The sequence below is a fragment of the Gopherus flavomarginatus genome, chromosome 2 (genome assembly GCF_025201925.1).
Source record: "Gopherus flavomarginatus isolate rGopFla2 chromosome 2, rGopFla2.mat.asm, whole genome shotgun sequence".
Lineage (NCBI taxonomy): Eukaryota > Metazoa > Chordata > Testudines > Testudinidae > Gopherus > Gopherus flavomarginatus.
Window position 1 is genome coordinate 228781182 of NC_066618.1, and position 288358 is coordinate 229069539.

A 288358-nucleotide genomic window follows, 5' to 3' on the forward strand; every position below is an offset into this window, starting at 1 on the left:
CAGACAGGAAACAACATGTAGCGCTAACTCAAAGGTCTGGTCATATGCAGAGAGGAAACCTACTCCTGCAGACCAAGGTGTGACACCATGGCTGATCTTTTGACAGCTGCAACAGCTCACACACTCTTGGATAAGAGCACCACTGACTCTTTACCATACACTGATGGTCAGCATGGATAAGGCTTAACAGGCTACTCTATTGCTCGTCCTGATTTGCCTCAACTATGCACCATCTTAGCCTGGTTTCTTTCCCATGTTGTGATTGTAGAGAAGCATTGCAGACAATAACTTGCAGTGGAGAGTGACAACTTGACACAACTCATAGTGCCCCTTGACATGGAGGCCATCCTCTGCTTATGGAACCTGGGCATTGACTGGGAACAAAGAAGGAGAAAAGGAACTGAAAAAAAATGCCCTCCTTTTACATCAATGAATAAAGAATGAGTTGCACCAGTACAATATTCTTCACAATGTCTCACCCCCGGAGGGACCACCTTTGGAAGCCACACAGTAATATACATTCTCCATTCATTTCTTGGCCTCTCTGTTGAGAGTTTTTTTTGCCAATTGATAGTAGTTGTGGAGATGATTTTTATAGTATGGAGGCTGGCCACTGAGAATTGTACTGAAACCACTGATTAGATGGCTAGAACCTCAGGGGAGGAGGGGAGTCTTTGGTGCTGATGCTACCACATCACCACTGAAGGCTTAGGCTGAGCTCCCATGGGAGGACCCTGTGAGGCTGGGTCTGGCAGCAAGTACCATACAGCAGGGACTGAATGTGGCGGCCTCTCACAGAGCACTCATTGGCTGGTACCAGTACTTAAACCAGGAAGCCATGATGAGAGGCTGTCTGAGCAACAATTCAGATTGCCTGCCTTTATCTGCTCCACACCCTGCTTGTGAATGTCCCTAGAATCTGGCTTCTGACCTTGGTTTGTCCTCAGTTTTGCTCTTCAATTGCTGTCTGTAACCTGGTGCCTGACCCTGACCTCCTGGTAACCTGACCCTGCCTGTCTCTTGATGCCTGAACCTCGTTACCTGTCTCAGACTCTGACCTCCTGGTACCTGACTTGGCCTGACTCCCAACTCCTGCTCTCACCACTAGGTCTGCCTGGACTTGTCCAGTTTGTGACAGGGGTTTTCATTACTACCTACCTGGGCTGAATTTAAATGAGAAACACAAAGATACAAGACTCTGTATTGAATTAACAATCCTCTCTCTGAGTTATTTTAATAAGTGTGGAATGAAAATAAAAGCTTGCAGTCACCACATAAGGATTAGTTAACTGCTATAAATTCGTTAGGAACACTGGCCATGCAGATTGCCTTTTTCATGGGCTGAATCACAAAGTGACTAAAATGTGATTATACTCTTGCTATGAGTCAAGGACTTCCAGGAACCAAGTGAATCTCTGCAAAAACATTTTCATGATTGATCTTAACACAGATTACCACTAGTCTCTCTTACCAGGCCATTTCTGGCAAACTTACTTGCTCATATTAACCTTCCATAATAAAATGGAACAGCGGGTATGCTGGCCTATTCTGAGATACCCATAGATGATCAATAACATCGTTACATACATGTAACATTCAATGACATCTAAATACAAACTCATGTGTTGTCATCAAGCATTAGAAAAATCTACATGATGTCTCCATGTATGAGACGTCAGACAACTTTTCCTCTATAGTTCTTGTGTCAACTCATCACCACATCACACTCATCACAATTCCTAGCAAGTAATTTGTTGCATGAATACACAGCACCTCATACCCCAAACACACCCTAATCTAGTGGTGTCTTAATGAGCAGGCTCTACCATACCAGATAATGCATCAAAAGGTCTGTAACCTGTCTGTAAGAGGCACCAAAAGGTGTGCCCAGCTAATCACAGACTGGTTGACCTTCTTCAGGGTTCCCCATCTGGCCTGCTCCACTTCTCTTCAGGATGATTGGCAATCTACATTCACAGGAAAACCTTTAGGAGGCAGAACAGGCAACAACAACCTACACAAAACCAATTCTGCAACATGAAACTCAAGGTTCTCCACTGGGTGATCCTGCTATATTACAACATTATCTCAGTCCAGAGACTCATTTTACTGGATATGAGAGATCACTAGGGGGTAATTTTTTCAATGAAGAACGGTGTATTCTTGGACCATTCTGGGTTTTGTATGTTTAAATACCCTCATATAGCAGCTGGGAAGTTTTAATATAAATGACCTCATATAAATAATAGTAAAGACTTTAAAATAAAGAACTGTGTAAGTTCCTGCCTATTAGCTATCTATCTCAGCAGAAGTTCAGACCATGATCTTTATTGTGGAAGTTGAGATGACCCCCAACTTTTCACCTTTTTGACAGACTCTATATGTGTTTCCTTTTGTTTAAAATAAAAATAATTGGTTTGGGTTCTGAATGGTGTTATTTAATGTTCACAGTTTTAGCCAGCATTGATGTACGGTGGGCAATATGCAAAGGACTTGAACATTTTAGCTAATTTGCCTTAGCTGTAGTCATCAAAAATCACTGTCATGTAATGTGATACAATGTGATGTTATATTTCCATCTGCATCAATACATTGTTTGCCAACCAGACTCATTTAGAAAGTAAATCCATAAAATTCCAGCTAATGGAGACCAGTTAATTGTTATCTGCCTGCCAGGGAACAAATGATGATGCTTGAATGACCCAGATCTGCTAACTACTCCGCTATCAGGCAACATTTTGGAAACAAGGTGGGGGTTGGGTGGCAGGGACGTACACACAATATCAAAATAGGGAAAGAAGACTAAAGACTCAAAAAAAACTACATTTTTTGTCACTTTGCTAGCCGATTTCTTCCTTAGACCCGCAACTAGAGCTGATATGTTTTGGTTTGGTGGCTCTGAATGAGAAAAAAATTGGTCATTTTGAACCAAAACTATTGGTTTTGGGTTTTTTTCACCAAAACAAACCCTCTCCCTCAAAAATGTGTTCAGGTCAAACAAAACTTTTTGAATGTCACTTTGAAATGATATTTCAAAACAAAATGAAACGGTGATTCAAATACCATATCAAAATGAAATGGTTCATTGCTAAAGGAAATGCGGAAATGTTATGTCTCCAGAAGGTTAGGAGGAAAAAGTTTAAACTTTAAAAAAAATCCTTATTTTTTTATTTAGGCAAAACTGCATTTTTCAGCAAATGTGCTACTTGACTGAAAAAGTTTGCCTGATCTACCCATAACATTTTTAAGGTTAGATACATTTACCTTATGGGATTGTGCCAGCACAACATTTAGGCCCTGATCTGGAAAACACTTAAGCTCATGCTTAACTTGAAGCACATGAGCAGTCCCCAATTGACTTTAATGGAACTACTCCTACATTTACAGTTAGGCACACATTAAAGTCTTTCACCAGAGGGTGGGTCTTCAAAAACAAAATACCTGTTTAATTAGACTACACTTTTTTAATCACGATAGTTTTTTAAATTTTTTTAAGTGACATCAAATGTATACAGTTAATCACTGAGTTAGTATAAGCTTAAAAAATAAGGAATGAGTTCCAGACCACTGGTTCAAATCCAGTCCAGATCAGTATTGATTAAAAACCATTATGATCTGAGAAATTATGCTGCCTTTTTGGCGACTTAATGGAATTTCAAATGACTTGGTGGTCTCACACCATTCCAAGAGACATATCTGAGAAAATAGTACAATTGGCATTAACTGTAGTTTCAGAGAGGCTCAACAGGACATGGAGACTCCACAGTTCTCTCTTTCCTAGAGCATATAGCTCTAAGATAGGCTTGAGGCATGTCACTGGTTGTGTGGGAGAAGATTGCAGTAGTTCTGCCCATGTTATACTTTTTCTATAGATAAACAGAAGATTCTAGTCAGAGCTGCCAAGCTGTTATCCTCCATCAGCTCTAAAAATTCATTGAAAAAAATAGTAATCAGTTGACCCATTTTGGAAGTATTTAGATACAGGTGGACATAGGACTGATTTGGCTGCATGTGAGTAGTTCAGACATTTTGTTACCTACTGCCCTATCTACAGCTGTTAAGAAAAGATCAGATACTTCTAAGTAGTTTCTCAGAAGACATCAGTTAAGGCATCCTACTAGTCTATCCGCTGGCAGTCAGGTCAGGTATGGGAAGTATCTGCCAGAGTCAATACTGGAAGAACTTAACATGAGAGTTTGACTATGAATGCTTCTCATTTTCCTGTTGCACACATTCTTTGAACTCTATGTATCTCCCTCTGATTTTCAAGCTCTAAACACAGTCATTCGCAAGCTAATTAGATCAGCATGGATGTTCTTTTAAAAAATCGACTTTTTAAAAATAAAATAAAGGGATTATTGTTATTCCCCGAGCCAAAATAATTCTTTGATAAAGTGGCAAACACAGAAATTTGACAGAAAACTCAGTGTTTTCTAATATTGTGAGTCAAGACTCAGATGTATACCATAACAAACTTGAGTACTTTCCAGTCTAATTGCATTAAAAGCATAGAAATACAAATAAAGATTCCACTCCTCTCTTTTTTTTTAATTCATTTGGCAGAAATTGACCCTGTAACAGAAATAAATGGTTCATTTCCCACACCTCTTACCACTTCACTTATTCCAGCACTCCAAATAAAGGTTTCAGAAGGATCTAATTGTGAGATACTCTGATAATAAATGATTTAATCTCTCTTGTTCAGGGACCTGAGGTTAATTACTTTCTACAATTGGATTTAATCAAGTTACCAACAAACCACAATTGTTGCAATTAACAAGGCACAGTACAGTCATGGTAATTAGGAGTTCTATACAGAAGTCTGATCCCAAGCAGGAGCATGAAATGAAATAAGTCCTACTTAGCTTGTTATGACCTACAAAGGAAATAAGGGAATTGAAATGTTGAAGTTTCTCCCAAAAAAACCCAGATCTCCTGTCATAAACAGATAGTTAAGGGTTAATGTCTCTTTTACCTGTAAAGGGTTACAAACAGTGAACCTGGAACACCTGACCAGAGGACCAATCAGGAGACAAGATACTTTCAAATATCGGTGGAGGGAAGTCTTTGTTTGTGTGTTTTCTTTGTCTGTTGTTCTCTCTGGGTTCTGAGAGTAACCAGACGTACCTACAGGCTCTCTAATTTTCTGTTCAAATAGTGAGCACAAGTACAAAGGCGGTTTAGTTTTTTTGATTGTTTTCTTTATTTGCAAATGTGTATTTTGCTGGAAGGATTTTAATTTGTATTTGTGCTGGGGGGAAGGCTTCTCTCTAGTGTTTGTAAGCTGAAAGACCATGTAACATTTACCATCTAAATTACAGAGACAACTTTTACTTTTTTCTTTCTTTTATTAAAAGCTTTTTCTTTTTTAAGACCTGATTGATTTTTTCCCCTTGTTGAGGCTCAAGGGAATTGAGTCTGTACTCACCAGGGAATGGGTGGGAGACAAGGAGAGAGAAGGGAGGGAGGAAGGTGGAATCCCTCTGTTTTAGATTCACAGAGCTTGAATCTGTATTACCTCTTGGGGAGGGGGAAAGAGGAGGGGGCAAGGTGTACTCCTCTCTGGTTTTAGATTCAAGGAGTCTGAATTACAGTAAGCTTCCAGGGTAAACCAGGGAGGGAAAGCGTGGGAGAGGCAACTGTGGGGGAAAGGGTTTGCTTTCCTTGTATTAAGATCCAGGGGATCCGGGTCTTAGGGTCCCCAGGGAAGGTTTTGGGGGAACCGGAGTGTACCAGGCACTGGAATTCCTGGTTGGTGGCAGCACTACAGGATCTAAGCTGGTAATTAAGCTTAGAGGAATTCATGCTGGTACCCCATCTTTTGGACTCTAAGGTTCAGAGTGGGGATTTACAGAAGTCTGATCCCAAGCAGGAGCATGAAATGAAATAAGTCCTACTTAGCTTGTTATGACCTACAAAGGAAATAAGGGAATTGAAATGTTGAAGTTTCTTCCAAAAACACCCAGATCTCCTGATTAGGGTATAAATGTGATGTACAGAAATTTGCTGGAGTCACTCCTACTAATTCTCTTTATCCACTCATTCTCTTAAAAAAAATAATCAAGAGTGTATGGGATGATTTGCAGTTAATAAACTCCTTTCTACTGGTTGCTTCTAAATAAAAGTAGAGCAGATACATATGTCTTACGATAACTCTGTGTAACTGATCAGTGTTATGAAACTTTAAAATAAAGCTGATAAGAAAACACACCTCTCTAAAAGTGACAGAGATTAAAAGAGAAACCGAGAAATCTGTAATAGTTAGTAGTCTCATGAAGGGAACTCATATTACTCTAAAACATTCATATACGCTGAATGCCTATTAGTTAATCTGTTCTCAAAATTCTTTTAAATACCTAATATATAACAACACAATTGTGGAAATGCTAGCATTATTTCAAAATGTGGGAAAGGACAGATCAAGTTTATCATCAGTAAAAATTAATCTCAGATCAGACTATATTAAGGAAACAAACAAACAAAATATATAAACAAGTAAAGCTTATTTTTATATCTGGATATCTTTTTAATTTAATGTCTGAGATTGCATACAATTTCACTTATTCCATTGGAAAATTTATACTAGCAATAATTTTTCTTGACATCCACGCTTTTATTGGCAAAGATGAGAGAAACACAATTGAATTTTAACTTTTTCACTCTAACACTATTAAAACTAAAGAGTATTTCAATCAGAACTAGCAAATAGAGGTATTATTCTAGTCTAGCCATATAATTTACCACATGTATGTATATATATTTAAAATCATTGTCTATACAAATTTGAATGAAACATCAGAAAGGTTCCTAAATACCAGCTGGGAAGCTCTTAAAATAGTAATTAAAGGTCATTTAATTATTCTTTCTTCAGTACACTTGTAAAAAGATGAAGCCCAACAAACAAACTACTAGATCAATGAAACAGCTTAAACAGACTCCGGCAAAACACAACATCACCAGGTGTACATAGGTAACCAATAAATGATAGATGGAAATTAAACACCTAATTAATAGAATGTATCATGGGCTAAGAATAATTAGGCACATTTTTTTTTCTGAGAAAGCAGGCAGCAAAGCAGACAAGGTTGCCGGAGCCTATTAATTCTTTTCTAAAATTGGCTCCAGGCAATGGGTTTCCAATACTGTGACCATAGTTCAAGAGACTGAGAGTTTCTATAAAAATCTATACAGCTTCCAAGGCATTGATGACCTTCAATCCACAAACAATCCCCCAACAAATGTGGAGCTTTTATACTGCATGTAAATTAGCCTACAAAATCTAGTCAGGACTATCCCTGTTGGAGAAATGGAAAATCACTTTAAAATGCATCTCTATAATTAATCCCCAGGTCCAGATGGAGTCTCTGCAGAATTTCACAAAACCATAACTAACTAACCAAACACTTACCTAAAGATTAAAATTACATCAATTGCCCACCTAAATGCTTGAAGCCCAAATTAAAATAATATTTAACTAACCAGCCCCCAAGTGATATTTAAGTTTACAGGCCTGCAAGACTACTGAATAGGGTGAGCAACATTGTAGTTTAAATGTTAACCCACAGGTTTGAGGAACATCTCCATGTAATAGTTAAAGATTAAGTTGTTCCTGTTTGCCCCAGCCCTCCCAGGCTCCTAAATAGGATTGCCAACCCTCCAGGAATTAAAGATTAATCTTTATTTAAAGATGACATGTGATTAAATCTTCAGGAATATGTCCAACCAAAATTGGCAACCTTACTCCTAAAACGACCCACATTTAAACCAAATGGGAACATGAATATTAGCAGCCAGGCAGAAATAACTAAGTTCAGATTGGTTTAGTTGAGGTTAATTAAATTTGTTCCATGACTTAAACATGACAGTTAGTTTTGACACACAGAAGAGGAATTTCTGCACAGAGATACATGTTTTAGTGGCAGATCCTGTTTTAAAATACTATGAGACAAATAAAGCCTGCAGGAGAAAAAGATAGAACTCATAAAACTTCATTAGGATTTTCTTGCAGGTTTTTTTCCCCCGCCTGCCACAAGTTCCACTCATGTTAGTCACACATGGTGGACAAGGGGCCTTCAGAACTCAAATTTCTGGAGGAAAAATGAACTCCAGCCCTGCAAACCCCTAGGGCCGCCACACAGATGGGTTTACCCTTTCAAGCTGGTACCTGTTCTGTCCCTCCTCCCAGGATCATGCTTCCTTCAGCTGCCAGGCTGCAGCTGGGTCCTTCAGTGACACCTATGCTTTAACTTTTTCTGCATTTAGAAGGGAAACTGCTGTCACTGAGCCCAAATTAATGCTTCTCTCAACAGCATTAACTCTTATTGGCTTTTCAGGCAAAGATATCCCCCCTATGTTTGAAGGGAGAATACCATGTGGAGTAGCTGCTCCTTAGCTCCATGCTTTTATGGCCAAATAAATTCCCTCCCATGTATCACTCTGAATCAGGAAGCCACAAGTGAGTGGTGAATTACTAATAGTATACAGTGAATAGCCAAAGCTAACAGTTTGCAAACATCCCAGAATCTAAATTCTGTTCAGATAATCTAGCATTTGGGGAATACATTCACAGAAATCAGAACAACATTTTCAAATGATTCACAGACAGAAAAAGGGCTACCTTTGTTACATAATTTATTTGTAAAGAGTAACACCTCAATGTATCTGAAGAAGTGGGTATTCACCCACGAAAGCTCATGCTCCAAAACGTCTGTTAGTCTATAAGGTGCCACAGGATACTTTGCTGCTTTTACAAATCTTTCTCAGGTATTTAAAAGGCATCTGTGTATAACAAGGATCAGATTCTTGGCTGGGATATATGAGAGTGATTTCAAAGAGTTTTCATGTTATAACTCAAAGCCCTACCTCAATAAGATGCTTTGCCTGCTATGTACAGTTCTTTTAATATATCGTTAAATTTCCTTGCATGACTAAGCCTTAGGGGCAGTTTCCCCAATTACAGAAAGTCAAGAATGGTCAGCGCTCTTTGAAGATTCTAGTAGAATGGTCATGTGCAACAGGAATATATGGCTCCATCCATCGAGGTTCTGAGAACCTCCAACTTCCACCAACCTCAGTGGGAGCAGTGGGGAGCTCAGCTCCACACAGAAGCATCCAGCAACTTGTAGGCTCACAAACTCAGTGCTCCTTTTAAAGAAAACATACAACATTGTTCTGTATGTTATACTGCTGCTCAGACTGCCTGCGAAGTGTAATATGTGGCAGCAACACATGCGGCTTATCCCATGGAAGACAATTTGAAAACCTCATGAATAGCAGCAGCTCAGAATAAGTTAAATGTTTGGAGTAGATTTAGTTTAAAGCAATTTAGCTGGCTCTTTTTTGAAAACGAACATCAAAGAAAAAAATCATTTTAATCTTTGATGTGCTCTATATTGTATTTGTTCCTAAGAGGTTCCTAACACATGACTAGGTGCCTGAGAAATAATAAATAAAAATAGCAACAGCAATTCCTTTTAATTGCCAACTGCTGTCTCTATCATTTTAAAATGCATAGACTTTGAAAGCCATTGCAGCCACAGGAGATTTATTGAAGATGCTGCTTTCTCTTCCAAGGGCTAGGTTTCTCTTCCAGTAGCCTTGAGGAGGTTCTCAATAGTAGCACAGCAAGAAGTAAAGTGCTATATTCTTACAGGGATTTAGTTCTTGTCACACACGATCTTTCCACCACAGTTTTCAAAGAGAAATTGCAGGGTGTGTATTTTGGTTTTTTGTTCTTTTACTTCCTGCAGTTGGAAAATCTGCCCCAGGGACCCATTTGGACCAAGAAAATGACATTCAAAGAAGGCTGCTTGCACTAAAAGAACAATTTGAAACAGTATAATAGCTAATCTTAAATTTTCTCCTTAAGGCAGTAAAGAAGGTCTAGCAATGGAAACTTTCTATTATCCACACACAAAACCTAGGTTCATATGTTTTAATTACGATAATTAAGTCTCACTTCCTGCATAACAGAAGCCAAAGAACCCCACCCAGTCATTTCTGCATCAAGCCCAAAATACGTCTGAGCTATAACATACCTTAAAGATCGCAAGTGATGGTGAGGGAGTCCATTACATTCCTCGGTAAATTGTCTTTTTGCCTGGTTACCATGCTGCAAATTTAAATTCACAAAAATCTCAGAAAGTGCAAGTTAAAAATCCAATACACCATGAAGACTGTTTAGATGCTTCGATATGTGATGAATTTTATTCATTGTCATAGACTTTCCAGTGCCACCTACTGTCACATCTTCATAACCAAAAAAATCCAATAGCTACATTCATCACCCATATAAAGTCACCAGTAGAGTTGGCAATTAAGGAAAACAATGCAGTAGGACCTCATTTACCCAAAGCAGGATGGCCAGCCGTCCTGATTTTAGCCCACAAGCAAGAATCAATGAGGCCAGCCAGGTAGCAGAAAACAGTGGTAGATATAATCCAGGACTTCAAGACAAACATTTATGCACTTGAGTCAGGCTGATACATAAAAGCAAACAGGCAATAAGGATGGGACATTAATTCAGATCCCTGATGAGAGGTCTTATATGTGTGCAAGCAGCAAAGAATCCTGTGGCATCTTATAGACTAACAGACGTTTTGGAGCATGAGCTTTTGTGGGTGAATACCCACTTCGTCAGATTCATCTGACGAAGTGGGTATTCACCCACGAAAGCTCATGCTCCAAAACGTCTGTTAGTCTATAAGGTGCCACAGGATTCTTTGCTGCTTTTACAGATCCAGACTAACATGGCTACCCCTCTGATACTTATATGTGTACGTTTGTTTTCCTCTCATCCCTAAAATTGTCAAGGGTGGTAGATGAAACAAAGAAGGAGAGTATGATGACAGTGATTATTTTGTTACCAACCAGCGCTGGTGGTGTTGGGCAGATTATAGAATTTTATTATTGATGACTTTGTGGAGCTTCAATTTTGTAAAGGTGACCACAGCACATTGGTTTACAATCAAACAACAAAACCAAACTAAAACTGAAGTGTGTGAATATACACATCACTTTGTTCTACAGCTGAAAAAGCTGTCTCTGATGCTTACCCCAAGCAACTATGACCTCGTGCTTCTCAGGCTTATATCTTGTGTCAACCATTTAGATTTCTACATTTGCAACTGAAATCTAAGACATTTGTGTTCTTATGAACCCAACCAACCCCAGGACTGTTCCTTGTGATGTTCCAGACACTCTTGACCTCTTGATGCTTCCATTTAATTACTGCTTACAGTTTGAGACAGTTTTTCATCCAACAAGCTCTTTCATACACCACTCAGTACCCTAAGTCAATGACGACAGTATCTGACATGAAACTTTGGAAATTGTTTACTGAAACTCCACATGTATTTTGTCTGTTTATGGTTTCGTTAATGGGATGTCTTCAAAACACACCAGCAAGTTAAGTAAGTGTGATCTCACACTCATATCACCATGCCAATTGTTTTAATCAAGTTATGCTTTTCTAATGTTCAGATTTGTGAAGCCCGTATTATGCTTTACTAATAATTTTCCTACAACTGATGTTAATGTAGTGGTTTAGTTGTTATCTAACACCACACATCTCATGGCCATTTTCAGAAATGACATTCTGTTTCCCACTTTGAAATTCCTTGGAATCTGGATGTAAAGTAGCAAAATTTATAAATATGTCAGTCGACACTCTGATATTTGCATGCTGAGGATCAGAATTAAGCCCCATGATCAGTGAGACTTGCCTATTATGCAACCATCACATTCTGCATCCTGTGTTTTTGAGGGTAAGAGACCCAATGCACTAGGAGCCTGAGATTAGAGTCAGCTCAGTGGGGAGGAGAGCTAGAGGGCTACGCCATCTCCACAGTTTAGCACCTAAGTGTATATTTAGGCAACGTATGTTCACACACACTGATCTCAAGCCCATTGCCTTAGTGGGAGTCTTTCAGTGGACTTTGGATCAGACCCAAATGTAGCTGCTTCATCTCTCACTTGCAAAGGAATACAAGAACAAGGCCTTCCCTGCTGGGATCCATGCAAAGATATTTACAATTAAGGCCCAGATGGAAATTAGATTCAGTATAATCTCTAGATCAAAAAGAAACCATTAATAAGAACACTTCTTGACTGCTCTTTACTGATTGAATGTGTATCTATAGTCAAAAATGCTAACAAGATGACAGGATGCATAGGTAACAGGATGGTGAATAACACAAACATATTACGTCTTTATACAGATCAACGGTGTGGCATCACCTGTAATACTGAGTGCAGTCCTGGTCACCCCCTCTCAAAAAAGATACTGCAGAATTAGAGGGGAGGTCTGAAGTGCAGTGAAAATGACCAAGGGCCTGGAAAAATTCTCATAGGAAGAGAGATTCAAAAGATTGGGATTGTTTATATTAGAAGAGATGAATAAGAGGGGACATGGCAAAAAGCTCAGTAATTTCTTTTCTTATGGTCTGATAATACCAGCACACGGAAGCATTCAATGAAATTAAAAGGTGGGAATTCAAAACTGATAAAAGGGAATATGCTTTCACACAACATGTTATTAAATGTGGAAAACTCATGGCCTCAGGAAGTCACTAAGGACAAGATATTAACAAGATTCTAAATGGGATTGGACATTTAGATGGATATCAAGAATATCCAGAGTTGTCAGAATGAATAGTAAATTTAGCATAAGGGATATTAAATCTCATGCTGATGGGCAGAGGTAGTCAATAAGCAGACTGTGGGCCAAATATGGACTACTAGACACTTTTGATCAGACCCTGAAATCTTTTTATTTACTTATAAATATTGTTATTTTTTTTAGTTTTTGCTCTAGAATCTGGACCTTGACCATACCTTGATCAAGAAATTTGTATCTCGACAAATAAATAAATAAATAAATAAACAAACAAACTATCAATTAATTGCAGTTAACTCAAGCAATTAACAGAGAACAAATTAACTTGATTTAAAAAATTAGTTGTGATTAATCACAGTTTTAAAAGCACTGTTAAACAATAATAGAATACCAATTTAAATTTATTATAAATATTTTGGATGTTTTTCTACATTTTCAAACATATTGGTTTCAGATATAACACAGAATACGAAGTGTACAGTGCTCACTTTATATTATTTTTTATTACAAATATTTGCACTGTAAAAAGATAAAAGAAATAATAGTTTTCAATTCACCTCAGACAAGTACGGTAGTGCAATCTCTTAAACATGAAAGTGCAACTTACAAATGTAGAATTATATTTTTTTAACATAACTGCCTCAAAAATAAAGCAATGTAAAAGTTTAGAGCCCACATGTCCACTCAGCCTTATTTCTTGTTCAGCCAACTGCTAAGACAAACAAGTTTGTTTGCATTTACGGGAGATAATACTGCCCACTTCTTATTTAGAATGTGACTTGAAAGTGAGAAAGCGTGTTCACATGGCACTTTTGTAGCCAGCGTTGCAAGTTTTTTAAGTGCCAGGTATGCCAAACATTCGTATGTCCCTTCATACTTCAGCGACCATTCCAGAGGACATTTTTCCATGTTGATGACGCGCACTAAATAAATAATGCATTAATTAAGTTTTTGGTTTAACTTCTTGGGGGAGAATTGTATGTCTCCTGCTCTGTGGTTTTACCTGCATTCCACCATATATTTCATGTTCTGGCAGTCTGGGAAGACGACTCAGCATATGTTGTTCGATTTAAGAACATTTTCACTGAAGATTTGACAAAACGCAAAGAAGGTATCAATATGAGATTTCTAAAAATAGCTAAAACACCCGACCCAAGATTTAAGAATCTCAAGTGCCTCCAAAGTCTGAGAGGGACAAGGTGTGGAATATGCTTTCAGAAGTCTTAAAAGAGCAACCCTCCAACTCGGAAACTACAGAACCCAAACTACCAAAAAAGAAAACCAAACTTTTGTTGGTGGCATCTGACTCAGGTGATGAAAATCAACGTGCATTGGTCAGCACTGCTTTGGATCGTTATTGAGCAGAACCTATGATCAGCTCCAGCTTTAGCCATTTCGTCACCCCAAGCACGGCGGCACACCGCAGGAGGCGCTCTGCCGCTCGCCAGTCCCGCGGCTCCGGTGGATCTCCCGCAGACGTGGCTGAGGAGGGTCCGCTGGTCCCGCGGCTCTGGTGGACCTCCCGCAGGCGTGCCTGCAGATGCTTCACCGGAGCCGCGGGACCAGCGGACCCTCCGCAGGCATGCCTGTGGGAGATCCACTGGAGCCACCTGCCACCCTCCCGCAACCGGCAGAGTGCCCCCAGTGGCATGCTGCCCCAAGCACGCGCTTGGTGTGCTGGGGCCTGGAGCTGGCCCTGCCTGTGATCAACACTGAAGCATGTCCTCTGGAATGGTGGTCGAAGCAGGAAGAGGCATACAGATGTTTATCATATCTGGGACATAAATACTTTGCAACACTGGCTACAACAGTGCCACATGAACACCTCTTCTCACTTTCAGGTGATACTGTAAGTAAGAAGTGGGAGGCATTATCTCCCGTAAAAGTAAACAAACTTGTTGGTCTTAGTGACTGACTGAACAAGAAGTAGGACTAAGTGGACTTGTAGGCTCTAAAGTTTTACATTGTTTTATTTTTGAGTACAGCTATGTGAAAAAAAAAAGATAATTCTACATTTGTAAGTTGCACTTTCATGATTAAGAGATTGCACTACCGTACTTGTCTGAGGTGAAATGAAAACTACTATTTCTTTTCTTTCTTTTTTACAGGGCAAATAGTTGAAATAAAAAAATAATATGAAGTGAGCACTGTACACTTTGTATTCTGTGTTGCAATTGAAAGCAATATATCTGAAAATGTAGAAAACATTCAAAAATATTTAAATCAATGGTATTCTATTCAGCGTGATTAAAAATGCAATTAATCACAATTAATTTTTTTTACTCATTTGACAGTCCTAGTTTAAACCAATTTCTAATAACTAGAGATCAGAATGACACCTAATATTTGGAGCAGATTATATTATAGCTGACTATTTTGGCGTGCTTACACTTTCCTCTGAAGCATCTGATATTGGCCACTCTCAGAGACAGGATCATGGATTAGAGGGACTTTGGGTCTCATCCAGTACAACAGTGACTATGTTCCTGTCCTGTTCTAGCTGCAGCCTGTAGGCTTCACTTCCAACTCACCATAAATAAAGCAAATGGCATGTGATGCCATCAACACATTTTCAACAGAACGCCCACCAGCTGTGCATCTCTGGCACACAAATGTTCTCCATTCTCTCCCTGCATCTGTCTTAATTTGCAAATCATTTACATCCATGGTTACAAATTACACAAATAATCCTTCTTCATAAAAGAGTCAGAGAATGAGCACTTCTCATTGAGTATAAAAACACTAGCCAAAGATCCCTATTTTCTATGATGCTTACAAGAACTAAGGAATGGACAAGGTGGTGCAGGAAAAATATAGAATTGAACCAAACTTTTTTAGGAATTCAAAAATGAACTGTTTTGTCTCCCTTTTTAACATTGTTTCTCAACTCTGCTTTTTCCAGTTCTATGCAGGGCTCAGAATGAAAATGCAAAAACACTTTTGAAATAATACTCTTTGTGAGATTTCTAGCCAAGTTCTGCAAACACAAAAGTTTGGATTTTTCATATGATTTTCGATATTATGAAATTCACCAGCCTGTGAGGAACTACTGAGATACCTAGTATTGGCAAACCCAAGCATTCAAACATCATGAATCATCCCACCCCACTTGCCCTTCAAAATCGTGATTTAAAAATTGGAGTTTTTAAAAAAATAATACATTTTAAAGGGCTTTTTTTTTTTTTGCTGGTGTGGGGGACTTATGGTACATGACCCTTATGATTCATGTGTGTACTCTCAGGCCACATTTTTCAAACTTTTCCCCACCCCCAACCATGAGAGCTAGACACTTGCTTTCTTTAAATAAATATATAAAGAAAGTAGAGGTTTTTATGGGAACATATTAATTCTAGCAACTGGGGTTTAAGCAAAATGCCACAGAGCATGAGATTTGCCATAGAATGATGAGAATTTGCAACACTGGTCATCAATGACACTATCTGAACACTCAGAAATACCTATTTTCCCCCCTCATTCTAATCTTTACTGATCAAACTCTAAAAAGATCAAGACCCAGAGTAAAATCCTGTCCTCATTGAAGTCAGTGGCAAAACTCCCACTGACGTCAATGGGATCAAGATTTCATCCTGAGTTGTTATAAGATGATCAAGAATTACACCCAAAACCTATACAGTCTTCAACCAAACCATCACCCTGCCTGATGACAAGCTCAAGAGTCTTGATTTGGATAAGCAGGTAAAAGTTTGAAAGGACTCCTTGGAAATGAAAAGGTGACCAGCTCCATTATAAAGGATGAATGCAAATAAGCTGAACTATCCTAGTTTTTTCAAATCATGAACAGATTCACAGAGCACTTTAACTTCCCCTTTCAGGGATATTATTTTATGGTGCTGAATAAAAAAAATTTGCATGCTCTGCCTTCTCTTCTTTTTCCCTCACCCTTACCTGCAAGCATATATTGTATCAACCTCTAGTGCATGGGTAAGATGACTAAAAGACTGGGTTTTTTTGGACTGTTCCAGGTTCCTGGGATGTTCTGATTGATTGCACTGAAACTGGCATTTTGTTCGAGCTTCAGTGTCTAATCATCTCCCCAACCTATTCACAATTCTCCTACTCAGCCTCTTCAATACTAGATATCCATTGCCCTCTCCCTGGTGATAATATTAAGTGATGCCAATTTTTAAAAGACCGTTCATGAACACATATGCCCTGAAAGGCCAGGCTTCGTTGCTTTGCCTATAAAAGACTTGTCCATACTAATGTATGCTATTTTTGGCACTTAGAGAGAGAAGTCAGCAAGGTTAGATAAATGGCCTTCAAAGAGACTGGAGAAAAATTCCCAAAGATCATTCCAAAAAGACAGGAGGAAAAGAAATGATCCATTTCATTGGCTCTTTCATTCCCCCCTTTTATCTTGGTCACTATTGAAGTCTAGCCACTCTGCATTTTTATGATTTCCTGATTACTAGGGGTTCTCATTCCTTTGCCTTTCCAGAGGAACCATGGGGAACAGCTGTTGTCATTTAACTAAAATAGTGGGCTCAGGGCTCCAAACCAGAACACATTTATGTTTGGGACAGAAAAAAGATAAAAGGTGGAGAACATTAACTAGAGTGTTTTTTCTTTTGCCAACAGATGTTTAAACTATGTGTATTACTTACTGTGTTTGCAATGTATATACTTGCGGCTCATGAAGCAGAATGCATTGGTGTGGATCTGGATTGTAAACACTGACTAAGGTAAAAAGGGGAAGCATCTTTTCGGATGGTGCATGCAATGGAGCTGTGGTTTAGGATTCCCAGTGATCATTTACCTTTACCCAGATGGCTGGTTGAGACTCAGGAATCCCCCTTGCCTGGGTTTGGGACATGCCATTAATACAAGTCACATAACTGGACTTGTACACTCTTATGTCCTGTTTTTAATTTGTGTCTTGTTACTAATATGTTCCACAACTTTGTGACAACATATTTCAAGGAGAAAACAGAGATGGGTTATTTTACCAAGTTAGTGCTGTATCCAGCAGATATATCTGGAGAGAACACACATGCTGTGCTGCCACATGTGAAAGTAACACATATGGTCTAACATTCCATTCATTGAAATGGAATTTTAATGGAAAATGGCAGCTCCGTAGGTGTAATGGAGGACCACCAGCATGCTCCAACATAGCTCGGAATCAAGTCTCCAGTAGGTAGACTCTGGCCTGGGTAGCACTGAGCATTACACCTATAAACTCTATTCTCTGAATGGGATTCAGAGTAGATTTCTGTTAGTTTATAAGCAAGCCCAGCTCCTGACAGGTGGCTTGTACCAAACTGAGGCTGTGTTGGACCTGGGCTCGAGACCTGCCTCTGGTAAGCCAGTTATTGAGACATGGATAGATCTGTACGCCTCGACGTCTCAGATAAGCTGATAATGGCTCTGGCCTACCACAATTAGGAGGAATCTCCTGTTTCTGTGGAAAATAGAAATATGGAAGTAGGGGGTCTGTAGTGGGGCAGACTGCCCCACTCCCTGTGAGAGTGGGCTGTGGCAGACCAGGGTGCCTGCACAGACAGGGAGCCAATCAGAAAAGGGCTTATGGGGAGCCAATCAGGGCCCAGTTTGGAGACAGCCAATCAGGGCCAGGCTCAGACATATATAAAGGCTGCCCAGAGCAGGAGCAGTCAGTCTGTCCCAGGCCTTTGAGAGGGGAAGGTCAGTCTCCAAGGGTGAAGACTAGCACCACGGACAGCGCAGTACTGGCCAGGCTTTGGGAGGCTAGAGAGCTTGAGCCCATAGCCTGCCAGTCTGTAGACCCTGAAAGGAAGGGCCTAGCAGGTGCAAGGGGCCGTAGGAGAAGCGGCCCAGGGAAGCAGACAGATGAGGGGAGAGGAGGAGTACAGCGAGGCTGCCACCAGAGGGTCCCTGGGCCAGGATCCAGAGTAGAAGGCGGGCCTGGATCCCTCCCTTCACCCCTTGCAGTAGACCCAGCCACTGGCTGTAGGGAGCGTCCATTATACGATGCCAGATCCCTGACAAGAGGGATTGGACTCAGAGGGTGGTTGGACATGGTGGCTGGAGTCTAGGACTGCTGATCACCGACCCCCGGAAGGGGGTACAGATGGACTAAGGGGCACTGCCAAAGGGCAGTGGCCTCGAAGAGGACGCCACCGAGCAGGCAGCAACATGGGTCCAGAGATGCCAATGGAGGGCAGAAAGATGGGGCCCAGTTTGGAGACAGCCAATCAGGGCCAGGCTCAGACATATATAAAGGCTGCCCAGAGCAGGAGCAGTCAGTCTGTCCCAGGCCTTTGAGAGGGGAAGGTCAGTCTCCAAGGGTGAAGACTAGCACCGCGGACAGCGCAGTACTGGCCAGGCTTTGGGAGGCTAGAGAGCTTGAGCCCATAGCCTGCCAGGCTGTAGACCCTGAAAGGAAGGGCCTAGCAGGGCCCATAAGCCCTTTTCTGATTGGCTCCCTGTCTGTGCAGGCACCCTGGTCTGCCACTGCCTTGTCACCAGGAGGGGGCGCTCCGCAGGACAGAGCTAATACCCGGAGTCACCAGCGGGAGGCACTAGGTGGTGAGTCCCACCCCGTTACAGGCTTTTTCAAGTCGAGGGTGGCATACCAGTCTCCTGGATCCAGGGAGGGAATGGTGGAGGCCAGGGAGATCATGCAGAACTTCAACTTCTTGAGATATTTGTTGAGGTGACGCAGGTCTAAGATAGGCCTGAGGCCCCCTTTGGCCTTCAGGATTAAGAAATACCAGGTATAGAAACCCTTCCCTCTCGGCTCTTGAGGAACTTCCTTCACAGCCCCCACACATAGAAGGGATTCCACCTACTGGATGAGGAGCTGCTCATGAGAAGACTCCCTGAATAGAGATGGGGGGAGGGATGGGAGGAGGAAAACTGCAAAGTATAACTAGCTGTTATGGTGTGGAGCACCCAACAGTCTGAGATAACCTGGACCCAGGCAGTAAGAAAGGGGGACAAACCGTCTAAAAATAAAAAGGAGGGTGGATCCTGAGGTAAATCTGGTACATCATCCTCAGATGCACCCTCAAAATACCTGCTGTGGGCCCCTAAGTGGTGAGTGGGGGGTTGAGAAGGGTGGGGCATTTAAAGTCTCCATCATTTGTCCTATAGGATCCCTGCTGAGGCAGATCCAAGAATCTAGGTGGCTGTGGTAGTGTCTCCACAAGGCCAGCGTACAGCCTGACAGAGCATAGGGTGGCCCTGGAGTCTTTCAGGCCGTGCAGCCTGGTGTCTATCTGCTCCAAAAACAGAGCGCTGCCCTTGAAGAGGAGATCCTGGATGGATTGCTGGACCATGTGAGAGAGCCCCAAGGACTGCAGCCATGAACTGCTCCCCAGAGAAACAGCCAACACCATCAACCACACCACAGAATCAGCCACATCCAATACTGCCTGAAGAGAGGCTCTGGCCACTGCCTTGTCCTCTTCCATGATGGCCAAGAATTCCTACCTTGACTCCTGGGGCAGTGAATCCTTGAACTTAGCCATCAAGTCCCATGTATTGTAATTGTATTGCCATAACAATGCTTGCTGATTGGCTGTATGCAGCTCTATGCTGGCAGGAGATACACTTTCCTACTGAAAAGATCGAGTTTCTTAGCACATTTATTTTTTAGGAGTTGCACTAGATTACCCAGTCTGTCCTGTTCATTGGTGGCTGAGACCACCAGTGACCCTGGAGGTGGGTGAGAGTAAATGTACTTGAAGCCCTGGGTAAAGATGTATTATGTTTTCTCTGCCCTTTTAGATGTTGGGAGCAGAAAATATGGGGTTTGCCACATTGTTTTGACAAGTCTTAAAACTCCGTCATGCACTGGTAGGGCCAACTTGTAGGGAGCCACTGCAGCAAGAATGTCAAAAATATTGTTGGTAGGCTCCTTGAGCTCCTCCACCTCTAATCCCAAGTTCAAGGCAACTCGCTTGAGGAGTTCCTGGTGGGCCCTAAAATCGTCTGGTGGCAGCAGGTTGGCAGGTCCCGCAACTGCCTCATTGGCGGAAGACGAGGAGGAGACTGTCACTGCCAGCGTGGCTGGCATTTACTCCACTGCTGGTGTTGATTGTGCCAGAACAGCCAGGTTTCGGTACCAGGGCCCGGTTCTGAGTCAGTCTCCAGTGCTGATCGTGTCGAAGCCAGGGCCCATCCTTCAAAAATTACTGAGGACGCCTGCTGGGAATAGGGTCACAGGATGGGAGGGAACTCCCAACAGTTCCAATAAGGCTATTGGGCTAGCCACTGAGCTGATGACAGACCTGCAGCAAAATTGGACCCATAAGATTCGTGTCAGTGCCGTCTTGGAGGAGGACTGGGTTCAGTCTCAGACTCTGAGGAGGACACCTCCCTCGGATCCCAAGAAGGAGCTGTCTCTGCCACTTGCTGACAGCTATGGTGAGCCAGACAGTAGTGCCACACTGGGAAGCCGTGATGCAGGGTTGGTGACCAGTGTCTTGATGTTGGAGACACTTGAGGCAATGCTAGAGATCAGTGCCAGGCAAATGATGCAGCGGCAAAGGGGAACATCGAGTGGGAAAGCCACAACAGCAATATTTGCCACATCAAAGGCCAACAAGGTGGCCTCATAGCTTTCCCCCTTGAGTGGCCTGCCTTCGAGGACTGCCCCCAGAGCTGGGCCTGGGTCTCGAGGCATGGGCTACACTGGGAGAGACATCAGGTCCCTTGCTGCCTGAAAGCCTTCCACTGGAAAGACGGCTGATAGATGCAATGGGCCCTGACTGCTTCTGGGATTCGGTAGCAGATGCCAATCCGAGCTCGGTGCCCTAGGTGTCCTCACCATCGTCAATCCCAGTTCTGGAGAGGATGAGTGTCCTGGCATGGGTCTCAGCTCGTTTGGATACTCCCGCTTGGCTGTCCATGGTACTAGAGAGCATCCCCAGTCAATCTGTAGCTTTTCGTGCCTCTTCTAGGGCACAGGGGAAGGGGAGTGGTGCTGGGAAGGGCCCGGTGCTGGTGGAGCATTCTGCACTGAGGCAGATATGCTCTGTGCCAACTTGGAGTGACACAGTTCTGAAGCTGGGTGGAGGGTGGGTTCCATCAACAGGGCTTTCAGCCAAATATCCTTGTTCTTGAGAGGGCACGGCCTGAAGCTCTTGCAGATGTTGCACATCTCTTTAACATTTGCCTCCACGCGGCACTTAGGCAGCTCTTCTACAGATCACTCACAGGCATAGATTTGTGACAGGCAGCACACAGCTTAAAACCCAGGGACCGGGTTTTAGAGAGAGTCTAAAACAGTCGAAGAACCAAAGGTGAACCACTAGGGACCTTGCAATTGCAAGGAACATTCCTATAGCCATCACAGACAGTAAGAAGGAACTGAGAGGGCGCAGAGCCAGTGGCACCCCATATACCAGCACATGAGTGAGGGCTCCAGGGGCATCACAGTTGGCCCTATGGATATCACTAAGGGAAAAATCTCTGGAGCGCATGCACCTGGGCAAGCACCCATCTAACATGGAATCGACATGAGCAAGCACTCGAATAACTCATAGTTCTCTATGCACAAACGAACGTATGAGGCGGATGCCAAGGTTCAGTGAGTAGATGGACCAAGGGGGGAAGTATAAAAATGGGCAACCTTAATTCTGGCATAATTCAACTTGGTTTTGACTGCTTGATTTTGCAATCTTAATATTTTTAGTGCAGGTTTGGGGTATGGATTATTTATATAATGCCATAAAGTTACACAGCATTTTACAAAATTACATATGTTCACTTATCAGAACTAAAATATATATTCTATGAAAGTGTAGTGGGGTGATCACCCACTCCTGCCAGAGAGGGGTTAAAAGTAGTCTGGGGAGGGCTGTTGCAGGGGAAAGCAGCTACTAGGCTGATGCGGGAAGCAGCCGCAGCTGGGCTATGCCCCAGTCAAGCCTCAACTGGCCCTATATAAGAGGCTGGGAGCCAGGGGCTAACAGTCTTTCTCTGTTTTCAGAGAGAGAAGGGCATGGCTTCTGGGAAGCTCAGGATACCTAGAGTGAGGCAGAGGGAAAGGCCAGAGGGGCTGAGGAGCGCCAGGCTGGCAACTCCCCAGGCTTCAGGGTATTGTCCAAGGCCCTATAGAGGAACTGAGTTGCAGAGAAAGGCAGCAGGACCAAAACTCCCTTGCCTGTGATGAGTGGCTTATACTGCAGTCTGCCCTAGGGCGCGGGGGCTAGTTGGTGACTGGCAGTAGCCTATGACTGAGGCAAGGTGGGGATAGGGAGTGGGTGTTCCCCGGGGAGAAAGGGGTTGCTCCCAAGGGGCAGCACCCCAGAAAATGGGGCACTGGGTCCAGAAGGGACACAGGGGCCAACTGGCAGCCGGACACCGGCCTGCAGAGGGCGCTCCGGAAGCTGGATGAGCTGATTCCCAGAGACAAACAGGAGGTGCCGCAGGGGTGAGTCCCACATCACTACAGAAATAAAGTAATTTAAACCAGAATTTGCTTTCAATAGCTGTTAATTTCAATTTCTCTTTCACTGCCACAACCATGTTAAAATTACATACATACACTGATACTGGCACTAGAAAAGGTTCAGAAAAGGGCAACTAAAATTATTAGGGATTTGGAGAGGGTCCCATAGAAGGAAAGATTAAAGAGGCTAGGACTCTTCAGCTTGGAAAAGAAGAGGCTAAGGGGGGATATGATAGAGGTATATAAAATCATGAGTGATATGGAGAAAGTGGATACGGAAAAGTTATTTACTTATTCCAACAATACAAGAACGAGAGGTCACCAAATGAAATTAATAGGCAGCAGGTTTAAAACAAATAAAAGGAAGTTCTTCTTCATGCAGTGCACAGTCAACTTGAAACTCTTTACCTGAGGAGGTTGTGAAGGCTAGGACTATAACAGCGTTTAAAAGAGAACTGGATAAATTCATGATGATTAAGTCCATAAATGGCTATTAGCCAGGATGGGTAAGGAATGGTGTCCTTAGCCTCTGTTTGTCAGAGGATGGAGATGGATGGCAGGAAAGAGATCACTTGATCATTGCCTGTTAGATTCACTCCCTTTGGGGCACCTGGCATTGGCCACTGTTGGTAGACAGATACTGGACTAGATGGACCTTTGGTCTGACCCACAACGGCCGTTCTTATGTTCTTATACTACAGTATAATGTAGACAATTAGTGGGGCTGGTAATGTAATTAATTTTTTTCCTCTTATCTGTTTGCAAACAGCCCATGAACAGATTGTATTCATTGATTACAATTATACACTGAATAATTTAGGCTGTAGCATGATCATGAGTGGTTCATTGCAAATATTTGAGCAGTTTGGATAAAGCATGTGTGTATGTTTTCCTTCCCCTACTAGAGCAATATAACTCAGGGTTTGCTTATTCCTGGGGGGTGAGGGAATGTATGCACGTGCACACACGTATACCTATTTCAAAATTCACTTTCTTCAAATATTCGCTTTAAATTTGCTGTTTCAGCAAACATTCCTGACTGTAAACTTGTTAGGTTAAGCATGAAAAATGACCACCAGGAGGCCATAGTCCAAATGAAATCATTACATAAAAAAGCAAATAGCTGTGAAAATTTATTGGAAGTATTCAGCCAGTTATACTACTTCAATAATCTTTGCTAGAATAACAGAAGGTCTATGATTTAAGGAGTGCTGAGGGAACAAGCTTTGAGGAAAAGTTGGAAACTTATCTCTCAATTATTTACATGGTCCCACTACTGTACTATCTGAGCACCTCACAATCTTCCATGTATTTAGCCTCTCAACAAAGTAGGGAAGTACTGGTAGACCCATTTTACAGATGGGGAATGGAGATAAAAACAGGCTAAATGATTTGTCCAAGGTCATACAGGAAGTCTGTGGCAGAGCAGAGATTTCAGCATCAGGTCTCCCAAGTCCTAGCCTGCCTCCCAAGCACTGGACCTTCCTTCCTCTCAGAGGGAAATCTACTGATAGATACACCATCATCTGTTATAATACAATACAGGTTCTTGTCTCAGGCACAGTTCTTTGCTGAGAAAGAAGGCCGGAGGGGAGGTTAAAAAAAGTAGTGGACAGATTTTTGGAGGGTAGAAGACATTGGCCATGCAGATGTTTAACATAGGCATTAGTCACTACCATAGTAACAACTTTATACCTATCCTTACAGGGCACCAGGTGAGGAGACTGGATCCAATCACAGGGGAGAAAAGCCGGTCAAGAGAAGACATGCTTTTCTTAAGAGAGTGAATGGTCTCAATAAAGTCCAGAGAGGAGGAGAAGATAATAATAAAGGTGGACAGAAGGGGAAGCTATTGGGAGTAGCAGAGTTGTCGTCATGAATTAGGCACCATTAGACAAAATAGTGACAAAGTGGTGGATAAAACCAGAACAGCTTTCTTACTGAGGTATAACAGGAGCCACTGGATAGTGAGCCCTGCTATGTGACAGGGGATAAACTTGTCAAGTCACAGAGCCAGGAAATAAAGAACAGTAGTTTACCAGCATGTCTGTGACCCACGTCTTTATTGCAGGGAGGAAAGAAAGGAATGGTGAGTAGCCAGGAAAGCGTTTCAGAAGGGAGAGCATTGCAGCAGCAGGAGTCTTTGGGGTACTGTGAGCAATAAGGTCTGATTTTGTTTCACTGAATTCAGTGAGTTTTGCCTTTCACTCCACTGGGTGCAGGATCAGGCCTCAAATGAAGAAGTCATTTCCACATTCCCCATATCTATATACCTCATTAGACACAGAGCTTGCTTACTAAAGTGTATAAAATGCCAGACCCACCAATCCCAAAGGGCTCAAAGTAGATGCATGCCTAATTCTCTGGGCAGCACTTTGAAAATGCGCCCCAAAGTATGTGAAGTCAGAGGGATGCGATATTGCACTTCTTACCATGATTATATATTCAACACAAAATATTGCCTTCAATTCACATAGCTAACTCCCATTGACATCAGTGGAAGTTATGAGCCTGACTTGAGTGCAGTATAAAGGTTGCAGTATAGTATGCAATGCTCAGACTAAGCCTGTTTAATATGGGTATGAACACACAGCAGTTACGCAGTTGTCTCTAACATGACAAAAGTATCGAAGGTGAATGGTTTTTTGTAGACATGGTTTATATTTTGTGACATATGCACGCTGACATTTTCCTGAATCATAAGCATAACAGCTCTTTATTTGTGGGTTTAGAGCTCTCCTCTGTGAATGGAAACATTAGCTACTGGTAAAAATATTCATGTACTCTTTGTCATGCTGTTTTTATGGATGGAAATTCCATCTGTATCTTGATCATGAGACTGACAAGTAAAATAATCTTTGGTCTTGAATGTTAGTCACATTTTCCCTGATGCCTTTCATAGAACTGGTGGCACACATGTATTTGATTCTCTGTAAATATTCAACTGTACCTTTATCAGATGCTATTATTTGGAGCAACCATAGGTGCTTATAACTTTTAACCATGAGGATAAAATTTCTCAGGCTTACTACACATGTACAATGTGACTTTAACCAGAGCTTGTTTAGGTGTATTCACCTTAAGGCTGATTTGAGCATAACTGTGACATTATCCAGAGTACAATCTAGACGGATGGAAGCTGTGTTCTCTCAATTCTCCAACCTGGGGTGCCTTTTACACTGCTTCGCTGTGAAAACCACCACTCAGTCTGCTCACACACAGCCTCCAGCATGTAAATCACTCCCAGCTATACTGTATGAGTGCTATTGCTGGCCACTCATGTATTACACTGCAGGGCAATACCAGCAACCCCCAGTTCCAGACTTTCCCCCAGAAATCTGTGTCGTGTACTGACCAGCATCCTCCTGTACAGTACAAGCTCATATAATGTCCATCATTTTATTAATAGAAAATGAAATGAGCAAATCCTCTTATCTCAAATGAAGTTTCCCAAGCACTTCAATCCAAACACACAGGTTTAGATAAAACAATAAAACAAGTTTGTTAATTACAGAAAGATTTTAAGTGATTGCAAAGAATGAGGCATAGAAGTCAGAATTGCACAGAAATAAAAGGAAAAATGCAACTAATACCTAACTAAAGAAGATAAATGAGTTCAAAGCAAAGGTCTCTCTCACCACACGTTCCAACAGTCTTACTGGCTGAATCCTTCAGTCAGGATCTCCCACCACTCCAGTATGGCTTTCTTTCTTCTTCAAGTGTTGCTGATGCTGTTGGTAGAAAGAAAGGAAGAGATGATTTGGGGCTCTTGTTCTGTCCTTTTATAGCCTTTTCTCTTGAGCAAGAATCATCTCCAGTTGATATTCAGGAGACAGAAAACTCTGTGGATAGCAACCTTAAGCTACTTTGTCAAAATATAGATTTTTTTTTTTTTTTTTTTTTGCCTACATCCTCTCTCCTGGAGAAGAATGGTCACTTAAACAAGTGATGGGCCATTTGATCTTGTTAACACTTTGCTGAGCCATTGTCCCTGGGAAACTAGTTTGTGACTGCCCTCCAGAACATGTTGGAGCATAGTCCAGTAATGTCATACAATAGAATCTTTTACCACTACAATAATGATCAGCAGTATTCAGGAGTAATGATCATGAATATTCAAATGATACATAATTTGTACAAAATGTATCATAATTCTATGAACATAAGAACAGCCATACTGGATCAGGCCAATGGTCCAGCTAGCCCAGTATCTTGTTTTCCGACATTGGCCAATGCCAGGTGCCCCAGAGGGAATGCACAGAACAAGTAATCATCAAATAATTATGAAAGGGGTGAATGTAGGAGTACAGACCGTCACAATAACAAATACAGAGTTTGGATATCCTTTTAAGGAACAAACTTATAAAAATTAGGCTTTCCATTTTTAATTATAGATTTTTAAGTTACTGCATGAATATGTTTATTGTTTTGTATGCAGATCTTATTGTCTAATTTTCTTCTAGTTAATATTATTAGTGAAGTACAACTATTTCTCAGAGGAACTACAGGATATGAAATAGCTGATGCATTGAAATCACCAATGTGCATGCTTTTTTCTGTAGGCCAGTAAATGATTGCTACTGTAAATATTTATCACTTATGTAATATTGTTCTTCCAGGTATTCAGACTTTATATGACATAAAACAAAGCAATGATGTGTATCATAGCGCTAAATCTGAATGGTTTAATATTTACATATGTTTTACAGGATATTATAGTAACTATCTTATTAATTTTTATGTAGAGTATCTATTGGTTAACAAGAGTTGAAGGTGTTATATGTAGCTTTCCAAGAATGATTGGTTGTTGTCACTCACTGAAGCCCTTTTAAAGTATCCACATTTGCTTTTGTCTTTCTCTGCATTACAAAAACAATGTACCCACCACAACCTTCACGCAATGGAGTCTTTTACCTAGAAGAAAAGCAGCATTGCCCCTTTAAGAGCTCCTTTTGGTGGCTGTCCAGTGCAGGTACTCTGTGTGGAAAGGTTACAGTTATCAGATAAAATAGATTGGAAAAGGCTTTTAAAGAAAGCATCCTTAAGGGAGCTGAGGGGGAAGACGCCTAGGACTTGTACAGCATGAAGCCTAGGGTCCTCCTTTTCCTAGCTATCTTCAAGGAAGTTGAGGAAGGGGGTTTAGGGCTGCTAGATCTGCCCTCCTCCTTTTATAGTCCCCTTTCACCTCATGCAAGCTGGGTCCTGGTTGAGGTTTATTTGGAAATGATTAAGAAATGCATGATGACTGGGACTATACTATTGGTTGCTGGGTACTCCCAGATATTTTAAGTGAATAAAGTTTCAGCCTAATTAAATCACATCCATTGCTGCCTGACTTTCTTGTAGCATGGCCAGACAATATCAGTGAGGGCAATTCAGCTATTCTTACCCGGAAAGATACACTCAAACGTCACTCTATAAACCTTAGTTACCATTGAAGGTATTACATCATCCCACTATTATATCACTATAGTTGTTCAGACGGTCATTAAAGCTGATGATGATTGAGTTCATTTTTCACCCTGGTATTATTCACATTGTAGAATTTCAGAAAATTCCTGTCAGGAGGTTGTTTTGTTGAGATGATATGTTTGGAATTGCAATTGAATGGAGGAGGGGAAAGAATGTTTGGTTAAGGTAGATGTGCTTATACCAGTGAAATTTGCTGTTAGATTCACTGGTGAGCCATTCAGGCATTCCAGAGATGTGCTGATAGGCAGTAGATGTCACTGATTACTACCCATTGCACCAATATGCCTTTATCAAGTGGAAAGGATTTTTCACTTGTTGACTTCACTACTGGACTCCTATTTTTCTCTCAGACACTCACACATACACACAGACTGTCTGGACGGAATGTTTTGTCCTACCTTTTTATTAGTTATTACTCTGTACATCTGTAATGCAGTTCTTCAAACAGTTTGTGTTAGCTATAGTACTCATCTGTCTCCGTTGCAAATTCCATAATGTCTGAGATGTTTAGGAAAAAAAGGGAAGTTTATACTTTGCTAAATAAGGCTGATAGTACCTGGAGGGCAATGTCCTCCGGACAGATTAATGTCTCTCTTCTTTTTTTAACATGCACATTTATTAGCGTTTATGTACCCTGGGGGACATTTGGAGATTAGCATATAAAGCAGAACTGCGCTAGAAGCGTAAAACGTACTACAGGGCTCGCTTCTAAGAGGATGTAAACCTAAACTGCGTGCAAGTCTCACCACATCTGGCATTTGATTGTTTAATTGGTGCTGGTGTGCACATGAAAGAAGTGCAGTGGTCTACTTAATGGCATCATCCCACTTGTTGGTCTTTCATCCTGTTTTAGCAATATGTTTAAGATGAAATCCTGACCTCATTAAAGTTAATGGGAGCTTTGCCATTGACTTCAGTGGGGTCACGTTTTCATCTTTGGTTAGCAAAGGACGTCATTTGCACCTGAAATAACCTCTATAATTTGGTGCATGTTTCCCATCAAACCTCTTGCCTCACTGTACTGTTCACAATCAGTGAAAAAGGTGAAAAGTGATTCCCCCTCACCCCCAATTGAGCTGACACGCATTTGAAACACACAGGCCACCATGGCTCGAGAAGACATATAATATTACCAGCTTGAAGAGAGTTAAGACTAAATAATATTTGACAGGTTCTGGAAGGAGGAGACACAAGATGTTTTGGTTTGCTGAGCCAGCATTAGTAGATGTCTTTTACCAAGCATTAAAACAATGAGCACAAACAAGCATCCCAATCAAGGAGCGGTCCTTGCATTAATTTTTAATTTAGTTTCCAGGTACGTTACTCTCCTTATTAAGATACTGAAAGCTTACCGGTACTTTATTTTAAAATTGACTATAGTCTGCAGCTCCCTGCAGTACAGAGCCCTGTCTTCCAAAATGGAGTCTGACCATTGATCTCCATGGCCACATCCAGCATTCTTACTTAACAGAAGCTGCTAGGACACTCAACCCCATTATGTAGATTTCTCTTGTAAATAAAGCCCACATAAGCAAGGGATGGGCCAGAATTGTGCTGTAAACTAGTGCATTGTATATTTCATTAAACAGTTTACAAAAAGAATAAGCAGAAGTTACAAAAATGATTTATTTACTGAAACACAAAAGCCTGAATTTGTCAAGCAATTTTGCAGTTTAAGTGTGTGCACATTTTTGCATAAAAATTCCCTCACAATTGCATTTTTCCCCAGAGTTATACATTCAGGTCAGGTTCATGCAAGTGTGTCTGCTCTTTGATGAACATCTGGTGTGTACTTTGGACCAAAATGAAGTTGTGATAACAATTACTGCACTGTGCTTTCTGTACATGAACAATAATGCCATAATTAATCACCCAAAATAAATAGCTAGGTTATTCCTATTGGCCAGCTTTTTTGGACTAAACTATTTTTCACAGAAAAATGAAGTTTCAGGTCACCCAGAATGTTGAATGAATTTGTGTCAATTTCTGAAAATTGTTTCAGTCAAAACAATAAAAGGAAAAAAAAAACAAGTGTTGTGACACTTTGTTTTGACATTATCAAAATGAGACATTTTGATTTTGAAACTAGATTTGCAAAGGGGATTTAGGCACCATTCACAAAATCACCAGAAAGAAGGTGCCCCCCTTTGCCTCCCATAATTAGGGTGCTCATCTGGGATGTTGGAAATCCAGGTTTGAATTTCGGCTCTGGAGGGATTAAAACCTTTAACTCAGAAATAATCAAAAATCTTCTCAAATGCCATACAGGGCTCCTCGTATTTCAAATTTTCAGAGGGCAAATTTCAAGAACCTTTTTTTTTTGCCTTTCCAAAATTACTAAATTTCCTCACCATTGGCTAGCTAACTATGACCCTGGAAATTTGTGCCATTTCTGTGACAAAGTCTGCAGATGAAGGGAAAGATTGGAGCCTCCTAGACAGATGCAGATGGGTCTTGACTGCTTCTGCTCTGTGGACTGCCACACTCTTGAAATCAATTGATCCTTTCTTTCTGCGTGGCCCGTATGACATGAGAATCACATCCAAAGTATAACATCTGACTCCTGGTGGTCTGAACTGAACCATTTCAGATTCTCACCGGTCACTTATTCTGCTCTATTAATTCTTGGTCACCATAAACAATATTTCTCCTCAGAGGAGTGACTCTGAAGAGTTTTGTAACACCTGAGAATGCCAATCCCACATCACAGCCAGTCATCAAATCTTTTGGTGCAACCCTGACTCCGTTGATGTCAGCAGTAAAATTCCTACTGATGTTAATGGGACCAGAATTCCCCCATTTATCTTCATAACAATGATGGTTCCTGCCACATAATTTGAATTTTATAATGCCAAACATGACATGATTTTTGTTTACTTGATGTAAGCAGCCTATTTTGTTTATTTTTAATTGATCTTCTTAGTATAGGGTGCTTGCCAATGCAGTGTTAGCTCAGATGTCATGCTTCCAGTGTCCCTACTTGTGAGGACTTTGAGAAAAAGGTCTAGTCATTGGCAGAACCAGAAGAAAATCCCCCTTTCCTAGTGTTATGGAAATGTGGCAGGTTTTTGCTCATTCAAATAAAAAAAATTCTTTTCTTCTTGGAACTGAGGGAAAACTAGAGAAACTATAAAGATTCAGCTCCTGCCCATTTCCCTGAAAAGAGAGACACACTTTTTGTTTTCAATGGTGGGGGAAAAGCCCCCTCGGACCACTACCTTCCTACTTTGGGAGTCAAAAGAGACAAGGAAAGGAGGAGACAGTGGGAGAGGGGGCACAAAAATGAAATGTCATTATTTACAGATATGTAAAGTAGTCATATGGGCAAGGTACCCAATGGCCCTGGTGTGGCATGTACTGTATAACCACTGGAAGAATAGTCCTTACCTTGAGGAGCTTATGAGTGAGAGTTGACTTCTGGGTATTTATCTGCAGATCCAGTTCTGTAAACAAGTGTATCGTAGTGTCAGTGACTTGTTGAATCTCCTGGAGAGATCGGGCTCTGAGGAGACAATCGTCCAGGTATAGGAAAATCATTATCCCTTGAGAGCTTAAATGAATGGCTACCACTGAGAGAACCTTCAAAAATGTTCTCAGGGCTGACAATAGCCTGAGAGGGAGCATTTTCTATTGGCAGTGGCCATGTCTCAGAATGAATCTCAGAAATCGTCTGTGAGCTAGTAGTATTGAGATGTGAAAGTAGGCATCCTGGAGGGCTGAAAACCAGTCTCCCTCTTCCAGTTCTGGAATATTCATCAATAAGGTCACCATCTTGAAATTTTAAATCTTGTCAAACTTGTTGAAAGCACTGAGATGTAGCATGGGTCTCCAACCTCTCTTCCTTTTGAGTATTAGAAAATAACAAGAGTAGAACATCTTGCCTCCTCTGTGTTGAGGTACTGGTTCTATAGCTCCTAGTTGGAGGTGGTCATCTATATCTTGCCATAGTAAGCACTCATGAGAAGGGTCCGTGAAGTGGGACGGGGAAGGGTGTTGTGGAGTGGGTAGGGAGGTAAAATGAATGGAGTACGCAATTCGGACAATCTCTAGGTTCGATGTTATGCATTCCCAGGCACAGTATGGAATGATGACTGGCTGTGTCAGTCAAGGGGAGTGGTCAAACAGCGCCTCTACCTGCCCATCAAAAGTGGTGTTTAGATAGAGGGCTGGGACAATGATTTCAGGCCAGATAGTTTGCGTTTGGGGAATTTTCCTTTCTTTCTTCGTGACTTGTAGAGGTGTTGAGGTTGGTACTGAGATGCATGTGTTCTGTGCTGGAAATGGGGATTAAATCATCTTTTTTCCTGGTGTAAAGATACCTAGTGACAGAAGGGTATCTCTGTAGTCCTTCAGGGTGTGAAGGGAGGCATCGATCTTCTTGGCAAAGAGCTTCATGCCCTCAAAGGGAAGATCCTCAACTGTGGACTGCACCTCTTTTGGGAGTCCCAACAAATGAAGTCATGATGCTTGTCACATCACTACAGCCGTGGAGATGGATGTAGGTGCCGTGTCAGGCACATCGAGGGCAGATTGCAGCAATGTCTTTGCCACTAATTGGCTATCTGGATAATGGCCTTAAAGGAGTCACGATGTGCCTCGGGCAACTTTTCAACAAAGTCATTCAGTTTATAGTAATTTATATAGTCGTATTTTGCCATGAGGGCTTGGTGGCTGGTGATACAGAATTGTAGAGTGGCCAAGGAGTATGCTTTTCTGCCGAAAAGATCAAGACGCTTTCAATCCCTGTCACAGGGAATAGCCCTTGACTAGTGTTGTCAGCTGCAGGAGTTGACAGCATCCACCATGATTGGGTTGCAACTTGGAAAATAGGAATTCAGATTCCTTGGCAAGGACGCAGTATTTCTGGTCCACTCACTTGCAGGTTGCACCACTGATAGTGGGGTTTGCCACACAGTCTTTGCCAAGTCTAAAACACCCTCATTAACTGAGATAGCGATCTTAGAGAACAAAGAGCGGAGGATATCAAGGAGCTTCTGGTGAGCATCTTTGACATTCTCCAATGGTATCTGGAGGGTGTCTGTCAACTTTTTCTCCAGACAGTGGGGGAGGTGTGATAAGTTATCTGGAGAAGAGGAAGATATGGTCTTTGGTGTCACTTCCTCCTCAGTACCAGTATCCTGTTCCTTTATGTCTTTTGGCAGTTCCAAAGCCCTGGATCCTGCTGCCGAAGGGTGTGTGCCTGGAGGATTCTAGGGCAAGGCTCCAAGCTTGAGAGGTATGCTGTCAGTGAGCCTCCCAAGGGTCTTAATATGGTTAATGGTGTGACATATAGCCCAGTTGTGGCACCAGTGGGTGACCATACCAAGATGGTGATGGTGGTGGGGCCATCTGTGGGTACATCCTTGGGCCTTGCTGGTAGTGAACACCATATGGAGCTTGGAAGGAGTACTGTGACACTATCTCCTCTGGCTCACTGTCTGAATCCTTGCTAGAGAATGGAAAGGCATGGCATGGCAGCGGTGATACTTTCCGTGCTTAGTACAGAGGTCTCAGTACGAAGAGATGAGGACTCAAGTGCATCCAGCATGCAGAGGTCTCTGGAATAGTGGGATTCTGCAGGCACCAATTGTCCTGATGTCGGTAGCTGTGCCAGTGGGGATGGAGACTTTGTCCTCACTGGTCTCTCATGTACTGAGCAAACTGTCGCTGTGGTGAGATAGTGGATTCATGTACTAGAAGCATCTTATCAGAGTGTTTACTCTTGTCCTTCAGTACAGATGACTTGGTGCCCAGGCCCATCGTGTCTGTGAGCCTGTCAACAGTACCAGTAGCCATTTATTTTCATGAGGCATAGGTGCCACACTGAGGTGATCTCAGTGCTGGAGATACTCAGTGAGGTGGTGATTGCTTATAGGTATCTCAGGGCTCACTAACGAGACTTTCCACTCTCTTCTTAGACTATTTGTGAGAAGGGTCTGCAGTGTGTTTCCTCAACCCACATTCCTTATATGTAGAAGGTTGTGGGGAAGACTCATGTCTACTAGATGACTGGGGCCGGAGAGCTACCTCCATAAAGGTGATATTCTGGCAGAGCTCTCTGTTTCTGCAAGATCGTGGCCGGAGTTGTTGGCAAAGACCACACACTTATGTGACCTTCCCCGAGGCAGCGAATGCACTCTCAGTGCATATCCGCAACTGGGATCGACAGTTTACAGGTGTGGCACTTCTTGAAGCCCAATGAACTGGGCATAACCTGTGGAGGAGAAGAGTTCCTGGTGTGGGGAAAAGGGTGGGAAGAATATTAAGCATCTTTCTCCTTTTTTTTCTTCTTTTATTTTAAGGGTAAAATAAGAAAGGAAGAAAGAAAAAACTACAGCTAGAACTATAACTAAGACTAACTATAACTATGCAAAAAACAAGAGAACAATAGTTTTAATGGACTGCTAATGGCTCTGTCTCCAGCCAGAGGCAGTTGAGAAAGAACTGAGGGGGGTTAGCCCACACATGCTGAACAGCCTCATGGCATACCATGAGGAGAGACAATGAATGTGTGAGCCTAACAGACACTGCTACCAAAGTTCTCCAATCAGCAGCTCAGGGATGCAAGCACACCTACGGTAGATGACCCATAAGGACACTACTTGAAGAATCGGGAAGATGTTTGCTGAAGGACAAAGCTGTCTTTTTGGTAGTGAAGAGAGGACGGGAACATGATGAAGAGAACAGTGAGGACTAGTAGAATTGTGAAGGGCCTTGAAAATGAGAACAAGAAGCTAGAAGCTAGATCTTGCAGTAGACGATGAAGAGTCAGTCGAGAAATTCTGAGAGGGTCAAATTTGTTATAGTTCAAGTGGCAAGCTAGGAAAATTATCTTAAATTTGCTAATTGGAAACGGTGACATTTTGTTCCTTGAAGGGATACCAATTTCCATACTCAGACACTCACAAATAGTGACAGTTTTATTGGAACACTGCCCTTTAATGGAAATAATAATAAATTAATTAAACAGAAACATGCATATTCTTTCATGTCAATACTGTGGGCCTTTCACAATTGCTAATTTAATAGCTTGGTGCTTCTGTACCCTGGCATGTCTGGCTCAAGGTTGTTTTTGTCTCAGTAGTTGAGCTCTCTTCCCAAAGGAAGAATGAAGTTACTGTGGTGAAAAGTTGTTGTGCTCTGTAATCCAAAACACAATTCTTCAAAATATACCCAACCAAAAATTATGTAAATCTGGAAGCATGAAAAATATATAAATGGGATATAAAGCAGTGAATATGGTTTCAATTATTAACAAGGAAATTGGACGATAGTTTGGATTTTTTTTGCAGGGGAGGGTGAGTGGGGTATTTAGTAAACTATGGGTTACCATAATTTTCCACTACCAGACTGTAATTTCTTGGAGTATAACAACATGATCAAGGTTTTAGAAACACATGAGATGAATAGATAACAAGCTAAAATAAAAGGAGCAGGGCCCTGGTTCTCCACTGCCTGGCACCTTGCAATCACTTATGCTTGTGCAAGGAATATCAGTCACTTATGCTTGTGCAAGGAATATCAAGACACTCACAAATAGTAGCAGTTCTTTAGGGACACCGTTCTTCAATGGAAAAATTAATAAATTAACACACAAGGAAACGTACATCTTCTCTCAATGAGGCACTTAGATCGCTCTGGGCATGGTCATCTGGCATCTCCATGAGCTCAACTGGGCCCATAAGCTCACTAAATGACTGTGCTCCAAGATTGGACAGAGAAGCCAACAGACCATCGTTTAAGCCTTGTAGCAGTAGCAGAAGAGCAGTTGTTCAATGCATTCCATGCCTACAGCTGTGCCAGACTTGCTTACTGTACTGGTCCTTGCTCCAGCCTGTTCCCACTTCAGCCCCAGTCTCTACCTTCCTCTGAACACCCTGGCTCCTGACTCTGACCATTGGCTTGCCTCACAACCACAACTCTGGTTCTGCAATCCAGCTCTGCTCTAACCATGATTCTTCTGACAACCACTAGATTGAACCACCATGGCTGAGGCTGTACATTGCTGACACATGCCCCTCTACCACGTACATTGGCCAAACCAGACAGTCTCTACACAAAAGAATAAATGAACACAAATCAGACATCAAGAATTGTAACATTCAAAAACCAGTAGGAGAACACTTCAGTCTCCCTGGACACTCAATAACAGACTTAAAAGTGGCTACTATTCAACAAAAAACTTCAAAAACAGACTTCAACGAGAAACTGCAGAACTGGAATTAATTTGCAAACTCGACACCATCAAATTAGGCCTGAATAAAGACTGGGAGTAGCTGGGTCACTACAAAAAAATAAATTTTCCCTCTCATACTCTCACCTTCTTGTCAACTGTTGGGAATGGGTCACATCCACCCTAATTGAATTGGCCTTGTTAGCACTAACCCGCCACTTGGTAAGGCAACTCCCATCTTTTCATGTGCTGTATATTTATACCTGCCTACTCTTTTTCACTCCATGCATCTGATGAAGTGGGTTATAGCCCAGGAAAGCTTATGCCCAAATAAATTTGTTAGTCTCTAAGATGCCACAAGGACTCCACACTGAATTATGTGAAACAAATCATTCCTCAACTGAGGTTAAGAGTAGTCCTTTTTCCATCACATGATTTCCTGTAATAATACACTTGGGCCTTTAAATTCAGAGTTATTGGGGTCAGTGACTATTTTTGCAAAGTGCTGTAGACAAGCTAACCTTATAGCAGAACACTCTTGCAAAGGACCAGATCCTACCATCCTTACTTGAATTCAAAACTCCTACTGATTTCAGTACTAATTGTGCTTGGAAAAAGATCTGCAGGCTTTAGCCCCTTTTAAATAAAGTAATGTGTGTGTGTGTGTGCGCTTGTCCTCTGAGTATAACTACTGTAGGTCTTAAAGGTAAATAATTACAGACACATACACACATACATAAAATAAAGCAAATTTCTAATTTGTTTTTTATTATTACATTTCTTTTAGATTCAACTGGCTTTTTTATAGAACAAAAGCAGCTTTCTACAGACATCACAGACTTCAGTCAGTTTTTAAGGATACTTGGCATGAATATAATCACTGAAGAATTACATTGAGTTTAAATTAGATTTCCTTTCCTTTCAGAAAGCAAATCACGCAGTTGCAGGGATTGGTTATTGAGGGATTTTGTTTTTAAAAGATAAGAAAAACAATCCAATTTATTTTCATTGGACTCTTCAGAATTCCATGGATTCCATTTGCATTCCACATAAATGAATACTTGTCCATCAAAATTATATATCTAAAATAAAATACCTGAAGACAGACTGCTCACCATGTATCATTGTATTTTCTCTGGAAGAGTCAAAAGTTATTTCACTAACTTGTCTTTTGGATTGAGCCCTCTGCCATAGGTCATTTTCTAATTCAAGGAAGGGGCTTTTTCAAGACTATAGTGTGGAAATCTTTGTGATTAGCCTGGCTATCCCTTAGGCTTTTTCCTAGTACTTCACCTTTACTCTGATAGGTGCAGTAGCCACTGGTTGATTTCTTTTTCTTTCAAAAACATTGTCTGTAACATATCTCTGTTCTCTCATTGTTCAGTGTTTCAGCCTTGTACAAGGTATTGGGTATTCTCCAGCAGGAATATGAACAAGCACTCTTTAAGAAAGAGGTATGCTGAGAACGTTCTTTCCAGGATGTTGTTGCCCCTTGAGCCTATCCAGATAACTAAAATGTGGAGCCTTGCAGGGTTCTTTCTGTTTGGATGAGAAATCAGTGAGAGAAGTCAGCTGTATTTTTGGCATAGTCTCTTTTATGCACAAAAAATGTGCAGGGAATCTAACTCCTGTTTCCCTGAACACAGTGGAAATAAACAACAGCAGACCGTTTCCTTGCTTAGAAATCCCCTAGTCTGTTACTCCTGATAGCTCTGTGCTCAAGAAGCTCTGTCTCATATCACATACACCAAGTAGGCCCATCTTTTACTGTAGGTACATCTCACCTCACATACTGACTGCATCTGAAGTGCATGCAAATAATTCCCATTGATTAATGCCAGTTCCAAAGGAACAGATAGAAGGTGGCATGCGCAACATTTCCCACCCCATGATTTTCTTTCAATAATGTTAGATGGAATTCTGTGGGTGAGGTGAATGAGCTAAAAAGAGGTGAAGAGCTTATACATGTCAGCAATCATGGAGCTGGCAGAGTAAAGGTGTGTCTGTTAACAGGGCATTTTGGGGTATTGGGGAAAAGATACAGTTATGGTTGTATGGGCAATCTTAACTGTGCGTTACTTGGTTTTCAAAAGTGAGTTTTGTTCAACTCAGTGTTTTGCAACATACCACCAAACAACCCAAACTCTGCATGAATGTCATTTTCCTCATTGAATATCCTAGTTTTTTTTTAAACAGGAAATGATATGTTGTTGGTAGGAGTCATTTAGGCAGTTGCACATGTGTTCTGCAATTTGCATACCAAGCCAGTCAGTCCCCATCCCTATCAGCTTGGCCCCATTAGCCTTGCTTCAGTATACCTCTCCAGCTACACCCCGGCTCATTCACTGCATTCTCATCTCTAACATGTCTTCCCTCCCTCCCACTCCAAGCATAGAATATGTCTCCCTGAATGTTTCACTCCCTGGTATACTAATGTTTCTATTGCCATTAATTCCCCTACACTCTGCCCTGAATAATCTAACTCACTTGCAGTACCTGGAGCATAGAACAATTGTGTAACAGTGGAATTGTGTTCCTGATCATGTTTCAGAATGGTTCTAGGGAGGAGTTTCTGGCAGGGCCAGCAAGAGAAATCACAGACAGCATCTCTGTTCCAAAATGCTGACAGTTTTCTTTGAGAAAAAGATCCTTTGAGCCTTGTCCAGTAGACGTACCCCATCTCTGAGAAACAGTGAGTGTTAGATCTTGTAATGTTTCTATCTATGCCATACAGCACCCATTTTCTGGTCAGCCTGTCATAAACAGATAGTTAAGGGTTAATGTCTCTTTCACCTGAAGCACCTGACCAGAGGACCAATCAGGAAACCGGATTTTTTCAACTCTGGGTGGAGGGAAGTTTGTGTCTGAGTCTTTGTTGTCTGTCTGCCTGCTTTCTCTGAGCTTTGGAGAAGTAGTTTCTACTTTCTAGTCTTCTGTTTCTAAGTGTAAGGACAAAGAGATCAGATAGTAAGTTCTATGGTTTCTTTCTTTGGTATTTGCATGAATATAAGTGCTGGAGTGCTTTGATTTGTATTCTTTTTGAATAAGGCTGTTTATTCAATATTCTTTTAAGCAATCGACCCTGTATTTTTGTCACCTTAATACAGAGAGACCATTTGTATGTATTTTTCCTTTCTTTTTTATATAAAGCTTTCTTTTAAGACCTGTTGAAGTTTTCTTTACTGGGAAATTTCAGGGAAATTGAGTCTGTACTCACCAGGGAATTGGTGGGAGGAAGAAATCGGGGAGATCTGTGTGTTGGATTTGCTAGCCTGATTTTGCATTCCCTCTGGGGGAATAGGAAAGTGCTTTTGGTTTCCAGGACTGGGAACGGAGAGGGGGAGTCACTCTGTTTGGATTCACAGAGCTTGTGTCTGTGTACCTCTCCAGGAGCACCTGGAGGGGGGAAGGGAAAAAGGATTATTTCCCTTGGTTGTGAGACTCAAGGGATTTGGGTCTTGGGGTCCCCAGGGAAGGTTTTTCAGGGGGACCAGAGTGCCCCAAAACACTCTAATTTTTTGGGTGGTGGCAGCAAGTACCAGGTCCAAGCTGGTAACTAAGCTTGGAGGTTTTCATGCTAACCCCCATATTTTGGACGCTAAGGTCCAAATCTGGGACTAAGGTTATGACACAGCCACAAACCCTCCAATTTACTAATGATGTTCTTCCAACACTTATTAATAGCTTCCATATTGTCTCAGTTGTAGCAATTTTCAGACACTCAGCCAAATCAGGAGAAGCTATCACAGCTCCTGGACACAAATCTCTGAGGCTGGCCAAATCTGCTTTCCTACATTTTGTGAGGCCTACATTAGGAATAAGGCCCAGATCATTTCCACATAAGTGAATCACCACAATGTCTGCATAGCCTTGAATAGATTTAAGAGAGGGCAAAATTACACTAGTCACAAAATACAGGTTTGTCACGGAGGTCATGAAATCCGTGACTTCCAGTGACCTTCATTACAGTGGGAGCCCCACAGCTGACCAGCCTTTATGGGCGGCAGTCGATCCTCCTGCAGTTGAGCAGCAGCAACCCCTGAACTTCCCAGCCACCACCACTGGCAGGGTGTCATAAACAGATAGTTAAGGGTTAATGTCTCTTTTACCTGTAAAGGGTTAACAAACAGTAAACCAAAAACACCTGACCAGAGGACCAATCAGGAAACAAGATACTTTCAAATCTCGGTGGAGGGAAGTCTTTGTGTTTTTTGGGTTTTGCTTTGTTCTCTCTGGATTCTGAGAGGGACCAGACATGTAAGCAGATTCCTCCAATCTTTCTGAAAAAATCTCTTTTGTTCTAATTTTAGTAAGTACCAGGAAAAGGTGAGTTTAGTCTTTTGATTGTTTTCTGTATTTGCAAATGTGTAGTTTGCTGGAGGTATTTTAAATTGTATTTTGCTGTGGGGAGGCTTCTCTCTAGTGTCTATAAGCTGAAAGACCCTGTAATTTTTATCATCTAAATTACAAAGACAACTTTTACTTTTTTTCTTTCTTTTTATTAAAAGTTTTGCTTTTTAAGACCTGTTTGATTTTTTTCCCCTTGTTAAGGCTCAAGGGAATTGAGTCCGTACTTACCAGGAAATTGGTGAGAGATAGGGAGAGAGAAGGGACGGGGGAAAGGTGAAATCCCTTTGTTTAGATTCACGGAGCTTGAATCTGTCTGTCTCTCCAGGATAGCCCAGGGAGGGAACGCCTGGGAGGGGGAGAGAAAGGGGGGGAAAAAACGTGATTTCTCTGTGTTGTGATTCAAGGAGTTTGAATCACAGTGATCTCCTAGTGTACCCAGGGCGGGAAAGATCTGAGAGGAAGAAAGGAGAAGGGGGGGAAATGGTTTATTCCCCTTTGTTGTAAGACTCAAGGAATTTGGGTCTTGGGGTCCCCAGGGAAGGTTTTTTGTGGGGACCAGAGTGCCCCAAAACACTATATATTTTTGGGTGGTGGCAGCTTATCAGATCTAAGCTGGTAATTAAGCTTAGAGGAATTCTGCTGGTACCCAATTTTTTTGAACTCAGGTTCAGACTGGGGAATTATACCATGACACAGGGAGCCCCCCTGCAGCAGCTCAGCCATTGCGAGCAGCTGTCACCCCCATCCCCTGCAGGTCCCAGCTGGCAGTGGTAGAGGACCCCAGAACTGCTCAGCACTGGCAGGGGGTCCCCTACAGCTCTCCTGCCACCACAGGTGGTGGGGGACTTCCCTGTAGCTCCCAGCCCCGCAGGGGCACCCTGCCCAGCTGCTGGGAAATGGCATCCCTGCAGCTCCCAGCCACTGTAGGCGGGGCAGGAGGCCAGATCCTCCTCCCTCACCATTTTGTCAGGGATGTCTTTAGTAAAAGTGAGGGACAGGTCATGGCTTCCATGATTTTTTTTGTTTATTGCCCGTGACCTGTCCATGACTTTTAGTAAAAATATCCATGACAAAATCGTAGCCTTATTCATCACTCAAACTGGCTACTTTAGAAATGTATTCAGGTTCAGTCTGAGATAGGTCTCTGTGTGTATCTAACAAAAAAATCTTAATCAAGAGCCAATGCAATCCATAAATGAAATATTTCAAGCAATAAATGGATATAAAGTACACTGCAATTCACAAAGTTGACATTTTTCCAACATCCAGGACTGATGAAAACAGAGATAGAACAGATCAGTCAGTGGAGGTCACCTAAATGGTGGTGATGGTTTTGGCTGTCACCTACTATGTCATTCCAATATCCCAACTGTAAACATAGATGTGGCAGTTTTTATACCTCTTTGTCTACACATTAATATACCTGCAGCCATATTTTATTAAGTCTCTCCACATGTGGCAGTCTAGGTAACCATAACTGAGTTTTCGATTGCTGACATAGCTACTTTCAAAGGAATCCAACTAAGCATGTCAATTTTAGAGGACTTAGAATGGCCAACATTTAAACAGATGTCCTAACACAACTTTAACTGTAATGGTGCTACATTGCCACTGTAACAGAGAACGTCCCTGCCTCAAAGAGCTCACAGTCTAAGTGAATTGGCAGAGGGTGCAGGTGTGTACATGGGTTGGGGTGCATTGGCAGAGCTGTGGGGTGCAGGAAGGTTGGGGGGGCCTTGGCAGCACTGGGAGTGAAGGGGGTTGTTGTGTACTGACAGAACTGTGGAGTGCAGGAAGGTTGGGGTGTACTGGCAGAGTTATGGGATGCAAGAAGATTGAGGTACATTGGCTGACCTGTGGGGTGAAGAGAGGTTGGGGTGCATTGGCAGAGCTGGTGGGTGCCAGGGTTCCCACACCTGAGCACCCAAATGCTCTTCCCTTCCCTACCACCAGTCTCCATTTATCCCCCTTTCTACAGCTTCCAACTCCTCCACCCCCTAATATCCCCACCTCTCTCCCAGGAAGCATTCACATGCCTGATTTCCCACTCCCAACCAGATACTTGCATTATATTGACCTCAATATAAAACTGCCACCCATGACTCTCAAACTGTCCAAACTCAGTCCAAAACTCCCTTTGTCTTATATGAGCATTTGTGATTAACTTATCCTTAGTGACATTAATTGAAGGGTGAACTCACAGCCATCAATCTCATTGAGCTCTGTGATTCATCCAGTCACTAGTACCTCTCAAAGTAGGTCTACACAGCAAAAAAAACAACAAAAAAAAAAGCGTGGCTGGCCCATATCAATCTATGGGAGCTTACAGGGCTGAGGCTATGGGGCTGTTTCATTGCTGTGTTGACTTCTGGGCCAGGGCTAGAACCCGAGCTTTGGGACCCTCTGACCCTGCAAGGTCCTAGAGTCAAGGCTCCAACCTGTGCCTGGAATTCTACACAGCAATGAAACCATCCCGCAGCCCAAGGCCTGCGAGCCGCAGCCAGCTGGCATGAGCCATCTGCAGCGGTCTAGTTGCTGTGTAGACATATCTTCAGTGTAACAGTACAAGGCACTCGAAGGAAAGTAGAGAGGGTTTTTTTTGTGGGGGGGAGGCAGGAAGGAGAGCCTGAAACTCAGGAACCTCTTGGTTAAATGACCCTGAATTCAGATCACAAAGTCTATCCTGTGGCCCCCAAAGGACTCGCCACATTTCAAAACTATCCAAGTAATGGGATAATAGAAGATTTACAAGAATCAAGCTTCAAATCATATGAAATGGTGGGAATGGAAACCATCTAAAAATGTACATTTTCTTAACTATCATTCTCAGTCTGGGTTCTGCAAAGATTTAGTAGGTGGCATGCACTGCTTTAGATAAAATGTGACAGACTAAAACCATTTTGACCGACATCACATCACTAGCTTGATCTCTAGCCTGTTTGAACTCAGATTTTATATCACTGCAACCCCAAGCTCAAGTAACCCCAAATATCCCAGTATCCCTATCCCACACCCTACTGAGGCACAACAAATTTCAATAGGCTGTGACTAAGCATGTCTAGTTTAGAGGACTTATAAAGGTCAACCTTTAAACAAAAGTCATGGAGCACCCTTAACTATCTGTGGGACTGCCACGCCACTATAGTAATCTACAAATTAAAATTAGAACTAGAAAATTAGAACATTGCTAGTATTTAAAAGGCGCCCTATGTACATTGTGTTCACGGAAATACTTGGGGGTGACATCGAAGTACAAAAATCTGAAAAATCAAAGCCATGGAGAAACCTGGTCCCCTGCTTTGTCTGTCCCTTCTCCCAAATAAACTATGAAATATAATACTTTATCATCTTATTTTTCTTAAAAAAACACAACACACTAACTTTTTCACAACAACAGACAGGATCTATGGTGGGGCCTAAAAACAACAAGAAATATGTACTAAACCTCAGATCCTGCAACTAGGTCCACACTGACAAACCCTTAGCCATGCGCAAAGTCCCACCACAAGAATGGGATTCCACATAGACACAAAGATTCCAAGCACACTAATTTATTTGCAGGATGAGGTCTTAGGAAATGAACTAATCAATACAAATCTAACATCCTAAAAATCGTAATACTAACCCTATTGCAGGGAATGTCAGTAGAAAGAGAGGCCGTGATGGACATCTTTCCACAGGTGCTGGAACTAGAGGTGCTGGGGGATGCTGCGGCACCCTGTGGCTTGAAGTGGTTTCCATCATATACAGGGTTTATGGTTTGATTCAAAGGCTTTCAGCATCCCCATTATACAAATTGTTCCAATGCCACTGCATCTTCCTTAATCTGCTCCCCATTGTAGGAAGCACTTATACCATCTAGGATTTGATGTCACTTCTAACACCACGTAATGGTTAATAAGCTCTCAGGAGGCAGTCTGGCTAAGAAGAAGGCTCATGAAACTCGTTCATTACAGAAGTACTCAGATTAGACTCAGTTTGATCAGGCTTCTGACACCATATAGTTTATATTAGGCATGCTCAGAAATATCACATATTCATTACTATAGTTATCTGCATATTAATGTTACACTGTCTGATTTGCCTAGTGACTCCCATACCATAACCTATATAACAAATACATATACATATCTGCACTGTGCCGTGCTTCGAAAATATATTTTCTAGTGCTTCTGCAGGTTTACCACCATTCAGTTATGATCATTTAGTTCTGGATTATGATGTGGCAAAAGATTCAAATGACTTACTGTAGTTTTTAACTACTAGTGTTTTGTTCTTTGTCCACTTTTTTAAAACTTATGTCTGTATCTAGTTTCATAATTCCAATGTAGTCTAATAATCCTATGCAAGAGTTGTCTTCAGCTGTGAAAAAACACCTAAACCAATTGACTTCTAATAGGACTTACTCTATAATTATGCAATACATATCAAAACCCAACAGCCCAATTTGAGAAGGAAGCCCCTTGTCCTTCATAAAATAAAAACATTAAACATAGTGAAAGGTGTTGCATATAAAATCAAACATTTACGTGATTAATATTTAGTTTTGTTCTTTTCAGTAAAATAAGCAAGGAAATTCCTTTGTGATGTTATAAAAGATTCCTTCCAGGCTCTTGACATTTTTTTTAGCTGTTATACTACTTAAGGAGCAGCTTATAAACAGCCATATGATTTATATAGTTCCTTTGCAACTTGAGTAATAACCCTCCTTTGCATCAGAATTTTAGCACATTATTTTCACATATATTTGAGTCTTCTTTTAAGCAAATATGAACATGCAGCCAAATGTGTCCACTAACGCACTCCCCCCAAAAAAACCTACAAAAAAGTGACATGACTTTTCTGTAATATATAATATTAAACATACAAAACCAAATGTGCCATTATTGTTTTCCCATGTATCAGATACCTGTTGTTGGGGATTTAGGAAAATGTTTTCATGTTAGTAACCAAAGGTTAGTATATGGTAATGGTGGCTCAAATTTATTGAATAGTATTAACCAAACGAAAGACTATATTTTTATTTTTTGAGGGGGGGAGGCATAATTTACTGGTTGTATTAAAGACAAGAATTATACATGTGAAGTCTGAATTCCTTGGGAAAGGGGACAGTGAAAGTGGTGGAGTAATAGGTTAGATTTGTCTGTGTGTGTGTACACATGTATGTCATATTACATTCATTAATCTCTGTCAGTGGTTACTGCGTGTTCCTTATGCAACGTAAGGACTGTAGCCTTGAACAGCAACACACCTTGTGGGAGAGGACCCCATTCTCAGGTCATGCATGAATTTTAATTTCTCCAGGAATGGTAGGTGTGCAACTGTTGCAGTGACTACTCTGTGCACTGTTGGTCTCTGCCTCTAGCATTGTTCAGGTACTGCACAGCATCATCCACAACCTCCGTTCAGGGCCACTTTTCAAAAACTCCAGTAGAAGCTTTTTTTTTATTTTGCTGAGCAGGGAGCAAAAGCTGAGCATTCAGCCTGGCCTCTATTTTGAGAAAGGATTTGGAACTAACACTTGTTTCTGGGGACTTATGGAAGTGTTCCAGAGAGTTATGGGTGCTCCCAGAAGGACTTTCTAAATATCCCACAAGCCATTGCTTCTAGAAGCTGTGCCAGGAACTGTGGGATAGACAGCCAGACATCAGTGGAACAGGGTGGTTCAGTGCAAACATGGGCATGGAACAAATCTACATCCAAAGTACTTACATCACTACGGTCCCAGCTGTTGCTTAACCAGAGATTCAGATCTCCAGCAGACACAGCCCTTCTGCACTTCATCACGCTCCTTTTCACTGTATAATTGAAACCTAAAAATCATCCAATATCTAGTGCTCACAACACACAGAGACCAACTGAATTCCAGGGGAAGTGAGGAAGCAGCAGCTGCCCTGCCCATTTTAGATGTGGGCTTTCGCTGGTGAAGGACCATATGGGAATGATGTAATTGGGTAGATAATTATTTTAGTGTGAAACAGAAAACCTCAGTGTGCTACTAATGATCAGCAGCCAAAACATATCAAACATATGACCAATGCAGCAGAACTCGGGTAATAAAACGCATATGTGCATCACTATTATGGAATGTATGCCAATGACAAAACATGGCCAACCAAAGAACACTCCATAACCCAATCTGGAGCAGAAAGAAAGTTGTGATTATTATGCTAACACTTCTGTTACAATTCAGACCCAAACTAGCGTGTTTGGTCTCTAGCTGAACAGTGCTACCAGCTGATTTTGACACAAACAATTTCAGCAATGTGTTGGCAAAAATCAACTGTGTTTTAAAGGGACTTTGCCATTGAAGTCTAGTGGAACTTTGCCATTCAAATCAGCAGAAACGGGATTGGGCCCAAAATATAATTGTCTAACTTGCATTTTGCAACAACCAGCTACACAATGGAAGCTGCACACAAATGCTAGTTTCTTATTTTGACAAATTTGGGGTATAAAAACAAAATGGTTACTGTATTTAATACTAATGCAGACAGTTGCTGTGAAAAACAGAAGAACAAACATAATGTCCTTTTTAATACTGATCTCCTTTTGATTGCCCAGTAGTGCAATGATAAGAACATGTTTAAAATTCTGTTTTACAACTCTAACCCATTGGTCAGTATGTGTTGTGTCCCCTCTGTGCCAGCTTCTCAAAGGATGAGACTCTATTAGCTCTCAAACAACAAGTCTAGTTCCCTCATGTTGGCCAAAATGGCAAGCATCACATCTGACCGCAGAACATTAAAGGGCTTTCTATTATGCTGGTCAATATAATCAGACTCTTAGGAACACAGCTAACAAAGCAGATCGGACCAATCTATTATCCTGGTGCTGATAGTGGCCAGTAATGCATGTCTTCCAAGGAAGATGCAAGATCCCCAAATGGGCATTTGTTGAATAGCTTGGCCATAGTGCAAGTTTTTCCCTACCCCACTGAATTACAGGTTGGTTTTTGTCCTAAAACATAATAGTTTCTCTCTCTTACAAACCTTTTATTTTTTAAAAATAATCTTATCTCATGTAACTCTGGAGGTCCTCATTATCCAGATACAGATTGTTTAATTGAAAGTTCACGGCTGTAGGAAAGGGTCTGTAGGTTTTAGATCTAAATTTTAACCTCCTGTAGCATCAAAAGGAGTTGAGAGCACTCAGAGATTTGCTAGAATGGGCTCTAAAAGGGTGATTTAATAGGAAATGTCCTACATCTATGCACAACTATAAAAACTGCATTTTCTGCTCCCCCCACCATCCGCCTATTTAGCTATGCAGCAGCAGTGAAGTGACAAGCAGCATCTTCTAGAGGGGGAGGGATAGCTCAGAGGTTTGAGCATTGGCCTGCTAAACCCAGGATTGTGAGTTCAATCCTTGAGGAGACCACTTAGGGATCTGGGGCAAAATCAGTACTTGCTCCTGCTAGTGAAAGCAGGGGGCTGGACTCAATGACCTTTCAAGGTCCCTTCCCGTTCTAAGAAATAGGATATCTCCATTAATTAAATTAATAATTACAGACAAACCTCACAATAATCCACCCCGCCATAACGCAATCATAAGTTGGCTCCACTTTAAGGCCTAATACCAGTGGTCCCCAACACCATGGGCCCGCCGGAACACTGATGTGTCCTCACCTAATGCCCAGCAGTGGAGAGAAGCTGTGGCCCCGCACCTGCTGAGGACAGAGAACTCCATGGCTGCGGGCGCCAGGGTCCCCACAGCAGGCACGGGGCCGCGGCTTCTCTCCAGCCTGCCTGGGACAGAGAGCACCAGCGCCTGCAGCCAGACAGAAGCTGCAGCCCCGCGCCTGCCGGGGACAGAGAGCATCAGCGCCCACAGCCCTGGAGTTCTCTGTCCCTGGGAGGCGCTGGGCCGCAGCTTCTCACCCCTCCTGGGCACTAGGCGGCACACATCAATGCACCACGTTGGGGACCATTGACTTAAACTGACTGGCTTGCGACCCCGCATTTACCGTGAAGGAATTTTTTGGACCCCAAACACTGGGTTATAGCAGGGTTTCACTGTAATATGGTGACATTAGATGATGTCACTCCAAGATGTGTCTCCAGGATAAAATGTTATGTAAGTTTGTTGTTTAACAGTAACCATGTCAGTTTCAGCTCTATGTAAAAAGAGTTTTCACCAGATGAAAAAACACAAAAAGAGTAAAGAGAAAAGTTTCAAACTACTAAACACATCAGTATCCTCACTGTTAAACATTTGAACCTTAATTCCAGTTTGAATTTGTCAAGCTTCAACTTCCAGCCATTGACTCTTATCCTGTCTGCCAGACCAGAGATTTATTAGAAATCTTCTCCCCATGTAGTTACTTAAAGACCATGATTAAGTGACTGACATTTTGGGGACCACCCAGACCAGAAAGGGACTCTGTCACTGCCTACCCTGTAACCTTGGATGTCCGGGTGCTATGCAGCTGTGGTTCAGACCGACATGGGTAGCCTGCCCACAAGCATAAAGTCTCACCCTGGCTCTCACCAGACTACTTACTCCTTGCAGGGTGACACCAACATATTTCCAGTTCCGGGCCTTCCCAAATCCATCCTTCCCGAGTTCTTAACTAGCTGACACTCAGCCAATCACCACCCCCTGAAGGCGTGAACCGAGACACCAGCTTACTTTGGCACACATGCTCCATACAGTTTTCCCAACAGACACCTGCTTGGGATAAAAATACTATATTTACTTGTTCATAAGCTGAATATTTTTGGTAAAAAAGTGATGCATCAAAGAGCAGTGGTCGGCTTATAAACAGGTCTACACCAAAATTTGATGATTTTAAACTCTATGGAATCATTGAATATCTAATATATTGTCATTTTGTTTACCTGGAGCATCTGCAGGCATGAAGTCCCTCAGCTCCCACTATCCGCGATTTGCCGTTCCCAGCCAATGGGAGCTATGGGAAGTGGTGTGCAACTTCCCGCAGCTCTCATTGGCTGGGAACAGCAAACCGCAGACACTGTGAGCTGAGGGGCTCCACACATGTGAATGCTCCAGGTAAATAAAACGTTCAGGCCCGCTACCAGCTTACTCTAATGGGCCAGGAGCCAAAGTTTGCCAACCCCTGAAATATAGAGTAGGATAATGAAAGTTCTTGCTATTTTTACCTAACCATCTAGTGGGGGTCGGCTAATGAACAGGCTAATGAACAAGTATCTACAGTAAATCTGAAAAATTATTTAATAGAAAAACCACAGATACAAAGATGAAATAGCAAGGGAGAGCAAACTAATGCAAGTTACATAGAAAAGAAACATAAATACACAACTTCAGCCATTACATTTCTCTATTAGATAAAATTGCTTTTCTAATTCAAGTTACATATTGCCTTTGAACAGTTTCCCAGCATATTTGCCAGCTATGTGGGGGACCCAGCATTCACGGACAGCTTGCTACCTAGAGGCTGTCCCTCAGTTTCTGGATGACCAACCTCTGTTCCAAGCCTCTTTTAAAAGAGTAGCAAAGACAATTTCATTATGCTTGTGAGACTCAGGCTATGTCTTTAATTATATATAAAAATACTAGAAATACTGCAGTATTAAATATGATTAATATATAATTTTAATTTGAATATTTTAACATAATTGGAATGTAACATATACCCACAGAACTACTGTTTCTAGTTTGTAAAAGGCCTGAGAGTTCTACAATAAAGTCACTATTTAAATGTTCAGTATACATTTTACTTAATTTGGAAAGCTTTAGAAGCTTGCTGGCTATTATTTGTCAAAGCTCAGTGGAAAAATATTCAATGCATGCATCATATTTCTCGTAAATCTTCAAGTCTGAGTACAAGAGGTTACTCAGAGATAACAATAAACGTAAGAATTATTAATACAATGAAAATTTAAAGAACTGACATTAAACAAAAGTATTTTAGTGCTTAAGTATTATGTTGATTGATTGCCTTTACAGCCGCATACTGTTCTCATTCACAAACTCTAATTCATTCTGTATAAAGGATGTTGGACAAAAACTAATTAACTAAACCGAATCCAAAATATAAAGGACTGATGTATGCTCTGAAGGATAGACTGTTAACCTGGAATCTGATTCTGTATTTCAGTGAAGTTTGTTCTGATTTACACTAATATTTTATTGTCTTTTGAGTTTTGAGTCGATGCATATATTGTCTACACAAGATATTGTTATAACCTTAGTCCCAGATTTGGACCTTAGCGTCCAAAATATGGGGGTTAGCATGAAAACCTCCAAGCTTAGCCACCAGCCTGGACCTGGTACCTGCTGCCACCACCCAAAAAATTAGAGTGTTTTGGGGCACTCTGGTCCCTCTGAAAAACCTTCCCTGGGGACCCCAAGACCCAAATCCCTTGAGTCTCACAACAAAGGGAAATAATCCTTTTTCCCTTTCCCCCTCCAGGTGCTCCTGGAGAGATACACAGACACAAGCTCTGTGAAACTACACAGAGAGACTCCCCCTCTCTGTTCCCAATCCTGAAAACAAAAAGTACTTTCCTATTCCCCCAGAGGGAATGCAAAATCAGGCTAGCAATCCAACACACAGATCTCCCCGATTCCTTCCTCCCACCAATTCCCTGGTGAGTACAGACTCAATTTCCCTGAAGTAAAGAAAAACTCCAACAGGTCTTAAAAGAAAGCTTTATATAAAAAGAAAGAAAAATACATCCAAATGTCTCTCTGTATTAAGATGATACAATACAGGGTCAATTGCTTAAAAGAATATTGAATAAACAGCCTTATTCAAAAAGAATACAAATCAAAGCACTCCAGCACTTATATTCATGCAAATACCAAAGAAAAGAAACCATAGAACTTACTATCTGATCTCTTTGTCCTTACACTTAGAAACAGAAGACTAGAAAGTAGAAAGTACTTCTCCAAAGCTCAGAGAAAGCAGGCAGACTCACAAAAGACTCAGAGACTAAATTCCCTCCACCCAAAATTGAAAAAATCCGGTTTCCTGATTGGTCCCCTGGTCAGGTGCTTCAGGTGAAAGAGACATTAACCCTTAGCTATCTGTTTATGACAGATATACCTCTTGAATTTTTGAAAAAAATGTGATAAATTATTTTCTAAAACAGTATCAGGAAGTTTTTCTTGGCAATTTGATAGAAAACAAGCTTATAATGGGAACAAATTCCATGTATGTTCTGAACATGAATTCCATCCATGTGCAAGAGATGTGGTATTCCTAAAGAATGTCACAGTTATCTGCATACTGGTGTTTGGCATAACTAAACACTATTTCCTGATTACGGTTTCAACAGGATTTTTTTTGACAAAATGTTTTTTAAAGCAGAAAATGCCAATTTGTCAGGAAGGTCTCTTTGATCTAGGATGGAATTTCTGGTCAAAATCAGAGTCCAGAATAGCTCAAGGACTAGGGAACTCACGTTGGATGAGGGAGACCTAGGTATAAGTCCCTACTTTGAATTCGATAGTCCAGGAACTTGAAACCTGGGTTTACCATATGATGAGTGTCTCAACCACTGGATTACTGGTTATTCTGGGGTCTCTCTTTTTCACAAAAAAATCCAGAAGGTCTCCTTCCATTGTGGAATGAAAACAAATTCCAAAACCTCAGATATTTTTGTGAAATTAAATTCTCATATTCTGTTCAGCCACACTTCTGAATATATTAAATCCTTCTAATAATAGCCACAGAACATATTTCAATTTTTCTAATTAATTTTGGGGTAGAAGTGCCATGAGAAACAGATATTCAGCCCTCGATTATTCACATCCATTTAATGTTAACTGTCCTTTATAGTTAGGAAACTCTCATCTTTAATTTTTATGAAAAATGTAAATGTTAACTGTCTGTTTATGACAAGTATGTAAGGGTTAATAGAACAGGAGTACTTCATGTCTCTTTTGACTGTAAAGGGTTAACAAGTTCAGTGAGCCTGGCTGTCACCTAACCAGAAGACCAATCAGAGGACAGGATACTTTCAAATCTTGAGGGAGGGAAGTCTTTGTGTTGTGCTGTTAGTTTTTGGTTGTTGTTGTTCTCTCTGGGTTCTGAGAGTGACCAGACATGCAACCAGGTTTCTCTCCAAACTCCCTGATACAGGTTCTTATAGATTCAAAATAGTAAGTCCTAGGTGATAAGGCGAATTAGGCTTATGTTTGTTTTCTTTACTTGCAAATGTGTATTTGGCTGGAAGGAGTTCAAATTTGTATTTTGCTGAAAGGATTTTAATTTGTACTTGTATACTTAGGCTGGGAGGGTATTCCCAGTGTCTATAGCTGAAAGACCCTGTACATATTCCATCTTAAATTTACAAAGATAATTTTTACTGTTTTTTCTTTAATTAAAAGCTTTTCTTGTTTAAGAACCTGATTGTTTTTTTATTCTGGTGAGACCCCAGGGGACTGGGTCTGGATTCACCAGGGAATTGGTGGGGAGAAAGGAGAGAAGGGGGAGAGAAAGGTTAATTTCTCTCTGTGTTAGGATTACTTTCTCTCTCAGGGAGAGTTTGTGAGGGGAAGAGAGAAGGAGGGGGGGAAGGTGAATTTTCCTCTCTGTTTTAAGATTCAAGGAGTTTGAATCACAGTGATCTTCCAGGGTAACCCAGGGAGGGGAAGCCTGGGAGAGGCAATGGTGAGGGAAAGGGTTTACTCTCCTTGTGTTAAGATCCAGAGGGACTGGGTCTTGGGGGTCCCCGGGCAAGGTTTTGGGGGGACCAGAGTGTACCAGGCACTGGAATTCCTGGTTGGTGGCAGCGCTACAGGTTCTAAGCTGGTAATTGAGCTTAGAGGAATTCATGCTGGTACCCCAACTTTTGGACGCTAAGGTTCAGAGTGGGGAATTGTACCATGACACTTATAAATAAAAAGACTTTCTAAACTCTTTTTTGTAATTATTTCTTACTTGTTTGAGGTCTTTGATGCAGTGGATATTGCATTGGAGAGCTCAGTAAAGTTTTGCTGTGTACAGAAATCCTTTTGTTACTGTAGTATGTGGATAGTGGTTCAATAGGTGATTTACAGTTCAGGGAAATGACTTTATTTTCCTAATATTCTTGCCCTAGCTCCTCCTAGGCTCATCTTTTGAAAGTATTGTGCCGGTTTCCTTTCAGGATAGGTCAGACAGAGTGATTGCTTTATGAAAAACGTTCACAGGTCCACAGGTGATAGGATGTTTTTGTATTTTATCATTTTCCTGTGTGAATTCATTTCAGAGTGTAGTGGATACCTGGTTTCATCCACATTGTTGTTGTTGGGGCATTTAGTGTATTGGATAAGGTACACCACAGGTTGTGATAGGCTTGTGTAGGATCCATGGATCTTGAAAAGTGTGTTCTGGGGGGTTGATCATTGTAGCAGTGGAGCTATGTCTGCGGGTTTTGCATCTGTTGTTCTGGCAGGGTCTGGTGCCGCATTGTGTTGGTGTGTCCTGGTCTGTGGGGAGCTTGCTTCTGATGATGATCTTGGATTTTCAGGCAGTAGTTCCTTTCACATGGAGACAGTGATATGTCTAAAATACTTCAACTCTGTTCTCAGGGTCTGTTTATGTTGGTCATAGTATCACACCTCTCAGTTCTTGGATGGTCACTCTCTCCTGCCAGGTCAGCACTGTTATTTTAAACAGTTCAAATCCTTTGCCTGCTAAGGACTTTGAACGATGTCAAACCAGTCAAACCAAAAGTATTTTTTTAATTTGGCTAAATGAAAAAAAAATCATTTTGAGTCAAACTAAATACTTAGGTTTCTTCAAAGCCTTGGAAACTAAACATTGCCCCCTCCCCCGCCTTATAAAACTCAGGTAAATTCCAAAATGAAACCTCTTTCCAAAATGAAGTCAAAACATTTCATTTCAAAAATACCAAAACAAACCACCTAGACATTTAAGAACTTTTTTCCCCTACCAAAACAATTCACTGAAGTCAACCTGAATGCATGAATTGTTTTAGTCAACCTGAATCCGTATTTTTTTTTTGTGTGATGAATAAATCATCTGCACAAAAAAAATTGCCTATGGTGGCTTTGTTATCTATGGCAGTGTTGGGCAACCTATGACCCGGCAGGATAATCCGCTGGTGGGCCATGAGACAGTGTTTATATTACATTAATCCGCAAGCACGGCCACCCTCAGCTCCCAGTGGCTGTGATTCGCCGTTCTTGGCCAATGGGAGCTGCTGGAAGCGGCGCCAGCCGCATGTTGCCCACCACTGATCTATGGGTTTCAAACAGAGCACTGTTTACTATAGGCAGTATTATTTTCCTATTTTAATTTAATTTATATAACTTTTATTGTGACACTATTCTGGAGTATTTATGAAAAATCAAAGCAATCAATATCAAATTTTGACCAATATCTACAAAACTGACAGATGTCCATCCCACTACTGATCCAACTCAACAAGGCAGATTAAACAATCCGAATCTGAACATTCCGTGTCGAGGAACAGCTGACACAAGGGTTTTCCCCAGAATAAATGAACAGACTATAAATTGATCCAAGGTGCCCCACCAGATCCCACAGATTAGTCAACAACCTTAAAGGCAATGAAAGGGTTTATAAAATCAGCATGAACCTTACCTCTGCAATTCCTCAAAAGGGGCTCATCAATTAAACAAATAAGCAAATGTTTAAAAGAATCATATCAATAAAATATAATACTTATTAACTTTTGTATTTCAGTACTGTCTAGAGTAGTTAGGGCCCCTTTTGTGCTAGATACTGCATAGTGTAAATGACAGTCCCTGCTCCAAACATACAGAACACTTTGCATTCACAGCTATCAGAACACAGTATAAAGGGAAGTAAATCGTCACCCTTAGAGTTGGGGTGAGAATCAGAGGATTAAGTGACAAGAAAGGCAGTCTGCTTTGGAGACAAGATCTGGAGATGAAAAGCCTTGCAATCCTTTGCGTGTTGAGCTACCAATTACCGCGTGCATTCATCTGCACACACAGCTGAGACTTTTGCAGAAGAATTTAACAAGAGAAGATGTATTTTGGCTTTCTTATGCAAGAATTTTGGGACAAATCTAGATTAAACTTGAATCACAGGGAGTGATATCTACTGAGAAAAGCATTTTGAGATAAATAGGTAAAAGGCAACTTAAGCAATGACACAAGCAGCTGATGGGGAATTACAGCCAGGCTGCCTTGTTTATTGTCATAAGGCACAAGACAAAAATTGTTGACCAACCACAAAGTAGCATAATAATCTTCCATAAATGCAATGCCAGAAGGTTCTGGTGCTACTATGAAATGGAATTTGTCAGTGTGTGCAAATAATGAAAATAAACTCAGTTTTTTTCTGGGAATAAATACGGTAATGACATCTCCTCCGGCAGCTAATCATAATGATTCATTGTGTTTGAAGTTCAAAACCAATTTGATGATGAAAACACGCTAACACCTAACATTAATCAAATGCAATGATGTGGTTTGGGGAAAAATTATACAATGTAAACATTTTCTGTACCTACCACTTTTAACCTACTGTTCAAGGGAAGAAGCATGCAGCTTTACATAATCAGAAGTCAAATTGCTCCAAAATTCAAAATTTGCAACAGAATTACTTAAATTTTACAATACCCAAATATGATACTGTTAAACTTGCTAACATACTAGCATTGTTGAACTATTAAGCAGGTTCAACCTGAATTAAAATACTCGAAATGTACATTCATTTATGCGAAATTACAAGAGTACATAGGTGTTCCATATAGACGTTTATTAATATGGCTGGAAAACAAGAATTCGGTTTCTCAAGAGAATGAAACCAAGACCTTTCCAAATTTTCTGTGGAAAAAAAAAAATTAAACTCTGACTCAACACTAGTCAATAGCCTGGAGGTTGGGGCACTCACCTGGGATGTGGGACAGCAAGGTTTGAACCCCTGATCCCCTGATCTGCCAGGTGTGTGCTCTAGCCACCAGTCTTTTGGCTATACTGGGGTGGGTTTCCCTCTCTCTGACCAGAAATTCCTTCCAGGACCTGAGAAACCTTTCTTGTCAAAGTTTAGTCAAAACCAATACATTTGCATGAAAAGTTTTGGTTTGGATGAATTGGCATTTTCTGACCAAAAAAAATGTTGTCAAAAAAATCCTGACCACCTCTATTAAAAGACATTAATAATTTTATTACAATGGATGCTAAAAGTATTCATAATCATTTGCCACTTACTGTAATTTATCGTTATTACACTGGTACTGCAGACTGCTTGGAAAAGCATATAAGAGCTTCAGTGAATGCTAATATGGCATATAGAAACGTCATTGAAGTTTAATATCCAAACTTAATGTGATAAACTCCCTTGTTACCAAAATTAAACATTTCAGTGTAAGAGCTAGGAATAATTAAAAATGCCTCTTTTTAGCACTTAATTTTAAATGGATGAGCACTACACAGTACATGAGGGCTCAGAATGATTATTCTATTGTAATACTTCAATATTTAACCACTCTTTCCCAACAACGTCTCCATCTGCATGGGAAGAGGGACACCTGGAGCACTTACCACCTTGTAAGGAACAGACACATTCTGAAGATTAGGGGACAAGGGGCAGTCAGTTACCAACACAGCTAGCAGCCACAGAAGGGGTATTGCTGGGTGAAACAAAGACAGGAACTTGGTCCTGCTTCCTACCTATGTGCACAAGGATGGCTGTGTTTGAGAGAAAGCTTACTACACTGGCTGTACATATGAAGTCTCCCATACTCTGCCCTCAGAAATCATTACACTTTTCATAAGTAACACATTTCTGCTCAGGTGGTTCCACCCCCATGCCATCTTACAACCATAGGAGCCATAACTGAATCGTAAGTACTGCCATATCCTACCTTCTGCTACACTGGTTGAACCAAAGTGTTGCAAAGACCCTTAAACCTGCTCTAAAAGGGCAGTTGAGTATTCCCCCAGCATGAAAAAATCCTTTAATGGCATAAAGTAGACTGATGGCTCTTGTGATCACCTTAGTCTGGCCTACTTGGTGTAAGGAGTTTCACCTTTGACATAATGGCTCAAGAGTGCAAGCATTAAAACCACTGTAAATCTCCTTCAAATGGTTCCTATCACCTCTTTGATTGGGGGAAGGGCATAAAAGTGGCTTAAAACAAAGTGCTACTAACCCCAAAATCCGTTATTTTGCTTAACTTTTAGTCTTGGAACAGGTATTTCATCTCTTTCAGCTTAACCTTGTTTAATAGCATACAAGTCTTCTTCTGGATGTAGCCTTTTCAAGAACGCAGAAGAGATCTTAAAAATAGCCTCCATTTGTGATAAAGTACATAGAATTAAAATTTTCTTTCTATCATTTTCGTGTTTTGTAACTCAAGGGTCTTCATTCCTTTTCAGTTTGCTTAAAAAAACAAAAACAACCCCCCGCCCACTGACTTGCAATGATGCATGTGTACACAGAATCACAGAAATCAGCAATGGAAAGTACCTACTAGAAAATCTAGCCCCTCCTCTACCCTGGGGAAACATAACTTATGCAAAATAGAAAGATATAGACCAGGTTTTATTATTGTGGGGCAAGATGATACATCAAGGTGGTACATATCATTCATAGTTCCAGGAATTAGTAAGGCTGCACCATCTAAAAAGTATGTAAACTAAATATTTTTAAATGACTGTTCAGAGTCATTACCAAACATGCTAGGGTTTTGTTTGACAGAATTTCCATTTTAAATATACATACATATTATAAAATGAAACACATGACAAATATTCCTAAAATATTCAAGCTATTGCTGGTTGTTTATAGTCTAGAAGTATGACTTCATGAAACAATAATTGTCCATATCCTGACATTCTTTCTAATGGTGAATATAAACAAAGAAGGACTTTTCCTTTTCACAGTCTGCATTTATGATTAATAATTCCAGTGCTTTATTTCTTTAGGTGCTGTATACATTTACTTTTCACACTCTGAATGATTTCTGGTCTCAAGCTTGAAGAATTATCACAGGTGTGATAGCTATTACTCTTATACTGTTTAACTATTATCACGTGCCTTGAGTAAGAAGAAGAGATGATTTATATCTGTAAATATTAATAGATGCTAAATCAAAGAAATCAAAAGGCAACTTTGACAATATCATATGTTCTCAGTTTTCCCCTCACTTTCCACATGTAAGATGACCTGGCTTTAGCAGATTTTATCAAACTATTGAGTCAATGACCTGTGGGAATATTTACAGTTAAGAGACTAGCTGCTTAGTTAATAACAGAAGATTAAAAGGAACAGATAGACTTCTTCTTCCTACACAGGGGAGTGCTAATCCTGAGACTAATCCTGAGTCTGGCATGGTATCTGGTTTTAGGTATCTGAGCAGCCACTTAGTGGCTGAGTTTTGTAAGCCCCCAAATAGGAGAAGTGTTAAGGCTGCAGTAACCCTCATGAAGTAACTTGTGTGGAAGTGATAGAAGGGCCAGGTATTCAAGGAGTTTAGAACACCCAGATAAGTTGCTTGGTCAAGATAGGATAAGGAGGTGGTCTCATGGGCTGTTAGGGTGACCACATAGCAAGTGTGAAAAATTGAGACAGAAGGTAGGGGGTAATAGGAGCCTAGATAAGAAAAATCCCCAAATATTGGGACTGTCCTGTCACCTTATGGGCCGTGCTACCTCCTCCATCACCCATTAGCCTGGAAAGCAGGTGTTTTGAGTCAATGAGAGCTTGTTTCAGAACTGTTAGTGTTCCTCTGTGTCTCAGGGGCTAGGAGTCACTCGATTGTTCTGTCCTTTCCCTGAAAGAGCTCCCCAGTCAGAGTTCCTTCCCCTTCCAGAGGAACCACTGGGGGAACTTTTACTTGTCTGCATTCGACCGGGGTTATAAAGCAATGGAGGTGGAGGAATCTGATTCCATATTTGAAAGAGACTAGTAGAGCAGCTCCAGACTTCCTGCTGTTGGGGGCCCTTTCCCTCCTAGAAATGCAAAAGCTCTGTGGGTATTGAACCTTGCTCAGGTTCCATGCCCAGTGAGCTTGTGGATAAGGGTGTTGGCAGCTTAGATACTTTATTACTTGATTTAGTGACTTTTTGGTTTCCCTAGTGAGAAAATAAGTGTCAAAGTGACCAGTGACAAATCTAGCAACTTTCGCTGCCAATTATAGTGACATTCAGAGAAAAAAAAAGTCACCAATATGTAGTCACAAAATCATTCACAAGCATCTCAATAGTGTTAATAAAAGTCATTCCATGCACACTTTGGGGAGAACAGCACATTAGTCAGGGCTTGTTTTTACCCAAATGTGTTTTCTCACTGCTCTGAAGTACATAGTGCACCCTGTGATCCAGGGAATGATGGCTAATGAAGCAGGCTGGGCGGGGGAGGCAGGTTAGCCAGTGAGGAGAGCTTCACAGATGGAAAGTGGGATGGGATGAGACTGGGCTCTGCGCCCTAATGGGCACAGGGCACCATGCCTCCAGGAATAAAGCCCTTATTACAGGATCAAAGATGGAGCTAGCTTGATTTCAGTTCCCCTGGCTTGGCCTGGGGTTAGCTGCCCATCTGTTTTCAGAAATGAAACCCTAGAAGTGGGGGAAGGGGTCTGGCTAGAAGATTTTTGTTTTTAAATCTACTGGGCTCCCTGCAGCGCCAACCTCAGGTCAGTTGAATGCCCTCTTCCCCCTGGCTCTGGGCTCGCCTTTTCACTAACCTGTCAGCTCAAATCCAGGCTGGCAAGAAAGGGAAGCTCAGCTGAAATTAACGAACCCCAGCCAACCTGGGCTGCGGTGTACAAAGCACCCTTCCCAATGAGCAGAGGGCTGCAGTTTCCTTCCCAATGAGCAGAGGGTGCCCTTCTGATGATGACAGAGTACTGTTGTAGTTGCTTCTCAGGTGCAACAGAATGTAGTCAGAGGAGCATGGAATGGGTTTTATTAACACTATTGAGCTGCTTGAGAATGATTTTGTGATTATACGTGTGTGTGTGCGCGCGCGCGTGTGTATTTCTCTGTTGAATTCTCTGGAAATTTTGTTTGGTGAAATTTTTGACTCCTTTTGAGTGCTTAAACAACTATATTTAGTGACTTTTCAGGGTTTGTCAGATGACTTCCTGCTATGTGCCAAGAAATTAAATGAGAACAATTCATTATTTAAAAAAAGAAAAACCCTTAATTTCACTTCAAGTGACAACTGTATAAACAGGCATGCAGAAGTAATGGTTAAGCTATTAAAACATGGCATAAGTTTAGAAAAAAGACTAGTAGGTGCCAGGCCTTTTTAATGCTCTCTATACTAAAAGGAAGAATTGTGGTATCCAGGTATGCGTCAACACCACGTGTGACCCAACTAACAAAGCTGACTAGAAAATGCTACTGAGTAACTCTTTCAGACCTGGAATCCTACTAATTTGTAGGCAAGAGAGTCATTGGGCTATAGAAAAGTACCATTTTAGAAACTCAGAAAGAAAGACCACCTATTTAACTGGCAATCAACACCTATCTCATTTTTGCAAGTATTCAAAACTACTGAAATATTTTTGCTGAAGAAGAAACTATGCTTCCACTCAGAAGTCATCTAACTCAGCAGCTGGATCAGTATATACATAAGTAACACAAATTTGACATCCAGCAAAAAGGGTGCCTTGAAGCTGTCACAGTTTTAATTTACTCACTGGTATTTATTGCAGTTTGGCAGATGGAAGATGAGAAGCAAACTAGATGCAGGCCCTTCAAAAGTCTTCCAGGCTGTGATTTAAAACCTACTTCTAATACTCAATTGGTGTTTGATATCAGAACATCTTAGATAAATAAAAAAAAATGTCCAGGAACTTATTAAAAGCAACGTGGATCAGCTGGATTGAAAAATGTCTTTGTGATTACGTTGACAAAGTCTCTTAGCTTTGTGTGTGTTTCTTTTCTTACCTAGAGCCCACCTCTGTGTAGAAACCCCAGGCTGAACTCTAAGGGGCAAACCCTACTTACTTGCTAAATCCAGACCTCAAATTTCCCAGTGTTCACAAAAGTGAATGTTTTGGAATCACAAAACATTAAGAAGAAATTACCTTCAGAACACAGTGTCATTTGTTCATTACGGTTTAGTTAGAACAGTATACAAATTATCTTCCTTGACCACAGTAATTCATTTGAATAATATGTCTGCTCATCGGATCTGCTGACAAAATATGGATTGCCATTTAATTAAATCCTATTTGTTGTTACAAGAGGAGCCTCATCTATACACTGAAAATTACAGAATGGTATTATATGAAGCGGATATTTAAAAAGGCACACACTATTCAGACATTTTCAGGTTCAAATCTTTATTGTTTTAAAAGTCTACATGTCTTTTACAATTACAATAACTTGTTACTTAAATGACTCTTGTATGGTTAATGTACAATGAGTTTTTTCCTGAAACTCAACCATGAAATACAATTTTCATCAATATGATTTTTCTAAATAGGTTAATACAAGACTTCTGTGTTGTTGGGAAGGTTCAAGTGCTTCACTTTAAATCTAACAGCACAGGGATTCTTCCCTTCAGAATCTATGTGGTCAATCCATCAAAAGTGCTTTTGAAGATTGCAGATTTACCTGGGACTGATTTTCAGATCAGTCCACCAAATTAAAAGGTTGTTTTTTTAATCATTAAAGGGCATTTTAATGTAATGAAAGAAGATGCAGTAGTTATCTTTATTTATCTACTGAGGCAAACTCATGTTGAAGAAAAATTATGATTATTGGCATGCAATGAACACTCCTCTTTAAATAGCTGATGACTTTATACATATTATAAAGAATTTGTTAAAGAGTGCAAGTACTTAAATGATTTCACAAAAGGACATATGCCGATAATAATGGTAACTAACATTTAACATCTAAATACAAGCTAATGTATATTTAACAGGCAATTAACATGGCTAATAATAAGCCATGATGCACAAGGTTTGCCCTTTGTGAAAATGAACTCCTTTGGTCCACACTCCTAAAGTTATCTGGGTAGAAAAATCGGAACAGTTATAGGGCCAGGGATTTTAATGAAATTCTTGTTTCTAAAATGTAACCCATTAAAAATTAAAAGTAGTATATCTGTGAAGCATATTGTCACATGACCTCAGTATAAAAAGATGGCCTGCTACTTGGAGCGATGAATGAGCACTGAAGGACAATCCAGAAAAGAATGAGACAGAATAAACAGAGTTTCCACTGTGTTATACTTTTTTGTTCCACGGCACTGCTTTCACTCTGTAGAATTTTGTACCTAAAGGAACTTTAAATCTGTTTTGTGCCTAAGGAATAAAACAAACAACATTATTTCAAATTACATACCAAAAATGTTGTTCTATTTTATTCTGCTTTCACTAAGATTTTTCAGAGCAGGAAGTTATTTGCACCCCCAGCACTTTTAAAACTGACTAGAAAACCCTATTTGTCTGAACTGACAGCCGAAACCAGCCAGTGATAGCTTACCATTAACAGGGAGATGTGCCAATTGGCTAGTAGCACTACTGACTGCTCTATGCTGCTCCAGGGGTTAGTCCTCTGGCCCTGTGATACAGCGATAGCTCAGAGGTTAAAAAGCCTTTTAAAAATGAGTATTTTCCTCCTGATTTACGCAGTCTCTCCAAAATAGCTCATACAAATGCCAGGGTGGATGGCAAAATTACAGATAAACTACTTCCCCAAATTCATCTTTTGATGTGCACAGGACATTTCCAATTAATTCATCAAGGCAAGCATAAAACACCCTCAAGTAAGAATCTATCAGTGTGAATATTTCCAATCACAAGTAATAACTACTGGGTAGATTCTGCCATATTTACTCCACAAGCAGTCTCATACATTTCAATGGTGCTACTTGAGGAGAAGGTGGTACTGAACACGGTTAAGAGTAACAGAATCTGGACCCATTTTCCTTGTATACTGATTTTAATAATTACATATTTATCAGTAATATTCCCGTACCTTTTTTGCCTGGCAATATTCCTTTTCCATTACTTTTCCTAGCACCCAAGGTCTTCTAGATGCACCTGAAGCTAAACAGAATCAAAGCATTACACATGATATATTACTGTCCTCAAAGAGATAGGCCAGCATTTTCAAACATGGGTACTGCAAACTAAGCTCCTACACCAAGCTGGCTTGATTTTCACAGGGACCATGCAATTACATGTCTGAAAATTTTGGCTATAATCTTTTACACTGAAATACTTTAAATTTCATAACTAGTAATATTTAGCTGTAATGATGAACATATACAAATATTAAAATGAAAACTAAAACAGCCTTAGAAACAACAGGATAACTAGAAATTAGAACAACTGTACTGGGACAAATTAGTAACAAAACTCTTCATGAAGACAATTTAGGTACTGGCATATTACTACAGCAGCTAGGGAACACATGCTTATGTTGCAATCTCATTACAAAAATGCTGTTATTTATTTTACTCTTTTCAAATAGTCAGTCATCAGCATGAAGGAAAATCTTAAAACAAGTGTGAAAGGAACGGATCATGTGATATACACACTATGCATATGATAAATTTTCAAACTGGCATATTAATGAGAAACAGTGTGTTTGAAACATTAGACTAGAAGCCAGGAATCACTGATTTTTAATGTAATGTCTGCAAATGATTCATTATGCAGCCTTGGGGAAGTCATTTAAATTCATTTGGCCAGGTACTCCATTGCATGTGCTTTGAGCCATGCCACTGGCTAATTCTGGCTGTACTGAGAGCATATACAGCCCTGAAACAGTCACCATGAGACTCACCCTATGGTGTGTAAAGTCTCTTACCCCCCTACTCCTCCCTGCTACTACTGTAAGGGGTATATAGATGGGATAGTTCTACACTGTGTCAATCCCTGGCTTTGGTTTTGCCCTCTTGGGTTAGGACTAGAATGCAGGACTCCAGACCCACCGGTAAAAACAACAGCATACAAAGAAGACTGTGAATCTGTATGTCTTTAGTAACCATATTAAATAATACCTTAGATAGTATATTATAGCTCTTAAACTTAGATGTAGCATTTATTTTTATACATGCAGTAGTTACATGTATAAATTATAGTTTTCCTTTACATATAAAAGAAAGAAACTAAGTAGTGCAATGAGATACAGACATGAAATCACTGCTTAGGTATTTACTGTATATTACCACCACCACTTGAGACTAATACAACTGGAAGAGTTTAAAAATCACTTTTATTTTTCAGCATTTATGCTGTTTTATTTTTTGTGTTTCTCTCAGTTTAGTTAATGAAAATAGACTCACTCAATTCTGAGTTTTCATGAACTAGCTCAGTGCATCCATGTCTGGGCTGTGCACTTTATAGAGGAATATTTAAATAAAACAAAAACCTGCTTTCATTGACATTTCAAATAAAAATCAAAACACATTTGTACTTAATATTACAGGTTTGTAAAATCTTAACTTCCATTACAAATATTTTGGACCTAACTGTTAACCACCTGACAAGTGTTTTTAGCAAGCAGTAGCCTTTCATCTCTTCAGGCTGCCTGCTGCCCATAATCCAAAGCCCTCATCAAGGCACACATTCCTTAATCCCCTCTGTGTTCCCATGACCCCTCATTGTCACTTATCTGGCCCAAACATGAATAGTGGTGTACCATCTTTGCTGAGGGCAGCCAGGCTTTGGTTCCATTGGGGAAAAAACCGGAAGTGGTCTTTATTAGTAAAGACAAAAATAGTGAGAAAGCCCTAGCTTTCCCTGACACGAGCAGCTTACAATATCTAAAAGCTGAGATTTGTAATAATATTGCAGAAATCGGCAACTCTGCAACCAATTTCAGAATTTACCTAATCCCATTTTTCAAAACAAGCAGAGGCAGATTAATGCAAGACTGAATAAATAATGTTCGGCATAATAGGTGGACGCATGAGGGATTAATATTACTGTGAGAAGTAGATGTGCATCAAAGGGCAGCTCCAGACACCTCATTTTGGGGAGTACTAAAATGGTAACTTCCTGTACTTGGGTACGTCTTGACTAGTGTCCACCACAGCCATACCACTGTGCTCATGGCTGATCTGAGAATACGGGAGAAGAATAGTGATAAATTCCAAAGAACCATATCCCAAACTTCACTTGTTTCATGAGGAGGTGAATGAGTGATCTCTCCTTTCCCCCGCCTTCTGCTGCACAAGGGGAGCCCAAGTACTTGTTTCTTTCAACCCTAGCATTCAAGTTTATATTTCTTTCAACTCAAGGACATGATGGTAGCACTCAGTTTACATTACCAAAGATGCCTTTTGTAAGGAAATGGGTTGGAAACATTTAGGAAAAGGAAAGCTGAAATTCTACTTTATATTTCTAGTTCTTCCAAATTTTGGGGCCCCAAAACACAGGCTTTGCAGGTGCCCAAGTAGCAAGATCTGTAAGAGGTGCTGAAAATTAAGTTGCTTTGGAGGTAGAAAGGGGGCAATGAAATGGGAATGTAAATTACAAGGGGTGACCTCACTGGTTGATGTTAAAATGTGTGCAAGGAACACAGCAATGATTTTAAGAGATTAGTGTACGTGTGAAGCAGTTGCAGTGTGCCTCTCTAGATCAATAATATCTACAAGAACCATACTCCATTTATTTTCTTTGTGAGATGCTTTATGTCTATTACTGTGCCTATCACCAATCTTCACAGCATTCCCAGCAGTTATTAAATTTATGACTAATAACTTAAAACTAAACTCTAAAAAAGTGGTTCTATGCACATCCTCCTCTCCACTTTTTAAGTCACAGTACTTTTAGCTTACCATCTTTATTTGCCAGATTCACACAGAAAACAGGCAGAGATCAATTTCCCAAAACTACTTTTAATAAAGTCTCAATATCCTGTACGTCATGTGTTTCATCCAGACCTTAAAAATTATCTCTGGCCTGAGAAAACCCAGAACAAATTTCAAATTGAGAAGCTATATGTGGAAAGTTAAAGGACATTTGTGTATGCATCAAATTTATTTTTTTGTTGGAGCCCTCCTTGCGTTTAGCTGGGGATGGACATGCCTTTCGCCATCACTGTGTCTCTTGCACCAAGCCCAAGTATAGCCGGTTTACCCTCCTTTCCTTTTTTCCATCCATTCTCTCCCACACCTCCTTTTTCTGTTTCCTCCTCCTTTTCAACAACTTTTCTTTTTGCTTGCTCTTCTGAAAAAAAATTCTTTTAGTGAAGTCAGGGTTGGTGGGCTGCTGCTTGATTTCATTGTCCCGTATACATAAGATACTACTTTGCCCAGATGCACTGAAGACTGCTGAGGGAAAAGGTGGGGAAGATGAGCAGGACTGAAGAAGCTGCATGCCACTTTACATTGGCTGTGTTTGTTATGTGGGTCACGCAGCTTGCCTTGCCTCACTGCTCCTCTCTCCTGCCCTAGTCGTACTGGGCTACTCACATATGCCCCAAGGGGAACCACTCCCAGTGCTGGGAAACATTATATTCCTGGTTTATAAAAGCATGGCAGAAGTCTGATTGGCTCAATATGCACAATAGGGTCCTTTTTTTGAAAGTGTCTAGCAACCTTAATCATGAAGGGGGAGTACCATCTCTCCACAATTTAAACAAGTAACATTATTGGGAATGGGGAACTTGTACATACCCTATAATTACACAAATAAAGTATCTTTGATTTTGAAAAAATAAACCCTAAGTCTGTGCTTATAATTATATACTCCTTAACATTCTCTTTGCTGAGGATGTTCATGTAACCTCATACCTGTAAACCAATGGCTAGCAAAATGAATTGGGAGGGAAAAACATGTTGGTTTGGATACCTAGGTTCTATTAGCCTTATTTTATATTTCGTAATTATAGCTGTGCCACTGTGATGCCATTGTTAAGGATGCATTCTGTTTTGTATTTAACATGGGAGTTCAACCAGTTTTATAGGAAATGCAGTGTATCAGTCTCCAATTTTCAGCGCAGTCTCTGTATTCTGTAAGAGTTTGGTGGACTATTGGAAACTATGTAATTATTTTGCTAACTACAAAAACTTACTAGTGTTATCCATCATAACACTATGCCATGGTTTGCTAATGGAGAAAATGTTCTATGGTGGCAGTTTTCCTTCTGATACCTGTGGAAGCCTTCATGAACAGATTAAGAGAAGAATATAAAACTATCTTTTGATACATGCCCTCAATAATGTTCATTGCATCCAAAGCTGGGGGCACAGGGAACAGATTTTGAGAGGCCATGGCCTCTGTGTTGCAGAGAAGATTTTCAATGAACTAGCTACTTTAAAAGTTTACTTTTAAACACTTATTTCATGCACTGCATATCATAATAGCAAACAAAACACTAAGAACACTGAAGTGAATAAACATAAATAGCAAACAGAAAGGAAGTTGCAGTTTCCTAAGCTTACTTGAGAGAGAACTGAAATAAGTACCCCACAAAAACCTTGAAACACAGAAAAACCACAGAAAAATCCTGCTTTGCTAAACTTGAGCACAAAGAATTAACAATATCTAAAGCAGCAGTTCCCTGGCTGTGGACTGCGTACCCAGATGGGGTTGAGAAGATTTCCACTGTGCAGAATATGTCATTTTGTTCTGCACAGTATAACTTCACATGTATGGTGTATGTGAGGTCATAATATATGAAGAACACCATTTTGCTCTACAAAATGGCATTCTCCGCACAGCGTGACCTCATGTACCATATGTACAAGGCATGCTGTGCTCTTCAAAATGATGGCTTCCATGCTGTCTGAGGCCCACAAGGAAATAATTCACTAAAATGAGGTCATGCTGGCAAAAAATTTGGGAACCCTTGATCTAAAGAACACATCTTCCTGAAAGAATTTGAGCACTGCTGAACTTCATTTATGTAGGGTTGAGAAACAGCAGCAAATGTAGGCATTTAAAAATCAGGAAACAAAAAGTTATGGTTCTCTCTTAATTCTCTCACACTGAACATACAGATCCATAAAATTCCATCCATGCTGCAGGAGATTTCTTTGCCTGAAGGGAAAATACCTCTAAATAAAACTGAGCCCTTGTTTTCTTTTTAAAAAAGTCAATTCCTTTTACAGCACAGGTGGACGTTCAAGCCTCTGCAATTGACTCAGACCCAAATTTTGTAAATAGCAGCACAAAAACAGACCTACACAGCCATCATCAAAACTTTGTAGTTATTTTAGTACCATAAATAGTAACATGACTAAGCCTAATGGTAATTTCTTATGGTACACATATCAAACGTACATGTATGTATGCAGAAATATAGTCTTAAATGTGTTTTGCAGCATACATCAAAAAAGGATGACTGCATTTTGCTCTAACTGTCCGAAGTACTCACTTCTGGGACAATATGTAATATGGAAAAGTTCTGCCTAAAAAAAAAACCCTTTCAGAAAATTACTGAATGAGGCTATAATGAAAATCTCAATGTCAGATTAACTACAACTTTTGCTACAAATATACATTATGTATCAAGCTAAAACATACATCTATTTACGTAATTATTAAACAGCTGTTAGAAGAATAAGGGTATAAGATCATGTTAAGTGCCTCAGAACATTATGTCATAGAGTTATCTGACACTTACCATACTCACCTGGCTTCAGATCCAGCGCAGCAAGAGACTCTGAATGTAAGAAATACAATGTTGGACTGACAGTAAATAATACATAGTTGTCATGGCGTTCGTCCAAGATAATGAGAACCAAATCGCCAACCTGAAAACTGGATAAATAAGAATACTTAACAGCAAAATATAAAAATATAGTATTGAATATTTACACAGATTACTAAAGCACTTTTTAAAAAGCATTACACAGATCTACTTATCACTATTTGAAACACATTTTAGAATTTATGCATATCTGTACATTTTGTAATGCCAGTTAATTGAGTATTAGGTTTCCTATGAGGACAATGTCAATTCCTCACCATTTAAAAAAAAATAAATATTTTTTCTCCTCACAATGTGCTTCAAATAAATTTTTCTGCAAGAAGTTACACATAAGCAACTGGGATGTGCCAGAGGCTACCCTGGGTTGTGAGGCACCTTGTCACCACCTGCTAGAAGCATGAGGGAGTCTTGTCTGTGCCTGTTGTGGATCAGCTCCTCAACTCCACCAGTCTCTGGCAACCCAAACACTAGTTTCCAGGTCTCTGCAGGCCTCATTCTTTCTACATAAGTTAGCAATAGGTACAAACTCTTTGACCATCCCTCTGGAGAGATCAGCCCCTGTTCCACTGACCATGCACTGAACTCTCAGGTCATCCTCTACTCACAGAGGAATAGCATAAACCAGCTTACAGGATTCAACTCAGGATCACTACTTTGCTTAACACAAAGCATTTAGATATATTATAGTGAAGGCAAGAATAAGCTTATTCTCCAATGACAGTAAGAAAGAACATTGGAAAAATGATTACATATAAACAAAATTGTAACACGCTTTCTAGAGCTTAAACTTAACTCACAAGACCTACAGGATAGTTTATCTCAAGCCCTTTTCCCAGTTTTTTCAACCAGGATGACTGATATCCTCCTTCAGATATATCAGAGCAGACCTTTGATATTCACCTGAAACCAGGGTGTTCCACCTTCCTGCTGTTTACCTCTTCCTGTGAATTACTTCTGAAGTCTCCAAAAGCGCTTCATTAGCAGCTGATTCAGTGCTTTTTCACACCTAAAATGAAGCTGCACCACTGTAGTGCTTTAATGAAGACACTACCTAAATTGATGGGAGAGGTTCTCCTGTCGATATAGGTATTCCGCCTCCCTGAGAAACGGTAGCTAGGCCAACAGGAGAATTCTACCATGGGGGTCAGTTTAATTATGTCGCTCAGAAGTGTGGATTTTTCACATCCCTATGTGATGTAGCAATACCAACCTAATTTCCTAGTACTGATCAGGCCTCAGTATGTTAATAAACTTCGGCTGTAGGACACACAGTATACAATGGTCCACCAGGGAGATAAGTATCTCCTACTTCTTGTCTGGAGAAGTTAGACTCAAGGAGCACTACATATGAGTGGCCTGCCTTTAAACTACAAGATTCAGAGAACACAATTTTCAGCATATACACATAATTCCTCACATATTTTCCATACAATGATTATAATGACTAGTGTAACAAAGGTGTTGAATAGAAACCTTACATGACATTATTTTGGTGAACTGAGGGGACATTTGTACCCCTATGTAGCCCTGTGCCCTCTGACAGTTGGCATCAAGAGGTCTTGGGTCACACCAATACACAGGAAGGTTTGTGTGGGAAAATATCTCTGAGAGGTAAGAGCTAATTTAGACCACATAGTTTTGTATGTGTAGTTGGGATTATGTTTTCCAGTGTGCATTACTTTGCATTTATCAACACTGAATTTCATCTGCCATTTTGTTGCCCAGTCACTCTTTAAAAAAAAAAAAAAAAAAAAAAAAGATCCATTCGTAACTCTTTGCAGTCTGCTTTGGACTTAACTATCTTGAGCAATTTTGTATCATCTGCAAGCTTTGCCATCTCACTGTTTACTCCCATTTCCAGATGATTTATGTATATGCTGAGCAGCACGGGTCCCAGTACAGATCCTTGGAGGACCCCAAATTTACTTCTTTCCACTGTGAAAACTGACCACTTATTACAATTCTTTGTTATCTATCTTTTAATGAGATACTGATCCATGAGAGGACCCTCCCTCCTATCTCATGACTCCTTTTTGCTTAAGAGCCTTTGGTGAGGGACCTTGTCAAAGTTTTCTGTAAGTCCAAGTACACTATATCCACTCCATCACCCTTGTCCTTTCACTATTTTTTTTTTTTTTTTAAATTGGGGCTGTGGAAGAAAACAAGTCCTCACTCTACGTTTGTTAGCAACAAGTCAGAGGCACTTTTATTACGAGCAATTGCAAGGGAAGTCTGCAGTCAGATAGGAAGGGCCCCTGACCTTAGGCAGACCTTCCCCCTACAAGCAGCATAAGACAAGTATTTATACCTTCCCATTACATGCACCAACAGCTAATGGTTATCCTTTGTTTATACAAACTCCCTCCAGACACTACTTTACCTCAAGGTTTCTGCTTAAATCAGCATTCCATTCTTATCAACTAAAGCAAGCAGAAAAGTGAGGTGTGAAGCAGCATCTCTTACAATTTTTGTGTTGTAAGTGTCACATTTCACTCTATTCTTAAACCTGACTAAAACATGTACCCTGCTTTAATTCTGCTTCCACATTCTCCCCTTTTGAGCTTATAGCACAACTAATATTATGAGCCTCTATTATGGTGTTTTTAAAAAGTTTCCATGGATCTTGTTTTTAATTTCCATTTAACTAATCTACTCATTTTTGTGAAGTTCCCCTTTTCGAAATTTAAATGCTACTGTGGTAGGTTTCTCTGATATCTTTCCCCCTACGAGCACGTTAAATTTTATTACATTATGGTTGCTATTACCGAGTGGTTCAGCTATATTCACCTCTTGGACCAAATACAGAGCACACTTGAGGATTAATTAAAGAATTGCCTCCCCCACTTTGTGGGATCCAGGACCAAGCTTTTTCAAGAAGCAGTCATTAATGGTGTCTAGAAATGTTCTCTCTGCATTTGGTCCTGAGATGACATGTACCCAATAAATCTGGAGGCAGATGATATCACCCATTATTACTGGGTTTTTTATTTTTACAGTCTTTCTAATCTCCCTGAACATTTCACCATCGTCATCATGATTCTAGTCAGGTGGTCACTAGTATATTCCTACTGCTATACTTTTATTCTTGAAGCATGGAACTTCTATCCATAGAGATTCAATGGTACTGTTTGAGTCATTTCAGATTTTCACTATATTTGACTCTATACTTTGTTTCACATATAATGCCATTCCTCCATCAGCACGACCTACTTTATCATTCCTATGTATTTCGTACCCTGGTATTACTGTGTCCCTTTGATTAGCATCTTCCTACCAAGTTTCTGTGACGCCTGTTATATCAATATACTCATTTAATACCAGGCACTTTTAAATTCATGTTCCTGCTTAAAAGTGAAAACTCTATGTAATGCTTTTTCTTAGATGTTAAAAAGACTGTATGGACCTCTTCTGAGATGTGCATTTGCAAATGTTTTACATCCAAATGCAAGCATCTTCTAATATAAAAACTTCCTAATGTCGTTGATATGTTAAAGGCAAGATGTTTTATATACCACTACAGAACTCAATGACATTACTATAACTGCACAGCAAAGAATACAGAATATTTATATTAATTGGGGAATTAAGTTATTTAGTTAAGCAATTTCCTTTCCAAACTCAGAAAGAAAATAACTTTGCATAGACTGTTAAGAAGAGCTGCCAATGCCTTTTTGGATGGCTAAGTTTAAAAAGACTATTTTAAGAACTGGGAAACTTTTATCTTTGATGCCCATCTGAAACAAAATTTCAACTCCTATTAAGCTCTGATGGAACTCAAATGATATTTAAAAAAATGGACTAAAAAAAAAATTAAAACTCTAAAGATGCTGAAAATTTCCTGCCACAAGACAATTAAATGTACACTGCATATGAATTAACAGACTACATGTCATGAACTGAAGATATTACTAAGACCAACTCATGAGCCAGTAAAAGGACAACAGCAGATCTGAATCCAGCCAAGCCTGAAAGAAGTGTTTTCCTCCTTCCAAGGGATCAGAGGAAAGAGCGGGATAAAGCTTCTATGAATTGAGGAAGCAAACTAGCAGCACTCCCATCTTTCAACTCCATGCAACACTCTCAATGCAGCCTCTCACCTCTGCTCCATGTCTCTAAGGCCTGGTCTACACTACGTGTTTAAACCGAATTTAGCAACGTTAAACCGATTTAACCCTGCACCCGTCCACACAACGAGGCCCTTTATATCGATATAAAGGGATCTTTAAACCGGTTTCTGTACTACTCCCCGACGAGAGGAGTAGCGCTGAAATCGGTATTGCCATGTCGGATTAGGGTTAGTGTGGCCGCAAATCGACGGTATTGGCCTCTGGGCGGTATCCCACAGTGCACCATTGTGACCGCTCTGGAAAGCGATCTGAACTCGGATGCACTGGCCAGGTAGACAGGAAAAGCCCCACGAACTTTTGAATTTCATTTCCTGTTTGCCAAGCGTGGAGCACTGATCAGCACGGGTGGCCATGCAGTCCCAAATCCAAAAAGAGCTCCAGCATGGACCGTACAGGAGATACTGGATCTGATCGCTGTATGGGGAGACAAATCTGTTCTATCAGAGCTCCGTTACAGAAGACGAAATGACAAAGCATTTGAAAAAATCTCCAGGCTATCATAGACAGAGGCCACAGCACAGTGCTGTGTGACAAGCGTAACAGAAAGCCAAAGAATCAAATAGACGCTCATGGAGGGAGGGAGGCAGTACTGAGGACTCCAGCTATCCCACAGTCCCTGCAGTCTCCAAAAAGCATTTGCATTCTTGGCTGAGCTCCCAATGCCTGAAGGGTCAAAAACATTTTCCCGGGTGTTTCAGGGTATATGTCATCAATTTACACCCTCCCCGCCCGCCACGAAAGAAAAGGGAAAAAAAAACGTTTCTCGCCTTTTTTCAATGTCACCCTATGTCTACTGCATGCTGCTGGTAGATGGGGTGCTGCAGCGCTCAACACCAGTATCCCCTTCCCGATGGCAGATGATACAATATGACTGCTATCCACTGTCATCATCAGCCCGTGAGTGCTCCTGGCTGGCCTCGGTGAGGTCGGCCGGAGGCGCCTGGGTAAAAATGGGAATGACTCCTCGTCATTCCTGGCAGATGGTACAGAACGGCTGGTAACCATCCTCATCATAGCAACTGGAGGCTGAGCTCTATCAGCCCCCACCTCTCACGTCTAAAGAAAAGATTCTGTACTGCCTGGACTATCATAGCAGCTGGAGATTGCCTCCCCCTCATTTTATCTCACTAAAAAGTCAGTGTTTCTTATTCCTCCATTCCTTATAACTTCATCACACAAATGGGGGGACACTGCCATGGTAGCCCAGGAGGGTTGGGGGAGGAGGGAAGCAATGGGTAGGGTTGTTGCAGGGGCACCCCCTAGAATGGCATGCAGCTCATCATTTCTGCGGGCTCTCTGGGACTCTGACATGGAGCGGCTGTGCTCTCTGGTTCCCTAGTACACTTGCCTCATATTCTGAGCAGGACAAAACATAAAGAAGGGAATGACCCGGGGAGTCATTCCCATTTTTGTCCATGTGCCCCCGGCCGACCTCAGTGAGGCCAGCCAGGAGCATCCATGACAGCAGCAGACGGTACAGAAAGACTGATAACAGTCATCTCATTGCCAATTTACAATGGCATGGCAGACGGTGCAATAGGGATGGTAACTGTCTGCTACCTTGCAAAGGCAAATGAATGCTGCTGTGTAGCACTGCAGTACTGCACCTGTCAGCAGCATCCAGTACACATACGGTGACAGTGACAAAAGGCAAAACGGTTCCATGGTTGCCATGCTATGGTGTCTGCCAGGGAAATCTAGGGAAAAAGGGCGTGAAATGACTGACTGTCATTGCTTTCACGGAGGAAGGACTGAGTGACGACATTTACCCAGAATCACCCGCGACACTGTTTTTGCATTGGGATCTCAACCGAGAATTCCAGTAGGTGGGGGAGACTGCGGGAACTATGGGATAGCTACGGGATAGCTACCCACAGTGCAATGCTCCGGAAATCGCCGCTAGCCTTGGTACATGGACGCACATCACCGAATTAATGTGTTTAGTGTGGCTGTGTCAAGGCGCCTTCCTAACTCTGAACTTTAGGGTACAGATCTGGGGACCTGTATGGACACTTCTAAGCTTAATTACTAGCTTAGATCTGGTATCATTGCTACCATCCAGAATTTTCAGTGTCTGGATCACTCTCTTTCCCCCAAAACCTTCCCCTCCCTGGGTAGCCTTGAGAGACTCCCTCACCAATTCCCTGGTGAGTCCAGATCCAATCCCTTGGATCTGAAAACAAGGAAAAATCAATCAGGTATTAAGAAAAAGGCTTTTAATTAAAGAAAAGAAAGATAAAAGAAAACCTTCTGGGAGAGATTAGCATACCAGCTACTCTCACAGACAACAGATTCAAAACACAGAGGATGTTCCCCTGGGCACCAATTTATTTATACAAAAAAAATACCCAATTTGATTCTACCTCTAATTGCATAAGACAAGTTACAAAGAAATAAACATAAACCTATTTATTCTTTTCTAAAACTTACTACTCTGATAAGAGGCTGGTTCCTTGATCTTTTTCACTCCGGCTGAAACTGAAACTCTAAACAAAGGAAAAACTTCCCTCCTTCCTTTTGAAGCATCTTGTTCCCCCATTGGTCCCTCTGGTCAGGTTTTAGCTAGGCTAGGTGAACTTTTTAACCCTTTACAGGTAAAAGAGGCATTAACCCGTAACCATCTGTTTATGACAGGCTGCGTGCACTCGACTTTATACAATCTGTTTTACAAAACCGGTTTATGTAAAATCGGAATAATCCCGTAGTGTAGACATACCCTAAGACAGCCACAAATCTACATCATGAAACAACTTTCCAGTTCAGATCCAACATCCCTCAGACCTTCCTTTGCTTAATAATAATAATAATAATAATAATAATAAATAATATAGTTAATTGCAATTATCTTGCTTGTTCTTAATCATGATAAAATTACTTGGCACTCAGTTTGAAACACCCCTTTCTACCTCACATTATTTTTAAGTAACCATATGAACTCAGATGATCAGAAGTGGGTACTAACGCATAAAATAAAATACCTTAAAGAAAAGGATGACCTTGCTGTAAACACCAACAGTGAAATCTGAAGTTAATAGCAAAAAGCCCACTGACATCTGTGCATCCTGGATTTGCCCCCAGTAATTTTTAATAGCGCCTAGCCAGTTACCATGATAGACATCTCTGAAAAAAAGGCATCTTCAGAAGTAATCTTGGGAATTCATATGGTCACATTTTTAGCACTGCACAGTTATTCTGAATGGAGAAATTATTTCCTGGGCGTAAAATTATAGCTGAAATCTCCAACTAGATTTGTCATTATAGAAAAGCCATGAAATGAGAATGAATCCAAGTTATGGTGATGAAGGTATACAAATCATTTAAAAATACATTTGTAGCCTCGTGGACCATGTATTGAAGGCTTGATTGTAATCGAATATAAAGAATCAAATTTAATAAAGATTTATTACTAAGGAAATTCACTGTAGTCTCAAACATGAATTTGAGGTTAAGATGCTGAAAAGAATTACTAAACATTACTTTCACATATTTTACCTGTACATTTGTTACCGAAGACATAAATTTTATTGAGCCATATCAAGAACAAAATGTGAGAATAAAAACATACTTACTCTCTGATAGCTATTTTTTCAGAATGTCTTGAAGACACTGAAGACATGCTTTGGGACATCTGGAAAAATAATGAAAAAGTAAACAACCATAAAATACTGGCAGTATACATTGTAGATAGGGGGCAATTAAGATTGTTTGGGTTTATACATGAACCATGACAAAAATATGAAAACTAACACATGTTCTTATTACCATCTTGACCATTTTGCTTGTGTGTATACTTTCCCTTCTCTTGTATTTTGCTTTGGTCATTTAAAAATGTAAGCTTTTTAGGACAGGGATTGAAACACAGCACATTTCAGGTGTTTCCATAATATAAAAATTATGGAAAGAATAATGATTACAATAAATGAAATTTTATTTGGTATGGCCTCAAACTATAGCCCAAAACACTTTAAAGAGTTAATATCAGAGTGAACGAAAACTTAAGAGGTAGAAAAAGAAGATTTTTTAGATGAGATAAAAATAAGCAGAGCATCACTAAAGCATAAGAAAACTGCTGCAGATGGTAGGCAGTTGAACAGACAGGCGTGGTGGGACTGTGTGAAGGGTCAGAGAACTTGACAAAGCTAGACAAGAGAAAGGAGCAAGGAAGAGGATAAAGTTTACTGATTGTTTTTAAAACCATCAGGACAATTTTGTAGTAGAACCTACAATAATTAGTGAGCAAATGAAGTGTTTAATGACTGGGCACAATATAAATCAAACTACCTGTATGTGTGAGAAAGTGGGCGGAAGCATTTAACACAAGCTGGTGCAGGTAGGATAAGACTTATGGAGACCAGGCTGAAAGGAGTTGAAGACAAGGATGAAAGTTTCAGTAGAGGCGGAAGTGATGCAGCAATGTTGGAGAGGAGGTGGAAGGCACATTAGCAAACAAAGGAGATGAAAAAGTTCAGGTTCAAGAATTTATACTCAGTCCTGTGGACAGTGGAGGCAGATACCTCATTTGAGAAATTATATGACGTTTTGTTTTTCAGGATAACTCCTCTTGCCCAAAGGAGTATATCAAAAAGTACCTCACGGTATCACAATTTTACCTACCAGAAATTAAGGGCAATTCATTGCAGTGCTTTTCAATATTTTTTAAAATATATATAAACCCTTCATCTTCAATGAATTTTAGCTCCTCTTCTGAAAATGCATTTTTTTTTACCCGAATGGCCACACCTCAAAATGTATTGTTGCTCCATTGTTTAACTGTGCAGTAGATGATGTACTTTTAAATGCCATGTGTTGAAAGTATTCAAGTGCATAAAAACATTTTTCAATAAGATAGACCGGGCCAGTGCAAGGATGTTCTGCGCCCCTAGGCGAAACTTCCACCTTGCGCCCTCCTTCCACCCCCCCCGCGACCCAACCCTGAGGTGCACCCCCGAGGCAGCTCCCCCCTCCGCCTTGAGGCACCCCCACTGCCCCAGCTCACCTCTGCTCCGCACACGAGCACGCCAAAGTGAAGCAGCTCACCCCTGCCCCGCCTCCTCCCCGAGCACGCCGTGGCTGCTTCGCTTCTCTCGCCTCCTAGGCTTGTGGTGCCAATCAGCTTAGGCGCCGCAAGCCTAAGAGGTGGGAGAAGTGAAGCAGCCACGGTGTGCTCGGGGAGGAGGCGGGGCAGGGGTGTGTTGAGGCGGGGAGTTCCTCTGCGTGTGGCACCCCCCCCTTACTTGCTGCAGGTGGCCCTCCCTGCGCTCCCCTGCCCCAGCTTCCTCCGCCTAAATGCCAGCGGTTGCTGCCGAAGAAAATGGCGCCCCCCAAATGCCAGTGCCCTAAGCGACCGCCTAGGTCGCCTAAATGGTTGCACCGGCCCTGAAGATAGAACTACACACATTTTCAAACTGATTAACTAAAACATTGAAGATATGAAAATACTTAAAAAGGAAAGAAATTTGACAGATACTGAAGGCCAGATTTAAACATGGCTATCTATAATTTTATGCAACAGGCATATACATTTTAAATCAAATCCAATAATCACCTACTTTTGACAACAATCCTAGGACTATGTTACTTTGGTGAGAAGGAATCCTTAGTAGCTACATACCCCATTGAGGGAAAAAGGATTAATCTCCTCAAAAATTAACAAGTTTTCATAAGCGTATTTATTCTCTGAGAGATTAGTTCTGTGCTGCAGATTTGTGTGGTTCATTAGCACAAGTGCCAAACAAAGAGGTTGCTTCCTTTTTTCTCATCCTATATTTTGGAAAACTTCTAGGACAGTTCAGTGAAACATTTTCAGATCATAGTAACCTAAGGGTTTTTTTAATGCACAATCAGATGATTTAAATAATGTTGCATTGTGAATGACTTCTTTCCCAGGTGCTTATTCTTTCTTTCCTCACTGCCACCCTGAAAATAAAGAAAAGCCTTTCTGCCAAAGATGTAAATTTCAGAGAGAAACAATCAAAACAAAAAGAACGCCTTAGACGAAACCATCTTCAACAATGCAAATGTACATAATGGAAAGCACCGATCTATGTACTTTAAAAACAATTTGTCTTAGGAAGTTATGTAACTGCCTTGCTGATGCAGGCACTTGCACACTATATTTAAGATACAATTTTCAAAGGTGCCTAAAGGTTTAAGGCTCCCAGTTCCCACTAATATTCAATGGGAGCTGGCTACCTAACTCCCTTGTGTCCCTCCCATTTGTCCAGTCTCAAATGACAGCTAAATTCAATACCTTGGGGAGTGTTGTCAAATGGCTAGACACAGAGAACTGAAACCAGATGCAGGGCTGCCCAGGGGGGGAGGGAGGGCAAGTGGGGCAATTTGTCACAGGCTCTGCAGTTTGGGGCCCCTGGAGCTGGGTCCTTCACTCGCTCCGGGGGCCCCAGAAAACTCTCGCGGGGCCCAGGCCCCAGGAGCTTCTTCCGCTGCGGGATTTGGTGGCAATTCGGTGGCGGGAGGTCCCTCGGCTCTGGGACCCGCCACCGAAGTGCTGGGTCTTCGGCGGTGACCCCAGGCCCCCTGAATCCTCTGAGCGGCCCTGACCAGATGTAACAGTTCCCTATGACACAAAGGTGTTCTAAAGCTTAATTAAGGTGAAATGTAATTGGAAAATCATTACTACAGTTTACCTGAGAACCACAGTAGTTAATTCTTACTTGTGCTTTTCTATAATATTGAACAAACAAAATAACTGTCTTGTGCAGCTAAGTAACTGGTTGCAGGCTTATTTTAGAAAACTAAAGAAGAACAGACTTCTGAATACTGAGCCACACTCAATACCATGAGAAATGAAATATTTTAATCAATACTTTAAGTTCCATATTGCTTAGGTTAATAATAGTCCCTTTCAGAGTCAACCCAAAGTAAGCACTGATTATGGCTGAATTGCTTTAATATATTTCTCTTGCTTTGTGTATTTTACATTTAACGTGAAAGCAAATGGAAATACCCTACAGATTCTCCCAGATGCATGTTTTCTTCATTCTCAAATAAGTATATATTGTAGAATTTGTCTGATAGTGTCATTACATAAGATACTGCAATACCTTAATAAGACAGTAACAAGCTAATGTTAGGTTGTTTTTTTTCCCCACTAGTAACTTTGAATGATATTTCATAATAATTAGGAGATGAAAATGTCTATTATAGGATGCACATAAAACTCAGCTAGGAAGTTTACACTTTTTTCTAGACTCGTTTTGGTCTAAAAGAAAATATATTTCATAAAAACATGATCCATAAAAACTCTACTTTTGTAATGATCATAACCGTCTGCATTCTTGAAGACAGTAGATATTCCTCATTTCCTCTGCTAGAATAGCATTTCTAATTTTCTCTCACTCCACCTTTAGTCAACTGATGGGACATTTCCTCACCATCCCCTACTCAACTGCATCCGTGGGGAGTGGGAAGGAGAAACTTCAAGAAGTGGCTCTTCCCGTGGCCTTGAACTTGAACCACGGAAATTTCTACCTTTAGAACTTATGTCGGGCAGGATGGAGGCAATCAACGCTTTAAGGCTTTCCTGTGCACCAATACTTTAAGCAGAGAGGGTAAAGAAAAGGGTGCCAAGAACCCCTGAGGATAGAAGAAACTGCTAGTATGAGAAGACTCCCATAGGTATGCTCCCCTTGCAATCAAGAGTACTGGTACCAAGAAATCAACCTCATAACGTTCTCCTACCTTCATGGTTTATTGATGAATGCTTGTGTGACAGGTGACTAGAAAGACTTAGTAGTATTGACCACAAAAAGGTGATGTGAGGGATGGAGAAGAAGCATACATCTTTGGGAATGTGAAATATAACCAAATGAATGAGAGGGGAAAACATGATGGGGGGGGGGAATATAGGAAATAGAAAGAGATGCACCAAAATACTTAAAATGAAAAGAAAGAGTGATTGAAGGGAAAAGGATAGGGAGGAAGAAAAAAAAGTCAATGTAAGTTATATTAAAAATATTTAATGTAAAGTTGAATGACATTTAGTAAATTGTAAATAATGTCTGTCTGCATATATGAGGAATGGAGTGACCTTCCTGCCTCTGGTGGAAATTATTACTCTTTACAGATTCTACTGAAGCATACAAGCAAGGGATGACTTAAGACTATTTTTAATAATACTATCGCTTCATGCACCCAGGGCGTCCCCCTTCTTCACTGATGATTTCAATCTCTTTTGGAAACTCAGAAATGACAAAAACAGAGATGAGAATCCAAAGGGAAAGATAAGGGAAAGACTCACAGAAAAAGACCCTTGAATAAAGAACGAAGAGAGGAACTGGCTTTTTACTCTACAGACGTTTTCATGGCGGAATCACACAGGTCCCTCAGGGGAAGCTTCTCTCACTGAGATCAGTCTGCAGTTAAGGACTTCTATCTCTATTTTTTCCCCACATTCACCCTCCTCAGTGATAACCCACCTCAATTTACACTGACCTGGTTCAACACAAATACTATTTATATTTTCCACTTCCAATTGGTTAGCTAACCCAACAAGCTTTACTCACACACCTGCCAAGGACAAAAAGGAGTAAATTTCTCTGCAACTGGCAGGTGCTTCACAAAGCCTGCTTGGTTGTAAATGCTGCATACAAGATCTCCAGCTGCACAAAACACAGGTAGGATTTTTAAGGAAGCCTCAAACTTATTCTTCACAGGACAATCCACAAACATCCCATGACAAAGCTCTTAGGACACTGGATTTTCACTTGCTTCAAGACATGTCTTTTCATTTCCAACAAGACAACAGACTGAAATACTAAATATTTAAACATTTTTATTATTTCACACTAAGAAAAATTCATAAATACCATAACTATCAGCTCTAAGAAGCACTTCTCAGCTACTCTCTAGATTGCAGAACCCACGTTTTACTGACTTTCGAAGCAGTACAGGTTCCTTCTCTCTACTTTATGTTTTTCACATGTCAAGATATATGTTACAATAGCTGCACTAAATATGATACGTTTGTAGTTCATAGTGCTACATATGGCCAGAAAAATAAAATTATTTAACTTGTTCCCATTACTGAAGAAAGGTGATAACCGCTTCACAGTTAAAGCTACGTGAATAAACTTTCCATTTTAAGCTTGATTTAGACTCAAAAGTTTACCAAAACTAAACTAATTCACAGTAAGTTTCTGAAATTTCCTTCTCAGAAAAAACTTTCTTCAGATAGCATGGGGTGAATGTTGAAGGAGGTGCCAAGCCATTTGTCAAATGACAGATAAGTCAGTTTGCCAAATTGCCAAAAAATGCCCCAAATTCTTAATGCTTTGTATCATAGCTCTTAAAACACTGATTGGCCAGGGAACTCCCAATTATTTTATTAGTACCTCCTGTGAAAACATTCACAGCAAAAATATTTCAACCAATCTCAAGGAAGCAGGTATGGGAGGAATTAGTACTTTTAACAATGTTAAAGTTTTTCTCCAACTATTTTAGAACAACCGTAGAAGCTCTGTAGTTTGGAGAAGGAACCTGAAATCTGAAATTCCCAGGGTCAAAGAGATGTATTTTCTTGTTCCTCTCGAATAAGTCATCCAGATTTGGCCAAGTTCTAAAAGTTACAGAAAATCACCATTTGCACATATGCAAAAGAACCTCTTTTACACTTGCCCTTAAATTTTCCAGTCACACTACCAGTCCCTCACCTCAGAGCAGCCTTTTGGCCTAGGAAGTAAACTTGGCTGGTAGTGAACTTCTTCCACCAACTGGTATTTCTGTACCCTTCTTAACACTTCCTGAACAAAGCCTTATATCTATGATAAGCCACAACCTAGTATTAGTGTCTGCATTTTGCATATGAGGTAACAAAGTCTTACGTCTTTTCTGGCGGAGGTGGGAATAGGACTCAGATCTTTCATAGAGCATGCCCAAGTCAAATCAACTTAGCCAAACTGCCTTTGTGTTATATTTGTATTACTTAAAATCATCACTGATTAAGTTTACAGATGAGTAATAGATAATGAAGAGGACAGGTCACTGATAAGAGAGCGATCTGAAACACTCGGTAAGTGGGGTGCTGTCATGGTACAATTCCCCACTCTGAACCTTAGCGTCCAAAAGATGGGGTACCAGCATGAATTCCTCTAAGCTCAATTACCAGCTTAGAACCTGTAGCGCTGCTACCAACCAGGAATTCCAGTGCCTGGTACACTCTGGTTCCCACAAAACCTTGCCCGGGGCCCCCAAGACCCAGACCCTCTGGATCTTAACACAAGGAAAGTAAACCCTTTCCCTCACCGTTGCCTCTCCCAGGCTTCCCCTCCCTGGGTTACCCTGGAAGATCACTGTGTGATTCAAACTCCTTGAATCACAAAACAGAGAGGACAATTCACCTTCCTCCCTCCTTCTCTCTCCCCCTCCCAGACTCTTCCAGAGAAAGTAATCCTGACACAGAGAGAAATTAGCCTCTCTCCCCCTTCCCTCCTTTCTCCCCACCAATTCCCTGGTGAATCCAGACCCAGTCCCTGGGATCTCACCAGAATAAAAAAAAAATTAGGTTCTTAAACAAGAAAAGCTTTTAATCAAAGAAAGAAAAAACAGTAAAAATTATCTTTGTAAATTTAAAATGGAATAGGTACAGGGTCTTTCAGCTATAGACACTGGGAACATCCTCCCAGCCTAAGTATACAAATACAAATTAAAATCTTTTCAGCAAAATACCAATTTGAACTCCTTTCAGCCAAATACACATTTGCAAATAAAGAAAACAACCATAAGCCTAACTCGCTTGATCTACCTAGTACTCACTAGTCTGAATTTATAAGAGCCTGTATTGGAGAGATTGGAGAGAAACCTGTTTGCACGTCTGATCCCTCTGAGCCCCCAGAGTGAACAACCACCAAAACTAACAGCACAGCACAAAAACTTCTCTCCCTCAAGATTTGAAAGTATCCTGTCCTCTGATTGGTCCTCTGGTCAGGTGACAGCCAGGCTTACTGAACTTGTTAACCCTTTACAGTCAAAGGGATATAAAGTACTTCTGTGCTATTAACTTTTCTTATCTGTTTATGACAGGTGCAAGAGAAAAATATGCCTTTTAATACAGCCAAATTTAACTTTCTACATCTAGGGACAAAGAATGCAGGCCATGCTTACAAGATGGGAAGCAGTGACTCTGAAAAAGACTTGGGGGAGGGAATTATGGTAGATAATCAGTTGAACATGAGCTCCCAATGTGAGGCTGTGGTGAAAAGAGCTAATGCAATTCTTATAAACCAGGAAATCTCAAACAGGAGTAGGGATGTTACTTTACTTCTGTTTTTGTCACTGGTCTGACTACTACTGGAATACTGTGCCCAGTTCTGATGTCCACAATTCAAGAGGTTGTTGATAAATCTGACAGGATTCAGAGAAGAGCTAAGAGAATAATTAAAATACTCCTTACATAGTGAAAGACCCAAGGCACTCAAATCTGTTTTGTTTAACAAAGAGAAGAGTAAGGAGTAACTTGATCATAGTCTGGAAGTATCTATATGGTGTGCAGCTATCTGATAATGGGCTCTTCAATCTAGCAGACAAAGGCATAACAAGATCCAAAGGTTGGAGGTTGAAGCTAGACAAATTCAGGCTAGGAACAAGATGCACATTTTTAACTGTGAAGGTAATTAACCACTGGAAGGCTTTATCAATAGCTGCGATGGCTTCTCCTTCACTAGAAACTTTTAAATTAAGATTGGATGTTTTTCTAAAAGATATGCTCTAATTCAAATAGGAATTAATTCAGGGAAATCCTATGGCTTGTGTTCCCTTCTTGCCTTAAAAGTAACACTTTAACCACTACTGAACACTTTCTTTACTGAGCCAGAAATAGAATTTTGGAATATTGAAACCCAACAGTACAATGTTGCCTCGGAAAGTTGTTCAAACCACTGGCAAAGTTTGTGACATCATTTATTACTGCTACCAGTTTTTTCTTTAATTGCAATGGTACTAGAGGTCTGTGCCATATACACCGGGGAATCATTACAACAGACTTCCTTTTTAAAAATTTTTAAATAACTGTGCTCTGGTAAGTTTGTCCTAAATAATTAACTCCTTCCCCTAGGGCTCAACCACCTTCTGGATGGCACCCAGATGCCTGCGTAGGTGTTAAAACAGCTACAGTCTCCTTATTTGCCAAAATCACTTTTACAATGCAGTTATGCATTCTAATTCAAATATATATGGCATGTTGAAAATTTGGTGACAGATAAGGTAAAATAAATTAAAAACACAATACTTATTGTATTAGATAGTTGCATAATTAATTACATTTATACTGCCTTTTTAATGTATTCAATGTAGTCACAGAATCCCCACTTTACTGTGGTAACTACAATTAGACATCTTCCAGCAAAATTTGAGTCCAGCTTGCCATGGAGTAAATATGGTCTTGCTTATATTGTTGTGTAAAATTTTTATTTATTTAATTAACGTATTAAAATTTAAAATGTGTCTTTTAATTTGACCAGGCGACCTTGTTAAAGGTACAAATGAATATCTAGATCAGTGGTGGCAACCTGCGGCCCATCAGGGTAATCCACTGGTGGGCCGCCAGACCGTTTGTTTACGTTTGCATGGCAGCCTGCAGCTCCCAGTGGCCGTGGTTCACCAATGGGAGCTGCAGGTGGCTGTGCAAATGTAAACAAATTATCTGGCGGCCCACCAGCGGATTACCCTGATGGGCCGCAGGTTGCCCGCCACTGGTGTAGAGGGTCTTTAATGGCCTCTATGCTGCAAACACTTACAAATTCAAGCAGTCCCACTGTGTTTAACAGTACTACTCAGATGTTGTGTAAGTATTCGCATGATAAAAACCTAACGCATTATTCAGTATACAAGAATGATGCATCCTAGTGACATCCTCCTCTTCAAAAAAACAAAACCAAAAACAACACAAAAAATAGTATCAGTATTCTTTGCAAGTATGGAAGCCCCTTCATGACTAATTTCTCATTAATCACTCTTTTCATACTTTCTATTTCTGCTCTTACTTTAAGATGAAGAGACTAAAGCTGAAAGCAGTGCAAAATACGCAACGAAGCACTGAACTTTTAATAATGACATTTCCGGTATTGTTCTCTTATTCAGTCTAAAATCAGATTAATTTTGAGTACTGCTATACATGAGAGACAATGTCACCTTTGAATCATCCTCAAAGTACAAAGAAGTCTTTTTTCCCCTGAAAGTTCACATCTAAATTTGGAACCTATCAAATGTGTAAAAGCAGTTTAAATTGTTCTTCCCAGTTTGCCAAACTTGAAATATCTTGCAGAATTTGCAATACTTGAGAAAGTTATTTTCTGATTTGTAAAGCCAAAGCCTTACATTTTTTGGTCTTTTATATAAGTAACATTTTGTTCCTGTTTCAGTTTCAACATTTTATTTTCACATTTTAACAGTTTTCAGACAGACAATTTTAACCCTGTTTAGATAATTACTTAATTTTTGTTTTAAAACTCCTTAACATAGTGTAATGCTGACAGACCCCAGTCATCGGCAGGTTGGATTGAATCTGGGACCTCTGAAGCTTAGTGAATGAGCTTATATTCCATGTTTATCTTAGGCTGTAGCAGACTCATTAATCTCTAAGTGGTCTAGGTGCCACTAGAGAGGGACAGAGTATCACACCCAGCAGGCATGGGTTACAATAGCACTTCTAATATATTCTTGTGAATCTCACAAATCTAGACCAACAGTCTGACAACCTTTCCATAGAAAGAAATAGAAGTTTCCTATTGCCCAGTGTTTCCAAAAATAACCCTACTATTCTCTTTTGCCTTTATTGTTAATGTGCAAAATAATTAAAAATAGTACAATTTCTTAAAAGGAGAGCTTTCAGGTATTTATTTTGCTGCTGCTAGGGGAGACCCACACATTAACTTTTAACTAAAGTGAAGTATTTAGTGAGTACATTGTCTATTACACGTAATATATTTAAAGTATTATATCTCTATCTTAATATGATAGCATCCAAGCAAAGAGTAGCATTAAAACATGAATGCAAACTCAGGTTTTACAAACAGATCAAGAAAAAAATATACTTTCCAGGTTTGTGCCTGTTGCAATTCAGGCAGAGAAGAATAATGGAAGGCGAACACTGAAGTAATTATTTTGTAAGAAACATGGTGGCAACATGCTTACATTTCAAACCATCAACTCTAGCATAGCATTATATAGGCTCCCCAGTTTCTGCACTATTATGAAGCCAAGTAACAACGTAACAGCCAGCATGATTTCCTAAAATATCTTAACTCTTAAATAAATCAACATATCCTTTTTCAATATCTTTATATTCTTTTCAGGTTATCCCAGTAGGATATTTTTTTTTATCATCTGTAAATTGATACTTGTGCTTACATGCATTAACCCAGGTTTACTACTGAGTTACCATTAATATGCAGAGCTCATGTTTTTGGCAGCTGGCATAAAGGTTCGAGAGCTGTAGAGTTTCTACAGAGAAATTTCTGAAGTGGTGTACCAGTAATACAACTAGTTGAAAAAAATTCCGTCTGAATGATTTTCTGACAAAAAATGTCTTTCACAAAATTAAAATCTTCTGTGAAAAAATTTCAGCTTTGCTGAAAAATGTTGATTTTCCATCAAGAAAATCAAACTAACAGCTGCCTGCCTGGAAGGCTTTTGTCAATTTCACTTTCTGCAAAGTAAAATTGACAGAAGCTTTCCAGAATGCTGTTGAAGCCCCAGGTGCTCTGACTCCCCAGAGACTCCTCCGCTGCAGAGTACTCTGCGGCCGGGGTCACTACCCTTCCAGGGTTCATGGCTCTAGGACAACCCCACCATGCCAGAGGTTCCAGGCTCTTTGCCATGGAGCGTCTAGCTACTACCGCATTACAAATGAATACATATATAAAAATAGTCATTAGCTTTTCTTAATCACCATCTTTTTTTCCAAATGTGGTTGAGCAAACAAGTTAAAGGACATTTAACAATACATCAAGTATGCATGGGTAGTGCTGCAGAGGAAGATAAAATGCAAGACAAAGTAATAACTTCAGATCAGATTAAATTTTTAACTCAAAAAATTATTCCGTAATAAAAACAAGTTTGCAAAGTACAGAACATTTGTAACTCTCCTTTTTCCTCAGAATGAATCTTACAATTTTCAAATCGAACCAATTTTCCAAGACAAGGTTATAGTGAGATAAACCAGGGTTTTATAATGGAAAGGCGGTTGCAAACCAGTGGTGTGTGCAGAAATTAAAATCTGACCCCTTTTGGAGGGACACATTCCGTGGTCCCCCATTCTAGGAGCTTGTTCTCCCCCCTCTCCCTCTGCACTTGGCCTCAGGAAGAGCTCACTGCACCCAGTCTCAGGAAGAGCTCACTGCTCCCCACTGCCCCAGTACTAAAAGAAGCTCGCTCTTTCCCCTGCCCTAGCCACAGCAGGAGCTCCCCCTCCCCTCCCCCCGCCTGCTTCATGCCCCTGTTGCAAACCTAACATGAAAAAGCTACCATTTCACCTCTGCCCTACAGAAGTTTTGATCAGAGTAATTGTTGGCTATTGATGATACTCTCAGGTTAAAAAACATGTCTGCACTGCAAGTCATGGCTGAAATTCTGTGCTGGGCTTCTATAAGACATCTCTGTCCCCTTTCCTGATTCCGGGCTGCTCCAGGGGCCAGTGTGGCCTGTGGCATCATTGACTATCAATAGCAGCACTGCCCACAATCTCTGCAGTTCTATATGCTATAGCCTTGCCCTGACATGCCCTTCCACTCCCAGAAACCTACCTCAGCAAGTCTCCCTATACTAGGACTTGCAAGGAGGCCTTCAGAGGACACCCTCTGGCTGTATTGCTCAAGTCTGGTCTACCCTTAAAAATTAGATTAACCTAGTTATGTTGCTTTTGGCTGTGAAAAATGTTGTGCCCTGATCGCAATAGTTAGGTTGACCTAACCTCTGGTGTAGATGTGGCTACAGCAACTGAAATCTTCTGTTGACCTAGTTACCATTTCTCAGAGAAGTGGATTAACTACATCAATGCAAAAGCTCCTTTCATCAATGCAGGAAACATCTACAGCTAAGTGCTCCTGAGGCACAGCTGCAGCACTGTAGTTATGATGCTATAGTGTAGACATAGCCTCTGTTCCTGTACTGGGGGAATTCTCCTTTAGGGCTGGAACTAATGCTCTGTGGGCTTTTTTGCCTGGCACACAGGGGCAGAAACAGGTGTGAGAACCTCACCCAAACCTTCCAAATCTTACAATTCCTCCAGGCTGTATTAAGTGTGAAATGGTAAACCATTAAATGACTTCTCTTGGGTGTGAAATGAATTACAACTGTTCCACGAATGAACCAGCCCTGGCTTTGACAGTGAGACTAGGAGGTTTGTAGACGTCTTATACAATAGCAAGTATTTGTCAATCTATTTTTAATTACTCCTGATTCAGTTCAGGCAAGCCCCTTGCAGCATACAATTAGTAAAAGAGAATTATATATTTATATTTTGCTTTTTTAGGTCAGTCTATTTCATATTTGTTAGATTGGACCACTAGTTTGCTCCCTAGAAAAGGAAACTGTCTCCTCAGCTGTTTCATCAACAAGGCTGAATTGAACCTCACAGGATTTACTCAATAATTGAGTAAAGCTATAAATGAATCCTTGCTACAAAACATACTTCATAGCTTGTCCAGCCTTTTATCTCAGCCTTACTAGTTGCAGGGCTATCGCGGACAGGTTATAAAGTGAAATTTAGACGTCCATAAATGGCATGATTTCTCAGCAAACTGCGGGTCAATATTTATGACACGTTCTCCTAAAATAAACTTTTATTCATCTGAATTTATTTATATCCACAGATATACCTAAATCACCAAGTAACTTCTGGACTTTTCCACCTCACAAGCATACTTCATCCTTACAACACTCTAGCTAGAAAGGCCAGGTAAATATGCAAATTTTATTTATCTGGAAAAGTAGCTAAATGCAACAAAATATTCCTATTTTTGTAAGTAATAGATATTAGTGCTTAGTCTCTTCCAGCACCTGTTTTACTGCTACCGGTTCCTTAAGCCAAGTGGATTTTTTTTCCAATAAAACTCTGCTAGCTCCAAGTGTTTGGTCACCTTTCCCTATCCCAGACAGATATTTTTAACTTTATTGATGCACTGGTGTAAAATTAGATTTATGCAGTGCTGATTCAGGCCCTTGTGTAATAATTTTTCATTGAAATGGTGCTCAAATCTGGATATAGGACTGAAAGTCATCTTGTCAACTAGCTCTAGAGTTCTAACCCACAAGTAACAGGAATAAATTCAATGGGGTATGGATTGTCTTAAGGGATTTGTAATAGGATATGAGGCCTTTCATGAGGCTTTAGGTTCCAAATCTGGTTCAACTTAGAGGTCACCAAAAATTATTACTCTCTGATGGCTGTTCAGTGACCTGTGTGAAATATAACCAATACAGTAGAACTTCAGAGTTACAAACACCAAAGTTATGAACTGACCAGTCAACGACATACCTCATTTGGAACTAGAAGTACGCAATCAGGCGGCAGTAGAGATCCTCTCACCCCTCAAGAAACCCCAACCCATACTGTACTGTTGTGACTGCGGTCCTAGTGAGGAGCCAGCTATGGTCACTCAGTTAGGGTGAACTGCAAAGAATGGGGCAGTCAAATCCCAAAAAGCTGGTGGATATTCCTGCTTCAACCACCATTTAAGGGGACACAAGTCCATGCTGATGGCAATCCAGTGCAGTGCGGACTGATGCATGTTCATTTTCATTATCTGAGTCAGATGCCAACAGCAGAAGGTTGATTTTTTTCTTTTTTGGTGGTTTGGGTTCTGTAGTTTATACATTGGAGAGTTGTTCTTTTAAGACTTCTGAAAGCATGCTCCACACTTCATCCCTCTCAGATTTTGGAAGACACTTCAGACTCTTAAATCTTAAAGTACAGTAGCTATCTTTAGAGATCTTAATCTCTTAAAGTGCAGTAGCTATCTTTAGAAATCTCAAAGTGGTACCTTCTTTGAGTTTTGTCAAATTTGTAGTGAAAGTGTTATTAAAATGAACACCATGTGCTGGGTCATCATCAGAGACTGCTATAACATGAAATACATGGCAGAACGCAGGTAAAACAGAGCAGGGGACATACAATTCTCCTCCAAGGAGTTCAGTCACAAATTTAATTAATGCATTATTTTTTTTAATGAGCGTCATCAGCATGGAAGCATGTCCTCTGGAATGGTGGCCAAAGCATGAAGGGGCATACGAATATTTAGCATATCTGGCATGTAAACACCTTGTAATGCCAGCTACAAAAGTGCCATGCAAATGCCTGTTCTCACTTTCTGGTGACATTGTAAATAAGAAGAGGGGAGCATTATCTCTTACAAATGCAAACAAACTTTTTTCTCTTAGTGATTGGCTGAACAAGAAGTAGGACTGAGCGGACTTGTAGTCTCTAAAGTTTTACATTGTTTTGTTTTTGAGTGCAGTTATGCAATAAAAAAATCTATATTTGTAAGTTGCACTTTCACAACAAAGAGATTGCACTATAGTACTTGCATGAGGTGAACTGAAAAATACTATTTCTTTTGTTTATCATTTTTACAGTGCAAATATTTGTAATGAAAAATAATATACATTTTGATTCCAATTACAGATATTGTAACAGAATACAATATATAAGAAAACGTAGGAAAACATCAAAAATATTTAATAAATTTCAGTTGGTGTTCTATTGTTTAACAGTGTGATTAAAACGGTGACTACTCGCGATTTTTTTAAAAATCATGATTAATTTTTTTCAGTTAATTATGATTAACTGACAATCCCTAAATACAACATACCAACATTGTTATAAACTGGACAGATTCTATCCCCATCTTTGTTGCTGAGAGGAGCTAGCTTTCTAGGATGATACAATTCCTGTGGTTCCTTCATTCTTTTGAGTTGGAGCTTAAGTCTGTCCACTTTTGCCTTAGCTTCTAGTTCCTGCAATCGAATATATGCCATTTTTTGGTCATGTTCAAAACACAGGCGTTCTTTTTCAGAAGCTTCTCTTTCCATATCAGCTGGTTTTTGTTTGTATTCAAACTGCCGGTTTTTCACTGTAAGCCTTTTCGCTGGTAATTAATAGATTTTTCAGTTCCTGCTCTGGGGCTTTTTTCTTAAAAGACAACCCCCGCTGTGAGCACAATTCTTCCAGGCTTTTTCTGTCAGGATCTTGATCATGGGCCACTCACTGTAACTGATTTTTAACCCTTAAACTCTCCAGTATCAAAAATAATTTTTGACAAGCGTGGGGTTCTGATCCAAAAAACCAATTAACCTGTGGTAATGTGTGTCCTGCCGACTACGTCACTGTGACCAGGGTCCTAGTGGGGAGCCAACTGTGGTCACTCAATTAGGGTGAACTGCAAAGAACGGGGCAGACAATCCCCAAAAAGCTGGTGGATATTCCAATACCTAGATTAACCAAACCAGCATAAAACAGCTTATTTATTACCTTATTGGTTACTCAGAAGTCCAAACAACACAGTTCCCTTAAAGTGATCCAGCCTCAGGTCTCCATCCAGGTACCTAAGTCAAATATGATGACTTCTGAAAATCTTATTTGATCATATAAAAGAAAAAGTTTTACAAATCTCAAAAGGATTGGACACATTACCTCCCGGGTTACTGAATATTCCAGATATTACCCAAATACACGCTTACAGCCAATTCTTATTAAACTAAAATTTATTATAAAACAAAAGAGAGTATGGTTAAAAGATCAATATACATACAGACATGAGTGTAATTCATTGAGATGCAGAGTCATAGCAGAGATGGTGGGCTTTGTAGTTGCAAAGAGTTCTTTCAGAAATAGTTCACAGGTTACAGTCCAATGTCCAAATATCATATTCAAGATGTACTAACGTACCAGCGACCTCAGTCTTGCGACTCAAACTTCCTCAGATGAAGCTTAAGCAGATCCAAGATAACAGAATCAGGACCCAAGGATCTTTACAATTTCATGTCTTTTGACAAGTAGGGAATTGAAAAGGTAATGAACATGACTATGAAGGAAGTCCATCACAGTACCTTAGCTACAGAATTAACATAAGCCAATTTGTTTGTTCCTCCACCATTCACAGATTATTTGCTATACATTTCAAAGAGAGATGAATACAGAGATATCCCATGTTTACAATTCATTTAAATGATAGGATGTTCTTTTGATGTCTGAATTATCAGAATACAGCATATATAGGGACTGTTGATTACATTGTCCACCTACTCGTAGGTACGTAAATACACAAAAAACACAAACATTATCTCCCCACATGTCTTTTGAGGGTTACTTATTTTGCAGGATATGTAACCCTTTCTAGCCATGCCGTCACAACTGCGTTAAATGTAAACTACTAAAAAAAACAAAGGGAAAGAATTTATTTTGACAAGGTAAGGAAATTGTTTCTCTTTGTTTCATTTAAATTAAGATGGTTAAAAGCAAAATATTTTTCTGCATAGTGAAGTTTTAAAGCTGTATTAAGCCAATGTTCAGTTGTAAACTTTTGAAAAAACAACTATAATGTTCTGTTCAGAGTTACAAACTACCTCCATTCCACTCTGAGGTTCTACTGTAGTCTCATTAATTCCTAGAAAACAACTGTCCACATAAAAAGCTTCTAAATTGGCACTAAGATTGGCAATCTCAACAGTAAGGCCAAGAAATGAATAGGTCATAAAGAAAAGTATCCCTTCTCATGTTCAGAGGAATTCTCTCCAGCTCAGTGTTGAAGCATGCTGCTAAGAAGAATTTTTAGAGAAGTAAGCCTAGAAGCAATGGGGTCAGGAACCAAGGCTTTAACTTATGTACAGTTCTAACAAGAATCAATGAACTACCACTTCTTGGTGTGACACTGGCATGACTAAGTTTTGCCTAATCAGTGATCCTATCACTCATTAGTCATTAACCCCTTATGAACAGAGTTGTTTTTTTTTGGAGGGGGGTGAGGATCCTTAGAGTGACTGACAAATGAGAATTTCCTCTGAAGAAAATAGATTTCATTATCTAATTACGGATTTTTTAAAAGAAATTATGGGAACAATTAATAAATTGAAGAGATTCACCTGTACAAAATGGTCAATATAGAAGTACATTTTTTTTTAATCTTTCCTTCCTGTCCCCAACACACACACACACAGACACACAGACACACACACAGGCGTTCTACATTAGCTAAGGCCTGGTCTACACTACGAGTTTATATTGAATTTAAACCGAATTAACCCTGCACCCGTCCACACAACGTCACACAATGATATAAAGGGCTCTTAATACCGATATCTGTACTTCTCTCTGACGAGGGGAGTAGCGCTGAAATCGGTATTGCCATTTTGGATTAGGGTTAGTGTGGCCGCAATTCGACGGTATTGGCCTCTGGGAGCTATCCTACAGTGCACCATTGTGACCGCTCTGGAAAGCGGTCTGAACTCGGATGCACTGGCCAGGTAGACAGGAAAATCCCCGCAAACTTTTGAATTTAATTTCCTGTTTGCCCAGCGTGGAGCGCCGATCAGCACAGGTGACCATGCAGTCCCAGAATCAAAAAAGAGCTCCAGCATGGACCATATGGGAGATATTGGATCTGATCGCTGTATGGGGAGATAAATCTGTTCTATCAGAGCTCCGTTCCAAAAGACAAAATGCCAAAGCATTTGAAAAAATCTCCAAGGCTATGATAGACAAAGGACACAGCAGGGACTCAACACAGTGCTGCGTGACAAGCGTAACTGAAAGCCAAAGAATCAAATGGATGCTCACAGAGGTAGGGAGTGGGACTAAGGACTCTAGCTATCCCACAGTTCCTGCAGTCTCCAAAAACCATTTGCATTCTTGGCTGAGCTCCCAATGCCTGAAGGGTCAAAAACATTGTTGTGGGTGGTTCAGGTTATATGTCGTCAATTACCACCCCCCCAGTGAAAGAAAAGGGGAAAAAATCATTTCTCGCCTTTTTTCAATGTCAACATATGTCTACTGGATGCTGCTGGCAAACGCGGTGCTGCAGCACTACACGGCAGCATCCCCTTGCCTTGCCTTGCGGATGGCAGACGGTACAATAGGACTGGTATCCGTCATCATCATCCCGTGAGTGCTCCTGGTTGGCCTCAATGAGGTCAGCCGGGGGCGCCTAGGCAAAAATGGGAATGACTCCCGATCATTCCCTTCTTTAAGCTTTGTCTAATGGAGATTCAGTCCTGCCTGGAATATCATAGCAGCTGGAGGCTGCGCTCCCTACTCCCCACCCACCTTTAATAGCTAATGGAAATTCAGTCCTGCCTGGAATATCATGGCAGTTGGAGGCTGCCTCCCCCTAGTTTTCTCTCAATAATGTCAGTGTTGTTTCTTATTCATGCATTCTTTATTACTTCATCACCCAAATGGGGGGATAACTGCCATGGTAGCCCAGGAGGGGTGGGGGAGGAGGGAAGCAATGGGTGGCGTTGTTGCAGGGGCACTTCCTAGAATGGCATGCAGCTCATCATTTCTGCGGGATGTCTGGGGCTCTGACCCGGAGCGGCTGTTTGCCTCTCTGGTTCTTTAGTAGACTTGCCTGATATTCTAGGCAGGACTGACTCTACCTTAGACAAAACGTAAAGAAGGGAATGACTTGGGGAGTCATTCCCATTTTTGTCCATGCACTCCCGGCCAACCTCACCAAGGCCAGCCAGGAGCACCCATGACAGCAGCAGATGGTACAATATGACTGGTAACCTTTATTGCCAACTTGTAAAGCAGCAGACAGTACAAGAGAACTGATAACTGTCTCTGCTAACTTGCAAAGGCAAGGGGATACTGCTGTGTAGCACTGCAGTATCGCATCCGTCAGCAGCATCCAGTAGACATATGGTGATAGTGAAAAAAGGCTGAATGGGCTCCATGGTTGCCGTGCTATGGCGTCTGCCAGGACAATCCAGGGAAAAGGGCATGAAATGTTTGTCTGCCGTTGCTTTCACGGAGGGAGGATTGACTGACGACATTTACCCAGAATCACCCGTGACACTGTTTTTGTCCCATCATGCATTGTGATCTCAACCCAGAATTCCAATGGGTGGGGGAGACTGCGGGAACAATGGGATAGCTATGGGATATCTACCCACAGTGCAATGCTCTGGAAATCGACGCTAGCCTCGGTACATGGATGCACCCTGCCAAATTAATGTGCTTAGTGTGGCTGCGTGCACTCGACTTTATACAATGTTTCCAAATACCAGTTTCCGTAAAATCGGAATAACCTCTGTAGTACAGACATACCTAAAGTCATACCAAAGTTTTATTAACTATTTCACAGTAAGCTTTCTATTTCTTACCTGAGGTTCTCTGCACTTTTGAAAGAGTCTTACATCTGCTATTTATTTTATGCCAAAACGAACATTACCAGATGAGAAAACTATTTGAGGTTTTGTTTACCAGAGTGTTCCTAGCATTAATTAAAACAAACTATTCAGATGGAAATGGTAATTTAATTGTCACACAAGTAGGCATAACTTTTAAATCCAGCCTTTACCAGACTGTTACAAAAGTGTCAAGAAGGTTGAGTTCTCAAAGTACTGGAGACAACAAATGACAGTGGTGTCAACTCTTGGTGGAATGTCCTCAGATGTCATCCCACCACTCAAAGCACTCCCATGTCTACACTAATATAACGCTGTTGAAGATGAAAGGCAGCAAGATGCATTCTCCCCTATCAAGAACTGAGTATACTGCTATTTCATTGCTCCCGTCTGTTGTTCTGGGAGCTTGAGCATATGAACTTTGATCTCCAAATGTGTCCGCAGGATGCAAGTTGCCAGCATAGCTTTAGGGTCCTGTACTTCCATCTCCTGTTTCATCATGAGGGGCAAACAAAACTATAAAAAGACACAGAAGCCCACAAGCCTGCTCCCTGGATGCTTGAGCCCGTGGAAAACCCACTGTTCCCTTTAAAGACAGGTTAGTAACAGAGTAGATTGCTCCTGCACCCTTCCAGTAGGCATTGCTTTTCTATACAGTCCTGCAGTCAGCTCCAGACATGCTCAATCCCATTAGTATACAGCAAGAATGTACAGAGACCCCTGCAGAACCATCATTGCTATCCTAACAAGTCAATTTTAGTGTTTCAGTAACAAAACAGGCAATACACATTAGGACATATAATCAAGATTTTTTTTTTAAAAAGAGGGCAAAAATTAGAAAAAAAATACTGTCTACAACATATGAGGAATTTGATCTGCAAAGTATACCATAATTACAAACAATTAGTTACATCAGACCACAAAGGTGCATAGTACTTAACAAACCCCCGAGTAATGTATTTCAGTTCATACATAATCTGTGAAAATATTCCCAATCTTGATGGCTGGACTGTGTCTTTAAACGACAGTTCTGCACTGGCAGGAGGTGGAGAGGCTGTTTTACAATGGAGCAACAACATCACTATCCTTTCAAAGAAGTGCAGCATCTACTCCTTTCTAGCCCAGCCAGCTGTGTCCTTACTCTGCACTTCGTCTCACTAAGAAAGCTAGTTCCACTGATGGCATTAGCAAAGAGCAATGACTCCAATTCTACCCTGTCCCCTATCTGATGCACCTACGCAGGTCCAGCTGTAATCTAGCTCCAATGATACACATTTATCCAGACTTCAAAATAAATTATACATTAATCTCTTTGGCCTTAAGGAAAGAAAAACTAAATAACTAGACAAAGTAAATTAGAAAGAAATTGAAGATATCCATTATTTTATTAACCAGCTGTAGCACAGCTGCCTTTTTAATGTAGATTTTTTCCTATACTTTGTTTCTAGTTCTTGCCATATGCTATAATTAATATCAGTTGCTCTTACAAGGAAAAGAATGAGGTGTATTATACAATAGCTTGCAACAAAAAAGTTTACATATCGTTATATAAGAGAAATTTAAGTCATATAGAAACAAATACATCATCAAGTACAGACTGGGACTTCTTTGTTGTTGTTGAAGAACTCATGAACTTGAGTAAGCTCACCAAAATTAAAGAATTCAAGTTATCCAACCAAATTCTCCGCTCCCCTCCCTACAATTAAAATAAAATAATTTAAGAAACCTCAATTTAAGCTTCAGCTTTGCTATGGATATCTGAGCATGGCCCCCTGGGGGCTGTCTTTCCCTTTCTAGTAGCCAGGAAATGAAAGATGTAAGTACAGGCAGATCCTCATTCTGCTTGGGAAGGGGAAATCACACACTGAACTCTGAATGCTTGATATGAAGCAGATTTAAATGTATATTCTGCAATCTCCAAAATTAAGAAGATGCGTCTTAATTTGCACTTCTTTATTTTGTTGCCAGATAGTATCCAGGAAATTCAGAAAGAGAGAATCTTCCTCCACGAGAAGTCACATACTTACAATCCGTCTTGCTTCTTTAGGCCAATATTCTCAAACCTTGTCAAGCACCCAAGACCAGCCTCCCATCTTCTTGCAATACTTACCCCAACTTCAGCACTTTTTTTCACCTACTCTCCTAAACTGAAATCTGAGCAGTAGTTTGAATTGCATGCCCCCATTAGGGTGACCAGATGTCCCAATTTTAGAGGGACAATCCTGACATTTGGGGTTTTGTTTTATATAGGTGCCTATTACCCCCCCCCCCACCCACAGTCCCGATATTTCACCCTTGCTATCTGGTCACCTTAACCCCCATACAATTCATTTGGGTTGCAGTCTGACTTACCCACATCTTAATTATATGGCAAGCTGTTATGTCTCCTGTCCCACTTCCATTCCCTCACATGGGTCTAATCTCCCTTTTGAGTAAATTAAAAAAAAAAAAAAAAAAGCTAATATAGTCCACAAACCATCTGAATCATTTTTTCCGAAAGGTAGCTACAGAATGGCCATTAGTTGCACAAATGCCTGATATGCACATATGCATGCATTTTTGCAAGTTTACCTTATTAAAAATGTGACCTTTGGAGTTAATGCTTTTGCCTATCTTTTCAAAAGACTGGTTTGGTTTGTACGCTTTGTGAGAGTAAAAGTCTCCCTTTGCTTCCACCTCACCCTGCCGCCTCCAAGTTTTCTTCTATGGAAAACTCCCCTTGCCCCAACAATGAAAAAACATCTTATATGGAATTAGATCACTCCTCATTGCCATTTTTTTCTTTTCCTTACTTTCTTCTACTCTGCATGTTAAACTCTAAGGTGTGCAGAGAATTATTAGAATTTACATTTTTAAGATTATTATTTTTGAAAAAAGTATTTTATGAACAGACAAGTGCACAAATATTTAATGTACTTACCAATCTCTGATTTAATCGCTTATTTTCCTCTTCTTTAAGTTGTAATGTCTGTAAGAGACAGCAATCTAAAATGAATAACCAGTTTAATATTTATGTTCATTATATAGCATAAACCTGTAACAAATACCAAATAGTTTTGAACAGATAAACACTGCACTGTCCATGCACAAACTACTTTTTGTTGTAGGTTTCAGAACTTTAGGAAAACATTTATAATTTCCTCAAAAGCAAAAAAGGTACAGACATTTAAAGTTAGAAAAAACCTGGCAACCACCATGGCGCCGCTGAGCCTGCTGTCAAGCCACTGGGGGAAGTGTCATCTCCTTGCTCTTACTACAGCTTAACCATGAAACCGAGATAATCTGATTATACTGAACTAGGAGCTGGTGTGAAGCTGAAAATAGAATTTTAAGTGAAGTAAAAACTAAGCCTAACTCTGAAGAAGAGAAAGGAAGGCAGGAATGGGATTGGAGAGAAAAAAGGAAATGAGAAGTGGGTTGTTAAACCTTTCAGTCTTGTACTTCAAAGAAAAAAAAGTCTAATCAATTAAAAACAGCAGATATTTTCGATGATATTCTCAGTTGTTATACCAGTGGGAGTAGCTACACAGCTGTGACTTCACCGACATGGTCCAGTCAGTCAGAAACTCTATCCAAAGCAGTATTCGAATACAAAATACAACACACAGAAGAATGACTTACAAAGGGGAAATAAGCTCATTTCCTTATTTGTGAACTGAAATTCTAGACTAAAACATTGCATCTAAAAAAACCCCACACAAAACAATTGGACTGTATTATAAGAAACACTTACTGTTCTAATGTCAGCTTTTTTGTTTTTGATTTTTTAAAGAATTGTCCATCCATGGTTATAGTACATTAGACTTTTAATTAAGATGATATAAATTAACACTGTGCCAGAGAAGTGGATGAAATCCTTTTGCTTTGTTTCTTCTGGTGCACGTAAGTATTTGCAAAGGAAAGCATTTCTCCTACTTTATCTCAGTGTTTTAATGTCTTGTTTTGAAAAGAGTAAACATGTCTTAGATTAATATGTGAAAAGAAAAATTGGTCTGCAATCACTTGCATGGAATTTATTTAATCTCTGATCACTTAGTGGAATTATTTCCTTTAATATTACTGTAAATATCCATTATTCTCTAGGAAACCCAGATGTTTGCACTGTTTAATTCCTTAATTAATTTTCTGCTATAAAAATATCAAACAATACAGTGAACAAATCAAGAATGTGTTACAACTACTTAAAATGGAAATACTATCTCCGATTCTCATTCATACAAAGCCTGCTTTACATATCGTAAAGTGTAAGTGGCCCTTAAAGATGGAGTAAATTATATACTCACTCTCAGATCCTGTACACTAAGAGAATGGTGTGAATTATAGTCTTAATGTAAATGAAAATAAATCCCATTATCCCTTGGAAAAGGCACTTTCCTTTGCAAATACTGTGCACCAGAATTTAATAATAATTTACTGCATCATAACTTTACGCATGTACTAGTCATTTTCAAGGCACTTTACACACAATTAAGTTGCTGAATTAATATAATAGAAGAGAATCTACTCACTCTTTCTAACAACATTATCCTCTGTTTTTCTTCAGACAACATATGGATGTTTTCACTAAGGAAAAAAGAAATATTTGAGAGGTTAAGCAAATACGAAATAATGCAGTTTTCCCTTTTCCAAAATGTTTATCTACTGAAAGTTATTGTTTTATGGCTGTATCTCCTGTTGTATTTGTGCTATTTAAAAGAAATACAGAATAATAATAATATAAAATTTGAGGTTATTGTTTGAAATACTAAAATATACAGTATTTGAATGCGAAAAACTGTCAATTTTGATGGCAAATAGCACATGCTGCTCCTTCTTATGATGCAAGAATCAATATGGCTACCTTGCTGCTTTTTCTTGGTATATGCACCAGCATTACCATTTCTTAGTTTTCCTTTATTATGGTATGTTCAAGTTAAATGGAAAATTTAGTACTCAGGAATTTCTTTTCTGGGTTTAGCATCTGTCAGTGACTAACGGGTAGTGTTGTGTCTTGGTCTATGTGGATCTCAATGGCTTCTAAGGGATTCTAGAGAAGTCCAGCACAAAGCAAAGCACCTAATTTCTATATGCTAGAACTCTTTCAGAGCTATAGAAATACTTAAGACAAATTAGTAAGAAATAAAACCAATTATAATTAAAACTTTAACATTTTCACCCATAAGGAGAGAGGCTTGCTAAATAAAATCACTTCCTGGCTCCCAATATGAAGACAATATGGGCAGGTCAGACTATGTGAGGTGTTAACTTTCTTTCTGGAATTATCAGACACTAAATTTTAAGATTCTGAATTGTAACAACCCAAGGTGAGGAAAGTAATGAGCAATAAAACACAGCAGCAAGAAAAGAGAGAGAGAGGAAAAAAGCGTTAATACAGATCAGAAGTACCTTGATCTATAAATTCATTGGGAACTGGTTCCGGCAGCATCTTCCTACCAAAAGGTACCAAGTAGTCCATTTTGAAGTCTTTGATAAAAAGATCTTAATAAAGACCTGCAGAGATATTTTTCTCCCCAAAATGATATAGAAGATGTGGAATGAACTCTAAATCCCTCAGCAACTAGCATGTCAGATGGTTCACATAATTCAACTATACAAAATATTTTTTCCACCTGTCTAGAGTAGCTTTAGATGCTCAGAGGGCTGGGTGCATCTGGCAAAAAGACTATAGATGTTGACTTTAAGATTGATTGCATGTTCTTGGAATATACTTCGGAATGCTGCAAACACATCTAAATTTATGTTAAAGCCTGTATTCTGTGGAATGTTGAGTGTTTGAGTAGGTGGAGGAAAAGAATTTCCTGAGAAATATGGAAAGTAGAATCCAACTGTGTTAGAAATTATTCTGGCATCCTGATCATCATTTTTCCATCAAGCAAACACAACAGCATCCCAGAATTCAGAGAATCACAAATTTGAGACTAAGACTATAACAGATGATAGAGACTAAATAACAGGTCCTTATAGACAGAGATTATGCTTCAAAGGGTGCTGTTGTGACAGCGTGTAAAACAAGAGGCAAATCCCATTTTTGGAAAACCAATCTTGCTGTTTTGAAAAGTCTTACTACTCTGGACTGTAAGATGATGTGGGTGTGCTTTCAATTCAGAGATTTGTACCAGCACAGTTCTCGAGGATTCCGTTGCCAAAACGGGGAGCCTGTCAGTACACTCTACATCCCTATCCATCATTCTAATGGAGGATTACTTGAGGGATGAATCTTGACATCATGCCATGCCTGGTGAGTGGTTCCAAATGCTCATTACAATATCTGTAGGTCTCTTATATAGAGCTTCACCGAGAGTGGGATGTCTTGTGGACACTGACTAATTTTGTGTTGATGGAGTCTTTTGGAAGCAAGACCCGCTTGATTGGGATCACCATCTCTCCTGCAAAGGCAGCTACCATCACTCCAACCTTGGGTAAAAGTGTTGAGTTCTCTAACTTTGTAAAATGTTATGGTCCTTTTGCTAAGGGTTTCCCATTGTTAGGGGCGTTATTCCACTCCTCTTGAATAACATTCTTGAATGAAAGGCCCTGTCTTATTTACATTTTAAAAGGAATTATTTAAGCAGTAGGGTACTTTTGTTGTTTCCTCCTTTTTTGACTCTGACAGTTGTGACTATTACATTGTAAAATACTGTCGCAAATTGTCAAGAAAAAAAAGTTTCCTAATTTTCTTTGATGACTATTCATGGCTAAATTGGAATCAGGGAAAAGAGGATCAATGTTGACTTATATTCTCTTTTCCTTTTCAGCCTGTTGGTCTCAGATTCTTGACTGAATTATTTGCACAGCAAAAAGAGAACCTCTTGTGTCTTCTGCTGTCCTAGAAATTTGCTTGGGCCATGGGGATTCTCTCTCTCTAATTTAACATTTGGGCCATGAAGCCCTACAGGAATTGTTTTTACTCACCCGAAAACACCAAAATAACCCTCATGAGATTAATTTGAGGGGCTAGAAGCCACTAAAGGACTGGTGGGGTGAGGAAGGAGAAAAAATGAGACTCAGGATACTTTGAGAGATCCTCATTTCTGTGGTGTGTATGTGTTTGAGCGATTTATTCTGTGAATGGGCCAGGGGAGATCTCTGCCTTGTAAATGTACAGCTCCGGGTGGTCTATGTTCTTTCTGTTCCCGAAAAGGAGGCAGGGCCGGTCAGCCTGGAGGCTGAAGCTTGGAGTCCTGAGCCACAGCAAAAGCCCTGAGCCCCACTGCAAGCCACCCTATTCCCTCCTTCTCACGGGGCAGAAGTCCCAAGCCCCTACAACACAGGGCAGAAGTCCCAAGCCCCCACAACCCCATGGGGCTCCTGAGGTGTCCCCCCAATACCTATGGGGCAGAAGCCCTTCCCCTGGCTGAAGCCCGGATGCTCCTCCCACTGGGCCATGAGGTTTTATAGTATGTTGGGGATGTGGTCCCCTGAAAGAAAAAGGTTGAGAATGCCTGCTTATGAACACAGGGCAGTTTCAGAGTAAAGGTCACATTCGCTTTAGCAGTGCAAAGAAAAAATGTAATCATGATGGAGTCAAATTGCAAATTTTATCCACTGCACATCGGACAATAATATAGATTAATTCACATATTGCGTATGAGAGTACAATTTCAATATTTTGCAATAAAAATACTGGGAATTCCACTGGAAATGACTGAATTCTGCACACTACTTAACACAGTCACTAAACACAAAAGCAAGGATAAAGTACTTTGTTCATTTATCTTGCAAAAGAGAATTTGTTTTAAGAGAAAAATAAGGAAAAAACACTACTAAAACTACGAGAAAGTAAGACTCAAAATCATTCCCAAGGTCGCCACAAATTTTCTTGGAATTTAGATTCCAATTTCCTGTAAACCTGGTGGTAAAAAGGATACTGAAAAGGAATAGGCGAGTCTACTGACTTTATAGATTAGCTTGAGGAAAGCAGTCCATGTATGAGAAGATGAAGAATGTACAAAGATGCTTATGGGGGGAGTGAACAAGTAGGTGGCCACGTCTGATGTCACTGGTGAAATGAGGAGGAATAGGCAACTTGATAAAATACAAGCAAAGATAAGCAGGTAGAGGTAAAGGTGTGAAGTGCCTTAATAGGTGAGGACAAGAATTAGACATGATGGAAAAGGGAGAACCACAGAAAGCATTTAAAAAGTAGAGGGTGACAGTTGGAAGAATGGTTAAGAAAGATTATTTTAGCAGAGGCAGGAGAGGGAGAAAAGAAGAAATATGGGTAGAAACACAATTATCTCCCTTTTCAACTTCATAGTAGTTTCTCTCCCCATATGCACTCCCCCTAAACTTTGCATTAGACTTTAAGCAAAAAACAAAACTACTGCCTGCTTAAAATGAGTGCTTTTTTTGAGAAATATAGTACATTTTTCACCAAATTTGGACCCAACTTTTGGACACTATATTTCATTTCATATCTAGCATGGGAATATGCTCTCCAATAATAATTTATCAACTGTAGCCTCAGTCAGTGAAAGATAACTAAAGGAAATCTTATGCTGACAGTGTCAAAGATCTACATAATAAAAACTGTGGTGGTGTTTTGGAGTTTTTTTAAATTACTACTCTCTTAATGCTAAATTGTAACGTTTAGATAATTCAGAGGAAAACTAGTAGTGATGAACACATTTTTCCCCACCAGTAAAAGCAACTTATTTTAATTACTAACAAAAAAACTAGTCTTTTTTTCCAGTGTTGCATATAAAAATAGATTACTTTGATTTTAATGACGTATATAGGAAACTGATAAACCATATAGAAAAGTGTTCAGGAACGAATATTAGAAATAAATGTAAAATTCAGAACAAACAGTATTTCTTGTCAAAATGAGGGAGATGCAGGACATCCAGATTCAAGGCTGAAATGGTAATCCTAATTGACTCTGTGCTCAAAGAATCACCCCACTGATGCTAGGGCCTCAGAGAAAACCACTACAACTGCAATTTGTAATAAAGAAAATAAAAATTAAAGAAATAATTAGTCATGGAAATGAATAAGAGCTGAGAATTTTAGTCATTTACTGAAATAGACTAATGCCTCTATATTTAGCATTTCTTCAGTTAACTGTGAAATAAGCTGCACTTAAGAGATTTTTTCTTTCAAAGCAAAGGGGAGACCATAGCAACTCATAACAATGTAAAACAATAAATTTTAAAGATTGCAGATACTATTTCAGAAAGGTTGTGGTCTCCAGTTTATGTGGCTTCTGCATAATGAACATTTGCTATAAATGGTTAAGAACTATCAAATTTTGAATATCTTTTGTAAGACTACTATAAATAGAAAAATGACCAGATTGAAAGGATTAAAGGGGAAAACTGCTACAATTCCAGGTTCCTGAATTTTTTTGCAATAATGGGCATAAATCTTAAGAAGGAGTGTCTTGAACAGGCTCCTTCACCCATTTGCTATTGTCTGGCTTCATCATCTCTCCTCAACACCCAACATGCATGACCATCTCACCTACCAATGGTGATGCAATAACTTTCCTATGACAACTACAGCAATTGTTTACATGGACAAGTAATATGAGCAACATATTTGTGTTTTACATTCTTTTAATGTTATTTAGCAGTTGCAAACAAGGAGCCAGTACCATATACTCAGCCAGTCCTCCACAGACCACCAGAATGCATCTGCTGGGATTTTTGTCTGGACTGGCAGGAAAAAGGAGTAATGGCTCCTTTCATAGTCTTGTCCCCCATTCAGGGCTAAGAGATGGGGGAAAAACACCTAAACTGATGGGGCTCAGGTAAGACATTGGCTCCTGTGCATCTGGAGAAGGGTATATTAGCCCTGTTCCTCTGCTTGGAGCCCCCTCTTGCATCCAGTTTAGTAGATCCCACTCCTGGGATTAAGGTAGCACCATGTTTTTCAGTTGCTATGCACACTGTTTTATTTGGGATCAGGAAGGAATTTTTCCTTCACTGCCAGAGTTATTGGTACAGGGCATGCTTTTTTCCCTTTCTCAGAGCAGTTCAGGGATCCGATAGGCTAAGTCAGAATGTAAGAATCAAGATATTGCAAATTAACAGGTGGCAGGTGTCCAGTGCAGATACTTGCTCCATAAGGGGTCCAGTTCCCTTATAAACCAGAATTATAAGTGGATTTAAGACTATGTCTACACTGGACTAGGTCTATACTGGAGCTGGAGGTGTAATTTCCAGCCAGAGGAGACACACCTGCACTACTTTCCAAAAACCAATTAAAACCATGCTACCAAGTGTGGAGGAGTGGGGGGATGACAGCAGCCCTCCAACCAGGTGGAAATAATTAAGGAAGGAGTGATGACCTGCCCGTAAGAGTTACTACCAAACAGTTCCCAGATGAATTGAAGATAGTAAGAGTTGCAGCCTAATTCAATCAGATCCCTTGCATCTGGTCTGTCTTCTTCCCGAGTGTGTGGGACAAAGTGTATATTACTGTTTTTCTGCTGCTCAGTTTTAAAACATTCATCTACTCACTGAAGCCTATTTTGTTTTCACTTTACCATTTTTTAGCCTTTAACTCAGTGGTTCTCATCCTATTTACCATTGTGGGCCATATATGCAGCTTTCTATGTGTTGTGTGAGCTGCATCCACACAATATACTACCTATACAACTACAAAAAAAAAAAAAGATTAGTATTTGTTATATGACAGCAATACGCACCTTTCATTTCAACACTGGAAAATATATACCAAGAGAATTTTAAATTAGCAAAATAAGTCAAAAAATTCATCATTTACTGTAAGAGTGGCATGGCATGGTGTACTGCCATCCTCACTTCCACGTTGCTGCTGGTTGTGTGACTGGGCCTGATCCAACCCAGCGGTGGGGGCGTGGGGACATGGCTGATATCGCTGGGCCTGATCCTGGTGGGGAGCTGATGCTGAGTCCGATCCTGTGCACCCCATTTTTACTCCACCCCACTCCTAGCTGGTTCTGTGCCTGGGGCAAGTGCCCCTCCCACTGCACACTAGTTACAGCTCTGAGGATGTCACGTGGGCCGCAGCTGTGTGCTGATTGGGCCATGGGTTGAGAACCACTGCTCTAACTTCTTTCTCTGCTAAATCACTAAAAAACATGCATTTCTGATAGTTGGTGACATTTTAACATTTTATATATGCATCTCAAAAAAAAGCATTTTGAGCAAGAATATCAGATGAGTAAAAAGTAGTTCACTGAACAGCTCATTGGTACACTGAAATATTCAACTATACACTGGTGTATTGATCTAAATATAGCCTATATATTTTAATATAATGTCTCTTATATACTCACTGTACAGCCATCATGCTAGTTTCCATTGCTGAATCCAGCCTTCCTTCATCTGTTATCTCTGAAGCCACTCTTTCTGTTTCAGCTGGGATATCAGGTGCACAGGCTCCACAAGATTCTGAAGCTGTAGGTAAATATGCTGATGGAATAAAATTACTGCTTCTCATCTTATTCACTTCTTCTGCAAGTTTTTTCTTCTCTTCCAGTAATCGAGCACGATCTTCAGAAAGTGTTTCAATCAAATCTAGATGACAATAGAAACATGTAAATATTTTTATTTAAAAAAAAAGCAGCTCAGAATATTATAACAATTATTTGGATTGAAATTGAATATAGACTATTTCAAAATCTATCAGTGTTGACAGAATATTTACTTACCCTTATCCCTTTCTTGCTGTTGGGTTATTGTTTTTAATTTGTCACTAAGATCATTTATTATATTTTCTTTCTTCATTTTTTCTCTCGTCAGCACGGTGTTAAAATTGGTCTGAAAAATCAGAAATAGCATTAGGTAGAAGTAGTAAACTGTAAATGAAAACAACACATGCAAGACAGAAAACAAGGAAGAACCCACGGTATTGCCATTTACAGTTTCCCAAACTAAGCTGAAAGGCAAGGAAATCAGCTTAAGACCATTTTTGAAATGTTTCCCTTCTTGTTTTAATCGGAGTTCAATTACGAAGACTTCTGGGTTAGGACTGGTTCTAATTTTGTTTGTGAGGTGTGGTGTACATTTGTAGTCCTAATAAAATAATCACAAGAAATATATTAGGTGTGAATAAGGCCCTTTGTATTCATGAATACAATTAAATTAAAACACTGAATCTGTACATTTCTGGTTCTTGACAAATCCAGTAACACATTGTTCTCAGAACCAGTTATTCTTTAAAACTAGAGTGGATGTTGTAGGATCTTGTACTAAACCAAGTTATTCGCAATTAGAAATAAGCATAATGTGGCATTCATATTACCACATTAAAATATTAATACTTTGAATGAACTTGAAATAGATTTCAGGGCACTGCATGAAGTTTTGGAAGGCAGTATTTCCCAATGCCAAGCAGGTGTTCAGACTAATTAGCACAAATTAGTAAGAGTCCTGGCTCATTAGCACAAACTAACAACTTTTAACAAAACAACTGCTAGTTAGTCTCATGCAATTATTTGCCCATGTCACCCTCCTCCATGAATCACTTCATTGGCTTTCCCTTTCTACACTGTATCAAGTTCAAACCTCTTGTCTTCACCATACAGCTTATCATTCAAATCCCTTTTTAAGATCTACAGAACATCACCAACTAATAACCTAGTAGAAGGGCAACTGGAGGTAGTAATTACATAATAAAAAAAAACTAAGAAATTAAACTATGTGCCAGTCATCACCTTGACTTGTTTAGTAAGCTGCATCCCTTTCTCTCACTAGTCATCATCTATCTGCATACCTTAAAGCTGTAAGCTCTTTGGGGCAAGGAATTTGTCTTCTCTGTATCTGTACAGTATATAGCACATTTTGGGTCTACTATAGATATAACAAAGCAAACTTTATATAGTTCACTAAAAACTAAAACAACAAGCAATTTTCTAAGATACTGAACACAGATGAATGAAAACTGCCTGAAAGGTTCAGTGATTGCTATACCAATCAGATACACTTCCAGCATTTTTTACTCCTATGATACATTTTAAACAAGTGGAATGATGCTACATTTTGTGAGATTTGCAGCATGTGAAAACAAACTGCCCCGAAAAAAAGAAGAGTGGAGATTTTAACAGAATGCCGTCAGGGAGATCTTTCCTCAAATGCTCTGCTGATGATGGGGAAAATGGCATGCTATGTATTGAAACATTAAGATCAGAGAAATCTTATAAAAAAGTCAACTTATCGTACAGAACATTATTAATTGTCATCTGTTCTGTGGCCATGAAATCTTAATTAAAATTCTCTAAAAGAGACATATGGATGGGCAGCGGCATTCTGCACTCCATTCACAGCCTATAATACTGAAAATGAATGTAGACGTCAAACATTTCTATATCCGTTATTGCTCAGATTATTTACTGTGTAAGATCTGCTCTGGTTTCAGTATATTTGCAGACCTACATTTTTAGAAAATTTTCATTTGTCCATGAAGATTCTACCCACTTCTCCTATCTCTGCCCCTAGCAATTGATGGCTATAGTCCAAAAAGTTGGATGGCTCAAATGACTAGAAATAGTGCTGTGCCTCAGTCCTTGTCCCATACCGATGTTGCTGAAGCTGGAAGAGGTGCTCAAGTGGAGCTCCCTTTTCAATCTATTAACGAGATGAAGCTACAAGACAGGGCATGCTCCACAAAAGAGTCCTTGACTTTGTAACCCTCGCTTTCACCCTTGGTCCACCAGAGCCCACATTTGTCCACTTTCTAACCATGCTGCAAAATCAATTGTTTTAAAATACTTTTGGGAATGGTATGAGTTGGAGGATATTTTTATGAGACCAATCTTATTTTGGTGGTTTTGTATTTTAATTTATTGACTAGACACTCATTAGTATAGGATGGGTGTCTAGAGAGATTTTATAAATCTACAGTGAAATACAAAGTTGGAGGTTCAAACTGATTCTAAAACTCAGGCTCTACCTGAGCTGGCTGTTTGGGAACAGTCATGTGACAATGAACTGCTTGGTGTTGGAAAGAGTGAGTTTAATATTGCTCAGAGATACTTTGCAGTTAATCAGAAGTTATGCTTAATGGAGTTTACCTTGGAGCTCAAATTTAGCCCTCTTGGCTAGAGAAGAGTTATGGTAACACAAGCTTATAGAAAAAACAATGACATAGTAACACTTCCCCTAAACTGGGCTCCTTTCGCCCAAGTCCCAGAGAACATGCTTTTAAAAGTCTGATACGTTTCTGAACCATGAAATTTAATATAGTTTTATATAATATGCTGTCAGATGACAATGTGAATTTAGGAAGTACCAGATGGCAAACTAGAAATGGTAAAAATAAAAAATCTCCAAAATCTCAGAAAGAACATATCAAATTTGATGACGCCTTTACCTGCTGTTCTGCAGTCAGAGACATTCTAAAGTTTTGCATTTCTTCATTCTTTCTTTTCTCTTGCTCTTTAAGTTGCTCCAAAAATTTTATTTTCTCTTCCTCAAGTTTTTCTTGAAGCTCAATAACCAAGTTTGATGCAGCAGATAATTCAGTGGAAGGACTTTAAAAGAAAATTTTTAGAATTTAAGTATGCATTACAGAAATACAGTTCAAGAACAGATAAACACAAGCAAAGAAAAACCTGATGAGTCCCTGCTCCTTCCTTACACCAAAGATAGAGCAGTGGATATGCTTGTCCATTACAGTCATTGTTCGGCTACATGGACGTGGCCTGAAGCCATGAAATATGAAGCAACAGCACTGAAACATGGGCATCAAAGCTAAGTGTTTAGGTCTGTACGCATGAAAGTGCTAAAAATAGGCATTATATTGCTGAAAAGTAACACTAAATTGAAAGCAAGCTTTGAAGTATAGGAATTTGGTGTCAAAACAAGCAACAAAGCATTGAGAAATAAGTCTCAAGAGACTAAGGATAGTCACTGAAAGTCCTTAAAGTGCTGAAATGAGCTCTTATTTATTAACAACAGACTGGCTAGAAGACTGGGACATAAAAGAGACAGCTCCTGAGCATGTTTCATTGACAGTGCTCAAAAGGAACTGACTAAAAGGTTCCAAGGGCAGAAATTCAGCTTTGAGGATTGTGGGCAACTGCCAGTAAGCAGTCTGGTTTACATTCCGTATGATTACTGTTGTCCTTAGGGGTGAAAAAACTCCAGAAGCTAGGGAAGACCTGAGAAACTGAAATTCAGGAGTGAGAATCCTGGTGGACTGTATCTTTAGAGATACATGACTTTCCCGCTGCAATCATAGAATGTATCTTTTTAAAAATCTAACTTCCATTATACAGTGACACCTGTCTTAAAAAGTCATTTGAAAGAACGAACAAAAACTGATTTCTCAATGAAGATAGTCTTCTAACATAAAAAGGAGTCAAAATTTAATCAAAATGGGGAGATTGAGGCAATCTCTTACAATAGGTTTTCTAGTCAGGGTGATGGTTTCTTGCATAAGTTTCACAGAATATTTTTACATACTTTTTCAGTGTTTGTGCTGCTGTCAAAACTTGTTGCTTAACAATGCTGTTAGAAATGTACACAAACGTGTTAAAACATCTAAGTTAAACTTTCCCTCAAATGGTACAAGCCAGGGATGCAATTCAAAATTTCTTGCCACTCCTAAATAAAGGGTTCATTTATTAAACTCTGTTTTTAGATTTCAAGCCAATCATGTAACTGTAGGGGCAAAAAAATAGAATAGTAACAATTATGATTGGGATGAGGTAACAGTAATTTAAGCCTGAACAGAAGAGCTCACACTATGGGGATAAGTTTTGCAGAATTTATTCTTTTTAAAGACTTCTTAAAGAACATTAACATAAATGTCATTTGGCACTGTAACTTAACAACTGGCACTTTTAAATGTATGGAAATTGGTATAAATACCATTCAGCTACTGCGAAAGGTTAATATGTCAATCATGACTACTATAAAAGTGGTTGTTACAGCATCCTAGTATAGCCTCTTCAGTCCCACTTTTAGCAATTATTCATGTAAAGCATGGGAGATGCTACTCATGGAGGAATTAACCTACATTAAATTATAAATGTTTTACAATTTGGCTGGTTTTTCTTAATCTTACTGATTTAGGTTCCTAGGCAGACAGACTGTTTAACTCATTGTTTTTGACTCACTGTATCACACTGAAAGTTATTTGGTTTTCCCTGTGCGACACAACTGAATATTCTTCCTCACTGTTATATAATTAATGCCCTATTTGAATCATGGGATGATTGTCAAATAATTGTAGCTGAGTTGTGGACAAGACATGGAAAATTGCAGAAAAGTAATAACAGACCTTTATTAATTGCAGTAATTTGGAAAAGCCAGGGAAGACCAATTTGTTTAAGAAAAAATTGCCTGAACAATATAAGCACTCAAATATTATGCATGCTCATTTTTTTTTTTTAACAAGACATTTTGCTGCAACTATATTCCAGTCATTAATGCGCAGGGCTGACAGCTCGAGCCTCAGCCACTATCAGCTCAGATAAATGGGGTTCTACTTTAATAATGGGGAAAAAGTGTGTGTTGCATACCTCAAAATATATGCTAAATTGTGGACTGTGTGAAGTAAGCTAATTAAAATCAAAACTGCAATGGAAGTCTAATATTGCGGGATTTGCAATATTACAAATTAAGTAGTGCCTTATATATAAATTCTAAACTTGTCAATGTTCAGACAAGTTTAGAATTTATATATACAAATACAACTTAATTGTGACAGAGCAACTTTTGGGGGGGCCCTTTGTTTTAAAAGAGTGGCTTATATGTGATTGTATTCTACTTTGTGGGGAAGCTTCTCCAGGAACTAAAACAGTTAGTAGTGATTACGGCAAATAAGCAAGCTTATAAGCCCCACAGAGTTACCACCTCCTGTGGGGGCATGCATAAAATAGTTCAAATTGGATTCTCCAAAGACTGACAAAAATAAATAAATAGCCTATGTTTAAACTGACTCTGAGCTTTCTTTCTGATCCAGCAAATGGACAGGACCTTCTGTCCAAGAGGGGTGGGAGGGAATAGAGAAAATCCTTGAGTGTTGGAGTGACTTGACCCACTGGGGCCCCATAAAATTGATGGATGACCTCAGGTAAGCTTTTAAAATATGTGTAGGTTCTTTTACAGCTTTTATGTTTTCTCTGTAATGCTTTTATCTTAAGAATAAAGGAGCTGTGTGGTAATTTATAGCTGTGGGCAATAGGTCATATAGCCTTCGGAGAGAGAGCAAAATGTAGGAACTTGCCTGTTTAGGCAGTCTGGCTTGCTGGGGATATCTCAGCATAAAATCAGGGAGCTGTGCAGCCTTAAAACCCCACTCAGGAGTGAGAAAGATACAGGTCTCTGCCCAAGAAAGGTGATGGCTGGGAATTAGAAACCCTTAAATGGGTGCCCTCAGGAGATAACAGAGGGGGAACCACAAGTATAGTTATCATTAAACTGTAACACTGATTTCTTATTTACTCTGTCTGACATACTAAAATATATACATTTATAAAATGTTTTTTTTTACTTCCCTATAGTATTTCTAATATTATTGGAGAGGAAAGTTAAAACTGTAAATCAGTGTTAAATGGTAAAAGCATATTTACCTGTCTCTAATAGGCAGCTTGATAATCTACTCCTTTTGGACTTTCCTCAAGGAAACTCCACTGAAATTCAGAAAAGTGAGCATTTGCAAAAACTAGTACAGATTCTCCATGCAAGATGCTCTCCTGTTGACATAGCACTGTCTACACAGGGGTTTAGGTCAGTATCACTATGTCGCTCAGGGGATTGGATTTGTCACACCTGAGCTATGTTGTTATACCGATATAAATCTGTAGTGTAGACTTGGCCTTACTTATTCTAGGTGCTCCTTCTATAAATAGTAAGCAAAAAAAGTTACACTTCTCTCGAAAAATTTTAAGATGCTATTTAAACTTTCCCCCCTTCTGGATTCATGGCTCTCTCTAAATTTCCACTCTTGGAAGATTGCGAAATAGTGTATTTTCTGGGGAAGAAAGGCTGGAAATTAGGAAAAAAGATTTTGCTACATTCCGTAATGAAAGTGGTCATCAACTTTTTAAACCTGAATACAAGTAATAACATGTAATCTAATGAGTTTTTAAATATCAATTTAATCAGTATGAGTCCACAAACACTAAAACGCCTTCATCAAAAGTAAAAAGAACAAGTAGTACTTGTGGCACCTTAGAGACTAACATATCTATTTGGGCATAAGCTTTTGTGGGCTAAAACCCACTTCATCAAATGCAGTGGAAGATACAGTAGGAAGATTATATATATATATATATACATACATACATACATACACACACACACACACACACACAAAATGAAAAAATGGTGTTGCCATTCCAATTCTAAAGAAACTAATCAATTAAGGTGGGCTATTATCAGCAGGAGGAAAAAAAATTGTAGTGATAATCAGAAAGGCCCATTTAAAACAGTTGACAAGAAGATGCAAGTAACAATAGGGGAAAAATTAGTGAAAGCTTTGTATTGTGCCACTACAGCACAATTATGGTTTCCACTGAAAGAGAAAACTTTCAATTATGAAGAACAGGAAAAGGTGACCATAGATCCTAAAGTAAGTTATTCTCATAAAATATCAGAAAATTCATTTTCTAAGTGTTGTAATTTTGGGGAGAATATTTTTGTATGTTTCATATGTAACCAAGAGGTTGAATCCCTGCTTCCATTGCAAAATTCAACTCAAATTTCACTATTGAGTCACTACTACTGTCTCCATAATGCTGATTATTTTTCATGTTGAGGAAAACATTTAGCTGGCCAGCAGATGGACACATGCTGTGCATAGTTTGTTTTACACCATCATAAACAAATTGCTAGTGAGCAATAAACAGAGGGTGATACAGAAAATTACAACTCATGTACTGCAATTAAACACCCAAGCTGGGACTTTTAGGGGATCAAAAAGCCAAAGCACCTGTCCAATAATTCTGAAATACGGAAGTACACTCAGGTAGCAAATACATGCCATATGATGAACAGTCTAGCGGCTTGCAGTACTGCTCTACCAAACCAACATCATCCCGGGCCTGCTGAGCGATTGTGTAATGGGACGTGAACGTGTGGACGGACAACCAGGTGGCAGCCCTACTGATGTTCTGGATAGGCAGCTGGGCTAGGAAAACTGTCAAGGAGGCTTGCGGCCTGGTTGAATTGGTGGTTATGATTGCCAGAGGTAGCAACTTTGCCTGATCGTAGCAGCAGCCAATGCAGGCAGTGATCCAAGAAGAAATTATTTGAGCCGACACAACGAACAATTGCGCCAACTTGCAGAATGGCTTGGTCCTTTCAATGCAGAAGTGCTGTCCTGATGTCTAGGAAATGCAATCTATGCTCCTCCTCCTATTTATGTGGCTTTGGAAAAAAAAAGACAGATAAGTAAATGTCTTGGCCTGGATGAAACTGTGAGACCACCTTGGGCAGGAAAGCTGGGTGCAGTCATAGCTGGACCTTGTAGAAGACTGTATAGAGGGGTTCCGAGGTAAGTGCCCTAATCTCAGAGACCCGGTCGGTGGATGTTATCGCAACTAGAAATGCAAACTTCCAGGACAGGAGAAGGAGAGAGCAGGAAGCCAAAGGCTTGAAGGGGGTGCTCATGCGAGCCATGACAGTACAAGATTCAGGTTCCATGACAGAACAGGATCCCTGATGTGCGGGAAGATGTGCTTGAGGCCCTTTAGGAGCCTGGAAGTCATGTCCTGGGCAAAACCCAACCTACCGTCAAGCAGTGGATGGAAGGCCAAGATAGGAGCCAAGTGGACCCTGAAAGATGAAAGAGACAGGCCTTGAAGCTTGAGATGCAGAAGGTAGTCCAGGATCAACTGCAGCGAAGTCTGCTTGGGCCGAATAACTTTATCTGAGGTCCAACAAGTGAACCACTTCCATTTGGCCAGGTAGCTTGCTTTGGTGGAGGGCATTCTGCTGCCCAACAGGACCTGCTGGACAGCGGCTGACCATTCTTGCTCCTCAACATTTAACCATGCAGCAGCCAAACCATCAGGTGCAGCGCCGCCATTTTCAGATGCAGAGGACTGCAACATGCCTAACCACTGCTGGCATGGCCAACCTAGCGCTATGAGAATCACCTTTGCCCTGTCCTGCTTGACTTTTTATGCAGACTCTGTAATCAGCGGTACTGAAGGGAAGGTGTACAACAAAATCCCCAACCACAGGAGTAGAAAAGCATCCAACAAGGAGTCTGTCGATCCCCTGAATCGAGCAGAAAACATGTAATTTCCTGTTCTGCCTGGATGCGAACAGATGCACCTGGGGATTCCCCACCTCTGGAAATGAAGCTGATCACTTCCAGGTGGAGGGACCACTCATGGCGAGATGAGAAGGTTCTGCTGAAGTTATCTGCCAAAGTATTCCAGGCCCTGGAGGTGGGGAGGGCTACGAGATGGGTGCCGTGTTGTATGTATACAGTAGTCCCAGAGCTTGAGGGTTTCCTGGCAAAGGACAGATGATATGGCTCTGCCCTGCTTGTTGATACAGAACATAGCCACTGTATTGTCCGGCAGGACCTGGACCACCCTGTTTTTTAAGGAAGGCTTGTCAGGCCAGGCGAACTGCTCTGAGCTCCCTGACGATGTGTAGGGAGCAATCATAACTCCACCAACAACCTTCCCTGCTGAGATTGCCCAGGTGGGCTCCTCACTCTAGGTCCAAGGCATCGGAGACACGGGGGTGGAGGACAAGGATGGATCCACCAAGGGAACTCCCTCCTATATCAATGCAGGACTCTGCCACCAGGTGAGTGACGACAGTACATGATCCGGGACCCTGACCACACAGTCCATATTGTGTTTGTTGGGAGATGTAGACTGATGCCAGCCATGCCTGCAGGGTCCTGTGGTGGAGTTGTGCATGCTGGACCACATAAGTGCAGACGGCCATGTGGCCCAACAAGTGCAGGCACATGTGAGTGGTGGGAAGAGGGTGGGTTTGCATGCACAAGATGAGGTCTGCCATGGGTTGGAACTGAGCCTTCAGGAGGAAGACTCTGGCCTGAGCAGAGTTGAGGACTGCTCCAATGAACTCTATGAATTGTACCGGGATTAAGGTCAACGTTTTCTCATTTATTAACAACCCCAGGTTGCAACAGGTGGAACAAACCAGATCAAGATGCTGCTGCACCTGATCCTGAGATCAATCCTTTAATGGCCAGTCTTTGAGGAACGGGTAAATGTGAACAACACTGGTGCTATGCACTTTGTTAATGCTCTTGGGGCTGACGAGAGACTGAATGGTAATGCCCTGAACTGGAAATGGTGCTGGCCCAGTGTAAAATAAGGAAGCACTTGTGCCCTGATAAAATGCAAATATATGTGTCCTTCAAGTCGAGGGTGGCGTAACAGTCTCCTGGAACCAGGGAGGGGACGATGGAGGCCAGGGAGACCATGCAAAACTTCAACTTTTTGAGAGACTTCTTGAGACGATGCAGGTCCAAAATGGGTCTTGCACACTGTCCTTTGTTCCAGATTCTTTCAAGTATCCTGGGGGGTGCAGAGGCTCTCTCTTTAGCCAGTTGAAGATCAAATGGAGGGGTCTCCCATGGGCTTAAATAGACTTTTTTTTTGTGGGTGGAGACCCCCTCCCCTCTCCTATCCAAAGTCCAGCTCCAAAAGGGAGTTTTGGAGCCACCTGGGCAAGTCACATGTCCATGCTTGACTGAGTTTCTCACCAGCCGAGCCACATTCCTGGGAAAGCCCAGATGTGTACTGGTGTCTCCAAGTTCATTGTTGGCTTAAGTGTTTTGGGATTGGGCACTTACTGAGAATAGTTTTCTCAGGGAGCTGACCAACTGCTTCACTACAGCCTACTTTGAATCAAACAAGTATGCAGCCAATATTCATAACTTTAAATACAAAAATGATACATGTATACAAATAGGATTAATAGATTCAATAGCTCATAATCTTTACAGAGATATGTTACATGGCATATGTAGTATAAAACACATTCTAGTTATGTTATATACATACATTCATATGCATATTTCCATAAAGCTGTATGGGAGGTACCGTCACACTCACCAGTATCGGTGGCACAGGGGACCAGTGCCTCGATCCCAGTGTCCCATGTCTTGTAGGGGGAGAGTGGGGCATCAGGGACCTGGGTCTTCTGACCGGAGATGCGATGCCGGAGTCCTAGGCCACGGAGATAGGGATGTACGTCTGCGGTCTGGGGACTGAGGGTGCTCTACTGCCCTATGGGGAAGTCCCATGATCAGCTTGCACCTAGGTGTTGGGGCCTTGGCAGTGTCTGGCGCCTGGCGCAGTGTCTGTAGTGTCAGTTGGCCTGCTTGTTCTTGGCCACTGGGGAAGCCCCGAGTCGGGCAAATGATGTATGTCAGGTCATGTGCCCAAGGCCCCCATCACTTCTGGTGCCAGATGGGCATCTTCTTCTTTTGCCACTTCTTCGGCATGGGTGAGGGAGAAAGGTGCTGGCAGTGTGCTCTGCACCGATTCCGAGGTGCTCAGGGTGGGATCCAAGTGGGAGTGAAGTGCAGCCTCCATGAGGAGGGCCCTCAAGCGGATATCCTGCTCCTTCTGGGTTCTAGGGTGAAAATTCTTATAGATTCTGCACTTGTCCTTTATATGGGACTTCTCCAAGCACTTCAAAAACTGTTGTGGGAACACCTAGGCATCAGCCTGTTGCATGACGAGCATGGTTTAAAGCCAGGAGAGCAGGGCATGCCCTGCTCCGGGGCTAAGTCCAGCTCGGGCTCTAACTACCAAACTAACCTATCACTTAACTTAATGGCTAAACAAGTACCTACTACATACTACATACAAAGACGACAGACAATGGGCTGTGAAGAACTGCTAATGCTCTTGCAATGCAAGACAAGGTACTCCAACCAACCATCATAGGCAGAAAGAAGGAAATGAGAGGGCACAGGGTCGGCAGCGCTCAATATACCAACGCATGAGGGCAGTACTCAAGGGGTGCTACAGTCAACCCTACAGATACTGCTAAGGCAAAAATTTCTGACAACTGTGCGTATGGGCGCACACATACCTAGAATGGAATTGACATGAGCAAGCACTCCAAGAAGAATTCATGTTCCCTGCAGACGTTTTTCTTCCTCTGCAGAAAAGACTCTGCTGGAGAGGACTGCAACTATGCCTTTCGCCTACCACAGGCTGCTGTGGCACCTGAACAGAGGGTAGCTGGCTCATCGGCTGGAGCAGCCCGCCATGGATAGGCAGCAAAGCTGCATTCCTCACTGCAGGGCCAGATGAGGAGGACGGGATATGAGGGGAGAGACAGACAGCGTGGGGAACACAGGGCTGCTAGGGTCACATGGACTGGAGTTCAAAAGGGCTAGTAGGGGGGACAGATTGCAGTAATGCTGAATGGGAGTCGGGGTGCAGGGCCATATAGAGACAAGGGGTGGCTGAATGGAGGTGCAGGGACACATGGGACAGGGATGGGGAATGCAGAGATACAGAGGGATAGGGGGACGAGGGTGCCTGAGTGCGGCTGCAGGGACACATGAGAACAGGGTAAGAAGGGGTGGCTAAGTGGGGATCCAGGGAGACAGGGAAAGTGGCAGATGGGCCTGACTGAATGGCAGAAGCTGGGGTCAGCCAGGGTCTGCATGGGGGAGGCTCCCCAATAGCTAACAGCCCCCGCCCCCCCCCCCAAAAAACAACCCTGTTCCATACTTCCCCCACATACCCAACATCCCTCCAGGTTCAATCCCAGACTACTCCTCAGCAATTACTTCCCTGTCCCTCAGCTTCTCCATTACCCCTGACTCCCTCAAACCTTTGCACTGCTTCTGAGGGGTGTGGTAAATAAGATTCTGTACTGTAGTTTAAATTATTACTCAACATTCTATATTAATATGCCTAGTAAAGAATCTATTTGTTAAAAAATATCCTGAATCTTTTTTGTCTGTATTGTTACAGACACGCTTGCTGACATTTATTTTGAAATACATTACCAAAATAATTGAAATTGGTAAGATTATACTCTGTTATTTTGACAAATAAGATATGCAGAACACTATGTGCAGAATTTTTAATTTTTTTGGCACAGAATTGCCCCGAGTATAATCTATAATTGCTTTGCACTCAATTTTAAAATTGCCAAAAAGAAGCTTATTTACTTCTTTAAAAAGTCTTAATGGAATTAAAATGTTCTACATATTAGAAAGACTGTTCCAGGCAGATTTCAGGCCTCCTTGTATTAGCATGTGAAAGCAAAGAATTTTGGCAAGTTTTCCTAGTGGACAGTCCTAAACCTGGGAATATAACTGATGACAAATGTCTGGCCTCTGTCTCCACCTCTGGAAGTAGATGAAAATCCAGTATGAAGATTGCTGAAAGTGGACAGGATAGAAAAGCAGATTTATATTTTTGATTAATAAAATCTGAGGAGTTCTGGTCCATCCCTAATGATATATAACACTGATTCCTAATAATTAAGTCCCAAATCTCTCAAAAATTTAAATGTGAAGTGCAGCCATCAGCTCTGGTAACACAATAATGAACTAAGATGATGTGTGCCAGTCATTAAAAAAAAAAAGTTTCCTTCAGAAAAAGGGCTTCTCAGGGATATTACTGCAGGCTTCCACAGTTCTATCTGGGTACGTCTACACTACAGGATTATTCCGATTTTACATAAACCGGTTTTGTAAAACAGATTGTATAAAGTAGAGTGCACGCGGCCACACAAAGCACAATAATTTGGCGGTGTGCTTCCATGTACCAAGGCTAGCATCAATTTCTGGAGCGTTGCATTGTGGGTAGCTATCCCATAGCTATCCCATAGTTCCCGCAGTTTCCCCCGCCCATTGGAATTCTGGGTTGAGATCCCAATGCATGATGGTGTAAAAACAGTGTCGCGGGTGATCCTGGGTAAATGTCGTCACTCATTCCTTCCTCCATGAAAGCAACAGCAATCATTTCGCGCCCTTTTTCCCTGGGTTGCCCTGGCAGATGCCATAGCATGGCAACCATGGAGATTGTTTTGCCTTTTGTCACTGTCATCGTATGTGTACTGGATGCCGCTGACAGAGGCGGTACTGCAGCGCTACACAGCAGCATTCATTTGCCTTTGCAAGGTAGCAGAGATGGTTACCAGTCGTTCTGTACCGTCTGCTGTGCCAGTATAAACTGGCAATGAGATGATGGTTATCAGTCGTTCTGTACCATCTGCGGCTGTCATGGGTGCTCCTGGCTGACCTTCGCTGAGGTCGGCCGGGGGCGCAAAGACAAAAATAGGAATGACCCCCCGGGTCATTCCCTCCTTTATGTTGTATCTAAAAATAGACAGTCAGTCCTGCCTAGAATATGGGGCAAGTGTACTAGAGAGCCAGTGTACCAGAGAGCACAGCCACTCCGTGTCAGATCCTGCAGAAATGAGCTGCATGCCAGTCTAGGGGGTGCCCCTGCAACAACCCCACCCGTTGCTTCCCTCCTCCCCCAACCCTCCTGAGCTACTGTTGCAGGGTCCCCCCATTTGTGTGATGAAGAATGCAGGAATAAGAAACACTGACTTTTTAGTGAGATAAAATGAGGGGGAGGCAGCCTCCAGCCGCTATGATAGTCCAGGCAGGACATTAAACAGTAGGGAGGGGAGAGGAGCCCAGCATCCCGCTGCTATGATAGTCCAGGCAGTACAAAATCTTTTCTTTAGACATGAAACGGGGGTGGGGCTGATGGAGCTCAGCACCCACTTGCTATGATGAGGATGGTTACCAGCCATTCTGTATCATCTGCCGGTAGTAACCGGGAGTCATTCCTATTTTTACGCAGGCGCTCCCGGCTGACCTCACCTGAGGCCAGCCAAGAGCACTCACGGGATGATGACAAGGACGGCTACCAGTCCTTCTGCACCGCACCATCTGCCACCGGGGAAGGGAGGGGAGAGGATGTTGTTGTTCAGTGCCGCGACACAGCGTCTACCAGCAGCATGCAGTAGACATACGGTGACATTCAAAAAGTCAAGAAACGATTTTTTTCCCTTTTCTTTCCATGGGGAGGAAGGGCGGCAAATTGACGAGAAATACCCTGAAACACCCCGGACAATGTGTTTGACCCTAGAGGCATTGGGAATTCAGCCAAGAATGCAAATACTTTTCGGAGACTGCGGGGACTGTGGGATAGCTTGAGTCCTCAGCCCCCCCTCCCTTCCTCCATAAGCATCCATTTGATTCTTTGGTTTTCCTTTACGTTTGTCACACAGCACTGTGTTGTGGACTCTGTATCATAGCATGGAGATTTTTTTCAAATGCTCTGGCATTTCGTCTTCTGTAACGGAGCTCTGATAGAACAGATTTGTCTCCCCATACAGCGATCAGATCCAGTATCTCCCTTACGATCCATCCTGGAGCTCTTTTTGGATTTGAGACTGCATGACCACCTGTGCTGATCAGAGCTCCACGCTGGGCAAACAGGAAATGAAATTCAAAATTTCACGGGGCTTTTCCTATTTACCTGGCCAGTGCATCCGAGTTCGGATTGCTGTCCAGAGCAGTCACAGTGGTGCATTATGGGATACCGCCCGGAGGCCAATACCATCGATTTGCGGCCATACTAACTCTAATCCAATATGGTAATATCGATTTCAGCGCTACTCCTCTCATCGGGGAGGAGTACAGAAACCGGTTTTAAGAGCCCTTTATATCAATATAAAGGGCCTCGTTGTGTGGACGGGTGCAGAGTTAAATCAGTTTAACGCTACTAAAATCGGTTTAAACGCGTAGTGTGGACCAGGCCAGAGACTTCAATTCTATCACCTGTAATGTCATAAATTCTGACGTCCACTCTTCAGAAACATGTCTATTCCTGCTAGCACTGGCAGAAGCATGCATCGTAATTAAAAAGCTATTTTCAAATATTGTTACATTTTATTGATGATGAGTGCTTCTGATATTGATATTTCAAACTGTTGTGTTTTGTAAAATGACTGGGTTTTATTTTAAGTATGTATTATCCGCAACTTCTCTTTGGTTAAGTCATGGGGCTTATGGTTCATTCTCCTCCTCTTCCTCCCCCTCCATATTCTTAAGTATCTTCATAATTTAGTAGTTTGGCTTTCATGGCACCGTTCTTGTTCTCCTACTTATCTGACTACCACTAAGCATCGCCCCTAGCAGTCCCTCATATTTCCTTTGCCCTCTTCCTGATGGGGTCCAACAAGCCTCTGTTGTAAGTGGATACCTGTTCTTTGTGTATCTTATTCCTATATACAGTGTGCAGACACAGATTTAACGATTATCTCTGTGCTGACCACTTGCAAATGTGCTTTACTCCTGGCCTCCCTCTTTCTGTGCAGCCCTACATATCATCGTGTCTGAAACATATCAATGGAAGGTACGTCATCAGCTCTAGCTTTAATATCAATAAAGAATTTGGGTTTAGTCATCTTTCTTCCTAAACACTCTTCCCTTCCTCAATTCTCTATTACTGCTGGCAATTCTACCTTCCATTGCCAACGTTCACAATCTGGAGTCATTCTTCTCACACCTCTAGACCTTTCAAAATCTTCCTGTATCAAGGTAAAATAATTACTGAAACTTGTCTCCTATTACATACCCTGCCATGCTAGTCATGATGCTCAGTTTCTGTGCATCTCTCCAAGCACTTCTTCCACTTCCATCTCTGTGCCTAGCATATTTTTAATGCAAATTCCTTCTCATTCTCAAACTGCGCTAGTGTTATTTTCTTTGCAACCAAAGTAATAGCTGCCTATGAGCAGAAGAAACTGATTAGCTGCATTTCTCAGCTACTAATGCTGGAATCACCAAGAGAGCTCTTTTAGATTTATAACCTATATTTAAGCAACTGATAAAAGAAACCACTGAATTCATTTCCCCCTTTCCTCCTCCTTTCTTTACAGACCTATGTGACATCATTCATTATCAACTATAATGGTATTTCAAATAAATCTGAGAATCCAAGTGTAACACGTCTAAAACTAATGCAGCTTGAGAGAAAAAAAGAAAAACCTAGATTTGATTACCTTTATTTAAATCATCAAAATTCCCATCCCTTTATATAAAACTGACAATATGCACTTTTAAAAATCATTGCAACTTTTGTACAAGAGATTCAAAGTTTCAGACTTTACAGAATACGAACTTGTAAATTTGCTCACTCTTTCATTTTTGTTCTCATAGACTCTAGGGTCAGAAGGGACCAATATGATCATCTAGTCTGACCCCCTGCACAAAGCAGGCCACAGAATCCTACCCATTCACTTCTATAACAAACTCCTAACCTATGTCCGAGTTATTGAAGTCTTCAAATTGTGGTTTGAAGACCTCAAGCTGCAGAGAATCCACCAGCAAGTGACCCATGCCCCACGCTGCAGAGGAAGGTGAAAAACCTCCAGGGCCTCTGCCAATCTGCCCCGGAGGAAAATTCCTTCCCGACCCCAAATATGGCGATCAGCTAAACCCTGAGCATGTGGGCAAGACTCACCAGCCAGCACTCAGAAAAGAATTCTCTGCAGTAACTCAGATCCCATCCCATCCGACATCCCATCACCGACCACTGGGCATACTTATCTGCTGATAATCATAGATCAATTGCCAAAATTAGGCTATCCCATCATACCATCTCTTACATAAACTTATCAAGCTTAGTCTTAAAGCCAGGTATGTCTTTTGCCCCCACTACTCCCCTTGGAAGGCTGTTCCAGAACTTCACTCCTCTAATGGTTAGAAACCTTCGTCTAATTTCAAGTCTAAACTTCCTAGTGTCCAGTTTATACCCATTTGTTCTTGTATCTACACTGGTACTAAGCTTAAATAATTTCTCTCCCTCCCTAATATGTATCCCTCTGATATATTTATAAAGAGCAAGCATATCCCCCCTCAGCCTTCTTTTGGCTAGACTAAACAAGCCAAGCTCTTTGAGTCTCCTTTCATATGACAGGTTTTCCATTCCTCGGATCATCCTAGTAGCCTGTCTCTGAACCTGTTCCAGTTTGAATTCATCCTTCTTAAACATGGGAGACCAGAACTGCACACAGTATTCCAGGTGGGGTCTCACCAGTGCCTTATATAACGGTACTAACACCTCCTTATCTTTGCTGGAAATACCTCGCCTGATGCATCCTAAAACCGCATTAGCTTTTTTAACGCCATATCACATTGGCGGCTCATAGTCATCCTGTGATCAACCAATACCCCAAGGTCCTTCTCCTCCTCTGTTGCTTCCAACTGATGCGTCCCCAATGTATATCTAAAATTCCTATTATTAATCCCTAAGTGCATGACCTTGCACTTTTCACTATTAAATTTCATCCTATTACTATTACTCCAGTTTACATGGTCATCCAGATCTTCCTGTATGATAAACTGGTCCTTCTCCGTGTTAGCAATACTCCCCAGCTTTGTGTCATTCGCAAACTTTATTAGCACATTCCCGCTTTTTGTGCCAAGGTCAGTAATAAAAAGGTTAAATAAGATTGGTCCCAAAACCGATGCTTGAGGAACTCCACTAGTAACCTCCTTCCAGCCTGACAGTTCACCCTTCAGTACGACCCGTTGTAGTCTCCCCTTTAACCAGTTCCTTATCCACCTTTCAATTTTCATATTGATCCCCATCTTTTCCAATTTGACTAATAATTCCGCATGTGTAACCGTGTCAAATGCCTTACCGAAATCAAGGTAAATTAGGTCTACCGCATTTTCTGGTACTTTACTCATGCTAAAAGAACTTCCCGCTAAAAGGCTTAAAAACAAAAAAAAAAGTATACAACTGTTTACCCACTGAGTACATTTCTGTGTCTGAAAGATGAAGCAAGCCATCATTATTTATTGCAGTTTTACCATTGATTTTAATGGGAGTGGAACTGGGCCTAAAGTTGAACATACTTAAGACATGTGAAAGCACATAACTCCTTTAATCTAAAAAAGTAATATATCTTTAAAAGTTGTACGTCATTCTTTGAAAATATGGTGCTCAGATCATCAACATTTAAGTATGCACTATTTGCAGAGCTAGATTATTAAAAAAACACAGCACTTTAGGCTGCACACAAACAAAACAATGAATGTATAATATCATAGCAAATATTGCATACACTGCTTTGTGTACATGCAGAAGTTTGGATAAGTGTTACTTTCCCGTTTTCCTCCCCTTGCACACCTATGCAATTCAGAATGAATGGATTAATGAGCTAGGAACCTGATTTGAAATATCTAGACTTCCCTGAACAAGTTTAAATCATGCAATCAACTCAACTCTTCATTTGTGAAGGGAGTTTATTTATTAAAGTGCAGTATACAGCGTGGGCATATTTGGGATGAGACCTTACAAATAAGGACCTTTCTATTTTACATGAACACAAAAGATTCCATTACATGATTCATAACAGGCGGGAGAACTGCTCTATTTGCAAAACTTTCCCCATCCTGGACACTTCTGCAGCATACTCTATACTATGTGTTGCTTGTTTATTCATGGACTAAGAAAACACAGAAAGGGAAAGATTTACCATACTGCCTGTTAATGTGCTTCAATGGATGTTCTACAGAGACTACCAATAGACATTTGAAGTTAGTCTTGGTACGAAGATTAAATAATCTTTCACTTTTCTAAGATGGCCAACAAGGATGCAAATTCGAGTTAAATTTTGGAGGGTAATTTTTCTTGTGTGGAGAAAAAACTCTATCCAATAAGAACTGGAATGGGACAGAATCATTGTACATATGGGCTTCTGTCCAGACATTAGTTGCTTCTATTTGTCATTACCCCATAGTCCAGAAATGAACTAGTGAACTTCTAATGAAATTCTCCATATCCTATTAATCTCCTGAGTCATCCAGTCACACAGACGAATCCAGTAAAAGAGCTCGCATCTGTGTTTCTGACTACATTAAGGGTGTGTCTACACAAGAAGTTAGTGAACAGCAAATTAAGGTAGAATTTACTATACACTCGCTAGTCTATATTAAGTTCCTATGTGGGCACACTGTGCACTAAAAGTGCCTTAGGCGGTTTAGCTTAGTACACTTTAAAGAGTATTCAGCTAAAGCACACAAAGGCACTTTTAGTGCACAGTAAGAATGTCCACGTGGGGAGTTAGTGTGAAATAGCTAGTGCACTGTAAATTTTTATCTTATCTTGCTGCTCACTAATTTATTCATGTAGACAAGCCCTAACACTTCTGGGAAATCTCCCATCATAGCAATTTTATTGGTGATATGAGCAGGTGTACACATCCCCCACAACTGCCATGGAAAGCTTCCTATTTGTCACTGGTTAATAGCTTTTTCCAGGAAACTTGTCTAATATAGATAGCTAACACTAAAGTTTGCCAAATAATTTCTATTATAAAAGATCCTGTTTTTAATTAATTATATCCTCGCCCAACTAACTGTCTGGCCTGAATTCTTCTATGCTGAATGTCTGCCTCAGGTTGAATATTTTTTGGAAAGTTGCAGTTCTCCTAGTTTGGCCATGCCCAAGCGAAATTAGGGATGACACTCTTCCGCTTATAGTAATTCCTACAACTATTTCACTGAGAAGCTCTACCACCTCCTGGCCTTGGGAGCAAGAATATGATATTTGGCAGGGTGTCACACTAATATCAAGGATGTTTCTTTTGCCACCCTCATGAAAATGCACCCAAATTTGGCAACGTTATAAGCCTCTGAAAAACTGCTGGTCACTTAATACTCAGTAGAGCAGTGGCTCTCAACCTTTCCAGACTAATGTACCCCTTTCGGGAGTCTGATTTGTCTTGCGTACTCCAAAGTTATACCTCACTTAAAAACTACTTGCTTACAAAATCAGACATAAAAATACAGAAGTGTCACAGCACACTCTTACTGAAAAAAAAATTGCTTACTTTCTCATTTTACCATATAACTATAAAATCAATGAATTGGAATATAAATATTTCACTTATATTTTAGTGTATAGAATATAGAGTAGAACAGTCAAGTCATTGTATGAAATTTTAATTTGTACGACTTTGCTAGTGCTTTTTATGCAGCTTGTTGTAAAACTAGGCAAATATCTAGATAAACTGATGTATCCCCTGGAAGACTTCTGTGTACCCTCAGAGTTACGCTTACCCCTGTGTGAGAACCACTGTAGTAGAGGATTGTTACCCCTTCAGTAAACATCACCTATTCTGAGCACTGAATGAGGCAAGGGAGCTATGGAAAAAATAGTATGTGATCATGTAATTAAAGACTACCACAGCATATAAACAGGCTGAATTAAAGCTGCGTTGAATTAAGGAGTACTTGTCTTTCTAAACTTAACCTTTATTGTAAATTTTTATATGTAGTACTGACAATAATTAGAGATTTCACTATACAAATGACAGTGTCAAAATCAAACTGATGTGGGTAAGACTAGTATTTAAATCAAATTTCACCTTTTTAAAATTTTGTACTGCAAATAAATCATATGCAAATGTATAATATTTTTGAATTCTACATTTAGAGAAGCAGTAATTTTAGAACTCTCACACTCACTGACATTTAAAAAGAAAAGGAAGATCTAATCTAAATTTGTATCCAAATCTTGGGCCACATTGCTTTTCTGCTGAGCTCTATTTCATTGGTATTTCATATTCTCAACTTATTCTCTAAGCCCATTTGTCTGTTTTGTCTACCTATCACACTATCAAATCTAGACTGAAAACTCAAAGACTACTTCTCTTACTCATCTGTACTATATCCAGCACAATGAGATTTTTTTATTGGGGTTACTGAGTGCTAACAATATAAATAACAAAATACTGCCCTCTGTTATATTTATGTGACTATGAAAGTAAATGAAGTTTGCACAGCACTTAAACAAAAACAACATTTGATCTCTTTTTTCTGTAAACCTAATGAATTTCTGGTTGCCACACTCGCACTTCCTTTCAGAGGCATAAGATGATACATTTCAGGTAAGTTATCATGGAACAGCTAGCAAGTGGCAGGTTTATCTGCTGCCAGCAAATGAGTGGTTGGTTGCCAAAAAGGGAATATGGTTTCTTAAAGCAGCTTTCAGGTACCATATAACAATATACATGTTTCTAAAATTTCCATTGCACCGTGGACCAGCACCATAACTAGATCTTTGCAGATTGTGTGAACTTATGTGGATGATGTACAATTTGCATAGAACCAACCCTGAGTTACTCCAATTTTTTTTAAATAGTTGTCTTTTTTTGGACAAGATAGCAAGAAGATAATATTGTACACTCCAAACGCAAGGATAAAAAGTTGAGATGTTAAAATAATGAATCTATCAAACTCTGCTTGTGCTTAGGATCTGTGTGACAGTTTTCAGTAGTTTATGAAGTTGAAATTCAAAAGCCCTATTTTTCTGAAAACATTTTAAAATGTTTCAAACCTTAAAATTAATTAATTACAGACACGGACTTTTTTTTAAAAAGCTTGTATTAAACATGGTTTTAAATCCACTACTCATTTTGAAGTTCTTTCCAAAATGTTAAGGAACAGTAATTTAACTTATCTCTACAAAATATCTTGAGTTAGAGTCCACTGATGCAAAAAAATGTTATCTATGAGTCTTAACAGTTTGAAACTCTAAGTCAAAATAGTTAAACTGCATCATAAATGTCTAGGAACAGAGGTGGTGTATTGTAGACTACCTTGTAAGTGCAGTACACCATAAAAATTGTTGAATTATCTTATTTTTAGATCACTAACAAAGTACAACTTAATTCTTACAGTACCTCTGATTTACTTGCATCTCAAGTAGTTGTATTTTTTCCAAGAGTTCTTTTTCAACAGCTTCCCTCTGCAATTCAAACTCCTTAAGGGTTATTCGTATTGCATCCTCTTTTTCACTACTGAGCTTTTGAACAAGTAGTTTTCTTTCCTGTTCTTGGTTAGTTATTAACAGTTCTTTTTCCTCCTCAAGATTATGGATAACAGCTTCAAATTTGTCCTTCTGTTCACACACAGTCAATTTTTCCTCTTTTTGCTTTTCTAGGGCATTCGCTTCCACTTCTAACTTACTCTGTAGTTCTGTTATTTGTTCTTTGAGACTTTTTTCTACTTCAAAAGCTTTTTGATGTAAAGAGGTTAGTTTGTTCAATTCAATTTTAAGAACATTTGTTTCTTCTTCATGTCTGTCCACTAATTCTGAAATGCACAGATCTTTCTCAATTGTCATTAAAGTTCTTAGCTCTACTAGGCCCACTTGATATTCATCATTATTAACTTGTATCTTATGGTTTAAGTTATCTAACTCCTTTCTTAAATTTTCAGTTTCCTTATCAATAAGGGACTTTAGGATCTCCTGTTGCTGAGTTCTGCTTTCTTCCAACAAAATCTTCATTTCATCAGTTTCTCCTTCCTTCAGTGCAAGTTCAACTTCTAATTTGCACCTCACGTCAAACAGATCAGAAACTTTGAGTTTTAACTTCTCTATCTGTTGCTCCTTCTCTTGGACAACTGCTGCATGAGATTCCTGCATTTGTTCGACTCTCTGCTGGTTTTCTTCTTTTAACTTATCTAAACAATCCTTGTGCTCAGCTATTAGTTTCTCAAATTCCTGTGTATGCCTGATTTGTAGATTGTTTTCCAATTCTTTAAGATGACTTTGTTCCAAACTCTGAAGCTCTGCCCTCAAAAGCTGAATTTTTTCATCATTTTCAATATGAAGTTTTTTCAAATCTTCCAATACCATCTCACGCGACTGCCTCAGTTCTTTAATTTCCCAATTCTGATCTTTCATTTGGCCTTCCATTGTAAGTAATTTCTGATCTCTTTCATTCTGCAGACAAACAACAGCTTCTTTTTCATTCTTCACTATCGCAAATTCATTATCTTTATTTTGCAAAACTTCTTCAAGATCTATTAAGTCTCCTGTTAACTTTTTAATCTTTTGTTTGTTTTCTTCAGCATCTTTTAGTAATGTATCAATTCTAGTTTCATACTCACTTTTCAAAGATTGTAATTCTTTTTGATGTTTATCTTTCAGTGCTTTTTCAAGTGAAAGTTTTACTGTTTGTATATTATTCCTTATTTCTACTGATGTACATTTTAAAGAATTCGAAAAGTCACACTGTTCTTTCTGTACAAATGTTCTGAAGTGACAGAGGTCTTCTTTTATGTTTCTTAAATTAAACTGTGATTCCTGGGCAACAACTCTACACTTCTCCATGCGAGTATTTAGAGAATCCTCCTTTACACAAACATTTGTGTCTTGCATACGTCTATTGTCTATTGCATTGATAACTGAAGAATAGAGGGACTCTACCATCATTTCTGGACTTTGCGGATCACTTACTATATTAGGAGATGATGGATTTTCCTCTATTACAAACTCATTCACTGCCGACATAAAGTCCGACTCTGGACTTTCTGCTAGTGAATCCAAGTCTAAAGACCCTTGCTTAAGAGCTTGCTCTAAGTTTGGATGAGCGATTGTTTCAAAATCAAATGTATGAGCATCAATGCTGTCTGGTGACAATTCATCTAATGGAGCTGGGGGACACACAGGAGGACACAAGGGACCCTGAAGACTGAGTGATGGAGGAGTTCTAGAAGAGGTAGCAATTGTGATTCCTTTAGCACTTTCCATCCTTGGTGTAGTAGCAGATTGTGGCGATGCTTGACTATTGGAGACCTGCAAATATAAAATTTAAACCAAAGCTTTACAAACTGAATGATAAATATATTTTAAGATTTAGATAAAATTGGCAATATTATAACAAATAAAGTAACCCAAGCACTAGAAAGTGTCAATCATTTACACATATAATTTTTCAAAAACGGACATTAAAAAGTTAAGGAAATGTAAACTCAAATGGTTTTGACAATTTCAGCATCTTCCTTGAAATCTTTAGCTAGCAAGCGTGTTGTGTGTGCAATATTAACTATACGTATATCAAAATTGACTATAAAAAGTGTGATTGTATAGTACATGTAGTGTACTTTAAGGACTGTAATGTAATTTTATATATTGTACAAACCTGTGGAAGTGAGAGCAGTTGCCAAAAAATGCTAGGAGCCAGGAAATTAAAGAAAACCATCACATATTTGATATGAAAATTAATTATCTTTGCTATGTGCTTTGTTTTCTAATACTGTCTGAACTCACTTCTTTGAAAAAGTACTATTTAATGAAAAAAGTTGACATGATTTACAGTATAATATGAATAATAGGATGCAAAATTAAGATCTAGATGAAGATAAAAATATGTTTAACGACGAAGGCTTCTCTCTGCACACAACTCTCCTTCTTTTTAATCAACTGTTAAAACTTGTATAAATCAAGTACATTTTTAGTATTTCAACAAAATTAAGATTTCACAACATATTTATAAAAATTTCTTGATGCAGTAAGACTCATCCATAGTAACACAGACATCAAAAGCAAATCGAGTTTTCCTCTTTTTCAGAGATGCAGAAAGATGCAACAGGGGCCTTCAATAGATAGTACAGAGAAGGGCACAGAAGAACGAAATATAGCCTACCTGATGATTTTCTTTCTCAAACTAAACTTCCTCCATTTGGACCTCTCTTCCTATAAATACTGGAAAAAGTTCAGACTGGGCTATGGAGTGCCAGAACTTGGCCATACCCCTTCATTAAAACACTGAGGGCCAGATTAACCAGCTCATTAGATCCATTTTCTGCTGCCAGAATAGTACAAAGCAGACAAAGCTGGCTCACCCAACTTCCTGGAACTTTCCCTTGTGAAGTGAACGGAACCAAGGGGTCTTGGCAAATTTTTATTTACTCCAGAGAATCCAAGGGCACTCTCACTTCAACTCTCAAGCGCCGGACAGTTTCTTGAATGAAAAAGTGAATCTTATCCCAGTGGGGTAGGATAAGCCACCGAGTCTTTCTCTAATAAAGCAAAGGTTCATGGGCTAGGATTATCTAGGTTATGTAATATAAAGTAATTTCTGATACTAATGTAAATAAATTTGTATGTCTCAGTGCAGTTTTAAGCATCTGAATCACAAAATCCCCATCACTATTAGAGCTGAATGAATAACTGATTTTTTTGTTCACTAGCAATTCTGAAAAACTGCATCAGGTTGAACCAAATAAAAAAAAATCCAATAAAAATTCAGTGAATTCAAAAAATCTGTGTTTTATTTCCCCTACTACCTGTGATGTGGGAGACCAGAGTTCAGTTTCTCCCTCTGCCTGATGTGGAGAACGACTATGAACTGTTAATGTGAATGAAAATGAAGTCATTGGGCCAAGTATCAGAGGGTAGCCGTGTTAGTCTGGATCTGTAAAAGCAGCAAAGAGTCCTGTGGTACCTTATAGACTAAACAGGCGTATTGGAGCATCAGCTTTCGTGGGTGAATACTCATTTCATTCATGCATCTGACGAAGTGGGTATTCACCCATGAAAGCTCATGCTCCAATACATCTTTTAGTCTATAAGGTGCCACAGGACTCTTCGCTGCTTTCATTGGGCCAGAGAGTGAGAGTGAAAATGACACTACAGCCTGGTATTCTCCTGGGATGTGGGAGACCAAGTTCAAGTTCTTGGCCCAATGACTAAGTATCCACAATGGAACAGCTTGAGAGAGACTCACATCAGAATATCCCAAAGCCCAGTGGCTAGGGTCAACTGCTGTAACGTGGATGACCCAAGTTCAAATCCTTTCTCCACATAAAGCAGAAGGCGAAATCAAAACTGGGTCTCTCACATGCCTGGTAAGTGTTCTAATCACTGTGCTTAAAGTTATAAGGAAGGTTTTCTCCACCTCCTCCTGCTACTCAAGGCCAAAAGAATATGTTTTTATTTGGCAGATTCATGTCTAATTTGTGAACAGGTTTGAGTCAACCAAAAATTGAATTTTTCAGAGAAGCTATTCATCTGATTCATTTTGCCCAGCTGAAATAATAACAATTAGCTATAACGGTAAGCTTTTTTTGTCTTAGCAAAGCAGGCAAGGACTGAATGAACAGAGACTAAGTTAGCTCCCCTTAGGTCAAGGCTGAGCCACAATCGTAGAGTGTAGGCTTTTTCTTTTGTGGATATCTAGAGTAGTTTATTCTCCAGGACTAGCAACTGTCAAACACTAAATTCACACATGTGATTTACTTGATTATTTAGAGGTTTTCCAGTGCTGTCACTCCAAGGGTTATGTTACTTATCAGTCTACGTATATTCCAAAACAATTTTCTGGAATACACCTTTTATTTCCTAAACACTACCAACAGAAAGAGTGGTACAATTTTCAAGCAGGCAAAGTTTGAACCTCAGAATCACAAATAAAACTTAAAATGTTCATTTAAACAAACGTAAAATCAAGACAAAATAGAGATGATTTTACTCTGTACTGAGTCTGAATTTATATTATGGTTAATATACGGTTTTATTTCTACCTCAACATTCTAGAACAGAGGTTAAAACCCTACTTTACGATGTGTATCTTATAGTTAATATAGGAATCTCAACACAAAGAATCTTCTTCGTTAGTGCAGAATTGCAAAGCACTTCAAATTCTGCTGGATATTCTGCTGTAATCCCAGTGAGTTGATACACAGCCATTAAGACAAACCTGAGTAAGTTATTCATATTTCACCCACACCAACCCTCCAGATTTGCTAAAGAGCAGAAGTATAACTGAAATCTGTATATCCCAGGGAAATACACATGTAGAAACCAAAATGAATTTAATTAAAGGCATATTTACAATATTTAGTGTCATTGCTGAAGGCCAACTAGGAAATCTGTGTGCTGCCCCTGCCCCACCCCAAGCCCCTTCTGCACCCATACTCCCCTCCCTCTTAGTTAACTGGAATTTTTGACTTACCGGCACCCTCTATTCCCCCAACATGCTGGATATGTACCTTTAATGTACAACACGCATCCCATGACAAAGTAGAAATATTTCAGAGACTGTTACCCTTACGTTGTCACTAATTTTTTAGGCCTCAATTCTGCAAAGAGTTTCATGAAGAGAGATACTTATGCCTATACATATATCTCTGCGGATAAGGATTAGGGCCTTAGTAAAGTTACCACTGCCTGCAGAATTGTTCAGTAGAAAAATGAAGCAGGGCAGTTAAAATTCCTCTATTGCTATCTTCTGCCCTCCACTGATTCACTTTCAAAAAATTACCTTCAACTATAAATGCTAGAAACTCATGGAAATCCTGCGCTTTGCAGAATGGTGGTATGATATGAGCGCTCTTAATTGTCAAACATAGGCTGGGAGTATGACAACCTTGACTTACATGGATAACAGCAATATCATTTGTAGATTCACTAGCACCAAACATAAAATTACCAGGTTGTCAAGCCTCAGAGCTTCAGGCAGCATGGTACAATTCCAAGTAGAAATTAGAAAGATTAATGCAATTAGGTATATTAAAGAGTTTTCATGATTCTCTTCTGCAACTAGCCACTGATGCAGTCTGTCTCAGCAGGCATTTCCTGTGTTCGTAATCAATATGGCCTTTTTAGCACTAAACAAATGAGGTGATTTAAATATTAAAAAAGGGGGAAAAGTCTCCAAGAAGAGACACTATTTTTCTTAAAGTGATTGTCCCATGTTTGCTACTACTATCAAACATTTTTTTCCTTTGGGGTTAAATTTCAATGTATGTAATTCCTTTCAGTAAAACCTGTAAAAAAGTTGCAGGACCCCTGCTGTAGTGACAAGCATCTGGATTCACAACAGATGCTTTAAAAATATATATATCAGCAACACTTAAATATGTTTAATGCTGGCCAAACTAGAAACATGTTTTGATGCACATGAGCCAGTACTGATGTCCGGGTGAGTATAGTAAATATCACTTCAGAGACAATGTAAGGTTCAGAGGTTCTGGGGATTTCAGAAATCCAAAATTTAAAGAATGCAGCAGTCTTAACACCATATTTCAGGAAAGACTGAAATCATCCCTTAAAGATTAGCTCATAAAAAGGCAAATGATTATTATTCAAAATTTGTATGGCACATCCCAGACATACACGACATTGTACAATGAATAGATGCATGGCCCCTTTTCCAAATTGATCAAAAGAACAGAGGGGCACTAGGGGAAACAGCAGGAGAGGAGAAAAAGCAGGAGAGAATGAGGGAGGGAGAAAATACACAATAAGTTTACAAGGTTGCTTGGATAGTAGTGTGCTTCATGTTCGTTATGCTATTTTTTAAAAGTTTTATTTCACTACAAAAGGGATTTGTTTGAAGATTATGGAATAGTGTGGTTTGAAGCTGACCAGGACACAAGGGTAACACCTCTATTCTCACAAAAATGACACAAAAAAGGCTCTTTACTTAAAAGGTATCAAAGCATTACACATATCCATCCCATCTGAGAGCGAGCCTGCTTACAATACAGAAAAACCTCAGAGTTACGAACACCAGAGTTACAAACTGACCAGTGAACACATCTCATTTTGAACCAGAAGTATGCAATCACGCAGCAGAAGAGATTAAAAAGGGGAAATGAAGGGAACATTTAAAAAAAAATATGACAAGATAAGGAAACTGTTTCTGGGCTTGTTTCATTTAAATTAACGTTGGTAAAAGCAACATTTTTCTTTGCATAGTAAAGTTTCAAAGTTGTATTTAGTCAATGTTCAACTGTAAACTTTTGAAAGAACTATAAGGCTTTGTTCAGTGTTACCAACATTTCAGTTACAAACAACCTTCATTCCCAAGGTGTTCCTAACTTTGAGGTTCTACTGTACAGTGATTTTTAACATCACACTGGCATAGTGATTATTTACCTATTCAGAGAGAATAATGTCACTTCATGATCAAAATCACTCCCTAAGTTCTCTTTAGACATCTCTCACTCAAATAGTGACCAGGTTTATCTTTGTTTATACAGTGAGTTGAGAAGGCATGACAATCAATCATTTTGTGATAAGAGCACAAAATAATTTAGACTAACAAGAAAGTGTTGGGGAGGAAGTTCCAAAAAAGAAGTTCACAAAATAAAAATAGAGTGTGACAAAACGTAAGTGTTCGTTAATACTTCAGTGCAGCATGAAAAACAGGACACACCCTACAATGAATGAAAAAGTACGTAAAAAAATGCATATTACTTAATATCAGGAAATTAAGAGTTTAAAAGGTGAAATATCAGAGGGGTAGCCATGTTAGTCTGGACCTGTAAAAGCAGCAAAGAATCCTGTGGCACCTTATAGACTAACAGACATTTTGGAGCATGAGCTTTCATGGGTGAATACGAATGCATGCATCTGAGGAAGTGGGTATTCACCCACGAAAGCTCATGCTCCAAAATGTCTGTTAGTCTATAAGGTGCCACAGGATTCTTTGCTGCTTTTAAAGGTGAAATAATGAGCTCTGAGGATCTTCAGAAAATGATCAACATCTTCAAACAAGTCTGAAGAACACCAGTATCCTTAAGTAAATAGCGTAACCTATAATACTGTAGAAGTTTCCAGGATTATTTAAACTTGTATATCATGCCAATAATATATTGTTAAAAATGTGTTAAAAGAATAAAACAGAAGTCCAATCAGGACATTTATCCACTGCATTTGGAACAGTATTTGAAGTTATTTATGCAGTTTGGGTATAAATGAGCCCTTTCCTTTCTTCTACAATTTGTCCTGTCAATTTTGGCTTTGATCCTACAATTCACTGAGTGTGGATGGACTGCTGTGCCCACACACAATGAATCACAAGAATCACAAGGTAAAAACCTTGGGAGTAGTGGAGAGATTGAAAGATAATACAGCTGTAGTCTTTATGGTGAGATATCCTTACAGGGATATGGAAATACACCTCTCAGTTCAAGAGCAGCAAACCATGATTATGCCAACGAGACAGCCTTTTCCCAAGCAAAGTGTTCATGCTCAAGGTAATGTCAGATTCCTGGTGTACTCTTCGGGGATAGGCACTTTACTACTACAGTTCTTACAGATGGAGAGGTTACTCACCTTGTGCAGTAAAATGTGTGTCCTTCTGTCAGTGCTCCATTTTAGGTGCGCGTGCTTTCCTGTGCCTTTGATTGGAGATTTTTGGTAGCAATACCCATTCACACTGCACATGTGCCCCACGCACACTCGTGACCTGTATCAAGGCTATATGGGGCTACATGAGTAAACGGACATCAAGTCCTCCTTTATTCCAAAGCCCATAGAGGCAACTTTGAAGCAGAGGGGAGGAGGGAGGATAGCAGAACACCCACTCTAAGAACTCCAGTTTCTGCACTGGTGAGTAACATCTTCTTCAAGTAGTGTCCCTGTGGGTGCGCGACTTTAGGTGACTCCCTAGCAGTAACCCTTTAAGGAGGTGTGAATTTCAAAACAGAGTCCATCACTGAAGAAAGAATGGTGTTGCCTACTGTGGCATTTGATCTTGCAGTGTGAACTAAGGCACAGTCATCAGAACACGTGTGCACTGAGGACTGTATTACAGCCCTGTAAATTTCAGGAACCTGTACGTCTTCGAGTAAGGTTACACACGTAGACTGTAATCTAGTAGAGTGTACAGATACTCTTAGAGGAGATGTAATCTTAGTGAAAAGGCAATAATCCATTCAGAAAGCCTCTGATCAGAGACAGGCACTCACCTTCGCCTATCTGCAACAAAAACAAAGAGTCTAGAGGTCTTCCTGAATGACCTATTTCTGTCCAAGTCAAAGACTAATGCCTTCTTAAAATCTAGTGTACGAAAGGCAGACTCCTGTGTAGGCTGATGTGGCTTGGGGGGTGAGGGGGAAGGAAGGTTAACAGTTTGGTTGATGTGAAATTCAGAAGACACCTTAGATAAAAACTTTGGATTGTGTCATAAAGATGCTTTCTCCTTAGAGAGGAAAGTAAAAGGAAAGGACAGGGATCTAACAGCAGACCCATCTCCTCAATTCTTTAGCAAAAGTGATGGCCAACAAAAAGAGATGTCTTCATAGACAGACATACCAACGAGTATGTAGCTAGTGGTTAAAAGCAGCAGATTGAGATCCCAAAGTGGTGTGGGGGCTCTAATCTGCAGAAAAAGATTGACAAATGTTTTAGAACTCTCGCTGTGGTTGGAAGAGCAAATACAGAGAAAACTTCTACTGGCACATGGAAAGCTGTAATTGATGCTAAATGAATCTTGATAGAAAAGCTTGATTTTTTTCAATTCCAACAGGTAATACAAAATTGAAGGAAGAGGTGACTGGATAGGAGAAAATTGCCATTGGTTACACCAAAGATTATATCTTCTCTATTTCTGAAAAGAAGTATGTCTCGTAGATTCCTTTCTGATATTTAAAAGTATATTTGGTATTTCCGATGAATAGGCAGCCTCTAGTCCTGAGAACCACTGAGAGCTCAAACTTGCAATTGGAGATAGTTCATATGGGTTGAAGTGCCTGACCTGCATCCTGAGACAACAATCGATGTGTGGTACGGAGCTGCCACAGAAGGAGAGAGCTGAGTTTGATCATGTAAGGAAACCAAACTTGTCCTAACCAAATTGGTGCAAACAAAATGACTTTGGCTTGGTCCTATCTGACCTTCATAAGGACCTTTAAGAGCATTGGAGTTGTAAGATATGCATAAAAAAGACCTTTTGTCCATATAATGAGGAAAGTATGTTCTAAAGATTGCGGATCAAGTCCCTCACAGGAGAGAATTTCCTGCCATCTGAGTTTGCTGCTGTGGCAAAGAGGTTGACTTCTAGTAGGAATATTTTGTTGAGGACTTGAGAGTCCAACTCCCATTCATCATTTAGGGAGAAGTGTCTGCTGAGATCTTATGTTCTGGTGTTTTGTATACTCAGGAGGTAAGAAGCCAAGATGATTATGTGGCTATGCACCAGTTCCAAGATGTATTGCTTCACTGCAGAGTGAATCATAGAATATCAGGGTTGGAAGGGACCTCAGGATGTCATCTAGTCCAACTCCCTGCTCAAAGCAGGACCAATCCCCAACTAAATCATCCCAGCCAGGGTTTTCTCAAGCCGGACCTTAAAAAACTCTAAAGAAGGAGATTCCACCACCTCCCTAGGTAACCCATTCTAGTGCTTCATCACCCTCCTAGTGAAAAAGTTTTTCCTAATATCCAACCTAAACCTCTCCTGCTACAACTTGAGACCAATACTCCTTGTTCTGTCATCTGCTACCACTGAGAACAGTCTAGATCCATCCTCTATGGAACCCCCTTTCAGGTAGTTGAAAGCAGCTATCAAATCCTCCCTCATTCTTCTCTTCTGCAGATTAAACAGTCCCAGTTCCCTCAGCCTCTCCTCATAAGTCATGTGCTCCAGCCCCCTAATCATTTTTGTTGCCTTCCTCTGGACTCTTCAATTTTTCCACATCCTTCTTGTAATGTGGGGCCCAAAACTGGACACTGTAGTCCAGATGAGAACTCATCAATGCCAAATAGAGGGGAATGATCATGTCCCTCGATCTGCTGGCAATGCTCCTACTTATACAGCCCAAAATATCATTGGCCTTCTTGGCAACAAGAGCAAACTGTTGACTCATATCCAGCTTCTCATCCTCTGTAACACCTAGGTCCTTTTCTGCAGAACTGCTTCCTAGCCACGCTGTCCCCAGTCTGTAGCAATGCACGGGATTCTTCCATCTTAAGTGCAGGACTCTGCAGCACTTGTCCTTATTGAATCTCATCAGATTTCTTTTGGACCAATCCTCTAATTTGGTTAGGTCCCTCTGTATCCTATCCCTATCGTCCAGCGTATCTACCACTCCTCCCAGTTTAGTGTCATCTGCAAACTTGCTGAGAATGCAATCCACACCATTCTCCAGATCATTAATGAAGATATTGAACAAAACCGGCCCTAGGACTGACCCTTGGGGCACTCCGCTTGATACCAGCTGCCAGCTAGACATGGAGCCATTGATCACTACCCGTTGAGCCTGATGATTTAGCCAGCTTTCTATCCACCATATAGTTCATTCATCCAGACCATACTTCTTTAACTTGCTGGCAAGAATACTGTGGGAGACCATATCAAAAGCTTTGCTAAAGTCAAGGAATAACACAATCGACTACTTTCCTCTCATCCACAGAGCCAGTTATCTCATCATAGAAGGCAATTAGGTTAGTCAGGCATGACTTGCTCTTGGTGAATCCATGCTGACTGTTCCTGATCACTTTCCTCCCCTCTAAATGCTTCAAAATTGATTTCTTGAGGACCTGCTCCTTGATTTTTCCAGGGACTGAGGTGAGGGTGACTGCCCTGTAGTTCCCCAGATCCTCTTTCTTCCCTTTTATAAAGATGAGCACTACATTAGCCTTTCTCCAGTCATCCAGGACCTCCCTTGATCGCCATGAGTTTTCAAAGATAATGGCCAATGGTTCTGCAATCACATCCGCCAACTCCTTTAGCACCCTCAGATGCAGTGTATCCGTCCCCATGGACTGGTGCTCATCCAGCTTTTCTAAATAGTCCTGAACCACTTCTTTCTCCACACAGGGCTGGTCACCTTCTCCCCACACTCTGCAGCTCAATGCAGAAATCTGGGAGCTGACCTTGTTCGTGAAGACAGAGGCAAAAAATAAGAAGGGGGAACAAACATTCCAACAACTATAAAGGTACTAAAACTAGTATTACTGAGAACTACAGAAGCTAAAACATTAATACAAGAGGAAACAGGCACACAACAAGCAGGCACATGCCAGGATCAGTCTCTGGCCAAAGACTGTTGAGAAGGAACTGAGGGTGGTTCGCCTGCATGGCCCTCTATACCCTGGGTGTAGGGCACAGGGAAGGTAGGCCGCATGCATGGGCTGAACAGGCACTGCCACCAAAAATCTCCGATCAAAGGCATGGGGCACATGCGCATCTAAAGTGGGGCATCCACAGGGACACTATTAAAGAAGAACAGATCTTTCACATCCTAACACTGTGGCGATTGGAAAGAACTGAAGCAGCAATGGAGCCAAAGCCCCTCTTATGGCCACGCGACCTGAGTGTGCTCAAACGCTGTGGGCAGGAGAGGAGAGGGAGGTCAAAGTGCTCCTAATAGACACTGCTACTACAAGGTTCCACCGTTCTGCTGCACCTCATCAGCACATCCCAAAAATGTGAATATGCAGAGGACACTTGAACTGGAGACTTCACAAAAGGAATTAAAGTAATATCTGAAAGTTTCCCAGAAAGAACTGAGACATGATGTGGTGAAAATTAAATCCTTGTTGAGGCAGCAGCTACAAAGCATTTGGACATATTTGGAAGAAGGACAACTACAAAACACCTAGTCTTGAAAGGCAAGACAGATTGAGATTGCTGATCACCTCATCACTCACTGTCATGAACCAAAAGTTTTCAAGAAAATAGAGAAGATCAGGAAATCTTTGGATAACTTGAAACTTGTTAACAGATAAGAGCTGCATTAAGGACTTGAGCAGCTAAAAATAATTATCTTGAAAAGGAACTGAAAGGGTAGCAAATCACAGTGGATGTCATCCACTTTGATGAGGAATCATCCCAGACAGAAAACTTGAGTAAGACGGGATATTTACACCATTTTCCTATCCCATGTGAACCCATAGAAGCCCAGAGGGAAGAGACTGGAGTGTTAGAGCACAAGTAATACAAAAGCCCACTGTAATGCAGGAAAAAAGCTTCCTTGGAAGCTTATTTTGCTCAGTGCAATATCAAAGCCCAAAGGAACGGATGGGGAGATTAATAGAGGGGGGGCTTCTAGAAGTCAACTTGAGAGGTCCATCTCTGATGCTGCTGCAGAATTTACCCCCAAAAATGAGATTAGGTTATTCAGATCCAAAGCAAACCCTTGATATGTGGTTCAGAGCCAGCAATTACTCTCATCTGGCCAAGAAACAGATAAATGCTAGAAGCAGAGGGAAAGACAGCAACACTTCCTGAATTAGAGAGGACCTGAGAAGACTTGTATTCCTGACATATCCAGATATCAAGATCAGAGAAAGAATGCCAAAGACACTTTCAGAGGCCATGGAATTTGCTATGGAACTTGAATCTTTGCAGGAGCCCCCAGAAGTGGAAACTGACCCTAATGAGGAAGCAGCTAACCACGAGCTCTCTAAATATAATTATGTATCTAATATGCATGGAAATTTTACACTGGTTTATAACACTTCATGGTATTTTTGAATAATTACAAAGAGTTCAATTTAGTTTGTAAAATAAAAAAATGGCAATAATACAAAAATTAAGGGAAGAGGTTCAGTTAAATGCTGGGTTTGTGAATAAATTGGCCAAAGAAGTAGGACTAGTGATTAAATTTAAGGCACACCAGGACAGAATATCACAAGAGCTGGCTGAAAGTCTCTCACCCACTTTGGGAAATAAGAGGACACCAAGTTTAAGGGGCTCTACTGGGAGGTACAAGAATTAGCCCCATAGTTTTTGTTTAGCTCTAGGTAGTTAAACAAAAATAATGGGAGTTTGATTATTGACTATATAATAGTATCTTGCTAAAAGTACTGGACTGACTAATAACGTAAGTTATTAGACCAGACATTCTAACATTGTTAAAGAGGAGTTCCAAAACTGAATCACTTAAGTGATGATTCCCGAAATGTGGAAAACTGGGTTTCAAAGTTGGACCTCTAGAATTCAACCAAGTCTAGATAGCCAATATGGCAAATGAGTTAACTGGTCTGAGTTTCATTATGGTTAATAACTCTAATAAATGCCAAGAAAAGTGTGTTATAAATTCAGTCTGTGGAAATTTCCTTTAAAGGTGTGGCCAGGTGGAAAAAAAAAAATAGTTGTAGACAATTAGTTTGCAGTAAGGAAGTTGTCCCTCACAGAAAAGCAGAAACCTGCTCTGGTAGTTTTCCAGCAGGAGAAAGATGAGGAGTGGTTAAGATCTACTTTGAGATGGGGGGGTCTCGGTGGAATTTTAGTTACTAAATGTCTTACGGATCTGAAACAGGAATAGATTCCTGTTCATTTGCTGAATGTTTCTGACAAACAGCAATAATAAAGAAGGGACCAAGTAGCAAAAATGTTAACCAGTGGATACAATAAATTATGGTACAGATTAAAACTGTAAGGGAGAAATTAATGAAAGCGAGTTCACAGAGTTTCTATTGGACTTGTTCCAGCACAGTGCTGTACATTTAAATGAGACGCAAGCGGCCCAAGACGTGTCGCAATTCAAAACGAGATATTGGTTGTGCTGCAACAGTCCTGCACAAGATTGATACGGGGAAATCAGCCCATTAAACAGCGACCTCACCACTACCAGTTGCCAAGAGGCTTTATAGGCCATTGAGGAAATCTATTAGGAAGGTGTAATTGAACTTTCCTAATAGGCGTCAGCTACAGTTTCAGATAGAAAGAGGTGACAGCTTTAGATTTTGTGTGCGGGCTACAGAAAATTAAATTGCATTATTTTACAGAATTTTCTTATCAAATATAATGTGAAGGAGGTTCATTGTGATTTTCTACACGGGATCTTAAAAGTGGTTACTGGCAAGTGGTAGTGGGTTCAGAAGACAGGAAAAAGACTAAATTGCCACAGTCATTGTCCTGCTCTGAAAGTAAAGTGATGGTTTTCAACTCATGTACTGTACATCCATATTTGGGGACTTAGAGAGCAGATGTATGGCATGCCTCTTTCAGCCTCTCTATTATATCTGAGGATATACCTATATTATATCCAACTGAACAATAAAACCTTTAAAACAGAAACAGATACATTTACAAGTGGTTTGTGATGACCTTAAGATTGCCAATCTGAAATTGAACCATAAGAAATGTCAGTTGTTCCAAAAAGAAGTAACTTTTCTTGGAATTTCCCAACAAAAAAAATTGAGGATGTGCAGAACTTGCAAACTCCCCAGACACTCCCATACATATAGTTTTGTAGGGCTCTGCTCCTATTATAGAAGACTTATGCATAGATTTGCCAATATAGCAAAACAATCAAGTGGTCAACAGACTAATTTAGCATTTTTAGAGTTGAAAATGCTTCATGTATTAGCCTACTTGTATTTCAAACCTCTTTAATATTCAACAGATGTTAGTGTTAACAGACTGGAGGCAATATTGCTGTAAGAATACAAATTGCTTGACTGGGTGTTGGCTTACTACAGCAAAAGTCTTAATTTCTCTTCAAAAATTTCTCTGAAGAGAAATTAAGACACAAGTCGAAAGAACTCCTTGCAATGATTACATTTTTAGAATCTGTACAGAAAAAAAAGTTTGGGGCCAGGACAGATCAGAAATCCCTGCAATTTTTTTTTTTTTAATATATATTCAGGAATAAGGAGGAACAGCTAGTTCAGTGACTGGAAAAACGGCAGTGTTATTATTTCACAGTCATATACAAGAGGGGACACAAGCATGGTAACCGTCCAGATGGCCTTGTTCAGATGGCTTTGTTGGAAGGAGAATACCATAAACAAGAGAGCAAGGAATTGGTTGCTCAAGGAAATGACTGTGCTCAGAAAGACAGATTAAATTGCTGGTATTCACTGGAACAATGGAAGTGGGCTGCAAGAATGGACTGCTGAGCAGTTAAAGGCCTCCCAAAGAAAGGATCATAATATGAAAATAATGAGAAACTGGAAAAATCAAATGGTAATTGCAGACATCCTGGAATCTATTATCTCCTCAGAATACCAAAGTAAAAGCTCTCTGGTTACCATAAGAAAACTTGGAATTTGAAGATTAAATAGTGTACCGGAGATGGGAAAAAAACAGTGAATTATGGATGCAAGTATCAACTGATTATACTAGATATCTGGAAAAAGGAGGTACTGAGATTATGGTGTGATTTTAAAACTGCTGAATATTTTGGATTTACAACAGCCTTGACCAAGCTAAGATAATTTCTACTGGAATTCAGGGGGAATGTAGAAATTTGGTGCAGGAACCATGGTGTTTGCGCTGCGAAAGATCCCCCTAAAACAGGGAGAGCCCAAGTGCAGCAGTATCTCATGAGGGTACCAATGGAGTGCATTGCTGTTGATGAGGTTGGGCCTTTGACTGTGACATAGGCTGGTAATCAAGAATTGATGGTAATCCTGGACTACTTCATAGAGTGGCCTGAGGTTTACCCAATAAGAAAACAAGAGATCATGACGGTTGCAGAGGTTCTGGTAAAATAATTCTTCACCAGAACTGGTGTCTGGGTGATGCACACAAATCAAGGGAGAAACTAACTCTTGAATCTCACCTGTTGAATGACTCTCAGGACCTACAAAACTTACATCATCACAATAAATGTGATGGAATGGCAGAAAAGATTCCATTAGACCTCTGTAAAACAGCACCAAAAGGGACTAGGATCAGCATTGCCCTTTCCTTTTGATAGCTTATAGCATCTCAAAGTATGCTAGCACTTCTCATGTTTTGGTATAAGTTAAGGAACCCAGCAATCTTCTTGTATGGTGTTCCTGAAGAGGAACAAAGAGATTTGAACTATGTAGAAACTCTAAAATCTAATATTGAAAAACGTCACACCCTTCTTAGGGAAAATCTCAGGAAAGCCTCTGATAAAATGAAAAGTTTTACATCATAGTTAAATGGTGAAACTTTTAAAAAGGAGACCTGGTTTGGTTTGGAAGGGTAAGAGCCCTAAGATGGATGAACCTCGGGAGGGACTATGCTTACTGAGACACATAAATGAAGTTGTGTATAACAGGATACAATAGAATCTCAGAACAAAATCCAAAGTCATGCATAAAGGACTATATGAGACATTATCAGGGGGACAGAATCTCAGCTTGACTACCCTGAGAAACTGAGAATGTAGCTGTGGCAGCTAAGGCTGAAAGAGTTGCAACAATCAGATTCCCATTAGAACAGAAGCAAAGTATCTCAGCCAGCAGAATCCACAGAAACAATGGACTGTCTTCAGGAACCCACTGAAAGCAGCCCCTTCCTGGCTGGCTAAAAGGAAACCAGATAGGAAAAGGTAACTCCAAGAAGATTTGAATGGAAGTAAAATTGATTTGGGTTGGTGATGTAAAAATATCCTCACAGAAAAATACTATATAAAAGAGCAAATAGTTAAATTTGTTTGAAGTATTTCTTTTCTTTCTATTTGGGACAAGTCTTTTGGGACAAGTCTTTTGGGACATCAATGTTTTCAACTGCACTGGGATGATGAGCAAAGCCTCAGCAGGGCTAAACCAAGTTGTCTGAGGGGTTTCTCTGAAATCAGTTGCAAACACAGGAGCTAAGGATTCCTTGGTAAACAGAGTGCATTGCAGGCAGAAAGTGAGAGTAGTCATGATAGTGCTTTCAGAGGGAGCAGAAGGACAGAGCTCCTTGAACTCACTGGAAAGGCAGTCTTGGAAATTAAGCAGGGAAATTACCTGCTGTTTGTTTCTAGTGATTAAAAGAAACAAAACTTTGTGTACATACACTCTTTGTGAATAAACAGGATTGCACCAAAGAAATACCAGACTTGTGCAATCAATTTATCCTAATGGAAACAACTCATTAAAGCTTCAAAGAGGCAACAATTAAAAAAAAAAAAAAAAAAAAAAAAAAAAAAAAAAAAAAAGAGAGGAAAACAAAGAAATTTAAAATAAAAAATAAAATAATTTTAAATTAAATTTACAATTCAGTTATCTAAATATGGACATAAAAAGGCAAAAAGCAAAAATGTGCACATTAGCACATAGCAAATTTGACCAAAAATTAGGAAATATTACCAGAATGATACTAATATAAACTTTGGGATGTTATGCTTCCTGTATTTTTTCAAAATGAGACCATTTTGCTCTCAGTGAAGAATTTAGACTCCCAAAATCTTTGACAGCACATGATGAAAATTTCTCTTTAGGCCTACGCAAAAAACATATATGCCCAACACATTAATCTTTGGATTTTGGAGAAAAGAAGATTATTTAGTGAGCAACCTACTAAAAAAAAATATGAAAATATTCTATTTTTTTCTTAAAACCTTACCAAAGAAAAACAAAATACCTTTTGCTCATTCAGCAGGTCTGTAATGGTCTGAGACATTTCATCCAAACTTTGTACTGTTTTTACCAGGTTATGTAGAGCAAGTACATGCTGGTGAAGAGGTTCAAAGTCACAAAGTATGGGAACCCTTCAAAAACAGAAAGTTATTTTTAAATTTTCATTTCTTCAGTACTACAATATCACAAATTCAATTTAAAATGTATAGATACAGTAAACAACGTAATCCTCATTTATTCTTTTTTTTTTATTTCACCAACTTTGCAGGGAATAAACTATGGCAACAACTTTGTTGCATGTTCTCTACATTAGCAACTCTAAGTTGATTCAGTGACGGTGTTCTTTCAAATGAAAAAAGAAACAAATTTAGATTTGAAATAATATTTCTAAGAAGTTTTAGGTTAACTCCAGGTTATGTTCTGCCTCTCCCCCACCCTCAGAGGAGATGTTTATGAGTAATACCTAGAGTTACAATAACTCTAAGAAGTGATGAACACTATAACTAAAGGAGATCAAATTGCAACTGATTTCTCAGACTTTTTAAAAAGAAACAAATTCGAAAGATTTACTATATATTAAGATACACTATGAAAGTTGAAAGAATTTAACACAACATTACTAACCCATAAACATTTCCCCCAAATATATAACAGTAAGACTTTGGGAAAAGATATTAATTCTTAATGGCAAAACTCTCAGTGCTGTGCATATAAAAAACCAAGATGATGACTTTGTTGTGATCATGATGCAAGTGTCTCGTGCCAAGCCTCAATACTTCCCCGCTTCAAAACTTCAATCCCTTTAAACTACATATGAACAGGAAAAGCAACATTAACACTAATATGATTGACGTTGAACTATGAATATAACAAAAAGGGATGCGGTTTATATTAAAAAAATAGATAAGCATTAAACAAGGTTTGTGTGCACAAAATATCATATGTTAAACATTTTCACTGATTTTAGATTCACAAAAAATGTAATATTAATTTAACAATTTGACACCTCGTGGTCTGGTATTCTTATATAAGTAATATACTGTAGTAACAAATGGTTATTTCAAAGGAAAAATATTGACAAAAATTTTGATGGACCCTATTAGAAAAGATATTTTAAAGAGAATTCTGTGAGCAGATGCCTTGTTATAAAGCATGGAAACTTTTAAGAATGCCTAACCTACCATCAACAGTGAATGCACTGAAACTGTCCTAACTAATTAATTTATTCACCCAATCTTGATCAAAACACTGCTTCCAATTTTAAGGATGTACTCTCTTCCCACTGAAGGCTGGTCTATACTAGAAAATGAGACTGACACAGCCATGTTGCTCAGGGGTGTAAAAAATCCACACCCTCAAGCACATCCTCAGTCAGAGGTAGACAGAGGCAGACAGAGGTAGATTGACAAAAGATTTTTTCTCTCATCCTAGCTACCACCTCTTAGGGAGGTGGATTACATATGCCAACAACAGAACCCCTCCTGTTGACATAGGTAGCGTCTGCATCCAAGCACTAGAGAAGCACAGCTGCAGCATGGCAACTCTGCTCACTGTAGCATTTTAAGTGTAGACGAGCCCTGGGATACAAACATGCAGAGGTAATTTCAGCCTCAACCGGCCACCTAAACTTAACTCCGAGACCAGTGGTCCCCAAACTGTGTGGTGAGCCCCCGTGGTGGGGGCATGGAGGAATGTTCAGGGGACAGGGGTGTGCAGCAGGGCGTGGGCCAGCCCCTACTGGTGGTAGGGGGGAGCATGGAGGGAATGCCACCCAGCCCTGCTCTGCCTCAAGCTGCAGCTCTGTTCTGTCCCCAGCCACAGTTCTGCCTCCGGCTCTGCCAAAGTTTCATTGCTGAGCAAACTGTGCAATAATGGGTTGCGGTGGTGGTGGTGGTGATGGACAGTTTCCATTACTGGTAAGGTGTGGGGGCCTTAGACTGACTGCTGTCAATGACAACCAGGCCCTGAAAAATGTGGCCGGAGGATCCGATGATCATGTTTAATGCATTTCCTATTGTCCTGCATGGGAGGGAGCTGTTTATTCCTTTCTGACCAAAATCAGTCAGGCAGAAAAGATTTGTGAAGGAGTCATGTAATCCAGTGTTGAACAATCCTTGTGACTGTTCCATAAGGGAGATAGAGTTGTGAGAGGAGAGGCCCCACAGGCCTGATTTGTCCTTTTCAACCACAAAAGCCAAATGCTAATTGCAGAAAAAAAAAGAGCTTTTCCTTTGATCAAGATAACCCTGTCAAGCAGCTCACCACCACCCCAATTTCAAGCTATTGGCCCAGTGTTTTTATACATTTTGTACACTATCTACGTATTAAAGGGTCTAGTCTTTTTTTGGTACAACATATATAGAACTCCTGTTAATATTATGAGAATTAAGGAGAGAAAAAATGTAAATACAAACCTCCTTAAACAGGCCCGTTTATGTACAGAAAACAATGATGAACTGCACTGTACCCTTTTATCTGTCAGGTACTCTCTCACATTTAGGAATAAAGCTGCACCCTACTTAAACGAAATCCAGCATCTCCTGTCCAACTTCTGGCATAGCCAGACAACGCTACTAAAAACCTTTTATCTTTGTTTTGCTTTTTCATAATGGAGGTTTCTTTGTGTGTGTTTATTTTGTGTTCTGTAATTTCCATGCACTAAGCCACTTACCTGAGTAATGGTTGCACTTCTGCAGGACAAAAAGACTGCAGAAACTGCAAGTCAGTTAATGAGATATCTGGAAGTTCACTGTCAAACCTGCGAGGCTTTCGTGTCTGTATAAAAGAGAAAATTTACACAATGATGAAATGATGAGTATAGTCAAGATAACTAAGGTAAGATTAAGAAGGAAAACAGTGAACAATGTATTAATAGAGAACTGATTTTTAAAAATCTGTAGTATCTCAAAAGTTTTTATTCTTCTTACAGAAAGCTCTAGTCTCATTTTTTTTTTAAAGTCTACATGCACATATATTTATTAACCTTCTCTATGATGTTGTGAGTAGCAATTCTTCCTCCTTCTTATCAAGTTTTTAAATCATAAACATGATGTGGGGGAAAGAGAAGGGAAAGGAGAGGCATGAAAATTAGTTTGCTGCTAAACAAACAGCTAAATATTAATTTACTGAGGAGTTACAACAACAAAACAGGGGGCATCCTTTTTGACCATGTATGGTACTATTATAAAATGCCAAGGAGTAAAATACTGAAAAAGCACTTTATGGGACAGAAAGTCAGAAATATAATGACAGGAGCAACATTTCATAATGATCAGAAACATGGAGACATGCCATCCTTAGAGTCAACCAAGTTGAATCAAATCAAAGCAGAAACCTGTCCAACTCACAATCATGTTATATTTGCTAGCCACTTCAGACAATTTAGGATGGTGAATATATCCCATTCCACCATCCAATGAATGTATGATAAATATGGGAACCTTCTGCTTGCTTTTATCACTTAATAAATTCTATGGCAGTATTATGCCGGCCAGAGTAGATCATACTGATCTCTCCTGGCTTCAAAATCTTAATTCTTTTTTTTTTTTGCTCACTGAAAATATCTGTATTGATAATCCCACAAAAATTTAACTTGGCTTTAAAAAGAAGAGTACCAAGTTGACACTCTGCCCAGTATCATATTGCCATCCATGAACAGTTCTGAATCAAAGTGTCATTACACAGCTTATATCCTTAATTTTTTATATCTCTTCATAGCAAGAGACAGTACAAGTATTCTGAACTCATGGCTCAGTGCAATACTGGTTTAAAATGTGCTACTCGACAACAAAAATTCAGAAGTACTATCAACCAACCTCTCTAATTTGAGAGATTGGTATTACTTAGTTTAAAACAGGGGTGCACAAACTATGGGCTGCTGGCCAGATCCGTCCCTTCAGGGCTCTGGATCTGGACTGTGGGATTGCCACCCCCATGGTGCCCCGGGCCTTGTGCTGCTCCCAGAAGCACCGGCACCACGTCCCTGCAGCCTTGGGTGGAGGGTGGGCAGAGAGCTCTGCACGCTGCACTTCCCTGTCGGTATCTCCCCCAAAGCTCCCATTGGATGAGAAGGGGGAACCACAGCCAATGGGAGCTTCGGGGGAGGTCCCGACAGGCAACTCTGCTCTCTCTTCCCCGGGGGCTGCAGGGAGGTGGTGCCGGCCGCTTCCCGGAGCGGCGCGGAGGCCCCGGTGTGCGCCACTGCCACCCCGGAGCCGCTCCAGGTAAGCAACATCAGGCCAGAGCCTGAACCCCTCCTGCACCCTGCACTCCAACTTCCTGCCCTGAGCCCTGTCGCACTCCTCCTGCACCCCAAACCCCTCCCTGAGTCCCCTGCTGCACCTTGCACCCATCCCTGCATGCCAGCCCCCTGTCTGCACCCCAACCCCCTGCCACACCCTGCCTGCACCCCAACCCCTTCTCACACTCTGCACCCCTCCCTGCACCACTGCCCTGAGCTCCCACCCTCACTGTGCAACTCCTCCTGCACCCTAACCCCCTTCCCAGAGACCTCAAACACCCTACAATGCTCCTTTGCCCCAACCCCTTTCCATTAGCCCATTCCTGAACACCGCACCCCCTCCCACACTCCATACTCCCTCCTGCACCACAACCCCCTGCCCCAGCCCTACATTCGTGGCCCTGCAAGCATCTCCCCACACAGATGTAGCCCTCAGGCCAAAAAGTTTGCCCACCCCTGGTTTAAAACATCTGAAAATTGATTCTTTTTGGTTTAACTATGCAAGTGTTCCAGTCCAGACAGCCAATTAACTGCTAGACTTGCAAAGTAACTTTGCCTACACTAATATGTGAATATTCAGATATTGATTTTCCTACAGAAACTATGATTATACAAATACATTTAAAAGCCTCAAATTTCTGACTGTAGTAGAAGATATAGCACAGAATACATACACAAAAGGATGGAGGCCAAGAGTCAAGTCCCCTAAACAAACGATTCCTTAAAAAAGACTTCCCTGTACAAAGAAACAAACTTTGGTTATTTAGCAGTCATGCACACAACATTCAAACACACCACAAAGATGGAACACAACCATCTATTGTACATGTAAGTGTTGCACTAACTCTGGCAGCTCACTACACATTTGCATTCTTCAACAGATAATAAACTCAAATTTCCGCAGGATTTCAGACCAAAAAGCATGTCAGAATTCTGTCCTCCATTCAAGCCTTTTTCTTTTTTCGTGATGGCCCTCATACCCAACCAATCATCCTCTTTATAGATCTCCAAGTATCTTCTCTCCTCTTTGAAGTTTCCCTCCAAAATCACTTTTTACTGTTAATCTTTTTTATCAACACTATTCACTATTCTTTGTTTGCTTTCAATTTAATAAAGTAGGGAAAAGAAAAGAAAAAAATAATAAGCTTCACAATGGGCCGACGTTAAAAGGGGCCCTGGACAAACTTGTATTTTGGCACCCCTGGCCCCGTTGTCTCCCCAGGCTCCCCACCCAACTCCCGCATTGCCCTTCCAGTCTCCCTGGGCTCTCTCCCCCCCATTGTCCCCCAGGACCTTGCTGCCTCCCTGGACTCCCTCCCCTCATCACCTCCAGGCCCTGCTGCCTCTCTGGGCTCTTTCCTCCTACCCCCATCATCCCCCAGGCCCCTGCTGCCTCCCTGGCAATGCTCCAGGCACCAGCATTCCAAGCAGGTGTTTGGGGCGGCAGTCTGCAAGGGGCAGCAGTCCATGTGTTTTTGCCCCCAAGCAGCGCACCGAATTGCCGCCGCGGACAGTCCGTGTGCCTGTAGGGCGGCATGCGCGTTTCCACAGCAGCGGCAATCCGGCGGCAGCTTCTATGTTCAGCTGTCTGCAGCGGCACAGCTTCTGTCTTCCGGTTGAAGACAGAAGCTGCCGCTGAATTGCCTCTGCTACGGCTGAAATGCACGTGCCACCCTAAAGGCACACAGACTACCCCTGCCGTCCGTGGCGGCAATTTGGCGTGCTGCTTGGGACAGCGAAAACAGTAGACCTGGCCCTGCTCCCTGGATTGCCCTCCTGCATCGCTCCCAGGCCCCGCTGCCTCTGCGCCACACTGTCTCGAGCGTCCTTCCACAGCCTTGCGCCCCAGGCATGCCCCACTCCTTGTCTCTTGACCACATAGCCGCCCCTGACCATGGCACCCTGAGTGGTCGCCCACATTGCCCACCTGTAATACCAGCCCAGCTTCATAGGAAAAAGTAAGATTTAAAAACGAAAAAAAGTGATTACTTTGTCCTGCCTTTCTCTACTTCTTTTGCCTATTATTTCAAGTGTTTGCCCAAATGGTCTTCAAGAAAGGATTTTTTGTTGTTTCTGTAAAGCAGAGCACAAGTTCTGCCTCTGAACAAATATTAAGCAGCAACAGCAAAAAAGTTACTATAAGAAGATTAATATAGAAGTTTGTATACATCAGTTTAAAGTAGTTATTGAATTAAAGTATAAAAAAAGTTAAATAAAGTTTTTTAAACAAAGATTTTAAATTAACTGTGAATTTAACAATATTTTGAACTAAATATATGGCAAGGTTTACTAATTTGTTGGCACACTTTAGAAAAGTAACTCAATTTTTAATATATTTTGTATTTGTATATATTTTGTATATATCAAAAGTTATTTCTATTCACATGAACATCACTTATACAACATATCATTATTCTGGGTGCTCCAAACTATGCTGTTAGGACAGCTCAACTACGCAGTATTCGTTGTTTGAAAACTACAGAAATGCACTAAAATGGTAGCTGTGATTTAAGTTACAGAAGAGGAAAACAACACTTACTAAACAATTTCCCAAAAGATTCCCTTTTTGCCTTTTCAGCTTCATATAGATGTTTCCCATCTTTTATTAAAGCACCAGCCCACTATAAAAGGGAAAACACATACAGTTAGCATGGTAAGTCAGTTCCTATGATCATACAAAGGTAAACCTTGAAATTATTTAACTTGCTTACCTCCCTGTAGTGTTTTATGAACGTTTTTCTCCTTACAACCTCAACAACAGCTAAACAGTACATTTGAGGAACGGTACTGAGAGCCTCTACAATCTTGACTCTTTCTAGCAGCTCTGTTACAAGGCGAAACAAGGCTTGCAGTTTCTCTCCATCTTGGTCTGCATGAAGCATCACAAAGCAACACCATCTATGGAGTAAAATATACCAGTAGCTTCAAGATCATCAGATTTTTAAAAACAAGGTTTCAGAGAAGTTATCCCGATGCACGTTTATCACAATTAAGTTCTAAGGAAAAAATCATCCAGGGTGAGAGTCTCATTTTGCTTTAAAAAAGATAGCTGTTGATCAGTTACCTATTTATTTTGTTTATGTTGTGGACAATACATCTATTTCCTGAACAAGACACTAACAATCCTTCCCAAACACGGTTTTTATTCATGTTTTTCATACTGACAATGCCCTGAAGCGTATAGGACAGCTGCAGAGTGAGCAAAACACTTAATTTTCCATTGAGCAAGGCTGAATGTGATTACACTAATCACCATTTAGTTCTGGACAGCATCTGTCTCATACCGCAAATGTTAGACAATGCTTTCATTTTACTAGGCTGTCATTGCATGAAATCTTTATGTTAACATACTGTAAATAAATGACAAATTCTTAACTAATTTAACTTATTCTATCATCACAAACTGCGGAAAAAGTATTGTTTAAAACATGTATTCTGAAAGCATTACTCCGCTTTTAAAGCGCCAAAAATCTATGTAATTGCTTATCATAGGTCACATAAGACATTTTGTCCATTGATCACCAATTCCTTGAAACGTTTTCACCAATTTGGATTGTATTAAGTACAAGAACAATAGATTTAGCTATTGTACAAAAAACACATACTATGCCATATTACTGTGCCTGACTTACATCACAGACATCATATAATATGTGTAATTTCAACCTTCATCACATTTCCTCCCCCAACCCAAAAAATCTATATGTGTTAATCCAGAAAAAAAATAATCCAGTATATACTGTATTTAAGATTTATTCATATGGTACTTTATATGATAAACTCCAGTGACATAAACCAAAAAAAGCTTTAAAGAAAACTGACATCACTTACTTTAGTCTGACTTGTAGATTATTTGCAAGCTCTTGTTTTGCAGTGGTACATTTCTGCTTAATATCTAACAGTTTCCTGTGATTAGTTAACATAATCATCAGCTGATTTGCATGACTCAAACACAAATCAGGTAGCACAGAAGGATCTTTCAAGTTCTCAGCTCTCTTCTGATTAGCCAAAAATCCCTATAAAAAGAGAAATGCTTGTTAAGCGGATTTGTGTTACAAAATGAAGAACGTTCACCCCTTAGTTGGTTCTATATCAGTGTCATTGTTTACTTATTTACATAGCACATTCCATCTGTAAGGATGTGAAACAGCTTTAACATACTTACCTGGCCTCACTCTGAGATATGATGTGATCACTGAACCAAGGTGGTATTGTTGTTCCAGGGTTTTATTTCTTAAATAAAATTCTATTAATTACTATCAACAAATAAAGAAAAAAGAACCACTGTATATTTAAATATTATTAACAAAGACTGGTGCTATTTTGTAAATGGGCTAATTTAACATCCCACAGCAAGCAAAGCAGCATATAGGGCAGTTTATTTTCTCCTTAGAACTGTAGTCATATAATGAAGTGCAGATGGAATATTCTCACACATCAAGAGGAGAACTGTCCCTTTAGTACTTTTTAAATTTTAAACTGTTTTGTCAAGTCTTGCAACAAAACTATTTTTATAGGTTAAAATCATTCCAGTTATCTAGCTGCCTTAATCAGGCAACTTTTTCTTATTACCGCCTGCATCATAACTGAGAATCTTGTGGAACACTTCTCTCACTCTCAGTAACATGGACCTCCACACCTATTTGACGCAATGGAAATATTTTTAAAATATACTGCCAATAATTCACATTTTAAAAATTCAAATAGAAAAAAAATAATGCTCAGTTTGACAAAAACAATAAATGAGAAATAAAATAATAGCTAAGCATAGATGGATTTATTTCAATGATTCTGCACAACAGAGTTAGCTTTGATGTTTCTGTAAAAGTACTCTTACATTCTTATTATGTAATGCCCCCTATTGACCATAACTATACATGCACAGATGATAATTCCCAGCTTTCAAGGCTCAAAAATGCTCTTTAAAGTTACATTAACTCAGGGAATAATGTTTACTTTTGTCTTGTACTTGAATACTTGTATTACCTGATTCCTACATGGAAAATAATTAAAATATTTTCCACCTGGGAATCAAAGTGCAGCCAAGACAAGTTCTTGTCTAATAACATTTTGACCTCCAACTAATATTTTGGCTTCATTTCATGTATTACCTGTATTTGTTGCTAACGCACCTGGCATATCATTTACTTCACAAATGTATATATTATACATATACACACACACACACACACACACACACACACACATATATAAATAAAGCTAGAAGTTAGTTTTAACGTTGCATGAAAAAAGTATTTACATTATGTTTCACTAATACATATATATGAATGAGTGCCTAGGAGTGCCCATCACTGTCTTGGGAACTGAACAGTATTACAAGTATTACAACTTTCCCATCGGCTTCTTTATATTTATATCTATATACTACTAGTTTGAATAAACCAGATAAAATTAATCGCCAAGGTGCCACATAGGGAGTGAGGTATTTTCTCAGGTAGTCAGGACACAAACCAGGCACAGCTGTAGTAATCCACTGAACTGTACCCAAAGCAAAAAGAGAGCCCATTAATTCTCTGCAGAATTGGTGTAATATGCTCCCTGAGGTACACACCATGAAACAGGCGGGCAACTGCAAATCAGGCAGTCATTTAAACTCAAACTTAAACTCAAACAATTCAAAGGCATAATACACAGAAACACCTTTTGTGTCATTATCCCTACCGTTTCCAAAACCGTGTGTTGGAGCGGGTAGGACTACAGGAGGAACAGAACAAAGGTGGAGATTTTCAAAGGCACAAATGACAGAGATATACTGACTTTCAGTAGGAATTATCTGACACTTGGCTCTTTGAAAATCTCCACCAAAATGGCTAAAAAGTTACTGTCTCGGAAGGTGACAACAGTAAACTTATTACTGAAGTTTCCTATAAGTCATAACAATTGTTCCAAGTTAGTACTCTTTCATGAATTTTGTAACTGCTAAAAGACACAATGTGCTAAAAATAGATAGTTTGCAAAATGTTAAAGACTTGTTCAATTGCCCTGGTATTTTACAATGGTTATTCGCTGCTCTTGGAAGAGTGCAGTAGTAAACAGCAACTGCAACATCGCTACGCTCTTTTCCTCTTCCGTTATTCGTTGGTAAAAGTTTGAGAAAAAATGCTTTCCCAGGGCCTAATATTAATAGATTTCAGAAATTTCAATAAAAGATCTTTTAGATTTTATCATTCCCTTTATGGCATTTTCAACCCAAGCACGAATACATTGTGCAGGAGCATGAAACTCACTAGTCTAGTTTCAAATCTGAACATAGTGAAGAGAAAAACTAAACAACTGGCATAAATGGGGAAACGTCAATTTTAGCAACGTAAAAAGTTTTAAGCAAAGGGTAGGGCTTTTTCCTTTAGGTATAAAAGCTAATCAGAGTAATTTCTAAAAACAGTATTTCATAGAGCAGTTAGGTGTCTTCATATATTAATAAAGGCATTGTTTTATATTTTGAAGCTTAATACATTATCCTTAATAAATGAACTGTGTCCTTTTACTTCTTGATATTAATTAGCTCTAATATACACATTCTATGTTTTCTCATCAGATCAGCAGACACCAAAAAAGTTGACTGTTAGTAGCTGGGGAGAAATGTTAAAGACTTCCTTAAGTTAACTGCATGTTACTATGGTGATACGGTGATGTAAATGCTAATAAGTTAAAAGGAGAACTAGGCCAATTGGCTTATCAGATGAAAAGTCGCCGGATAATATCAGTGTAACACTGCAAAGATGGGCAGGAGTTCAACCCTAATGTATCTTAATAAGCTTTGGAAGAAGGTGTTTGAGTAACTTTTTGTAAATGGTGTCAGGCTGATGGCTATAGGTCATCTCTTCCTCTCCCTCAACAGGAGCCAGCCATAGAGATCAGACTTTTGCGTAGGCGTAAGAAGTAGGGTGCAGGTGGTGCTACAGCACCCGCAGGTTTTGCATCCAGCAGCCCAGCCGCTGGTCCCGCACCCCTGCAGTCCCGCTTAGCTGTCAGCCCCGCACCCAGGGGCTCTGCGGCCGTTCTGCGGTCCTGCTCGGCCGCTGGTCCTGGGGGCTCTGCTGCCTGCCCTGGGGTCCTGGTCGCCAGTCCCAGCTCTAAGGGGTGTTAAGGGATGTGGACAGGGGAGGGTGCAGCTGAGCACCCCCACTCCAAAAACTGTTCCAGCCCCACTGGACTTTTGTCTAATATTAGAGTTTAAAGAGGTCAGCAGTATTATTCAATACCATAATCAGTAAAGACTACAGTTGGGTGGCACATCTTTCACTGTGTTCTGTCCTATGCAAAGGCAACTATTATCTCTTTACAACAGAGGCCTTGGCAACTGTATGCCCTGCCTCCCACAATGGAGGAAAAATGCACTGGTCATTCTGACAACTGGCAAGTGCACACTGTCCAGGCACTAACATAGCCCACTCCTGGCCTCGCCATGCCCTGGCTGGGTGGAGGCTGGGAAGGCTTACGCCTGCCATTCCTGCCACGCTTCCTTGAGATGTCCTGCCTGTGCAGGGGGGTTAGAAGCGTTGCGTGGGCTCAGGCTTAAAATGTTTTCTGAGTTGTTTGTTGTGCCTTCCTGGGAAGCCCGGATGCTCCGAGCCATGAATTCCTCCTCATTGCTATGCCCAAAGACAAGGTATGCACAGTCAAGTCCGCATATCCAGTGAGACCTGTAAAGAGGTCTGTGCCACTGCCTTGCCCTTATCCACTATGTCCCCAAACTCTGCCCTGGATTCAGTAGGTACCAGTTCTTTGAATTTCAACATGGTGTACCATGAGTTGAAATTGTACCTTCTCGGGATTTCCTGTTGGTTGGCAATCCTGAGCTGGAGCCCCCCAGTTGAGCAGACCTTCCAGCTGAAGAAGTCCAGATTTTTGGAATCTTTTGGGGTCGGTTCCTGGTGCCCCTGCTTCTCTCTCATTCACCGCGGCCACCACCAATGAGCAGCGCTGCAGGTGACTAAACAAGTACTCGTACCCCTTAGAGGTGACAAAGTATTTTCTCTCTACCCCCTTTGCTGTAGGGGGAATGGAAGCAGGGGTTTGTATAGAGACCTATCCAGTATCCAGTTTTTAATCAATTTAATGTGTGTGCCATGTTAATTTTATATTGTTCTAGTTTTTTAATCAACATGCCATGCCGTACCAAGTCAAACATTTTACAGAAGTCTATTACATCAACATTATTGCCTTTTATCAACCAACATGTAGTCTCATAAAAAAGAGATATTAAGTTAGTTTCACATGAACTATTTTCTATAACCCATTTTCATTTATCTTAAATTACATTACCCTCCTTTCATTCCTAAATAAGTTCTGTATCAGCCATTATCTAGCCTAAGATCCATGTCAGCCTGACAAGTCTACAATTATCTGGGCCATCTCATCTACCTTTTTAAGAATTGGCAAATTAATTTTCTTCCATTCTTCTGAAACTTGCCCAGTGCTTCAAGGGGTTTGTTATAGAAGTGGATGAGTGAGATTGTGTGGCCTGCATTGTGCAGGAGGTCAGACTAGATGATCATAATGGTCCCTTCTGACCTTAAAGTCTATGAATAAGACTTATTAAAAATCAACATTAATGGTCCAGTGAGCTCCTCAGCTAATTCTTTAAAACTCTTGCATGTAAGTCATCTGGATCTGCTCCTTTAAAAACATCTAAAACATTAGTAGCTTCTGTCTGACATCTTACAGAGATACTAGCGGAATGGAAAAAGAGTGCTATCCTCACCATATATAAGACTACATAATTTAGTTTTCCCCCTCCAATAAAGAATATTTATTGAACATTTCTGCCTTTTCTGCATTACTATTTCTAATTCTGCCATTTCCATCTAGTAATGAACCAATACCATTGTTAGGATTCATTTTGTTCCTAATATATTTTTTTAAAAAACACCCTCCTGCTTATTTTCCTTATCTCTGCTGGCCATAGCCGCCTTCTCCTTGTATCTCTTTGCTTCCCTTCAATAATTGACACTAACTTCTCAATGTTCAGGGTTGATTTTGTGTTTAGCATCTTATATGTCCAACTTATACCAAAATGCTCAGACATACAAACGGGAAAATAACGTTGATGGAAACAAAGGGAACAATATTCTCTACTTCATTAAATATATTTGTAATTTACTCAGGATTTGGGATTGCACGATGCAAAAAATCAATCAAAATAGTTGAAAATTTAAATACAAAAACGTGAGGACTTTCAGAATTATGGTTCCCACAGCAATTTTAACGTGACTACTTGGCCATATGTAGCTCTGACAAACTCTGCAGTTTGTCAGAGCTACAGTTACAGTGAGAACTGTAATTCTGGATTTTCTCTGTGCATTTATTTGACCACTGTTTTATATCTAGGGTTTACAGTTTCATTTGTTTTACTCTGTAGAGTGGTAGGGGAGAGTGGGTTAATCTGTACAAAAGTCCACTTATTTAAGTACAACATTTAAGAGTTTGTACTGGCAACTACCACAGCCGATGTTTTAAAACAACAAAAATCCTTACATTTTTTGAATGAATGATCCAGTACTATGTCTACATCTGTGATAATTTAAAACTACCAAATGAAATTACCAAATTTGCCCTTATGTACTGAAAATAAGAAGACATTTCATCCCAAAGGTTAATTTCTAGAACGTGAGAAGTAACCAAAAAATAAGAATTATAAGGAAAATGCACCTTCTACCCTAAAAAAAACCACAGCTACCATGTTTTTATAATATTCTTGTATATAAAGTTAAATGTGTTGGAAATTGTTTCACATAAAGAGATATGCTTAATTGTTTTATTAGAATATTGTGCTACATTAATCTATTTCTCCCACCCCAAGAAAAAATAAATTTTACCTGAGCAAGGTCTTTCTGTTCATTTACCAGTCTGCTGCAGCTAGCTATCATCTGGTCCAATGCATAAAGCCTGTCCTCAAGCCCTTTAATCGCCTTCATGTTCTGATTATCTAGTTTGGCAATAGTTTGTCGACATTCTACCAAAAAGGGCTGAATGATCTTTGGATCAAGCTAAAAGATGGACGAAAAGAGACTGTAATTATACATATATTTAGAGGCTTTAAAAAAAATACTTCACACTGTGTACAACAGATTGCAACTCATTAATAAAAAGACGATGTCAACATTGATGTTGAATGATTGGTGCAGGAGCAAAAAAATAAAATAAATAAAAAATGAAATGAATATGTTAGAGAAAACAAAATATCAAAATTCATCCAAATTATTTCGCTCTCTTAGGGTATGTCTACACTGAAGCCTAAAGAGGAGGTGGGCTTCAGAGCCCAAGCTCAAGCAGGAGCCCCAACAACCACACAGCTATTTTTAGCACCATAGTAGGAGCCTGAATCTGTAGACCCAGACTCACTACAGCAGGCTGCTGTTTACTGTGCAGATGTACCCACAGTTCCTTAACTTTTGATTTAGTTTTTCACTGTGAGTTTCTTCTGTATCCCACATATTCTGTTTTGTTGTTGTTATTGTTATTTTACAATTTAGTCTTTGTTCTTACTTGTGGCATAAAATTAGAAATAGTTTGGGAACTATTAGACTATGCAATCCAGGTCCTTGAAAATGGAACAGTGATTAATTTAAAAAAATGGAAAACTAAAGTGACAGCTCTTCATAAGATAGGCACATCTATTCATGAACCAATAATTGAGGATATTAAAGAGCTGTACCACCTCTGATAATGTTTAAAACTTTTACTAAATTTAAAGTAGTCACTAATTTTTTGCTAGATGAAAAGGTTGACTCATCCACCCTTACAAGCCCACTGTCACCAACAGATGTTCAAAGAGTAAGAACATCATCTACAGGGCTTTGGAGTGATTCCTCCAATTCAACTTCAAAATTAGTGGAAAAAAAGTAGAGCCTTTCAATACAAATTCTTCAGTTATAAGAGAATAGGGAGATTACTGTTTCAATGGAACACGGTTCTGAACAAACTAATTAAGAGCATAGAGCATGTCACCCTTCGGTAGCGTAGCATAACAATTTATCTACAACAGCTACTGCAAACCTGCTGTTGCAAGAGAGTTCAGTAAAAATTATCTTTAGGGAACTACTCTAACATTTAGTCACATGAGAACTCTCACTCTGAAGTCTATGATACCATATACATAAGTGAATGCCTACATGAGGAAAATGCCTACATAAAAGCCAGGAGTACATAATCTAGGACCTAAAATATTGTAGCAAATGCCAGTATTGCTGCAAATGTTGTGGGATGCAGCAACGTGAAACTTTGAAGGAGGGATACTACAACATAAAGAGATACTAGAGTTAAAGAGATCCCCATTTACTCCAAAATAATAAATAATAATAAAATAATAATAATAATAAGGAAAGTGGGAAAAAGAAAGCAAGTTGGAAAGTGATTGAACTTGGAAGAAAAAAACAATTAGAATTAGCCTTAATTTCCAGAAGAAAATATTAGTGTGAAACAGCTGAAGTTAAATAGCCACAGCACATCTCAAATGATACAATACTTCAGGATTTTTTTAAAAGCTTTTTGAGACGTCATGGAAGGCAGTTTTAAAATTGAGCTACCTTGTCATGTCTTTCTAAATGAACTATTTGTACTAAAGGTTCTCAAAAATTTTCAAATACTGGATGAATTCTTAACAGAGTCATCAACTGGATCCTCCTCCCAATTACAATCCCATTCATGACTATATATCGTCCTTGCCGCAACTACAACAGTTATTTACATGGAAAAGTAATACACCTCTACCCCGATAAAACGCTGTCCTCGGGAGCCAAAAAATCCTACCGTGTTATGGGGTGAAACCACGTAATATCAAACTTGCTTTGATCCGCCAGAGTGCGCAGCTCCACCCCCCTCCCCCCGGAGCACTGCTTTACCACGTTATGTCCAAATTCATGTTATATCGGGTTGCGTTATATCCAAGTAGAGCTGTATTAGGGAATTACATTATTTTTAACTAATGCAGTTTGTGTTTTGACCTTTTGGAACAAAAAGGATCTCTCTTTCTCTCATTTCACCCTTCTGCACATACTACCCTGCTGTCTGATCTCCTCTCTGCCCACCCTCTCCTGCTGCCTTTTACTCTAGAGCCATTTGCAGGATCTGGCTCCTCCTTCATTGGTAGATAGCAGCTTCTGGCTATGGTAGTTTCTTTCCCACCCTCTCCTGATTACATAGCAGCAGCCCTAACAGAAGCAATTACATTAGCTCCTTGTTGCCAACTGTTTTTACAAGAAGCTATGTCTGGATGTCTATAGAAGCATTTAGAAACAAGACGTCAGCACCATGCAGAACATACTAGTTCACCCTGGACCACCAATGGTCATAGACCAGAGCTTGGAAACTACTGCTCTACAAAGAATTAAAACAACAGGAAGAATTCCATAAAGGAGATTAGCAAGAAATGCCATCATAAATCAGCTGCATGGTTCATATTTCTAAATAGCAATGAAAATAAATAAATAAATAAATAAATTAATGCTAGCCTATTCCAGTTTTACATGTCAAAATGTCATCTCAGGATAAATATAATACCAAATAAGCATTCTGCCACAGGATATGTATTTAGATATTAGGCCTGTCAAGCAATTAAGAAATTAATCATGATTAATCCCACTGTTTTGGTTGAGTGAGTGAGAATCCCACTGTTAAACAATAATAGAATACCATTTATTTAAATATTTTTGGCTGTTTTCTACATTTTAAAATATATTGATTTCAATTACAATAGAAAGTGTACAGTGCTCCTTCCTATTTATTTTTTATAACAAGTATTTGCACTGTAAAAAACCCAAAAGAAATAGTATTTTTCAATTCACCTAAAACAAGTACTTTAGTGCAATCTCTTTATCATGAAACTTGAAGTTACAAATGTAGAATTATGTTAAAAACACTGCATTTAAAAATAAAACAATGTAAAATTTTAGAGCCTGCATGGCCACTTAGTCCTACTTCTTATTTAGCCGATTGCTCAGACAAACAAGTTTGTTTATATTTGCAAGAGATAATGCTGCCTGCTTCTTGTTTACAATGTCACCTGAAAGTTAGAACAGACGCTCTCATAGCACTGTTGTAGCCAGTGTCACAAAATATTTACATGACAGATATGCTAAAGATTCATATGTCCCTTCAACCACCATTCCAGAGGAAAATACATCCATGCTGATGATGGGTTCTGCTCAATAACAATCCAAAGCAGTGCAGAGTGACGCATGTTCATTTTTATTATTTGAGTCTGATGCCACCAGCAGAAGGTTTATTTTCTTTTTTAGTGGTTCGGGTTCTGTAGTTACATCAGTCTTGCTCTTTTAAGGCTTCTGAAAGCATGCTCCAAACCTCATCCCTCTGAGATTTTGGAAGGCGCTTCAGATTATCAAACCTCGGGTCGAGTGCTCTATCTTACATTGGTATCTTTTTTGCATTTTATGAAATCTGCAGTGAAAGTGGTTCTTAAAATGAACAACTTGTGCTAGATCATCATCCGAGACTGCTATAACATGAAATATATGGCAGAACACAGGTAAAACAGAGCAGGGGACACACTATTCTGCCCCAAAACAGTTCAGTCACAATTTTTATTTTTTTTTTAAATCGAGCATCATCAGCATGGAAGCATGTCCTCTGGAATAGTGGCCGAAGCATGAAGAGGCATATGAATGTTTAGCATATCTGGCACGTAAATACCTTGCAATGCTGGCTACACAAGTGCCATGCAAATGTCTGTTCTCACTGTCTGGTGACACTGTGCATTATCTCCTGTAAATGTAAACAAACTTGTTTAGCTTAGGAATTGGATGAACAAGTAGGACTGAGTGAACTTGTAGGCTCTGAAGTTTTACACTATTTTGTTTGAGTGCAGATATATAATAAAAAAAACTAAATTCGTAATTGCACTTTCATGACAAAGAGATGGAACTACAGTACTTGTATGTGGTAAATTGTAAAATACTATTTATCATTTTTACCGTGCAAATATTTGTAATAAAAAAATTTACACTAATTTCAATTACAAGACAGAATATATGTGAAAATGTAGAAAAACATCCAAAATATTTAATAAATTTTAACTAGTATTCTATTGTTTAACAGTGCGCTTAAAACTGATCAATGCTTTCAATCGCAATTACTTTTTTTTAGTTAATCACTTGAGTTAACTGCGATTAATCGACAGCCCTATTAATATTTTTTTTCAGTTCCAATTTCAAAGTTTAATTTTAAATCAACGGTGCTCAAACACTCAGCTGTTTGCTGTCTGTATCCTTGTTGAAACAACATAAATTAAAATGTTGTAATTACAACTAAATACTCTCATGCTGCTTTGATGTTTTTATTCTGGGAAAAAACAGGTCAAAACCGATCAAGCACCTACATTTGTTCTGCTTCTGGACAGCATTACTCTCCGAAGAGATGTGAAAATCTGGCTGAAAGCTTTCAAAGTAAATTAACATATAAAATTATTTTCATAACTGGAAGTAGAGCAACTTTATTTTAACAGGAATCATCTCAGTTTTCAGCTTTTGTGAATATTTACAGAAGGCAATTATAGTTAAATAATAAAAGGTCAGACATAATTGCAGTAGTTGAATGACAAATGTTTCTGGCTGGTCTCTTGGCTAGATGACGGCAAAGGGCACACACACAGAATAAAGGAAAGTTGGGTCAAAGTACACTGTGTTACAAATGTTACAAAATGTTACCTATATGAAATGGTTAGAATTATATAACCTGTAAGTTGTTCTTTTCCAGATTTACCACTTTAACATCGATACATTTATAACAAAATAGCTGTCTTTAAACTCCTCCTATTGCCTCTGTGTCACTCAGTATTCCAAGTGCTGCATTCACACTGCTGATAATATTGACAGCATTAAAGGTAATACATTTTGCACTTGAAAATTTAATTTCTGTTTCCAATTACCTCTATTTAAATTTGGTGGAATATGCCCTGAGGTATCCCCATACAGAACCTGGTAAGTAAATCTGATCGACAATGGGAGCTGGGCAGAAGACACTCAGATTTCAGTCTTAAGAATTTTTCTTTCATGTGCAGAACCAAAAATGGAACCTGTTTCCAATTGTATTTACCAGACAAGGAGGACAGATGGAAAATGTCTGAACTGATTGCAGACTCCCACTTTTTGCTCAGAAACTTTTTCATATGACAAGCAGAATTTACCTTTTTTTTTTTTTTTTTAAAATAGCGTATTGTAATATGCCTGCCACATATTCTCTCTTTAAGTGTGATCAAATCACAAAGCTAATACTGATTACAGAAGCCTTAGAATCATTCCGAAAATGTATCAGATTTTCTAAAAAAGCCAAACAAACACACAAACAGGAAGGGGAGCAACAACTTAAGTTCTTTGCAAATAAAATTTAGGAATTCTAATTAAATCTAAAATATGTCAAATCTTCACTTACATACCATCACTTCCATAACTGAATTGTTGTTGTCAAGGGGAAATTGGGTAATTTAGCAGCTGGGTTGGTCTCTGCAATTACAGGTCAGGAGAAAGCTGGTTCCTTTGCAGTGACCAGACCAGATTATATGAAACTAGTTGCAGCCACCTGTGACATAAGCTTGTATGTAGAGAGTCTTTAGCCTGCACTCCTTGAAGTAGCTCAAGTATCAATTGCAAAAACTCACAAAAGGAACACCTACTCACAGAGTGCCCCTCGCTCCTCCTCATGACACCAGAGACTTTTGCTGTGTTGGTTTACAGGGAGCATTTTACTGGAGTTGCACAACTATAATGAATGCAAAACTAAGATCCCAAAATAAAATATAAAATTTTAAAAATCTTGTTTTAAACTAAGAATTACATATTACAACTAGTAAGAAATGAGAAAGGATTCATGAGGAAGAGGTTTTTAATAGGCTACAAAGGTCACTAGTTAAAAATCAAGAAATAAGATAATAAAGTCACTAACAAGCTACCATTTAAAAATTACTCAGAGCATGGTGCTTCTCTACTGGAGACAGAAATGGAACACCCAGCTAGATATAAGCTACTCTGAGAACATATCTATATCCATCTGCTGGTACAAATGTCAAAACCCATCTAATGGGCTCAATTTTTTTTTCCTGTGTTTTTAACATGATAGAGGATTTAATCTTTTTTGTTTAACAGAAATTGAGTTATACATCTGCGGCATCAGGAACATCCCTGATTTCACATAGGTTTGGGTTTATTTTGCTGGGTAAGTAACATCACAAAGTTAGCGAAGAAAAAAAAAAAAAGGTGTTGCCATGCTAGCCACAAAAATAAATGCCGTTTTAGTTTAAAAAAAAAAAACCCACCACCAATCACGTTTTGGACAACTAATCTCATGAAATTGTAACCAATCTCAGGATGGCCAAATTTTCAAACTAAGCAGCCCTTTGATTTTTTCTTCTCCATTTTCTCCTTTGTTTCAAATACAGAAAATTGCAGGAGGAACAAAGTTAAAACAATTGAAGTCAGATCAACATTTACTTCAACAGCAGCAGCATCTGGAAACCAAAGATTAAATGGGAAATTCCTATTATTTCATTAAGACACCTTTTTTAAGTGTGAACTTACTCTGCTCATAGAATCAAAACATTTTCTGACTAATGATTCCACATCATTAGGTCTGTCTTGAACATTTATCCAGTCCAACAGAGAGACATTGAAAGAAGGCAGATCAGTCTCGTTAAGCTCCACTGAAGTTTTACTGTCCTCAACAGTAGTGTTTTGACTGGATTCCCTATCTTCTTTGACATTTCCAGGATCTGTGCTGTCCAGGACTGAATGTTCCACAGACTTGCAAAATGAGCCTAAAAGTGATTTATTGTGCACTCTAGGTATATCAGAAGAAAGCACCAGTTCAGCAGACTTCTCATCTTCGGTTTCTTCACTTTCTGCCCCTCCATGCCCAATAGAAGAATCCAATCTTCCCAAACACTCTCTGTAACTATGTCTGGTTAGGCACTCCAGCAGCGGGATCTTGGACATTATAGAAACAGCTGTCCCCAAGCTTTAAAATAAAGGACAAACAAAACATCTATCAAGAAACTAATCTTACAAAAAGTTTAAGGTAGGCAATTTTTTGTTGCAGAATGTTTAATTTTTTGGTGCAGAATTCCCCCAGGAGTAAGCTTTTAAGAAAGCTATAGGGAATGAATATTCCTAACATGTTAAGTTACCTACTGAATGATACCAAATACAACAAAAGTAGTACAAATGTACAGAATTCAGAACTTCTACTGGTTTTACTAAGAACTGCGGAAATATAAAATCATAAAAATTTATTTTTAAATGCAGTGATTGTGTGGGGCACTTTCTTATTGAAGAGTCTAACAGCAAACCTACTGTGTGAGCTTCAGCTTAATATCATCTATGGACTGCAGATAGTTTGAATATACATTTTCAAACTTGAAAAGCAGCTTTTGATAAGAATATGTGCAATCTTCCAAATTGGCCATTATGGCAGCCCAGCCTTGGTGCTGAAGATGTTCATCATGGACCAGACCTTCACAAAAGGAACAAAGCTTCTTTGCAACCTCATACATTTCCTATGCCAAAAAAAAAAAAGAAAAAGAAAAAAGTAAATTAACAGAATTAAATTATCAGTCTAAACCTGTACTCAATGCAGTAATGCATTCAGTGCAGTACTCAGATGTTTATCATACTTCAAAAAAACTATGGACTGTGACACCTAACAGAAAATTAAACCCTGAAAGTATAAAAGGAAGTGTTTAAATATGTACAGTTGTTTGGCCCTCATCCCTAAAAACATTTATTGAAAGTAATACAAGCTTTCTTTACTTTTTTTTATTTTTTAACAAAAATTGTATTAGATGACAGAAACTCAATTTACTCAAGACTTTATACTGAATGTCATATCAATCCAAAAGACAGACAGACAGTCCTGGCCCCAGAAACCTACAACATAAATTAGCCAATACTGTTCCAACAAGAAATCAGATCAAATATCAAAGCAGTGTACATCATCACTTTTTATACACATATGTATTATGCTATTTTTTTTTGGAGTATGGGGTTTGCAGAAGAGGCAAACTCAGGACAAAAAACATTGTGATGAAGAAGTGGTTATTTGGCTCATAACAAAGGGTAGGAAATCTAAATGTAAAGAGGCAGCTTGGAAAACAGCACAAGAAGAAGATGGTAGGAGGGCAGGTTGGGAGACATGAGGAGGTGAGGAAATTAATCAAAGGAAGATTTAAATTAATTCTGAACAAACCAGGTGCAACGTGAGTAGCAATGAAAAGTGCCCACAATGCAACTGGTGACCATCACAAATTTATTTCACATGTCATTTAACCGCCATCAGAGTCAAGAGTTTTGTTATCATCAACCCAAGATACAGCTGAATCGGACATTAAAAACTCTGCATCCTATTAATAATGTACTGAAGTACTGCCCCTTTACAACTAGTTTTGTTTTGCTTTTCAAGTTTAAAAACTGCAAATTTTCCTATTGTAATGACAAACAGGAAATGTACTAATTTACAGTTAACAGTTTAAAAAGAACAAGGTACTTAAATTTAGGAAGATAATTACATTAAAGGAAAGATAACTAAGGAGAAGTCTTTTGGTTTACACCCCAATCTTTACATACCTTTGAAGTTGCACATTCTGTTAAGCAATGTCCTCCTGATTATACTTATGTGTTTGGTTTTAATATCAACCTCTCTACCTATGAAAAAAGAAAGGAAAGAAAACAGTGATACTTATTGTAGATTCCACACTTAACTAAGCGGTGACTGCACATCATCCACGGTCAACTGTACACATGCACAGCAATGTGTGTGGAAGCTAGAATAAGATTGATTTTCTTTTTTAAGTTATTCATATATAATGAGATCAATATTAAAATCCAAACACATAAGCATTCTTCAGAATACATTTGCTACTGAGTGTGTGATGATGTAGTACATAAAATTCTGGGCCAAAATGTTACGCAATTTATTCTAGGAAGATAATCTAGCTCCCAAATTTTAAGTTACTCAAGCATTGCTGCGCTCAGTGCTGTAACATCTGCTTTAGAAGCCTAATCTAATTTTCAAAAGGGAGCCTGACTCTCAGTGATGGTCAATCAGACTTTGGCTCCTAACTGCCTAAATTCCTTTTGAAAATGAGACAGGGCCCTAAATCAGTCAGGTTTTGTAACACAAAGCAGCAACACTTGAACATTTTTAAACATGTAGGCCTCTCAAAAGATGTTAGAATTGACTTAAAAAAACATCATGCAACTTTTCAGATCCCGCTTCAAGTCTCGCAACATGACAATATTCCACTACATCCAACCTAACAACCTTTTGAACATTGTTATCTTCCAGACTATTGGCAAAATGAATTCTTGGGTAGCATCTGTGTTTATAAAGCTGTGTATTTATACAGTCTTCAGGAAAACCTGAAAATTTCACAGTAAAGTCTTGTAAACACTTAAAAGAAAACACGTCACCAGATTAAATAAAAACAAAAACCATCTTTTGGGATACATTCTTAAATTTGTTTCTGTACACCAGAAACTCTAGGAGTTGTCCAATAGACTGGCAGAAGGATTGAATTGTTGCTACTCTGTTGTCATTCTAAGCCACTAGAAGAGGGAATAGTTTACCCCATACTGTAAATACTCCTAGGGGAATTCTGCACCACTGCACAATGTAGAATTTTGCAGAAATTAACGTGCATGCAGAATTTCCTTTCCCCCACAGAAATGAGCTGCAGTGCTGCTAGGCATCACTAGGTGCCACTGGACTCTGCAGAGTCAAGCTTGCACATACAAGACACTGCTGGGGGAAGGGAGAAGGAGCTAGAGGGTTCCTGGCAGCTGCAGTTTCCAATATGCTCTGAAGGAAGGAGAGGGACAGGAAATACCATGGAAGCCTGGGACCAAGCATCAGACTGTTTTTACCTCTGGTCCCTAGGCTCTGGGGGGAGGAGGGGAAAGCGGGGACAACGGGGGTGTCTGGGCTCTGGGAAGGAATGAGGTGCAGGTATATTGGCTGGGAGGGGCTCCGCAGGTACACTGTGGGGGGGGAAGAGATTGCAGGTGTCTGGCCCCCCTGGCTGGGCTCGGGGGGAGTGGGGGGTACGGAAGGTGGCAGATAAACAGGAATTGGGTTGTCATAGGGGTTTCTTTAAATTTCTACTCCTGGGGGAATTTTCGTGTGTGTCTGTATTGTTACAGACATACTTGCTGACAGACATTTTTAAAAAAAAATTATCAAAATAATTTAAACTAGAGTGATTATGTGGTGTTATTTTGACAAATTACATTTGCATAATTTTGATTTTTTTGGTGCTGAATGCCCCAAGGAGTATTTATATATGAAAGAATGTAACAGGACTAAAAACAAGCTACCAAGATAGCAAAATGCCTCACTGTAGGGTAAGCATGTATAAAGAAAGCATTTACCTTCTGACACATCCAATTATATTCCTCTTTTCACCACCAAAAAAATACCATCAAGATGTTTAATAAAGAAAAGTCAGAGTATGTACAAAGATCCACAACATTTCAAGGGTGCCTAAACAAAACACCTGCAAAATGAGAATTTGACATCCACAAACACAAACAGATTTACAGAGCAATTCCTTCAACTGAACACCATGGCATGGTACACTGAAGATACATGCTGAGAAGTCTAAAATCAGTTAGACTATTTGCCAAGCGATTGGGTTTCCCCCATCAGTTTGATGACCATCTGAGCAAGACGACTTCTCCTTATTCAGGAAAAAAAGACTGGATGCCTCCCACATTCCAGTACTTCAGATATTCCTCTGTTTATAACAATAGTGGATAGTTCTTTTATCCCATGAGAGACCACTAGAGATCAAAGACTATTCTAGCACTGTTGGACTGTCAAAAAGGGGTTTATCTACTGGACCTAATATCTTTTTATGTCATGCGTTGGGGCTGTGCCTTGAGTTAGTTTCTGACATTTTGTTCCCCAGCTGGCTCTAACCTTCTCCAGAGCCCGTGTACTGGAAACATTACGGTCTTCCCTCTCCATGAAAGCCTTTCTTTCCTGGTAGTGGATTACTATCCAAAAGGCTCTGTAAATAGAAATTATTTGATCCAAAACTCCACCTCACTATTCAGTATATTTTGCTCCAAAAACTGAACTTTCCTATTGACTGTGCCTCCTAGCACCTGACTCACCATCCAACTCTGCTTCTTTTCCTCATCTTTCCTTTACTATTAAAAATTCTTGTCCTCATCTTCTCAATTCTTTCGTACAAGCCCTCCCATACTCGACATTAGAGATAAAGCAATTTAGTATGCAAAAAGTAGAACAGATAAGTAAAGAAAAATAAAAAAATTTAATCCCAACATCCAGAACTGACAAGGAAACTATCAGATACAACTCAATTTAAATGATGTCTTCAGAGTCTGATACCAATCCCCACCCCTTTTTTATCTATATACGGTTTCATAGAAATTGTAAGACATTCAGCGCAGGGACCATGGTTTACACGTCTGTATGGTGAGATGAATGCAAAGTGGTCAATGAATAATCTTGCCCCACCATCTCGCATCTACATCTCTGTTGACAACTATTCCAGGCTCAAGATGATTTAAGTAAATTCAAAAAACTCTTTAGAGGGACCTCACACTCCATACATGATTTACAAAATTTGAGATTTTTGATACAAGTATAGGTGTCGGAAAACGTAAAGGGAAAAGATCCAGAAACAGTTCCATGACACAATGGAAATACCCTTCAACAGATTTTGAGAAGGAAAGGAGCATGCATTGTATTACTGTGTCTCCCTGAGAGGACAATACATTGCACTAAAGTACTTTGAAATTATCTAATAGAAGACACATAGACGTGAATATCTATATCCCAATTTTAGATACAAAACAGGTTCTGAGAAGCATCTAACCAAAATTCACACATTCAGGAACAGAATCTCTGACTCCCAATCTCCAGCTCCGTGCATTAGTCACTAGTGAGAGCTCCAGGAAAGCCTGAGAATGAATATCCTCTACACAGGTCATGAGCAATACATTTTTGTAGGGTTCCTGAAAAGGGCTCTAGACTTGGCCTAGACTTAGCCAACTGATTGGCTGGAGAAAAGCATGAGGCAGAGCCTTGAAAGAAGGGAGGGCTAGTCAAAAATCGCTTCTCTCAGAAGCAGTCATCCTATTCTTTGTAGTGAAGGTCCTGAGCTTGTGGTATGCTTCCCCTAGCATGTGTTTCGTTCAGAGATCTGTCTGAGCATCTCTTACAAGTCAGGGAGAAAAGTGCTAAAACTGGCTGCCTGCTGGTCTGCCAGCATGATCCACCTGACAGATATATCATGATGCGTATGTTGCCTCACATTCAGTTAGAAAGCCTCCTACATCTCTCATTTGTGAGCAAGCCACTCTATCTGCTGAAGACAGAAACTGCTCAAGTGAAAGTAAGCAAACCTCAAACATGTGTAATGATATACAAGACAGTAGTACTAACTCCATCTGCTGATTGGATAAAGTTATCTCAGAGTATCTCAAATGAGGGGAAAACTTAAAATAGTGGATTTGTGTAAAAATGATTCTTGCCAGGTCTTAGTAAAATAAAGAATAGCAAATGCTTAGTATGCTGGTAAGGAAAGAACAGGATAGCTTATGCCTGACTAGGAAACATGACATAATCTTTATATACTTACTACTTCCTCTCTCATTACCAAGTCCACTATTCCTTTTATGGATTCCCCTCTATTGTGCAGACCGAGAGGCAAGACCCTTCAATCAGTAACTAGAATACTATATGGCTTCACCCATCTTAGAACCCAGTGATTTTTTTCTTCTTCCTCTGAGAATTCAGGTGATCCTCAGTCCTATTCATTTGTCTGCAGATATCAGTTCCCCCTCAGATCTCCTAATCTGCCATAGAAATAACTTCTTCTATATCTGCCTCGAGTCCTTTCTGGACCTTAAAGTTGTCTCCCCTCCTCCCTTTGGGGGGAGGTGTTTAAACTCCTTTTGCTTTTATATGCCACCTTGCAATCAATTCTGCCATCTTATCCAACACACACACGTGTTCCCCAATGAAAGAAGATATTCAAAATTTATCTTGAGGGTTTTTTTTTATAGTGCTCATTTTAGTACACTAAGAATCCTCTACAAATTGGGGCAAAACCCCAAAGGAAGAGAAGCGAAAGGGAGCTTAGTTTACCCTCTACTTGATACTGAAATATTCTAGTGGCATCACAAGCAATTCTACATAAAAAGGCTCAAAAATTATTCAAAGTCAAAACTAAAGATAGAGACCATACATATTTGCTCCAATATCCCCCCAGAACTCTCCCTTCAGATCTCAGAAAAATCATGTCTCCACAGTCACATTCCGCCATCACACAGGAGGTTCTTTTGCTTTTCCTAAAGCCAGGATGGTTACCAGAAAAGCACTCTCCCTCTGGTGACAGAGGAATCAAAGCTCAAAAAAGTCCAGTTGATCAAGAAACATCTTATGCCATTTTAAACCATTTAGGACCAAGGCTGAGTACAGGCCTTCACGGCCAAAAGAGCTGTGAAACAACCTTTCTCCCTTAATCAAGTCCTCTCTCTACAGGTAACAGGAAAATCCTAGTGCACAAAGGCACAGCCCTGGTCAGCATTATGGGTGATCTTTGACACCAACAGTAAGAACTTTTGCCTTGAAGATAAACATGCGCAGGGTGTAGGGCTCCCAGTGAAACCAGGAGGCATAGAAGAATCTTTATTATTTACCCTGTACCAGGGAGTACCTTTTCAGGGAACATGGGAGGTTTCTTTACAAAGGTAAAGCAATTGACAGGCATGCTGCATTGCCTTGGGCCCTTTCCTTACCTCAGAGGAAAATGAACAGATTTTAAAGCCAGAAGGGAATGTGATCACCTAATTGGACCTCTTGCATAATGCAGACAAAAGAGCAGCATCCAATAATTTCTCCATGTGGCCCCTAACTTCTGTTTGAGCTACAGAATATCTTTTACAAAGATATCCAGTCTTGACTTAATGACTGCAAGTGACTGAGAATCCAATACATTCCCAGATACATTGTTTCCAGCAGTTAATCAGACTGTTAAAAGTGTTCCTTCTTTCTAATCTAAATTTCTCTTGCTTTAACTTCCAAAAATTGGAGCTTATTATTCCTTTTCCAGCAATGTTAAAAAAAATCTACTATCAGATCTCTTCCACGCATATATACTTGTAAACCATGATCAAATTAGCTCTTAACCTTCTCTTAGATAAACTAAATAGATGGTGCTTCTTTAGTCACTCTCTGTAAGGCATATTTTTCTAGGTATCAAATCATTCTTGTAGCTCTTTTCTGAAACCTTTCCAACATTGTCAACATCCTTTTTGAAGTGTGAACACCAAAACTGGACATTGTATCCCAGTAGTGGTCTCACTAATGCCACATACAGAGGTAATGCAGAAGAAAAAGCTCTATTTGGAAATCCAGCTTTCATATCAATGGTAAATTACAAGAGGCTGTCACGGATTACAGATTTTAGATGTTACTTTTGCACCTCAGAACCAACCCCTATACTTTAGGGTTCTTTACAACAGTCAGGCTGAACCCTTCATTTTATTTACTACGTGTGCACGAAAAAATGCAAGTTACAAAACCAACATTATTTAATCCCTTTCTTACATGAACATGTCAGTGTTACAATGTAAATTCTCAGCTGGTTTGAAAAGACGTGACATTTGTCAGATCAGTTTCTCCAAATACAACCTTTGTATTGTATACAGAAAATACAATTAGGTAAGAGAAGACTAGACATTTTTGGTCAACACAAGCTTAGCAGGAAGACAAGATGTCTGCACATAGACTAAATTTGCCCAGGACTGCTCAGAGGATTCGGGGGGCTGAAGTCTTTGGCGGTGGGGGCCCCTCGCTTCGGCAGTAATTCGGCAGCAGGGGGGTTCTTCTGCTCCGGGACCCGCCACCGAAGTGACCCGAAGACCCACAGCAGGGGCCCCCCGCCGCCAAATTACCGCCGAAGACCCAGCACTTCGGCAGCAGGTCCCACTTCAGCAGTAATTCAGCAGCGGGGGGTCCTTCCGCCCCAGGGTGGAAGGACCCCCCGCTGCGGAAGACTCGGAGCAGAAGAAGGTCTGGGGGCCCGGGCCCCGCAAGAGTTTTCCAGGGCCCCCGGAGCGAGTGAAGGACCCCGCTCCAGGGGCCCCGAAAAACTCTTGTGGGGGCCCCTGCAGGGCCCGGGGTAAATTGCCCCACTTGCCCCCCCCCCCGGCTACCCTGAATTTACCTGTAGTTTATTACTACAAGTGGTCAAGAGGTCAGATAATGGTAATTCAGATTTTCTTCCAGTGGAGAACATCAGGCCGCCTTCTTGTAACCACTGATGAATAAGGGACTGACGAGAGACCATGCTAGCAAAAGCCGCTTCTTCCTTCTCCTACGAAGAAAGAATCTTGGAATCCCTTTCTACTAGTACTTCCAGTAGCAAAAGATCATGGCGAAACTGAGGAGATATTCTGATGTCTAGGCAATTTGAATGTCCTGGCTAACGTTTGTTCTTAGTTCTTCTACTGCAGTTGGCTAACGCTGATGCCATCTGTCTGGGAGTCTAGCCCAAAATGACTACTTGCAACATCACGAACTAGGAACTTTAACAGGCTGGCTACTTGCAGAGTAAAGTTCTGTAGAAATGCTGTTTCCAAGCAAGGTGACTCAATACCTCTTCACCGTTTGCAAACCACTGACAAGAAGAATTTATGATTAAGTGAGAAAGGCATGACTGTAATGCTATCAAGTCCACCTGGACTCCAGTAGAAAAAATATTTACTACTTTCTTCACCTTTTGGCTGTAACTTGAAGACCAGCTCCAAGTGGGTTCACTTCAGCCTAGATCATGCTGTCTAAAGGCAGACCAAGATCACTGCAATGCCTTTTTCTCAGGTTCATGTGGGACTTGACAATTTAAAAAATCTCCAATAAAATCCCTGCATGTCATGGGTCATAAGCATGATTCTATCACAGGCAATGAAAGTTCCTTATGAGCAACTTGGCAACTCGGAGATGAAATTGCTTACACGAAAGGTTGTTTTCCTAGATATAGTAATTATAGCTCAGAGTTAGTTAACTTCAAGTTCTAGTAACCAATCCATTTTATACCAAGTTATGCAAGGATAAGGTGATGCCACAACTCTTCAAATTCCTATCCAAGATGCTATGATGCAATACCATATCAAATGAAATTATTGTCCTCTGAATATTTTCCCCCTACTCCTGTGTTCCATTCCTTCCAAGCTCTTCTTTTTACACTCAATGTTCCAAGGTCTTTAGAGTTTAACTTAAATAATACTAAAACATAAGAAGGTCCCTTCAACTTTGTATTTAATTTGACACCAATTCCTTAAGTAATGATGTCAATAGAAAGATTGTGTCTATTCTGCTGATCATATTTTACATTTCTATGACCTGACTGGCTTGAAGCTAGAAGAGCATATCAGAGTTCAATCCATGACAGAGCAACTTTCTTTTACATTCTTTCTTAGCCATCAACTCCCTTCAGAGGTCGGAGAGGCTTCTTTCACTGTGGTATTTTATCTTCCACTTTTGATGTTCACTTGTTCCAATCTGAGGCATTCCTCCCTCCCCTTTTTTTTATATTAAGATTGGTTACTGTGGAGCCTTTGCATCCTGATAAACGCAGGAACTGACTGGGAGGTTCCAATGATGGCAGTTAAGACACATTATAGCAGAAGTGGCTCATGCTTCCACTACTTCTGCCACCTTTTTGGACCACAAAACCTTAAAGAGCTTGGAATATTCCTCTCTCATATGCTAGGGAATTCAGAACCAGAAGTGAGAATCCTGAAGTCTAGTATTTTCACAAAAACTGAATAGGAGGGTAAGCAATTTTCCATTTCTGGGGGTATTTAAGTGGAAGAAGCAAAAGAGGTCATAATAAGAACCTTGCACTACAACTTAGGAGGCCAAAGAGGTGTTATTAGAGTATCTGTACTTTTTCCAATCTGATATTTTGCACTGCAGTGGAGAGTAAAGGATTCGGTAAAGATGGAACAGAGAAGATCCATTCAAACAAGATTAAGAAAGGTCCACTATGTCGTGATTGGTGTGTCTGGAAAAGAGTAGTTTTCGTGCCCTCTTTGTAAGCAAAAATAAGTCTGTAAAGCTAAATTATACCAGGCTATTTGAAAGTTTCAGTTTATGGTGCAGAGCTAAGCACATTAAACTCAGAATATGCCAGTATTTCTTAAATTGCCAACTTCCTACAAGATAACCTCTCACTGTACTTAAAAGAACACCATGTACAAAAATACGTTTGCTATTCCTAGCACAGGAGGATGGACAAACCCAGGTTAATGCTCTGCATGCTGAGCAATTATTGAAGACAACATCACTTAATTCCTCCAGAAATTCAGAGAAGCTCTCCAGAAACACAAGCTAGTGCTGGATGCTTTAACAGAACCTCTATTTAAAATACCTCACTCTGACTTTCCTAATTGTGATCATCTCCGTTCAATAAATCTGAGCCTCACATGCTGTCAATGGAGCTGATGACAGTATAACGTGTTGTGTTACCAAGAACTGGAATTCACTGCTAAAACTAACTGCTTTCCACAGTTTTCAATCGATTGGCCTTCCATTCTATTGCCCCTACTAATCCCATTCACCTGAAGGAAAAAAGTATATCACACACTGTTTGTGTAGAGAGCTCCTCAAACTTACCTCAAAAGAACAAAAGTTTTCAGGAAAGCCAGGGCTCTTTTCGTCCTCTACCATCCTGCGGTAAAAGGAAACAAGTCATCAAAGTCCTCTATTGCCAGGTGGCTGAAATTCTGTTTAAAGGACTTCAAAGATTTCAACATCCTAAATTCATCTCAGTCCACCACACCAGGTCGGTCTTCATCTTATGATTGAAGTCATACACATGTAAGGTGGCTACTTCATCTTCAGTCCATATGTTACAGTAAATTGGACAGAGGTTGCTGTGCTTCTCTTGCTTGCTCGGACGTTGCTTTCAGTAGACTACAAACAGTAGCATCCCTAATTCACATAACTCAGTCTAAAATTTCAGCAGTGTTACACAGCTCTGTCAATCATTACTTTAGATTTCACTGCTGTTTCTAAACCAGACAATAAATAAAGCAAGCAACTATGATAAATTTCAATTTATCTTGTAATTTCTCTTCTCTTGAATAGTTACATTCATTTTTCTTAACTAATCTTAATTACTTTGGGTGATTATGTTCTGTACGATGTTTTCTACATGCAGCAAAGGACCATTAGTATAACCTTGAAAGTTATTGATTTCATTCTCATATTACAGGCTGGAAGTATTCACTGGCTGATTTCTAAGATGCAAAGAACCAAGCCTTATCTCAGTGACTGACAAGTCTGGTTCTGCATTCCAGGCTACACAGCTGAGGAAAACAGCGAAGTATGAATAGTGAACCTTGCTAATACTATTCATACATCATGTAAGAACAAGTTTATCTAGCACATACCATGCCAGCTGACGCTTACAGTTGTCAAAACACAGAACTCAACAGTAACAAAATTAAATGATCCTTGCATCATGTCCTTAACTTCACTAGCCTCCAGCTCTAATGGACTGTCAAGGGGAGGGAATGCCAAGCAGGAAGTCATCAACTGAAAAATTCCTGACACTGGACATTGTATATGTAAATTTACATATGAAAAGAAAACACCTACTAGTCAATTTACAATTATAATGGCGTATAAGAGAAAGCTACAAAGCCATTTCAGTGAAGCCTTTTAGCGGCTGGTCTAATAGTTCCACAAAATACATTTCCAGCTACAAAGGAGGAGCATCAGATTGAAGTGAATGAACAAGTTCTCCTCCTCTAGTCCCACCAAACTAGGAATGTAGCCAAATAATCATACTATGGATTGGGCCCCAGATCTAGTCACAAAGCATAAACATCAGTTTATGGATGTGTCTGGACACAACTTTCTTAGACAGAGCTAAGAGCTCACCCAGCAATTCAACCAATAATTCAGCCACAGACAGAATGAATGGTAATGGCAACTTGGCCAGCCAAATATTCATAAGATTTTAAGAATGCCTTTTTTTTTTTTAAATAGTCTTTCCAAGGGGGTCTATAAGAGTGGCTTTCTAGTGACTTGAAAGGGAGGGTTTCCTGGAGTAGAGATTAATATGTTGACTTTAGAAGACTGAGTATTGTCTTAACATTAGTGAGTTTTTGGTATGAGTTCGGTTGCCCAGACATTATGTGGACAAATGAAACACCTGATTTCTCTTCCTCAGAAGGGGAAGTTGCCTTAAACTGATAGCTTATTTTGGATATAGCGGCAATATCTTGCATACAAAAGGCAAATCTGCTAATAAGGGCAGTCCAGAGTAGCATGACTCTTCTGGTGGTCCTTCAGTCAAAGATTAAACCTCATCATTTCCAATATCTGAGGAGGATTACCAGCATGAGAGTGAAAAGGGTTCATGGTTCTTTTTTCAAAAGTAGATCTGCACATTCAGACTTTATTATTCTTTCTTCACTGGAGTAAAAAGAACAACCTGGATAATGGCTTGGGACTTGTGGCATATTTGTTCAACCCAGATAGGGAAGGTTGTATCCAATCAGAGGCCTGCCTTATCTCTAGTCTCCACAAAAGCATTTGCAATTTCCAAAAGCAAAGAATAGCCCCAAACTGAATGGTGAGAGGCAACAGCACAGGTGAGTTTAGGCTGAGTAGAAGTAGATCACTAAATTAGTTTTAGTAAACTAATTTGATCCTTGAAATCAAATTAAATAAATCAGTAAAAGCTTTACCTTAAACAAAGACTATACCTAGCGTAATCTACTAATCAGAGAGCCAACCCCCAGTTAAAATATGGGGGTTGCAGATTAGTCTAGGTCAGCAATATCTCATTTACTGCACACATTGTATGACTGCTTGCCTTGTGCAACTGGTGCAAACAGTTTATGTCCCTCAGAGGCCACATACTGAACCTTGAAGCCAGAGCTGCTGAATTGGAGCAGAGAGAATTACTTACAGAGTTGGCAAATCAGGTCATTGTAGAGTGAGCTCATCTCAGAACTTTAATTAAAGAGGAACCTGACTTTTGTCAGAAACTTAATAAGGTTTTAAAAGACTGTTTAGACTAAAAGTTGGATGAGAGCTGACAGAAGTCAAAGGACAAATATATCTGCTAGAAATGTCAGTAATACAAAAATATCTCTGTATTCAGTAAGAGATGTGACAGAAATTACAGTTTAACTGGTACAGGGACAAGTTAAGACCACAGAAGCAATTTCTGTTCAACTTGCAAATTGTTACACTAAGAAGTTTAATAAGATTGGATAGTTTAGATACAATAAATCCTGCATCTTAGCAGGGGTTAGACTAGATGACCTTTGCAGTCCTTTCTAACCCTATGATTCTATGAGACCCAAGGTTTAAAAAAAACAAACAAAAAAAAAGTAGTGTATATACAAATCAGAGAAGTGTAAAAAACTAAAGCCCAGCAATGAAACAAACAGACATTACTAACCATTGTGTAATCACAAAAAACAATGGGATGCTGAACATGTGGCTATAAACTATACATGTAGGACTCGGGTAGAAAAGCAGTACTAGACCTAGATTAAAAGATTCCACAAAATCTACTGAAATAGAAATTCTAAGCAGCGAAGATCAAACAATTGAATCCATATTAATACAAATTATAAGAATACAAATATTCTAGTAGGCTTATACTACTGGCTTCCAGTGCAGAAAAAAGGATATTTACAAAAGTAACATGCTGGAGTTGGTTCAAGTAATTACATTTGAGCCACAAAGTGACAGTGACTCGCATATAATTAAGCTTAATATGCTTGAGGTAAGAAAGGTACCAAAAATTAGTGCAGTAACACTGAAATGTAAATAGGAGGGTTATATTTAAAAAAATGGGAAGACTAGTTGACATAAGGTATTTAGACTTTTTAAAAGCCTTTGACAAACTGCATTAAAAGAAACTAAATAGTCATAGTGTGAAATACAAGGTATTGTCATGAATCAGAGCCTGGCTACAAGACTGACCAAGAAAGAATAAATCGTCAGTTTTCATCATGGCCAAAGGTTAACAGTGAGGTACCACACGGGTCTTTCAAGTGCATTTATTAATGACCTGGAAGGTGGAAAAATTTGCAGATGACTCAAAATTTAATCCATGTTGCAACTTAGCCGAATGGGAAACAATTACAGATAAAATTCAGTGTTGATAAATGCAAAGTAATGCACATTAAAGGTAATATTTTCAACTACTCATGTACCTTACTGAATTTTAATTTAACTGCACAAACAGGAAAGAGACCTGGGCATCACTGTAGTTAACTCAATGAAGACCTCTGCTCAATGTATGGCAGTAGTCAAACGCAGTCAATGTTAGGACACAAGGAATGAAACAGAAAACATCAAAAATATGTCATAAATCTATGGTATACACTCATCTAGTATGGGGTATTATGTTCCGGTCATGCCATCTCAAAAAGGATATAGTAGAAGAGAGAAGGTTCAGAGATGGGGAATATGAAAGATATGGGGCATGGAAAGACGCTCATATCAAGAGAGAATGTAAGTATGTACTACAAAGAAGAGATAAACAAGAAGGGCCATGATGGAGATATACAAAATGATGACTGGCACCAAAGAAGGAAAACTGGAAATTTCTATTCATTTGATCTCATACTACAAAAAAAACAAGGAGATATTCAATGAAATACAAATATGCAAAATGGATAAAGTGAAAATTTTTCCTTGAATATACAAGTATATTATGGAATTTATTGCCACAATATCAATGAGGCTAAAAGCTTAAGAGAATTCAAAATTATGACCTTTATAAAGGATAACAAGGAGTACCAGAATTAATAGTAAATACTTAAAAATTAGCCAAGTTTTAGAAGAGACATAAAACTCTCATTATTCAGGACAACAGACAATCTCTATTGGCATTTAGGATAAAACTTCTCTTAGTTTCCCCAAAACTGACTGCAGGGTTTTCTTGCATCTCTCTCTGTAGCATCTGGTTCTAACTACTGTTGGTGACAGGATACCAAATCAGACATTAGTTTGATCCAGTACGGCAGTTCCTATGATAGTGGTAATATCATATTCCTTACAGAAACATATTCCCTTGCTCTTCCAGATGTTTCTGTCCTCCTGGCACAGACTAAGAAGTTCTATATTAAATTGGTGATCAAGCAGCCACACTTGAACAGACTCTGTTAGCAGTCACATAGTACTGCTCTGCAGGTGAAGTCTTCCTGTTTATTTGGTTAATCTGTTTATATCTCATTCTGATTTTGAACAATTATTTCAGATAGCTCAGTAAACAGGTTTTAGTGAAGCAGAACAAGAATTGGATGGAAAAAGGAAAGGAAATGTTAGGAATCCTACATATCAAAATCTCAGATACAAACTCGTAGGCATTGTGGTATAGCAAGGGGTTGGACACCAGGTAATTTTCAAAGTAACATTACCAAAAGAAAAACAATTATTAAAATTTATAATTGGGAGAAAGAGTTAATTAGATGGAGGTATTAACTGATTTTCACAAAACTAGTTCAGGAAAACCAAATCAAAATATTGAATTACTGATTATGGTTATCAATGAAAATGCACTCATAAAATGCACTCATAAAATTTACCAAGTACTCTTTTTCCTATACATTAAGGTATGCCCATAAAACAAACAACTGAATTTGACTTTGAAATATACAAAATGTATAAACAACTAAAAATGACAAGAGGAACTATGCAAATGAGTAAAGTATATAAAAAGAAAGGTACATAAAATGAGTGATGTAATGTAATGTAGCAATATTTTTAAAGCAATATCTTAACTAAACATGAAATTCTAAAATACAAAGCAAGATTGATTAACTACATTGACTTGCTATACCAAAAAATTGGAGTGTAAAATTAAAAAAACTATGTGCATCAACCACAATGATTTCACTTAATTCCTTAGGACACTAACAGCATCAACAGGTTGTTTACCCTAATTAAGAATAAAGCTTAGCTGCTCATTAATAACATAATTCAACAGCTAAACTTAAGAGAAACAGTATCACACAACCAAGTATAACATCAGTTTAATTTACAATAACTAGAATTCAACTTCACATCAAAACTTTTAAACTAACAAATGAATTAGGATGAAACTAGATAGGCTGTATATGACAATGTAATTGAAAGTAACATCAACTTAAAAGTTAGCAAAACCATTACTATGTCTCTTACTTCTGTCTTAAGGAAATAGTATTCTGAGGGCTAAACATGATTGTTAGGGCAAATCCACAGTCATATGACCACTACAGCTCCAAAATAAGCAGTATTCAGGTAATACACGTCAGCTAAGAATGTGTCCTATGACAACATGGAAAGCAAAGATATAATAACCACATACATTGTGACTGTTACAATAATACAGGATGAAAACTAGCTTTGGGTTTGGTGGAGTTAGATAATTTTACAACCGTGAGAGTTCAGTTTTATCATATTGGTAAATCAAATTACTTTCTGAAGTTGAACTAAGCAGGCTTAGTGAGAGTTCAGTTTTATCATATTGGTAAATCAAATTACTTTCTGAAGTTGAACTAAGCAGGCTTAGGGGAACAGTCTTTAGAGAATCGATAGGCAGATAGTGCATAGCAGAGAGGAAAAAAAAACACAAACACACAACACATCACAGTAGCAAGTCTCAGAGGTCAGGTCAATTGACCCAGGCACATGCTACGGGGATAAAAACAGCAGTGTAGTTGTTCCACTTGGGCTTCAGCCCAGGCTCTGAGATCCATCTGATCACTCTTCAGAGCCTGGCTCCAACTCAAGCAGCACAGCTATTTTTAGCCCTGTAGCGTGAGCCTTGCAAGCCCAAGTTAGTTGACCTGAGCTCTGTGATCCACTGCCATAAATAACAAACACATAAAAAAGCCTTATTTATTTCTGCAGTGTAGATGTAATCAGAGATTATTGAAGGTAATGACATCCACCAATGGATAAGCGCTGTAACAGAAATATCAAGTATATTGCTTTAGGTATTTAAAACAGACAAAAGGTAAAACAGTAACTTATTAAGTTACTACAAGAAGTATGGAGATAAGGCTAGTTTGGCATGCAATGTATTAACACATTACGTAACTCTAGTTAGAAACACACAACACAATTAAAGTTAGTGTAAAAATATTCTTAAAATTTATAACACTCAAATAAGGGCAGAAGGGAGATTTCGAAACTACTCACTCACAGTATAATGTTACAAGACAAAGGGATCTGAGGATGCTTCTCTCATGAGAAGGTAATTCTCACACACACAAAGACATCACAGTGGGGGGGGTGTAAATGTGTAGGATATAGAGAAGAAAACAGGGCGTGTTTAAATCAAAGTAATTTAAATCACCGATTTCAATCGTGATTTAAATCAGCAAGCAGAAAACCTCGATTTAAATACACCTCTACCCCGATATAACTCTGTCCTCGGGAGCCAAAAAAAAATCTTATCGTGTTATAGGTGAAACCGCGTTATATCGAACTTGCTTTGATCCACTGGAGTGCACAACCCCCCGCCCCCCCAGCACTGCTTTACCACGTTATATCTGAATTTGTGTTAAATCGGGTCACATTATATCGCGGTAGAGGTGTAACTGATTTTAACTGTGTTTTGTGTTTGTAAATTTTAGTTTTTTCCTAAAGGGGGTGGGGGGACAGGGATGACAAACTTTCTTGGTTTTTCAGTTCCCAATGGGTTTCTGCACTTTACGTGACCTAGTCATTGAAATGAACTAGTTGAACAAGAAATTAAGAAAATATTCTCTCTGCACTTGCAGAAGAGGCTATTGCTGTTAAAAAAAATAATAATTTACTGCTTAAACTCTGGCTCCAGATGCTTAGCCAATGACTTCCAGCAGTTCAGTGGTTTGATTTTCCTTAAAAATTAGAAACAAATATGTACCGTTGTTTATCTGGTATTTAATTTAAATTATTTTAACAGATAACAAGTTAGGCATTAACACAATTTGTCAATTTCAAATTAAATTTGAAGTAGATTTAATTTAAATTTAAAAATGCAATTTAAACAAAAAAAATCTGATTTAAAAAAAATCATTGATTTTTATACACCCTTGCAGAGCAGAACAGTGATTTAAGAAAGTTGCTAGCTTTCAGTAGCCTTTAACGTTAGGAACTGAGTTTAAACAAGACAACATAAAGTTTAACCATAAAATACTGAATTTTCACAGAGATCTTACAGTATAGTTCTAGATTTTTAAATGTACAGCTATGATCTCAAGACTAGTTCTTTAAGCAACAGCGAAAAGCTTTAGTAAACTGGTAACGGTTAGATCATCCCTAAGACACAAAATGCAAATATTCCTGATTACAATGTTCTGTAGATGAAGAACAAATGACTGAATTTAGGCACAAGTACTTAGCTACAATACATTAGGTTTAAGCTATGTAACTCCATCCGCTTATGATTCTTAGGAAAAGATTTCAAATATTAAGGCTGCTAAAGGCTTTACTTCTTTCCTACTTCTAGAATAATCTTTCTTGGTATTTAGTTTGAATCAGGATATCTTCAGTTTATTAATTTGGAATTTCAATGAATCAAGAACAATGGTCTGGATTTACAGAACAAGAATCTCAACTATAAGGGAGTTGCAGAGCAAAAAAACTGCCTTTCTAGAATCTTGAAGGCCAAATTCTAGCTTTCCTCGAAGCACAGAAATTCCCTGGAATCTTAACAAATTCTGACTTTTAAATCTTCCTGTGGTTTAGAGCGAAGTGGGATTTATCTCACCCTTCAGCTGTCCAGGAAGTCTTATGGCGTGGAGGTGATTTCTTGTTGGCATCTTTGATGTTCAGGAAGGGACTCTCTTTCTTAAGGCTGCTTATATTTGAGGACTTCAGACCTTTACGCTTTCAAAACCCAGGTTATTGTCCATAAAGGACTTCCAGTTAAAGAAACTCTCGAGAGAGAGAGCAAAGTCACGGAACACTTCTTAAATGAATAGGAGGGCTCTTCTTGGATAAAGATCAGGATGCCTCAGCATTTGGAACCTCAGGACCTGCACTGGATCTCTCAGGGGAAGAGAACTGCCTCTTAATGGGGAGAGAACAGTGAACTGATATTTTGTAACACTTTTCACACTGTTATTCTTCCCATTGTATTGAGGGGCTTGGTCTACCCCTAAAGTATGTGTTTGGCAGTTTCCCACTGGCCTTTTTAAATTTTGGCAAGGTATTTCCTTTTACTTAAGCTTGGTAGAATTCTATTTTTTATATACATATAACTTTGGCAGATAATATCAGTGTTTACTTTTAAGCATTTTTCTATTTTTATCTGTTTACATTTTCACATGTTCAGGAAGTTATTCAAATCAGACTAGAGTGGGGTCAGACAATTATGTAAAGACAGCAGATGCTGAGATACAGTGACTAGTAACATTTCCACTCTCCCCACGCCCTACCCCATTTGTTCTTGAATTCCTCTTTATGTTGCTTCAAAACAGACACCATGAAAAAGTACTCTGAAGAGTACAAGGTTAGAGAATCCTCCTTCTCGATCTCTCTGAGGGCTGTACTATCATGCAGCAGTCACCATGGTTTTATTATACTTATGATCTTCCAATTACAGAGTGAATTATAGGATTTTCCCAAGAGACAGAGTTTGCTGATATGTTTCATGAGCTGTCCAATACACAAGCCTATAATATCCAAAGACAAACTACAGGATAAAACAAAGAGTGGAGATGGGATATGACCGTTTATTAATTTCCCCTTTAATAATACTACCACCCAGCTCTCATACAGTGCTTTTCATCCCTAGATCTCAAAGCAGTTTACAAAGAAGGTATTATCTTCATATTACATATGGGGAAATTGAGGCACTGGGCAGTGAAATGACTTGCCCTAGGTCACCCACAAAGCTAGTAACAGAGCTGGAAATACAAGACCCAGATTCTAAGTCCCAGCACAATGCTCTTTTTAAATTCTAAACTTTTTTTTAATCTGGAATAATTTGAAGAATTCCCAGCATTTTACAGATATGCTTCTTTTGCAAAGCAAAGCAGCAACATGGCATCAGATAAGTAACCACACCATTTTACCCTTTATTGCTGACTAGCAGAAGACTGTCATGAAAAGGCATACCACACACAGCACATGCTCTTCCTTCTGGGATCCTTAAAACAGGTGATCAGGACCCAAAAGAGGCATTCTGAGATATGCGATTTCCTACAAGTTAGAATACTTGCCAACAGTAACTAACACTTCTGAATAGGATCTACATGTGTTTATGGATAAAACTACGGGAGTGCAGTAAATAAAAAATTGCACACACTGTCATAGGATGTTAGTATCTCCTTCAGATTACAGAAAAAATAAACTCATTTTTATTAAAATTATAATCACATTCATTTTCTGTACTCAACCCAGCAGACTCTCACAATGTAAGGCTCTGTCCAGAAGAAATAGAGCCCTAAGCAACACACACTAACTATGTAGTGTGATCCATTATCAAAGTTAAAAACCGAAAGCACAGCTCCAGACTAGAACTCAAAGAAATGCTTATAGAGGGGAGGAAACTTGGAGGAAGCGGGATAGGTAACTCAGCTCTCTACTTGCTGCTCCATATCCTGGGTCCAGTTCCCTCCTGTGTAAGGCAAGGACACAAAGACATCGTAATTACGACAGTCCTTGACCTTATTACCCACCTTACACAGTGCCAATCGAAGACAAGGAGAAAGCTGTATGGATGTCAGTCTGGTTGTCTCCATAAATATTCAAGTATCTTATATAGCCCTTATATTACTTGAGCACCTTACAATTCATAAATTTTATCCTCACAACAACCACGTGAGGTACAGAAGTATTATCTACTTTCTTATGGATGGGGGAACTGAGGTACATGGTAGATTAAGTGAGTTGCCCATGGTCACACTGGAAATTTGTGGCTGACCCAGGAATCCTCATTACTCCCAGGGTGTGAAACAGGGGTAGGCAACCTATGGCACATGTGCCAAAGGCAGCACGAAAGCTGATTTTCATTGGCACTCACACTGCCCGGGTCCTGGCCAGCGGTCAGAGGGGTTCTGCATTTTAGTTTAATTTTAAATGAAGCTTCTTAAACATTTTAAAAACCTCATTTACTTTACATACAACAATAGTTTAGTTATATTTTATAGACTTATAGAAAAAGACTTTCGAAAAACATTAAAATGTATTACTGCAAAACCTTAAATTAGAGTGAATAAACGAAGACTCGGCACACCACTTCCGAAAGGCTTCCGACCCCTAGTCTGGAGCATAGGTGCAATCATTCCATAACCCTCCCCACAGGGATACTGGGGTACACATCTTAATAGTCACATCCCCACTTTTCTCCAAATCCCTCCATGCTGCTCCAAAGAACCATCATTGGCCTAGTCTAGAGACCTATCCAGTAAACTGGGGTTTCTAGGTCACTAGAACGAATCAAAGAGTTCTGGGGCTAACTGATGTCATCTCCCTGCTCTGGGCATTGAGACCTGATGCACAGGGTCACAGCACCATTGAGGTTTGGCTCAGCTGACCCTCCATCATGATGGGAGGGTGCGGAGGGAGGAGACGGTAGCAGCTAGGTAAAAAGCCCTGTGACCATATGCACCAGGTTGCAACACCATGCACATATATTTGGCCCAGCCAGCCCCCCGGGCCAAATATGCGTATATGGTGCTTAGGCTGGGCCACACCTGAGCAGTGCTGAGACTCCAGAGGTTGCAATGGTCAGAGCAGGGAGCCAATCCCAACCAGTCATACAGGATATGAGATGTGAGGGAGCGGTTGGTGTCATATTCTCCAGTAAGTAACCCCCACCGTATACCCTTACCCCCAACAGCCAGATGACCCCATCTTCCATACTCTACCCTGACCCACTAGCTCAGACCCCCATGTACCCGTAGCCCACAGACATGAATTCCCCCTACATCTCACCTCTCAAGCCCCAAAAATCTTCCCTCACTGCACCCCCAGCTCCTTCTGCCTCCCAATATATTCCCCACAGACCCTCAAATAAACCCATATCCTGCCCTACATGGGCCATGAATGGGGCCTGTGTTTGGCGGGGAGTGGGGGTGGAGACTATTGGCTTGCCAACCCTCACTGGACCCTTCTGCCCTGCAAATACTTCCCCAAAACTTTCAAACTCTCAAATCCTTCTGCATTACAACCCAAGACCCCCAAATCCCACCCCTCACACTCAGGGCCCCATGGACTGTGGGGGGTGCTGTGGGGTTTTTTTGGTGGTCTGTGTCGCCTCACTTCTGCCAGTTGCAAGTGGGGCATTCCGTAGCTATTTATCTCTGTTCAGAGCATCTATAACCTTAGTTCTGAGTCCTTCCCACCCCAAGGGGCCACTGGAGGGCTGTGGGAAATTGGGTCGGGGGGCCTCTCTGGGGGGTGGTCTCTGGGTCGCAACCACCTATTAAGGTTTACAAGGGGGTGTTGAGCTTAATAAAGGTTGGAGTACCACTGCATTAAATCACCTTCCTCCCCCAGGGAGATGGGAAATCTCCTCTCCAACCTTAGGGTGAGAAAGTAATGTGCATGTAGGGGTAAGAACACTTTATTCTATTCTCCATCCCCAAAATGTTAGAGATAAGTTTGGGCCCATTAGACCAAAGATTTGTCCATGTCCTCTAAGGACACATGAAAGTCAGGTTATTAATGCCAATTGAAAAAGTTCTTCCTTGTTTGACAAATTAGCAGGCAAGGGAAGAAACTGCCCTCCACACTGGGGAGGGCATCAAGCCCAGCACATTGTCAACATAATTCCTATTAATACTTGTGGTGGGGCAGCTGCCCCACACAGAGAGAAGAAGGGGTTAAAAGCAGCACCAGGGAGGCAGCTCAGAACCCACTAATCAGGAAAGGGCTTATTGAGCCCACCAATAGGGAGCAAGCCTTGCTGAAGCAGCAAATCAGGGTCAGTGAAGGCCATATATAAAGGGCTGCTCAGCAGAGCTAAAGGGAGTCTCTCACTGGAGGGCAAGGGAGGAGGACTGGCTGCTTGAAGAAGTGCCATAGATAGAGCAGTGCTCGGCAGGGGCAGCAGAGTGGGAGGGTGAGCTGCTGGCTGATGCCTTGCTACAAGGGCTGAGAGGGTGCAAGAGCTACTGGGGAAGCGGCCCAGGGAAAACAGGCAGCAGGTTGGAGGAGGGCAGTAAGTGGCTGCGGCTATAGGGTCCCTGGGCTGAGACCCAGAGTAGCAGGCGTGCCTGGGTCCCTACTCCCCCACTCCCCCTTGCACCCCACTTGCCAATGAGGAAAGTGGCCAGTATCTAGACTGCAGATTGCCCCTGAGGAGAGTGGCTGGACCTTGGACTGAAGTAGGCCGCTGAGGCAAGTGGGGGGTACTAAGGACTACCAGTCACACAGAAGGGGGGAGACACCGGAGTGGGGGCACAGCCGGAGGACCATGCCCAGAAGAAGGGGCTGCAGTTTGGCAAGTGACGCAGGTCCAAAGAGTGGCATGACACCCCTAGCTGAAGGCGAACTGGCAAGCCGAGAGCTAATTCCCATAACGGCTAGCAGGAGGCGCCACGATGCTGAGTCCCTCCCCGTCACAATACTGCTGTGTCGTATTTAACACTTTTATTTAAAAACAAACAAACAGTTAACAAATTTTATTTTTGAGTGCATCAGACAGTCATCAGAACTGAGTGAACATTTTAGTTCCAAGACAGATAGCCTATTAAAATCCTATTGAAAAAAAGGATTTGTATTACCATTATGTATCAAGTTGGACCTGCCTATTACATGTGATACAAAACATTATCCAATGTTTGAAGACTTCTACAGTTACCCGTGTACAATGAAGATGATTAACATTTTTATCATTTGGCTCACTTCTATATTGCCTTCATTTTCATTTAACCTCTGCTAGTCTGAAGAGAAGCAGTCAATCCAGGTACTGAATGCAGTGTTGCACATTCCTGAACCTGGTCTACACTGTTATCTATACCATGTACTTCATCTGTAGATGCCTTTATTGTAGGAAACATTCATTTCCTATCTATACAAATACACTAATTTAGAGAGATTCAAATGGAACTCAGAGTGTTTTATTATGTAAGTGGAAAACTAGCACTCAAAGACAAGTAACTAAAGAACCAAGATCTATACAAACTTTTGGGAAATGAGGCTTATTTTTTTTAACCTTCCAAAACTTAGATAGGAGATTGGAAAAGTACAATTTTTAAAACTGTATCCACCATGATTCTATTTGGTTTAATAATATTTGCAAAACAACTGGTAAGTTATCCTGTCCTCAAGCTGAGATAGACTAAGCATGTTGAAAATAAAGCAAAAGGCATTAAGGCTCAAACAACCAGAGAAGTTATAGTGTCCATGCCAGCAGCATACAATACATTTAGCAAATACCATGAATCCACAAAAATGTTTCCTGAAAGCTCTATTACTGTGACACATGCACCGCAAAATGGCATCCTGTAACCCCCATATTAATCACTCATATATCATTGTGATATTTTATACTAAACATACCATATAAGATATCATATGAAAGGTCATGATCTGTTGAAACCCACTGTGCAAATATGTATATCATTAATGAGTATGAAGTTACGAGATTTTGCTGTATGGTTGTTACTGAAATATGCTTCAAGTTTGCTAGAGACATACAAAGGACTCCCGTCCAGAAGGGTGTTCAATGACCATTAATTAGCAGAGGAGCTGCAATCAAGGAATTTACAATTAAATGACAGTTGCCCAAACACCACACAATGGGGACTGCTTAACTCTATGGGTTTGGCTACACTTGCAGCTGTACATCGCTGGAGTTAAAGCTGTCTTCGTACAGCTGTGTAGGGAAAGCGCTGCAGTGTGGCCACACTGACCGTTACCAGCGCTGCAGTGTGGCCATATTTGCAGCATTTGCAGCGGTGTTGGGAGTGGTGCATTATGGGCAGCTATCCCAGCGTTCACGTGGCTGCAACATGCATTTCAAAAGAGAAGGGTGGGGTGGAGTGTGACAGGGAGCATGGAGGAGACAGAGAGAGAGTGGATTTTTGGAGCTGACACTGTGTCAGCTCCCTGCCTTGCAAGTTCCAACTCCTTCCCCCACCCCTCTCTCATTCACTAAATGCAAAAAGCCTTCTTTGTTTTTTCCTCACAGACCAGATAAGCAGCTGCTCCGAAACGGACACCCTCCCCTCCCGCCCGCTGCGCTGCTTCTCTCCTCAAGCAAACACTAGCTGGGGACATTCCAAAGGGATCCCCCACCTCTGCTCATTCACTGCAAACAGGAGCTGTGTTTGTTTTTTTTAGATAAGCAGCTCCGGGAGCCGCAAGTTCACAATAAAACAAAGAGAGGCATCACAACAAAACAAAGTGTTATCTTTACTTAAAAGCATAATGGGAAGGTTCCAGAGGTCAGTTACAGCGTAGTAAGATTAATCACTGTTTACACTGGCACCCCAGCTCTGCAACAGCAATGCTGTTCTCTTTATTCCTCTCGCTGAGGTGGAGTACATGCAGCGCTGTAGCCAGGGAGTAACAGCGCTGTATGTGCCTTGCCAGTGTGGACGGGGAATAAGTTACAGCACTGTAAAGCCACCACCAGCGCTGTAACTCTCAAGTGTAGCCAAGCCCTATGACTCAGTTGCACAAGTCCACACCAGGAGGATTGCTCAACCTATTGATTCAGCAAAGCCCGCCAGGACATGTCTGGGCAAGTGTCTTCTAGACACATGGACTGAGGGTTTAAGAAACAGTGGCATCTTGCCTTGGCCTTTCTCCGCCCTCCCCGCAATGCTTGAAGCAACAAAAATCCTGAGAAGACAAAAACTTCAACTGAGGAAACTGGTCCAGGCTCAAGAGAGACCCGTATACTAAGAACTGTAACATGCAGTGGGGGTGAGAAAATTGCTTGCTAAATACTACCTAGTGTCATAAGGTTTAAAATTTAGATTGTGTGATTATCTTTTATTTTCTTTGATAACTATCTCTGACCTCTTATGCCTACCACTTCTTATTTAAAATCTCTCTTTCCGTAATAAATCTTTTTTATATTTTATCTAAAAAACTGTGATTTGTTTGAAATTCAATAGCGAAAAGCACAAGGTCATGCATTTAAGGAGTAATAACAAGAATTTTTGTTATAAGCTGGGGACGCGTCAGTTGGAAGTAACAGAGGAAGAGAAGGACCTTTGAGTATTGGTTGATCACAGGATGACTATGAGCCGCCCATGTGATATGGCCATGAAAAAAGCTAATGTAGTCTTGGGATGCATCAAGCAAGGAGGTGTTAGTACCATTATTCAAGGCACTGGTGAGACCACATCTGGAATACTGTGTGCAGTTCTGGTTTGCCATGTTTAAGAAGGATGAATTCAAACTGGAACAGGTACAAAGAAGGGCTACGAGGATGATCCAAGGAATGGAAAACCTGTCTTATGAAAGGAGACTCCAAGAGCTCAGCTTGTTTAGCCTAACCAAAAGGCAGCTGAGGGGAGATATGATTGCTCTCTATAAATATATCAGAGAGATAAATACCAGGGAGGGAAAGGAATTATTTAAGCTCAGTACCAATGTGGACACAAGAACAAATGGATATAAACTGGCCATCAGGAAGTTTAGACTTGAAATTAGACAAAGATTTCTAACTATCAGAGGAGTGAAGTTCTGGAACAGCCTTCCAAGGGGAGCAGTGAGGGCAAAAGACGTATCTGGCTTCAAGACTAAGCTTGATAAGTTTATGGAGGGGATGGTATGATGGGATAGCCTAATTTTGGCAATTAATTGATTTTTGACTATTAGCGGTAAATATGCCCAATGGCCTGTGATGGGATGGGATCTGAGTTAAAGAGAATTCTTTCCTGGGCGTCTGGCTGGTGAGTCTTGCCTACATGTTCAGGTTTAGCTGATTGCCATATTTGGGGTCAGGAAGGAATTTTCCTCTGGGGCAGAGTGGCAGAGACCCTGGGGTTTTTTCACCTTCCTCTGCAGCGTGGGGCACAGGTCACTTGCTGGAGGATTCTCTGCGCCTTGAAGTCTTTAAACCACAATTTGAGGACTTCAATAGCTCAAACATAGGTTAAGGGTTTGTTATAGGAGTGGGTTGGTGAGATTCTGTGGCCTGCATTGTGCAGGAGGTCAGACTAGATGATCATAATGGTTCCTTCTGACCTTAAGTCTATGATTCTAAGTGCTTGGGAAATCTCAGCTCAGGTTCAAAGGCTGGTGCATGTTCTCTCCATATTGAGAGAGAGAGAGGGGCAGGCAGAGTAATAAACTTACACTATTCAGACTTCTGATCAGGGGTGGTCAGTCCCGGGGTGCAAGGCTGGGAAGCTGGGAGGAACTGGCTGGTGCCTCTCTCTATGTGATTTGTGAGTGGCTTTGGGAGCATTCATGCAATCTAGCTGGGTGTGGGGCTCCACATGCTGTTGTGCTGAGTGACAGCAGCTCCTGGAGAGGTTTGCTGCTTGTCACTAGCAAAGCATTGTGAGAGATAGCCTAGGCAGAAGAGTTAAGGGGGAATAACAGAACCCCAGTTCCAGGTTGCACCCTGGGAATGCCATTACAATTTATGCTGAGATGCTCTCAAGTTTCTTCAAGCAACATCAAGATTCAGAAGACCTTAGCACACTTCAATACATCCAAACATGAAACTGAGGCATCCGAAAAACTGCCAACACCGATATGATGCATATACCACTTTTTGAATCAACTCAAATTGACAACTAGTCTGGAGTTATTATTGATGTGACATGGAATTATTCTGATTAGTATTAAACCCACTAAATTCTCAAGGATTCAAATATAACTTACCACAGCAAGCTGTGTCCGGGAAGCCACCGTGTGAAACACGGCAGGCATCATGAGAGATTCTTCAACTTTTAATTCCATCTCATTCTCTGCTGAAAATGTGGTTTTGGGAATAGCTGGTGGGCGTTCACATAAGATCATCTCTTTGTTAAACAAGAAAATTGGGTTTGTGTCCTATATTAAAATAAAAATATCTTCATAAAGAACTTTGAGAAAATAAAACATGCACATACTCCAATCAACTAATTGCACTAGCATGTTCTGAAAACAGCATAACTTACATAACTATTCATGGCACATTACTTATATGAGTATTGCATCCAAGAGAATTATATGTAAAACCACTCATTTCCTGATACGAAAAGCCAAGAACAAACAAAAAGAGTCTCCAGAAAAAAAAAAACCATAAACCTCAACCCCCCCACCTCCAAAAACCCCCACACATCACTAGAAAGCTAGAACTCACGCTTCCTCTCAACACTTTGTTTTGTAAGAGGACAAAGAGAGATACTATAGCGTACACTTACTGTTCCAGCACTGTAACTACAGACTCTTCTGTCTGCTGCCATACACTCCCCTCCATTGACAACCAGCACCTGGTGCTGAATGGCAATCTTATACTTGGTTTGGATTGCATGTTTAAGGTCAGACACACTAAAAAGGGAAAACAGGAACTTTAGTATCAATATCTTATTTAAGCAACTGATCTTCTCTCATGCATAATATTTCTGTAACATACAAAGTAATTTTTAACTCTAACAGCAGTAGGAAAAAAAACTAACAGGGCAAAATGCATGGTTGTGTAAATACTACAATCCGTTGTATTCTGGCTACCAGTTCGTAGACTAAGAGCAAAACATGACCCATCCTCAGAGAAATGTGTTTACAAAATGATACATCTCAGCTATTTACACAAGAAGCACATCTGCAACTGTAATGATGGAGTCCAGGATTAACATGCATTTCTGGCAATTACTGCCAAAGTTATACTAAACTCTGAACATGAACCAACTACTGGCTCAGTTTAACTCTCATCTTCCACAGTCTAATATTATCTTAGGAGAAGTTATAAGAACATAAGAACAGTCATAGTAGGTCAGACTAATGGTCCACCTAGCCCAGTATCCTGACATCCAAGAGCGGCCAATATCAGATGATTCAGAAGGAATGAACAGAACAAAGCAATTATGGAGAGATCCATCCCATGTCATACACTGCCAACTTTTGGCAGTAAGAAACTAGGGACACTAAGAGGATGGGATTGCATCCCTGACCATCTTTGCTAATAGCCATTGAGGGAGCTATCCTCTCTGAACTTATCTAATTCTTTTTTAAACCCTGTTATAGTTTTGGCCTTCACAACATGCCCTGGTTCTTATTATTTGAAGGGGTAAATAATACTTCCTTATTCACTTTCTACACACCATCCATGATTTTGTAGACCTCTACAATATCCCCCTCCCACACATCCCCAGTTGCCTCTTTTCCAAGATGAAACATCCCAGTCTTTTTAATCTCTCCTCATATGGAAGTTGTTCCATATCCTTAATCACTTTGTTGCCCTTCTATGTACTTTTTCCAATTATAACGTATCTTTTTTTTTAGATGAACTGACCAGAACTACAAGCAGTATTCAAGGTATGGGTGTACCGTGGGCTTATGATATTTTCTGTCTTATTAGCTAACCCTTTCCTAGCTTTTTTCACTGCAGCTAAGCATTGAGCAGATGTTTTCTGAGAACTATTCACAATCACAACAGGATCTCTTCCTTGAGAGGTAGTAACTAATTTACACCACATCATTTTGTATGTATAGTTGAGATTTTGTTTTCTAATATGCACTACTTGCATTTAGCAATGTTGAATTTCATCTGTTATTTTGTTGCCCACTCAGTTTGTGAAATCCCTTTGTAACTATTAGCAGTCTGCTTTAGACTTTACTATCTTGAGTAATTTCGTATCATGTGCAAACTTTGCCACCTCACTACTTACCCCCTTTTCCAGATCATTTATGAATATATTGAACACTGGACCCAGTACAGATCCTTGAGGGACCCTACTATTTACCTCTCTCCATTCTTAAAACTCACCATTTATTCCTACCCTTTGTTTTCTGTCTTTTAAGCAGTTCATGAGAGGACCATCCTTCTTATCACATCTGCTTACTTTGCTGAATAGCCTTTGGTGAGGGACCTTGTCAAAAAGTCCATGTACACTAAATCAACTGGATCACTCTTTCCCACATTTGTTCACCCTTTCAAAGAATCCTAGTAGATTGGTGAGGCATGATTTCCCTTCATAAAAGCCATTTTGACTTGACCAACAAATCGTGTAACTCTACATGTCTGATAATTATGTTCTTTACTACAGGTTCAACCAATTTCTTATTACTGAAGTTACGCTTACTGGCCTACAATTGCCATAATCAACTCTAGAGCCTTTTTTAAAAAAATTGGTATCACATTAGCTATCCTTCAGCCACCTGATTCAGAGGCTGATTTAAGTGATAGGTTACATACCACAGTTAATAGTTCTGCAGTTTCATATTTGAGTTCCTTCAGAACTCTTGGGAGAATATCATCCAGTCCTGGGGACGTACTGCTGTTTAATTTATCAATTTGTTCCAAAATCTCCTCTAGTGACACCTCTGGTTAGGACAGTCCCTCAGATTTGTCACCCAGAAACAAAAGCTCAGGTGTGGGAATGAATCTGCTGTAAAGATGGATCCATTAGAACCTCTATTGTCCAATGGCCCCACTAGTGATTTGGCAGGCTTCCTGCTTCTGATGTACTTTAAAAAAAATCTTAGTTTTTGTGTCTCTTGCTAGTTGTTCTTCAAATACTTGTTTGGCTTGCCTAATTTTACTTTTACACTTCACTTGCCAGAATTTATGCTTGTTTCTATCTTCCTCAGTAGGATCTGATTTCCAATTTTAAACGATTCTTTTTATCTCGAACTGCCTCTTTTACTCTGTTTAGCCATGGTGGCATTTTTTAGTCCTTTCAGTGTTTGTTTTGAGTTTTTTTAAATTTGGGATATACATATAGTTTGAGCCTCTATTATGGTATTTTAAAAAAGTTTCCATGCAGCTTGCTGGTATTTCACTCTTGTGACTGTTCCTTTTAATTTCCATTTAACTAATTTACTCTATTTTGTGCAGTTCCCCTTTTTGAAGTTAAACGCTACTGTGCTGAGATTCTTTGGTACCTTCCCTCCGACAAGGATGTTAAACTAAATTACATAATGGTCACTATTAACAAGTGTTTAGCTGTCATCATCTCTTGACCAGATCCTGTGTGCCACTTGAGACTAAATCAAAAATTGCCTCTTCTCTTGTGGCTTCCAGGACCAGCTGCTCAAACAAGCAGTCATTAATGCTATCTAGAAATTTTACTTCTGCATCCCATTCTGAAGTGACATATACCCAAACTATATTGGGATAGTTGAAATCCCCCATTACTATTGAGTTTTCTTATTTTTATATCCCCTCTAATTTCCCAGAGCATTTCATAATCACCATTACCATAGTGGTCAGATGGTCAGTAATATATTCCTACTGTTAGACCCTTATTCTTCAAGCATGGAATTTCTATCCATAAAGACTCTATGGTACAATTTGATTCTATGCTTTCTTTCACATATAGTGACACTCTCTCACCAGCATGACCTACTTTGTCATTCTTATGGATTTTGTATTCTGGTGTTATGTCCTACTGATTATCATAGTTGCACCAAGTTTCTGTGATGGTTATTATATTAATATCCTCATTTAATACCAGGCATGGAAGTTCATCCATCTTAATATTTAGACTTCGTGCATTTATATAGAAGAACTTATAAAATTTGTCAATATTATTTGTCTTCCTTCATGTGACTGGCTCTCTGCTGTCTCAGATAGACATATATAATAATTGCACATACTTTTGGGACTTATCACAGAATAAGTGAATGTGAATTTTTCATTTGATTGTTTCTCTTCAGCTCCTACCTGTACTTTATCAACTTCTATCCTCACCTCTTTACTAGGGTATAGAGAATACCCATTAACAGATTCCTCCCCAAGGGATGTGTCTGTCCCAACTGTGAGAACCTCTGCAACTGCTGGTTTCCCCCAGACCTTAGTTTAAAAATTCCTCTACAACATTTTTAAATTTTACATGCCAGCAATCTGGTTCTGATTTGGTTTAGGTACAACCCATCCTTCTTGTACAGTAACTCCTCACTTAACGTTGTAGTTATGTTCCTGAAAAATGCTACTTTAAGCGAAACAATGTTACGCGAATCAAATTCCCCCATAAGAATTAATGTAAATGGAGGGGGGAATAGGTTCCAGATAATTTTTTTTCACCAGACAAAAGATTAATTTTTATACATATATATATATACACACACACACACACACACACTATAAGTTTTAAACAACATTCAATATTGTAAACACAATGATGATTGTGAACCTTGGTTGAGGTGGTGGAGTCAGAGGGTGGGATATTTCCCAGAGACTGCCTTACTGCTAAATAATGAACTAGCACTCAGCTGAGTCCTCAAGGGTTAACACATTAATGTAGCCTCACACTCTACAAGGCAGCAGAAATGGAGGGAGGAGACACAGCAAGGCAGAAGATAGGGGTGCGAGAGAGAGATACACACACACCTCGTATGTGAGAGAGAGACACGCATTGCCCCTTTAAGTACGCTGACCCCACTCTAAGTACATTGCCTTTTTAAGTAGATCAGCAAATTGAGACAGCAGCTGCTGCCAGCAAGCGCCCTCCGTCCTGAGCTCTGTCGTGTCCCCCACCAACTCTGTGGAGATAGGGTACAGGAGCAGGGAGAGGGAGACACCCTGACATCAGCACACCTCTTCTTCCCACCCTCTCTGCACAGCAAGCAGGAGGCTCCCAGGCACAGCTCCAAGGCAGACGGCAGGAGCACCATAAGGAAATGGGGGGAGGGACAGCTGAACTGCCAGAAATTGATAGCCTGCTGGGCGACTGCAGCACAGGGAATTTAGGAAAGCTGATGAGGGACTGCCGGCCCATCCCGGTTCCAAGCCCCCATGAGCTAGCTCCAACGGGCTGCTCTTTCTGCAAGCAGTAGACAAAGCAGGCAGCTGCCAAATAGTTGTAAGGGAGCATTGTGCAACGTTAAACGAGCATGTTCTCTAATTGATCAGCAACGTAACAAGGAAACAATGTTAACTGGGACAACATTAAGTGAGGAGTTACTGTATAGGCTCATTCTTTCCTAATAAACATAAAACAGTCCTACACCATCCATGCATTGAGATCCTACAGTTCTGCCTGTCTACCTGGCCCTGCATAAGGAACTGGAACCATTTCAGAGAATGCTACCATGGAGGTTCTGGACTTCTAATTCCCTACTTAGCAGCCTAAATTTGGCCTCCCTCACCTATCTTGCTCTATGTCACTAGTACCTACATCTACCACAATCACCTGGCCCTCTGGCTTCTCCCCAGAATTGCATGTAAGTCTGTCTAGATGTCTCAAGAGATCCACAACCTTTGTACCCAGAAGGGAATTTACCATGTGGTTCTCCTGGTCAACACAAACCCAACTAAATACATTTCTAATAATTAAATACCCTATTACTATCACCTGTCTGTTCTTAGTAACTGAGGTCCTCTCCCCCAGAGGGATAGCCTCATTGTAAGAGGATACCATGACATCTGGAAGGAGGGTCCCAACTACAGGATTTTTTTAAATGTTTTGTGTATTTTTATCAGCTAGTATTGACTGGTCCATTATACATTCAGTAAATGCTAGAACACTTTAGAAAACTCCATTTTAACATCAGCAGGAAATATCCGGTCAAATCATGATGTTGCTTTGGAACATGTCAAGAGGACACCACATTAGACAATCCATATTGAAGACAACATTCCAGATGTGGCCAGACACAAAAGCTTTATGTTAGTAAGCCACTGTTGCCTGTTATGCACCATCCCAGCAGTCTTATTTTTTCTTCCTGATGCTACTCTATGCCCACAATCCTTATATTATTGCTTACCAAGACATCAGGCATCTTTCTTCCACTGTTTCCCTTTTCCCTTTCTGGGCCCATTTCCTCAATGATTAAGAAAATACTTCAGAGCAAGTTAGAAATTTTATTTTAGTTTTGTTTTACCATTTTAAATACTAGTGAATTCTTGGCTGCTTCAGATCAACAGAATGACATTTTATGCATAAAAGTAATGCAAAGTATATCAGTTAAGGACTATACTGGATAGCACATTTTGGCTACAGCTGCATATGAATATTAAAAATTGCATGGCTCATTTATAGGTATAGGTATATTTTTCCGGTAGTGGAGGATAATTAAAATGAGCATTAATTATGTTGAACCATCCAGTTGCAGAGACTGTAATGTTGTTGCTTACACATATGGAGGATAATTTCAGTATTCTGTCTAGCGTACACACACACACACACACACGCAGAGGCTTTATTTTAAAGAAAAAACCCATAGCAGTTCACTCATTTTCTTACTTCTGTACCGCAAGTTCTGTGTCAAAGGTGAGGGTAGTTCCAGTGTTGACCACAAATACATATAACTTCATGATGACTTCTGTGTGTTCCTGAAGTTTATACCTTCCACTTTGGTAGTATCATTTAGAAACTGCAAAGAAACCCAAGCACATTGTATCATTTACAGTTAACTCACTTTTGAAAAAAAAAAAAAACTAGGAAGGTAGCTAAAACACAAAAGCAACTTATTAGATCTTTCAACTGACAACATACTGGAAGGGCCCATGGTGGCAGAACTGATGTAATTGCTTCTAAATCATCCCCAGTAGATGATGAGGCACTGTCAGATATTGCCATTTATTATTTCGGACTACTTTGTGACTATTTGTTTCAGTAGTAGGAAATAAAACTATACAATTATTGTATAATGAACATAAAAGTACATCACACAAACCAATATTTGCTTACATCTCTAGAATGTATATTTGTAGTTTATCATCTATAATATGTTTTACTCATATCCTCTTTCACCACACAAAATCCTTAACAACAAATTTGGACTAGCTACCAACATTTTGAAGGACTTTATCTTTGTCCCCAGTTTCTGTCAGTCAGAATTTATTTGGTCTAAAATCCATTTTAAATATATGGATAGAAAGGTTACGGCAATAGTTACCACTCTTATTTTTGTTGGTGCTCATCTTAAAGTGGATTTGCTGACTGGTGTCCCCAGGTTCCCTCCGCAGTACCCCAGCAATATGACCTGATATAGGGTATGTCTACACAGCAAAAACTGTGCACAAGCTTGCCTACCTGGCTAGCTCGAACCCAGCTATAACAACAGTAACAATAGTAACGAAGTATGAGTAATATAAGCCTGGCACACACTCTGAGTATGTACTCAGCTCATTAGCCTACACTGAAGCACACACTATACTGTCTTCACTATTACTGTTACCCATACTAGCAAGATTCGATCTAGTACGAGGGAAGGTTAACCCAGGCACAATTTTTGCTGTGTGGACATACCTATAGTAACATCTTTTGTCCTTTATCATGACCCCTTTCCTTCCTGGTCTATTGTCTGTTCTTGTTGTGTTTAGTTTTACCTTTGCATCTTTGTTTTTGTTTAGAGGAGTGAGAAGGGGGACCTGGTAAAACTAACCACTAGAAGGCTAAATGCTACTTACAGTTACTCTTGGCGGAATTCTGTGCCAAAATTTAAAAATTTCTGCAACAAAATATTAAAAATAATGCACACAATATTTTAAAAGTCTGCAAAATTCTGAATATTTTATTTGCCAAAACAACATGCTATAATCACACCAGTTTCAATTATTTTTGGTCATTTATTTCAAAATACCTGTCAGCAAGTATGTCTGTAACAATACAGACAACAAAAAAGATTCAGGAAATGTTATTTGACAAATAGATTCCTTATTAGGCATATTAATACATAACTCTGAGATAATAAACTACAATACAGAACCATATTTCCCGCACTCCTCAGAAGCAGTGCAAAGGCTTGGGGGAGTCAGGGGTAATGGAGATGCTGAGCGAGAGGGAAGTAATTGCTGGGAAGAAGTCTGGGTGTGAACTTGGAGGGTTTGTTGGATATGGGTGGGAAAAGTATGGAACAGGTTTTTTTGGGGGGTGGGGTGGGGAGGGATTGTTAGGGAACTTCCCCCATGCAAACTCTGGCTGACCTCTAGCTTCTCCCATTCAGTCCGGCACATCTGCCCTTGTCCCCATGTGTCCCACCACTCCCGCAAAAGGCAGAACTGCAGCAACTTTCCGGCAAAAGCTTTTTTCTGCACAAAAAAATTAAAAATATGCACACACAAAGTAGCACTGAATTCCCCCAGGAGTATTAGAGTGGGAATATGTCCACTTCAATTGAATTCTGGGTCTTTCCATAGACTCAATCCATCCTTCCCCGATCAAACACAGCCATTGAAAAACGAGATGCTTAAAGTTGGAGAGGCAGCAACCTACTATCTCATATACATTACCACTCCTGCCACATTAAGGTCACTGACAGAGCAGTAAGAGAAGGCAAGCTCTTTTGGGGAGAGACTATCTTTTTGTTCTATGTCTGTACAATCACCAGCACAACAAGATCCTGGTCCACAACTAGGGCTTTTAGGCACTACGGTAATACAAATAATAAAAAATAAGGCGATTTGCTTCTGAACAGCTGCTTCCCACTTTATGTGATGCCAGAAGACCACATTTGCAATATGGATACAGAACACAAGGGATTTATGCCACTTGAACCTCCATACTGTTTCTTTTTCTCTGCCTGTACAAAGACGGAACATGTCTCCTTTCAACTCTTCAGGATGAGGAACAATCAGCTGAAGGGAAACATTTCGATCTACAGCATCACCTCCGAGTACTAAATCAGTGGGTGTGCGTATCCACACTGCAATCACGCCACTCTCCTTTTATGGCAGGTAAACTAAGTCAGGCACATAATCCAACATAGCATCTCATATACTGGCCCTATACATCAGAAAAGCTACTGTTCATGGAGGTTTGCTTTGTTCTAATAAGTAGTTTCTCACATCCTTCAATGTCTACCTCATGCAGAGCTAGGGTGACCAGACAGCACGTGTGAAAAATCAAGACGGGCGTAATAGGAGCCTATATAAGAAAAAAGCCCCAAATATCTGAACTGTCATCCTATGCAGAGCAAAAAGTATCACTTGTTCTTTATGAGGCACAATAGTGCACTTAGCTGGCACAGTGTGGCCAATATGATCTGACCTACCTATAGAAAAGAGAGTCATTGTTTAAATCCTATGGACAATTAAATCCTTCCCCTTCAATACTGGAAAAAAGGCTTAAACACACAACCAAATACATACTGGGAACTTTTGTTTTTGAAAGCTGGATTTGTTATCTTCCTAAACTGTCTCAAGGTTGTTCTGTTTACAAAACTAAGAATGTTTGAGTTAAAGCAACTACTAGAGGTGACTGCTATTGAATCCTGGGTCTTTCCATAGACTCAACAATTATAAAAACCTAAGAATATTCTGAAGAGGAACCTTGGTTATTTAATTTCATGAGTTCAAGATCATCTATTCCTTATCCCCTCCCCCTTTCATTCTGAATTAGGTTCTAACAGGTGTTACCATTCTACTAGATTATGGCACAAGGCATTTTTCAAGTCTGACAACACAGGTTAATAGCCCCAGATCTGCGCACTAGTCTGCTTACCAGATGCTGTACCTACTACATCTGACAGTAGGAAAGAGGTGAAGTCTAGGCCATCTGAGAAGGGGTCCTCATGTTCTGATGCCGTCTTTCTGACCTCACTCTTGTCCACTAATACACTACCAAAATTCAGGCCCGTAATTTTCCACTAAGGTAGATGGAGGCATTAGTATACAAAAGGCTGTCATTTTTATTACCATGTTATCCAATCTTGCACTAGTAAGGAATTAAGGGTATGAATTTTGCTATCATAAATACACTCAGAGAAACCAGAGATCCTCCCTGCTTGAGAAAGGAAACACAAATATTGTCAGAGACGAAAACAATCACTACTGCTCCACTATCTGAACAAAAATAAGCACTTTTTCCCTCTTTCTTCTCCTGTCTTCTGTTGCATGCTTGCGTTTGGCCCTGGAAAAGCAGAATTTGACAAAACTGAAAGCTTGAGAGCAACCACTTCCAAATTAGTAAACAGTTATAGGAGTAATTTCAAAATGCACTTCAAACACATTGAAAAAAGCTCTTCTGCTGCTGGAGGAATTCTAGAAAGTTAGGTCTTGTCTACCTGGAAGAATTTTACTAGTTATAAGAGTATATAATCCCATCTGGAAACACTTATTGCAGCATAGTAATTGTTTTTTTCAGTTTAGCTTAAAATTTCTTTCTAAGTGACAATAAACCTAAAAAAGCCACTAGTATACTAAAATAAGTATGTCCAAACAGAGGGATATGGCAATATAACTATTGATTTACATTCAAACTTCAGGTTATTCCAAAGCAAAATGCACTTCCCTTTGTATACAGACACTGAAAATAAAATAAGGAGCAGAAGGAGTCAAACAAAAATGGAAGCGTTAGAAAGGCACCAGACTTAATAGAAATTGAAATGGAGGGTGGAGGAGACAAACGAACAAATAAAATATCTACCAACTCAAAAGGCTAGCTCTGGGAAAGTTCAGAAAAAATCTTCCCTTCTAAATTCTGGAGCTGTGCTCTCTTCCCACCTTTTCAAATATACGTTATAGGAAATATACACAAACTAGTCAAGACCTCTATTTTCACCTCAGGGGGATTCAGAGACTAAAACATTGTTTTTAGGTAGAAAGCAACAACGTTATATACAGAGCACCTAATTCTCTTCTCCCTTCCACTAATTTAATCCCAAGTAAAACACTGAATTTAGTGCTAATTTACACTGGTGAGAGAAGAGGACAGTCTCAACAAAACTGTTAGACTGAAATGATCTGGTGGAATCTGAAGACTGGACTAGCAATCATTGCTATAATTCCAACTCTTAAAAATACAACAATTATAATTCAGTGCCCATAAACAAGTTATCACAATAAGTTGTTTTCACCATGACTATATTTGAATCTCAGTGATTGAGAATATACAAAACAGTTTCTATAAACCACACAAACACAAACTTGCTAGACAAAACACTCAAACAAACCCAGCGGGAATTAAGTATGATTTGTTATCCTCTGATGTTTCAGTATGGAGAAAGCTAATGGTACTAAACATCATCTATTCTCTTAGGATGAAATTCATCCCTATGCAGAGGGCTAGTACAAGGCTCCTTCAATGCTTATGTGGAAGAAAAGTCCTATTTTGCAGATTTAAGTGGCACTCACTTGTAAGTGGGCCAAAAACTTTGTGCTGCCCCCTGTACGCAGGGGTAATTTCATCCTCAGAATTCTTTCATAATTCTTAATGATAAAGCTAGTATAGCCATTTTTTATATTTACAAAAAAAAACCAAAATCACTGCCAAGATCAAACCAAAAATATGCCAATCTATAGGATAACTGTCACACATCACCATGTAGTAGACTTAACTTAAAAATTGTACCCACTTCTAGGGAAAAAAAGGATTACCTTCTGGAGCTATACAGAGTTACCACCTTCTTTAAAACATGGCAGGATAATAAGGTGCACATTTGCTTCAGTTGATTTTGGCAACAGAATGGCATGACTGTTCAAAGTGAGAGTAAAAGACCTGAAAACAAAAGATACAGAATGTAATTAGGAATATTCACAGAATGCTTGGTAAAACTGAACGATGAAGAAGCTTTTATTGCCAGCGCTGCACCTCACAGGAGCAAACTGATGCATCTATGTTATAAAGAACATTTAATTACTCTAATTTTGTGCATTTTGCTTAATATTTGTTTTAAGTATTACACTTTCGACAAACTTTTTCAGTAACTACAAAAAGAGTTAGACTAACTTAAGATTAGTCAATTGATGTAAAACCAAAAATTCAGTTACATATGCTAGACCTACTTAATTAAATTTGAGACAAAAAAAACACCACCAAATTATAGCTCAGATACAGAAGGAGCAGAGAACTCAATATCCAAGGGATTCTTCCACAAGTAAGGAAATGGGAAATAGTCTAAAGAAACTGAGAACCGGTGGTTAAATTTTAAATATAAAATACGCAAGTGTTTCTTCTAGTAGTACTGCTTCACTACATTATCTTAAAATACTTAAATTGGCACTCTCAGGCTTAAAAAAAAATCATTACACAAAATAAACACAGTGTTTTTAAAAATTGAATTCACCTTTACTATTAGTGCTGACTGCCTACCTTTTTCCTTTATAGTAGCACTCCTATGAGCAGAAGAGATACGACAGGTGTGACAGATAGAAGGGTGAGATAGAAAAGAAAGAACGGAAGGGACAAACACAAAGTGGAAAGACAAAAACAGAACAGGGGCTATGACCAGATACTGAAGGCACAGGACAGTCAAGACCTAACTTGTGATCAGGAGAGTTCTATAAATGAGATCTTTAAGATACAAGATGGGAATTTGTATTACCAGACAAAATACAATAGTTATAAATCATGCCATTCAGCTTGTTGGCCAAGCTACAATTTAAACACAACACTTGCTATAGCAGACAGAAGATAGAAAAACATAAATAAAAACAAAAGGATTAAAATAAAATTAAAAAGCTACCCACATCAGTACAAGTAAAAGAACACAGCATCTAAAAAATAAAAAAAAGTCAAACACAAATTAACCAAACATTTATATTTTGATATCCTGCATAACATTTTCACTATTTTGTGTGGTGAATTTGAAGTCCAATTATTAAATCTGTTTAGCTTCTCAAAATATTACAAGATGCAGATTATTTTTTCATTTAGTAGCAACTCTGAAAAGCTGAGGCAATTTTGGAGATGATTAATGAGATGCAGTTAACTGTATTGTCACAGAGTTCTTTAAAGCTTATTAACTTCATTGGAAAGTTAACTGACTTAGCTCAAAATTGCTTACTGAAAACAAAACAAAAACCACCCAACCAACCAGTGCTTAATTTATAATGAAAAAGGTGCTGGGGCTCAAGCAATTTTTTTAACATTCATAACTGATGCAGCAAGCCCAGAAGTGTCAGGGATATGAACTGACAAGCCTCGAGGTGCCAGGGCTCAGTCCTGGAAAAATTTAAGCACTGCACCTAACAAAACCAAACCCTCTTTTGCATCCATAAAAACTGGCCGATATAAAAGCCTCCTTACAGGCATACAATACCAACTTTTCTGTAACAACTCTATAGAACTATAGCTTTCATAGCATTCCAAGCTTGATTTAACATGTAAATGGTACTGAAGTAACTTTTTGGTGCATTTGTGCTATATGTGCAGACTCTCCATGTTCCATTATCTTGATTTTGCCTGAACCATCCTTTCAGACTACAAATGATTGCCAGGCTCATGAGCTGAAACTGGATTACTGCCCTTCTGGATAATGGAAAGAGAAACAAATACGAAGTCCCATAGTTCAGCTTTAAAGGCGCACTGCCAACATGATTTTTTTTTAGTTGATACATTTCAAATAATTCAAGTTTTTTATAGCCCAACATTTTAAAAAGCACATACAAATTTCCTTTTTAAAAATAAAATCGTGTTTCTGATCCCCTGCTGATTTGCAAAAGGGTTCTTTAAAGACAGGAAAGGTGAATGGGCAGAGCATAACAAAAAACAAACAAAACATTCTATACTTAGGTCCACCTTCCTTCTACATGTTTGCATGTCTACATGTTTGCAGCCAAGTTTTAAAAGGAACACACAATCTGGTGCAAGAAGTGGAATATAGCTGAACCGGTTGGTAATAGTAACCATACTATAATTTAATTGAATAGCCTTATGGGGGGAGGGGAGAACGACACCAAGGAAGCCCAACACAGTAGCAGTGAACTTCAGAAAGGGGTATTACACAAAAATGAGGAAGCTAGTTAAACAGAAATTAAACAAAAACAGTCATTATAATGAAATGCCTGCAAACTGCATGGAATCTTTCTAGAAACACCATAACAGAGGTTCAAATTAAATGTAAACCCCCAAATGAAAAACATAGTAAGAGCTCAAAAAACTGCCACTATGGCTAAACAAAGTAAAAAGAAGTGATTAGAAGCAAAAATGCATCTTTAAAATTTGGAAGTAAAATCCTACTAAGGAAAATAGATAGAAGCATAAACTGTGGCAAATCAAGTGTAAAGATATAATCAGGCAAGCCAAAACCTCAAAAATTAACAGCAAAAATGTTTTTAAGTATATCGGAAGCAAGAAGCCTGCCAATCAGTGGGGCCAGTAGAGGACCAAGGTGATAAAAGGAGCACTTAAGGAAGATACTGCCATTGTAGAGAAGTTAAATGAATTCCTGGCCTTGGTGTTCAGTGCAGAGGATGTGAGGGAGATTCCCATACATGAGCTATTCTTTTTAGGTGACAAATCTGAGGAACTGTTACAGACTGAGGTGTCAGTAGAACAGCTTTTGGAACAAATTAATAAATTAAGCAGTAATAAGTCCCCAGGACCAGACGGTATTCATCCAAGAGTTCTGAAGGAACTTAAATATGAAACTGCAGAACTCCTAACTGTGGTATGTAACCTACTGCTTAAATCAGCTTCTGTAGCAGAAGACTGGAGGATAGTTGACATGACACTAATTTTTAAAAAAAGGTTCCAGAGGCGATCCTAGCAATTATAGGCTGGTAAGTCTAAATTCAGTATCAGGCAAATTGGTTGAAACAATTGTAAAGAACAGAATTAGCAGACATATATCTGAACATCATTTGTAGGGGAATGAGTCTACACGGCTTTTGTAAAATGAAATCATGCATTGTCAATCTACTAGAATTCTTTGAAAGAGTAAACAAACATGCGGACAAGGGTGATCCCGTGGATATAGCATACTTTTAGAAAATCTTGGAAAAGGTCTCCCATCAAAGGCTCTTAAGCAAATCAAGCAATCATGGGATAAGAGGAATGGTAAGAGATGGGAAACAAAATGATACATAAGAACATAAGAATGGCCATACTGGGTCAGATCAAAGGTCCATCTAGCCCAGTATCATGTCTTCCAACAGTGGTCAATGCCAGGTGCCCCAAAGGGAATTAAAAGAACAGGTAATCATTAAGTGATCCATCCCGTCGCCCATTCCCAGCTTCTGGCAAACAGAGGCTAGGGACAACATCCCTGTCCATCCTGTTTAATAGCCATTGATGAACCTATAACTCCATGAATTTATCTAGTTCTTTTTTGAATCCTGTTATAGTCTTGGCCTTCACAACATCTTCTGGCAAGGGTAGGAATAAATGGTCAGTTTTCAGAACGGAGATAGGTAAAAAATGGTGGTATCCCCCACGGATCTGTACTAGGTCCAGTGCTGGTCAACATATGCATCAATGATCTGGAAAAAGGGATAAACAGTACAGTGCAAAATGTTCAGGTGGTACAAAATTACTCAAGATAGTTAAGTTCACTGTGAAGATTAAAGGATCTCACTAAACTAGGTGACTGGGCAACAAAATGGCAGATGAAATTCAATGCTGATAAATGCAAAGTAACGTACATTGGAAAACAATTCCAATTGTACATACAAATTGATAGGATCTAAATTAGCTTTTACAACTCAAGAAAGATTTTGGACTTTTTGTGGATAATTCCTTTTCTCTTCAATCTTCTCTTCATGGAGGCTTTGTACCCTTGGGCTTCCACATCTTCTCTTACTACCCTCTTCCTCCCATGCTTTCTTTGCTGGTCATTCTTCTCCCACTCTTATTACAAATCCAGCCCACCTCAAACACGTGCTCTTCAGCCTATCATCACCTAGAACCCCAACTTCACCTTCCTTTTAATGTCTTCCATGCAATCTGTCTACCCTCCACTTGACTGCCATTCTCCTCAGTATATATTTTACTACATGCATCTTTTCTTCTGTCTCCATAAGACCCACTGTTTACAAACCACACACCAGGCAAGGACAAAAACGTAATATAACAGGGGTGGCCAAATTCTGGCTCACAAAACACATGTGGCTCTTTTACTATTAAAGTGTGGCTCTGTCATAACATTTCTTCCTAGATCTGGACCTTAGCGTCCAAAATATGGGTGTTAGCATGAAAACCTCCAAGCTTAGTCACCAGCTTGGACCTGGTATTGCTGCCACCAGCTAGGAATTATACAGTGCCTAGCTCACTGAGGTCTCCCCAAAACCTTCCCTGGGGGACCCCCAGACTCAGATGCCTTGAGTCTTACAACAAAGGGAAATAACCCCCTCCCCTTGTTTCCTTATTACTTCCTCCCAGGCTCCCCTCCCTGGACGACCCTAGGAAATTCCCTGCTTCCAGTCCTGGAAACACAAGTACCGAGAGATCTAATCTCTCTTACCCCTCACCCAGAGGGTATGCAAAGTCAGGCTTAGTAAATCTAACACAGAGATTTTCCCCCTGACTTCTTCCTCCCACCAATTCCCTGGTGAGCTGCAGACTCAATTCCCTGGAGTCCCCACTAAAGAAAAACTCCAACAGGTCTTAAAAAGAAAGCTTTATATAAAAAAAGAAAGAAAAAGACATTAAAATAGTCTCTGTATTAAGGTGACAATATACAGGGTCAATTGCTTAAAAAAAAATGAATAAACAGCCTTATTCCAAAAGAATACAATTTAACACATTCCAGCAACTACACACATGTAAATACAAATAAAACAATATAAACCTATTGTCTTACTATCCTTGTACTTACAGCTTGGAAATAGAAGATTAGAAAGCCTGGAGATAGAAAAATCACTCTCAGAGCCGAGAGAAGGAACAGACCCAAGACAAAGAACAACGAACTCACGCCCAAAACTTCCCTCCACCCAGATTTGAAAAAAGTCTTGTTTCCTGATTGGTCCTCTGGTCAGGTGTTTGGTTTTCTTTGTTACCCCTTTACAGGTAAAAGAACATTAACCCTTAGCTATCTGTTTATGACAGGCTCGCAAGCCCATTCTCCAACTATCAGACTGGGGTGAAGGGAGCTTTGGACCTCTGCCTTGCAGTGGGGTGGTGGGGTAGGAGCTTCTGTCCAGTGGGGAAGAGGGTCTCGGGGTGCACCTGCCGAGACGTGGGGCTTCAGCAGGAGTGGGGCTGAAGCCCTGAGCCCCAGATCCCCTCAGCAGTGTACTCCGGCTCTCGAACTTCTGAAGATTATCTTATGTGGCTCGGAAGGCCAATAATTTGGCCACCCCTTCAATATAAGCTTCTCCTTTCAGTATGTTACTTTAATTGCTGGTTCTACAGTACTCCTGACACCTTTTTCACAGCTGCTGACGCACACTTGGTTCTTCTTTTCAATTCCCAGATCTCTCTGCAATGGCACTAAGTGCACCTCCCAGGTACACAAATTCTTTCTTCAGATTCAGCATCTCTCCAGAAACGCCAATCAACAGCTCTTCTTCCACCTTTTCTAGTTTCATAACTTCCCTTTTCTGTATGTTATCTTCAAACTATGGTCTTCAAATACAGATGTCCACTCTGATAATTACTTGTTCCTCTTTGCTGTCAATCAGAAGGGTCAGATTATCAGCATACACCAGTTTTCTCTCTCCCCCACAGGCTTCATTCTCTTACTAAATTAACTCCTAAACTAGGATGAAGAGAAATGGACTCAGCACACTGCCATGTCTCAAATCCACAATCACCTCAAGACTCTCTGAAATTCCATATGCCGTTATCATCATAGCTGTTGACCCTCAGAACATCTCCTCTATTATTATCTCCACTTGAAATCTCCCTCCCTCATCAATCTCAATAATCCAAAAACCAGCTCCCATGATAGCAAGTCTTGTTTTCTCAAGATCAATAAATGCTAATTATACCCTTCATTTATCATTCTTTCAAACTTCTGTCTCCTTGCAAATATTGCATCTTTTTAGAACTCCCTCCCTTCCTAAAGTCATGTTACTCCTCTCCTATATTTTCCTCCAACTTGTACCTCAACCTTGTCTCCAAATCTCTCTCAAGGACTTGGAGAGGTTATCTTAGAGAGCCTGACACAAACCAGAAGTCAATCATCAGTAAATAAAAAATGCAGCATTCATCACTTTCAACATAATAAAAAATGTAAAATATAAAAATTTGAATAAATGTATGTTAAGCTACCTAAGTGCTTAAATAAAAGGGAATACTCCTGGTTATCAAAAAGAAGCAACAAGTTTAGTATAATGGCTTTATTTAGTTGTCAATCAATAACATATTTTTAAACCCACCAAGGATAACCACTCTCTCAAGGAAAGTAACTAAAAAGTACAAATGCAAAACAAGATTAAATTAGTTATTTAATCAATGTTTCCTGTGTGCTGATTTATATAAATATATAATGGAGATATATCTACCTCCGAGAACTGGAAGGGACCCCGAAGGGTCACCGAGTCCAGCCCCCTGCCTTCACTAGCAGGACCAAGTACTGATTTTGCCCCAGATCCCTAAGTGGCCCCCTCAAGGACTGAACTCACAACCCTGGGTAAATCATTCTGCCCTGTTTCATGTCAATAGCTTTTTATTAACATGCCCATTGTGTGTCGTCAGTGCAATATACTAATAATATATATATAGGCTTGGCAGAATTCTATTTTTATTTCTTTATAAAGCTGATGGATAATATCAATGTTTATTTTTAAGTTTTTATCTATTTAAATTTTGACCATTGAGGGAGTGTCAAACAATTCTTTAATGACAACAGATGTTGAGATTCAAAACATTAACGTTTTACAACCATTAACACACAAGTGATCAGCATCCCATGTCAAAATATGAGAATTATAGATCTTTAGACTCTAATACTTCTAAAGTACCATTTTTCTTAATTTGCCTATCCATACACATCAATTACCACAAATGGAAATATTTTTCATCAGTGTGTGCAGAAGGTGAAATCAACATTTATCAACAAAAATCTAATCCTTCCAAGCCTAAATATATGGAAGTGTATGCAGTTTTATAAAATACCAAATTGTGTGCTACTTAAGAAAGCCACCTTAATGGCACAGGATACACCATTCAGACTTTACTCTATAAAGGTAAGGGGGTTGGGTTTGTTTAATGTTCCAAGACAATCCTCTCTCTGGGAAACAGGAAATACTGGCAGTGCATGAAAGTATAGTCTTCTGCATAGTTTTATGCTGTCCGTTGGTGAGAATTTTTTGATATCTATATATCTTCCTTCACTTTACTTGGAGGGGAACCCTATTCTGTGAGAACACTGGCTGACGCTCCCAGTGCAATCACTGTTTTAAGTTTCTAAAGCTTCACCTCAACCTTCAATGAGAGAGACCTGCAGATAGAGACAATGATGTGATCCTTTACTCCTGCTCTAGAACTGTAAATATAAATGTAAGTGCAATACAGGACTAGATGAAAACACACTTTTCTTCTCTCCTCTGCAGAAGCATCAAAGTATAGTGACTGTGAGTATGCAGCGACTGGGTCACAAAAACAGTATAGCAGCAGTAAATTGAAAATGACTATGCCTGAACAGCAGAGAAAGTACTGTGCATGGAAGGGTAATTTCTAAGTTGTTGGTGGCACAGTAAAATAAAGAATCTCCACAATCTTAGGCAAAACCTACACCAAAAATTCTAGCAAAAAAAGTAATTTCAAATAGGATTTTGTGTGTCGCTTCACACTGTAATTATGTATATGTGTATAACTCAAAATGTATATAAACACATTTTAGTTCTGAGGCTTAACTTTTATTCACTGCATTCCCTTTACTATGCTCCAAGGCAGGAAGCCTAAAGGGCAGCCTATTATACTGGAACAGTCAAAGTTACCCATTTGACTCTTCCAAAAGTCAAAACTGCACTAGCTTTCTGTACTTCTGGTACCTGAATATACTATAAGAATTTTTCTGCAGTATGTTTAACCTGCTGGCAACCTGGCTTATCTGTAAGTAGTTTTCTTTCATAGAAAAAATGTTTATTTTTTTCTTTCCCTTTTGCTATTAAATTGACGGGGCCTTTAAGTACTTCAGCCAGTTATTTCCCTCCGTTTCAAAATAAGTTCCCTCCCCACCTGCTGAATGCATGCACCCTCTCTCCCTAAAAGGCTAAATTCCAATTTGCCATTTCTGTTAAAGTACTGATGTCAAAGAAATTAAAGTGTCTCTTATTTAAAAAATAAAAACTGAACAGCTGTGACAGGTTTTAAGAGCTTAGCATAGTGCTAAAACTGATTTCACTGAAGTCTATGACAACATTCTCTTCAGTTTCTTTCAATTCTTTTGTATCTGTCTGCTGATTTTTCACTTGACTGAATACTGTTTTTGTCTAGAGGTATGCTGTATTATTTGAAATATCATTTGTATTATTGTTTATTATTCACCCCGACTCCACAGGGGTGTGTAAAAGCTGTTTCTGTTAACATCACTGTTCAACATCAGCACTGATTAGTTGATGGATAAACATGAGGAGGCTGTCAGAAGCATTCAAGTGAACATCATTCTGTTTCGATATCTTGATACCCCAATGACATTGTCTTGTTGGCTCAGTTCAGTATATTACTGCAGCTTACGGCCATTCTGGCTGAGCAAAAGCATCATGCCTTAGACTGGTTATTCAGCCAGATAAAACAAAGTGTCATGTCATTAACATAAAGCAGTCTCCAGCTCAGGGGTCAGCAACCTTTCAGAAGTGGTGTGCTGAGTCTTCATTTATTCACTCTAATTTAAGGTTTTGTGTGCCAGTCATACATGTTAACAGTTTTAGAAGGTCTCTTTCTATAAGTCTATAATATATAACTAAACTATTGTTGTATATAAAGTAAATAAGGTTTTTAAAATGTTTAAGAAGCTTCATTTAAAATTAAATTAAAATGTAGAGCCCCCTGGACCGGAGGCCAGGACCCAAGTAGCGTGAGTGCCACTGAAAAATCAGTTCGCGTGTCGCCTTCAGCACTCATGCCATAGGTTACCTACCCCTGCTTCAGCTCCATATCACAACCAGCACAGTATTAATCTGTCTGGACAGGACATCAAACACGTGGCAGCTCAAGTATTTGAGCAGTGTCATGGACACTGGAATTTGAGGATGCTCAAAAGATCTGAACATGCATATAGCAGCAGCAGCTGTCATATTTTGGGCCCTTCACCAGTCTTTGTGGTAATGTCATTACATGAAGTTTGCTACAAAGCTGAGGCACTATAAATCAAGTTATACCAACTCCACTGCATAAAAATGAAATGTAGGCACTGAGGAAAGCTGAAGAATACTGGACTGATGTTTTTGAATCCCACTGTCTTCATCAACTGCTTCATATCAAGTGGCAGGACAAGATCAGCTATTAGGATATTTGAAGTCGAACACAGGAATCACCTCCTTCAGCACTGATTCAGTTTCAGCAGCTTTCTTGGGATGAACATATCATTCGAATGGAAGACCAGTGAATGCCAAACCTGTGTACCAAGGAATGTTGATATGTGGTTGGCTATCACAGGGGCATCAAGATGCCATTGATCGATATAAACCAGATATACAACTAGACTACCTTTAAGCACCTTGTCAGAGATCACTCACTCAATTTGCAAGGGGGTCATGTCCTTTGGGATTTGCCATAATGATGATGATGAACAGCTTGACTGTCCTAGAGTTTAAATATCCTACTTGTATCTTCTTTCTGTAGCCATTCTGTTTTTGACTGTATAGCTACTCTTTGAAGTGATCCCTGGAGTTTTATGCTCCAACATTCTAGTTAACATTGCATATGCTTATTTTGGACAGTATTTTTAATATTCATAGTTTTATAGAAATATGATGACAAAACTAAAATCAGACAGATTATCTATCTTTGGTAAAAGAATGTGAGCCAATCCCATTTGTGAGCTTGTGGATGCTAGTCTTTTAGAATTAGACACTAAAATAATTCTAATACACATCTTTTGTCAGATAAACTTCTTAACTGAGGAAACAGGCACAGAAGTAAATGGTTACTAAAAGGTGACTCCACATTAGTCAGGAAGTAAACCCAGGTTGGATTTCTGATGTGTTTTAATCACTGAGAAACATTCTCTGCTCCAATTATGTTCTTTCCCTTTCAATTACTTTACCCTTCTTAATCACAGAAATAAGCAGTTTCCTCTCCTGTGTGGGTATGAACTTTGATTCACAGCTGGCTGATAGAGCATTTTGTTTTTTTAACCACACTTTTTTTTATCACCTCAGAAGCACTGCCAAAATACACCCTTTTCTCTCCAATGACAAACTGAGGTTCCTAACTTCTTGCTGTAAAGAGTGGTATATTCAAGTATGTGTTGCTGCAGATGGCTTAGTTGAAATAATTAACTCATTACCCACTGATGGAGAGGTACTGAATGTGGAAACAAACTCTTTGGAAAAGAATTACAACTTATAGACTCTGGTCCGAAAGTTTGCAAATGGTTCTGCAAGGAACAAAAAATAGGAGTTCAAGTACATCTTGACTTTGACACTTGAAGTTAGCTACGAAAGTGGGTGAAAATTACTAGAAGGGGACAAAAGATGGCATCATTTAAATCCTAGTGAATAACCATGGCACAGACAGTTAACTCCATAGCACTAGCCTTTACGTTAATTTTCTTTAAAATCTCCAGAGTCTACCTAATTCAAAGTCTAAGATCCCCTGATAATTAAGGGCTGCTTAAAATGTGGTTTGAATTCAGGGTCGCTTGGAGTGTTACTTTTAAGACTGTTTTCTTCCTTTGCTACATTTCTGCATTCTGACAATCAGGCACAATTTACTAAAAGACTTGCCCTGAAGCACTAGAAAACTTCAAAGAATAATATTTAATAAATTTCACTTGATTATCCAAGAATAGAAGCACTGCAGATGGCAGAGAAAGTAAAGGAACAAGATTTAAAGATACTATCAGTATGTATAAATCCCATGGAGACTCATGAACCTTTAGTATATACATCAAGTTAAGCATCACCCATAGCTCTTTACAGAAGGACATTATTCCATATCATATACCTCAGGTTTATCACACTAGAGTCAGTCACACATATTGGCTTGCATGATAGCAGCACTCTATGGAGACACCTAAAAATTGAAGCAAGGAATTTAGTATTCTTCAACCTCAATGGACATCAAAACACACACAAGTTTACAAGTGTTGAGTTTTTTTTTATTATTTTAAAGTACATCTAGTTTCAGGTAGCTTAAAAATAGCTAAGGAGCTACTGACATCCATTACAGGGACATTGTCAACTAAAAATCTAGTCAATTTCAGCTGCAGATACTGCACTTGTCCCTAATTCTTCACAAGGAATGTTTTGGTTTGGTTTTATAGTCATATTGTCCTTTTTTAGAAAATGTTATTTTCCTCCACAGTTGCTGTGTGAAAGACTCACAAAATCAGAAGCAACTAACTATACAAGGGAAACGGTGAACATGGTAATAAAAAGTGATGTCAAATGCGAAAGTAAACCATTTTTGTTCTGTGTTTGTAAAGCACTTAGAACAATGGGGTCCTGGTATATGACAGTACAAATTCAGTAAAAAAATAAATATGACAAAAAATCTGATAGCTTCCATTTAAGACTACCATCAGTAGGCAAAAAAATTCAAACTGGAATGTGAATTTTTAGCTGACAGTGTCCCTGTTTTGACCAAAATTGCCATTTACTTCCCTAAATTAACAGACCCCCTTCAATCAGAATGTATCACATCTGAAGTACCCAATCCAACTATTACAATAACCGAACAAATCTGAGTTTATGAGCAGAATAGTGATTAGATTGACAATTAAGCATAACAAATGTATGAGAAGTCTGCAAATAAGATTGTGAAATAATAAAAATGAACATAACAAAATAAGGGAGACATACAGATTAAGTAAAACAAAACTGAAATTGTGACTTCTGCACACAACAGCAATCTGTACTCCAATTCATTAAAGGCATCAATATTTTTTGAAATATATTCACCTGCACCCGTCTTTTATGTAAAGCATTACAAAGCCATTCCGCCACTTGTGCAGGGAAAGCCCCTGGTGGTCCGGGCCCGTTTGTTTACCTGCTGCGTCCGCAGGTTCGGCTGATCGCGGCTCCCAAGGGCCGCGATTCACTGCTCCAGGCCAACGGGGGCTGCCGGAAGGGCAGCCAGCACATCCCTCAGCCCACGCCACTTCCTGCAGCCCCCATTGGCCTGGAGCAGCGAACCGCAGCCAGTGGGAGCCGTGATCGGCCAAACCTGCAGACACAGCAGGTAGACAAACTGGCCCGGACCGCCAGAGGCTTTCCCTGAACAAGCGGCAGACTAGCTTTGAGAAGCACTGGTCTACACCACACAACTAAATCAACCTATGTTAGGACAACTGACAGGCACTGCAATAAATTACTGTAGTTTTTCATGTTCACACATATACAAATATAAAGTGTTTAAAGACCTAAACAAGATTTAATTAACTGTAAATCTATTTTTAAAATGTACACTACAACATCAAGATGAGTAATTCCATTAATCCCAAATAGTTGCCATGACAGAAAAGGAGAACCATCTAAATACTTTTCTTTCACCAAAATAAATAGGGATGGCAATTTAAGATGGTATATAGTGTTCTACACCTGAAGTACTTATCCATGGCACGATCAATGTATCTCATTGGACTGCACGCTATAACAGAACAGAGACAGTAGCAGGAACCACACAGTTTCACAGTTGAGCAGAAGTGTTTTGGCTGTAGAGCGAATAGACAATGATGACAAAAAAATTCTACTCAATTTCCCACGGCCATATCATTGCTGCAAGAGCTGTGTTGCTTCTAATAAGGCAGGAAGGAAGTCAAAAGGTTGCTTAAAAATCAGGTTCATTGCGAGAGAAGAGTGAAGGTGACAGTAATATTAGTATGCCACATTTCCTGTCACCTCCTTCCCACAAGAGAGATTGAAACTTACCCGAAGTATACAAAGGAGCTACTTTTCTGGTTGTCCCTAAATTACATTAAAAATCAACAAGTTTGCATCCACGTAATTTAACAGATACATCAAGAGTTGAGAAAGAAGTAACACTATGTTCACAAAGAATAATATGAAGAAACTTTGTCTTGAACCACCTCCTAATATTTAGGGCCACTGGCAGACAGGTGACACATGCTTCACAATCAATATCAAGAGTAAGTCATCCCATGTGGATGAAAACTCCTATAGAGTGAATACATAATTTACGAAAAACAAAATCTAACCTTATACAAATGCTGGATAACATGAACAAACCAATTATGTAAGCATATAAAGTGTTAGTTTATCTCCACAAGGATTTGAGGCAGTTGTTCTAGAATTCAGCATATGAAATTGTACCTCAGTTCTACCATTATTTGTATAAAACTATCTGAAAACAGTATCGTCAATTCTGAGCTAAGTTTGTATTTTAGCTGTACTATAAAAGCCTTTACTTTAGTCAAGGACTGGGAAATCAAATGTTAGTTTCATTTGCTTCTTCAAACTTCGCTGATCGCTACTTAAAACGTATTTCTTCAGTTTGATTTGATGTACACCTCTACCTCGATATAACACGAACTGATATAACACGAATTTGGATATAACGCAGTAAAGCAGTGCTCCGGGGGTGCGGGGTTGTGCACTCTGGTGGATCAAAGCAAGTTCGATATAACATGGTTTCACCTATAATGCAGTCAGATTTTTTGGCTCTTGAGGCGTTATATCAAGGTAGAGGTGTATTTATTTCAATTTATATAAAAGACAGTACCTATTGCTTCATACTAAGAACGCTTTAGATCCTTTAAAAACACAATGACAAAAATTCCCTCCTCATAACAATGTGAGTTTCATCTGAACACACCAGCAAAAAAAAGAAAAAGGCAGAAGCAGTTTAAAGACTGAAACAATACTCTTTGTCCATCACCAGCCCTTGTCATAACTTTTCCCTGTGTCCTTCAATAAACCAAGGAAGAGATATGGCTTTGCAAAACCATAAAAATCACCACATTTGCATTATTACATGTGATGGAGTGAACTCACCCGCCACTGGACAGGGAAGGGTTAAGTCCTCGCTATGAGCTGAGCAAGCCACTCCCCCACATTTCTACTGGGCATGCCCAAGGTGAAGGACTTCTATAAGAGAGAGCAGCCCAGCTCAGTCTGGGCTGACTGCCGAGGAGGAAGGATGATCTCTGCTGTCTCCAGCCCAGGAACAGCTGGAACCCCTGATCGTGGAAGCCAGAGGTGCCAAAACCAAGTGCACGCAGACACCCGAGAGAGACCGGGAGCACTGGGGACTGCACCCACCGAGAAGCCTGGAGACCCCAGTGATGCCTCAATGATGACTCCCAGAGACATAGTAAAAAGTGGCACAGGGAGGACTAATTATAGTCCTGTGGGAAGGCAGTGTGTTTAGGTCAGAGCCCTGCTAGTTCAGTGGTGGAACACTCTGCCACTGCTAGGGCCCTGGGCTGAAACCCAGTGGAGTAGGGAGGGCCCAAATCATCCTAGGTGACAGGCCACTAGGCCTGACAGCCCTAAGATCCAGGGCAACTCTATTGACTCTGGCCACTAGGCCGTAGAGCCCTGAGGTCAAGAACAATCCAACGGACTTATTCATGGAGAGGACTCACCCCACAAGAGGTACCCCTTCACCCCTGTATGGGGTACCCCTACCCCCCCAAGAGTGAAAAACTAGTTCCAAAGTCAAAGGGCCCTCAGCAAACCCTCTCCAACCAATCTTCTTCCCTCCCACACTTTGTTTTCTTTATTTTTTTATACCAACTCATGCACCTCTGCTTATCACAACTGTAGAAATATTATCTAAGACCACCTCTCCCTGTGGATAAGTAGGTCTGAGATCACTAAGGGCTTTATAGGTCAATACCAGAAACCTTGCATTCTACACAGAATCCAGAGTCAGTGAAGATCACAAAGCCAGACCTCAGGCCTATGGCAGGAAACTCCACTAACAATAAGAACAAGAGTACTTGTGGCACCTTAGAGACTAACAAGTTTATTTCAGCAGGAGCTTTCGTGAGCAACAACGTGAGCTGTCGCTCACGAAAGCTCCTGCCAAAATAAACTTGTTAGTCTCTAAGGTGCCACAAGTACTCTTGTTCTTTTTGCAGATACAGACTAACACGGCTGCTACTCTAAAACCATCCACTAACAATGAGGCTATAGCATTTTGCAGCAATTTAAGTTTCCCAATATATTTCACATAAAGTCTTCTATAGAATACAGTGTAGTAATCTACCCTTCAGTTAACAAAGGTGTGGATGACAGCTGCAGTAACTGCACCCAAAAGAAAGGCAACTTCCTAGACATACATAAAAGGAAGACAGATAATCTGATTACTAGAGCTCCACATTAGGGAAAAGCATGATCATCTGTCATAGTATAATTCCCAAATCTGGACCTTAGCGTCCAAAATATGGCTACTAGCATGAATTTTCCTAAGCTTAATTACCAGCTTAGATCTGATATGCTGCCATCAATTAGGACATAGGTAGAGCACCTGATAGACTCTGGTCTCCCCCAAAACCTTCCCTGGGGACCCCAAGACCCAAATTCCTTGAGTCTTACAACAAAGGAGAATAAACCATTTCCCTTCTCCCTCCTTTCTTTCTCCCAGCTCTTTTCCACCCTTGGTACACTAGGAGAAATAGACAGATTCAAGCTCCGTGAATCTAAAGAGGAATTTTATTCTTCCCTTCTCCCCACCAATTCCCTGGTGAGTACAGACTCAATTCCCTTGAGCCTCAACTGGGGAAAAAATCAAACAGGTCTTAAAAAGCAAAACTTTTAGTAAAAAGAAGGAAAAAAAAAGTACAAGTTATTTTTGTAATTTAGACAGTAAATATTACAGGGTCTTTCAGCTTATAGACAATAGAAAGAAAGCTTTCTCCAGCAGAAATACAATTTAAAATACTTTCACCCAAATACACATTAAAACTCTACCAGCCAGATACACAGTTGCAAATACAGAAAAACAATTTAAAAGACTAAACTGTCTTTCTACTTTTGTACTTACAAAATTGAAACAAAAAATTAGAGAGCCTGTAGGTATGTGTGGTCACTCTCAGAGCTTAGAGAGAACAAAGCAAAACCCAAAAACTACAAACAAAGGCTTCCCTCCACCGAGATTTGAAAGCATCTTGTTTCCTGATTGGTCCTCTGGTCAGGTGTTTTTTTGGTTCCCTGTTTGTTAACCTTTTACAGGTAAAAGAGACATTAACCCTTAACTATCTGTTTATGACACCACCATAATATTAAAAATAAATAAATAAATAAATAAAATAAAAAACTTATACCACAGTGGCAACTCATGTCACCACTCTAGATGTTTTCCAAGAACACACCATTTTCTTTTTCTTTTAAATACCAAAAAAGTCCAGTTCAGTAAGTAGGTCTCAGGCATTTAAGACTTTATAAAGTTGCTGGTATTGAACCACATTCCACACACAACTCAACAGGTAGTCAGTGCAGATCAGACTAGTGTAATATGCTCATGGAGTGATACTGCACTTATCTACATGTGTAATGTACTTCAAAATATTGGAGATAAGGCATCCTAATCCAGGCTTCACCAGTGGCTTCCTATGTTCTCTTGGACAAGTCCCCTGTGCCACAACTTCCTTCAACATCCCTGATATTAGGCTAGTAAACTGTTTTGAAATCTACAGAGAGCATGTAGAACACTAAGTATAAATGCACCCTTCCATTTATGCCAAATAGGGTGACTGGATGAAAAACTATGCATTGTCCTCCTTTTAAATGTCTCATTTCCTTCCTGTTTCATTACCGCATATTCTTTTTTAGCATATGTAATTACCACTAACTTAAATACATGACAAGCCTTCACCAACATTGGAGACTTGCACAAAGTGCTCAAAGCATCTGATAGTTCAACAAAACTTAGTAGCTTTACAGTGGGAAAAGTTTTTACTTTGATTTTTCCAAGATAATGGAAGACATCTCAACTATCCAATTAATCAAATAAGAACAGTATCTAACAACTTTGGAAACAATCTCCATTTCTATCCCACACTGTTTTCTAGTGAAAATGCAATCTGTTTTCAATTCCACTTTATTCATACACTAGCAGTGTAAAAAAATGTCTAACATGTATCAAAGAAAGTTTTAAAATGAAAAATGGCTCACCCGATCATCTAAGGTGAACACCAAAATGGTATAACAAAAACATACACATTTACAAGAAGACTGAGTTCAACCTGTCCATTTTCAAATTCATTTGAACAGATGAGTTTTATTAATACAGTTTTACTTCTAGATCACAGGTCTGAACACCATTTGGTAGGAACCAAGAGTATATGATGGCTGTTTGGAGATTAATATGAGCAAACACTACCTACTCATTTAACTTTTAAGTGTTCACATCTCAATTTACCCATTTAATGGCAATTGCAGCAGACAAGCTAAACACTGAATGGACATGGAGAACAGCCTCCTCTCTAGAGGCAGCTCCTCCAGAACAGCAGTGAACACTGAAAGAAGATTTATGCTCTAACTCTTCTATGCATTTTAAGAGCAGATAATATGTTTGTCAAGAGCAGCCGCTACCCTGGAAAGCTTAAAATCTAGAAGATGTACACAGAAAGACACAGTATGCACAGTGACATGGGGAGAAAGGAGCTATATTTATTAAATATTCTTAATCGATCTTCAGGGTTTGTTACCTGGTACATGCAGGTGGGCTGAACCAGCAAGATCTAGCGTAATAACCTGGCGAGAAGCCTAGCCCATCTGCTACGCCAGTGCTGGTGGGAAAGAAGAGGGCAGTGGAATTTCTACCAGGGTGCTATTCTTCTTTCATATCAGCTTCTGGCTGATAGCTGTCAGATAAATATTATGCTCCACCACCCACTTCTAGCTAATGAAAGGAAGAAGTAGATTTTTATCCCTTCCTTCTCTTAAAGTTTCCTGGCTGCTGTGTGTGCATGTATGTGTAGTGGTAGGGAAGTGTTTCTGTTTCTCTGCTCTTCTCAGCTACCTACTATAGATCCTCCTCCTCCTCCTTTATTAAGAGCTCCATGGCCAGATTCTGCTCTACTTCTCCCAAGCAGGCACATGAAAAGCAGGAAACGCACTGGCACAGTTTGTCTACAGACTGACGAAAGTCACACTAAATCAGTTTATAACTGATTCATATTTGGAAGGTTAGCAGCAAGGATTGTAAACTGTTTTTTAAATGAATGCTTACATTCTGCATAAATAGCATAATTAGGCACCCACACTCCTCAAGGAAACTTCCTAACCTGCCACTGGCAAGCAGACTTTTAAGTCTTAAACATATATCAATTATCTGTGTTGTAACTGCATTTACTTCAGTGGGTTCAGATCTCAGCATAGTTCATTCAAATCTCCCATTAAAAAGTCTCAAAAGTTGTTAACTGCTAGGCAAAATTTACTTAAAAATCAAAATGTTGAAATTAATATGAAAAAAGGTGAAATTTATAATACACTGGATTTGATAAGTGCCCAGTGCAGGGAGAGAAGGTACTTTCAGGTCAGACATCAGTATGTCTATGAAAATTCAATATAAAAACAACAGTATTACATTAAAGAAGAGCAGATTGCTCGTGTAAAAAATAATCTGTTCAGTCTGTCCTGATACTGCAATTACTTAAGCATGTGCTTAACTTTACTAGTAAAGTTCAGCGTGTACACAAGTGTTCACAGGATTAGGGCCTTGACTGGCAATAAGCAATGGCTGTATCCTACACTTTAGCAAGGGGTTTACAGCAGGGTGCTATGATAAAGTCTAATGTAAAGATTTGTCTTACAAAATATAATACTTTAACATTCTGAAATATCTGTAAATTTCTACAATTGTCAACATAAAATAATACATTTGACTTATTATTCCTTTTTAACTTCAAATGTGCTCAACTACTCACTAACCACAAAATAAATTACTCTGCAAAATCAGTTCCCAATCATTTGTAGTAACAGTCACAAGAAAGCACAGCAGATGAACCCTAAACAAGGTAAAAATAAAATTCAACTTGAGTCTACACTGTGTAGTTTGAAAGTATTTTTAAGAAGTAATGACAAGGAGAATCCAATGTGAAAGAGTAGTAGATAACATGTGATTCCTAGAAACTGGACCACAGCAGAAGCTGAAGATACAGCACTTTCGCAGACCTAATACTTCTTACAGGGTTTGACTGTTGTCAAAGGCGGGCACAGAAGCATGGACAGGCTGAGTCATCCCCTGTAGTAACTTCAGGGCGAATCCCCTTCCCGACAGTGGTGGGAAGGGAACAGGGAGCTCAGCCCCGCCCGGCCAGCCCCGCTCCCTCGCGCTGTTTACAAACAGGCTCTGTCAAGGAGTGAGGGGCGGCCCCAGCCCTCCCCAATGAGACGCTACTTCCCGAGTCACTCTGAGGCAGCCCCCCCGCTTCATCGTCAGACTGACCCAGTTCCCCGAGGCATGGGAGGGGTCTCACCTCTACCCCCACTCGCTCTTTCTCCGCTGCGCCCAGCGGGTGCCAGCCGGGCGCGCTGCTGGGGACAGGCCCACGCAGCCCAGTGAGCCACTCACCCCCGCGCCCCACCAGCCTGCGGGAAGGGGGTGCGCCCACCCCGGGGGCAGGGCCCCGCCAGCCTCCCCCAGTAGCTCCTGCCTGGCTCCCCTTCCCCTCAGCAGTCAGGAAGGGGCTCCGTGGTCCCGCTCCCGCCCGCCCTGGGCGACACTCACCCACAGCGGCGAGGCGGCCCCGCGCACCATCCTGCGGTGACCGGCAACAGCGGCTCCTCACTGAGGCTGGGTCCGGCCGATGGGCTCCGGCCGCAGGCAGCAGAGCGCGGTCGGGGGCTCCCTCGGGAGCTTGGGAAAGCGCCGGACCCGGGGGGCGAGTGGGGGACTCCGGGCGCCGCTCGAGCCCCGCCACCGTTCTCCTGGCGCAGCCGCTGCCGCTGTTTGTTATTGTCGTCACTCTCTTCCGGCGCAGTGCACGCTGGGTAAGGGAAAGCCGGGAGCGGGAGGGGAACCATAGAGAGGAGGCGAGAGCGGGACAGAGCGGAGCCGGAAGGAAGGAGAAGGCTGACGGGAGGGGGCCCCTGCCGGATGCTGAAGAGCAAGTGGCTGGGCTCGGAGACGCTGAGGGGAGGGAGCGCATGTGCGCGCAACGAAGCGCCACGCAGAGGGGCAGCTGGGTGTGTGAGTGACCCCCGGGAGTGGTGGCAGGAGGCTGATTGTGGGACTGAGGCCCGGTGGGGGGGGGCTCTGGGGGGTGGGACTGAGGCCCGGTGGGGGAGGGGGCTCTGGGGGGTGGGACTGAGGCCCGGTGGGGGGGGAGGGGGCTCTGCGGGGTGGGACTGAGGCCTACGCACGGGGGTAGGTGGGTATGTGAGTGAAGCGTGGAGGGGGAGAGACAAGAGTGGGTGTGTGTCTGAGGGCCAAGCGCCAGCCACTCCTACCCTATTTTGCATGTTTAGTTAGAATTAACTTATGTGACACCAGTTCCCTTTTCTACTGGCCTCCATAGCTATGGTATGTGATTGGGACTAAGTGGTACGTCTGCAGTTGATGCTGAGCACGTGATTCCCAGCTTGTGTAGACATACATGATAGCTGGCACAGGCAGCAATTGGTGGCCTCACAGGTTATCCATGGCAAGTAACCTGCCTGAAGCCGGTGGGTACACCGTAAGGGCAGCTTGCCCAATCTGCCACTCAGCACTGGCCCCCTACCGTGCCAGGGGCACCATTTGAGGGGAGGGGTGGGAGACCCCCCTCCTCCCAGTTCCTTTCTGGAGGTGTGGGAACTCCCAGGTGGTGTTCTTAACTACAGCACAGCATTAGTGTGAAATGTAGTCAAGTATGTGGGGTAGCCATGTTAGTCTGTATCTACAAAAAAAAGCAAGGAGTCCAGTGGCACCTTAAAGATTAACAGATTTTATTTGGGCATAAGCTTTCATGGATAAAAAACCCACTTCTTCATATGCATGGAGTGAAAATTACAGATGCAGGCCTTATTATATTGACACATGAAGAGAAGGGAGTTACCTCACAAGTGGAGAACCAGTGTTGACAGGGCCAATTCAGTCAGGGTGGAGGTAGTCCACTCCCAATAATTGATGAGGAGGTGTCAATTCCAGAAGAAGCGAAGCTGCTTTTGTAGTGAGCCAGCCAGTCCCAGTCCCTATTCAGCCCAAATGAATGGTGTTAAATTTGCAAATGTATTTTAGTTCTGCAGTTTCTCTTTGAAATCTGTTTCTGAAGTTTTTTTGTTCAAGTATGGCTACTTTTAAATCTGTTATAGAATGTCCAGGAAAATGAAGTGTTCTCCTACTGGCTTTTGTATAAGCAGCAAAGAGTCCTGTGGCACCTTGTAGACTAACAGACATAACAGGGCTCTTTGCTGCTTTTACAGATCCAGACTAACATGGCTACCCCTGTGATGCTTGGCTTTTGTATGTTACCATTCCTGATGTCCAATTTGTGACCATTTATTCTTTTAGGTAGAGACTGTCTGGTTTGGCCAATGTACATGGCAGAAGGGCATTGCTGGCACATGATGGCATATGTAACAGTAGATGTGCAGGTGAATGAGTCCCTGATGGTGTGGCTGCTGTGGTTGGATCCTCTGATGGTGTCGCTAGAGTAGATATGGGGACAGAGTAAGCAGCGAGGTTTGTTACAGGGATTGGTTCCTAGGTTAGTGTTTCTGTGGTGTGGTGCGTAGTTGCTGGTGAGTATTTGCTTCAGGTTGGGGGGCTGTCTGTAAGCAAGGACTGGCCTGCCTCCCAAGGTCTGTGAGACTGAGGGATCGTTTTCCAGGATAAGGTGTAGATCGTCAGTGATGTGCTGGAGAGATTTTAGCTGAGGGCTGTATGTGATCGCATGTGTGTATTTGAGGTAGAGCAGTGCTGATATCCCCATTGCACAGATGGGGCACTGAGGCACACACAGACTAAGGGCCAGTTTTTCAAAGGTATTTAGACACCTAGTGGGATTTTCAAAAGCACCTAGAACAGAGGTGGGCAAACTACGGCCCGCGGGCCACATCGGCCCACGGGACCCTCCTGCCCAGCCCCTGAGCTCCTGGTCCGGAAGGCTAGCCCTCGGCCCCTGCCTGCTGTTCCCCCTCCCCAGCAGCCTTAGCTCTCTGCACCACCAGTGCAGTGCTCTGGGTGGCGGGGCTGTGAGCTCCTGGAGCAGTGCAGTTGCAGAGCCTGGCCTGACCCAGTGCTATGAGCTGCACAGTGGTGCAGCTGGCTCCAGCTGGACGGCACGGCTGTGGCGCCACCGGTGCTCCAGGCAGCGCGGTAAGGGGGTAGGGAGCAGGGGGATTGGATAGAGGGCAGGGGAGTTCGGAGAGGTGGGGAGGGGGCAGGGGTGTGGATAGGGGATGGTCAATGGGCAGGGAACAGGGGTTGAATGGAGACAGGAGTCCTGAGGGGCAATCAGGAAGGATGGGGTGGGTTGGATGGGGTGGTGGGGGGCGGGGAGAAGGGGTGGTTGGATGGGGCAGGGGTCTTGGGGGGGGGGGCAGTCAGGAAAAAAGGGAGGGGTTGGATGGGACAGCTGGGGGGCAATCGGGTGGGGGTTCTCCCCTAACGGCCCTCCATACAATTTCTGATACCCAATGCGGCCCTCAGGCCAAAAAGTTTGCCCGCCCCTGGTCTAGAAGGTTAGATGCTTTGTAAATGCAGTTAGATGCCTAGCTGCACATTTGCGTGCCTAAAAGGTTTTGACATTATGTCCTTAAGGTACTGGCCTGAGGTCATACAGGAAGTCCACGGCGGGAGTAGAACCCAGGTGTCTCAGGACTAGCTCCCTATCCAGCATACCAGCCTCTCTCTCTCCTGCATGCTGCAACAAAAGAGGCTTCTGATAGATGGGAGCAAAACCAAGGCGGCCAGTTCTCTGAGACTCTAGTAAATGGTTCCAGGAGGTTGGGATCGATGTCATGATTAACAACATGAAAAGGAGCACAGAGGTCAGGAAGGATGGCGAATGAGTCAGATGAGAGGAGATCACTTAACTCCCAAAGGGTGGTAGGTTCTGCCTTCATGCTGGGTTGTAGACTAAAGGCTGCTGTGCAGTTTTACATTTTAACTGAAAACCATTTTGTCGTCATTTTTGTTCTGAGTTTGAGAAAAGGGAGGAATCAGAAAGTATCATAAAAGTACTAGATGTGTTCATGCCTCAAAGGTTTAGGGTTTCAGCTGTATCCAGGCCAGGGTGGATAAAAATCAGTTATTTTTTTTAAAAGTCAAAAATATCAGATTTTGTTTATTTAAATTGGATTTTTTTGATAAAATACTTTTTTTCCTCAAAAAGCAATCTAAAGATAGTTTTAAATAAGATACATTGTAGCTCAAAAGATATCTCATCATGGAATAGGGATTATAAATTCTTATTCTATAGCATGAGACAATATATTCATGTAACGTTTAAGAAAAGTTTCGTAAATGAGTTACAGTAGTTCGTGGATTAGGGACCCAATCTTATGGGGTTCCACAGGCTTCTATATAGACTATTTAAATTAATCTTTCTATCTACCCAATGGGACTCAGTGCTCAGTCTAGAAGATACCATCAGAGATGTTTAGTTTTGCAGTTCTCAAACTGTGGATTTGTGTCTCCATAGGTAACATGCTTGTTAACAGCAGAAATGTTTTTGAATAAATAAATAATACACCTCTGCCCCGATATAATGCTGTCCTTGGGAGCCAAAAAATCTTACCGCATTGTAAGTGAAACCGTGTTATATTGAACTTGCTTTGATCTGCCAAAGTGCGCAGCCTCCCCCCCACCCCCCCAGAGTACTGCTTTACCACATTATATTCGAATTTGTGTTATATCAGGTCACGATATTTCTCACCTCTATATACACCTCTACCCGATATAACAGACCTCAACTCTATTGTCTCTCTGCAAATTTGTGTACACAGAGTCAATCCCTTACCTCTCTCTAAAAGTGAAAAGTTTCAGAAAGTTCGATGAATAGAAGATTGTTGGGGGTGGAATAGATCTGGACAAGGAGAAGTCTGGAGATCAATGTGAGAAGTGAGGGGCATATGCTTGTTTTATTAAAATATATGTTGCTGTTCAAGAAAATCCAGAATACTTAATGTTATTGGTTTAGTTAAATAAAACAGTTTAAATGTCTGTCTGTTGATGTTCTCCTCCTAATACAGCATGGCAAGAAAATCCTCCAAATATTAATGATTAACCTGTTATATTGGAGATAGTTCACCTCCCAATGACTCCATAAATGTCTGCTTCTGTTACCTTTGGTAAATGAAATAACCAAACAGTTATTCATTTTCTGATACAGCTGTAAAATTAATCTGAAAAGTTTTCAAAATAAATCACTGTTTTAAAATGTATAGTGTATACCTTCTAAAACTGAAACCTACATCTATCTCTGAGTTGTGAAGAATATATATTAAGGTTATAACAACCAACAAAAATGCACTTTTATGTAGAAAACTGTGATTAAATCGAGTCTTCCTGACTAGTGATTTAAATCAAATCCATCCTGATCCAGGCCAATTCCAGAACAAAGAACAGAAATGTCATTTACAATGTGTCCATAAAATCGATCATTACTGTACTTATATCTGTTATTCACTGAGCACACTCTGTGTGTTCAGCACTGTTCAGAATATGCCAGAAAATGTAGTCCTGGAGCCATTGTGTATCCCTGGATAAGTTGGCTCAGCTAGTTAAGTATGAAGTGCATAGTTATTAAGCATACTGATGGCAATAGAAATTTTACTGGATTAAGAACTAGATTTGATCCTCCAACTTTCTTTCAAGAGGAAGAGCTGCCCAGGGCTCCTGTGACTGTTTATTTTTCTTTCCTGCCTTCAGCGGCCCTGATATACCTCAGTTTTTTTTCTCAACTTTTAAATGCGGAATTTTCTTGATGTTTGGTTTTAAGTATTCTCCCGTGACAACTGAAGCTCAGAGTCATAAAGCTCACTGCCTATATAAACATGAGTATATTTTGGAAACTCTGATACCTTGGATATAGGGTTCATCTGTAAGAAATGGCTGGATTCAGTGCCGATTAAGACATCTGTTTTTTAGTTTTATAAGCATATCATACCTTTCCTCTCACAAAAGCACAAATGGAAAACTACTAACTAATAAACACTCATGGGAAAACATGCTGTGGTAAGTGCTTCCCTCCCCATCCAATTTTTTCACATTTACTCTGTTCACTCCTGCTCCACACCATGGAAAACAGGGTAACATATGGCCCTTTGTAGGTAGCAAACACTCACTTTCTCTTGTCAACGTAGTGCTTAAACAGTGAGACATGCTGACAATTCCAAAACCTGAAAGTGAAGATTTCATTAATGTCTGTCTTGTTCTCACAAATTAAATCTATCTCATTAGAAACTTCCTGTCCTGCCCATAGTGTCACGTGTCAAGATGGGGAAAAAGAGGCATTAATAGAACTGTAACGTGGTAGACAGTATGAAGAGCATTTAATCAAGCATGTACTGTATATATGGGGACTTGTGATAAAAGCATCATGAGATTCTGAAAAAACAGAATATATTTCTGTAAAAAGTTCATGATAAAACATTGACAGCAAAGCTGGTTAATCTGGTTTATTCCTGGATTATTTCTTCATCTTGCTCAGGGTGTGGTGGCTTTTGACTGGTTGGCATGGAAGCATCTAATTAGACATTTTCTTTTAAAATCCTGTCTGAAAAAGTTTAACTTGTAGCACTTCTTGTATTAAAGGCAATGCTTACTGGTATTTATACTAATTTATATTGGCATATTTGTAAAACAGGATGCAACAGGTTGGAGGTATGGGACACCTACAGCTATGGAAAGAGTTTGTAATGCTATATTAATATTAAATGTATCATTAATTAAACCAGTGGCTCCCAATCTTTCCAGACTCCTGAAGGAGTATAGTAGTCTGATTTGTCTTGCCTAACTCCTCCTCCTCCCCCTCCCACCCCAGTTACACCTCACTTAAAAACTGCTTGCTTACAAAATCAGGCTTAAAAATTAGGGCTGTTGATTAATGGCAGTTAGCGCAAGCAATTAACTTGAAATAAATTAAACTTGATTAAAAATATTAATTGCAATTAATCAAATTGTTAAGCAATAATAGAATACCAATTTAAATTTATAAATATTTTGGATGTTTTTCTACATTTTCAAATATATTGATTTCAGTTACAACACAATACAAAGTGCACAGTGCTCACTGTATATTATTTTTATTACAAATATTTGCACAGTTAAAAAGATAAACAAAACAAATTGTATTTTTCAGTCCACCTCATACAAGTACTGTAGTGCAATCTCTATCATGAAAGTGCAGCATTCAAATGTTGATTTTTTTATTACATAACTGCATTCAAAAGTAAAACAACTTAAAACTTTAGAGCCTACACATCCACTCAGTCCTCCTTCTCGTTCAGCCAATCACTAAGACAAACATTTGACATTTACAGGAGATATGCTTTCTGCTTCTTATTTACAGTGTCACCTGAAAATAAAAACAGGCATTCACATGGCACTGTTGTAGCCAGTGTTGCAACTTCACTTACATGCCAGATATGCTAAATATTTGTATGCCCATTCATGCTTCAGCCACTGTTCCAGAGAATGTGATTCTATGCTGATTACACTCATTTGAAAAAAAGTTATGTAATTTAATTTGTGACTGAACTCCTTGGGGGAAGATTGTATGTCTCCTGCTCTGTGGTTTTACCTGTATTCTGCCATATATTTTATGTTATGGCAGTCTCAGATGATGACCCAAGATACGTTGTTCAATTTAAGAATGCTTTCATTGCAGATTTGACAAAACGCAAAGAAGGTACCAATGTGCGGTTTCTAAAGATAGGTTTAAGAATCTGAAGTGCTTTCCAAAATCTGAGAGGAACAAAATATAGAACATGCTGTTAAAAATCTTTAAAGAGCAACACTCTGATGCAGAGATTATAGAAGCTGAACCACCAAAAAGGAAAATCAACCTTCTGATGGTGGCATCCAACTCAGACGATGAAAATGAATATGCGTCAGTCTGCACTGTTTTGGATCATTGTCAAGCAGAACCAGTCATCAGCATGGAAGCATGTCCTCTGGAATGGTGAGTGAAGCATGAAGGGTTATACAAATGTTTAGCGTATATGACACACCAATACCTTGCAACACCGGCTACAACAGTGCTATGTGATTAATTATTATGTTTATCTCATAATTAACTGATTAATATTGTAATAACTTGACAGCCCTAATAAAAATACAAAAGTGTCACAGAACACTGTTACTGAAAAAAGTGCTTACTTTCTCATTTTACCATATAAAGTCAATTGGAATATAAACATTGTACTTACACTGTGCCTATACACTGAAATATATGAACAAGTTGCTATCCGTATGAAACTTGAATTTGTACTGACTTCAATAGTGCTTTTTATGTAGCCTATTGTAAAACTATGCAAATACATAGATGAGTTGATGTACCCCCTGGAAGGCCTGTGTGTAACATCAGGGGTATGCATATCCCTAGTCGAGAACCACTGGATTAAATCTAGATGCTCCCTACCCCTCAGCGTTAGTGAAGAGGAACAGAGACCTGTGCAAGAGTGTGTGAATATGAGGAGTAAGTGGATCTGCTGCATGTTGCCTGCTCCCACCTGCAACCTCTGCTCCAATCCTGTAAAGTTATGACTCCAAGTTGGCAAGTGGCAGGCCAAAGAAGCAGCCAGACACATCAACATGCTCCTCTCAGAAACCCACAGAATCAGAATAGCAGTTTAGATTGGTGTTAACACCATTCAAGAAGTATTGACTCCTGCTCCACAACGTTCTCCCCCTCATGTGGTGGTGGTGGTCATTATGCTTTTGGGAAATAGGAGATAGCTTCCTCACAAGTAATCGTGCTATGCTGTCCAAGGCAGAGTCGGCCAATACTGTTAATTTGCCCTATACCAAAAAGACAGAAGACACTTGCTTTGGTTTTAATCAGGCCACAACTTTATTATTAGATGTCTGGGACTACCCAGCAGATAAGTGTTCAATACAGGTAACTCCATGTTCAATCAATAACTATCAAGAGGGCTTTTGCCAGCCCCCCCTTATCTTCCAATCCAGGTCCCCTAGCCAACCCATTGCTGGGACTTTACCAACCACGTCCTCCCCTAGTATGAGGGGCTATAAGCAAAGGGTGTTAACTCCCTACTGGACCATTCACAGGCACCCCAAATGTCATCACTCCCACTCACCTCCTGTTCTGTTCCTTTAATCAATACTTCCCTTTTAAGTCTCTTACCAAGTCACTCCTTCTCTACAAAGTACCTGCATGGGACATCAGCCACATGGAGAGTCAGCAATTAGCTTGGTTGCCTTTCACCCTTCCCACACCCCAACCCTGTCTGGTTCCCAGATATCTCCTGCTGCCTCCCTCTTATAGTGGCCAACAATGTGTCTGCTTCCCAAGTCTCACAGGTGAACCCCATCCACCCAAAATAACTCCATTGTCATATGGAACGCCAAGATCATTCAGGATGCCAGTTGCCAGTGACACCATGTACTGCAGCACACACACTTCTGTAATGGGCCATATTGGTGACCAGCTTTCTAGCTCTTGAAATTACAAGAAATAATTAAAACCTCACTCATAGTTCAGCCATGTGCCCAGAGCCACTGATCTCTGCACAACCAACATCAGACACCAAGACTCCATAGCGCTAGCAGCATTTGCTCAGGTTCCTCGCTGGCTCCTGGTGCAAGCTTTCAAAATTTCTCATACTGAAAACCAGACAGGGCATCTGCTATGCCATTATCAACCACAGGCACGTGCTTGGAAGAAAACCATATGTTAAGATGTAAACATTATAGCACAAATGCCCTCACTAACCTCATAATCCTGTGTGATCTGGAAGTTTGGCTATTGTCACACCAGAAACACACCGTTTTACTAGCCAGTTCCAGTTCCCAAATAACCACTGCAACCAACATTGGAAAAAAGTCCAGGTAAATCATGTCACTCACTACTCCGTTTTGCATCCAGAGAGCAGGCCATTTCTGGGCACACCATCTGTCCTAGTAAAACAGCCCAAAGCTCCTACCCTCAAAGCATCCAAATGGATTTTCAAACCAGTCTCTAATGCCCCTTCCTCCCTTCATAAAGACACCCCATTAAATTGACTCAAAAACTGTTCCCACACCTTCAAGTCTTCCTTCATCTCTCTAGTAACTCATATAAAATGGTGTAGCCTTGTTACGTGTGCTATGGCCGCCACCAGCTGAGCACAGGGGCAACAACCCTTCAGGCAAAGTTAAGGTGCCACATAATAGACTGAAGCTCTTGGAGCGTGAGTTCCTTGACTCCTATAGCTCTCTGAAACTTATCCTGAAGGAGCCACAATATGCTTGCCCTTGTGTCTAACTCAATCCCTAGGTAAGTCAATTTCATGGAAGGGCCCTCTGTTTTTTTCCTGCTATAGGAGGAGTACCACCAACTGTTTAGCTAGGGCCTGAAATGTGTTCAACAAGTGAACATAATCTTCCAATCTTGCCTGTACTGCAAACAAAAAATGGTCTAAATAATGCACTATTTGACCTACACCAGCTCCCTGCATTACTGTCCAGTGCAACATTGTACTAATTTTTTAAAATATTAAACAGGATACTGCACAGCCCTTGAGCATTGCTGTGTCAAAATAAAATTGTCCCTCAAAAGAAAAATCCAAAAGGTTGAAAAGCAGACTTGATATCACACTTAGCCATTAGTGCCCTGAGCCACATGACCGAATCAGATGCACAGCTTCATCAATGGATGAAGAACACATGGAACACGGAACAACCAGTCTTCATGGTTAATGGAGCTACCTCATGAGTATGAAAGGTGATGAATTAATTGATATTCTCCTGGAGCTTTCTTGGGGACCAAGCTCAGGCAGGAAACCCACAAGTTCTCCATAGATAATTGCTTGAATGGCCCTGCTATCCTACCTTCATTTAATTACTGTGTAATCTTTTTTTCTGTACAATATCGCCCATCCCTGCCACTAACTTTAATTTTTTTTGACATCCTGTGACTCCTAGTCCCCGCAAAAGGGATCTGAAATCTCACAGTAAACCTCTCCCTCAAATATGACCCATCTGTTTTGTTAGAGTAATCTCCCAAGAGTGTCTTTAACACCTCCATTTAAACTGGCCTTGGTGCCCTTGCCCGTTGCACTGCTTTCAGCTCTCCCCCCTCCCCTGCTCATGTTTTGTCTCCCAAAACTGTGGCTGCACTTGACCCTCCCCCAATCCCGTTTCCCCCCTGTGACCTTTCTCTGCCTCTCTGGCAAGAATAGCCTGAATGGGCTTCAGAACATATTTTGCCTTAATTTATTTGCTGTGAAAACAACTGCAGTCATTAAATGCCCAGTTAAATATTTTGTTACTCAACCCCTTCCCACTCTTGCTGTGAAATGAACAGGCCACTCTCCATTTGGGCTCCCAGTCTCCATAGCATCATCCACTCCAACCACAGCATAATGGTTTGGTATGTCCCACTGTACCCCAGTTTGTGTTGCCACCCTCAGTCTGAACTGCTTGTCATAATTAAACCAAGACATGCCCCAGAACATGGCTTTCTGCTCACTTTAACATTTTCAGTCTGCCCAGTGAGGCTGAGGGAGTCACTGTCTCTCCACTCGAGCCAGTACTCTACTCAGCACACCATTCTTCTTAGAGTGCCCATGTCGGTTCATCCTTCTGCTTCCTTCTCCTGGTAACAGTAGCTTCTCCCTCCTCCGTGACCCCCTCCCCTATGAATATTCCTCCTTCCTCATTAATGATCCCTCTCCTCATTGATGGTCCTCTTCCCCAGTCTGTGATCCCTCTCATCCCCATCTGTGATCCTCCTCCCTTATACAAACTTCTCCCCATCTCTCTCCCTGCATGCTCCCTCCCGTTTGTCATTTCCATGCCCCCATCCCTTCCCTGTGCTCGACAAGGGGCCAACAATCCCCTTACATTCCCCCTTCCTAAAATTCTGCAAAAGTCAGAATGTTCACACCAGCACATCCAGGTCCCAGATTAACAATATTTACCAGTGTCATGTTATATATAAAAAACATTAACAATTAACAAAAGAGCATTTAACATATTTAATATTCCGTATCCACTTCTTTATACTATACTTGATAATGTTCATTAAAACACTACATAGAACCAATAATATAACCACTCTTACTTCTCTGCTGCTGCTGGCAGCAGCACTCACTTCAGAACTGGGTGCTCAGCCAGCAGCCACTGCGCTCTCCTCTCTGCCTTCAGAACTGGGCAGCTGGAGAGTGGTGACTGCTGGCCAGGCACCGGGGTCTGAAGACAATGCCGCTACCAGCAATACAGAAGTAAGGGTGGCAATGGCATACCATGCATTCCTTACTTCTGCATAATAGTTTACCTTTGTGCTGGAAAGGGTGGCTACAGGGGCCTAAGGCAAATTTTGGGGTGGCCATAGCCTCCTCAAGTCCCCCATAGCACTGTCCCTGATCGTGCTTCTATCCCACCCAGCAATACCCACTCTATTTTTATCTTACTATTATGACAGTGGCCCACAGGGAACTGCAGGATACGGGTTTCTTCACCCACACCCAGAGAACCTCCTGCACCCTCATACTTCCCCCCAGGGAAGCATGACCCCAGTTTGTATATTACTAACATAGTCAATATAGGCACATCCAGATACAGACACTGGCAGGGGGTATCTAATACCAGTCTCTCCTGTGGTAAGATATGTTCCAGAGGACTGGGAAGGGGCAAATATAGTGCCCATCTATAAAAAGGGAAATAAGGACTGTGATGCTGTATGGAACATGTGGAACTCCTTGTGATATTATTGATACCAATATAAAATTGCAATGAATCTGACCAGATACGCTGTGTAATGTATTTGTGAAAATTTTATAATTTGCCAAGTATGATAATTGTGTTTAAATGTTTGTATCATCTTTGTATGGTGAGTTTTAGACATAGATTGTATATCTATATTTCCAAACTTGTGCTGTGTTTCTGGGTGACATTCCCAGACAGATTGGTATCAGCACTATCTAGTCTGTTCCATGGCCCATCCAGGATCATCAGCTGTACAAAGAACCCATTGAAAGAAGCCAGGAGCTATACCTTCTGAGTCAGCCGGACTTACAGGGGCATGCCTGTGGACAGGGGACTCCAAGGTTTTTCCATACCAAGTGCTATGAGTTTGTGTTTGGGATATATGCCACATGGCAAAGGATATAAAAAGACAGCTGCATCATCTCCATTTTGTCTTTATTCGTGCTTCCTACCTCTGGAGTAACTTCTCTACAAACTGAAGCACTGAACAAGCTGTGTATGTGTTCCAGAAGGACTTTCAAGTCAGCAAATTCACCAACCCTGTTAAGAACCTGATACATGGACTTTGTAGTCTTATCTATGTATCTGATTGCTTGACCATTTAACGACTCTCTTCTTGTTCTTTCTTTCTTAATAAACCTTTAGTTTTAGATGCTAAGGGATTGGCTGGCAGCATGGTATTTGGGGTAAGATCCAAACTAATATTGATCTGGTAATGTGCCTGGCCCTTTGGGGTCAGAGGAACATTTTTTATAGTGAGCAGAGTTTCTAAATAACTTCTCAGTGTACTGGACCTATGTGCTGATTGGGAGCCAGAGAACTGGAATGCAATAAAGGGGGCTGTGTGATTTCTCTTTTAGCTTCTTTATGGGGGGGGCGGGAAATCAGAAGCACAGTTTGCGACTGATCGGTAAATTTAACTTCAGTTTTAACCCCCAGTTTGGGGAGAATCTGCTTGCCCTTTTGCAGCCTGTCCTGACCTTGGCATTTTCAGTGAGGGCTACCCTAGGTCAACATTTCTCAAATGCAGCCACCGTGGCCGCATGTGGCTACCAGGAGCTTTTCTTGTAGCCACAGCCTTCTGCAGGGGAGCAGTGGACCCTCCCCCAGAGCCACCAGCAGGGGTTGACCCCTTGTGGAGCCACAAACATGAAAGAAGCAGGCAGCCAGTGAGTTCCCACCTTCCCAGGGGCAGTGATACTCCAGCTTCAGGCTTCAGCCCTGGGGTGGCGGGCAGCAGGCTTCAGTCAAGGGGCTTTGGATTCTAGTCCTGGACCCCAGCCACATGGCAGCGGGTGCTGGCGCTTGGCTCACTACCACCCCTGCAACACCACTGGCCTCCGCTGTCTCCCTACCCATCTCCCCATCCAGGGCTTAATTTGTCCTCTGGCTTGCCAGGGTTGTGTAAGTCTGTTGTGAAAATTGATATTTGTATGTTTGTTAATATCACTTTTCACAGCCTCCCAACTAACTAGTAAGTCTGCTGTGAAAAATGATATTTACAAATATTACTTTTCACAGCAGCAGACTTACTAAATAGCAAGTCTTTTTTTAAAAAGCAACCAAAAAAGCAAAAGGAACAAAAAGACAAGAATGTGCAAAGCACCTTATTTCTGTTTCTAGTCTGTTTAGAACAAGTAAAAAATAGAGACAATTATTATTATGTACATTATTTTTATTATTGCATCTGCAAAAAAACTCTACATAAATAAATTACGATGATTTGGATATGTATATTCATTTGTTCTTCCTAAAGTTAATTAAGTATTTTAGGAAAAATTGTCAGAGTGAAAAGGTGGTGGCTGTGTTCTGAGGCTTCCAAAAAATGTGTTCTGAGAACCCCTGCCCTACGCACTCTAGGTCACAAGGACATCCTGAGGAATTACAGACCAGTCATCTTGACTTCAAGCAATCAGTTTGCAAATACCTAGGAGATAATAAGATGATGAGTAATAGTCACCATGGATTTTTCAAGAACAAATCATGTCAAAACAACCTAGTAGCTTTCTTTGACAGAGTAACAAGCCTTGTGGGTAGGGGCAAGTGGTAGATGTGGTATATCTTGACTTTAGTAAGGCTTTTGATACTGTCTCGCATGACCTCAAATCAACTAAGGAAATACAACCTAGAGGGAGTACCTATAAGTGGGTGCATAACTAGTTGGAAAACCAATCCCAGAAAGTAATTATTAGTGGTTCACAGTCAAATTGGAAGGGCATATCGAGTGGGGTCCTGCAGGGATCAGTTCTGGATCTCATTCTGGTCAATATCTTCATCAGTTATTTAGATAACTGTATAAAGAGTATACTGATAAAGTCTGCAGACAATAGCAAGCTGGGAGGGGTTGCAAGTGCTTAGGAGAATAGGATTAAAATTCAAAATGATCTGGACAAACTGGAGAAATGGTCTGAAGAAAATAGAATGAAATTCAATAAGGGCAAATGCAAAGTACTCCAGTAAGAAGGGGAAGAATCATAGAATCATGAGAATTAGGGTTGGAAGAGACCTCAAGAGGTCATCTAGTTTAAACCCGGCTAATCAGTTACACACATACAAAATGGGAAATGACTGCCTAGAAAGCAGCGCTGCAGAAAGGGATCTGAGGATCATAGTGGATCACAAGCTAAATATGAGTCAACGATGTAACACTATTGCAAAAAAAGCAAACATCATTCTGGGATATATTAGCAGGAATGGTGTAAGCAAGAGATAAGAAGAAATTCTTTTGCTCTATTCTGTGCTGATTAGGCCTCAACTGGAAAATTGCATTCAGTTCTGGATCCTACATTTCAGGAAAGATGTGGACAAACTAGAGAAAGTCCAGAGAATAGCAACAAAAATGATTAAAGGTCTAGAAAATATGACCTATGAGGGAAGATTGAAAAAATTGAATTTGTTTAATCTGGAGAAGAGAAGACTGAGAGGGGACATGATAATAGTTTTCAAGTACATAAAAAATTGTTACAAGGAGGAGGGAGAAAAACATTCTCCTTGACCTCTGAGGATAGGACGAGAAGCAATGGGCTTAAATTGCAGCAAGGGCAGTTTAGGTTGGACATGAGGAAAAACTTCCTAACTATCAGGGTGGTTAAGCCCTGGAAAAAATTGCCTACGGAAATTGCAGAATCTCCATCACTAGAGATTTTTAAGAGAAGGTTAGACAAACACCTGTCAGGAATGATCTCGGTAATACTTAGTCCTGCCCTGAGTGCAGGGAAATGGACTAGGTGACCTCTCGAGGTCCCTTCCAGTTCTACAGTTCTATCATTCCACAGGTGTTATGTGGAAGACAAAAAACAACTATTAAAATCAGTGGCATGCAAATTGTATACAATGTGGTTGCTTAAATCAATCTGTTACTCACATGACTACAGCACAGCCTGGCAAACAGTCTTCCACTCATAGAGTAAACAAATCTGAAAGCACACAATGGATTCCCTGTTTCCAGTGGGAAAATTATGTCTCACTGACACAGAGAACATGCCTGCATTGTGGCTTGAGATTAATACAATAAAAGTTTGTTTATATTTCTTAGTGTTCTATTTCCATTTTTTATTTAAGAAACTGTGAGTCGATATTAAGTTAATAATGAAAAATATGAGCTAGCAAAGCATTACATGTTTAATGAAAAGTAAACTTACTTTGTTAAATGTACCTAACATGTAAAACTTTTAAACAGTATTACGTTCTAAAAAACCCTGACCTTCATAGTTTAAGCACGTACTCCCATTCCTAAAAAGCCTGATTATGTTTTTCCAAATAAAGCTCGTGTCCTGTATTAAAATAGAGAATATAGTTTCTACTATGAGGCTATACTGTTGGAACTTAATCCCCTTTACTATTACTTGTATGTACTTAGATTATACACATCAGTAGTACAGACATTATCCGTGACTCACAGGTAAAAACATTAAAGAAGAACTCATTCTGTTTAGTCAAACAGATAGATGCTTATACAAATGATTGCTCTCTTAGGTCAGAGCTTTTGGAAATAATCATAAATGTCATCAGTACCTTTTAGATAGAATAGTTTTTGAAAGACTGCATGCTTTCTCTTACAAATGTTATTAAAATTTCAATTGATGTAATTGTGACTCTAGCAAACCACATGGCAAGGCCACTAGGCCTCAATGAGCACTGACAAATGACAAACATTCACCTGCGTGTTAGCATTGTTAAGATAGATGCTAAGTTTATAAAAATGTGTTTAGACTTGACAAAATGCTTGTAGGATGCTGCATGTATTGATCTCATTTATAACATCTGTAGCCTGTGGTACAAAGTTATAAGTGTTTGCCTTGTAAACCTCTAATTATGTGACTCAAACAGGAAAGAAGGGTTAGTTAATGTAAAGTGCTGGTTCTGCACACAAGAAGGCCCATTGAAACCAAATGAGTCATTGTGAAACATCAAAGGACAAGACTTTGTTGATTGTCCAGTAATGCCACCCATGGAGAGGAGACTGACACATATGCCATCAGTTTGAACTCTGGGGGAAGGAAATAAAAATGCCTGACCAGGAGGAACTGTATCTCTGTGATGCCTGGAATTTGGAGAGAGAAATGTTTCTATGCTTAAGCAAGGGATCCCCAAGCTCTTTAGCTTGAGTTATCCCTAATGGATATATAGAGCTTGAAAATTGAGCCCATGTAGTGTAAAGTAGGAACTACACCATCCAAACTACTTTGTGTTTAAGAGCTTTGCTAGCACTATTTATTTTTGCTAGATGCTAAAGTTAACAGTGGAAACCACATACTTTTTGTCTGTCTGTTTTTTCTGTAGTTAAATGCCTGAACTATTCATCTGTCTCTTAGTTGTGTCATATTTTGTAGTATGCCATATAATCTATAACATATTTCCCCGCTATTTTATAGCTGGTCTTTGTGGTTTATCAGTTGTATATTGCAGTTCTTTTAAGTCAACACGAGAGGTCATTATAAACCTGTAACTTGAATTTTGAACTTCAAATCCCTTTCAAGGTTACATCAAGCAATTTGTTGTGAGGCTATACAGGAAAACGGCAGTATCCTTTCATGTAAGCTAAAAACTCTGGGGTCTTCTGATTATTTGTTATGGTTACATGTTTATCTGGGTGAAAAGAAATGAATTATCAGATATGGTGAAGTCTAAATGAAAAAATCTTCAAGCAAACAATGTGCAATGTTCATTTAAAGATATTTAAGGGGTCTATAGAACCTGTATTTCACTCCTTTTCTTCAGTCTATTACTTATCCTCCTTAGACCATTCGTTCTATTTGTTTTCCTGATTTTTTGAGTTAGAAAGGATGAGTTTATCATACTGGCATTTTTATAAAACATTGTGAATTACTGTGTAGAACTGACATTTTTGGTAAGGTGAGGCCATTCTTTAAAAATACATTTCTTACATTTATTTATATTACAGTGATGCCCACACACCCCTGCAGGGAGTAGTATCCCCACTGTCCTCTGTCATGGGTCTTGCATTTCAAATTACCTTTACAGTCAAGGATCTCTAAGTTGTCTGTTCTCTTTTACATACGTATATATACACATATACAATATACACACACACACAAATAGATGCAAGAGCAGCATGTCATAAAGAGATAGTTAAGGGTTAATGCCTCTTTTACCTGTAAAGGGTTAAAAAGCTCAGTAAACCTGGCTGACACCTGACCAGAGGATCAGATCTTGGTGGGGGGGAAGTCTTTTGTTTGTGCTCTTTGTTTTGGGGGTTGTTCGCTCTTGGGACTAAGAGGGACCAGACAGCAGTCCAGGCTCTCCAAATCTTTCTGAACCAGTCTCTCATGTTTCAAACTTATAAGTAACAGCCAGGCAAGGCATGTTAGTCTTATTTTTGTTTTCTCAACTTGTAAATATTCCTTTTTGCTGAGAGGATTTTACCTCTGTTTGCTGTAACTTTCAACCTAAGGCTAGAAGAGGTTCCTCTGGGCTATATGAATCTGATTACCCTGTAAAGTATTTTCCATCCTGATTTTACAGAGATGATTTTTACCTTTCTTTCCTTTAATTAAAAGCCTTTTTTTTAATGCCTGATTGATTTTTCCTTGTTTTAAGATCCAAGGGGATTGGATCTGGACTCACCAGGGATTGGTGGGGGGAAAGGAGGGGGGACGGTTAATTTCTCCTTGTTTTAAGATCCAAGGGGTTTGGATCTGTGCTCACCAGGGAATTGGTGAAGTCCCTCAAGGCTATCTACGGAGGGGAAAGTTTTGGGGGGACAGGGAGTGATCCAGACACTGAAAATTCTGGATGGTGGCAGTAATACCAGATCTAAGCTAGTAATTAAGCTTAGAAGTGTCCATGCAGGTCCCCACATCTGTACCCTAGAGTTCAGAGTGGGGAAGGAACCTTGACACAGCACTACTATTCTCACTAAATATACATAATTTTCCAAAGGTGAGGAAGGTGAATTTAGAGGTCTGGGAAAACTTGACATTTGGGAAGCCAATAAGATTTAAGTTCTGACTAGAACTAAACAGAGGATGGAAATGTTGTTTCACAAAAGACTGAGTTTTCAAAATTTGGCTTAGTTCTGAATCAAAGGAATCCAAAAATTTCAAAAGTTCTCTGTGAAAGAAAATTAAAAGTGAATAATATTATATAAAATTTTGACAAAGTAGAAACAGTACATTTTGACGAAAAAAAAAAGTTATAATTAAAGCTGTCCAAAACACAGGATTTCCACTTCATGGGAAATATTATATTTTCAAAATTTGTTTTTGTCCTGAATCAGAACATATCCAAATTTTTCAACATTTTCATGAACCAGAAATCCTGAAAAAAAAAAGGTGTATTAGAGAAACCAGATCTGCTCCCTGGAAACCTGGCAGCTGTTGAGTGAAAATGACAAAAAAAATGTCACTTTCACTCAGCAGCTGCTGGCACTTCCAAGGTCTGTGAGTCTGGGATCTCAGCTGCCCTTGGAGTCTAGCAGTCAACATGGCAGGGCTGTCCCAAACCTGAAAACCTTGGTAGACCAGGCTCCCCTGCAGCTCAGTGATCTGATAGGTTTCCCATGGATTTGCTCTGATTAACTGAAAGTTCATTGAACAAGAGCTGCTCCTGTGAAATATTTTGGATTCAGCAAGTCAGCATTTTCCAGCAACATTATTTTACTGAAAGTTTCCAACTAGGTCTAATTATAATATATGATATAATACAAAATAAAAACATCAGAATGAAAAATTGTTAAGAATAGCACATTTATATGCATGACTAAGACAGATTGAGTAAAATGGATGTAACCAGGATCCATAGAATTTGTACCATTTAAAATAATTCCAAATAATTCAAGGTATGGAAATACACAGTGAAGGCACCAAACAATCTTGGGAGGATATGAAAATTATGGATGTGTCTTTGAATATAAATGTTGTCTAATCTGAAGACACAAACACTAAAATTCCCTAGCCATAATTGTATTATTACACAATGTCACTATAGGACAGATATAACATTATCTGCCTTAATTATGTCTTTATATACCTTAAGTATTTGGATTTCTTTTAAGTGCAATCTTAACACTGGATTTCCTGAGTTTGTCACACTTGGTTTTAGGATCATTACAACTTCCCTGTAATGTTTTATCCTTAAGTTACTAGTATTCACTTTTAACATAGTTTTTAACTTGAATATATTATTTGGAAAACGAATGAGCAGTGTGGTGGCAAAGTGTTAGACATTGCTCCATGCTGCCTTTCTGAGAGAATTAAATCATTTTGTGTTATCTTATCTTTTACTACTACTATAAAGCATATCCTTTCCTAGGATCAGAAATAAACTCCAGGATCCCTTATCATCAGTATTCTACTGCTGCATAAGAATTGTGTAACCCACTGGGAAAGTGTACATCAGGACTTCCTCCAGTGACTGGTCAGCAAAGGAACTAGCAGTTACTGCTGCAGCTCAAACACTAGGGATCTGAAGGTCAAGAGGGTGTGTGTCAAATAATAATTCTGATCTATGTGAGGGGATAGCATGATTGTATGAGAGTCACAGTCAAAAGATTTCTTCAGAACAGATTTTTGTGCTCGAAAACTATGATAATCTGCAAATTCTGACTCACCAAAATAACCATTTCACTGGTAGGATTTTGTATTAGAGTTGAAGTTTGATAAAGATGGGGTACCAATGCTTTTTAGTATCTGTTGAAGATGGATGTGAAAGCCTTACGGAGTGCTAGAGTTTGTTTTTAATAGCATTGTAGGCAATATGAAGTTGGAAAAAAACTTCAACTGCCACTAACTGTAGTTTTTGTTTGCTAATATAACCCAAAGGTCTTGATTCCTAGTCCTATACTTTAGTCACATGAACATCCTTTCACTTTCAAATATTGTTTTAGTTTCTATGAACAGAGTTGGTATTCATCCTTTTTTTATTACATCAGAAAGCAATTATCTTTGACAGACTAACTTGCTCTGCCTTCTGTACATTGTGTTTGTTCTTATCTTACGTATATAGACTTTGGCTCTGAACAGGCTTCAGGCTGTAATATAACTCAAGAAAGTTTGAGTCCTATATGGATGTCAGCTGCCTAGAGGCAAACATTTTCACAACAGGATGGTTCAGCTCAAAATCTATTAGACTCCAAATAAGAAAAGAATATACAAACTGAGGGGTTTGAGTCATTAATGTGTTACTCCAATTTTTTTATTTCATCGTCAATTTCAATGGAATGACAAGCATTAAACTGGAGTAATTCCCTGGGTGAATCAGGCCCTGAATAGTTTCAATACAAATCCAAGCTATTGGCAAGCAGAGTGGAGCTGATAATCTTGTAGTATTTAACACTTGCTACAGCTGAATTCTCAGTCATGTGCAGAATGTTTGTTTCACAAATTTGTTTTTAGTAAGATATCTGACTTTTCTTCAGTTTACAGATTTTTACTGTGAGACTTAAACATGTGCTCAAGTGCTGACCTAAACAGAAATGGATCTAAACACAAAAGATATCTGGGCCAAAGTAGAAATGCAATGGATATTCACTCTGAGTTCTCTTTATAAACCAATTCATAACAATCCTTCTAGGTAAAGTGAAGATAAGCTGTTATGAAAGCAGCTGATGTATTGAAAGGAATCAGAAGAAATAATGGGATAGAAAGACTTTAACAAATGATGAGGTGGGAGGATAACTTTGGGTCTTGGACTGACCTGGCCTTGACATGTAAAGTTGAGAGCCAGGACGTAGTTACTTCATAGTCCAACTAACTGGCATTGTAAGAATTATGATTAACAATTTATACCCATAAATTTTAGCTCTTAAATTATATAATTTTCATTTTAGATAGTATTTACACTGAAAAGGTAACATCTGATATAAGAAAGTAAACTTGAGAATCAAACAATAGAGAAATGCATGCTCAGTTGTGTTCACAGTTTTCCTTAATTATTGCTATGAGGGTGCTCAGGAACGTACTGCACATCTTGCATATATTTCTAAATTGCATCTAAATGTGTAACAGCTTTTCAATCAGGTGCAGAGCATGTATTTGAGCCAATAATAGCTACCCTCATATGAATTTAACAAACCTATTATTCCAGAGTTTTTTTTAAAATATGGTTTTATAAAGTCTCTCTCTAGATCATTATTTAGTATTATTCAAACTTCTCCAGACAAAAGTTCCTTGTCTTACAGTGTGCTGGTAACTTTTTAAAGAATAAGTTACCTTCTTTTCAGACAATGTATTAGAGTACTTCCAAATCCATGGGTTGCTGAAACATGATTAAGTGCTAGGCGAGGCAGGAGACAGGATAATAAAAAATATTTTTAAAATGCACCTTTTATTTATTTGTGTTCCAAGTGTCATCTGCACTTGCCATGTGTATACCTCTAGATCATTTATGGGGACACTGATTGTCACCTTCCTACTCATCTCATTATAATACTCAACAGAAATTACCAGAAAGCTATAATAAGATATCACAAGAGAATAACGTTTTGTAATGTTAAATCAAATGGAATCTAAAAGATTTCAGATCTTCCTAACACAGAGGGAGAATTGGTAAAATGTTTCCTATTGCATAGCTTAATATCGAATGTTACTGGAAGGAGAATCAAAAGGTATGAAAAAAAAAATCTCGCTAAGAAGGTCAGAACTCCCAGTCTCACTGCCAGTTGCATTCAATATTGACAATTTTAAGAACATGTTTATTCTTTATTCTCATTAATTATGTAATTAATATATTTAAAATCATAGGCTTTATTTTTATCCATTTTTATGTTTAGTTAATATCTAAATTCCCTTATAAAGACTATAGGCCTCCCAGTAACTTCAGTACCTAGAGAATACTGTCTTACCGATCTGAATAGTTTGCAATCCTTTATAACATTACAAGAATTACTACAATTAACATACTTCTCCGGTCCTTATTGCTATTCTGCTTTCATTTACGAGTTCAGTTGAATGTCCAGAATTCCTCAAAGATATATTCAAAGTAAATTTCAATCTCATCAGTTCTCTGTGTTGCTAGGACAAGTTAAACTCATATTTTATTTTGCATGTTATGTAGCACCTGCCATTGGAAAATGGAGATAGCTCTTTGAGCAGGGCGTCATTTATTATGTGATTTATACAGTGTCTAACACAATGTGTCCTGACCTGGTTAGGGCTCTTAGGTTCTACCTTAATACAATTGTTAATAATAACCTATTCCAAAGATATGTAAATAGCTAATGACTATGATCTGTTCTTTCCATATGTGTATGAACTTCAAAACAATGTAATACTTATCTGAAAAAAATATTTACTTTCTTCTCTTATTATAATAATACATATAATAATGAAATTCTAGTTAACAGATTTTAGTGTCTGTGATCCTAGATGATTTTTGTAGATGATTTTCTTTTTAAATGTCCCCTGCTCGCAACAGAGTAGAGTTAAGGTTGTTAGGTGCTTTAACTATGCTTTCCAAGTTTGGATTGTATTTATTTATTTTTAAGATAAACGTACAGAGTTAGTTAAATAGTTGTTCTGAGAATAATGCTTGTGATTTGTTTTACCCACCTGTCAATGGTATGTACTCTCAACCTTACCTGGTCCTGATGGGGAATTTGTGTCCATTGTAATTTATACAGGCAAGCCTATTGTACGTGACCTGTATAAATTACAATGGATACCTAAGGCATTGCATACAATGTTTAACAGACAGGCATTGCACATCTGGTGGCAGAATTTAGGTATGAGCACAGAGTTTATTTTGTTGTTTAATAGAGATGGTGAGCCAAATTCATCCCTGAAGAACTCCACAGATACTATGGAGTAGCACCAGCAATGAATGTAGCCATGCATATCTATTTCCTTTTTACCTGATTTTTTTCTCTTGGATATGTAAATATAACTCTTTGAGTGTTCATTTGATTACTTTTCTTCCTTTATTCCTCACACTATTTGGAAGGGCTCAAAAGGGGTCACACAAGAATGAGGTGACATTTTTTTCTCCTAGGATTAAGCCTATATTTTTCATACATCTTTCATCTTCTACCAGCCTAATGAAGGACTGAGCTTTGTCCTGAATTTGTATGTTCATATGCGTGTGGCAAATACTTAGTTTAGGGTTTTTTGTTTTTGTTTTTTGTAGGAATACATTGACAGTATCTTTGTAATTTGAAACACTATATAGATTGACTTGAAATGAGTGGTAAACATTTTCATTGTGGCATTTCATCAAAAGATCCTGAAATAATCAAATGCGAATGAATAAACAAAGCTATAAATGATAACTGGCAGATCTATTAAGGGTAATGGCAATGAATATGATGGCAATATCCTAGTATTTACTCTATTTATATTCCCTTTGCTATTTAATTATTTATTTGTTCTGGACACTACCATTTTTCCTATTTATTATTTCTTTGTCCAAGTCAGTTGCTAGTAGATTATGAAGCAAAGTTTGTTTCTTCATGTTGTGAGCCAATTGCAAAGGAGTAGAATAATAGAGACTCTTTCAAGGCTGAGCAGACAAAGCATGAGATTTAGGTTTCTTCTATATTGACTGATTCATTTCTGACAAACATTTCCAAAAATGATCTAAAGAGAGGGAAATATGAAATCTCTTAGAAAACTTGACTACTTCGTCCACTGCTTCTACAAACATCTCTGTCCACCAGGTGACAGTGAAGGTTAAGTAACTACAGCAAGAAGGAATTTAAGGTAAAGTAAATAGGAAACATGGAATCAGCAAGATAAAATAATACTGGAGGATGATATTTTACATGTACTAAAGGATATTATTGATTTTTACTACAGTTTAATAGCTTTACACCAAAGTGTTTCTTTCCCAAATTACAGTAGTTATTTAGCAATGGTTAAACTGGCTGTCTCACAGCAGGAGTGATCTGGAATAGAATGCTAGAGCACAAAGCTGTATTCTAGCTTCAAAGACAGCAGATGGGATTATCAAAAGCACTTAAGCATAGAATTGATTGAAATTTCCCATTCAAAATACTTTTTCAATGGAAAATGGCTTTCCAACTAAATGGAATTTTTTGCAAAACCATTTTTGAAGAATAATTTAATTGTTTCACAAGAAAAAAAAATATTTCCAAACTAGCTCCACCTGAGAGATTTAGATGCATAAATCCCAGGGGAAACCTATGGGACTTATTGTCTCAGGGAATTCAGGAGCTTTTGAAAAATCTCACCCAGTAAATCTATTGGTTTAAAGATTCATAGGTTCCCAGGTCAGACGGGAGCACTATGATTGTCTAGTCTGAACTCCTATATAACCCAGGCCACAGAGCTTCCCAAAAATAATTCCTAGAGCAGAGCTTTTAGGAAAAATTCCAATCTTGATTTTAAAGTAGCCAGTGATGGAGAATCCACCGCAACTTTGGTAAAGTGTTCCAATGGTTAATTACCCTCACTGTTAATAATTTACACCTTATTTCCAGTCTGAATTTCCCTTGCTTCAATTTCCAGCCTTTGGATCATGTTATACCTTTCTCTGTTAGACTGAAGAGCCCAAATCAAATATTTGTTCCTCAAGTAGGCACTTGCAGACTAATCAAATCACCCCTTAACCCTCTCTTTACTAAACTACATAGATTCAGCTCGTTGAGTCTCTCACTATTGCTTGTACCCAGCTTACCAAGCAATCCACATCACTCTGTATCCGTGACCTGTCCTCTTCATTATTTACCGGTCTCCCAATTTTTGTGCCCTCTGCAAACTATCATGATGATTGTAGGTTTTCTTACAGGTCATAGATAAAAATATTACATTGCACAGGACCAAGAACAGATCCCTGAGGGACCCACTAGAAACACACCCGCTCCATTGTGATTCCCTGTTTATAATTACATTTGATTCCCATCAGTTAGCCAGCTTTTATTTAATTTAACGTATGCCATGATGATTTTGGATTGTTCTAGTTGATAAAAATGTCATGTGGTACCAAGTCAACACCTTATAAACATGTAATTATATTACATCAGCACTACTACTTTTATCAACTAAACTATTAATCTCAACAAATGAAAGCAGGTAAATTTGACAAGATCTATCTTCCATAAACCCATGATGATTGGCATTAATTATATTACCCTCCTTGAATTCTTTATTAATTGAATCCCATATCCACTGAATTATCTTACCTGGGATCAAGGTCAGAGTAACAGGCCTGTAATTACCTGAGTCACCTCATTTTCTCAGCTAGAACAGTGACAGACGCAGTATAAAAGCCTAAACAGAACAGGCAAGGGGTGTGAACAGACATAAGATGTTTAAAAAGTCAAATAGTAGCAGAAAATGTTTTCTAGTAGTCACCCAACTAGAATACACCTCCTTCCCATTGTGTCTATTTGGTCCACATTTTTGATAGGTAATATTTGCAAAATATTATCTTCATGATGAATTCATCATGAAAAAACCTTTTGAAGTAAATATTGGAACCTAATTATTTCAGCATAAACATACATTTAATATAACGCTGTTTAGAATCAGTAAGAACCAGTGTACTTCTGAACGCAGACGCCTATGTGGCTTGCAGCCCAAAAAAAGGCTGTTTATGGGGCAATCTACTTCTAGGTACAGATCAGGTACAGGTACAGACCAGGTCTACAGTAGGAATACTATACTGGTAGAGCACTTGCAGTGTGAATGGCCCTGACACCAGCAAAGGCAGGAGCCTTGACCAGGCTCTAAAAGGGAAGCTGGAAGCAATGTTTTATTGGTCTTACATAGTCTGCAAAATGGTTTGGGGAGATGTTTGAGTATAGAAGCCTCATATTATATCATAGCTGCAGCTACAGTAATCTAAGAAGAAAAGCATTACCAGCAAATCATGTCCAGTATAGAAAGTAGAATGACCTAAGGCTGAAAAAGGTTAACAAAAGACTAAGGTAGTGTATTGCCTACTCAAGAAACAGAATAATTCTCAATTCAGATTGCAAACTGAAGTCGACATCTGGACCACTGAAAACAGAAATTTAATTCACATAGAAATGGCATTTGACCCTGAGTCACTTTTCAGGTAGGGAATGACGAGAAGGCTTGTGCTACTCTAGCAATGGAATTTTTGCCATTAGTAAGAGGGCTGCTGCTAAAACTGATTTCTAACTCTACCAGTAGAAAATGTGAGAGTTAGAAGATATATATTGTATTTTCAAAGAGAGTCTGGAGGCAACATTTTGTACAAGTCTAATTTAGAAATTAAAAATTCTCAGAGACCATTAGAATAAAGAGAACTAACATATTTAAGGGAAAAATGCATATAAGATACACAGGATATGAAATTAGAAGTTAACAAGATTATAGCATACCTGAGGTTGAATATCTATCCCTAGTACTAATTTGATCAAGAGCTATAATCAAATTACCATTTTTGCTTAGTTTTCATTCATTGTATTTTCAATATAGGATTTCCTTGTGGAATGAAGACTTCAAAGGCCTTTATATTCAGTAGTTGTTTTACACTGATTTCACTCATTTTAAATTGACATTTGGACTGCATTCCTAATGTCTGGCATGTGATATGAGACAGGATCAGAAATGTAAGGCAGATTAAATTTATGTAAAGTATTGGGTATGGGGCAAGGGGAGGTTAAATTTAATATATTGGAAAAGTAGAATTTTGTCCTTCAGGTAGTTTTTTTATGTTCTAGACTGTTAACCTTTTTATTATAAGCCTCTTTCATATGCGCAGGTGACTTTTTTCAATATTTGATCAGTGGTGCATTTAAAAAAAATACACAATCTGATGTGTATATCTGATATTCCATCAGAGAGGAATTAACTTTTACTTTCTCAGCCATAGTGCTTTTTAGTTTTTCTTTTCTGTACATTTAGTACCCCCATTGGTCTTGTTGCTGAAGTTTGTCTCTCACACATTAATAATTTTATTTTGTTGCATTTACCTAATTTGTATCAGAGACCGCTGAAAACAAATAAAAAGACAGACATAATTCTGGCTCTATTCAAAATAAAGACGACATTATAATCTCTTCGTGTAGAAAACCCTAATGAGGTGTGAAAATTAGTTTCAGACTAAGGCTATATCTACACTGGCAATTGAAGAACAAAACTTTTGTCTTTCAGAGATGTTAAACCTCCCCTACCCCGAAATACAAATGTTTTGCCACAACAAGCACCAGTGTGAACAACGCATTTTTGGCAGAAGCACTCTCCAGCCGACCACACAAACCCCACTTGTTGCGGTGGAAATTTTTTGTCAGCAGGAGAGCCCACAAACAGCGGCTACACTGCACGACTTTTACTGGCACAACTGTAGTGACACAACCATGTCCTAAAAGCTGTGTAATGTAGACAAGCCCTAAGAGATACATTCTGTCTCTTATGCACATACTCCACTGATGTCAGTGGGACCACTTATGAAAAAGGGGAGTAAGACGTGGTCACTAGTCTGTAGAATTCTTTAAAAAAAAAAAAAAAGCAGCATGGGTGTATGTGGAAAATACCCTCCCCTTACAGATAAAGAGAATGAGAGTATGAACATGCTTAGAAGGTCCTGCTAAAAACATCTGTAAGTGTGTTTGATTGCAGGCATTTTATTAGCAGGAAACAGTTCCAAGAACAGGAATATTAAAAAAAAATCATCTAGATTAATGCTTAGGCTCATGTCTGTAGAGCTGACTACATGGAGGTCAGTAAGTTATGAGCTGTGTGCTTCAAAGAGTGAGTATGAATTACATAGTTTCCATTTTGTCCACATTATATAATAGAAGCAAAACCTGGCAAGCATTATGTTCTAGGGCTTTTCGGGCAAAAATTTTAATCTAATTACTCTTACCTGCTCAATGTAATGCTCCTCAACTCTTGTCTTTCAGCTCTGTAAATTAATGTGTTATAAAATTCTAGCATTTACCTCAGAGAATTGTCTAAAGCTTGTAGCATTTTAATACACTAATAATTTTATGAAATGCTCATGAAATTTAAACTTGCTAATAGTCAAACAACATATTCAGCTATTAATTTAAGTATCTATAGAATAAACTGCAAAAATTAGCATCACACAAGCAAATTACTTCTTGGGTTTTTTTCCAAGCACAATCAGCTATAAAAACAATTTATTATGAATTTGGCTAATACAATTTAAATTTCAGAATGTTCAGGTATCAGGATAGTTCAGGTATCATAGATACGATGAAAACGGATGCATAGCGTTTTTGCTTAACACTACATTTAAATACTCTGCTTGTTAAGGTTCATTTATGGAGGGCAATATTTCTCAAATTCTGCAGCTACAGTCTCTTCCAAGGTAGGCAGATTCTGCTCACCGGAAATTAAAAGATATGTTTTTCTTGCTTGCTTGATCATTTTATGTGAGTCTAGGGCAAAGTAGAACTGTTCAGTAAGGTACTGAGTATAGTCTGAGTCTGAAGTACAAGTGATCTCAGAAGAAGGAAAAAATGAGGGGCTACCCAGTCCACATTTCCAAACACAGATTAATTCTTTTAGGAGAAAGAGGTAAGTGATGATTCCCTTAACACACCTTCTTAAAAAGGTATCTACCAGCATTACCTGAGGTGCTCTCAACCCAAAGCTTGGGGTAACTGTACTCTTTGTGAGGTGGTGTCAGGAACAAATCAAAGAGGGACACAGAACATCTATCTGATTAAAGATTGGCACAAACCCAATCCAAACATACTATTTTATTAGATCTCAAGCATACACAAATATGCAAAAGGGTTAGAACGCCTCCAAACAATAGTTACCCACGGTCTGGAGAGGTCTTGAGTAGTCAAACAACAAGGTTTAAGTGGCCAGCAGTCCGCGCGTCTCTGGGGATTTCAAAAGATGTCCAGAAGGTCAAATCCAAATCACTCAGACCTCTTTCCCTTTTTATGTTCAAAATGTCACCTAGCTTATCAATCACCCTGCTGAAGCAGTTTGTTAAGCAGAAAGTTTCAAGCGGCTAGTTATACAGATGTGTTTTTGCAGAGCCTGTAGTCTCCTGCCCCCGCCCCCCCTGAAGTCAAATATAGATAGACTTCCTGTCTTTTCAAAACCGCATACTTCAGCAGTTTGAAAGAAGCAGGACAGGATGGTGCAGGATCATGCTCAATTCTCGTGGTCACTCCCCCTCCTCTCCTGGCCGGCCTAGTTATGCTAAGGCTGCTACAAAGGGCTTGCAAGTGCTTTTGGCAATAGGCATAATTATCAACATTCCAGTACTGGCAGTGGCCTAGGCATTCTGCTGCACTGCCAATGTCTCTCCTAACACCGGGGGAGGCCTAAATATTTTAACCGAGCCTTATAGAAAAATACTGTAACAGTATTTAAGAATTCCTGGTACAGGGGAAAGTTCTTGATTTAATTTATTTTTGCTCTGGTTGATCTTCTAATAGCCAAACATTTGTTTTTGTAAATAGAATGATACTATTTGGCCTTTATGTAGCACTTTCATTGCCTGTTATTCCTATGTATTTCCTATGTAACACTTATTGTACCTGTTTTATACATAGGTAAAATGTGGCATAAAGATTAAGTAGCTTATGAAGGTCACACTAATTCAGTGGCAGAAATGGAAAAATAACCCAGATCTCCTGACTCCTCAGTTCTTTACTCAAATCACGAGAGCACGTTGCTTTCCCAATAGAATATAGAAAAAAAAGTAGCACATGAGCATGGTTATTTCTAGTTAGAGCTCGTTTGTAGTATTAAAGTCACCCAATCTCAAAATTGAAAGCAAAGAATTAGATAAAGCATGAAACCACAAGGCCTTGCTCATCAGAGCACAGACTGTAAGAACCTGGTTGATATTGAGCTAGTATTTAGTTTACGTTAGCAATCACTGCATTCTGAGAAACAAGGTTAGGGCAGTCATTCTTTTTGGTTCCTAGCTCTATAGGTTATTAATCTGTGGAGAAATGTCCTTTGTTTTCTCCCACTAGTAAACCTACGAATGCTTTCAGAAACATTTTCCCCCATAGTTATTTTGAGATGAGGAATGGCCTATCATCTGGCTGCCAATTTGCAAGCTGATAATCATTAGCCACTCACGGGCCACCACAGATGTTCTGAGGTGAAATCAGATGCACAGTTCAAGCATTAGGCTTTACAAATACCAAATTCTGGCGAGCCTAGTAAACTTTCTTAAACAGGTAAAACATAACATAAAAGTCAAGAGAAACCTAGTAAAGAAAGATAAGGACAATGGATAGGGCCGCCACACTTCCTACAAAGAGAAAAAGATGCTATATTGCACAGAAGCTCATGCTAGCTTGCAAAATGATTACTATAAGTTAAAGAAGCAGCTTCCCTCTAGAATTTAAAGGGCCACCAGTAAGTAGAAACACATGCTGGGAATGATTCCTATCTATAAAAGGAGTAAGTTTGTTAGTAAAAAGGTGATTGTGGGCTATGACCCTGATTCTGTAAGTACTTATGTATACAAGTAGTTCTATTTATTTCAATAGCACTACTCGTGCTCAGATAATAATGTGTAAGAGTTTTTAAGACTGAGTTGTGAAAAAAACAAACAATTTAAGACTAAACCTGTTTGCATTTAAATAAATACAATAGCAAGTCCTCTGCTGGAATATTAAGATAAACTAACTAAATTGAGAACTCAGGTTTCCTTTAGTGGTCTCTCAAGCTTAAAATGAAGTTCTTCTCTGGAAAAATGACTACAAAGTAGTACCATTTTATTTAGCACATATATATCTTGTTTGTACTCAGGGTAATATCTATAAGAGTGACAAATGTTTTCCTTCTGTTAGAAATACAGAGGTAGTATTGCTACAGGAGAGAGAGCATTACATATAATTAAATGAACTAAGTTGCAACTTAGACCCAATTCTGATATTAGCTGCAACTTTGCAACCCAGAGAAGACAATGGAGGTTTCACAGTTATGTCTGAGGTCAGATTTTAAAAAGATTACACTTTATTATTGTTGGACCAGAAAGAATACAACTTGACTTTCAGATCCCAAACTCTGTTTACAGAGTTGACAGATATCAAAAAGCGTTTGTTTTTTTTTGTGGAGGGTTTTTTGTTTGTTTGTTTGTTTTTGGTGAGCTAAGTATGGTTTTATCTGAATTCAGAGTGACTATAGACAGAATTTCCTTGGGTAACTTCCACAAAGGTAGTTTTCAGAGAGGTGCTGCGCTTTAATTTATGTTCTCGCTTTAGTATGTCTACATTTTTTTAATTAGTTTTCTTAAATTACTTCATCTTGTGTCTTAAGCCTCCACCAAACCTTCATGTATGTTTTGTGGATTTAACATCAGCTGCACGGAATAAATCCACCAGGTCCTTAAAATCCTCTTACCTTCCAGTCAATCCAAATGGAAGCCTGTGATGATGGTAGCTGTCAATCACAATCTTTTGGGATCTTTTTGGAAGTAATGCTTGGAGAGTCAGTTGAAAAATTTGTAGTGGAATAGTTTTCCATTAGAAAATGATGATTCCCTGGAATAGAAACATTTTGTGGGAATATGTTGATTCTGTCAAAACTTTTGATGGAAATCAGGCAGGCTGTCTGGCAGCCTGGCTGATGGGCAAGCAGGTTACCTAGCTTCCTGGCTTCCCCACTGGCTTGCCCCTTGGCTGCCAAGATCTTTGGCTAACCATCAGGCTCCTTGGCTGCCTGGCCAGCTGGCAGGTGGACACCAAAACAGAGTGTTTTCTTTCATCAGAAACTTGCAGTGTTAACATTTTGTTCTGATGTGAAATGAAACAAAAGAAATATTAATTAAGCAGTAGAATAAGCTTCCAAGGGGAGTTGTGGAATTCCTGTTGTTGGAAGTTTTTAAACACTTATCTGGTATACTTGGTCCCGTCTCAGTGCAGAGGGCTGGACTAGATGACCTCTTGAGGTTCCTTCCAGCCCAACATTTCTATGATTCTATAAAATGTCAACAACCCAGAATTTCCCACAAAATGGAAATTCTTTTCTGGTTATCTCTGAATGAGTGTAGTCATTTTAAAATGGCCATCCACCAGGCCAGGTCTTGTAGTTGACTTAGCAGCAGCTCATGAACAACTGTTCTGCAGGCCACTAGCGGAAATAAGTGTGTCAGGACAGATGTCTGGTCTTTGTCAATTTCTCTGAGGAGATCACTGTGTCTGTATCATATTCTGATTTGAAGTTTGACTGCTTAGGAACTAACAAATGGGGGATAGTAGATGCTACTGGTATCAATTACCTAGCAGCTTCTAAATTGTCTTCCCCAGTAAGGGGAGATTAGAGAATGAGCGATAATGAATATCATGCAATACTCTCTTGAGGAATGACCGTATAGTCCAGAGCAGAAGGACATGGCCCCATGTCTTAGAGTTCCATACTGACCATAAAGCAAGAGAGTTGTAGTGAAAATAGGCTTTTCATCCCCCACATACTGTGTAATTTAAACTACTAGCCCAGTCTCAGTCTAGTGGAAGTATCTGGTGAGTATAGAAGAGTAATAAGAGTTGTCTTACCAGGAGAAAAGAGCTCTTCATATCCTAGATTCTAAGACCAGACTGGATCATCATAATGGTGCTTTCTGATCGCCTGTGTAATACAGGCCCCAAAGTAATTCCTACAGCATTTCTTTAAAAAAAAAAAATCTTAATTTTAAAAAATTGCCAGTGATGGATCCAGCATAACTTTTGATAAATTGTTCCAATGGTTAACTGCTGTCAACGTGTCCCTGTTGCAGCACAATGTATAATCCAAAAGTTATTGCTGAATTGATAAGTTAAAGTCATATCTTGTTGTGTTTAATGGTGAGCTGTTGATACTACAAGTGACAGCTCATGGAATACAGTTAACAGAAGAATTGAGGAAGGGAAATGCTTTTTTTTTAAAAATGTGAAGATTAATGAAAATCACTTTAAAAGCAGAAAGGAATCTAAAACTAATGCCCATACACAGTTCAGACTGTCTTTAAAACATTTTTATGCCACAAAAATCTACAAATAAAAATTGATTTGGGAAGAGAGGTCAATCTCTGAAAGAACCAGTATGTATCTTCTCAAACCATCTGAGGTTGGAATGATTGACATCACTCCTAAAATGAGTATTCTCAGGGAGTGGCTTTATTATCCTCTCATTTACACAGCTTGTGTTCTGGTGTCAATCCATTGTGGCACTGCTGACTTACACCTGTTTAAGAGGAGAATCAGGTTCAGTATGTTGTCAGTTGGACTCTAGGGTTGCGAAGCAGTGTGTGGGTGGTTTGAACAAAAATCTCATTACTAGCTACATTTTGTGTGTGAAATGCACCTCCCACACACTGCTTTGAAAATGTAACCTTATGAATTCTTATTGTGTGTCCATGGTAAAATAATTTCATTTTAAGCTCCCAGTCTGTGACCAGCTGTCCTACTAGCAGATCTATGTGATTGATTTTTTTCCTAAGCCTCTCAGAAACAACACTTCTTTCACATGTAGATTGTAAGACTTGATTTCAGATTAAATGGCATAGCCTGGGGGATCAGCATGTTAATATTGCATGATTCAATTTGAGGATCTGAGTTATGAGCTCATGACAGGAATGCCACATGAGTAAAAAACAAGGTTCATTTCCAGCAATGTACAGCCACAGTCACCAGAATTGTGAACAAGCATCTCAAAGCTTGGGGGCTCTAGCTCAGTAGTTTACCATCATTTGCATCCCTCTCAGCTGAAAGCTTGAATGTACTACTTAGTCTTAAAGATCAAGCCTAAAAAATCCATCGAAGGTCATGCTGTTAGGCAGGATAAAAATTCACACTTTCCTCAGTAAGTGAAAGGGAAGTCTTAAGTTTTTGATCAGTAACTTATTACTTAGTAACGTTCTTCCTGATGTAACACTGTCATAGGTGTAATAACACGTTAATTAGTAAGGGGAAAGGTATCATAGATAGAGTATAATGGTGCATAGTGTTTTTCATTCATAGATCTTAAAGCACTTCACAGAAGAAGGAAAATATCATCACGCCCATTTCACAGATGGGGAAACTGAGGAGCTTAGTATTGGCACACAAATTTCATCATCTTTAAGAGATGTTTTTGTTTTATTTTTGTTTAAGGAAATGAATCAACACTTTAAATTTGGACTTGCAGCATAGTCAGGGGCGGCTCTAGGTATTTTGCCACCCCAAGCACGGCAGGCAGGCTGCCTTCGGTGGCTTGCCTGAGGGAGGTCCAAGGTGGTCTTTTGCCACATTTTCTATCTTTCCTAACTATTGGAATAGCTTGCTTTTGGGCCCTTAATAGTGTCTCTTTGAAAAACTGCCAACTCTCCTCAGTTGTTTTTCCCCTCAGTCTTGATTCCCATGGGACCTTACCTATCAGCTCTCTGAGCTTACCAAAATCCGCCTTCCTGAAATCCATTGTCTCTATTCTGCTGTACTCCCTTCTACTCTTCCTTAGAATTGCAAACTCTATGATTTCATGATCACTTTCACCCAAGCTTCCTTCTACTTTCAAATTCTCAACAAGTTCCTCCCTATTTGTTAAAATCAAGTCTAGAACAGCTTCTCCCCTAGTAGCTTTTTCAACTTTCTGAAATAAAAAGTTGTCTGCAATGCAGTCCAGGAACTTATTGGATAGTCTGTGCCCCGCAGTGTTATTTTCCCAACATATATCTGGATAGTTGAAGTCCCCCATCACCACCAAATCTTGGGCTTTGGATGATTTTGTTAGTTGTTTGAAAAAAGCCTCATCCACCTCTTCCACCTGATTAGGTGGCCTGTAGTAGACTCCCAGCACGACATCACCCGTGTTTTTTACCCCTTTTAGCCTAACCCAGAGACTCTCAACACTTCCATCTCCTATGTCCATCTCCACCTCAGTCCAAGAGTGTACATTTTTAATATATAAGGCAACACCTCCTCCCTTTTTCCCCTGTCTATCCTTCCTGAGCAAACTATACCCATCCACACCAACATTCCAGTCGTGTGTATTATTATCCCACCAAGTTTCAGTAATGCCAACAATGTCATAGTTGTATTTATTTATTAGCACTTCCAGTTCTTCCTGCTTATTACCCATACTTCTTGCATTTGTATATAGGCATCTAAGATACTGGTTTGATCTTGCCTTCCAGCTTTGCCCTGACCCTCCTTCCTCACTGCCATTATAGCCCGTGCTCCCTCCTGTTTCCAACCCATCTCCCAGGTCTTGTTCCCCACTTACCTGTGGGCTTTGCTCACCTGTCCCCGTCGAACCTAGTTTAAAGCCCTCCTTACTAGGTTAGCCAGTCTGTGCGCAAATAAGGCCTTTCCCCTCTTCGAAAGGTGAACACCATCTGTGCCTAGCAGTCCTTCCTCGAATAGCATCCCGTGGTCGAGGAAGCCAAAGCCCTCCTGGCGACACCATCTTCGCAGCCAGGCATTCACCTCCACGATGCATCTGTCTCTGCCCGGGCCCCTACCTTCAACAGGAAGAATCGAAGAGAATACCACCTGCGCTCCAAACTCCTTAACCCGTACTCCCAGAGCCCTGTAGTCACTCTTGATCTGCTCAGTGTCACACCTTGCAGTATCATTTGTGCCCACATGGATGAGTAGCATGGGGTAGTAGTCAGAAGGCCGGATAATCCTCGACAATGCCTCTGTAACATCTCAGATACGGGCCCCTGGCAGGCAGCATACCTCCCGGGATGAACGGTCAGGGCGACAGATGGGTGTCTCCGTCCCCCTCAGCAGAGAGTCTCCAACCACCACTACCCTACGTTTCTTATCAGTGGTGGCAGCAGACCTCCCAGCCTTAGGGGTACGATGCTTCACCTCCTTAACTGTTGGGGGTGATTCCTTCTCTCCTGTATCACGAAGAGCATAACGGTTATCTTTTACCACAGCAGGAGGGTTTGCAGCAGGGGTGGAGCACTGCTTGCTGCTAGAAGTAACCAGTTGGCTGTGTCCACCCTGAGCCTCCTCCTCCACTGGTGTGTCAGATACATCCTGAGGCATCTCCTCCTCCACTGGTGTGTCGGCAGTCCTGCGAACTGGGACAGCTGCATCAGCTGTCTCCACATGGATACTGTCCAAGAATTGCTCATGGATGTGGATGTTCCTCAGCCTAGCCACCTCCTGTAGCTCTCCCACCTGCTGCCTGAGAGGTTCCATCAGTAGGCACCTTTCATATTGGATACCACCCCCAGCCTGGATATCAGTAAGTGGAAATTGCAAATTACAGTCTTTGCAAGCCCACACCAGAATCTGGGTAAAAGCATCCATGCTTTGATGCTCTGTCTGGCTACAGGCACAGGTGGAGCAGACAGAAGCAGTGCTGGCACAGGTGTTGCGGGTCCTCCTCACCATTGTAAGCCTCCTTCTGTCAATCTCTCTCAAATTCCCGTCTGCAGCTCCCTGTCCACTCTGCTCTGCCCACAGATGCTGTATGTGCTCCTCCTTCACCTGGAGAACTCCCTTGCAAAACTCCCTGTAAAAGCTCCTGTTCGCTCTTGATGCAGTGGCATATACCTCCAATGGATCATGGTTAAGGCTATGTTTATATCATGGAGGTCATGGAAGTCACCAAATCCGTGATTTCCAGAGACCTTGGCGACATTTTCTGTCTCAGTCCCTGGAGCTGGCAGCCAGTGGGGCCCCAGCAAGGTTCCAGCAACAGGCATTAGCATCCTCAGAGGGCTTGTCTACACTGGCAAGTTTTGTCGCCCAAAACTGCCTTTTGGCAACAAAACAGCAAGAGCGTACGTACTACAGTGGGAATTTTGTTGTGACTGCCTAGTTTTGAGGGGAAAAAAACAACCTTCCACCCCTATGAGAGACTTTTGTCTTTTCCCCTCCCTTTATTGTAGACAAAGAGCCAGTGTAGACAGTGCTGATTGTTTTGTCGACAGAACTGGCTTCTGCCAGTATCCCACAATGCCTGCCCTGATTGTTCTACTCAAAGTGTTTTGATATCTGCTGCCCTGCAGGCATGCGCCCCTCCCCTTTCAAAGCTCCAAGAAGTATGTGTGTGCTGCTCCCTTTTGAACAAACAAATGGCAACTAATTGGAATACTCCTGTTCTGTGCTGCACTAGGAACACAGTGGCAGGCAGAATGCTGCTGCTGCAGGGGGGTGGGGACAGACTGCTGTGCTGCTTTGCCATTCCTCAGCATGGAGAGCTCACAGAGCTACTCATGATGCTGCTCTCGGTAGCTGAGGAGGCTGTGGGAGAACTCAGAGAGAAGCCCAAGATGTGCAGCGATCAGCTCTTCCTTCCCACAACACTGCACTGTGGGGTACATGCCCAAGGTGCATTGCTCACCCTGTCAGTGATGGTGTTCTCAATATGGACATGATCTGTCGACAGAGGAAGCAAGTGAACACCCTTTGGCAATTTTTGTTTTGTTGACTTTTGCGTGTCAACATAAGTTTTGTCAACAAAACTTGGTATTGTAGACAAGCCCAGAGTCTCCCTGCAGGTTTCCAGCAACAGGTGACCCTGAGGAGGCTGTCTCCCTGCAGGGTTCCAGTGACCAGGGACCGCTTCCTCAAGGGGCCCTCCTCAGGGTTCCAGCAACCTGAGACAGCCTTGCAAGGGGGTGAGGGGGAGAAAACCCTGTAGCTCCCAGCCACCACGGTGGCAGGGGAAACCATGGAAAGAATGGGTCTGCAGGTGCAAATCCAACACAATGTTTTACTATGCAGGGTAGAGAGCCCCTGCTCCAGCCAGGGCTCTCAGGTTTTCTAAGCTCCCTGCTCCCCAGTGGGGGACTTCCCTGACTCTGGGCAACTCCCCAGGGTCATCTGCATTTCTGTTTCACTTTGGGGGAAAAAAATCAAATGTTTAGGGATATTAGAAATTCTTGCGGAATGGAAATTCTCAGATTTGACTAGCACTAGTTACAACCCAGGTAAATGTAAAAATGACCGTGTCTGTCATTTCCCTCAGGGTGTTGTGGTATCTAATTAATGCATGCACGTTAACAAACACAAGATAATGCACAAAAGGAGAAATAATTTCAACTACTCATATGTATTGCTTGATTCTAAATCAGGTCTAATCACTCAGGAAATAGCCCTGTGGAGTCACTGTGGATAGCTTAATGAAAAAATCTTCTCAATATGTGGCAGTAAAAAAAAAAGTCAAGATGCATAAAGAATGAAATAGGAAACACAGAGACTGTTATACTGATGTCACTACACAAATAAATGGTATACACTCATTTGGACCCTCCTCTTTTCAAAAAAGATATAGCAGAAGGGGTCCAAAGCCAGGCAGCAAGAGTGATTGTGGCACAAAAGGCTTCGAGCTGAGAAGATACTGAAAAGATTTGGGATCTTTAGTTTTCTCTGTCCAATACTGTGTGGAAAATAGAACTCTCGGTGGTCTCCGGCCCAGGAAATTATAAGGCATTGCTTTCTTTGAAGCTATCTGTATAAAGTGGAAATTTTAATCAATTCAGTGCAACAGTTTAATGAGATAACTGTTTTTTAAAAGATCCATCACAAAGAAGAGAAATGCAAAATTGCAGAAATAACGGCTTATGAAAGATATTGCAGCAGCTCTAACTGATGCCATTTGTTTTTCCTATTTCTGTCCTGAATTCTTTATTTCAGGAGCACAGATTAGAAACTCACAGTTTTTAGTGTTGAGTCGGAAATTGTCATCAAAGAACAATGCATAAGCATGGTTTTATACCCATCTCTTCCTCATTATCTTTTTTGTTTGTTTACATTTCCCCCCTTTTGCTCCTTCTCTTATTTCTTCTGTTATGCTGGGGTACAATTTCCAAAAGCAACTAAATCTCATTTCCAAAAGTGACTTAGGAGCATACTCTCATTGACTTTCAGCGAGATTTAGGGCAGGTCTACACTTCAGGTCTAAAGAGCTGCAGCTGTGCCACTGTAGCACTTTAATCAAGATGTTACTATGCCAATAGAAGAGCTTCTTCTGTCAATGTAGTTAATCCACCTCTGCAAAAGACGGTAGCTATGTTGATGGAAGAAACGCTCCCATTGACATAGCACTGTCTACACCAGGAATCAGATCAGTATAACTGTATCACTCAGTGGTGTGGATTTCTCACATCCCTGAGTAACTTAGTAACATAGATGTAAGTTAGTAGTATAGAATTGGCCTTAGGCTCCTAAGTGCTGTCACTTTTGAAAATGGAGGTAAGCACTTCTGAAAAAATTTACCCATTGTCTCTACCTTTATTTATGTATCACAGATAGCACAAAAAAAATTTGGGTTAATGACACCACCTCGTTATTATAATTTACTCTATTTTCTACAGCAGGATTCAATATTTGACACCAGAATTCTATGCTCTTTACTAGATTGTGGTTTGCAACAGAGAATGATATTGACCATGTAATAAGACACAAATGAATCTTTAGTTCAGAGTTCAAAACTGTTGTGACATTTGAATAGTACAGAGTAGGGTGACCAGACGTCCCAATAACAATGGGACTGTCCTGATATTTAGGCGTTTGTCCTGCGTTCCGACTGATGTTTGGTCGGGACGCAATTTGTCCTGAAATTTCGCACTCCTGGTTTTTTTTTTTGTTCCACTGGTGGGACTCAGCCCCTCCCTCCCCCCATGTGTCCCGATATTTTCTTCATCCCATCTTGTCACCCTAGTACAGAGTAAGTTGAGTCCATCCAAAATTTTTTGGGGCCCTCTATGAAGAATCCCCAGTTTCTTAAGAAGGGCCCAGGCAGACTTACATCCCAGATAGCCAAAACTGTCCCTAAGAAAGGTCATAATGCAGAAAGTCTGTTGAAATCTCATTTAACATCTTAAAAACAAAACATAGACTTTATAATTTGCAGGATTGAGAATTTCTTCTTTAATGAGGGAAGATCCCTCTACTATAATTTAAACTTTGGAAACCACTCTTGAGTAAGCATGTCTTATAGGGTTTGACCCAATGCCCATTTCAATGGGCGCTGAATCAGGCCTTTGCTGAATTTCATAAGCTGTATACAACTTACAATTTAAACACCAGTAGTATCTAAGAAACCTTTTTCTCCAACTAATAAATTCTTATATGGACAGGAGTATATTTTTTCAGTAAGTGTTTTTGACTACAATGTGAAAGGACCAATTCTATATTTACACAGAGAACTTTACACTGGTGTAACTCCATGTATTTTGATGGAGTACTCCTATTTGCACTGGTATAAGTGAGGAGAGAGAGAGAGAGACCTGTTATGCATACTGAAGCTAACTTGTATATGAAAATATTATATATTGGAAAGGTTAACCATCTGTCATTACATAATTATACTTAGTGTGATATGTTCTGAAGTCTAATTTATTTCTGCATCAGTTGCTTCATTTCCAAGTAAATCTAGTAAATGTTCTGTGAATCTAGAATCCACATATATCCCCTTTCTTATGTTATTCTAGTTCTTGACTGAAAGCACTGCAGAGAATGTCTGTGAATTATAGATAATAATGAAGGGGGTTTGGCTCTATAAACATTAAATTCAGTCAAAACAAATATATTAAATGATTAGAAGCCACTGAAAATCATGGCCTCTTGATCTTGAAACAAATGGAATCAACATGATTAAAAGTATGTAGATTTATTTTGTAGGCAAATAGTACACTTTTAATAGAACTATTTATATTTACATATCACTGAACTCTGATGTATTTTACACTGAAATTCCCTGAATAATATTGGGCCAATTCCTAGGCCGTGGCATGTTTGCAGCATGGAACCTACCAATACTGTGTGAATGGGCCAGAAACTGCTGAGGGCAAACTTGAAGCCTAAAGGCAAAGGTGCAGCCACCTATATGGCCTAAGGAGACTTTGAGTGAATACACATGAATTCTGCAGACATGCTGAGAGAGGAATCAACAGGACAGAAAAAAGATGTGGGTTGGGGGGATGTTCCCTTCATAACTACACCAGTGGCTGCAATTATGCCTGAAGAGGAACATTTATGTGTATATACACACAGCAGCTATATAAGCCTCATTTACCAATTATACATGCTGGGGTGCTGAGGGAATGACACTGAGGAGGCCTGAACGTGCACAGTGTTTCCCTGATTGCATGCATAATGTTATGACAATGGACTCATGGATCTCGCCTCCTCATGAAAGACATTTATAATTAGGGCCCTACAAATTCATGTTCCATTTTGGTAAATTTCACAGTCATTAGATTTTTAAAAAAATTTAATTTTAAATATCTGAAACCGTGAAATCTTGAATTTCACGGTGCTGTAACAGTCTGGGTCCTGCCCCAAAAGAGGGTAGGGGGTAGGGGTTACCAGGCTATTGTAAGGAGGTCGTGATATTGCCATCCTTACTTCTGTGCTGCCTTCAGAGTTGAGTGATTGGAAAGCAGCAGCAGTTGGCCAGACATCCATCTCTGAAGGCAGCACCTCTGCTAGCAGCAGTGGAGAAGGGAGGGTGGCAATGCCATACCATGCCACCCTTACTTCTGGGTTGCTGCTGGAGGTGGCGCTGCCTTCAAAGCTGGACACCCAGCCACCAGTTGCTGTTTTCTGGCTGCCCAGCTCTGAAGACAATGCAGAAGAAAGGGTGGCAATACTGATACCCCCCTACAGTAGACAGATTTCATAGGGGAGACCAGATTTCTGTCTATGAATCATTTTTCACAGCCATGTGTGATGGATTGCCCACTTTAACGTGCCCCCTGATGTACTGGAATGCCACTGAGCCCACTTCTTCCTCCAGCCTGGGCCCATTTTACCCTGTCCTGCTGAGCCAGGCTCTTCAGCCTCCTATAGTGCACACAGGCAGGGCCACACCCAGCTGCAGAAAGACACAGACACTGAGATCAGCTCTGGCAAGACTCTACTTAAGGGACTTGCCCCAATACTCAGACGTCCACCTACCTTTGAGTGCAGACCCAAAGGTATATTGTCTTGTGCTGTATAGAAAAATCTGCACAGCTCAAGCTCATAAAAATTCACCCTTTCCCTCAATGAGAAGAGAGATATGTACAGCTTCTTCCCCTCCTCCCCCCCCACCCGCCTCATATGGATTGCACAAACTGGGTTATGTTATAAACAAGAAATAAGTTTATTAACTACAAAAGACAGATTAAGTGATTATAAGAGATAGCAAACACAACAAAGCAGATTACTAAGCAAATAAAACAAAAACACACAAACTAAGCTTGATTCACTAAAGAAACAGATTACAAAATGTAATTTCTCCCCCTAAATGTTGAGTTAGGCAGAGCTCAGAGTTCCAGTTATTTCTTTTTACAGACTGGACCCCTGTCCCAGTCTGGACTCCCCCCTGCCTTTCCCTTCAGGTTAGTTCCTTTGTCCCTTTATATTCTTACAGCAGTCCTTCTGCTTGGGTAGGCAATAGATCAACCCCCTCCCCAGCCCTTAAAAAGGATTTACCTAAGGTGGGAATTCTTTGTTTGATCCCCAACCCCCTCCAGTGGAAAAGTACCAGCAGTGTCCAAGGTGGTATTCCGTATCAGGTGACAGGGCCACCTGATCTGGTAGTCTCACAGCTATGTCCCAAGACTCCTCTCAAGAAGGAGAGAGATATCTTCAGTCTTATTGTTTCTTCCTAATGGGTCATTCAGGAGGCTCACCTACTATCTGGTGGGCATTCCCGCCCCCCCCCCCCCCAAATATACACACTACTGCAATTGTTACATAGTCAATATTCCTAGCTCTAGATACAGAAATGATACATGCATACAAATTGGATAATCATATTCAGTAAATTATAACCTTTCCAATGATATCTTATATGAGCCATCTTGCATAAAGTATATCTTAGTTATGCCATATTCATATAATAACCATATTTCTATGAAGAATATGGGGGTGTAACATCACACCTTGCATTTGGTAGGGCCCTATCTATAATGGAGTTAAGGCCAACAGACTAGACTGCCCTACAGGATGCCTCTGTCTGAACCACATGCTACTCTGCAGTCCTTAGTTTAAAAACTCCTCTGCAACCTTTTTAATTTTACATGTCAGCAATCTGGTTCCATTTTGATTTAGGTACAACCCATTCTTCCTGTCTAGGCTCCTCCTTTCTGAAAAGATTCTCCATTTCCTAAAACTTGAAGCCCTCCTTCTTATTCCATTGTCTCATCCACACATTGAGACCCTGCAGTTCTTCCTGTCTACCTGGCACTACATATGCAATTGGAAGAATTCAGAGAATGCAACCATGGAGGTCTTGGACATTAATCTCTTACCTAGAAGCCTAAATTTGTCCTCTAGGACCTCACTCCTATGTCAATGGTTCCTTCATCTACCATGACCAATGGCTCCTCCTCAGGACTGCACATAAGTCTGTCTAGATGTCTCAAGAGATCTGCAATCTTTGCACCAAGCAGACAATTCATCATGCGGTTTTCCAGTCATCACAAACCACCCCTACATTTCTAATGATCAAATCCCCCATTACTATTACACTTCTCTTCCCAATAACTGGATTCCCTCCCCCAACGAGGTATCTTCAGTGCCAAAGGATACCATGACATCATCTGGAAGGAGGTTCCTAACTATTTAAGTGTTGGCCGCTGCTTCCCACAGCTCCCATTGGCCGGGAACGGCAAACTGTGGCCACTGGTTCATTTCAGTTTGTCAACTCAAGACATTTCATTTGGCTTTTCCAAAGGGAAAATTTTGTTGATATAGATCTTTTCCCACAGAAATGATCCATGAAACCCAATTTTAAGGCAAGGAAATTTTTTTGAACAATCCTTCTGTGAGTTGAAGCCACTGACAGAGCTTACACAGCTGCTGAAGAAAGATCTCATTTATGATGGCTTGGGGGTTTAGTAAACAATGATCCCATTAGACTTCATAAAGATTTTTAAGAAAATGTTTATATACTAAATTTTCCACACACAGTACTAAAGGGCTATCAGTACTAAAGAAGGAGGCTATCTGCAATCATTTTTCAAACCACTTCATTCATGGATCGCTGGGGGGGAAAGAACATTCTGTTGATGTAATACCTAAAATTCACTGCACTGCTTTATTGCCTTCCTGTGGAGCTCCTGGCAACATGTGAAGCACAGACCCAGATGTTGCTACAGAGAAAAGTGTATCCTATACCTTGGTATCCAGTAATCCTGCAGCAGCCAAATGTGTTCCCAAAGAGGTTACAGCTATTAACTCTTGCTTGAAATGTCAAAGAAGAAGCCAGAAGAATGTTAGAAAGTGATGAAGTTATAAGCATATGCTAGTTTTCTTGACAGCTCTTAGTGTTTTAAAAATGTAAGCTGTATCATATAGTTGATGTTCATATTAAAATATTTTGCTTTGAATTTGACTCATGGATTTCCCTTGGCTTATCTGCCTTAAAGATACATAAGATGAGATGGGACAGCACCAAAAGCATGATCCACTAATATTTTAGCCTGTTAGGATCAGCTAGAAATTTTTTCTGAATCCGTTCCTTAAAAATTAGTCTTATTGAAACATTTTTGTACTTAGTGACAGATAATAGTCTTTCTTATCAAGCTAGTGCATTAGATACTCATTCACCCTTGGAATTCTATGCTAACATCTTGATTATTTCAATGCTAATTGCTTTATTTTCTATTTTGTGCTTGCATCCTCCCCTCAGTAGAACTATTTAAAAAATATCAGTTGGCTGGTTCATGGTAGCAAGTATACTAAAAAGTGAGACTTGCAGTTGCTTCAGTAAGACTCTGGCAGATCTGCAGTTGACAACTTGCTACCCTGCCAATCACATCTGATTGCCACATCTACCCTGTCAATGCCTACCTCAGAGAGGGTAGGCTGCTGTGGTAGTCAAGCCTCTCCTTGCTTGACTCTGGCAATCTCCTGGTCACAAATTTTCCTGTTTAACAGAGGTGCTAAGAAAACTATGGAAAGGCAATTTTCAATATTTGGGATTTGTGTGTGTGACTATAACAGCCTTTAATAACTGCTCTTTGACAGAACTCCCAAAGAGGAGAAGGACCTACTATTACTGACAACCAATTGAGGTCTCAAGTGGATGAGGACTGTGCTCTTGGAGTCAAAGTTCCTGGGCTCTAGTCAACACAATGTTTGTGCAGATAGGCTTAAAACTAATAGTTCTTCAGCACACAGATCAGTTACACGTTCTAGCAACATTGGAGCATTCTGACTCCCTATACCCACCTTATCTGATTTCAGACCCATCTGTTAAAGGGACTACACTACTTTTGTTGGCCAACACTTCACATCCAGTTAAGGACTTAACAGTCAGACTCACATACCTGCTAATGAGGTAAAATAATGCAGCTTGTCATTTTTTATTTCATATAATGGAAACCAATTAAGACATTCTCACCCAGTTGAAGGCAATTTTGCCACTTATGTTGATGGAGTGTTATTAACAACCTCCCATTGATTTCAGTGGGGCTAGAATTTCACCCCATATGAACAATCACACTGTAAATAGGCAAACCCCTGTTCTACATCCTATTTAAAACAGTGCATATGCAAGGTGGATTATACCGACTCACCTTTCTGTGGTTTGCCTTTATTCAGCTGACTCCAAGACTTAATTTCAGCAATATACTCCTGATACAATAATATTTGAAACTGTTCACAACATAAATCTTAACCAGGCAATTTCTCTCTAGAACTGGTTTATACTATCAGGACTCCTTGTGCCTCTAGATGGCTCTTGCCTCAAAGACACACTTGGCATTTAGTGTTCTGAGCTGCATAAATCCTTCAGTTGTTGTTGGCTGGAGTTGTTCATAATTCTGAAATGTTAGGACATCGAATAAAAGGACACCTTGTAGGTCTGTCTAGTCCCCTGCTATTGCAGGCAACCCCACCATTTAATTTCTTTCATAAACTTATCAAGCTCCTTCTTAAAATCAGTTATATTTCTTGTCCCTGCTACTCTTATTGGGAACCTGTTCCAGAACCTCACTCCACTGATGGTTAGAAGCCTTTTTTCTTTTTTTAATATCCAGCCCACTTTTATTCATGGCCTGTTTATACTCATATGTTTTTGGCAACTTTGTCCTTCAGCTTACATACAATTTTTTCCTCCCTGTGTTAATATCTCTAATGTTTTTATAGAAAGCAACCATCACCCTGCTCTGCTTGTGTTTTCTTAGTCTAAACAAGCCAATCTCTTTTGTCTCCACTCATAAGATAGGCCCTCCATTCCTCTGATCATCCTAGTAGCCCATCTCAGCACCTGTTCCAGTTTGGATTTGTCTTTCTTGAACATAGGTGAGCAGAACTGCACATGGTATTCCAGAGGAGGTCTCACCAGTGCCTTGTACAAGGATATTAATACTTTCCTTTCTCTACTGGAAATACCTCACTGATACATCCCAGGATCTCCTTTGCCTTTCTTCACAGCCACATCACATTGGCAGCTCATCGCCATCCTGTGATCAACTAATACAGCCAGATCTTGAGCCTTCTCTGTTTTTCCAGTGAGACCCCAGTTTATAGCAGAAATTCTTCAGTCCCTAAATGCATGACCTTGCTTGTACTATTCGTTGTACTAAACTGATCCATGCTTGTCTCAGATCTGAGAAAATTTAACTGAGTTATTTTCTTTTAAACTATTTTGAGTTATAAAATGGTGAAAAAACACTGTTGGAACTTTTGAAGTCCCTGAAATTGTGTTTAATTGCTGCATTCACACTGCATTCATTGCCGTAGTTAGGGCTTGTTCCTGCAAACTTGAGATTCCTTGTAATTCCTCTTGAAGGTCTTCATTACGTTTCACACTCACGGTAGGTAACATTTTAAAAACAGCTTTGCAGACATTTGGATGGGCATACATAATGCTACATAAATAACATCATTTTATGTAACTTTTATATTCGTAAGAATGGAACTGTCCCACATCACTATTTCTAAACATGTCATAGTCATCTGTGACCTTGTTTTAACGTGTCTGTGGGCATTTTATTCATACTGCAGACCCTACATGGATGTATTGTCCTTCCTTAGTTTCATTTCTGTTGCTTTTTTCCCCGTCTTACAAATTCATATTTTATTCTAGTGGTTGAGAAATGTATGTGTTCCCCCAAATACATAATACAGGATTCTCTTTAGGCACTGAAATATCAGCTTCTGAAAATCACAGTGCTTATGTTTAGTGCCTTTTCAAAGTTAAATGAAGTTACAGTTACTTAGATACCTCTCTGGAAAAGATTATATTCTTTTTAAAGCATATCACTAGTGTAACCCTTCTGCCCCTCTGAGTTGGCAGCAACAAGGGCCGGGTTCAGTATCCAGGGGTTCCGTTTCAGTAACACAATGCAAAACCGGCTCGAGCCCCCACCCAGTGACCTGGGACACTCACATACCACACCCCCCTGGGCGCCTCTAGGAGGCAATACTTCCCCTCTCGCAAGCACGGAGTCTGAGCGTAGCAAAATCTTTTTAATAAAGGAAGGAATTAATGCGGCATCCCATTGGAGAAACACCACAAACAGGGTTATAACACAAACCATAAACAAAAACCCATCTCCAAGTACATTTGGCACTGTCCTTTTTCCCCTTAGGGTTTTAAGTCCAATCACCCCAAAGTCCAACAACCCAAAAGTCTCTGGTCAATGCCACCCCAGAGTTCGAGAGTTTATCTGTAGAGGTCCCTCCCCCCAGCCTGGATAGAAAGGGGCACCTTACGTGGTCCGGGGCCAACTACCCTGCCTCTCCGTGGGTTCTGCTTCCGCCTTCTCCACGAACTGCTCCGCTTTACCAGCCGCTCCACGCTGCTCCTCCAGCCGTCCTCAGAAACTGCTCCGCTCCACCAGCTGCTCTGCTCCATGAGCTGCTCCAGTTCTCTCTGCAAACTGCTCGGCTCCGCTCGCTCTGTGGGCCGCTCCACCCGTCCCACAGCTACTCCGCTCTGTCAGCCGCTCTGCTGCCACCAGCTGTCCCGTGATCTGCTCCAGCCATCCCCACAGACTGCTCCTCTCCGCCAGCAGCTCTGTTCCACAGTATAGCTTTGGGCTCCCCACTAGTTAGCACCATACTCAGTGCTCTCAGCTCAGTGATTTTAGCTTTTTAGTGATTTTCAGCTCTTAGTGATTCCAGCTCATAATAGGGGAGCCCCAGTGCTAGTGCACCATTAGCTCAAAGTGATTTCAGCTCAGTAACCTGTATTTAAATTCTTAAGGAAATAATAAAAAAAACCAACTCTGACATTCCACAGTGGAGAGGGTGCAACTGGTGCTTCTGACTCCACAAGGCAACTGCACCACCAGGCACAAATACCTGTCCCCAGCCTCTCTCAATTCTCTGGGTTTTGGAACCCATGTCCCATGTCTAGCCAGTACCACCCAACTGAGGGTGAGCAATTTGTCACCAAGCAGTCCCACAGCTTGGCAGTCTGGGATAGGGTAGGCGTGCCTATGCAAATACACTCTCTGAAATTCTTTCCACCAGATGTCAGTGTAGAGCTTATCCTGACACTGCTTACAACTAGTAAGATAAATAATGATCAAATCCATAATGGAAATCTAATGCCAATTCATCCTCAAGCTACAAGTCAGTTCTGGGGCAGGTCAGTGCTATAAATCTGTCCCACATGACCACAAAGCAGTTTTAATGTTTATCAAAATGGACTATTCACAAGCTGCTCACCTGTCATGGATATTTGCACAGCACTCATTTCCATAATGCATGTTTTATAAGGTGCATGTTACACAGTACAGTCTATAGGCTCACTTAGCACTGGGCCAGAGCTTATGAAAATAACTGGTTTTAATTTGATTTTGGACTATTACTCCTATGCACAGATGATACACTAGATAACACAGTAAATAAAAGACTGTGTCCATCATTTTATCAGGTCATGAGTATTGCATCTTATGTTTTAACACAGAGATTCCCAATACATGGCCTGAGAACCAATGGTGATCATTTGTGATAGAAAAAATAAAATAAATCCCAATTAATAAACTAACCTCTTATTTGCAATGAGATTTCAAATGCATCTGGGTGTTGACATTACACTCTCCTCTTGGGGTTTTCACTATGATAAGTTTAAGGTGATAGTTTGAAGCCAGCAGGAGGAGTGTTGACATTTCTGTTTCTGGGGGTGGGGAGATCTCCTACAAGCCATATGAAAAGTGGAAGAGAGCTGACCTCAATTTGTTGCCAACACCTCTGCTGTAAATATGTTGAATGACTGACAAATGCACCATGACAGACAGTTTAAACTGTCATTCACCATCAAAATAGTGTTATGCCGGGGGTTGGGCAATCATACCACCTTGTTGAAGCTGTTTGATGCAATAACAGTTCCAGTCAGGCTAAGTGACAGACCAGATAAATGCCCCTTTGCTTAATGATAGCCAAAACAAGGGTAAAATGCCATGCAAAGACTAGAGCACATGCAAGCCTGGGCAATGACTGGGCCATATGATCCAAGGGCTGACTCTTTGATAACAACCACAAGATAGAGATTTGATTGCTGCTGTGTGTCTGGAGTGGGAGAGAGGTGTGAGATTAGTGGCAGAAATATCACCCAAGCAAGCAGACAAACAGGGCAGCAAGGAAGCTCAAGACCCAGAGAAACACTGTAGCATAGAATCATAGAATATCAGGGTTGGAAGGACCTCAGGAAGTCATCTAGTCCAGCCCCCTGCTCAAAACATGACCAATCCCCAACTAAATCATCCTAGCCAGGGCTTTGTCAAGCCTGACCTTAAAAACCTTTAAGGAAGGAGATTCCATCACCTCCCTAGATAACGCATTCCAGAGCTTCACCACTCAACTAGTGAAAAAGTTTTTCCTAATATCTAACCTAAACCTTCTCCACTGCAACTGGTGACGATTACTCCTTGTTCTGTCATGACCCTACATTGGGAAGGAGGAGGGGGAGGTGGAAGACAAACAAACCTTAAGAACTTTTGGGTAGAATGCTGACTGGAAATGGACTTAGTTTCTCTGCTCACAGTTCCATCTCCTGCTGTTTGATTCCTACCGTGTTCAGGGAAACAGACTTCGTAAATAAACAGAATTGCATAAAAGAAATATCTGACTCAGTCATCAATTTATTCTCTAGATATTTGAGATCTTGTAGGTTGTTTCTACTGGCTAGCCACTTGGGTCAAAAGGGGTAACAATAGCTTAGAACTGACTGACTTTATTATACCTATACATCTTTACTCATGATCAGTTATTTAATTTTCCCCATTGACACAGCTGGCCTCTGGCCAGCTGGTTAACAATAATTCAGACCAGATGATGAATGTCTCTTATCTTTCAATCTTTGTTTAAGATATGTTAGGATAGTTAAAGACAAAGACAGAGAGTGCCCTGATTTCTGACATAAACTGCTGGCATCCAGGTATTTATTTTTCAGCCATGGTGCCAAGCTTGTTAACTGTTCAGTTTGCCAATTTATTGAGCTTCTATTCATGAGAAGTTGGTTAAGGCTTTTTGAAAGGGTTACACAAGGCCCCATGTATTATGTATCAAGGTGGATCTAAATTTTGCAACAATCTCTCTGCATTTCTGGTGGAAATTCTGCTGATACTTCAAATGCATTTTTAATTGATTGTTATTAAATTAAATATGAAAATGAAAAGTTGAATCAATATAGTCATCCCTGTGTTATTTATTTGATATTAAATCAGTAACAAAACAATCTCTTCCATGAACTCTTCCTGCTTTGTATTGTAAGGGGAAACTTGGCTATATAAGCACACTATCTAAGACAGCAGTAGGTAGCTGGTTGATTCAGTGGTACTTTGAGATCATCAGAATAGATGCTTTCATGTATTTACAAAGGACAAGCAGAGGAGTTATAACAATTAAGGGCCAGAACCTGAAAACATGTATTAGCAAGCTTACTGTGTTCAGCCATGATTAATCCCACTGTAAGGGAGTAGTTCAGGATTGTAGACTCAGGCTACATCCAGACTACCCGCCGTATCGGCGGGTTAAAATCAATTGCTCGGGGATCGATATATCGTGTCTCATCTAGACGCAATATATCGATCCTCGAGTGTGCTTATATCGATTCCGGAACTCCATCAACCCCAATGGAGTTGCGGAATTGACAGGGAGAGCCGCGAACATCGATCCTGCGCGGTGAGGACGGGTGAGTAATCCGATCTTAGATATTCGACTTCAGCTACGTTATTCACGTAGCTGAAGTTGCGTATCTAAGATCGATTTCCCCCCGTAGTGTGGACCAGCCCTCAGACAGCAACACACAATTCTGTGTCTTGCTGCTTTAAGTTATTCACCTCTCTGAATGGAGCATTCCTCCAATCTGGACAAGACAGAGAGAGTCAGGACCAATGGTTTCCTTCCTGGCCAACAAGAGAGCAAAATGCAAAACCAAGAGGAGTTTGCTTCAGTTCAAGGTTGTGGGAGAAGTCCCTCAGCAACTACTCACACCAAGTATACTATATGCACCTTTTCCTCTGATTCTAGCAGGCAGATTGAATAACTTCAAGGTGGGAAAGACCCTCCATCTAGTTCCCTTTCAAAGGCCTGCCTACTTAGTGTGGGGCATGTACACTATCACAGCCATCAGTGAAACTTCCCACAGTAATAAGCACTACATTTGGTGCAAGTGTTCCCAGGAACAGACCACAACTTTTTTCCACATAGAATGGGTGACTGGTCTCTGGCGCATATTGCAAAATTTTCTCGTCAAAGTATGGTGATTGTTATTATTTGTACTAAAGTAGCACAAAAAGCCCTACCTGAGACTGAGGCTCCATTCTTCTATGCGCTATAAGAGAGACAAAAAGAACAGGAGTACGTGTGGCACCTTAGAGACTAACAAATTTATTTCAGCATAAGCTTTCGTGGGCTACAGCTCACTTCTTCGGATGCATAGAATGGAACACACAGACAGAAGATATTTAAGAGAGACAGGCTCTTTCCTGAATTGTTCACTATCTAAGTGTACAAGACAGACAAAAGGAAGAAGGAGAAAGAGGCAGAGAGAGGTCACCGGCAGACCAGAGATACAATCAGATTTCCTGTACACCCAGTCCAACACTAGATTATGTTGCTTCTCACATTAAATTAACCATATATTTACAGAAGAAAGGGACATAGAAGGAAGTGGAAAAATAATTATTCAATCAAAATCAGAATGATGTGCACATTATTTGATGTACCTCCTTTTGGAAAAACGTTCAGTAAATGATTATAGGGTTGTTTGTGTATTTTTTGTTTAGCACAGAAAATACATTAAACAGGTTTATTTGAAAAATGATGTGTCCTTGGAGTAAATGAATCTGAAATAGACAAGACAGTAATTTAGCAAATGATAAACAATGTTGTGTAAGGTACAGTTCTTATTGCTGACTTAATTTACTCAAATAGATAAATCCATCAAAGCATAGATCCACAACATTTTTGGCTCTTACCTTCTTCAAGCAGTAACGCTGTGGCACTATCCATGACACCAACACTGCTGAATCCGCTTTTAAAAACAGAACACAGCATTGTATATGAATATCCACCCACATACTTTCACTTCTGATGTGCATGCATCTTTCTTTGATGCTATAATGGCCTTGTGTATATTTTAAATTAAATTACAGTATATCGCTAGACAGCTAGGAATGCAAGTCATAAAACTACACTCATGTGGTACTGAACTTTTTGCACAAAGTACAAACCTGGAACCATATTCTACAGAAATACATGCCAATATGGGACTTGATTCCACAGTCAAAAATTCATCCAGTTTTCAGTAGGAGTTGTGGCTAAATCCAGACATAGGATGGGATCCAAAGGGCAGGATGTCATAAACAGATAGCTAAGGGCTAATGTCTCTTTCACCTGGAAAGGAGTAACCTGAAACACCTGACCAGAGGACCAATGAGGAAACAAAACTTTTTCAAATCTGGGTGGAGGGAAGTTTTGGGTGTGAGTTCTTTGTCTTGTGTCTGTGCCTTCTCGGCTATGAGAATGATTTTTCTATCTCCAGCTTTCTAATCTTCTGTTTCCAAATTGTAAGTACAAAAATAGTAAGGCAATAAGGTTTATATTGTTTTCTTTTGTATTTACATGTGTGTAGTTGCTGGAATGTTTTGAATTGTATTCTTTTTGGATAAGGCTGTTTATTCATTGTTTTCTTTTAAGCAAATGACCCTGTATTTGTCACCTTAATACAGAGAGACCATTTTTATGTCCTTTTCTTTCTTTTTATATAAAGATTTCTTTTTAAGACCTGTTGGAGTTTTTCTTTAGTGGGGACTCCAGGGAATTGAGTCTGCAGCTCACCAGGGAATTGGTGGGAGGAAGAAGTCAGGGGGAAAATCTCTTTGTGTTAGATTTACTAAGCCTGACTTTGCATACCCTCTGGGTGAGGGGGGAAGTACTTGTGTTTCCAGGACTGGAAACAGGGAGGGTGGAGTCCCTCTGTTTAGATTCACAGAGCTTGCTTCTGTATATCTCTCCAGGAACCCAGGGAGGGAACACCTGGAGGGGAGGAGGAGGAAGGGAAATGGTTTATTCCCCTTTGTTGTGAGACTCAAGGAATCTGAGTCTGGGGGTCCCCCAGGGAAGATTTTGGGGAGACCACAGTGTGCCAGGCACTGTATAGATTCCTGGCTGGTGGCAGCTTTCCAGGTCCAAGCTGGTAACTAAGCTTGGAGGTTTTCATGCTAACACCCATATTTTGGACGCTAAGGTCCAGATCTGGGAAAAATGTTATGACACAGGAGTACAAGTTGTAAGTAAACAGTATCGCCAATAAATAGCAAAATAGCCTGCTTTCCATACAGAAATAGTGGAGGAGGCAGATTAGTCCAGTGGATCAGGCATGGGACTGGGAGTCAGGAAAGCTGGGGGAAAATCCTCAGCAAGTGTAAAAATTGTCATAAGCCTTTTGAAGTCAATGGCACTATGGCCATTTACTTCATCTGAGAATCTGATCCCTAAGAGTTCCATTCTCAGCTGTACCATGGACCTACACGTGACCTTGGGCGAGTAATTTCACCTGTGTGGGTCTCTATTTCCTTCCTTCTGTTTGTTTACCTTCTCTCTTCAGGATTAGAAGCTGCAAACTGAAATTAATGAGGCTCTGTGCAGGATCAGGGTTGCTTGTGGGCAAATCTACCTGTAGGATTCAGCTCTTGGATTGTAAATTCTACAGGGCAGAGACCACCAATCCTGTTTATAGAGGGATCTTATTGTGCTCAGCGCTGGTTTCTACTGTAATACAAGTAATACATAATAATATCAAATTGAAATTTAAATGGGCCCTAAGATATAAAGTTTAGTAACCATAGTTTAGCCTTATTTGTCCTTTGCAGATTTCATTGTTTCTTCCCATAAATGTATTAATGCCCTTTACTTTAAATGCAACACTTCAAACAGAAAATGTAGATAAAGAAAACAACCCAAACTGGATCATACTGATCTGTGCAACAGTGAACAACAGAACAGGGAAATATCACTTTATGATCTTAGCTGACATTGTCTATTTCTTATTAAGAATGGATCTTTTTTCAAAGATAGCCAGAGCTATAAGGTCATTTTATATAAATCAGCACAATATAAAATCATTTACAATAAATGGCCAGAGAAGACAGTGGTCTCCATTAAACAGCCATAGTCAGTTCTTATTTTTTTTAAGTTTCTTCTTTAATAAAAGAATCTATATTATAAAATAGAGTAGAGAGGCTGTTCCTTTACTTGATGTGTACATTATAGAGTTTTGCAGCTCTAGGTTATTGTGTATTATAGAAAATGCTATTGAGATGCAGAGAAAAGGTGTTGCACAAATCTAAGAATTTCAAAGCATGCAATCCAGAGTTATTTGGTGCAATATGTGTGCATATGTGGCAGGGTGCTGCTAAAGAGGCCTTAACCAGCTCCTGTCACTCCAACCCCAATCCAATCCCCCTGTTTGGGGCTGGGTAGATAGCCTGATGCCTGCCTGGTAACTGACAACACCTGCCAGCCTCATTAGCAGGAGCTATAAGGTTGGAAGGAAGGCAGGGGAGGGCTGAGACCAGGAGGGAAAAAGTCAGTTTTGGAGGGGTGAGGCCAAGCTGTGTAAATAGTGGGAAACTGGTGGTGGGGAAATGAACACACAATTAAGAGCATGGGTGTTACACCAGCTTGGAGGGTCCCTGAGGTTTTAAGGAGTGGGGCCAAGGGGCTGAATCCAACAGGACACAGTGTGCACCCTGTTACAACCTATCTCAGGAGAGTGGTTAATGCAATCACACTGTTATTTGAATGTTACTTTATAGCAATCTTTGCAAATTTGTTGTTAGTATGGGAAGGGATGTGTATAATGAAAGCTTTCAGAAAGCCAAATAAATGTACTATAGGACATTGAGGACTATTTAGCAGAAGATTTAGGGCCTGATCTAATGCTCTCTGAAGTCAATTACCTTTACTTTGATTTCAGTGGGTTTTGGATTAAGCCCTTACATAAACTGGGCAAAATCTTGCTTGACTTGCTCATGTGAATGTGATTCTCATGTATGGTCTGTTTGCCTGAAAACTCTGACTGCTGTCTGGTCAGCTGATGTTAAAAAAATACGAACTGGCCAAGCCACACAATGATTAAGTCATGGGTGCAAAAAAGTGTCAAGGCTAGTTAAGAAGCTTGCGGGTTTGTAATGCAAAGTTTCCCCACCAATATTTCCACAATAGCTTTAATCACTGCTATGCTGGGACATCAGTCCCCAGAGCATAGTCCATAGAACTTAATACAGTAGAACCTTATTTATTCATACTAATATCTGGGAAACAGTTCAAATTACAGACCTCTTGAGAATTACTGAGTGGGCTCAAACAAAATATAACTCACTAGCTGTGAGTTGTTTGTTTTTGGGTATCACAAGACGAACTGTATCATACTTAGCTCATCTATTTGAAAAGTGTACTTTACTTCTCAATCAGTAACTCTTTGTAGTATAAATATACTGTAGCATATTTTGTAATGTTTGGGGATTTGTAACTTCACTATAGTATCTCCTATGACAAGTACACTTGAGAAGCAGGACAAGATCTCTGGCAGTATGTCTATACTGCAAGGGGGAGGTGTGATTGCAGCACAGATAGGCATAGCCACGCTAGCTTTATAATAATAGGTATATCTCTGTATATTCTTTATCTCATAGAAGTGGACGGGACCTTGAAAGGTCATGGAGTCCAGTCCCCTGCTTTCATAGCAGGACCAAGTACTGTGGTTTTTGTGTGTGTGTGTCCCAGATCCCTAAATGGTCCCCGCAAGAACTGAATTCATCACCTGGGGTTTAGCAGGTCAAAGCTCAAGCCACTGAGCTATCCCTCCCCCCTCCCAAAAAAAACCCTTCTGGAGAGCACAGGCATTGATCCCACTACCTCTTTCATGCTAAGCAAGCATTCTACCATTTGAGCTAATTCCTCTTACAAGCTTTTGCTTGAGCTAGCTGCTAAAGATAGCAGTGTAGGTGTAGCAGCATAGGGCTAGCTGCCTGAGTATGTACATAGGGTCCCTGGTAGACTTATACTCAGGAGATTGTGTGTGTTCTGAGTGTTTTGTGTGAATTGTAGATTAGCAAATTGAGTGTTAATAAGATGCTATCAGATATCCAGCAATAACATTTAGGGAGAATCAACATTTCTGCTGTATTGTCTCAGAATAATGAGAAGAACATGGCATGCACCAGTAGAGTGGGTAGTACTCTAGGCAGCAAAGTAAAAAAACTATTAGAGGTTTATTGCAACTTGCTGAAACTAATGACCATCATAACAATTAAGAAAAATCTCTGGACTGACTTCAACCAAACTTACTGAATCAAATCAGAAGCCCTTTAAAATTTTGGACATCACAATAAAATAGATAGAAAATTAGGAATAATTAATAACTCCATATTGATTCCTACTTTCCATGTACCATTCCCTAAGAATTGATTCAATTAAGCACTGTCCCAAAGCTAAATGTCTCTATGACTCTCCCTGTACCCTTCAGTTCCTTTCCAGACACCAGCCCGATTCCCCCAATTAGTGTCTTTCACACTATTTCCAGACAGATTCAGCCACGTAAACTGAATTATTCCCAGATCTGTCTGATACCTTTGATCTGAGCATAAAAGGCCACTTACCTGAGTTTTAGGCCTATGTAACTTCATGGAGGACATCAGATTTAAACCATGGTGTGTGAGATCAGATTCATGGCCAGCCATTCCAGGTTTTCCAAGACACATTCAGATGCTAATGTGCAAAACACATCCCAGAACTTTATATAACCCACTGGAAGGATTATCACTTCTTGGATGCTTACCTTTCCAGTTTTCAGCGGCACCTCCAAAGGCTGTGTTAAACTTTCAGTGTTGTAATGAGCCTTCTAATTAAAACAAGAATCAAGCTCTGAATGTTATGATGATGATCCCACAGCTTCATGCAAGATTTTTTTTACATAAACCCATAAAATACTTTGCCCTAAATATTAGCACTTAAAATAGTTTTTTTAAGACTTATGTAGTTTCACTGACAGCTAATGATTTTGTAAAGCCACTTAAATATTTGCACACAATAGCTTTTCATTCTTGATTTACTAATATCTACGGTCATAAGTGACATTCACCACACATGTATGTCACATTTGTCTTATTGATTGTATGTTCCCATAAGGTAGCCGGCTATTGTTGTCCATGTAAATAGCTAATACAACATAAGTAATATGGGTCATAGGTCAATGATTATCAGAAAAGGGAACTGAGATTTTAAATATTTTAACCAATCCATTAATCTCACACACTCACAGGGATGAATGAGTCTTTGCTCAAATACATAGTCATAGGAAAAAAAAATCAATAAACTTTTTTAGAGCTGTAGCGCACAACAACTATGATCTGAATGTCTGGAAGCAGCTACAGTCTTACTTGTCAATTTAAAAGAAATGATGATATCTCTACACTTTGCCAAACACTTTAGTAAATTTAAAACATCTTGGCAAATAGCATGTGAACATTTCCAAAGCACATTTTGATTCACCCCCACTGAATAAGAGTTGTGGAGTTCACACCACTGTTATAGAGTGGGGAGCAGTGCCAGGAGGGGAATTTCTCCTTCAAGAGGGACATCGCTTCCCTAGCACCAGCATCCCTCCTCCCTTGGTGAGCTGCAGAGGTACAGGAGAGGGTGGCATAGAGTTACTCCACCATGTCTGTGCCAAGCAGGGAATCCCCTACACTGGAGCATTTCTACCCACTATTTGGTACCTTTATGCTATCAGGGCATCATGAAGGGCCTGCAGCAAGCCAGAGAATTGGCTGTTAAATCTTGGGCCCTGCAGTCCAATATAATGGAACTTCACAGTGGGTTTCTAATTTACTGTAAGTATCTTTGACCAACACATATTTTAAAAATACTGAGACCCTTAGTGCAGTCTGGTGCCTTCTACAGCCAAAGACGAATTATTTTGCATTTGTTTGCATGAAAGTTCCATCACTG

At 40.0% G+C, this 288358-nt stretch overlaps 1 protein-coding gene across 5 annotated transcripts; it reads right to left on the reverse strand.

Moving 5' to 3' along the window:
- Nucleotides 1-62220: 62220 nt before the first annotated feature.
- Nucleotides 62221-229741, reverse strand: RB1CC1 (RB1 inducible coiled-coil 1). 5 transcript variants are annotated; one of them, XM_050942870.1, is made up of 24 exons: nt 229510-229741; nt 209418-209538; nt 204343-204472; nt 198361-198487; nt 197837-198007; nt 170353-170555; nt 169582-170017; nt 162871-163041; nt 156863-157047; nt 155743-155929; nt 155571-155652; nt 153706-153767; nt 151463-151566; nt 148796-148922; nt 130682-132582; nt 111357-111516; nt 108697-108805; nt 108322-108562; nt 101567-101621; nt 99979-100026; nt 77270-77328; nt 69496-69623; nt 63883-63953; nt 62221-63206 (listed from the first exon to the last, which is right to left on the reverse strand). In XM_050942870.1, exons 3-24 carry the CDS (start codon nt 204411-204413, stop codon nt 63129-63131), a joined length of 4776 nt encoding a protein of 1591 aa, XP_050798827.1. In that variant the 5' UTR covers nt 204414-204472; nt 209418-209538; nt 229510-229741; the 3' UTR covers nt 62221-63128. The 5 variants fall into 5 exon arrangements, with proteins under 5 accessions (XP_050798827.1, XP_050798826.1, XP_050798829.1 ...); XM_050942869.1 differs by having other exon boundaries at nt 69487-69623; XM_050942872.1 differs by lacking the exons at nt 197837-198007; nt 198361-198487; nt 204343-204472 and having other exon boundaries at nt 69487-69623; nt 229510-229740.
- Nucleotides 229742-288358: the final 58617 nt, after the last annotated feature.

What these genes read in the sequence shown, in the direction of transcription:
- RB1CC1 (XM_050942869.1), bottom strand. Translation starts at nt 204,413, where the DNA reads ATGAAGTTATATGTATTTGTGGTCAACACTGGAACTACCCTCACCTTT. An exon ending in GTAGTTACAGTGCTGGAACA is followed by an intron (nt 198,008 to 198,360) that starts GTAAGTGTACGC and finishes ATTTTAATATAG; the next exon opens with GACACAAACCCAATTTTCTT. An exon ending in CTTGGCCTCCATCCTTTTGT is followed by an intron (nt 151,567 to 153,705) that starts GTATGTATTCTG and finishes TCTTTTATACAG; the next exon opens with ACACGAAAGCCTCGCAGGTT.